The sequence below is a fragment of the Schistocerca serialis genome, chromosome 4 (genome assembly GCF_023864345.2).
Source record: "Schistocerca serialis cubense isolate TAMUIC-IGC-003099 chromosome 4, iqSchSeri2.2, whole genome shotgun sequence".
In the NCBI taxonomy this organism is placed as follows: Eukaryota; Metazoa; Arthropoda; class Insecta; order Orthoptera; family Acrididae; genus Schistocerca; species Schistocerca serialis.
The window spans coordinates 432838214-433081452 of NC_064641.1; the positions used below are offsets into that span (position 1 = coordinate 432838214).

Below are 243239 nucleotides of genomic sequence, written 5' to 3' on the forward strand. Positions count from 1 at the left end.
GCCTGCCCGATCTCCGGACCTTACACCGCTGGATTATTTTCTTTGGGGAGCAGTGAAGGATGCTGTTTACCAACATGAACCAACAACACCAGAGGACATGAAGCAACGCATTATTGATGCTTGTACAGCGATCAAAGAGGAAACAATAGCACGAAGTAGGGCATCCTTCATCCTCAGAGTGACCCTATGTATGCAAGCCAATGGGCATCACTTTGATCATGAGATGTGAACGCTATGTTTAGTATGTAGTGCTGGTATCACAGTGGAAGTTTCTACAAAGGGCCATTTTACCCAGTAATGTTAAGAAACATTTCTTTGCAACAATTTGTCATTTAACGCATTAGATAAAAATAACATTGATAATTATGTGATAATAAAACTAATTGGGTAAACATGTTTACATTCATCTTCTATGTCCTACCTGAACTTCCCTAATCAAAACATTTTTACCTAAACAACGGTAAAACTTTTAGTTCACTTGCTCGTTTCACTAAAACCATCAACATGAATTTTACTATTACGAGTGAATGATTAACTGTCACTTGCGCTAGATCTACAGTAAAGTAAAGTTTTAGCGTTGAACAGCATTACCTTTTTAGTAACGGATTAACGATAAGCGAAGTTAACTTTGTGACTAACGTTGCGGTACACAGATATGTTACAGAACCGCACCACCCCTAGCCTATGGGATAAATACCTGCTGCAATGTACGACGTTAGTGCAGGATGGCAGTAGACCGTATTATTCGTCGGACCTCTTGATAAGTATGGAAGTGTGATTACGCATGTCAATCACATCGCGATTACGGACAACATAGGGTTCGCGCCTGAGCCTCAGGACGTGCGCTAGCAGCGCATGTCGGGTGTTTCAAGCGTCAACTTCGCGTCTTAATATCTCGGGATGTAATGGGAATATTGAGATGCAATCAACGCCATTACGTATGTGCTTTGTCATGCTATGGATTGATGAAGAAAAAATATAGGAGGTCCATTTAAAAAAACGTAAGTTTGTGTTGAAAAACGCGTATGCTATCGTTTTAGAATGTTTCCAAATACATGAATTCATGGGCCCCAGCCCTGCATTGATACCGGTGAAAGTCGTTTTCCAATAGCTGTCATTGTTGCAGAGATATTTTGGGTGGACAAGATAGCTGAGACACCCTGTATATGGTACATATTGTACTGAATTAAGTCATCACAAACGGATATTCCCGTACATGGAACGCATTTAAACGAGCTGCCTATTTTATCATCAAAACGATTAATTTTTGTAGTAATTACAAAAAGCCGCGCGGTGTAGCCACCTGGTCTCAGGCGCCTTACCACGGTTCTCGCGGCTCCACACGTTGGAGGTTCTAGTCCGCCCTCGGGAATGGGTGTGTGTGTTTTCCTTAGCGAAAATTAGTTCAGTTAGATTAATTAGTGTGTAAGCCTAGAGACCGATGACATCAGCAGTATTGTCCCATAGGAACTACCACAAACTTCCAAAAAAATTACAAAAAATTATTTTATATGCTATAATTCTGCAACCCAGTCTTTCCTCGAGACATTATTAATCTTTAACATAGAACTACGGCCATAATTTTTCCCGAGGGCATGCAGCTTTACTGTATGGGTAAATGATGATGGCGTCCTCTTGGGTAAAATATTCCGGAGGTAAAATAATCCCCCATTCGGATCTCCGGGCGTGGAATGTCAGATCCCTTAACCAGGCAGGTAGATTAGAAAATTTAAAAAGGGAAATGGATAGGTTAAAGTTAGATATAGTGTGAATTAGTGAAGTTCTGTGGCAGGAGGAACAAGACTTTTGGTCAAGTGAATACAGGGCTATAAACACAAAATTAAATAGGGGTAATGCAGGAGTAGTAATAATGAATAAAAAATAGGAGTGCGGGTAAGCTACTACAAACAGCACAGTGAACGCATTATTGTGTCCAAGATAGACACGAAGCCCACCCCTACTACAGTAGTACAAGTTTATATGCCAACTAGCTCTGCAGATGATGAAGAAATTGAAGAAATGTGTGATGAGATAAAAGAAATCATTCAGGTAGTGAAGGGAGACGAAAATTTAATAGTCATGGGTGACTGGAATTCGTCAGTAGGAAAATGGAGAGAAGGAAACATAGTAGGTGAATATGGATTGGGGCTAAGGAATGAAAGAGGAAGCCGCCTGGTAGAGTTTTGCACAGAGCATAACTTAACCATAGCTAACACTTGGTTCAAGAATCATGAAAGAAGGTTGTATACATGGAAGAATCCTGGAGATACTAGAAGGTATCAGATAGATTATATAATTGTAAGACAGAGATTTAGGAACCAGGTTTTAAAATGTAAGACATTTCCAGGGGCAAATGTGGTCTCTGACCGCAATCTACTGGTTATGAACTGTAGATTAAAACTGAAGAAACTGCAAAAAGGTGGGAATTTAAGGAGAAGGGACCTGGATAAACTGAAAGACCCAGAGGTTGTACAGAGTTTCAGGGAGAGCGTAAGGGAACAATTGACAGGAATGGGGGAAAGAAGTACAGTAGAAGAAGAATGGGTGGCTCTGAGGGATGAAATAGTGAAGGCAGCAGAGGGTCAAATAGGTAAAAAGACGAGGGCTAGTAGAACTCCTTGGGTAACAGAAGGAATATTGAACTCAATTGACGAAAGGAGAAAATATAAAAATGCGGTAAATGAAGCAGGCAAAAAGGAATACAGACGTCTCAAAAATGAGATCGACAGGAAGTGCAAAATGGCTAAGCAGGGATGGCTAGAGGACAAATGTAAGGATGTAGGGGCTTATCTCACTAGGGGTAAGATAGATACTGCCTTCAGGAAAATTAAAGGGACCTTTGGAGAAAAGAGAACTAATTGTATGAATATCAAGAGCTCAGATGGAAACCCAGTTCTAAGCAGAGAAGGGAAAGCAGAAAGGTGGAAGGAGTATATAGAGGGCCTATACAAGGGCGATGAACTTGAGGACAATATTATGGAAATGGAAGAGGATGTAGATGACGATGAAATGGGAGATACGATACTGAATGAAGAGTTTGACAGAGCACTGAAAGACCTGAGTCGAAACAAGGCCCCAGGAGTTGACAATATTCCATTAGAACTACTGATGGCCTTGGGAGAGCCAGTCCTGACAAAACTCTACCATCTGGTGAGCAAGATGTATGAGACAGGCGAAATACCCTCAGACTTCAAGAAGAATATAATAACTCCTATCCCAAAGATAGCAGGTGTTAACAGATGTGAAAACTACCGAACTATCTGCTTAATAAGTCACAGCTGCAAAATACTAACGCGTATTCTTTACAGACGAATGGAAAAACTAGTAGAAGCCGACCTCGGGGAAGATCAGTTTGGATTCCGTAGAAATATTGGAACACGTGAGGCAATACTGACCTTACGACTTATCTTAGAAGAAGATTAAGGAAAGGCAAACCTACGTTTCTAGCATTTGTAGACTTAGAGAAAGCTTTGACAATGTTGACTGGAATACTCTCTTTCAAATTCTGAAGGTGGCAGGGGTAAAATACAGGGAGCAAAGGGCTATTTGCAATTTGTACGGAAACCAGATGGCAGTTATAAGAGTTGAGGGGCATGAAAGGGAAGCAGGGGTTGGGAAGGGGGTGAGACAGGGTTGTAGCCTCTCCCCAATGTTATTCAATCTGTATATTGAGCAAGCAGTAAAGGAAACAAAAGAAAATTTCGGATTAGGTATTAAAATCCATGGAGAAGAAATAAAAACTTTGAATTTTGCCATTTGTGGAGCAAAATAACTGATGATGGTCGAAGTAGAGAAGATATAAAATGTAGACTGGCAATGGCAAGGAAAGCGTTTCTGAAGAAGAGAAATTTGTTAATGTCGAGTATAGATTTAAGTGTCAGGAAGTCGTCTCTGAAAGTATTAGTATGGAGTGTAGCCATGTATGGAAGTGAAACATGGAAGATAAATAGTGTGGACAAGAAGAGAATAGAAACTTTCGAAATTTGGTGCTACAGAAGAATGCTGAACATTAGGTGGGTAGACCACAAAACTAATGATGAAGTATTGAATAGAATTGGGGAGAAGAAGAGTATGTGGCACAACTTGACAAAAAGAAGGGACCGGTTAGTAGGACATGTTCTGAGGCATCAAGGGATCACAAATTTAGCATTGTAGGGCAGCGTGGAGGGTAAAAATCGTAGAGGGAGACCAAGAGATGAATACACTACGCAGATTCAGAAGGATGTGGGTTGCAGTAAGTACTGGGAGATGAAGAAGCTTGCACAGGATAGGGTAGCATGGAGAGCTGCATCAAACCAGTCTCAGGACTGAAGACCACAACAACAACAATATAGAAAAGCACCATGGAAACACCAGTGTTGCATTAACCGCTGCGGGTCGGAAGCCGCAAGTGTGGCGACACACGGGTTACAGTAACATCCGGGCCAGGGAGCTGCACAGCGAGGATAGCCGAGCTCAGCGGTAAACGACGCTGATCAACCGTAACCGTGAAGCCAATAGTGTGGTGTCATCATACCATGGCAAGTTTCGTATTCTGGAAACGAGAGTAGGCACCAGGTTTTAGTGAAAGGATGGGCGCCGGAGGTATATAAATGAGTCTGTACTTTACGGAACGGATTACTTGCCATCGCCGGAAGTGTAATGCCACTTCCTCGGACGAGAAATGAAAATCAAAAATTAGCTCCAAAATTCCCAAAGATTTCTCCAAAACCAGTCCCAAATTCCATGAAACATGAACAAGCAAACAAATTTCCAGTTAACACTATTATTTGGATATTAACCAGTAATTGAATGAAAAATCTAATACTTAATAGTTTATTAACATACGAAAGGAAGATAGGCTTCGAGTAAAATCAAACTCAAAATTGAAAATCATAGTAAATCGCAAAATCATTGTAATTAAAATTCGTAAAGTAGAACCAACGTTCCCAAAGAGTACTCCGTGTCAGTACTCGTCGTGAGTAATGGCTAAGGATAATTCAATCCATCGTCACTACGTTACGAGAGTTAGCCGAAGCAGGTCATACTTTTGAATGCTCGTATGTGCAGGCGCGGTTAGATTGTTTTGTTTTCAGAATTGATTATTACCATCTACTATGACGCAGTGAAACCATACTTTGACTTCAAATATTACGTTATTTAGAATTCAGATAGAGGACTTGCATATATTAGACAGAAGTGACTTTTAATTAAATAACCTGAAGTTCACACTGTTTAGGAAGTGAACACAGATAGACAATTTCATTCGTAATAACTAATGGACAATGGAACTTGCCGATAGTTACGAACCATATAATTTGTAATTCCCCCCAACACCTCGGAAAGCTTCTTCCTCACGGCTCTGTTACGAAGTGACTAATATTGTGTAATAAACCAGAATATCGTGTCAATTCACGCATTTATCATTCAAGTTTTACAATATTATTTATAGAAATAACGTGCGGCGATATTATTTGACTGAGGCGCTCGGCGCTTATATAGAAACTCCGTGACGTTAGGAATTAAGAACACTGTTACGACTGATTATATATTTGAGATTACAACCAGTCTGTAGGGAATTTGGCGTCACTGGAACTAATTTTAACTTATCATTAATATTTAAATAGCAACTGATAAACCATCGATTATAAACTATTTAATTACGACGTTTGGCGAAGTAAATATCTCGCACAAGTCGCGAGTTCACTTCATCAATGTTCTTTTTGTAACGTCGATACCGATACATAAGAAATAACAATCTCATTGCTCTACCGCTGAGTGTTAGCCAAGATCTAAGATCCGAAGGACGTTACAGAAGGCAGCAGTTTCACAGTGACACGAGAACGCTGCTGTAGCCAACGGTTCGAGACCATCTGTACCTGCTGTCTGGACTAAGTCATTCACGGGACTTAGTTTTTGAGCTCTGCTGACCTACTGTCAGCACCTACCGACTCTACCATTGAGTACCTAGCGGGACTCGACGGCAAAACTCCTAACGCCAGCCGACAACTGTCCGCGGGCAGCAAGTCGCACTCTGCATACTGCCGTCTTTGTGATCTCTTGCGGTGACGCAAGCGGGGTGAGGGGTTGCCGCGCCTTCACGACGCCTGGCCAAGGAGCACGCTGCAGACTCCACACGGTGCTACTAGGGCCGGGTGCGGAGCTGAGGGATCGCCTCCCAGACTGGTGCGCCACTGCAGCGCAACACGACTTGCCACTGACGTCAGTGCCCACGGCCTTCGGAGGATGGTGGCCTAAGAAGTGTGAGGCACCAGCGGAGCATCACCAGGTGGAAGCCGCCGCCCACTCAACGGCCACAGCCACGGCCTTCGGAGGATGGTGGCCTAAGAAGTGTGAGGCACCAGCGGAGCATCACCAGGTGGAAGCCGCCGCCCACTCAACGGCCACAGCCAGAGTCAGTGAGGTGAGTCGTTACTCCCTCACCACTCTAAGATTTTTTGAGTTAGTAGCTTCGGAATGGTTTGATATGGCCCGCCTAGGATACATCTTTTGTGCCAGTCTCTTCATTTCAGAATAGCATTTCCAACCTACGTCCTCAACTATTTGCTGGATGTATTCCCATTTCTGATTTCATCTACAGTTTTTGTCCTCTACAGATTTCCCAGTACCATGGAAGGCACTCCCTCATGTCTTAACAGATGTCCTACCATCTTTTCTCTTCTTCTTGTCAGTATTATCCACATATTCCTTTCCTCGTCGATTATCTGGAGAACCTCTTCATTCCTACCTTGTTACACGAGCTAATTTTCAACATTCGTCAGTACCACCACATCTCAGCTGCTTCGATTCTCTTCTTTGCCAATTTTCCCACAACTACCAAACGTACAGTCTCAGAGATTTCTTCCTCAAAGTATGTTTTGCCAAGGAATACCATTTTTGCCAGTATTACTCAGCTTTTGATGTCTTCTTTGTTCCGTCACTCATTGGTTATTTTGCTACCTAGGTAGGAGACTTCCTGAACTTCATCTACTTCACGACCATCAATCCTAAAGCTAAATTTATCGCTGTTCTCATTTCTGTTACTTCTCACTACTTTCGTCTTTTTTCTATTTACTCTCGATCCGATTTCCGTACTCATTAGATTGTTCATCCCACTCAGCAGATCATGTAATTCTTCTTTAGTTCCAGTCAGGATAGCAAAGTCATCAGCGGATAGCGTCATTAATATCCTTTCACCTCGAATTTTAATTCCACTCTTGAACCTTTCTTTTCGTTTATGACATAGCTTTTTCGAAGTGAAGGTTGAACAGTTGGAACAAAATACTGCGTCCTAAACTTAAACTCTTTCTTATCTTAACACTTCGTTCGTGGTTTCCCAATCTTCGTTTTTCCCCTTGCTTCTTGTACATGTTATGTATTACTCTTCTTTCACTATACCTTACCCCTATATTTCTCTGAATTTCTACAATTTAGCACCTTTTGACTTTGTCCTATGCTTTTCCAGGTCGAGAAATCCTCTGAACGTGTCCTAATTTTTCTTCAGTCTTGCTTCCATTATCAACCGCAACGTCAGAATTTCTTCTCGTACCTCTATGCCTCCTAAGGCCAAACTGATTGACATACAGCACATCGTCAGTTTTCTTTGCCATTCGATATATTATTCTTGTCAACACCTGGGATCCATAAGCTGTTAAGCTTATTGTACAATAATTTTCTCACTTCTCTTGCAATCTTTGTAATTGTGTGGATGATGATTTTCCCGAAAGCCGGAAAGTACTTCGCCAGACTGATACATTCTAAACACCAACATGAATGTTCGTTTTGTTGCCAGTTCCCCCATTGATTTGAGAAATTCTGATCGGATGTTGTCTAACCCATATGCCTTATTCGATCTTAAGTCTTATAGCGCTCTTTAAAATTCTGATTCTAATAATTGATCCCTACCTCTTCTATATTGCCTCGTGATTCTTTTTGTTCACGTCATCTTCTTCGCGTCATCTTCTTCCTGTCATTTTCTTCGCGTCATTTTCTTCGCGTCATCTTCGTTGCGTCATCAGACAAATCTTCCACCTCATAAAGGCCTTCAATGTACTCTTTACAGCTATACGATCTCTCCTCTGCATTTAGCAATGTAATCCCCGTTGCACTCTTAACGTTACCACCCTTGCCTTTAATTTCCTCAAAGGTTGTTTTGACTTTTCTATATGCTGAGTCAGTCCTTCCAACAATCCTTTGTTTTTCTATTTCTTCCCATTTTTCATACAGAAATTTTGGCTTAGTTTCCTGGACTTCCTGTTTATCTCATTGCTAAGTGAGTCGTATTTTTATCTTCCTGATTTTCCTCCAACATTTCTGTAGTCCCTTCCTCCATCGATCAAAGATGAATTTCTTCCGTTATCCGTGATTTCTTCGCAGCTACCTTCTTCGTAGATATTTTACTTCGCCATCTTCTGTGATTGCTGTTTTTATGACTGTCCATTCCTCTTCAACTGAACTATTCCTCATTGCAACATCCATAGCCTCAGAAAACTTCAAGCATATCTCCTTATTCTGTAGTACTTCCTTATCCCACTTCTTTGTGCACTGATTGCTCCTGATTAGTCTCATTAGTTTCAGTTACGGTTCATCACTGCTAAATTGTGATCTGAGTCATCTGATCCTGAGTACACCTTAAAATCCAGTACCTGATTTCGAAATCTCTGCCTGATAATGATGTAAGTAGTAGGGCAAAGCAGGAATCAACGACTCTCCATTGTTTCCCGATTTATTCAAGATTGCGGATCTGAGATGGCGGCGATAGATATGGCAATATTGCAATGACGACATGGTGGGAAGTTCAAATTTTCGTCAGAAGATAGGTCAGTTTGGCACCTCCACTAACCTATGCCCACCCCTCCCCCCTGCCCTCCCCTCCCCACTCCCAGAAAATGGTGGGAAGTTCAAATTCCATCGGGAAAATCTACACACCACGGCTACCTCTAGTAACCTAAGAAGATGTCAGGAAAAAGGGCACTTGGGCTACCTCCGAATGGCGTTTTTTTTCAGAAAACAGAGCAAACGCACTGCAAATTTGGAGTATGTAGGTGGAGGCGACTGGATATAATCGATTTCAGTGCTATACTACGCTTCCTGATTAGAAAAATAGTGAATTTGCACCAGGTGTTGGCAGATGTACTACATTTACAAGCAGTTTAGAACATGGAACGAGAGGTTATGTCATGATTGGATAGGTAGAAGTGATTTAAAAATCAATAGAATGGCGAAAAATGATAGAAAATATGTGTAAATTGAGGGAAAATACGCTGAAATGCGGGGAAATTGAGGAAGTAATTGCATGTTTTCTAGGTGGCGCAGAGCAGTTCTTGTACATGGGGAAAGGAAGTGACAGCAAGAGGAATCCGAGAAAACATTGACATGGAAGTGAAGGGAACCAAGGAAACAGGTACTTTTTTGCCACAGTGGCAGCATTCTACTGTATGTCTACTGAGGTAACAGTGATACACGCGAGTTGACTACTGTATCTGACACTTTCAAGGAAAATAGAGAACCATCTGCCTCTAAACTTACGTACATCTGCGTTATAGGATAACAGAGAGTGGATGGGGTGATCGATTGAGATGGGGCTGTAAATAGGTACAATTTAATGGCAGCTGATGACGCATTCTAGAGAAGGAGGGAAATGTTGGCACAGGTAATTTGACCATTTTTTCTGCTGATCTGTTAGGATGCATCAGTCATGTGACATAGCCCGCATTCGACTCATATACAACAACATGTTCCATATTTGACTTAGAGGACTGTTTACTGGCGATCGTTAACAGCAAACCTCTCTGTCAGCAGAGGACTTCCATATCATGTGTGAATAAATGTGATAATCTGGTTTCGACACATCCTCTAAACAAACTTAGATCTATGCGATGTACTCCATTCCCTTGTCGCATCTTGGGTATAACATCGAGACTTCAGTTTCATAACTAAGATGATTCTAAGTTAGCGATAGGTGTTTGTTAGACACTGCAGTCCCCATGTACATATCATATTGACAGATGTCAGGTGTTTTCAGAGCTAGTGGCGGCATAACGTGTAATTTGATATGTCGGACGTCGCTGCTATGCATTTATCTGTTTCCTTGTAAGAGTTATTCTCTGCTACTATCATGTTATATAGGACTGATGGGCGAGCGTAGTATAATTTCCGAACCGCAATAGGATGTGAACAGTGGACGCTATATATCTCTGGAGAGCTACATTGTGCACATATTACACTGAACCAATGTTTTAAGGACGTAGTTTCTTCGTTTTACAGCTTTTACCATAGTTTACCATAGAGAAAACTGCAAAAAGGATGTACGTCACGCACTGTAGATATATATCTTACATTGGAATATTAACAGCACTATATTCCACATGACTGATAGGTCAGGAACTGAATCGATCTAACATTATAGCCTGTTTTAAGTGTGGAACTGTGTAGCCTTGGGAATGCGTGTGTTTACGTTCTCTCTTACCAATACCCTCCTGGTACTGATCCCAAACTCTAGAACAATAGATTGAAATTGAGTGCATAGCTGATTTACATAAAATTCTTTGAACTCTGTCCATCTGGAGCTCCATCGTGCATAAAAATCACCCATTTTTTGTTTTCTTAACCATCTGCTATTACATCACAACACTTTCAAATCTGTAATTATACATCAATAAGTGGTACTAACCTCCTCGACATGGGCGCGTCTGGAGAAATTTTGTGCATTTGGATGGGCGAGGACTCACCAAGCTCCATTCATTCACGAGACGTAGAATTTAACGCCTACATCAGGTCAGCTGCAGACTAAAACAGTAACGGTGCTGCAGGGAGTGCTGGTCAAAGACAGTGCGACGGGCCCTTCAGGTCCCTAATTTTATCCTAAGACTGCAAGAATGCTCTGTGACACCCATCCGCATAGAGATAGATCGTAAATTAAACACTATGCTCGAGGTGTTAGAAATATGTAGAGTTCTGTCTGGTATACTTTGATGATGTATCCGCATACAGATAGATCGTAAATTAAGCACTATGCTCGAGGTATTAGAAATATGTAGAGTGCTGTCTGGTATACTTTGATGATGTATGTGTTCGAGAATTAACAATGAATGGACATACTTCACAGTCATCTATCTACATTTGCAATGATACTCGCAAAGTAGAGAAACAGTGGTTGCGTACATGACTGCAATATAAGGAATCAGTCAAAATGGAATGCAGAGCCATCAGCTATTCCGTCACTGTGACAGATGAGTTTAAATGTAGAGGTCGTCAGTCACCTTCGGACTGCAGTTTGGAAACTCTCCACAACACTGCCAAACTCTTCCAGCTTCCTTACATTGCAACTGTCTTTTATTTAAAATCATCCATTGTGTGTGGTGTGGTATGGTAGCAACAGTAACAACATCATTTACACTATGTGACGTCTAGTTTTCTGCAAGGGAAAATGGATCAGAACGTGTTAATATCAGTTTAGAACCTGACAGACTTCGAAGTCACGGCGAAAAAAACAAAATATATAGCAGAGTACAAAGCGTGTTACAGCAGAAAAGACAATGTTTCAAACAATGACACAGGGTCAAAGGGAGCGTCTCTTGTGACTTACAGTATAGTCTGAGGGATTCGATCATCCTCCTACAATCCATATGATGAAACTTTAAACTGGTCTGTGCAGTTGATCAATACCTGTATATTTAATATGATCATCACATGTGCTCTATGCCGGCACATATGCGGTATTTGTTTTTGATATATAGGAGGAGAGAGATGCGGTAAAAGTCTTATCGAGTTCTCTATGGGGTGAATTTAGTGGAGCTTTTACAGTTAGTAATTTTTCTCCGTTGGAGGGTACAGAATAACAAAAATAACATGTTGCGGGTGATAGACGTAAATGGACCTTGAGGGGCACGGATCTGTAGTACTTGCATGTAGTTTGGGGATGCACCACAGTGCAGTAGCCAAGTCCTCATGTTTTTCCCAGTTCCCGTTTGCATTGAATGGTCAAAACACAGCCCTGTTGAAGTAACTCAGCTTTGCCTGTTTCTACATGGGTTGTAGAAGCTTGTAAATATAGCTTTCTTCGACTTCTACTCAGTTCTGACTTACATTGAAACGATCACATGTGCAAAGCTGTAGGGACGGTAGCGCCGAGTGTGAGGGACAGTTGCAAGATGCATAACGACTAACTAAAACCATTATGGAATCTTACTGCAGCGGAGAGGTTCGAGAAAGGTGACTAATTTTGAGATACAAGAAGCAAGAAATATATCATTAAAGGACTTCTCCATCAGATACAATGCAGGTATCTGGTTGAATGGAAAGACTTGATTCCAAATCAAAGACAGCATTTGTACCGAAAGTGTAGCATTAGAGATCTGATAAGCTAGTGTGCATTTATTACGACCTCAATCAGCACACCATTTACTACCGTTTGTGATCCTTCTCAGTCAGCCATGGCCTATAACTCAGTGGATATATTGCAGAACCTCTGACACGGCATCTAGACAGAATGCATTAAAAATACTGGAGAAATATCTAGCGGTGGCATGAGGGAGTTGCAGATACTGGTTTAATGCCAAACTCAGCCAAATCACTTTCAAAATAAGGTAATTTTATTATGAGGGTGCACCATTGGCGATGTTTAACCACACTGCTGGTCTGATAATATATACTCCGATGATCACTGTCTATATTCGGTGTCGAGGTATTTGTCTAGAAAAAAAAAAACATGTCGTTTGCAGGTAATGCCATACCTTCATTTATAAAGCCAGTTTTAACAGGGTTAATTGTGTGCACCTGTAGAACCAAGACCGCTTGTGACAGTAACATACAGTAATTGTTGCGATTGGGTTTTTTAACTTCTGGTGGTTTGTAAGACGATTATGCCTCTCTAAGACACAGTGGTACCACTCGCAAGAAAGCTTATGAGATCTCCACGGCTGATTTCCTCTCAGTAATATTTCGTATCGTCAGCAATCATTTATTGGCGAAGTATTATAGTTAGTAGTAGAGGATGCGTGATAGGCTCACCTTGAGCATCAGTCTTATAAAGTATGTGTTTCTGTTCTGGCATGTGCAAAGGAAATGACTTATGTCCAGTCGTAAGGAAGGTATGGATCTGACGTGGAATACTGTGATAGCAAAGGGAAGAGTATGCCAGGTCATAAGAATGGTAGAGATATTTCTATTTCCAGAGCCACAGCCGTCAGAAGAGGGTATTTCTGATAATTTTCTTGTTGTCATATGTTGTTCAATTGAGGCTGCAATCGTAACATTTAATTGTAAGTATAGTGATCAAATATGTTTGCGACCGATTTCCCAGGATAATTCTGTCTAGGGGTGTGTGGTGTGGTGGTGGTGGCCTGTGGCGAGAATGATTCACGTTACCCATTAATGGCAGAGTCTGTCCAAATGGAGAGGCCTGTTGGGGGTGTAGGCATGTAGCTGACTTAACCGTGTCGTGCTCTAAATGGCCAAATAGCAAACTAATACTTAGTATGTGTTGGGCAGCTATCGTGATTGCATGGGAATTTGAGAAGATTCAGTATGTACATGTGTTTGTGCTGGACCATTATTCCCCCCCCCCCCCCATGTAAACTGTCTGGTTGAGTACTTCAGCACGCACTTTTATTTAGTTGAGGGAACATCGATTGTGGTGTGTGCATCTTGCAAGTGAAAGACAGGTGGATGACACATTTGCTGGTTCTCTAGACATGAGGAACACTTTAGCTGACTTTGTAAATTACAGGGATGAATTGCAATATGTTACATCATCAACATCAGTATTCACAAGTGTAAATATCAGTTTCCTCTATTTTTTCTTCGACTTTTCACATAAAGTTCTCCACAGATGGGGTAAGTTTCTAGTTACTCAGTGGTTTACAGCATGCTCCACCTCGCTAAAATTTCGACTTTCTAGGAAATAATTTCAAGTCTATATCTTCGGAATTATGATGTGAGAGCAATACTGCTATGCAAGCAATATTACTACGTGCGTGATATCAAGAAGCATCGCAAAAATGGTATGACATTCTGGCAAACCATGCGAAATTACATATGTTCTTGTAATTCCAGAGTCTGGAGATGGGTGTAGAAAAGCAAGCAAGCATGTCTGAACCAGAAACAGTAATGTGTTTATGGCTATGGGAAACGAGCCAGTCTTTGCACAACAGTTCTGTGAGTGACTTTGTTCCACTGAGGGCGCTCTGGTCATGTATTGGGAGTGAATAACCCAACCTTGTGGGAAATATCTAGTACAGCGAGGAGTATACCTATAGTGCATGTCCTTATGCTGTCTGTCTTCATGGTTTATGTGTAAGTTTCTGGTGGCTGATAGCTACATGAACGATGTATCAGGAGAGATTTTGGGTGGTGCAGGAGACACATTGTGTGTTTACTACATCGACACATTACATGGTGATATATTGCTAAGTTGGAGATCGGTTTCACGCTTTAACATTCAAGTTCCTGTCCTCAGTGGCAGAGGAGTGTAATTGAGTAAGAGTCTTTCCGTATTCGACAATCTGTAGGTCACTTTGCAGGGTTTAATTGTCAGTGCAGTATGGTGACCTGCGCAAAATAGTTTTTGCCACTGAAAGTCTGGTCTGCAGAAAGAAAAGATAAAGGCAGACAGTGCTTCCACACATGTGGCATCATTAATTCTGCACATAAATGCAATAAGAATCAATTATGCTCCATTCATTCACAAGACATCCTATGTGCTGGGGCATAGGATTGCCTACAAATTGATTTGAACAGGATGAAGGCAAGAAATCTATGGAAAATTCTGAGAAACCGAGTGTTCAAAGACAAATTGAAGTAGACCATCCATCTCAGTCAGGATTGCTGTCACTCATCTGCTGGTACGGTATTAGGACATCTCCAGACCAGTAGCTGTAGGATACCGAAAATTCGCTCCATTTTTCTCTCCTGTAGGACAGTGCTTCGAATTCTGTTTGCATAATTATTACGATTTCCCCCTCCTCCCTTCTGTGCTTAGACAGTGCTCTCTTTCCAAACAACAAGAATGCTTTTATGATTATTGGTGCTTATGTGAGCATGTACAGATATGATGAAGGCTTTTAGTGGTGAAAACATTAAAAGTCTGCGAGACAAATGTTTACAGCAGGTCGAACGTTTCATGGCGATCCATCTGCTACACTGGGCAGGTAAACATGTGTGCACAGCTAGATGCAGCTCATATGTCTCATTAGGATTGTGGGGGAGAGATTTCTATAGCATGACCTGTGAAGTCAGTATCCACAGGTTTCGCACTTGTGTGCTGGACAGGTCTCACATGTATCATTAAGATCGCAAGGGGGGAAATCAATCGAACATATTTCTGTAGCGTGACCTGCGATAACAGTATAACACTGTGAACCTTTTAGCTGCTATGCAAACATGTATCTTGGTGCTGGACCAGCACTGCAGTTATGCATCATCATGTCAGCAATGGTGCCTAGGTGAACATGTATTTTGTGGGGAATTTCTCAGGTGTCAAGTATGAAAATGATGCCACGGCCCTGTTCTTGCAGTACCCAAACGGACACCTGAGCATGGCTCAGCAGCTGACAGCTGTCTTGCCACTTCATGGGGGCTGCCGGTGCATCCTCACTGCAGAGAGCGTGTGCGGTACCACCATGTGCAGTCCAGTGGACAGGAGGCAGAGTGTGGTGCGTGTGCACATTGGAGCCTTTTTTACGAATTTTTTGCTTGTCTGTTGCATTATATTGTGAGCAGATCTGTTGGCTGAGTTATGGATTATTTGGACAATTCACAGGTAGTGAGCTTGTCTGCAGAGCGTTCAGTGTACTGCATTATTTCGGTGATTTACGAGTAGTCTGCAGGTCTGTATATTGTGTACTGCACTATTTCGGTAATTTGCGAGTTGCTTACGTGTCTGTACATCAGTGTACTGCATTTTTTTGGTGGTCTACGAGTAGTTTACAGGTCGGTATGCAGTATACTGCATTATTTCAGTGATTTACAAGAAGTTTGCAGCTCTGTAGGCTGTGTACTGAATTATTTCGATAATTTACGAGTTGTTTGCTTGCCTGTGTGCTGTGTAGTGCATTATTTGCACAGTTTAGAATTAGTGAGCATGTCTGCAGAGCGTTTAACATGCGTTATTCCGGTAATTTACGAGTTGTTTACGTGTCTGAACATTAGTGTACTGCATTATTTATGAGTAGTTTGCAGGTTTGCAGATGATTTTCTGTCGCCCTATGCATGTCAGGGAGAGTGTTTCGTATCAGTATAATAAATAAACTACGTGAAATTCGATCCTAAGTAAATGGTTCCAATATTAAATAAAGTACACTTCTTCCTCTCTTCAGCACCACAGCGCAGGCTGAAGTGTATTCCCGCCATTTTTCCCCCTCCATACCGCCATATTGCATTATGTCAAAGGAGGGATAACAGCATCCTCTGGTGGCAGTACTGTGTACTGTGTCAGTTGGACTCTGAATCTCATGGTGGACACACTGAATGGAGGTACTGCCTCTGTTTAAATAACGACTGCCTGCCATTAAAGACTTATGTCCATCCTATCCAGCACAGACTCAGTACTTTTCTGGCCATTTTTTCCCTCTCCAGACCGCCATCTTGGATTATGTCACAGGAGGTTCGATGGCGCCCTCTGGTGGTGGTACTGTGTACTAGGTCAGTTTGACTCAGGACCTTGTTGTGAACTCAGTGGATGAAGGCACAGCCTCTAATTCTTTAAATAAGGACTGTTTAAATAAAGATATATGCCCATCCTATCCAGTGTAGGCTGAGTCCTTTTCCCACCAATTCCTAGGAAGAAGTGGTGGTCAGATGACTTAGGCTAGTGGAGGTAGCCAAAGTACCATTTTCTCCCACCATTTTCTTAGATTTGTAGAGGTAGCCATGTTGTGTTGCATTTCCTGATGGAATTTGAACTTCTCACCATTTTCTGTGGGTGGGGTGAGGAGGAGGGAGGGGAGGGGAGTGGAGGTAGCCCAATTGACCTATCTTTCTGCTAAAATTTGAACATCCCACCATAAGGTCATTGCGACGTCGCCATATCTATTGCTGCCATCTTGGATTTGCCATCTTGAATACATCTGGCAACGATGGAGGGTAGAGTGACGTCTGCTTGGCCCTACTACTGGTGTAATCTCTTGATATCTCTCTGTAACTCCCAGCCTTTTCCTCTTGTGATTCTTGAGCAGAGTGTTCGCTATTAACAGCTGAAATTTGTTAGAGAACTCAGTTAGACTTTCCCCTCTCTCATTCCTACTAAGAAGCCTATATTCTCCTACTACTTCTACTCCTTCATCTACAACCACGTTTTAATCTACCATCACTATTTGGTTTTCATATCCCTATATGTACTGTATTACCCATTCAATATCCTCCTATACTAACTTGCTCTATCTCTTTGGCTTGGGCTTGAGACGTCGACATACGCACCTGAACTACTGTTGTCAGTGTTGGTTTTTCTGTGGATCCTGATGAGAACAACGCTATCACTGAGCTGTTTAGAGTAACTCTCTCTCTCTCTCTCTGCCATATCTTCCTGTTCATAACGAATCCTTCTCCTGTTACGCCATTTTTTTCTGCTTTTGATATTACCCTATGCTCATCTGATCAGAAATCCTACGAAGATCAATAAAGTTCTTTGTAACTGTTAACACTGTTTGCACTGAGTCTGACGGCCTGTCACCACCACCATTCTTTCATGCCCAATCATGCTCATCACAGTACAAAATATACTGTACATTAGGTCTACTGTAAAATTAATGCATTCTGGATCTGTTCCTTTTCCCACGCAATTTTAACACAGGCGATTTGTCCTGATGACTGTTAAATAGCTTTGTTTGACTTAGTTCACAAATTCCAACACCTAAACTTTTCACTACAATTACGACCATAGGAGCACAGTCGTTTCTGAATGTACTACTAACCGAAAAGCGACCCTGCTTTCATTATGAAATATTTTCATAAGACTTTTCATCCCTTATATCATCCCCTTAGGAGATGAATTTTCAAAAACATTGAGACATGTAGTTTTTGTTTCTAACTGAAAAGTCAAATACCAGTTTGCGTTTACGTGGCTTCCAAATTCCTTTAGAGTTCTTTAATAATGATTTATTTAAAAAAAGCTTTAATCCACTAATTCACTCCCTTAAGTGTTGAATTTCCAAACAAGCTGAAGAGTTACGTTTTTATTTCTGACCAAGAACCAAATAATAATTTTCGTAGTTATAGCTTCAAAATTGTCATATTACTGATAGTTTTCAAAAAAGAAGCTTGCACCATCTATTTCACTCGCTTAAAGATGAATTTAGAAAAATAACCTTCTTAAGGAAGCCCGCACTATAACATCAACACACTCTATGTTTTCATACAACGAAATATTTTCACAACAATTTTCATTCCTTATTTCACCGCCTTAGGGGTTGAATTTCCAAAAACACAAATTTTCATAGATTTAGCTTCAAAAATGCTTTCTTAATGAAATATTTTCATAAAGCATTTCCTCCCCTATTTCACCCTGTTAGGGATTGAATTTCTAAAAACACTAAATCTCTTTCGATTTCTATCTGAGAAGTCAAATACAAATTTTCACAGAAGTAGTTTTGAAATGCTTTAGAACTTCTTTAATAACGATTACCTCTAAAAAAAAAAGTTCATCCACTATTTCACCCCTTTCGGGATGAAACTACAAAATTGCCAACAAGCACTTTTTTTTTTTTTTTTTTTTTTTTTGTATTCCCGGCCGAGAATGATGTACCCGTTTTCGTAGTTATAGCTTCAAAATTACCCAACTAGCGACTTACTTTCTAAAAGTTTACATCACCCGTTTCGCCTCCTCAGGCGTGTAATTACGAAAAATTCATTTTTAAAGATGCCTGCAGTGTAATATCAACATCCTCTCCATATTTCAAATTTACGTTCTAAGCGGTTTGGTCTGAAAGATGATGAGTCAGTCAGGATATTTCTTTTGTACATTAAGATTAAACGTCATTGATAATTTACTTACTTTGCAGATAAAAGACAGCGTTATATGTACCTTTCTTTGAATCGTATGATTACATAGTATTCAGTCTACCAGTAAGAGAATTCGTGTTAGTGAACTTCCAGTTTAGCTTCCTTCCACAAACGATGAACTTCTTGTTCGCGGGTTTGTTTCGACCTGTCGGCATGACTCTTAAGACATGCATTGTGGAAGTTTTGACACAAATTCATGTTCCTCACAATAAAATCGGTTTGATATGCACTGCAGGATATCACGATTTATTCACTGACTGATAGGCAGTGATGTCGACCGGCTGAGCAGTAAACTCACAGCATGTAATCTGACACTGGTTGGGCACGTGTTCCAAGTCGGGGAATCCCAGGCATGCGCATGTGTAAGGCATTAAATTTAGTAGATACAAGTCATAAAGACTGGTGGACACTTAAAATTGTATACGTTCTGAAACAATTTCGTAAAACAAAATGTTATTGGTTATAATAGTTTATATTCTCTGAATTCAGAGTTGACGTGAAATTTTCATTGATCCCCCTTACAAATGAGATTTGATGAGATTTTGCCGGACCCCCGCCCCCTATCGCCCCCACTTTGATCTCACGTAATTAGTGGATCTCCCATTATCTCTGCAGTGTTCTGCTGAGTATAACTACAGGAACTTGCAATACAGATTCAGGAAACATAACATTATTGGATTGGCAAAGCTGCTGGTATACAGAAAATTTCAGTGGATGACTGTTTGTAAACAATTTTTTCCGTATCATATGTGTAAGAAAACGCTAACGTAATATTTCATGAACATTTAACACAACAAAAATTTCGCACCACTTTCTGCAGTAGCTGGTGTCCATCGTTCTTGGTTTGAGGATTGATAATGTTTACTTATCTCTACACTATCTACATCACTGCTTTCAGTGCTTCTTTGTTCACAGGAACTGAAATAGCTTAAAGGAAATGAAGTCTGTCTTGATACCATCACAAGCACCACTTTCACCAGTAGATAAACCCATGACTGTAGCCGTTGTAGGAACTTCATGGGAGTCTTGGGCTCAGTCCGCCATAGCCTGGAAGCTCCACTAGCACCCACCTACTGGTTTAATATTGCTGCTGTGAATCATGCCGATGAGACAGAAGTGCTACGTGTTGCAAACACGTCGTCGAGTTCGCCTACTTTTCCTATTACAGAAAACGTCCTTGGACGGATGGGGATAGTGAGGGGGGAGGGGGGCAGGTGACCGTAGGATGGAGGGAGAGGTGTATTGCTTAGCTTGTCCGTAGCAGTGGATTAGTCACAAGCGTCCCTGTTCGTGTTCAGTGTAGACCGCCCCACGGCAATGTGAAATAGGTTGAATACGAGTAGCGCAATACGAGGTTCCGAACTGCGTACTGGCGAGTGCGGCGTCCTCGATAAATGTAAGCTTTTTGCATGCTTCAGCGAAAGCGGAAATAGAAAGAGAACGTCTTCTTTGCAGAGTAAACAGAATAATGCGAGTGACTGGGAAAGAAAATTGCCGCATTTGTACGCTCCTTCATTCAGCAGTCTTAGCAGAACACACGAAAACATGCGAGACTTTGTGCAAGACACACTATGGGGTTTCAGATGCCAGCACTATAGGGTCAGCGTAAAAAAGCTACTTCTGCTAAATGTGGGAAACCGCATTCGTTACCACTCAGACTCATTCTGTCTACAGTTGCGAATGTTCATCATTCATTCAAGATAATACACAGATAAACAAGCTCAAAAGCGCAGTCCCATCCGACGAAGAGTAAAAAGCTTGTTCGTATATGAGATCACCGTTACAAACAAATAATATCACCTATTTGCTATCATGACTAAAAATTTAATACTTTACCATTCAAACAAAACTGGAAGTTCCATCAAAGATGTCCATTATGCAAGTACACGAGAAAATGAAGTCTTTTGGTGAAGTTGGTCGTATATATGAAATTACACTGAAGCACCAAAGAAACTGGTATAGGCATGCTTATTCAAATACAGAGGTATGTAAACAGGCAGAATACAGCGCTGCGGTCGGCAATGCCTATGTAAGACAAGTGTCTGGCGCCGTTGTTAGATCAGTTACTGCTGCTACAATGGCAGGTTATCAAGATTTAAGTGAGTTCGAACGTGGTGTTACAGTTGGCACACGGACGATAGAACACAGCATCTTCCAGTTGGCGATGAAGTGGGGATTTTCCCGTTCGACCATTTCGCGAGTGTACCACGAATATCACGAATCCGGTAAAATATTAAATCTCCGACATCGCTGCGGCTCCAAAAAGATCCTGCATGAACGGGACCGTTGACTGAAGAGAATCGTTCAGTGTGACAAAACTGCAACACTTCCGCAAACTGCTGAAGATTTCAGTGCTGGGCTATGAACAAGTACAAGTATGTGAACCATTCAGCGAAACATCAGCGATATGGGTTTTCTGAGCCGAAGGCCAACTCGTGTTCCGTTAATGACTGCACGAGACAAAGCTTTAGGCCTCGCCTAGGCCCGTCAACATCGAGATTGGACTGTTGATGACTGGAAATAAGTTTCCTGCTCGGACGAGTCTCGTTTCAAATTGTATCGAGCTGATGGACGTGTACGGATATGGAGACAACCTCATGAATCCATGGACCCTCCATGTAGCAGGTGACCGTTCAAGCTAGTGGAGGCTCTGTAATGGGTTGGGGCGTGCGCACTTGGGCTGATATGGGACCCCTGATACGGATAAACGCGACTCTGACAGGTGACACGCAAGTAGGCATCGTTTCTGATGAACAGCATATATTCATGCCCATTGTGCTTTCCGGCGGGCTTAGGCAATTCCGACACTCTACACATCTAGAATTGCTCCTGGAACACTCTTCGGAGTTTAAACACTTCCGCTGGCCACCAAACTCCCCAGATATCAACATTACTGAGCATATCTGGGATGCCTTGAACTTGCTGCTCGGAAGAGATCTTCACCCCCTCGGTCTCTTACGGTTTGTAGACATTCCAGTAGGATTTATGGTTTCAGTTCCCTCCAGCACTACTTCAGACATTAATCGAGTCCATACCACGTTGTGTTGCGGTACTTATGCGGGCTCGCGGGGGCCCTAGGATGGTATGCCAGTTTCTTTGGCTCTTCAGTGTATCTCCATTCAGTACCGACCGTCCACCGTGTATCGTCTGCCAATGACGTTATTCGGATGCAGTATAGAGGGCATGGTGTCAACACACCGCTATTTTGGTCTTTGTCAGATTTTCACACCTTGGAGCGGCTACATCTGAGTCAAGCAGCTCTTCAATTGGCACGATGAGTCTGAACTCACCCCGATACAATCTACCTACAAAGGAAAAATCTCTGGCAGTACAGTGAACTTTTTATAGGTCCAGAGACACAGTCTCCTACACGTTCCAAAGAGATAATTATACAGCACCCTAAGGCGTATTTATCTGTGATAATTACGTCCTTATATGTATGTATTAACCATCGAGTCTCGTTGGTAAACGTGTCTACATCTGCACTGCTGCCAGTGGGACAATCGTTGGCGGGAGGAGGAATATCCAAATCCCCGTCTGACCATCCTGATTTAACTTTCCCTCTTACCTCTAAATTGCTTAAAGTAATGCCACGACCATTCTTCTGAATTGAATACGACCGATTTTATTCCTCATTATTTTCCGACCCGAACTTGTTATCTGCCTCTAATGACTTCCCTGTTTACATGACGATACGTCTCGTCTCCTTTCTTCACCATTGTTATGTGTTTAACACACAAACCAACTCCTCTAACTTCCCTGCAAACAGTTTGTCGAGAATGCGACAGCCGTGTTGACATACAAAGTGCAGTCAGTGCCAGATATTTATCTTGTTTTCCAAGTTGCTCTTGATAGACGAAGATTTTCGATCTGAAAACTGTCCGCAGCACAATTAAAGCTGAAAACACCGTGACTTGTGACTGAAATGTTTCAAGGCGCCCTGTGTCCTAAAGCGTTGTACTCGCTCCTCCAAGCTATACAATCACGTTCTCGGTGTATGGGGTACAGTTTAACTTTAATGAGAAATTAATTCGTCTTTGATTGTTTACACACATTCGACGACATTTTTCACGTTCATTAAAATGTTCAAAGCCAATATGGTTAGAAAATAGATCGTGTGATTGGTGATGCGGTAGACAGACATCAAACTTCGACGATGTTGTAGAGGAATTTAAGGCAGTCGTTAGGCAACAACGACGAAGAACCTTGCACCCTGTTGTCTTGATGGTAACAAAAAGAAGTATACATGCAGGTTGAAATTGAGTATATTTTTGCATCCACATTTTCATTTCGTGTATATACTTTCAAGGACAGGATCGTATCTGCATTCTCAACGATACGTTAGAGTGTACAAAGTAGCATTACAGGTACATAACAGAGCAATGATGAAAATGAAATTCAGCTGTGTGATATCTACAGAAATTTTTGGAAAGAATGACTAATGGGAGTATTATCAAACGCATCACAGTATGTTTTATGGTGCACTGCGTAACGCCGTGTGGCCTGTAGTTGTTGAACACATCTCCCACTAGTATGTGCCAGGGTACGGCAGAAGCGGCACATTTTGGTTCCAGAAGTCCATGCGTTCGCTGTCCTTATTGTGGGCGAGCGTGAAGTTGGCCTGCATCAGCAGGTAGCTGCGGCTGGTCAGGTCATACGGCTCCCAGACCACGGGATCCGCCTCGGGCGTAGGGTTCCTGGAAGAGTGCGAACAGAAGTGTCAGTCGTTCCTGGAAGAGTACAAAACAGGAGTGTCAGCCGCACGCTGGTTTCTTATGCTTTTTCAAAGCTTTCATTGGGTCTAATATTTCCTGTCTTCACTTCTTACACACCAAGGGAAAGTCGTGTTCTACGTTAAATATTTCCTGTTATTTCTACGAAATCGATGTTGTAGTTTTAATTCGTTCACACTTGTGCCGATAGTGTTACAGTGAGCCGCGCGCAGTGGCTGCGCAGTTTGAGGCGCCATGTCAGTCCAGAAGGTCATGAGCATTGGCTTTCGGGTCAATGGTGAAAATATTTCCAAAACGGCTAAGTTTGTAAATAGTTCGCGTGCCGCCGTGCTACAAGTATGCCGTGCATGGCGAAATGATGCTATCCAAAATTTTGCGTTGAGGCTATTCTTGTACACCACTGGCCGTAGATGACAGGGCTGAAGATAACTTCAGAGATGTATATTGGTCAACAGACGTGCAACTATTGAGCCACTGACAGCCCAGATGATGCAAGAGGCTACCAACAGTGTCTCCTCAACGAGTATTTAGCGAACGTTGCTGCGTATGGATGATGTTTGGTTTGTGAGGCGCTCAACTGCGCGGTTATCAGCGCCCGTACAAAATCCCAAGTTTTACGCAGTCAAGTTTTTTTACATGATCAGAATATAGCCACTGTCACGAATGATGATGAAATATTGAGGGCAACACAAACAGCCAGACCCCAGGCAGATAAAATCCCCAACCCGGCCAAGAATCGAACCCGGGACCCCGTGATCCAGAGGTAGCAATGCTAGCCACTAGACCACTGCTGCGTATGGGCCTCCATGGTAGGTCCCTGTTCATGCACCAATGCTGACTACTTTTCATCGGCGCCAAAGGATAGAACTTACACTGACTACTGGTCATCGGCATGATGGATAGAATTTACACGCCCGTACCGCAACTAGACGTCCAGTGAGTGGCGAGTAGCGGCATTTTCAGACGAGTAACATCTTATGCTCCAACAGACTGGAACCAACCACTCAGAAGGGTCCAGGCCGGAGGAGTGAGCGTTACGGTCTTTTTTAATGTTTTCGAGCGTTTTCCTTGGTGACTTTGTCATGCTGATAGATCAACACAAATATGCATCTAGCCTTGAAGACCCCCCCCTCCCCCCCCCCCCCCCCCTCCCCGTGCAGTGAATTTTTCCTCGGTGCCATGGAAACTACAAATGTGTCATACAGCTTGAAGTGGACGTGTGTGATTCAAAGAGCAGCAGGATTAGGTCACAAAACTCCCTGGATTTAAACCGAATTGATAATCAGTAGGACCACCTCGATCGGGCTGTCCCCGTGCCAAAGGTCCTCAACCGAGTTCTACAGCGCAGCTGGCCATGGCACTGGAGTCCAAATGGCTCTATATCTTTCTCGCTACTTTCCAGAATCTTAATGAGTACGATCCGGCTCGTCTCGGATCGGTCCACGCTGCAAACCGGGCTTATTGTGGGTTTTGAAAGGTGGTCACATTAATGTGACTGGACAGTGCATTATAGTCTTCTGGGATTAACGTCTTTAAACTTTGGCACTTTTGAAACTTATGATTACTTTAGGGAGAAAGATTGAGTGAATGATGACAGCTTTGTCTGAAGCGGTTTGGGCAAACAATAGAAAGCTTAAACCGGAAATTCCAGACGTTAATATTGTTTTAGAACAGACATAACATCAACAATCTCAAGAAAGTAATAGTAGTGCGAGAATAAGATAATATTTCTTAGCTTATGCTTATTTTATGGACACATACCCGAATTTTGCAAAGTTGGTCCAAAGGCGCAAAACATTTCTGCGTACTCGGTCCTCCTCGGACTCTGGATCCAAATTATACTCAGTATCCTTCCGCACAAAAAGAGACGGCAATTCTCCGCTATGTATGACGCCTGAAAAGTTATGTTGATCACACTCTGAACTTTGCTAAAACAATATGAGCATGCAACATGACGCGTAGCCACTTATAAAAAAAAATCTGTGTTCCGGTTCTGCCTTTTACTGACACTATTATATTAAAGCACTGTGGATGAATATTATGCAAATACGGTTACATGTTTCAACAGCAAAAAATTCTGAAATAACTCCTCATTTAAGTGGTGGTGAATGTTATCAACGGGGGCACGATCTTTGGTTAAGCACAGAGCCTAGAACAGAGTAAAGTATGATGTCAAGGACTGCTTAGCTGACTGATTAATTCGTCATAATTAAACTATTATGAATTACATGTTACAGCAAGAAGTAAAGTACCACGTATATTAAAACACCAGACTTTTGAAAGATGAAGTGCTTTCATTATTTTAGCTTTCACATTTGTAATCTCGATAATTAGTACTTCATAAATTACATGCCGTTGTGCAAAGATTTCCATTTCGCTAAGACTGAACAAACAAGTTATTCGAAGGGGTTTCAGAAACTGTTACATATGTCTTCCCGTGCTAATACCACTGTGCAACTAGAGAGCACATTGTTCTTGCGGACATCGTTCTGCTGTGATGCCGATAACAAGTGCTTCACAGTCTGTGATTAAAATGGCGCAGCAACTGGAAACAAACTCCAAAGTTGAAGTGCGCTGGCAGTACGATTCATGCTAACAGAAAATTTAAATAGCTCTCAATTTCTTAGTTAATTTCTTTCAGAACATGGACCAAATGCAGTGTCGCGCCCAGCCATGGGGCCATGATGAGAACAATTTGACCAAGGGCACACTGACATGCGACATGCTGATAGGGCAATCCTGATCTCGCGCCATGCGGTTTCCATCTTTTCCCCATGCTGAATGAATACATGTAGCGGAAAGAGATTTTGCAACGATGAGAACGTTCAGCGATTCTCACTTGGCTCTGAGACCAAGGAGGGGATTTCTACCGTCGAGGAATTCAACGATTGTCAGAACGTCCCTGGCGTTTCTTACAGCGCGTATGTTGAAAAATGGTGACATACATCCGAGACACTTTGAATCGTAGTACAGCATTTAATAAAAGTTAGTTGACCTCTGTAATAATGTGTACCTTACGGTAACGGATCAAGAAAGTAAGGGAATAGGAGAGTCATATAAATAGCAGAGTGAAAACCACTACGTTCGAATAGAACAGCACTGCTCAACCACACAGAAATATCAATACGAGGCAGCCGATAGGTGTAAACATTTCGACACAGTTAGTGGGTCATTGCTGTGCGGCATCAACGCCTCTATGGGTGACTCTGCGCAAGCTCAGAGGAAAGTGGTTGGAGGAGTGCTGGCCAATGTGCCTGCGTTATTCTCGTAACATCGCTAAGGAGGACACAGTAATGCATATCAGTGGTTTGACAAAGCAGTTGCAACCCAGAAATAAAGAGGTGAAGCGTCTTTGATTAGTAATCAAAACGTCCTCAGTCACGGGTTCGAAACCAATCTACACTTAAACTTCGATTAATAATCAGCATTGGCGGCCGCAGACGTCCGGCATAAGAAGTAACTCTCATTCTGCCAACGGCCTTTTCCAAATAGCGGAGGAGCGCATAGAGGCTCAGGGCACTCTCCTGACCCTGAGGTGGGAAACTGCCGCTAAAGACGAAGGATCAGCAATGGTCAAGGTCGTGAGGATGCAGAAGGCAATGGAAACCACTGCATTAAAGACACATGTCATTTTCCCAAAGGACATGCGGTTTGTAGTTAAAAAAAATATCGTGATGATCTCTGCAGTCGCACAAGATTCCGGAACAGTCCCCCGTTCGAATCTCCGGGAGGGGCTGCCAAGGGGGAGGCAACCATGAGAAAAAGTTTGAGTAGTCAACGAAATGATGATGTTATAAGAGTCGAGGCTTTGAACTTCAGAAGCATGATTGCGGCAGGGAAGCTAGGAAATCAGAAAAAGGAAATACAAAGGCTCAATCTATATACACTATAGTGAAATGGAAAGGGACAACAATTTGTAGTCTGATAAGTATACGGTAATATCAGCTACAGCAGAAAATCGTCTAACGGAGTAGGACTTGTTATGAATAGAAAGGTAGGGCAAAGAGTGTGTTGCAGTGAAGTGTTCAATGATAGAGTTGTTCTTGTCAAAATCGACAGCAAACCAACACGACAACGATACTTCATATACACATGCCGACGTCGCAAGATGAAGACGAAGCGATAGAGAAACTGTATAAGGACATTGAAAAGGTAATACAGTACATAAAGGGAGAAGAAAATCTAATAGTCACGGGAAACTGGTATGCAGCTGTAGGGGAAGGAGTAGAAGAAAAGGTTTCAGGAGAATATGGGCAAGGGACAAGAAATGAGACAGAACGGAGACTAATTGTGTTCTGTAATAAATTTCAGCTAGCAAATAATCTGCCCAAGAATCACAACAGGAGGAGACATACTTGAAAAAGACGGGTGACATAGGAAGATTACAGTTAGATTACATCAGGGTCACACAGATATGCAGAAATCAGATACTGGATTGAAAGGTGTACCCAGGAGCAGATATAGACTCATATCACAAAGTAGTAGTGATGAAGAGTAGACTGAAGTTCAAGATAGTCAGGAAGAATCAATACCCAAAAAAGTGGGATACGGAAGTACAAAGGGGTAATAAGACTCGCTTGAAGTTCTCTAGCGCTGTAGATACAGCAATAAGGAACAGCTCAGTAGGCAGTACAGTTGAAGAGGAATGGACATCTCTAAAAAGAGCAGTCACAGAATTTGGAAAGAAAAATACCGGTACAAGGAAGGTAACTGCGAGGAAACCGTGGGTAACATAAGAAATACCTCATATCATCGATGAAAAAAGGAAGTACAAAATGTTCAGGGACATTCGGGAACACAGAAATACAAGTCGCTGAAAAATGAAATTAATAGGAAGTGAAGGGAAGCTAAGGCAAAATGGCTCCATGAAAAATGTGAAGAAATCAAAAAAGAAAAGATTGTCGAAAGGACTGACTCAGCAGACAGAAAGGTCAGATCAACCTTCGGTGCCCATAAAAGCAAGGGTGGTAACAATAAGAGTGCAACCGGAATCCCACTGTTAAATGTAGGAGAGAGAGCGGATAAGTGGAAAGAATACACCAAAGTCATCTATGAGGGGGAAGATTTGTCTGATGTGATAGAGGAAGAAGCAGGAGTCGATTTGGAAGACATAGGAGACCCAGTATTAGAATCACAGTTTAAGAGAGCTCCGGAAGACTTAAGATTAAATAAGGCAGAAGGAATAGATAACATTCCATCAGAATTTCTAAAATCGTTGGGTAAAAGGGAAACAAAGTTACGTTGGTGTGTATTGTGTATGAGTCTGACGACATACCATCTGACTTTCGGAAATATATCATCCACACAATTCCGAAGATTGCAAAAGCTGACAAGTGCGAGAATTATCACTCAATCAGCTTAACAGCCCATGCATCCAATTTTCTGATAAGAATCATATACAGTAGAATCAAAAAGAAAATTGAGGATGTGCTAAATGACGATCAGTTTGGCTTTAGAAAAGGTAAAAGCACTAGAGAGGCAGCAAAATTACAAAATATCAAGACACGTTCATAGGATTTGTCGACCTGGAAAAATCGTTCGACGATGTAAAATGGTGCAAGATTTTCGAAATTCTGAGAAAAATAGGCGTAAACTGTAGAAAGACACGGCTAGTAAACAATACGTACAAAAGCCACGAGGGAATAATAACAGTTACGACCAAGTGCTCATATTAAAATGGGTTGATGGGGATGTAGTCATTCCCCCCTACTGCTCAACTTGTACATTGATGAACCAATGATAGAAATAAAAGAAATGTTCAGGAGATGAATTAAAATTCAAAGTGAAAGTATATGAATGATACGACTCGCTGATGAAATTACTGTCCTGAATGAAAGCAAGGCAGAATTAATGATCTGCTGAATGGAATGAACAGTCTAATGAGTACAGAATATTGATTGAAAGTAAATCGAAGAAAGACGAAAGTAATGACAAGTAGCAGAAATGAGGACAGCAAGAAACTTAACATCAGGATTGATTGTTACGAAGTAGATAAACTTAAGTAATTCTGCTACCTAGGCAGCAAAATAACGAATGATGGACGGAGCTAGAAGGACGTCATAAGCATATTAGCACGGGCAAAAAGGGCATTCCTGGCCAACAGAAGTCTACTAGTGTCAAACATAGGCCTTAATCTGAGGATGAAATTTCTGAGAATGTACGTTTGGAGTACAGCAATGTATGGTAGTTGAGTAGTGACTGTGGAAAAAATCGACGCAGAAGAGGATCTAAGCATTTGAGATGTGGCGCAACAGGCTAATGTTGAAAATTAAGTGGACTAATAAGGTAAGGAATGAAGAGATATCGCACAGAATCGAAGAAGGAAGAAATAAGTGGAAAACACTGACAAGGAGAAGGTTCAAATGGTTCAAATGGCTCTGAGCACTATGGGACTTAACTGCTGTGGTCATCAGTCCCCTAGAACTTAGAACTACTTAAACCTAACTAACCTAAGGACATCACACATATCCATGCCCGAGGCAGGACTCGAACCTGCGACCGTAGCGGTCACGCGGTTCCAGACTGAAGCGCCTAGAAACGCACGGCCACTCTGGCCGGCCAAGGAGAAGGGACAAGATGATAGGACACCTTTTAATATGTCATGGAATTAGTTCTATGGTATTAGAGAGGGCAAAAACTGTAGAGGGAGACAGAGATTGAAATACATCCAACAAATAATTGAGAACGTAGGTTGCAAGTGCAACTCTGAGATGAAGCGGTTGTCACAGGAGAGGAATTCGTGACGGGCCGCATTAATCCAGTAAGAAGACTGATGACCGAAAAAAAGTAAAATAAAATAAAGCTAATGTAGCAGGAAGATAGATCGCTGAAAACTCGTAAAAAGCGGAACCGATTCGGTTATAACGATAAACGTCTCCTTAACACCAAAAATACTCCAACTCGCTGTGGTAGAGGCAATCGATCAGTAGGATCGATGGCGTTCACATCTTTCGCCATCGATTCTCGGATTATTGTGTTGTGACACCTTGTGAATGAGATTGTTCCTATGTCGGTCATACTCTTGCCACGTTACAAGATGACCACTGATCCATTACGACGGATGATAGAAGTCATCGTCGAGTACCAGCTGCCGCTGATGGATGGTCCAGGGGCCTAGTATCGTCTCGCCAGCCCGGGGAACAAACTGCTCCAACTCTAGCGTCGCTTGGGGTAGACGGCCTACCGAACCTGCGGTTAGGATCAGCATTCATCACGATCTCACAGCATCAGACATAGCAGTCCAATTGATGGAAGAAGTTGGGCAGTGACCTAGAAAGAACAACCTATTGCAAGAGCGGCATGTGATACACCACGTACTCGCGCTGTGGCCACCGTCGCCTCCGCCATAAGCCTCCGACGGGGCCTGCCTTCCGCACCACGGGCGGCAGCCCGTTTACTAAAAGTCACTGACCTGAGCACAGGGCTGATGCAGCGAAGTGCCAAGGCACCAAATTCCGACAAAGATGCGGCAACGAGTTGTACGCAGAGGAATAAGTGAAGTAATATTTAATTCTGTTTTATTGCGTCTAGTGACGCCAGAAATGCTCCTCGGTTATCACCCTAACAAAACACAAGGGGCTTCCAGCCCGCAAGTGGATGACCCTTACATTACTTTGAGAAGTTTCCTCGTGGATGGACATTTTTCCTAAAAGAGACAGCAAATCAGTAAGTCTTACGTTTCGTAAGCCCTACTTAGCGTTAGTTCCCTTAGTTTGCTCGAAACTGTTGCTGACGTCAGACGTGGATCTAATTTTTGCAGAAAGTGGAAATTAATAGAAGAAAAATAGACGAAAGAAAGAAGTAATGTCGGATTATAGACGGTCCAAAACCATGGATGTCACAAGAATGGCGAAGAAGTCGGACCTGTCCTCTTCCGAGGATCGAAATGTAATTCGTTGTAATCGATTCAGGAGAAATATGGTACTCCTGCTTGTCCGAGAAGGATTTTAAACTCATCGAATCACGATTCCAGAGGCTTAAGCACTCCACCACATTAAACGATGACTGAAAGAAGCTACAGTCTCTGTGTCAGAGTACAGCAATTTGTAAGCAAAACATTTTCTGCCTCAGACAAAATCTGATAACGTGTGGGGCTACCTACTCTCGTAAATGGATAAATGTCTTTTCGTTAAACCACGTCACCAACTTGGACATGTAGTACACAGAAGTGACGCGTAGCTATGGGTACGTGTGGCTCCATTCTGAAGAAGATGTTTAATCTACATTCACAAACACTTTTATTGCTTCAACAACATGTTACTATGGATAAAATAAAAAGGCATATTTTATGAACAGAAAAATAATTTAAGTGTCAACATTAAGATATAATGCCATGCGTTAAATTATCGCTGAAAACATGTATGTAGTCAACCACTTACCCCATTCATTTGTAGGAACGTTAGGCCCATGATAGTCGAATTCGTAGTAATACACTGGTACGTCAGCTAACTGGGTCAGTTTTCTGACCAAGGAATCAGTCGGCTCGAAGAAGGTGATGTCTTCGTTCAGCTGATGCAATAAGGCAATCTTGTTACGAAATGGTACTCAAATATTTAAAAAATGCTGCTACGTTAACGAAATAGTTAGTAAGTAAAACGTGTAGAAGTGAAAAATCAGTTGCATGTAACGTCTCTTGGTTCTGCAATTTCAACCATCCTGAAACAATCTCGTGTTTAGACGAGTATTCGACAAAAAAGTGTAACATCTGCTTTATAGTTTTATAAATTTAACATATGTTCTCTAGGAACCAGGTAGACAGTAACTGGGCACTTTGGTATTGACAATAAGCGCCTTTTTTTTATTCCTTACTTCTAACTTGAGTGAGTTTTCATGTACTCATTATGTAATTTACTCGAGTGGAGGCAGAATTTTGAGTTGATCACGTGAAACAGTATTTGATTTGAAACAGAAGATTAATGGTAACCGGGAGAACAACATAGGAAACGTGAATAATTCAAGAGACTTCATTGGTGATTTGGGTAAGAGATTGTTTTACTGAGTACTTAGAGGAGCATTATTCCGATCAAAAATAGCTAAAAGATTAATGTTGATAATTACACTTGAATTATTAGAATAGGTAATAGCCTTATACGTTTCAAATAAATTTCGTGATTTTGCGGGGAACTGTCCAGAACGATAATAATCACAGTGAAGTTAGTATTATTGTATCAACACCACAAATACGAGTGCGAAGTAGGGTTGTTAGGGTTGAAAGGCTCATCAAATGATAAGTGACTGTGTTTGTGAGCTCCTATTTAGCTCGTTCTGTTTTACTTAACATGGCTATTGTCATACTGTTGACTGTCATTGTCACAATGTTGTAATTAAAAGTGCGACCTATAGCACCAATAATTACAAGGTCGCTTAATGCAAAGAATTTACAATATCGTCTGTAAATTTAAAAGAAAGTTATTTAGACGAACATTCGTGAAACAAAAGATCGAAGATTATAATCTTGCAATTGACAGTTAATGGCAGATGTAAATGCGCATACAAAATTATTAAAAAAAAGTTAATTTTAAAAACTACAGGCTGCGGAATCGCAGACACCGGGTGATAATTAGATACATTTAAAGAACAGGTGTGCGAACAGTAAATATATGGAAAATTCTAGAAGTACACTGCCATATCACAAATTAGTTACATTTAAATAGAAAACGCAAGTATACAATAATGTCTACGTGGATACAGTGGTACTAAGACCAAAGCCACAAAACAGCCTTATTACAGCGAATAATTTAGCGCTATGTTGTAAACAGTATCGACGGGTTTGCCGCCGGATAACGTTGTACAAATTCCATAATATTCGTATTTTCTCGGAGTCGCTCTCCGACAGTTTCAGGTGGTCCAATCATGCTGTTGGCTAGGTACGACGGACGATATCGCCACATTGACGCCCCTGTATATAGAACACGCGCGCCAAGAAGTCCCAGAAAGATGACGGTGAGAATAAAACTTTCGTCTTTTCGTAAATCATGGCCTGTACCGTATTCAGATAGTGTTCTGCAATTGCCGACTTCTCCGGTTGGCGTAGGCGTGTGTGACGCTGATGTTCATAACTTCTTTTTCCATGACCAATATTCTGAACAAGTGGACGGTGTCGCCATGGGTAGCTCTCTGTCTCTTTGTGATGGGCAATTATTTTATGGAGGACTGGAGAAAAATTATTACAGTCAGTCACTCTCAAACCCTCTTTTTTTTCGGCGGTGTGTCGGAGATATATTTTTGGTGTGGCCACATGGGCTTGATACTTTGCCTAGGTTTCTTCAACATTTAAATTCGCCCCATCCGCATATAAATTTCGCAACGGAAGTCACGAAAGATGGTACTTTTACTTTTCTTGATGTTTTGCTACGAAGGAAAGCAGATGGAACCTTGGGACACATGGTCTACCGCAAGCCAACGCATACAAATCAGTATTTGCAGGCCACAAGCTGCCATCACCCGGCTCAATGCGATGGTGGATCATGCGCATTCAGTTAATAGAGTGCATGTGGTATCGGATCTTGAAAGCCTGTCGACTGAGATACAACATTTGAAGACAGTGCTCCGACAAAACGGTTACTCTGATGATGATGGTTTGTTTGTGGGGCGTTTCAACTGCGTGGTTATCAGCGTCCGTACAAATTCCCAACCGTTGCTGAATCCAACCTCGCCACTTTCATAAATGATGATGAAATGATGAGGATAACACAAACTCTCAGTCATCTCAAGACAGGTGAAAACCCCAGACCCGACCGATAATCGAACCCGGGAACTCGTGATTAGGAAGCGAGACCGCGACCGCGAGACCACGAGATGCGGACGGTTATTCTGAGTGACAGATACGTAAGGCATTCAGACTCAAGCGAGTTCACTCTATGGAGCAGAGTAAAGATAGGGAGACGCTCACCACTTTGGCCTTTCTGCCGTAATTTGGTGCCATGCGTCAAGAATCCGAAGAGTCCACGGAAGATGTGGCATATGGTGTGTCGCTCAGCCATCTGCGAAAAGCAGAAACCTGTTGGGTTTGGTTAAGGATGATCTTGGCGTGACTAAAAGTGGTTTGTATAGAATTCCCTACCTTTGTGGGGCGGCATATGTATCGCAGGTATGTCGCACAGTACAAGAACGCTGTGATGAACATCAGTATCGTACACTCCTACGCCAACCGGAGAAGTCGGCAATTGCAGAACACTGTCTGAATACAGGAGATAGCACGATTTACGAAAAGACTGAAGTTTTTTTCCCCGGCATCATCTTTCTGGGATTGCATCATTAAATAATCAATACATATTCGTTCAGCTGATAATCTCATCAATGGGGATGCAGGATTCAACTGAGCACAGTCTGGAAGCTTACATTGGCTACTATTAAATCACGACGAGAAAATCCAGTTTTTTCGATAACAGGTTCGTCGTAACGTTGGTCTATTTCGGTTTTTTAGTGAGTAAGATCTGGCCGCACTCATAGTAAAAATAGTGTACAGCGCACGCGCAGGAGGGAGCCTCTGTAATTTGTGGCAGAGGGCGTTGGAGTGTGGCGCCATCCATTGGCAAATAACTGGGCATACGTCATCTCCACCCCTGCGCATTCCTCGCGCGCGTGTTCTACATACAGGGGAGTCGACGTGGCGATACCGTCCGTCGTACCTAGCCACCAGCGTGATTGGACCACCTGAAGCTGTCGGAGAGTTGCTCCGAGAAAATATCGTGGAATTCGTACGTCATCCAGCGGAAAACCCGTGAAAACTGTTGTATTTTATATTTTGATCTTCCTATTACTGAAAAGCCAATGTGCTTACTGCTCATTGCGAGTGTAATGTGTTATCGCTTTGTGATTCATATGTATGCACTTTAAATTTCCGAAGGTATGAAATTTATTTTATTATATACTACTGTTTCTGTAAAACTGTTCTTTTGGCATATGTTAAAATTCGACTTGTACTATCACTTATCCTTTTTTATGTTTGTAGATCAGAAGATGACACCAAGTTGCTTACGAAACCGGTCGTTCTGGAGTAAATAATATTTAGCGATCTTGGTTTCAGAAGAAATTTCTGTCCGTTAAATTGACAGATCTCTCCCATCACACAAATGTGTGTAACCTATATTTTACTTTTTTGTTGCGCATTTACCTGTATTTTGTAAATGGATGGATTTCCACTTATGTCTTTCGTTTTTGTTTCACGCTTGACAGTAAGCTGTCTCTTTGGATCAATGTAGTCACTACGACTAATATCTCAGTTCATTAGATCGATGTTTAACTTTTTTTTATCTGGATTCTATCTACGGCGCGTATGACACGTAAAGTGTACTCTTTCAGTTGATCCATCTTCACACCAACTGCAAACTGACTGACAGCAGCAACCTACTAATACCACAAGTCTTCCTTCGTACTCATTTTCCTCTCTATCTTCTCTTGCAGGACAGCTTCTGGAGAGTTCATAGACGGAGTAAAGCTTGTCAGTACTATGAGTCATTTTCACAGCGGCGAATGGTTCAGTTGGAAGATTAATGCATACAATATACACTAAGGTGAACAAGAAATCCAGTGCAGCAAAGAGTATTAACTCGCTTCAGAAATAACTATCGCTGATGTGCGCGATTTGGATACCGTGGCTGTAACTAGGGGGACCAATTCCGAGATACCATTACAGTTAGTAATGAACTTGTCAGAGCTGGTGTAACGGTAGTGCGTTGTTAGCGCACTGTAGGCGGGATCACATATGAAACCTACTAGGTATCTTAATAGTCACATTGAACGCTAATATTCTGTGTCGTAGAACTTACAGTCGCACCACAGTGACATTCTGTCCCTTGTTGTCAATATGTAAAACTGTTTGCTAACTACTGCTCAAACGTCCAGGTGACCGTATTCGTTGTTCGTCTCTTTCTTTTGGTCAATATTGCACGGCAGCTCGTCACTGTCACTTTAGGACTTTCCGTTAATGAAACCATTGACTTGGGTAGCTGCTGTCACTGAGGTAACGATTTGAATTTATGTAAATAAAGCTACTTCCTGACGTTTTTTCTATATATGACGGGGTTACCTTATTAGTATGTTCAGTCGCTTCGTAATTACACTATTGGCCATTAAAATTGCTACACCACGAAGATGACGTGCTACAGACGCGAAATTTAACCGACAGGAAGACGATTCTGTGATATGCAAATGATTAGCGTTTCAGAGGATTCACACAAGGTTGGCGCCGATGGCAACACGCATCTCGTGGTCGTGCGGTAGCGTTCTCGCTTCCCACGCCCGGGTTCCCGGGTTCGATTCCCGGCGGGGTCAGGGATTTTCTCTGCCTCGTGATGGCTGGGTGTTGTGTGCTGTCCTTAGGTTAGTTAGGTTTAAGTAGTTCTAAGTTCTAGGGGACTTATGACCACAGCAGTTGAGTCCCATAGTGCTCAGAGCCATTTGAACCATTTTTGATGGCAACACCTACAACGTGCTGACATGAGGAAAGTTGCCAACCGATTTCTCATACACAAACACCAGTTGACCGGCGTTGCCTGGTGAAACGTTGTTGTGATGCCTCGTGTAAGCACTAGAAATGCGTACCATCACGTTTCCGACTTTCATAAAGGTCGGATAGTAGCCTATCGCTATTGCGGTTTATCGTATCGCGACATTGCTGCTCGCGTTGGTCGAGATCCAATGACTGTTAGCAGAATATGGAATCGGTGGGTTCAGGTGAGTGATACGGAAAGCCGTGCTGGATCCCAACGGCCTCGTATCACTAGCAGTCGAGATGACAGGCATCGTATCCGCATGGCTGTAACGGGTCGTACAGCCACGTCTCGATCCCTGAGTCAACAGATGGGGACGTTTGCAAAACAGCAATCATCTGCACGAACAGTTCGACGACGTTTGCAGCGGCATAGACTATTGGAGATCATGGCTGCGGTTACCCTTGACGCAGAATCACAGACAGGAGCGCCTGCGATGATGTACTCAACGACGAACCTGGGTGCACGAATGGCAAAACGTCATTTTTTCGGATGAATCCAAGTTCTGTTTACAGCATCATGATGGTCGCATCCGCGTTTGGCGACATCGCGGTGAACGCACATTGGAAGCGTGTATTCGTCATCGCCATATTGGCGTATCACTCGGCGTGATGGTATGGGGTCCATTGGTTACACGTCTCGGTCACATCTTGTTCGCATTGACGGCACTTTGAACAGTGGACGTTACATTTCAGATTTGTTACGACCCGTGGCTTTACCCCTCATTCGATCCCTGCGAAACCCTACATTTCAGTAGGATAATGCACGACCGCATGTTGCAGGTCCTGTACGGGCCTTTCTGGATACAGAAAATGTTCGACTGCTGAACTGGCCAGCACATTCTCCAGATCTCTCACTAATTGAAAACGTCTGGTCAATGGTGGCTGAGCAAGTGGCTTGTCACAATACGCCAGTCACTACTCTTGATGAACTGTGGTATCGTGTTGAAGCTGCATGAGCAGCTGTACCTGTACACGCGATCCAAGCTGTGCTTGACTCAATGCCCAGGCGTATCAAGGCCGTTATTATGGCCAGAGGTAGTTGTTCTGGGTACTGATTTCTAAGGATCTATGCACCCAAATTGCGTGAAAATGTAATCACATGTCAGTGCTAGTATAATATATTTGTCCAATGAATACCCATTTATCATCCGCATATCTTCTTGGTGTGGCAATTTTAATGGCCAGTAGTATACTTCACATAAGGGGTAATCGTAAAGTTACAATTACTATATCGTAGAAAAAAGGAAGTTACATAATTAATTTTCAGTTTGTTTCGAGGTACGAGTCTATAAACTTGGTACACTCTGAAATCTCCGTGTTACTGTGCCGTACCACAGCGTAGAGGACCCAATAAAAAGCGGTACAGTCCATGTACAAAGTAGAGTGCTGTACAGTAATTCGTTTTGTGAATTTGTAGGAGAACAAGGGTGAAAAAGTCGATGTTGGACTGTTGGAAGTGTACAGCAATAATGCAGTATTATAATACACCATTGGTAAGGTGACTTAGCTGCCTCCGATGAGACCAGTTGCCAAGAATACGTGTTGTTGTAACTACTGTTTGTAACACAGAAACTTCGATGATCCGAAATTTACTGCCGTTGATGACATTTATGATGCTTTAGCTTTTCTTCTAAGTATTGATCAATGGGATTCATCGTTTACTGGCTTAATTGTCATCCATGCAGCTGTAACAGTACCATCTTTGACTACGTGAAACCACAGCAACTGCCAAGCACTGCTGATTCTTTTTTATTTTCAGGCTAACATTATTTTGATCTTTAGGGAATGTGCATCTCACTAGTATTTCCAGTATTAATTATTTTAAATCGCATGATAATAGTTGAACATTTTTGTGCCAGTCCAGGCAGTTGATGACAAAGTTACAAACTGTGCATTTGTAGTAGGAGATTGGAGCTCCCAGGGAACAAAAGGATGGGGCACATAAAGCTCCGAGGCAAGTCTGAATCCGTCTTAAGTACATTTTAAAGTATGGACTAGCCACAGGGTACTAAGTAAATGTTACATACAGAACAACTGGTTGTTGTATCTAAGGTGGCATACTTTGTGGTGAACTCTCTTTAGAGGTTGCAGTGTGAAGGTCAACATACGATTATAATTAATATCTAAAGTTCCTGACTTCTTATTAATGTACAGTGTAATAACACTGAAATGCTGAGAAATATGATAATCATCTTCTGTAGATATTAATTTAGCTTCAAACGTCAGGAGCAGTCAACAATTACCTAGGTTACTCATCAAGCAAGCTGTAATATTATAATGGTGCGTGAAAAAATTGAGAGAGCTTGACCCGGTAAAAAGTCATTCACATTACATCACATTTTACATTATGCTTCTCAGCACTTCATGTGACAAAAAGCCAGTGTACGCATTCTGAGCTTCCATCAGAAATAGAAAATCTAATGTGGACTTCAAGTATGCAACAGCTGTGCAGATTGTTCTGATACTGTCTGAGCTTTACGTATGTTTTTAGATGAAAATTAGTCCTTGATGCTGCAATAACTGAACGTTGAATGGATGTTAGTTGTAACAGAGTTCTGTTTCAAAACTCACAGATGAATGAATGAATTAATGATGACTGCATTAAGGAAACGAAGTGTGACCAAACAAGACTGAATGACGAAGTGGTAATGCGTCCCTTTGAGAAGATCGCTAGAGAGGTGAGGGCTCTGGCGGTTGACGCCTGGGACATCACAATCAAGGCGATAGTGGGCAAAATGGCAAATTTCAGCATCTTCCGTGTCATTTTGCACGTGACACAGGTCGCCGTCTGATGGGTTCTGTGACCGCTGCACCGGTTCAAACAGACCAGGGAACCGAGGTGACAGAAGGACTGTCGCAGCTGTGGGAAAATGCGGGTTCAGCACCGCCGAGATAGCTGAAGACCTAACCGTCATCGAGCCAGACGATGCTGAAGTTTTTTTGTTGCCACAGTGTGCCGCTAACAGATTACGCTCGTAAGGGGCGTACCGTCACAGAAATTTAATACTGACTTCTCCCGATAGGTCCCAGGAGACTGACATGACGAAGCGTCGCATGACGTTGTTATAGATTTGCTTCCGTTCCACAATAACGCTTCACCTCTTTCTGCACAGACCACGATCACACACACACAGCAGCTTTGGGCTATCAAATTTTGCGTTAAACCCTATATTCAACTAGTACCGCACCATGTAACGTCTTCCTCTTTCTCCGGATCAAGGAGCCACTGCGAGCCACGTATTTCGAGAAGAACAACGAGATGATTTTCGAGGTGGAACGTTTTCTAGACAGCCAAGACGTAAACTGCTGCAGATATGGTCTCCGCCGAGGTAACTATCGCTGGAAAGTATCTTAATGTGTTTATTGATCATTTTGCCAACAGTTGCAGTATTTACATTAGGCGACTAGTTTCAAACCTTACAGGTTCATTTTCAGGCGTTACCCAGCGAAGCTGCACTGGCAGTGCCTGATTTTTATAATAAACATCAAAGTGGCAACACATGCTTTATAAATGTCTGAAGAATGAATTCCACAATCCACATGTGCCTCTTACCAGCTCAAAATCGAACTCAGTGTACCAGGTTTGAAAACGAATTTGCTGGTTCCCTGTCAACGAAGTGCTGAAACTGAAAAAAGCTGGGGAATATGTCATACTGAAGAGTGCGAATGTGGAGGAGAACAAACAACATCGACATGTTTCATGATCCTTTCGTGCTGAAACAGCGTAAATGAAAATGAAAACCACGTGACTACCATTCCCTACTGCTACTACTACCACTTAGTACTACTAGGATTTACAGCCCTCGGAAGGCCTTGGCCTGCATCACAATATCCTGCTATTCTATCCTGTCCAGGACTTTCCATTCTCTGGCACCCAACCTTTTTCATGCCTTCTTCAATTCCGTCCACCCATTTTTTTCTGGGACGTCCCTTCCGCCGTTTGCCTCGAGCCTTGCCATCAAAAATCTTCTTACATCTTCTATCTTCCTCCATGCTGACCACGTGTCCTGCCCATCGCAGTCTTCTTATTTTAATGATACTGACAATTCAGGTTTATCAAAAAGTTGTTCTAATTCTGCATTCGTACGGATGCGTGAACCTTCTTGATCGTATATTGGGCCGCATATTTTACGCAGAAACTTTCTCTCCAAATGCTAAGGATCCATTCCTCATTTGTAGTCATGGTCCATGTCTCGGCACCACACATAACAACTGGCCCTACAATTGTTTTGTAAATGAGGATTTTATGTTTTCGTGATTGAAGTGAGCTCCTAAGCATGGGAAGTGGGGCAAAGTAGCATCTGTTGCCTGCTGCTATTCTACCTTTCACCTCGCTGCTGACGTAATTTGTTTCTGTGATAGTCGATCCGAGGTACTTGAAGTCTCTCACCCTTTCAAACTTCTTGTAGGCTATCCTGAGATTTGGTAGGTTTCGCTGGTTGGTCTTTGCCATATATTTGGTCTTTTCGACATTGACTAACAGGCCAAGTTCCCTTGCACCTCTCTCCAGTTGTTGATAGGCATCAGCCAGCATAACGGTGTTTCGCCCGAGTAATGCGAGATCATCTGCGTATTTTAGGTACAGCTGTGAACGATTACAAATGGTTCCCCCTCTATTTATCTCTATCTGACTTATGACTTTTTCCAGGCAGAGGTTGAATAGCAGTGAGGAGATATTGTCACATTGTCTCAGTCCCTTCTTCTCTGGGGAATTCGCTCTGTATTTTTGCTTTAAAGTTGGTTTTACTGAGGGTCATCATAGAAAGTTTAACGAGCTTTGCCTCTTCCATCACATTCCGCAATGTCACTCTTGAGATGCTACCATAGGCTTGTTTAAAATCGTTATAAAGCTGATGTATGTTTATTTTTTAAGTAGTATGAGTAATGTGAATATTTGATCAGTTGTCGGTCTATTTCTTCTAAAGCCACTCTGATAGTCTCCAATTCTCTCTTCCACATAGGGAGTAAGCCTCCTAGTTAGCATATGTAGTACTTAGCAGGGATATTCCTCGGTGATTCTGGCGGTTTAACTTATCTCCTTTTTTATATATAAGTCACATAATAGTCGTTTTTCACTCCATTGGCATGCTCTCCTCCTGCCATATGTTCAGTATTACTTTATGTATTGCTTTCCACCATATTTGAGAAGTTCAGCCTGGATCTGATCTTCTCCAGGTGTCCTATTATTTTCTAAAGCCTTAATGGCTTATATCACTTCCTCCAGTGTGGGTTCTGGTGTTAAGACCTCTGGTCCATAATAAGTTATTTCCAACAGTTCTCCTTGTTCTAATCTTTCTACTTCTGGGTTCAGTAACTCTTCGAAGTATTTTACCCATCCGTCGAGTATTTTATTACTTCCCCTATCAAATCCCCTTCTTTATTTCTACATATATTTGTTCTGGCCTGAAACCCAGCCTTTCCTTCTTTAATCTTTTGGTACATTTCTCTTCTACTACCTATTCAATTTCTTCCATTTTTTTCTTTTCTAGTGCTCTTTTCTTCTTTCTGCAAACCCTCTTAGCTACACGGCACTTCTTATTCTAGTCATCCAGATTTTCTGTAGTTCTTCTTTGAAATAATTTCATTCGTGTTATGTTACGCTCCTCAATTCTTCTCATACGTTCTTCATCAAACCAACCTGCCTTCGTTAGAGTCCGTATAAGTCCTAAAACCTCCCCAGCTGCCTCGAGGATTGCAGTCTTACATTTTTTTCCTCATTATTTCTATATGTTCATTTGATGTGTTGGTATCGTTCTTAATCTCCTCTTCTATTTTCGTCTGATATGCTCTCCGTATTTCTTCTGACTTTAATTTCTTAATGTGAAGACTCTTCTATTTGTGACCTTAATGTTTACCAATAGTTAGATCCTTTGCCTGCACTTAATTCTCACTCTGTGATGGTCTGAACTGCAGTCCACGTTGGCTCCTAACATCCATTACGTCTGATCCGTGCCTCCGGTCAATCAATATAGTTTGTCCATCTGGTGACATTCGTGTTTCTTTGTGTATCTTTTTGCGTGGAAAACATGTAATTCTGACAGTCATGTCTTACTTACAGCAAAATCTACAACCCTAACTCCATTGTCATTTAAATATCAATATTTCATGGAGGTTATGTCTTCCTATAGTTATTTGAAATGCTTCTTCTTTTCCTATTTTTGCATTCAAGTCTCCTATTAAGATCTTAACACCATGTTTGGGAGCCTGATCATACAACTGCTCTACCTTGCTGTAAAGCTCATCCCTCTGTCGTTCATTTGCCTCCTCTGTGGGTGCAGGTACGTCTATAATTGTTATACTGAAAAATTTTCCCCTTAATCTTAATATGGACATCCATCCGTTGATTGGTTCGAAGCGCATTGTAGCGTGTTTCAGTCCTTTGGCGACCACAAAACCTACATCAAAGGTATTCGTCCGCATGCCCTCGTATGTCTCAATTATCATTTTAGTAGTACAGGATGATTATAAATGGGTGATCGTAGGACAATGAAACTTTGTGGAAACATTTATAAGAACAAGCGGAAGAGAAATAACGAATAAATCGTTGAACGGAAACATTTCTGTTTCCACAGTAGAGGGTAACACTTGTTAACTGCGTACCATGTGGTGAGTGCCCATCGATTCTGCCCGGTGTTGATTGAGACAAGCAAATATATTGATACGTGGCTCCAGGAAAAAGGGTACGACTCGCAAACAGTAAGTATAAAGTCTGAAGTCAGACGTGATGGACAGAGGTAGGCGGCTGTAGTGAACCTCGGGCACGCTGCGGGTGGCTAGCTTCGGAAATTGGTGTTGTGTACACGGTCGTAGGAGGACAGCGCGAGGAGAGATGGGTGGCCGCTGTCAGCGGAAGACCTATGCTGCAGACGAGGAAGTCTGTCGGCGTGGGGCTTTTGGTTGTCGCACCGCGTTGTGATAAGGTCTGATCTCTGGTTTGGAATACTCCTTGCCTGTGGAACTAGAGTGAGCATTCCCGAACTTTACAAAGAAGTTCTTTGACTGTCTCCAAGATCGTCGTAACCTTGCTCCGTGTTTAAGACTTACATCTGCTTTGGGTTGTGAAGGGGAGTTCCCTCGAAGACGAGCGTGTGCTCTGTTTTCCCACGTGTGAGTTAGTATCGAAATTTTGGAAGATACTGATGTGACTCGGAGTGTCTATGTTACACGCAGTTGTGTACACAGTGGCGTTCGTTAAGGTTGGCTTGTGGCAGATGAGCAATGTAAATTACGCAGAATCTTTTTTTCTATGCTCTCTGTGAATTACCTACAGCATGGGGAGCCATCTGCAACTGGAAAATGGGGCCTAAAACATCGGCTTTCACTGTTTGTAAGCTTACTGAAAGTTTGGCGTGCCACGTATGTATACCGCTTGGCTCATACTAGGTTACATTTCTTGTAAGATTGGATTTAATTGTTCTTATACTGGTCAGTTAGGCCCGCTGGTGTTTGAACAGTATTTGATTATTCATAACTCATATTATCAGTTGTTCTTGGGCGTTCTCTCCGTATAACACCTGTCATTGCGTCAGTAAGTTAGCTGCTGGGCAATAATCGGTTCTTCTTTGATGCAGTGCTATTTGTTTTAAATATTTAATCGAATTGTTTCTTTTACTCGTCAGTTACGGCCGTCTGTGCTTATGAAATATGTGCTTCTTCATATACTCATATCGCCAGTTGTTCTTTGGGGTTCTTTTAGTAAATCACGTCTCGTATAGTAAGTAAATTTGCTGCTGGGCAGTAATGGTCACTTTGTTAGTGATGTGTTATTTTGCTTTTAAGTTTTTAAACTAATTGTTCTTCGCATGGTAAGTTACGACTACCGTCGGTCAAAGTATATTTGCGTATTAGCTGGTAGTTAATGATGGAAGCTTGCTTGAGGCTGTGTTACTTGCTTTAAGTATTTAACCTAACTGTTTTATTGAGAGTCACAGTTGCGTACTCAAGGCTATGAGGTTTTCTATCAATTAATTAACTGTATCACTGGTCAGTCATGAACTTTGTGATCCCGAATTGTAACAAAATAATTAACAAGGGTACATGCAGTTAACACTGACACGACTCTTTGGAATTAGAAGCCTTCAATTTTTCGAAAAGAAAAATTGTCTAGAACTTATTGCAGTGAAAGATACTCGTGAAACCCATTTAATTGAAACTGTTCTTCCTAAAGCAAGAGCTCTGTTTGTGCCGTTCACTGCAATTAGCCATCTTGGTGCCTTGTCTTATTTAAGAAACAAATGTTTTAATAATCTACGTCTTTTATTGTATTGCTCCTGTAGAGCTCAGTGCTTCCAACTCTGTGACCACTGTTTCCAAGTATAACAGCCACAAGATGAAGTACCACACAACTTCTGCCCCCCCCCCCTTCCTCCCCGACCCTCCACATCCCCTCACCCTTTTATTCTTTCTTACTGGGTGCGTGTTTCACCGCGTCTACGTTTAAGGCTACACACGCTGCTCAGTGTGACGACCATCTGCATCAATTACAACCTGGAACCGCACTAGACTTTGCTCTACTGCTGCCCGGGAATGGTGGAGCGTGGAAAGTTCAGCTGCTTGAAGATCGCACATTGCGTTTACCATTCTCAGCCCTGGCAGCAGTAACTTTTCATCAATTTGTGGCGCAATTGTCCGTCGGCCTCTCTCATGAACAATTCCCAGGTAGCCAGTTATTCGAATTTTGCGATCATGTTCGTCAGCTGTGGTGCACAAAAAGCACCCCTTTGCATTCCTTTAATGCCTCAAACTTAGTGCTTGATACTCGCTAAGAGCAGCAGCGCTGTTGCGAACAGCTTTACGATTAAAGCCCTGTTGACCTTGCTCAGACTCATGTTAAAGGTCTGCGCTTGTAATGGACGCTGATGCTTGTATTTCAATCCTGCGTCGCCGTACCCGTACCGGCGACTGACAGAGAGTCACGACAGTAACACTACTAACAGCGCAAATGGCGCAGCACACGGTCTGAACATCATTCCTATAAAGGTGGGTACCCGTATAGTAGCATTTAAAAAGACAACCAACCTCTCAGGTTTTTTTACAACCAGATCGTTAATTTTCGTGTCATCCTTTTGTTACAGCTATCGCACAGTAGAAAAAGATTACTTAAGTATTGACTCACCTGCACTAATGGCTCTGGATTTTCTGCAGAGATAGTTTCGTTGACAAAATAAAAATTTTTAATTCTCAAGGCAGCTTCTGTCTGCTCTTCGGTTGTCGGTAGGTGAAGACAGGGGCCCACGACTTGCTCAAATTTTTCGTTCAGGTTGGTGATCACCTCTGACTGGCTGAGGATGCTGAAACCTGAAGAAAGAAGAGTTAGATTCAGTAAGCGCTCACTTCAGGGAGTAAATTTTGGGCATGTGCTCCATTTATACTAATGCATAATCATTTCACACTCACCAAGTTCAGCAGAAGTGACACCGATCATGAGAGGCACTTTCGCAAAACGGCCTTCGTTCAAAATTGAAATGGGAGATTCCGTCAGGAAAGCGCTCTCTGTCGGTGGTTCTATATTTGGAGTCCATACGATGGTTGACATATACAGCTTCTCCTGCAAATAAATCCAAAGATCTATGTTACTCTTTTTCTCAGCATAACATCAAGTGACTGAAATTGCATTAAGGATATCATTATGTTGTGAATTTTTATGAAGGGATCTTTGTCATAAACCGATTTGCATCTCTGCTTCTTAACCCACCAAACGACGTGATATACATTGGTTATTTAGTTCCTGGAACGAAAAAACTTACCACATAAGGAACTTCTCATCTGTAGTACGGTATCACAGGTAAAATAAATTAAATATACAATGATACGTTAGTAATATTCAGATAAAATTGTCGTGCAATACAAGAAAGAAGGGACCTCTGTAAACACTTGGTTAATCAATTCAGCTTGTCAACAAAGAAATATCAAACATAAATCTATAAGTAAAACATAAAACTAAAAGACAAATAACTTGAAAAAACCTAGAAAAACTGCAGAAAAATTTGTAAGGGTGAGAATGAATGTTTACTCTACAGCTGAGTGTACGCTGATTTGAAGTTCTCTGCCAGATTAAAACTGTGCTGGAGCAGGACTCCAACCAGGACTGGACAGTTCACAAAAGTTTCAAATCAGCGAACACTCCGCTAAAGAGTGAAAATTCATTCTGCAAACAATACCGCAGACTGTGGTTAGCCGTTTCTCCACAGTAACCTTTCTAAGAGTAGGGCTAGTCCCACAATGTACTTGTGGTAGTAAAACTGTAAGAGCGGCTCTATAGAGCCCTTGGCCATAAATGGCACTTGTCTCGGATTCAAGTACGGATGGTACCCATGGTTTTAATGTGACAAAGTTTCGAATTATGGCCGCATTACAACTGCAAACGATAGTGAACGAGAAAACGACAGTGGATGCTGAATGACAGAGAAGTTTGCGTCGCGAAACAGAATTAATTGCTTAAAACAGGTGTAGAAGAGACCATAACTTTACACGTACAGGGACTGGACCACAGTACCGAGAGAAACTCGTGTTTAAAAGTAGAGAAATTAGTTAAGCCTGCAGAACACGTTATTGCATTTGACCATAAAACACCTGTCTAGTATCTACATCTACATCTACATACATACTCCGCAATCCATCATACGGTGCGTAGCGGAGGGTACCTCGTACCACAACTAGCATCTTCGCTCCCTGTACCACTCCCAAACAGAACGAGGGAAAAATGACTGCCTATATGCCTCTGTACGAGCCCTAATCTCTCTTATCTTATCTTTGGGGTCTTTCCGCGAAATGTAAGTTGGAGGCAGTAAAATTGTACTGCAGTCAGCCTCAAACGCTGGTTCTCTAAATTTCCTCAGTAGCGATTCACGAAAAGAACGCCTCCTTTCCTCTAGAGACTCCCACCTGAACTCCTGAACATTTCCGTAACATTCGCGTGATGATCAAACCTACCAGTAACAAATCTAGCAGCCCGCCTCTGAATTGCTTCTATGTCCTCCCTCAATCCGACCTGATAGGGATCCCAAACGCTCGAGCAGTACTCAAGAATAGGTCGTACTAGAGTTTTATGAGCGATCTCCTTTACAGATCAATCACATCTTCCCAAAATTCTACCAATGAACCGAAGACGACTATCCGCCTTCCCCACAACTGCCATTACATGCTTCTCCCACTTCATATCGCTCTGCAATGTTACGCCCAAATATTTAATCGACGTGACTGTGTCAAGCGCTACACTACTATTGGAGTATTCAAACATTACAGGATTCTTTTTCCTATTCATCTGCATTAATTTACATTTATCTATATTTAGAGTTAACTGCCATTCTTTACACCAATCACAAATCCTGTCCAAGTCATCTTGTATCCTCCTACAGTCACTCAACGACGATACCTTCCCGTAAACCACAGCATCATCAGCAAACAGCCGCACATTGCTATCCACCCTATCCAAAAGATCATTTACGTAGATAGAAAACAACAGTGGACCTAGCACACTTCCCTGGGGCACTCCAGATGATACCCTCACCTCCGATGAACACTCACCATCGAGGACAACGTACTGGCTTCTATTACTTAAGAAGTCTTCGAGCCACTCACATACTTGGGAACCAATCCCATATGCTCGTACCTTAGGAGTCTGCAGTGGGGCACCGAGTCAAACGCTTTCCAGAAGTCAAGGAATCTGACATCCGTCTGATACCCTTCATCCATGGCTCGCAAGATATCATGTGAAAAAAGGGCGAGTTGGGTTTCGCAGGAGCGATGCTTTCTAAAGCCGTGCTGATGCATGGACAGCAACATCTCTCTCTCAAGGAAATTCATTATATTCGAACTGAGAATATGTTCGAGAATCCTGCAACAAACCGATGTTAAGGATATTGGTCTGTAATATTGAGGATCCGTCCTTCTACCCTTCTCATATACAGGCGTCACCTGCGCTTTTTTCCAGTCGCTCGGGACTTTACGTTGGGCAAGAGATTCGCGATAAATGCAAGCTAAGTAAGGAGCCAATGCAGTGGAGTACTCTCTGTAAAACCGAATTGGGATCCCATCAGGACCCGGCGATTTATTCATCTTCAACCCATTCAGCTGCTTCACAACCCCAGGGTTGTCTATCACTATGTTCTCCATACGGGAATCTGCACAAGACTCAAACGGCGGCATGTTTGTACGATCCTCGTGAGTGAAAGATTTCTCAAATGCTAAATTTAAAATTTCAGCTTTCGTTTTGCTGTCTTCCATTGCCAGGCCAGACTGATCAGTGAGTGACTGGATGGAAGCCTTCGACCCGCTTACCGATTTTACGTAAAGACCAGAATTTCCTTGGGTTTTCAGCAAGATCTTTTGCTAAGGTATGACGGTGGTAGTGGTTGAATGCTTCGCGCATCGCTCTTTTTACAGCAGCACGAATCTCTACTAACTTTCGCCTGTTCTCATTCTACCGATCTTTCTTGTACCGCGAGTGCAACTGCCTTTGGTTCCTGAGCATTCTCCGAATTGTGCTGTTAAACCACGGTGGGTCTTTTCCGTCCGTAACCCACTTTTTCGGCACATACTTGTCCAATGCGTGATTTAGAACGTGTTTAAAATTTGCCTATAATTCTTCCACGTCCATCGTACCGGAAGTAAATAAAGTCGATTCATTTACTACGTGGGATGCTAACAACTGCTTATCTGCTCTTTCTAGTAAGAATACTCTCCTAGCCTTCTTGACCGACTTTTTAACTTTCGTAACTATAGACTTAATGACAACTTCATGATCACTAATCCCTGTCTCAACTCTGACACCGTCGATGAGGTCTGGTCTGTTCGTGGCTACCAGATCTAAAATATTTCCATTATGCGTTGGCTGTCGATTTAGCTGCTCAAGACAGTTTTCGGATAATGTGTTCAAAAGTAATTCACAAGACAGCTTGTCTGTTCCACCTGTAATGAATCCATAGACATCCCAGCCTATAATAGGTAGGTTGAAGTCGCCTCCGACTAATATAGCATGATCCGGGTACTTCTGAGATACAAAATGTATACTCCCTTTGAATGATTCTAGAACTGTCACGGTGGAATCTGGTGGCCGGTAATAACACCCCACAATTAACTTTATTTCCCCTAGCCCTGTTAAACGTGTCCGGATAAATTCACAATCACACTCTACTTCGACCTCAGTGGACACAATATTTTTGTCAACTGCAATGAAGACACCACCCCCTACGGTGTCTAATCTGTCCTTCCGATACACGTTTCAACCCTCACTAAATATTTCAGAACTTCCTATCTCAGGGGTCAGCCAGGTCTCAGTCCCGAGAATAACTTGCGCGCCACACGCTTCCTGGAGGATAGTAAATTCAGGAACTTTATTCCGAACACTCTGAAAATTTACTGCTAATATCTTGATAGCTGAAGTGTCTTTACACTGAGCGAGTCCTGATTTCCCTGGCTGCACGTCGACTGGTGAGTGTTCATCAGAACACCTCGCACTACTACCTAGCCTAAAAAACCCCCGTATGCACGCCACAAGTACTCTGCTACCCGAGTAGCCGCTTCCTTTGTGTAGTGTATCCCTGACCTATCTAGGGGCGTACCACAATTCCCCACTCAATAGCGCAAGTCTAGAAATCTGCAGCCGAGACCGTCACAGACGAAGCCTCTGGTTGAGACCCTCGGCTCCAAACCAAAGGCTCCCGATCCACTATGGGAACGATGCTGCAAATAGAGAGCTCTGCTTGCACCCCGCGTGAGAGGCCAGCGGTCTTCACCAAATCCGCCAGACGCCTGTACGAACTGAGGATCACCTCAGTACCCAAGCGACAGGCATCATTGGTGCCGACGTGAGCAACTACTTGCAGACTATTGCACCCTGTACACTCGATAGCCGCAGGCAAGGCAGCCTCCACATCTTGGATGAGGCCCCCCGGCAGACAAACCGAGTGCACGTTGGATTTCTTTCCGGCCCTGTACGCTGTTTCCCTAAAGGGCTCCATAACCCGCCTAACGTGGGAGCTCCCAATAACCAGCAAGCCTTTGCCCCCGTGTGCCTGCTCGGGCCCTGCTGAAGGAGCGGCCACCTGCCCACTGACAGAATGAACGGGCGAGGCCAGCCGGCCAGCCTCCACATTAGCCCTCCGCCTCCAGCGACGGAAACGCGTTGCAGTCCGCCACTCACCCTGAGGTGAGGGCGGCCCAAACGCGCCGGCTACAATAGAAGGTGCTTCGGCGGCTGAGTTAGCGGACGCAGCAAGCGACACCTGGGGTGTCTCAAGCGACGCGCCAGACCCTCCACCGTCGCTGCACCTCGAGGTCGCAAGCTGAAAGCGGCTGACCGAGGCCAACGGCACGCACAGCTGCTCCGAACCGCGGCCAGCTCCTCCTGCGCCCGCACACAGCACGCACACACCCTATCCATCCTACTGCTAATATCTAACGACTCCGCGAGTTTATACTCTATGGCTATCAATAAGCAATATTACTCCTGTCAGATACGAGAATCCGATTTTACGTAATTAAATATACAAGCACACAAACACTCGGAAAGAAATTAAGAATCAAACTACAAAACAAATATGAAAGCTAAATATGCGACTCGCTACTGCACTACTGCTGCACTGATACTTCACCAGCGGCTGCAGTCTTGGTCAGAACAGTGTACTGTGCAGATGTGAGCACATTATGTAGGATCTAAGTGAATTAGAGTGTGGGCCAGCCGTTGATGCTTGTATGGTCGGTGCTTCCGTAACCAAGGTATCCGAAGTGTTTGGTGTTTCAGGAGGCACGATATCGAAAATTTCTGCCGTATACAGGGAAAGAGAAAAAAAGTCATCCGCTATGTCAAATCGCTGATGATAGTGTGTGTTGAATGATCGTGACAGACAGTCATGTTAGACGATTCTGGTGAAAAACAGGGGATGATAGTTGCAAAAGTCACTGGGCGACTGAATGCCGTACAAGCGACCCTTACCAACACCAAAACAGAACGAAGGGCGTTCCATCAGCAAGGAACTGCGAGGTGAGCTGGTAATTCCAAAAACCACACACCAGCGATTCTGTTGCATTTAACCGGAAAACGTAGTGCTGAAGGCATAAAAACTGGATTACGGAGCAATGGAGGAAGGTCACTTGGTAGGATGAGTCTTCTTTCATACTGTCCCCAATTTGCGGCCGAGCTTACGTCCCAAGGGCGAAAAAAGGCAGGGGTTCGATGATGATTTGGGCAGTCATATCGTGGTATTTGTTGGGCCCCATTGCTATTCTGCAAGGTTGGATTACTGTCTAAATTTAATTCACCGTTTAGGCTGATCGGATTCATCCCATTGCACAATGTTTGTTCTCCTATGCCGATGTTGTATACCAAAACAAGAGGGCCTACGTTCACACAGCTCGCATCTTCAAGGTCTGGTTTTGTGAGCACGAGGATCAGTTGTCTCACCTCGCTGGTCACCTCAGTCACCACATCTTAGTACTACTGATCCTTTGTGATCTGCCTTGAAGAGAAGAATGCGTGGTCGCTATCCACCTCCATCTTCGTTACCTGAATTTGCGACTATTTTCCAGGAAACATGGTATAGGATTACCTTGAGAAGCACACAGACGTAAGTACATTACCCATTCCGAGACATCTGGAAGCTGTTTTGAATGGCTATCGGTTGCCTAAACCGTGTTAGTCATGGTGATGTATCGTGTTTTCGGTGATTCCATATTTCTGTTGATTGGAATACTCTCTTTCAAATTCTAAAGGTGGCAAGGGTAAAACACAGGGAGCGAAAGGCTATTTACAATTTGTACAGAAACCAGATGGCAGTTATAAGAGTTGGGGGACATGAAAGGGAAGCAGTGGTTGGGATGGGAGTAAGACAGGGTTGTTGCCTTTCCCCGATGTTATTCAATCTGTATATTGAGCAAGCAGTAAAGGAAACAAAAGAAAAATTCAGAGTAGGTATTAAAATCCATGGAGAAGAAATAAAAACTTTGAGGTTCGCCGATGACATTGTAATTCTGTCAGAGACAGCAAAGGACTTGGAAGAGCAGTTGAATGGAATGGATAGTGTCTTGAAAGGAGGATATAAGATGAACATCAACAAAAGCAAAACGAGGATAATGGAATGTAGTCGAATTAAGTCGGGTGATGCTGAGGGAATTAGATTAGGGAATGAGACACTTAAAGTAGTAAACGAGTTTTGCTATTTGGGGAGCAAAATAACTGATGATGGTCGAAGTAGAGAGAATGTAAAATGTAGACTGGCAATGGCAAGGAAAACGTTTCTGAAGAAGAGAAATTTGTTAACATAGAGTATAGATTTAAGTGTCAGGAAGTCGTTTCTGGAAGTATTTGTATGGAGTGTAGCCATGTATGGAAGTGAAACATGGGCGATAAATAGTTTGGACACGAAGAGAATAGAAGTTTTCAAAATGTGGTGCTACAGAGGAATGCTGAAGATTATATTGGTAGATCACATAACTAATGAGGAGGTATTGAATAGGATTGGGGAAAAGAGAAGTTTGTGGCACAACTTGACTAGAAGAAGGGATTGGTTGGTAGGACATGTTCTGAGGCATCCAGGGATCACCAATTTAGTACTGGAGGGCAGCGTGGAGGGTAAAAATCGTAGAGGGAGACCAAGAGATGAATTCACTAAGCAGATTCAGAAGGATGTAGGTTGCAGTAAGTACTGGGAGATGAAGAAGCTTGCACAGGATGGAGTAGCACGTAGTCTCAGGACTGAAGATCACAACAACAACGACATGGATGCTGACATGGTGTTTGTGTGTGGAAATGCTGCCAATGTTACTTGTAGAGAATATGGTAGACGATATCCTAACCACGGAGTGACAGGTTCAAGAGTGTTTACTCTGTGTTTTCACTAAAGGAAACTGCGAGAGAGTGGGGCAGTGCCCAGCAGAAATGCCTATCTGAACGAACGAATGAACTGGGTGTGGAAGAAGTAGGATACACTACTTCTTTGGTAGAACATAGTCCTGCAACAAGAGCACATAGAATTTCTGCACGTATCGACGTTAGGCATACAAGAACATGGCGTCATTACGTCTGCATGGCATCACTCACAGCAGAAGGAGTCAAAGACAGACAGTTTGTAGTTTATGGTTGCCTAATTGCAAGTCGCCGAGTAGTCCTACTGATACTCTTCACTGGGGAAGGTAATTTACTCATGTAGGTGTCAATAACACAGAATAGTAATCTGATAAAACTCAAATGTCTTTGAGGAGAGAAATTTACAGGAACACTCCTCCGTAAATATGTGGAATGGTGTGATGGACAATTAGTTGATTGGGCTGTTGTGTTATCACTGTGAGTTAGAAGGCGCCGCTATCCAGGCTTTTTTGAAAACGTGCTTTCAGCTCTATTGGAAGACGTTCCTTGGGCTACAGCGATGGTTATGTTATTGCAGCATGACGGGCCCCTTTGTACATTCTAGTCGTCAGGTGTCAGATCATCTAACATTCCCCGGAAGATGGATCGGCAGTAATGATGACGTTTCCTGGCCTCACCTCTTTAGATTTCTTATCTGTAGGGATGGGTGAAAGGCGAGGTCATCAGAGAAAAGAGTAATCACATGAGAAGAACTGATCATTTATATTATGAATGTTGCTGCTCTCATACAACAACGTCAAGATAACCGCAGAAGGAAGACAAGTGATATTGTCCAAAGAAATCGGAAGTTCGCTGCAGTCGCAGGTGGCAGTGTTCGTAAAAATCAATGTCGAACTTCATCACCTGCCTTTGCTTAAAGCCACCTGTGTGTATTTGTTTGGGTTATATTCTAACAGCTGTGTCTCTTAACCAATAAAAAAATGACGACGTTTTATGTGCATTTTTATATGATTTCGTCCATAATATTATCTGGGCAAACTGGACAATTTTTTTTTATTTCGGCCGTCTCACTTGCACTGACATAAAATTCAGCTCTAATGTTTACCGGTATCGGACTGACATGTCTGTTCTCAAAATACACACCGTGCTATTAACCGTTATCATTCATACAGCATGCTTCCAAAGACACAAACAGCTTCTATACAGTAGAATATACACTGGGCAACAATTACCCTCATGAATCCCACCCTGTCTGTCTGTTACAACCAACTGACACAACCAACTACATCTTGAAATAGTTACTATTCCCACTGAAAGAAAAAGTATTTAGAACCTAAAAAAAACACTGACATAATCCTAAATAACAACGACCTGTCGATACACACATGGGCATCGCAATATCTGTCTGAAACACAAACTGGAACTAGAAACAAAAAGAGATCAGAGCTGTAGCCATTAACACTACTTACAACAGAGAAAGAACACGTCGACAAAAACATTTCCAAGACATAAAAATCAATTTTTCTTTACACTACATCAACAGCAAGCAAACAGGAAAGGCGCTTTATTCTCAGAGCCAGAGACCAACAATACAAGAGATGATGTATACGTGGTCGCAAAATTCCATACAACAGTAAATGCCCGTGATGAAACTAGATAAGAGTAGTAAAGATCAAAGGTTGACGTATTCTCTAATGACGCAGCAAGAATATGTGAAGTGAAAGAAAAAAAATCACTTCTCACAACAACAAATAATCGCAGTTTCAGAAAACAAAATTTCATAATTAATACGAGTGACCAAAGACAAACACTTAACCAAACAAACAAGAATCATAATAAAAATAACAAACCCTGATATACAACACAACACTGCCTACCCAAACCACCTTCTAATACTGAAAGAACGACTGAATATCAGCAGATCGTCAGGACACCTAAAATTCCTATAACAACACAGTACATGTCTCTCCTTTTCCATTAATATACAACAGAGCACAATAAATGAATAAGCATGTGGGACAAAAGTAAAATTAAATCAAGCATTCCCGATTTGGTAACACTTCAAATCGTTTTATATAAGTACATGCAGTAAGTTACAAAAATAGTAGAAGAGATACAATGATTGCAATTTAAGAAATATATCTGCAAAATATCAGAACTCACTTAAAAAGTGTACCGTTTGGAAGATTTCAACAGACACATCAACGACAAGAATGTATGAGCACAAGTTTTTGTCAGAAGTTACATTTATTTTGTATTCCGTAAGTTCTATCCATTATCAATAACAGTAAGACTATGTAATAACATAGATGTAGAAAAAAACATGGACTGTTGTATACAGAATATTATTTTCTTAAAAGACCGCGAAAAGTTTTGCTAGTGTTTCCCACGCAAATATTGTCATTCGTTACCTTGTCTTGCGTTCACGACTATTCTACCTCTCTATGGTGTTCAAACTGGCATTTTAACTCGTTCTCTATGTTACTAAATCCTTCATCTTACATTACAGTTAATGACTGCACAAAATTTACGTCCTATTTCCATAGTAAGCGGTGTGCCAGGATGAATGCCTTACGTAATCACAAATGCGCAAGTGTTTACTCCTTTTGTACTTCACAAATCAAGTGTTCAAGATAAAAGGTTTGGGAAACTGGTAGCTTTACATCGCCAATGTAATCAAGGGATTTTTTAAAGGACTAACCTATGATTTACGATTGCAATCAATTTTTAATGACCTACACTCACTTATCGTGGTGACAAACGGTATCTGCCCGTCGTGTAGTCTGTAGACTAATACTCGAGGACAGCGGTACAGTTTAAAAGTATTATATCGGACTGTTATTATAGTGATTACGTTCAATGGACGTGCTTCTAACTCATGAAGATTAATTTAATTTAATTTAATTTAATTAATTAATTAATTTATTTATTGAAAGACAACACGTTTGTCATTGATTATAGAAAATAAGTTACTTCAATTCATGATTGCAATTCCAACCTATCGATCATTATCTAGTGCCACTGCAAAAGCTAAAAAATATACACAATATTAAGCAAAGGGTGTATGTACAGAGCCGCACAAACAAGCCATCAGACAGTAGTACGTTACAAAAATTATGAAAATAACATTACGTACATTTTACTTCAGCACTTGTCAGGCATTTAAAAGCTGTGTACAAAATTGTGTAAGGGTTCTCGCCGGTTTCTATTCGATTGCAATTTTGATACGTGATAACGAGGGGATACAAGTACACTCCCATGCATTTTACATTTTTAATTTCTTTTTATCTCCTGTATTTCATTCTATCTTCAGAGTGCCTTTCGTCTTGTACCGTCTACTTTAGTAGCGCATCATAACAAAGCGTAATTGATTTTCATATATTTCTCGATAACGTTTTAAGCACCTAGGAATAGTATTACTACACATACATAAGCTTTCACATAATTTAATTTAATTTCTCATATCAGAGCTTAGCAATGAGACATATCCTGTATGTACACGCTGGTGCCTTCTTATGTTTTTTCTTATTTTCTTGCACTATACTGTAGGCCGTTCCCGGACAAGCAAATTGTGCTCTCAGTATTTTTCTTTAATATTTCATTGAAGATGCAAACAAACTGATATGTAAGATTGCTGTTGCCATGTTCTACATGAGCACCCAAAACAATGTAAGGCCCTTGGGACAGATAACATACGTATTTTCATATCATTCTGTTATAAGTAAATCTTTCAATTCTGTTTTCTTGCCTCTTAAGGCTATACTATCACATAGCTGTCACGAGATGTAAAATGGTCCTTTACTGAAAAGACTAAGCTCTGACGACATGTGTACCTTCCTCCACATGGATCCTCTATCCTCTCTTCACATTCACATCCTTCCTTCCCCACATCGAACACCTCTGCACCTCTTACAGTACCGGCAAACTAGATTGTAATAAACGCACTTTCTCCACTCTTATCACCAACCTGGCATGCTGTCGCGACCTTACAAACACGTCCCACAGTCCACTCTCCATACCCTGTCCGAACGCAACTTCAACCGACTCCCTTTCCAGGATAATGAAGTCCGCTTCGATATTTATCCGTCCTTTCAGCTATAGCATTCCCCCTATCTCCATTCATGTCAGGGTTTCCCCCCTGTTTCCTTCTTCATTTCACTACCTCCTTTCCTGTTCTGACTCCAGGGCCTCGCCCACCCACGACTCATTCTTCATTTCGTCTCTCTCCGTATCCATCTTACTACCTGTCAACGGATACCATCCAGAGGCTTCTGAACTTATACGCACCATCATCCAAGTGTTTAATCTGCCCCCGAATTCTTCCCCTAGCGTAGGCCTTTCAGCTCTTTAGTGACAGTGTAGTGCTTAATTTTTACGAAAGTTGTCACTCATTTTAATTTTTAAATTATAATTTGTCCGTTTTCCTCTTTTGTATGTCCACCTGTCAGATTTTTTATTTTCCTTTTAAAACTTTAAATAATGAAAACCACTCTTTATATTTGCAATCACCTCTACATTGCATGTAAATATTTTGTAATTTTTTCATCCATACACACATTTCGTCATTTCTTTATTAATTTTTGCAAACGCTCTAGGCTGAAGAGCAAGATATTTTACCGCTGGCAGCCCACACCACGCCCATATAGAGCGAGGGGTATGAAATAACAATAACGGAAACAAGGATTATTAATCTTATCCAATGCAGATATTTTAGAACCGGTGACTGTATATAGTATTCATTACGTGCTTTAAAAGATAACTTGACATTTTACAGTATTTTTAAGTTAAAACTAAATGACCGTCTTGATTTGGATACTCTCCTGTATTATTGATCTAATGTATGATACCACCGATCGAGACGTACACGATTAGGATACACATCCAAACAATCACCACAGTCTCACGAAGGGATTGATCACGATGTCTCTTGAATGCTTTCCGTGTGTCGTGAAATCTGCTCCTTGATCCTTCGCCGTCGTTATCAGGATTGAAGGGAGTGGTGTACACTCGGTAAGTGTCCCAAATTCAGTTGTTAATGAGTGCACGTGCATCATCTAAAAATGTTGCTTTTCTGTTTCTTGTCGGTATGATAAAAACAGATTTACATTGGTATGAGGAAAACAGGTTTACATTTTCAATAAGGATTTTCTTCCTTGTTCTGTCAGTGAAATTAGAATTAGAATTTAAGTAAGATCTTCCAGAAATTGGAATTACAAGCAAGACTCTGCAGGACAGAGCTGCATTCAAAACTTTATTCGACAAGCATAACTTTGAAGCTAAATCAAGTGTTACATGTAAGAGAACACGGGCAGATGAACATAAGAAGAAGCAAAGTTAGAAGCTGAAGTGGTTTTGGGTCAAACAGAAACATCTGCAAAATAAGGTCGAAAAGAAAACACGAAGAAGTAAAATGCAAGCAAAGAAAATGAAGGAATAAATTTCAGAATAATATTCAGCCATTAGTTGGGTAATGAGGAAATTTATTTAGATTTGCCCGTTTCAGAGGATTAGATTGATCTCCAAAAGCTTAATATTGGTTTAGTAGGCGGCAGTATCTTCTTCACTGAATAATGCCATGGCACGTCAGAAATGTACATATTATATGTGATAATTGGAGACACATTGCTGCTAGCACATTTTCTCTATGTACATAAAGTGATTCGCTTACTGGAAATTATCAATCAGTTTTTATAATTATGACAAATGATGTAAACTTTACGGCATGTCATGACATTATAATTCTGTGAAAACCACTTGACATACATTAAACCAATATTAATCTGTTGAAGATGACAGATTAATTAATCTGTTGAACCTGGTAAAGCGAAATAGATTCCACAATTGAGTAACTGATGACTGAATTTTATTCTGAAATAATACCTCAACTGTCGGTTAAATAGCAGCCACCAGTAAACCGAGCGAGGTGGCACAGTGATTAGCAGGCTGGAGTCGCATTCGGGTTAATTTCCGTGAGTTCCCTAAACCACTCCAGATAAATGGTTCTGAAACGTCCCCTTAGAACAATTATACACGACTGTCCTTAAACTGACACACAATATTTTGTTAGCGCAACGCAATCTGACTTTCAAAACTCCCTACAAAAGAATGGCCCTGACTAACATTAAACTATACCTTTCACAAATCACTTACCTCACAAAAATCTTCGCTGTTCAAGCTACTGCAATACAGCGAGCGCCACTACTGCCAGCTAAATAAAAGATTCAAACTATGGAAGGCACTAACTACTGATAGGGATAGTTAGCAAATTAAAGATATTAATAGAGAACAAACAATGTATTTACCTTGATATCATCATATATAAATATAGCAGTTCATGACAAATTTCAAAACTCCGCCATCTCTCTCCCCACATCCACCACTGCTGGCGGCTCACCTCCAACTGAGCAACGCTACGCGCTGTTCACAGCCAGCTGCCTAACACTACAATGGCGAGTATTACAACAATGCAAAGCAGCCACAGACTGCATACAGCACAGCCAGTGATTTTCATACAGAGTTGGCGTTACCAAAAAAAAAAACCTAAACAGCCTACTTACATACTGAAACTTGGTTCAGAAAAACACACTGAGGAAATGTGTTCACTATCGGAGAAAGTAGCCAAACTTTCGGATCAGGTCACTAACTTATCTACAAAGGTAGATGATGATCTGAATGACACAAGACCTGTAGCCTTCACTGACACAGAAGAGTATGAACAAATTAGAAAATTCAAACAGAATCAAAATCAAATCAATACACAGTACAAAAGAGAAATCCGGGAAGTACAAGATCAGCTGACACAGGTAATACAAGAATTACGTATTTCAGAGGATACTCGCGCCCCAATATGGGAAGAGGGACACAGAAATACGGAAGAGCCACAAAATAATAACACAGGGCATTTCGGAAGTTATGAAAGAAATTGGCAATGTGCACCGAATTTTGAGATGAAACGGCCGACACGACCTAACAATGACCGATATGCGACTCGGCGACATGATGATTTTGACTATAAGCTGTTCATCACTACACGTAAATTCAAAACATTTAAGAATTCTGGCAACGACATTCATCCACAAGCATGGCTCCATCAATTCTCGCATTGTTTTCCTCCCAACTGGTCGTTAGAACACAGATTAGAATTTATGTGTGGCTACTTGGAGAATGAACCAGCTGTAAGAATGCGATCGGTAATTCACGATTGCCACAGTGAAGGAGAGTTTTACCATGCCTTCCTCTCAGCATATTGGTCTCAAGCCACACAAGATCGAGTAAAACATAGCATCATAATGATGAAACATTTCGAACAATCTGAATTTTCCAGTCTTATGAAATATTTTGAAGACATGTTGCATAAGAATCAGTATCTTTCAAACCCATACAGCCCCTCAGAACTCATCCGCATTTGCTTAATCAAACTGCCTGAACATTTACGACATATTATTTTGGCAGGACGTTGCAAAGACGACATTGAAGCATTTCAGGGACTCTTACAAGAACTGGAAATTGACACTGACAATCGGGGAACGCGGGAACAGGAAAACAATCACTACAGGTCACATCCGTCACAATTCCGTGACGACAGAAACAATAACTGGACGCAACAGGTCTATTCTTACAACGCAAATCGTGACCAAAATAGACACCACCCGTACGACAACCGTTGGCAGAGTAGTAATAATTACAGGGAAAGATCACCTCTCCGCGGTAGTGACTATCACAGAGACAATCAGAGAAACAGACAATATGGGAACCAAAATAATTATTATTACGGGAGACAGAATAACGTTAGACGCAACGGTCCAGCGCGCAGTTACGATTCAGGGAGAAATTCTCCACCACTTAACCGCCAAGAAAGAAACTACAGGAACTACCGACATGACGACAGACGATGTGATCGTAACGACAGACCTGAATTGCATCAGAACTGGCGGGATTCAAACAGAGCAGGGCCTTCTCGTCACGGTGAATTTGTAGAAGTTAGGTCTCCAAACCCCAATAACGATGTGCGCCAACAAAGAGACCATAGGCAATGACTCACACCGCTGGCTGCCACAAAACGTACTTATGAAACTGATGACGCAGCTGCCGTAGCTAGTAATTACGTAAAAATGGAAGACATTAGGGACATCTTACTTCAGGAACACGACGTAAAACTTAACAACATTGCATATCCTGTGATTCACATTACTGTAAATGACGTAAAATTTACGGCAGTACTTGACTCTGTCAGTCCCATCTCAGTAATTAGTGAAACAGCCTTTAGCAAATGCAACAAATCGAACGACTGCCCCACACTTCCGTTACGTAAGATTAAATTACAAGGTGCAATCTTTGGAAAAAGTGTAGATGTACGCCAACAAACCAACTTAGAATTATTTTGTCAAAGCCACAGCTTCTCTACGAACTTTCTTATTGTTCCATTATTGTCGACGGAAATTATATTGGGAGTAGACTTTTTGAATGAATTCAAAGCAATCTTAAACTTTCACGATGCTGAAATAAGTTTAGAGAAAGAAGGTAAGTCAATAGCTTTGAAATTTGAAGACTGGCTCTCAAACCATGATGAGGAAATTAATCGGCTTTACGTTCTGTTAGACAACAGTTCGGAATTTTCTACGGAACTAGACACTAACAATCACTCTGCAAGTACTGACAGGGATGACATCGACGGCATATTTGAAATTAATGAGTTAATTCAGAATAAAATTCAAACAATTGAGAATTGTAATGACACTGATAGGCAGGACCTTTATGAGATTTTACAAGCACATTCCACAGTTTTTACTCACAAAACAGAAACAATCAAGGGATTTCAATACCAATTTCGTGTTCGTGAGCATACTAAATTTTGTGTTAGACCATACGTAATTCCGGCGCATTATAGGGACCGTGTTAGAACAGAAATACAATCTATGCTTAATGAGGGCATTATTGAGCCTGCAGTAAGCTCATACAACAACCCATTACATGTTGTTGAGAAGAAAAATGGATCGATCAGGCTTGTTTTAGATTCGAGACAAATCAATACTATCATCATTCCTGAAACAGACAGGCCGCAGACGATGGAAGAACTTCTTCAAAATTTTAATGGTGTAAAAGTGTTGTCTTCCATTGATCTCAGATCCAGCTTTTATCAGATCGAATTTCATCCAGAATGTAGAAAATACACAGCTTTCCTTTGTTTCGGCGTTTGTTATCAGTTTCGGAAACTTCCTTTTGGTTTGAACATTTCTTCGGCAGCATTCATTCGTGGGTTAAATTCCATATTACCTGAGTTCTTAAAACGTCACATCACCTTATATGTGGACGATATTCTGATAGCAGAAGCTTCATGGGAACAACATAATCGCATCCTCAACAGTTTGTTACGTATTTTTGCAGAATCTGGAATTACAGTTAACTTGGAAAAGTCTGAATTCGGTAGGACAAAGGTGAAGTTTTTGGGACATATTATTTCTTCTGAAGGGATTCAGCCGGATCCTGAAAAGTTAGAAGCAATCAGAGCCATTCCAGTTCCATCCACAAAAAGACAAGTCCGCAGCTTTCTAGGTCTCGTAAATTTTTACCGTCGTTTTCTGAATATGCAAATTCTTGTTACACCAAAACTTTGTTCTCTCACTGGAAAAAATACTATTTGGAACTGGGACGAACAAGCACAATTGGAATTCAATTCTTTGAAAGAAGCGTTACTTCACGCGCCAATCTTAGCTCATCCAGATCTGTCACAAGATTTCTGCCTTAGAACGGATTTTTCTAAAGTCGGTCTTGGTGCCCATTTATTTCAAGAAGCCATAGAAAATGACACTACCATTCAGAAAACCATTGCTTTTGCTAGCCGAGTGCTAACAAAATCTGAAAAAAATTATTCCGTTACTGAATTAGAAGCTTTAGCTATCGTTTGGGCATTTAACAAGTTCCGTTTCTTTCTTTCTGGTAAGCACGTAAAAGTATACAGTGATCATCGTGCATTACAATTTCTTATGTCTTCAAAATTAAATCATGACAGGTTAAAACGTTGGGCATTGTTTCTGCAGGAATTCCACTTTACAATAGTCTACATTCCCGGCAACGAGAACATTGTTGCGGACGCGCTGTCACGCGCACCGGCTGGGCTTGAGAAAAGTAACACAGAAGGCAACCTCGAGAAAAATTTCAGTATTCTTTACATTCAGAAAGTCGCCTTTGAAAACTTCATCACCACATCTTTAAAGGACATTGCTCATGAACAAGATAAAGATCCGATTTGGAAAGACATCAAAAGTAAATGGCATGAAAAGACATACACTCAGATTCGGCGTTATTACCTGGTTAGAAACAACATACTCTTCAAACGCTGCACTGTTGATGACAAGCTATGGGTACTTTGCATTCCAGACGATTTTGTTCATAAGCTCATTTGGTACATTCATTTCAGCTACGCACATTTTGGTCCACGAAAATGTTATCATATTCTTCGAACGACTTGTTATTTTAACAATGTGGAAAAGCGAATTCGAAGAGTCTTGTCTATTTGTAAACTTTGTCAAAAGGCGAAACCATCTACTATCTCACATCGTGCTCCGTTGTTTCCTATTATTCCTTCTAAATTAAAAGAATTTGCTGCTGTTGATCTCTTGGGACCCCTTGTCAGAACATCCAATGGATTTTCGTACGTTCTAGTCGCTGTTGAACTTACTTCAAAATTTGTTTCTTTCACTCCGTTACGTAAAGCCACTGGACGATCTGTATCCAACGCCTTTGTTAAAAATTTCTTACGTGAAGTTGGCCACGTTGCTAAAGTCATTTCAAATAACGGACTGCAATTTAGATCTGCTGTTTGGTCACGCACGCTTCGGAATCATAAAATCAAACCTGTTTTTATTTCATTGTACTCACCACATTGCAACCCGTCTGAAAGGATTATGAAAGAAATCAATAAGCTTTGCAGACTTTATTGTCACAGAAAGCATCAACATTGGGACAGATATTTACACTTATTTCAAAATGTGCTGAATCAAATGCCTCATGATTCCACTGCTTTACCACCTATTCTTGTACTGAAGAATGAAGAACCACCGAACAGAATCAGAGAGCTTGTACCTTTCCCGAATACACGTAAACTTCGACACAAAGACATAATTGATTTGGCTCTTAAAAATATAAAATCTGCAGCAGACAAAAGGAGAAAACTACACGGTAAAGCAAATGCAAAGAAATTGTATATTGGTCAGAAGGTTCTCATTAAAGCTCATTCATTGTCACATAAGAAGAAACACTTGAGTCACAAATTCTTTCTAGTTTACAATGGACCTTACAGAATCCGACGTATACCACATGATAATTGCGTTGAAGTTGAAACTCTGCGTACTAGGAAGAGTAAAGGTTTACACCACATTTCACATGTAAAACAGTTTATTGAAAGATAAGCTGCTTTTTAACTTTGTCTTTGCCATAAAACTTTTCACTTCACATTTCTAGTATGCTTTGTCAGCTTTAAGAAACTGTTAACATGCAACAATGTTTGAAGTTAAATATCCAGTCTAGAACCTAGGGAACATTTTAAAACAGAAATTACGAATGCATTGTTATAGTGTACAGACGACACAATGTTGTATTTGTACATTCTTGCTTGTTAGTTGCACGATTACGTAACGACTACCATGCTTACATACTTAGGACACATACTGGTACTGCTAATGAGATTTTAATGCAACATTTTGATTTACTTGAAAATACATTCTGGGTTTAATGTACTTTCTGTGAGATACCAGACGAAACAGTGGTTAGTTTAAGTGACAACTACACAGTTTTATCACGACGCTACTAATGAGTGACAATTTACAATGTTGCTTTTGCGGTGTATCTGTTTTATATCTGCACAGTTTTTCTGAATTCTTCTGGAAATCAAAACATGCTTTATTAGTAACTTTTGTGGTATAGCTACAAGGAGATAGCCTTTTCCATAGCACAACAATACGTTACAGCACAGTACTTTCATCATCACAACAATAAGCGTAATAACTAAGATATCTCTACGCAAAGCATTTCACTTTTGTTTATCATGAGGTAAGTACATTGGCTTCTGCAGAACTTAGCTTTCGGAGGAAAATAACTACGACACTTCCACAGAGATTATCTTACAACAAGATGCACATTTAGCGCTACAGGACACGCATTTCGGTGATTAATTTTGTACTTAAAACATTTACTTTTAAAGATTTTAGAATTACAAAGAAAGTTTTCCGTGATACATTTCATTCCATTGCTGTAATCTGTAACACCTGAGGGTATAATTACATTAATCCTCAGAGGGGTACATGCTTACTTTGTGTACCATGTGTGTGGCAACCACAAGGAACCCTAGCTAATATGGTATTTGCTTATACAACTTTACACATCGGTACCATATTTCTCTAACACACAAATTACACAGCTATCTGATCATTTAACTGAGAGATAAACATTTTTTTACTACATCAGTGACACATGTTTACGCAATACACAGTTGGGTAACTTCACACTTATGAAACTGTATTTTGTCTGTACTTTGTAAACTGTTCATATTTTTTCGGAATCATTGTGATACTATGAGAGCTTTGAATGATGTATTTGGTAAGGGAGCATGATTTTAAAGTACGTTTGAGGTAGATGACACTATTGAAATGAGCAGAGAATTTTTTTTAGGTTTTGAAATTATTGCAGAAAGCTACGACGTTTTTGAGATTTGACTGAGGTGTTATGATGATATTATTACGACGACGATGTGTATTATACTGTTGAGGTATGTTTATGATTAATAAGATCATGATACCGTATATGAGGAGTTTGATTATGCTACGTATTTCTTATGATGAAATACTGAAGAAGTGTCGACGAATAAGGTAAGGAATAATGAGTAGTGATTAGGGACTCTGATTTGTGAAAAAGGTTGTTGGAAACCAAAATCGTACTTTAAGAGTTATGAAATGTGCGAAAATTTTTTGGACACTGTTATATTTATAGGGTTTTGTTTCTACAGATTTGCAACGCTAATTCTTGACCTGTGAAATATTTTTATGTGAGACTGTCACTGTAGCGGAAACTGCTGTCGTAAATATTTCCATAAGAAAGTTAAGTGACCACCTGCACGTAATGCGTCGCGGGCACCCACCTGGGCGACAGCCGCCCGAAAACAAAAGCCATTAGCCTTTCAGGGGCACAGGTAGAAAAAAAAAGGGGGGGCCATTATAATGACAAGTGTCTTTCTACGAGAGTTGAGAGCTACTGACTTACGAAATGCCACATGACTATTGAATGATATTTTTATGCTTTGGTTTGCGTAATTGCTTATTTCATTTGACATCTGTTTTCCAGCTGTGGTGCAGCATTGGTTTCATAAAATAAAATTAAATGCATTTGCTAATGTGAACACTTTCTGTCAACAGATCTATTAAATAATAATTTTATGATCCACATTCTTTAAAAAAGGAGCACTTGGAAAGGAAAGAACAATAAGAAGGAACTAGTAACAGTAACACAAAATTTTCTTTTCAAGTACATGGTAATATTTTTTTTACAATAAGTTGTTGTGGTGCACCACTTTAATTACTTAGACATTAAGATGTGATTATAGATTTCCCTTATCTGCATTGTTATCTTTAATGTACTATTTTTCCTGCTTGAGCTATGTCATGTTTAGATATAAGCTGCTGTTTGCCAGCCATAGTGTTACTGAATTTAACTTTGTGTTACTCTGCTAAGCCAGTTTTACTACTCATTTATTTTTCTTGTTGCTGCACATTGGCTCATATTAGTTGTAATGTTGCATTGCTTGGTAATTTAGATTTACTGTAGCTTGCTTTGCAAATTTCCATTTTTTTGTCATTGCTGTTTGTGTTAATTGTTTTGTGCTGCTGCATTGCCTCATCCCTTAGTTTAGCATCTGAGCTCAGTAGATTTAAGTTAGCTTAAGAGGGAGTAGCCTATAAGAGAATGAGTTGCGATGAATTTGAAGAAATGCACTGAGAGGCTATACGAAAAAAAGTACAGAAAACAGGTTTAGGTAGGATTTTCTTGGAAATAAATGTTGAGGTAAGAAATGTGTGAACATATAAATACAGAAAGCATGCTTAGATAGAATTTTTTTGTTGGAAACAAAGGATGAAATAAGAGGAAAGATATATGAAGTTTTGGGTTGGACTGCAGTACCACATGTTACACTGAAAACGAACCCTGTCCTTTCCTACTGGTGTTATCCCACTATATGTTTGTGTACCCTTGTGTATTTGTTTTCTTCCTGTCTCTGTGTACTGTTTCATAGAACTTTTTTCTCTTCTAATACTAAGTTACATTCACTACGATGAGGAATACTGTTATCCTCAAATACAATTGGCATTAATAATGTGTTATTTACTTTGTAAAGATGTTTAGACATTATTTACTCTGTTTTGTGTTAATGCTCATGTGTGAAGTTGATGTTTCGAAAGTTATTCTGATCTTTTATCTATGTACTCATGTCATAATTCCTGTAATACTGATGTATATGTTTATTTCTATTCTTTTGTAAAGCCCCTATTACTACAAATGTTATCTGTATTATTATGTTTTTAGTGATGTATTTTGTACCTTTGTAATTGTATTCTCATGTTATAAAATTGTAATTGACACAAGTTCATCTTATTATAATACTTGTAAGTTACATTTCACTGCACACGTTTCTGTTGGTCATAGTATATGGATAATATGTGAGAAGTAGGGACTGTTAGTGTTTGCACGTGTGTTAATAATTCAGCAAGGGACTGGATAACAGCATTGCTGGTTCTAAGGACAATTCCAAAAACTTTGTGAGTGCACAAGTGGTGGTTATGGACTTGCTATATTATCGACAAGACTCTTCAATGGTGATTGTGCACCTGCACAGTCACAACAGATGGCTGCTGGCTGTCTCTACAAGGACTACAGTGGGTCTGCATCTTTGATGACCCACCAATACCATTATTTCTACAAGGATTACAGTGGGTCTACACCTTTGCTGACTCACCAATACGATTATTTCTACAAGGACTGCAGTGGGTCTGCACCTCTGGTGGCCCAACAATACCGTAATCTCTACCAGGACTACAGTGGATCTGCTCTGTGATGACCTACCCACCAATACTCTTCAAAACTTCGACTGACTGCGCTGTGGGTTTGCTCTGTTGTGGCCCACTACCTGTCAGCATGTCAAGAGTCAGCACTGTCTTTCCGATGGAAGGACACTACTTCTTCAAGACTGCATGGAAATCCACTACTTCTGTGTGCAATTTCTTTTACTAATGAGACTTTGTGAAAAAAAACCTGTAATTACTGTTATAATGAATGATCAGGACTATCTTTATGGACTGTGAGAAAATTTTAGCTTTTGACCAACATTGTATCAATAAGTGTGTGCATTTGATTTCTTTGTTATTGTAATTATGAAAAAATTTTTCAAATCTGTATTGGCCACTGCCCAAACCAATTTGTAAAATTTTTTGTGGGGAGCATGGGGGCTATGTAAGTAGGCTGTTTAGGTTTTTTTATTGGTAACGCCAACTCTGTATGAAAATCACTGGCTGTGCTGTGTGCAGTCTGTAGCTGCTTTGCATTGTTGTAATACTCGCCATTGTAGTGTTAGGCAGCTGGCTGTGAACAGCGTGTAGCGTTGCTCAGTTGGAGGTGAGCCGCCAGCAGTGGTGGATGTGGGGAGAGAGATGGCGGAGTTTTGAAATTTGTCATGAACTGCTATATTTATATATGATGATATCAAGGTAAATACATTGTTTGTTCTCTATTAATATCTTTAATTTGCTAACTATCCCTATCAGTAGTTAGTGCCTTCCATAGTTTGAATCTTTTATTTAGCTGGCAGTAGTGGCGCTCGCTGTATTGCAGTAGCTTGAAAAGCGAAGATTTTTGTGAGGTAAGTGATTTGTGAAAGGTATAGTTTAATGTTAGTCAGGGCCATTCTTTTGTAGGGAATTTTGAAAGTCAGATTGCGTTGCGCTAACAAAATATTGTGTGTCAGTTTAAGGACAGTCGTGTATAATTGTTCTAAGGGGACGTTTCAGTTCCTCTGAAATAATTTGAGCTTGTGCTCCGCCTCTAGTGACTTCAATGTAGATGGAACGCTAAACCCTAATCTTTCTTCGTTCATTTCAGCTACGAATAAAATCATGAACTAATACACTTAGAAGAAACGAGATATCAAACACATAACTGTCCAGGCATCAAGGTTCTTTTTATTTCATTATTTACACCTAATACTTGGCCTGAAATGGGAATAGGTGTAAATCGTGCGTATAACAGATTGTGGCATACACGTACCTCGTCCGTTGTGAGAAGTGCGTCGTCCACCAGTAAGTCTGAGGCGTTGACAGAGCGCAGGTAATCTACGAGCTCCTGGGAGTCCTCCGTCTCCAGCCCCAGCGCGGCGCCCAGCCTGAAGGCGTGGTAGCGGGCGTCCCTCGTCCCAGAGATCGAGGCCACCAGAGTGCCGCTCTCGTCGATGACCCTCGAGAAGAGGCCTGCAGCGAGAGAGAAAATATCACACTCGAGGGCAGATTTCTCCTCGTGCACTGCCTGCTCTTACGGCGTAGGGTAGACGCACAGATATCTTGCGATACCCAGAAGCGGTAATTATATGTGGAATCGACATCCTGTCGTTGAGGTCTCGCTATAGTGATAACTCAGAAGGCTATGGTACCATTTCTGATGATATTAATATTCTGCAGGTCATCTAAAGCTTTTAATTGCGACAGTTGAAAACGTAACTCAGCTCTCCTATATACAAAACAATACTGATCTGGACGCAGAAGACAGCAAATTTTGTACGAAACGGCACATTGGTTCAATCAATATCTCTTGCTATTTTATTCAGGTTCACTTCGTCTTCTTAATGTTTCTGCTGGATAAGAAATCGTCATCAGGAACTGGCCAGCTTAGTTACTGATCGAAAGGAAATGGAGCGAATGTGAACGGAATTTTTCTCTTTCTTTTCAGTTTGCATGTGATATTACAGAAGACTGTTCGACTTTAGATGTGCAGTTGGGTATCATTCACAATGATATTCGTTGGAACGCACTTAAAGTAATGAGGAACCATCAAATGTACAGGAAATAGCCAGTACCTAATGGAAAATGAAAATATATGTACCTCTAAATATGCACGAATGCTGTCTCTTTCGTCATTGTGAAATATGGAAGTGAATCTCCAAGTAACTGTAACATAAACATCTCTACTATTTTTCTACGGAATTAATCTTAATCAGAGAATGGTACGAGAGATCTACATTTACTTTAAGGAACGTTTTAATAGCCAGTATCGCAATCATTATTGTTTATTCCTGACGACGAGTTTCTACAGTTAAGACTGTCATTTTCTGATCTTCAAAAAACCTGTTGCAATATGCATTGCTCCATTATACCTGTATGACAAACGCCATGTCGATATTGTAGTTGACAGTTTAAAATAAGTTTATCGCAAATATGAACAATAAGTGCTTTTTAACGGCATTTTTTATTTGTGATAAACCTGATTTTATTTTAACAAACCTGTGTGAAACGTGCTACATACTATCTATCCACACTAATGTCGACACTGTGTGTGTGTGTGTGTGTGTGTTACACAGTCATAGAGGAACAAGACGTAGCAGACCAAGTTTGTTGAGGATCGGAAGATAACAGTCTTAATTGTTGAAACCAGTCATTAGGAAGAAATAATATTGAATGGGATCTTGGTTATTAAAACTTTCTTCAAATATGTTTTTTAGTTTCAATGAACAAAGGTTAGAAATCTTTTAGTGACGTCTTCTTAGCTACTGAATCTCATTAACACATAAATAATAATTACTAAGCAATCAAATGTAGCAGCTACAGAACTGGTGAGCCAAGATGATCCAAGTCCACGCTAGGCATAAAAGAGGACGTAAGGCTGTTTGGACCTGTGAAGGACTTTGGTGACCTATATATCGAAATAGATAATAAAATCTGTTTTCTGATTTACAAATTTTCTTCACATTTAAAACTGAAAAACAAGAACAGAAACATATTAGTAGACATATGAAACAAAACATGGACTTATCAATTGTGTAAATAAAATGAACTAACAAAATGAAAGCATCGACACGCAGCCGCTTAGTACAGAGAAGAACAAGAGTAGGCAGTGCATGTTTACAATGCTCGGTAGTAGCTTCTCATTTTAGAGACCAAATTATGATATGGATTCTATTGGAATTCACCAAACAGAAATTTTTAGACTTATTGTGCAACTAGTATGCATTCATAGACCGTAAAACTTAATCTAAAAATATGACTTAAACGTAATGCTGGTTCATTTGCTGTTTTCATGAAGAACATAAAAGTTAACAGAGTCCATACACAAGAAACAAGATAGCGCCATACTGAACAAGATTTAAAAACATAGTTGTGCGCATTTTAAGTATGGACAGTGCAACAGGAGATCATGTTACTTGACTATTTTCAACATCTATGTAAAGAAGGGCACTTGAGCGTTTTGTTTTCTTTTTTTCCCAAGATAAACTGACTACAGTTTCCCAAATATATACGCTCAACAAAAGTTTTGCATGACCTCGTTTCCGAGACTTCTGTAACCTGTGCAGAAAATTGGAATAGAGATCAACATAAAGATCATATCTGCCCTTTTTATTGCGCATGAAAACCACATATTGCATGTTGTATCACCATACAGCGAGACCTTCAGGTGTGGTGGTCTAGACTGCTGCACGCGCTGGTACCTCTAATACCCAGTAGCACGTCCTCTGGCGGTGATGCGTGCCTGTAATCGTCGTGGCATATTATCACCAAGTTCATCAAGGCACTGTTGGGGCAGATTGTCCCACTCCTCAACGGTGATTCGGCGTAGATCCCTCAGAGAGGCTAATGGGTCGCGTCGTCCATCCCAGGCATGTTCGATAGGGTTCATATCTGGAAAACAAGCTGGCCACTAGCCGAGCGATGTCGTTATCCTGAAGGAAGTCATTCACGAGATGTGGATGATGTGGCCGCGAATTGTCGTCCATGAAGACGAATGCTCTGCCAATATGCTACCGATAAGGTTGCATTATCAGTCGGAGGATGGCATTCACGTATCGTACAGCGCCGCTTTCCATGACCACCAGCAGCGTACGTTGGCACCACATAATGCCACCCCCAAAAGAGCAGGGAACCTCCACCTCGCTGCATTCGCTGGATGGTGTGTCTAAGGCGTTCAGCCCGACCAGGTTGCCTCCAAAAACGTCTCCGACGATTGTCTGGTTGAAGGCATATGCGACCCTCATCGGTGAAGAGAACGTGATGCTAATCCTGAGAGGTCCATTCGGCATGTTGTTGGGCGCGTCTGTACCGCGCTGCATGGTGTCGTGGTTGCAAAGATGGACGTCGGGAGCGAATTTGCGGAGCATGCAGCCTATTGCACACAGTCCTGTGGCTGCGCTAAAGGTATTATTCAACATGGTGGCGTTGCTGTCAGGGTTCCTCCGAGCCATAATCCGGAGGTATCGGCCGTCCACTGCAGTAATAGCCCTTGGGCGGCCTGAGTGAAGTATGTCATCGATAGTTCCTGTTTCTCTGTATCTCCTCCATGTCCGAATAACATCGCTTTGGTTCACTCCGTGACGCCTGGACACGTTCTTTGTTGGGAGCGCTTCCTGGCACAAAGTAGCAATGCGGACGCGATAGAACCGCGGTATTGACAGTCTAGGCATAGTTAACTACAGACAACATGAGCCGTGTAACCCCGTCCTGGTACAATGACTGGAACTGATCGGCTGTCGGGCCCCGTCCGTCTAATAGACGTTTCTGACGCATGGTTGTTTACATCTTTGGATGGGTCTAGTGACATCTCTGAACAGTCAAAGGGAATGTGTCTGTGATACAATATCCACAGTCAATGACTATCTTCAGGAGTTCTGGGAACCTGGTGATGCTAAACATTTTTTACGTGTCTATATGTAACCTTTCCATATCATAAACACAATCTGCGGTGCGTTGTTTAAATTCCACATTCCATAGTCCAAACGCACCAGCGCATAGAGTAGGTGGTTACCGTGGAGAGTGAGAGATATGAATTGATTATTTTGTTTGATTCCAAATAGGTAAATTCACACACTACACGACGGATGGATGAGTTCCTTGTTGAATTAACTTTTCCAATTGAAAAGTTAACAGATCTGTAGTGTCGCGGGATAGTAAAGAGTTGGAAACATGGAATATTGTCAAAGTTTCGTTGCCTATGCCGAGAGCCAGCCTGTGTTATGTGGGCCACATTGTACTCGGCAGGAATAAAGGTGTCATGAATTAATAATGTTTCTTTGGCGTTTCTGACGCGTCCACAGCCATTTCCTAGCATCCTGACAACTTGAGAGGTCTCCGCTCGGCCTCCAGTACACTGTCGGCTACCGGGACCATCGGGGCGCCTACAGACCGAAAACACTTCAACTGGAAACAATGATTTGCAAGTAACATAATAAAGATATTGAAAACAAGTACATATATCTGTTACTGAATCTGTGGACGAGTCCAGGCTGTGTGCGAGCTACAGTCGCGGTCCCTCACCTGCCGACGTGTTCGCCACGAGGTGGTAGGATACGGCGACGCCGCCAGCACTCTGCCCCTGCAGTGTTACCAACTGCGGGTCCCCGCCGAACCTAGCGATGTGCTGCTGCACCCACAGCAGGGCCTGCCGCTGGTCCTTGAGCCCAGCATTGCCAGGCACCACGGAGTCCTCAGTGCTCAGAAAACCTGCACGACAGACAAGATACACGTGGTTTTGACTCTGTTGTTGGATAGCTGGTGAATATTTCTCAATTTCATCCAAAATTTAGGCTTCTAACTTATATGTTCGTGAAGATTTGGTATTAGCTCTCGAACACGGCGTCAGTTAACCCAAAATTCAAATCGTTGGATCCTTTAGAACTTTTTTCAAAATTTAGTTCGTTCGGATACTTTAAACATAGGACCAGTTAACGCAAATTCAGATCGTTTGGGAACTTTTGAACACATTGATCCTTGAAAGACTCTCACATTTTAGATACGGTCATTTTTTAGGGAGAATGCGCTTTAGAATTAATTTTTACGTCGATATTTTACAACATTTTTCAAAACCGTCACAAATTTAATATAGCCAACACTGGAGGTTCGAAGCAAGGGGTCTCCCTTGGGTGTTCAGCCACATATCCAGGTCATAGCTTCAGGATTGTTCTTCCAAAGAAATACATTACGGCAGGTGAGGTGCTTTCGAAGCAAAAAACTTTTTCATCTACTTCGAATCCGTTGGCGCCTAATAAGCATTGTACCTAACGTACGAGGTTTGTGCAAAACGTAATGGGAATTTTTTAAATATACCCGATTTTCAATTTTTTTATGTTGTTAGTACAAGTGCTCTTGATGTATATTTGAATTTTCAGCTGTTTTGAATATTTAATTTACTAGTTACAATAGAAAGGTTTCTACGTGTTTTCTTTCGATAAAAATAGATAATATAATTTTCATTAAATTTTTCTTGATAAATGTAATAAAGTGGAGCACTGCATTCGAAATATTGACTGTGGCCTTTGTCTATAAGGCAAGAGTTTAAGAATGGTACAAATTTTTCAAAGAGGACCAAAAAGACGTAGACGATGACCGCCCTAGCATGTCAATTATTGACAGTAAAGTGGAAGAAATAATGAAAATATTTCTCTAAAATCGCCGGATCACCTTCAGAGAGGCTGTTGATGATGTTGGCATATGCTTTGCTCATGCCAAATAATTTTCTTAGATGTCTTAGGTATGAAACATGTAGCACCAAAGTTTGTTCCAAAAATGTTGAGTTTCGGTGAAAAACGACATCGCGTAGACATCGCTCAAGAATTGCTGAATGAGGTGGACAACAGTCCAGAAATTCCAAAGAAGTTGATAACACGTGACGAAACTTGGGTATATGGGTATAACATCGACAGCAAGGGCCAGTCGTCGCAACGGAAACTACCTGCGGAGTCAAGACCGAAAGAAATTTGCGAGTTCGGTCACATGTGAAGATTCTTCTCGCTGTTTTCGTCGATTACAATGAGATAGGGCATCATGAGTTCTTCGATTATAATTTTGCGGTCAATAACAAACATTTCGTAGAAATTATGCGCCATTTGCGTGAGGCAATCCGAAGAAAACGATCAGAATTGTGGCAAAACCACAAGTGGAAATCGCATCAAAATAATGCTTCCCCTCACACCTCAATGCTAGTTCGTGATTTTTTTGGGTAAACAAGAAAACCCTGTTCTTGCCTCAGCCACTGTATTCGCGGACATCCACAGAACAACTTCTTGTTATTCTCGAGGCTGAAGAAAACCATGAAAAGACGTCGTTTTTCCACCTTTTATGAGATAAAAACAGAACCGAGGAAGGCGTTGAACACCATAACGAAAAGTGAGTTCCAAATGGGCTCCCTAAAGAGCTAGCAAAATTAGAAAAAAAAACTGGCACAAGTTGTTATATCTGCAGTGGTTATCTTCAAAAGGGTTGTTGATAAATGAATAAAACTTCTTTTAGAAAAACAAAAATTCCTGTCACTTTTTGATCACACATCGTATGCAGGAGAGAAAATGACGCAAAATATGAAGGGCATAGTTCTTCCTCATATTCTTCTCCTCGTCCTCCTCCTCCTCTTTCTTCTTCTTCTTCTTCTTGAGAAGTGCTTATTCCGCTGGTCTTCAAAGCCCACGAATTTGGGGTGCCAAAGAAGCTAACGAAATAGCCATGGAGGTTTGTAGAACCACAGCATGACACAATGCGCCATTCCCCTGGGCGTTGTCGCCTGATTGCTTAGTCAGAGAACAATGCAAAGGTGGAATGATGAGTAGCTGGCAGTGAAGAAGAAATAAACTGCAGTCTCGGAAGTCGGCCACCTAGCTGCAGTATACCTCTTATCGATCACTTCGGTCCTCCTCTGGATAGGACACTGTCCACTGAAAAGCGAAATTACACGCCGGTGAGACGCGCACTCAGTTTGTGATTCTTGTGCCGCGAAAATCACTGAACGCCACATTTTAACCGAATTCGTTTCATATTTGGACGAGAGTAAAGACGTCGAGAGAAAGTGGGGTAAGGCTTTTAAGATTTTGTGTAGTCTCCATATGAAAGTTTTATGCTGTAGATTTTAGTGTGTTTGCCGGCCTGAGTGGCCGTGCGGTTCTAGGCGCTACAGTCTGCAGCCGAGAAAACCGCTACGATCGCAGGTTCGAATCCTGCTTCGGGCATGGATGTGCGTGACGTCCGTAGGTTAGTTAGGTTTAATTAGTTCCAAGTTCTAGGTGACTGATGACCTCAGAAGTTAAGTCGCATAATGCTCAGAGCCATTTGAGCCATTTTAGTGTGTTTCCACGTGACTATATCATCCTTTTTTAGTCCAGTGATCAATTATCCACAGTAATTCCTTCCAGTATTTTGGATTTTACGATTGAACTTCTTTATGTGTGTGTGTGTGTGTGTGTGTGTGTGTGTGTGTGTGTGTGTGTGTGTGTGTATGTGTGTGTATGTGTATGTGTGTGTCTGTGTGTCAGTGTAATTTGACATGGATTTTATGGAGCTGTAATACTGTTTGAATCGTATCATTCTTAACAACAGCAATCTCACAATTACTTTTCTACCGAAGGCAAGCAGGCAGATGTCGTACGCTCAAAGAAATGCTTCCCATCATCATATTTTTCCCCTCTAGGAACATTGAACATAGCTTTCCTGCCAGATGATATCGATTATATCATCTTCGGTACAGCTAAACTGACTTGCCGTACACCTTCGATTGACGTTTCATTTCTATTTTGAATTGGTTCATGTGTATATCACACACAGTAACAAATATTCATTTTATTAGCATCTACCTTTTGTCAGCTTCCAGCAGGTCCTGCAACCATCCCTTTCGCTCATCTTACGTCATAGATAATTTTAATTTTAAATATATCATATTGTTGTTCTTATCTGTCCCTGACGACAACTACTTCACACGTTCTAATCTCCTATGTCCAACACTACATAGCCTAATTTCAGAATATATACGTCTGCGATTGATTGCACCGAGCGCACTGGGGCAATGGCGAGTCTTTGGATTCGCATTCCAGAGGACGGTGGTTCAAATCTTCATCTGGCTGTGCTGATTTCAGTTTTCCACCGTTTACTTTAGTCGCGTAAATCAAATGCCAAGGTGGTACTTTCGCCAGCTTGAACTTATGATTCGTCCCTGCTATCCTCGTTATCGACGGGACTTTAAACACTAATGTTGCCTTCTTCTTTCTTCATCTATGGTTCCGTTTTAAGCTGTGGTTTCCCTGCTCTCGTTTAGATGTTTTGGAAAATCTGAAAATGAAGGAGCAGATTGCAATCAGTCCTTCACCAAGCGTGGCTCAAATTTAGTTGATAATCAGCCGTAAATCACTGGAGAGGTTGCAGTATTGTATCCAATATATTTCAAAGAAATTACTTTATCGTATGAGCTGAACTATTCCACAGAAGTTGACCTTTATATTATAGCGTAACAATAACGTAACGAAAAACTACATTTTGTTTATAGCAGTCACAATTTGTGCCAAGCCGAGAAATTTACTCCCTACCTTATGAAGGACGAATGCCGCGCTGCATTATACCCACTGGCATTTTAAAGGTCATAAGTTGTTTGTTTCGTTACGTCGCCTGTTCAGTGGGGAGAATGGTCATATTACCCAGTGGGCCTAGTCGGTAGTTGATGGTGACCAGGATGACGCCGTAGGAGACGAGAAAGTCAGGTCCGTGCTCCTGGTCAGAGCCGCTGCCGGCGGAAAATCCTCCGCCATGCACCCAGAAGAGCACGGGCAGCCCTGCGCCCTCTTGCGGCACGCCCGGCACGTACACGTTCAGGTAGAGGCAGTCCTCCGAGCCGCCGCTAGACTGCACACAGTCGCTTCCGTACTGGGTGGCATTCCGAATACCCTCCCAACTAGGTGGAGGCTGTGGGGCCTGGAACAACACAGCCAGTCTGAGTAATATTAACCGCAGCAGTACTTTCATTTATCTTTCCATGGCTTACACTGAACGTGCCTCGGTATTACAATCCCAGACCAATATAAATATAAATCGTATGTACAAGTATTTACGTACTTTTAGGTCTACTTCGACAAGGCTTGAACGCAATGGCAGGTTTGACCTTACGGTAAGAATCATCCAGCATTTCCCAGTGGTACTGCAGGGAAACCATGGCAAATCGAAATCATTACTACCGTACAGAAATTGTAGCCTCCATCCTTCCGTACACAATGCTTAAAATAGTGCAGCCTCGTTCTGTTTATACCTAGTGAAAAAAATTGTCCTTTTTACACATTCTTGCAAACACGTTATTTCATACCACAAATGCCTGACGACGCTGTCCACGCAATTTTGTACCCTCCTACATCTATGCCTGTACTAAGCAAAATACTTGAACAAGAAACTACTTCCTTTTCCAACGTATTAAGATTTAACTTTTGTTGACCGAGGAACATCTGGAGGAGTGTCTTTATGTATGTCTCTAGGCCAGGTGCTGTTATTCTTGTATTACATTCTGTCTTCACGTTGATACAATGCAAAAGTGGCTGAATTCCGTAGGTTCTTCCCTAATACCCAGTTCTTGTAAGGGACAGTCAAACGAAAATGAGAGACACGGAAAAGTACGTAAATAGCTTATTATTTCAAAAGTAACTGCCGCGACTTACAATATTTTCATCCCACTGCGAGAAAAACAATTTCAATCACCGAAAAATCTTCTCGGTTGTCTACGGAAACTTGACTATATCCATGCGCGCACCCGTTTCGTCCGAAACAAATCGACGGCCACGAATGTCTTTCTTCAAGGCTCCAAAAATATGGAAATAGTGGGACTATATGGAGGATATGTAAGGGCCTCCCAGCGATCTTCGCAGCGTGGGCGACGGATGTGGGCCCGCGCACGTGTTGTCATAGCTGTGCCGAGTACGCTGCCGAAGTGTCCGTAGAAAGCCGTTCCACATCCTTCGCATAGCCCGATTGGGCCCATGTGAGTTCCACGTTTTTTAATACCTGGCCGTCGCTTTGTTTCGGACGAAAAGGTGCACGCCTGGGTTCCATACGCAACCGCACACATTTTTCCATGAAGGCTTTCACCACCTTGTCTCACACTGTGATAAATCTGTTAATACTTAGGGCAATTAATTTTGAAGAAATAAACATGATTTACTTTTTTCCCATCAATCTCGTTCTTACTGACTTCTCCTTGTATCCTAACTACTTTTTTGCAAGACAGGAATATTAGGTGTGCTCACAACTTGCATTTTTCAACATTTGTTTCAAGCATTCCCGATAATGGAATACATAATCCTTCCATTTTCACTCGATGTTCGCTGTGACTTCAACAGGCTTTGTATCCTAAACCGATAATAAAGCTGCAGTGACTAATCGAGTAACAAAACCCTTTTTACATTATGATTCGTGCAAAGTTTTGCAATGAATTCTTCGTTTATGATACGTTAGCTCTGTCATAGTTACCATATTTGGCTAGATATTTAACAAAATTTGAAAGAGTAAAAGCAATTCCCAGCATCAGTATTGTATGTTGGCCAGTATCTATGCTATTTCTATGAAATTCATAGGACACTTTTAAAGTCAACAAGCTTCAGCAAATTGCAACTGGCATGTATTAATTATTTAACTATTCTTCATTGTACTGAAAGAGAATTTAAATATTCGCATCGCAAGGAATGTAATTTAATGAATGAATTATCATGATTTTGGCTCACACCTTGGTGTACAGTAATTCAATGGTCGTTTTCTTTAGCACTACGACACCACGATATCACGAAATGTGAAAGTTAAAAAGTTTGCTAGAGGTTGTTAAAAGACAGATATTTCATTCCAGTAGCCTAATCTAAAAACGAGACTACAGTGCTCTGTAAGTGATACGTAAGTGTGTTGCTGAGTGTACCTGAACAGTAACTGAAATTCCATATTTAAACTGCGACACAAATAATTAACGGAAAAACTGTTGTTTCATTGATCACTTTTATTAGTTTTCCAAAATTTTTCAACATTTTATTCACTTAACTTTCGGCCGTTCCTGTTATGTTGTTGTGTATGCCACTGATATTTCGGATTTTTCTGAGATGTCCAGTTATAACTGGCGTGGTGCGATATTGCCATTCATATTTCAGAGCTCACCTGAAATCGCAGTATCCCAAGAGGGGGCTCGGCATACGGGATTCCCAAGAAGGCTGTGTATGTTGTGTTGTAGAGGCTTGTGGCTGTTTGCCCGAGCAGTGTACCCTGCTCCACGGTCACCAAGACTTCTTCTCCCTAAATAAGTAAGAAAGAGCTTATTGTTTAGTTCACGACAAAATGTCAGACTTGCTATGCAACTAATAATTTCACTGGTAATAGCTGAGTGCCTCTCCTGGTAAATTGTTAGTCCAAAGCTGCCAATGCAAAGAAGTTTTAAGGTTTTATCCTTTTTAATAGGCTCTAAATCATGTCTTTGTAGCGTAGCGCTGTAATAATTACAGCCAGACAGTGTGACCGAGCGGTTCTAGGCGCTTCAGTCTGGAACCGCGCGACCGCTACGGTCTCAGGTTCGAATCCTGCCTTGGGCATGTGTGTGTTTTCCTTGAGTTAGCTAGGATTACGTAGTTCTAAGCTCTAGGGGACTGATGAATTCAGCAGTTAAGTCCCATAGTGCTCATAGCCATTTGAACCATTTTTGTAATTATTACGAAGGGTCTATACTCTGAAGAAAAGTGCAAACACAATTCAACCATTATGATCCCAATTCGAGGCTTTTCTTTATACCATTATCACATGTCTTTTGATGGTGGGAGCTTTTCCTTCCTATACACAGAGAACAATTTTCTTGGTGGGAAAATACTGCTGACCTTTTACATTCATTCCTCATATCTTTCCTTCCCGTTCTCATTTTCTCAACATTATTATTAACCTCTGAAGTCTAGCGAGCATATTCCAAATGGTTTAAATGGCTCTGAGCACTATGGGACTTAACATCTGTGGTCATCAGTCCCCTAGAACTTAGAACTACTTAAACCTAACTAACCTAAGGACATCACACACATCCATGCCCGAGGCAGGATTCGAACCTGCGACTGTAGCTGTCACGCGGTCCCAGACTGAAGCTCCTAGAACCGCACGGCCACACCGGCCGGCGAGCATATTCCATGTTAGATTTTAGTTCACTGAAATTATTAATCGATGAAGCCTTATACGTAACATTTTGTTAAATAATTACACAGACAGACAGTCTATTTCATGCTAATATAATCTAAAGGTGCCTATTTCCTTACGAACTAACGTCATACAATTGCGGAGATGAGAAAAATTACTTACAATAACTTAGTAAAGTATCTACTACACAAAATTTATGGACCTCCAATTACATAGTTAATGTGTTAAGCAAATCTCGGAAGTATGGGCTACAACTGCAATTTATTTCGGTGTAAAACCTGGGAATTTCTGAACTGTACTGTCTTCGAATATTTGAATATCAGGTAAATCGTGTTCTAACATTATGATTAAGGGTGTTTATGCATCATTTTCGAGCAGATATCTCTCAATGTCGTTAGAGAGAAATATAATCGTCATCATCTTCTGTAAGTGTTCGCAGGCGACGAAATGGTTGCCAACATTTTCTTTCCCATTATTTAGTTCGCTGTTAACATAATAGTTTCAGCTTTTCTTCACTAGTTCCAGTTTTTGTAATCACAGAATTAAAAATTTAGCGAGCGTTTAAACAGTGAAGCATTCAATATGATCGCATTTAAGCAGTGAAACAGTTAATGTGATCGGTGGGAGGTACAACTAACAATATAAACTGGAACTGTCCTTGAAACTTAGTAGATTAGAGAAAAAGGATAAATATCAGATAGTACAGAGGCTGACACATCCCAAGGCTAACAACTTGTCTATCTACGATCTAACAAATAGGCCTAGATCAGATAATTCTTCGCTCTGATGAACAGACAACAAATAATAAGGACATTCGCAAACAAACTGAGTGAGACCAATTTGCCAACATTAGTGTAAATGTACACCAGTTTATGTCATTTACGCTTTCGACCGAGTGGACCACGTGTTCCTTCGAGGGGTCATGGAACGAGGGGGAATCCCCCTCATGTTTGTGGACACGATCTTGATTAATGGCGCCAACTCGAGAGTCTTGGTGAACGGTGTTAGCTCAGAAAATTTCACGATCCAATCCTCAGTGCGGCAAGGTTGCCCTCTTTCGGCTATCTTATTTGCAGTCACTCTTGAACCTGCACTACGCAGCCTCCGACAACGACTTGAAGACGTCCAACTACGGACCGCATATTTACAATGCCGCTAATACGCCGACGACGTCGTTCTTTTGATCTAGTCAGGAGACGAAACTCAGGAGGCGGTGGAATGGTTTCAGCAATATGGAGCGGTGGCGGGTAGTGTCATCAACCTACGAAAGACCGATGTATAGTCGTGGGCATAGGGCTGCCACCAGGGACAGGAATGCCCAAGGTTGGGAGTGGTAGTCCATAGAGACATACGACGTACAACAGCGGATAATTATCGTCGGCTACTGCGACAGTTCGCGCATTAATACCACAACATGCTATGCGCGCCATAGATATGTTCCAGCACGCATGTTGTGCCAACGTCTATTTGGCACCGAAAATAAATCACTTGGTACATATACTGCCATTGTCCACCACGATCGTGTCAGTACTACAGTCGACCTTCGGACATTTCATAAGTGATGAGCTCCTCTTCAAAATCCGCTTTGATACCTCGGGCTGCCACGGAAAGGAGGAGGCATTGTACGCGTAAACGTGAGGAACAGGGCGCGTGCGCTCTTTCTTAGTACGACGCAACGCTGTTGGAGAACAGAGCACGTCCCCTCAATGGGCGCGGTGATCAACGAAATGGGCTCCACATTCACTCCGTCCACCAGTCGATGTTGGCCACATAGTGGCACCGCTCGCACACATTCTGGACTACTTCGTCGATTACAGTTACTTTCAGGACAGTTTGCCGGAGACCAGGCTGCCCACAACGAAAGCCATATCGAAGCTTCCACCAGCAACAATCTTGGAGTGTGGCCGAACGGAAGTACCCGGCGATGCAGTGGCGGAGAATATGGAGAGCAGCATCTTCCCTCTCTCCCTACATAGGTACGTGCGTTGTGGTATATAGTGGTGAACGGCAGATTCCCGAAACGTCAACGACTGTACTCTGTCCATCTGGTCGACACGCCGATAAGCTCTCACTGCCGGTCGTCGACTCCTACGAGCACCGTTTAGTTTGTTGCACGGAAATCGACTGTTGACTTCTAACGAGGAAAGTGCTGGCCCTTTTACTGCGCACGCCGCACACGGCTACCAAAGCCGACGACCTACTGTTCCCGGACTAAGTAGACTTTCTTACCGCCAGGACAAACGCTGTAAACTGGATAAAGGTGATGGCGACGTATTATTTGTGTCTCACCGATGACAGGTACATCATAGACTTCTGGTACATACTGCCAGAGCCACATGATATCTTGCGGCTACACGTGAAACATAGAACATTTTTTTCCAATTACTTGGGTTCGTTATTCACGGAATCTCCAGATAGTTGGAGTGTTCCGGGTATGAGAAGTGAAATGAAGAGACAGCTCAACATTCAGGAACTAACATTCATGCCTGATGTATTCAGGGGACCATATATCGTTTCTAACTTAGCGAGAAGCCGACCAAGATACAGGTCAAAAGGACCGCTGCATAGCCACCGTTTTCTTTTCTTTCTTTTTGTAGTGAACTCTTTGAGTCTAGACGGCGTTAGCAGCCGTTTATACGTTTGGATGTGTTGAATGGCACCTTTAGGTTCTGTATGTTGTGCTTACCGCCTATGAAAGATAATGAAAATCAATAGCCACAAAAAACACCTCATATAAAAATTAAAAAATACTAAACAAATAATTAAAAATAAGTAAATAAAAAATCCCTTTCATACCTTGGATCACATCCCCAGAAAAAGGAGGGTGGAGACACTGTGACCAGGCCTCGGGTGGCGAACACTGTCCACCCTGCCTCCGCCAGCCCATGACCTGATTCCCTCCCCCCCCCCCCCCCCCCCACAAAAGCAACAACAGGCTAGCTTTGCTGCCTCGGGATCACGGGGTCCCGGGTTCGATTCCCTGCCGGATTGGGAATTTTCTCTGCCCCGGGGCTGGGCGTTTGTGTAGTTATCATCATCATCATTCGTGAAAGTGGCTCGATTGGACTGTGAAAAGATTATGACTTTGTATGGGCGCTGATGACCGGGCTGTTGCGAGGCCCACAAACCAAACAACATCATCATCATTGCTCTCCTAACGTTAATTTTCATTTCGTACAACTTTTGGTTGTCAGCTAGCTATTGACTTCTCTAGAAAGCATTATTATGCGAAGACAAATGACCGTTGAATGGTACCAAACTACCTACATGGTGTTCAGATGAGAGCTATCATTAATGGGAAATGTATCAAGACATACCGCGTCTCAGCATTGTCTCTATTCTACACTACGTCGAATGACAAAGTTAATCAGACAGATGATGAAGAACCGACACTATCCGTGCTCTGTCAGTTTCACTACATTTAACACATTTTGACCATTCTATACTCACTGCCAAACCCTACCACGGTCAGCAAGGTTCCGGATCTCTCCCGAATTGAGAACGTTTGGTGAATTAAGGGCAAGGCTCTCCAGTCAGCTCTGGATTTTGGACAGAATTTGGCTCGATATCCCTCAGGAGGACATCAGCAACTATCAGTCAGTGCCAAGCCAAATAATATCTTGCATAATGGCCAGAGGAGGACCAACGCATTACTGACTCGCTGAGATTGTGAAGCTTAAATAAATCATCCATTATTTTTCTGAAATGGTAATCATTCGTTTGTCTGTACATGTACACAACATCTACCGATTTCAGTCTTTTGCCATAGAGTTTATAGTGCGCGTCGCTGTCAGTTAGGCATTTATTGGTTTTGAGACAATCTTGGTGAGTTCCGGCAGCTGAAACCATCACTTTCTAGATCATTTCAACTTGATAAAATAATCTTCTCTAACAAGATAGATGATAAAGATAACAATCCCCGAGGATTAAACCACTGGGAACTTAGTTTGGTCATAAACTAAGGATGTGCTGATGCTATACACCAATATCACTGATCGTTCCGATAATGGAAGGTGATGTGATGTCAGTGAAAGTCACAAAGATCTTCAGTGCTCGGAAAGTGTAACCAAAATAGAATTATCGAGATTACCAATTCTTGTTTTGGGGATGACTCATATTGCCAGAATATTTCGTTGGCTCCTGAAACAAACGGCGTTTTCAGTATCTCATGGATAGTACTATTGCTTATGTAGGTGTGATACACTCATTATTTTCAATCAATTATTTCATGACTGCATTTATCTACAAGAAATCAAACGAAAGCACTAACTTCTCGTCGCAAATAAGAACCACGATACAGCAATAAATTATGTAAGACCCATATATCAGTAATTGACGATATGCATTACGACTCATTTCATTGTTGCTGTAATTGCTCCTTCTATATTAATAACGCTCGTCATAACAGTAAAACGTCGCAGAGTTTTCTAGGAAATATAGCCCAAAATTGAACAATACACACTACAGAGTAATTTTTTCTAAATACCTTATGACTTAAAAAATCTACTGATTCAGATTTTTAACATCTATGCGCATCATGAACAATAGCGCATGCTTAAAATTTCATCAAAGGCTATTTAAAGTAGATAAAGTTCTCGAGCGCCGTGTAGTTCAGTGTAACACCTGTAAGGCGTGAATGAATATGGTGGAAAAGTGGCCTTTACCTTGACCAAGGCTGCAAAGATGGTAAGCAGTAATGACACGAGTGGTGAGCTGGGAAAGTTCATAGCGGCTGCGTTAGCTACGACGGATAGACAGTACCGCTTGAAGCTAACTACCTACAGTGCCGGACTGACGCCTCTAAACCTCCATAGCGCACCTGATATTGTCATTAAGTTGCTCAAAGGCCTCTCTTGATTAGATTATTTTGAGTGTCGTATGTTAACTCAGCAGCTCTGGCAGATACCTAACAGTTCGAGAGTGCAATTACGAGAGGAAAAGGGAATGACAGATACAAACTTTAATCTAGAAGGTCATCTCTAATAATCTTCTCCTATTTTGATGTACTTCAACTCGTCCATTTTTTTCTTAAGATTTTCATGATCAGCCTACTACTGTCAATTTTTTTCCGTTACGGGAAATGGGTCTTTGTAACATCAGATTTTCCCCTAATGTGCTTGATTCGCTCTGTTTCTCAACAGTTCTGTGGTGTCCTGCCTCATTTGAGCTCACGGCCAAGCTCACAGGTGAAAAACACACAAAGACGAGGAGATCATAATCATGTCGCCATAATATTAATAGTAAGTATTTTTTATGTTTCTATACGACACGCAGTGAACTAAGATAAGAATTGACGTAATCCGTGAAATGGATTTGCTTATAGCGCTTTCTAAAGTATTCGAGTGATGCTGATTGGGGACTCCAATGATAATTCCGCCAAAACACAGTAGATACATAATTGTAATAGCTCCGAAACACTATTCGGATGTGAAGAACCTGTAAGACTATGTACAGTTATCATATAATATACTGAAGGCAGGTCCTCACAGATTGTTCCGAATTTTTACCACTTACAGCCCTAATTAGTTACTTGTCACCTTGTCCCTTCCTAAACGTTGCGACACTCTTAGGAATGGAAGCAGGTCTAAGAGTTGGAGTAGATTATTTTAATATATGTCTAGAGGACAAGCTCTCTAATTCTATTAAATTTTATTGGCACCGTAGGCCGTTATGATTTTCATGACTTGTAGTTCGCTGGAAACCTTAATTTAGTAATTAGAGTTAGATAGTTAATGTTGCGTAGATCATTTGAACGATTATTTTAGAGAAATGATGCGGAACGAGTCAGTTTACTGGATATGTATACAAGAATAATGTTAACTATAATGATCATCAAATTTTTAGCCCCACTCATAGAGCTACACTTGAAAACAAGTGTATTATGCTCTTTCCTACAGTGTACCAGTTTTTAAATATAAATTCGTCCTCGGAATAGAAGTAGATGGCCAGGAGAAATGATTTTAGGTTGTATTTAAAACTTGTTTTGCTGCTTGTCAGACATTTAAGTTGTAGGGCAAATGAACAAAAATTTTAGCATACTGAATTTATTTCTGATCCACTGACAGCTTTAATGTTAGGTAATAAATGCCATTATTTAATCTACTGTTAAAGGTATGGACATCAGTGCTCTTCTTATATAGTGCCTGCTTATTTATGACGAATTTCATGAGCAAAGGCATGTACTGTAATGGTACAGCTTATATCCCTAACTCCTTGAAGTGGAATCTACATTGTTTAACACCACATCTTATTCTTACAGTTCGGAGTTGTGCAATCAGTACTTTCTTTCTAAGTGGTGAGTTACACAAGAAAACTATTCGGTTCTGACCAATCAATACTTTCTTCCTAAGTGTGGAGTTACATCAGAAAACTATTCCATAAAACGTTATTGAGTGGAAGTATGCAAAATATGTCAGGATTTGCCGGCCGAGAAAACTATTCCATAAAACGTTATTGAGTGGAAGTATGCAAAATATGTCAGGATTTGCCGGCCGGAGTGGCCGAGCGGTTCTAGGCGCTACAGTCTGGTACCACGCAACCGCTACGGTCGCAGGTTCGAATCCCGCCTCGGGAATGGATGTGTGTGATGTCCTTAGGTTAGTTAGGTTTAAGTAGTTCTAAGTTCTAGGGGACTGATGACCACAGTAGTTAAGTCCCATAGTGCTCAGAGCCATTTGAACCATTTTGTCAGGATTTTGATTCGCTTGTTTCCAAAACTATCAATTAGACAAGAGCAAAGTGAGCTGAATTTCATTGTTTGAGCTCAGGAATATGTTTTTATCAACATGTACAGTCAAAAATGTGGATCGTTGTACCCTACTTACTGAATCTTGTTCATGTCTTACATAAATCAAGAGTTGGCATAATTCTATTTTATCTACAGAACAGAATATAGCGTCTTTTCTCCAAATTCAGGAAGGTCCGGTTTCAGAGATCCACTTAATAATTCCGCAATTGACATCGTTACTATCTCCTGTTATTGTCTCTAAGGACAGGCAAGGAACTCCAACCCCAAAACCGACAGCCGGCACCTGATCAACACAGTGCATGCACGTTTGCATACTTTCATTCAACAAAATGTCGGGACCACCGATTAATAATCTACCAGCATTGCACATTTGCAGGGGCGTATCTCGCTCTTACACTAACCTGTATTCCTGCAGTGTTAGGCATTTAAATATGTTTCCTCGACAAATGTGGTCCAAAAATGTCGTTACTCCACATTAATTATTTTTTTGATATTACGAATTTCTTTGGTCATAGCATTTGTCTTAACTGTAAAGTCATTTTGTCATTAATATTTGCTCTGTAATAAAGTCTTTGTGATAAAATAGGATTTCAAGAAATTTTTCGTAATGTGGATTCTTATATAAAGGTGCAAGTTTCAAGTGACCAACATTACTCACCTACTGAGATAAGTCCAGTTGAAATTGGCTGTGTCAGGAGTGCAACATGGAAAACATAAGGGTCACTGGTGGCGGAGCCCCATGTTCCCCAGTGTGCGCTAAACGACGTGCTCCGAAACAATTGTGCTTGCACCACCTTTGTATTTTGTAGTGACACCTACCACAGATCACCGCGTGTCCTGCGAAACAGTGCGGGTAAACTTATGAGCCCCACGTTCTGTGACGTGGTGTGGACACATCACACAGTGGCGAGTACTGTTTCCCATCTTTCAACCGTAGTACTCACGATAGTCGAACACCAAGAGTAGACCAGGTTCGCTCTTCTCGAGATGCTCGTTTCCAGGCGCCACGTCGTAACTGTCTTCCCTTTCATCATATCCTTTGTGGATTGGGAGTAGTAACTGTGATTAAATTTGGTGGTTTATGTAGATGGAAACCGGCAGCTCTTTGAATTTAAGACGATTTATTGTACCATTAGCTAGTTTTCGAGGCACAATATGCTCAACATCTGATAAATGTCTTTAGGAACATCATTATCTGCACAACGTACAATTAGGATGGTAAAGCTGCCGGAACTAACCGAAATTTAAAGTTAAGTTAACGAAATATTTACAAAACCTAAAGGTTTTTATATTTTCGGATACTTGAACTGCACTGTCTCGGGATACCGATTACAAGTTTATTACGATAATGCCCATTTTAGCCAGCGCGCGCACACACACACACACACACACACACACACACACACACACACACACAAACAGTATTTAGGTACACTTCGTTTCACAGTAAACAAAAAAATTGCTTAGTCGAAAAGTATGTACATGTCCAAGTAAGGGCACTGTAAGGCCCCCAGAAAGATCTTTTCGTTTCGTATATAAAATGACGCAAAAAATGCATAAAAATTATTGATGTAACTAATGAAATTTCTGGAATATATTGTCTAGGTAAGATATTTAAGTGATTAACATTGCAACATCATAAGTACATGTAACCGCGAGATAAGACATTGTAAATGTGAGATGCTGATCATTAATAGACATTTGAATGTTAACGCAAACATGCAAACGTAAATGCATTTTGTTACAGAGATGTCGGATGTCAGTTTGTGGGATGGAGTTCCATACCTGTGGCTCTTGGTCGATCAATACACGGACAGTTAACTCTGTTTGTGGATGACGCTGGAGTCGTCGTCTGATATGTCCCACATGTACTCGATTGGGGACAGATCTGGTATTCGAGCAGGTCAAGGTAACATGTCCACACATTGTAGAGAATTTGGGGTTACAACAGTGGTATGTGGGCGAGCATTATCCTGTTGGAAAACACTCCTTAGCGTGCTGTTCATGAATGGCAACATAACAGGTCAAATCACAGACAGTCGTAGAAATTTGCAGTCAGGGTTGCGGCGGGTACCACACCTGCTATCATACGAAGCCGCACCCCAGACCATAATTCCAGTCGCAGGTCCAGTACGTCTAGCATGCAGACAGGTTGGTTGCAGGCACTCAATTGGCCTCCTCTTAACCCACACACGACCGTAATTGGCGCCGGAGTAGAACCAGCTTTCATCAGAAAACACAACAACGTACCGCGTCCTTCTATTAGTTCCCGCTTGACACTAACGAAGTCACAAATGGCGGTGTTTTGGGATCAGTGGAAAGCACGTTGTAGGGAAACTGGCTCTGAGTTGTCCTGGTGCTTAATTTGCTGTTGCAGATGCAGTACGAAGCCCCAGAGTCATACGCCGAACATCTCTTCTCTCGTGCTAGTGTCACGTGGCCGTCCGAAGCCCGGTCTTCTTTCGACTGTACATCCTTGTGATCACCGCTGCCAGCACTCACATACTATGGTTACATTGCTGCCAGGTCCTTCTGCAGTATCACAGAAGGAACATCCAGCTTCTTGAAGCCCTATTAATACACTCTTTCAAAGCCAGTGAGGTGCTTTCTCGCTGTAAAGCCATTCTTGACCACATCAACTCACCACGCCAGTCTCAAAGGCAGCTAACGCTCGCTATCAGCGTGTGTTTAAAGCAAATGTGATTTCCGGCCTTATATGACGCTACTACCGCCACTCCTATGCAACAGGTGTCATAACTGAATAGACATCTTCTTTCAGCTGTATAAACACGCCTACCAACTTTCGTTCATGTCGCAAAACGCCTTCTGGGTGTTCTGTTTTTTTTTTCCAATCAGTGTATTTTCGAAACGCATATCAAAATTTCCGTTACTTCAACGAACAAAACGACATTAGCCTCTAGCCGTAAAAGTCCCAGAAAAAAATATTCCTGCAACGTCCCTATCTGATAATGGCTCTAAGAAAATGGCTCCAAACACTATGGGACTTAACATCAGAGGTCATCAGATGTTCTAAGTATAGACTTAGAACTACTTAAACCTAACTAACCAGAGGACATCACACAGATCCATGCCCCAGGCAGGATTCGGACCTGCGACCGTAGCAGACTCGGGGTTCCAGACGGAAGGGCCTAGAACCGCTCGGCCACAGCGCCCGGCGATGATGTCTCTGCAGGTACTCGAAAACTAATATTGTATTTCGTTTTATTACATTCTTTCAATATTGAAAGACCTGCCCCTTATATTTTAAAAAGGAAATCGTGCGTTTTACAATTTTATCTGTAATAGTAGCAACATTGTTCCGCATTACTACCAAAATTTGTTTGAGCAATGAAAGCATTAGTACTAGAAACAAGTTAAAAGAAAATTAAATTAGTTCAGAAAACGGAATGTTAAAATAATAAATGTTATTGACTTGGAAGAAAGGCAGGAAAGGGACTGTCTTCAGATTTTAATGTACTGTTAAATTGATATGTAAGATAAACATTAAGGTTCGTGTTGTTCCTATTTCAGGTGGTAGGGCCTTGGCGGAAACATTTATTCCGCACCTTCTGAAATAGCATGTTAAATGGTGTCTTCTTGCATTACTAAAAGAAATGCTTCATGATTGTGCGTATTTGTTTCTACTGTCTGAGAACTAGTCCTAGTTATTACATGTGAGTCATACTCATTGCACTACTTTTGTTGATATATGTAGACTTAGTTCTGGACGTTGTACGTATGCTGTTATGTTGCAAGTTTGTGTGTATTATGCTGTTTCCCTTAACTATTGCCATAGGCTGAAGGGAAGCCTCGGAACTTAAAATTTGAGCCCCGCCTCCCCTTATGGCATATTAGATAGAAATAAAGATTGCCTCATTATTTTCATTATCATTTTCCTGTACATTATTTAGTTATCATATTTAAAGTGCAGTTTACAAACATGAACGAATCACTTGATAAGTGTGCTTTTCTTACTAGTTTTTATTTACCTTTTTAAGGTACTCCTTATGTTATGAGTATGTCTAACGTTGCTATGTCTGTGTCTTCATCAGCTTTGTGTCTGTGGTCGAGTTTGTGTTCTCCCAAGGATCTTCTTGTCGTGTTTGTTGTCTGCCTGTTCGACATGTCATACGAATTTCTTGGTCTGTAGTCATCATGCAACGTTCTTGAAATCTTATGAATGATGTTCCCTAGAGCAAACCATTTGTCTGAGTCTCGTAACATATCTTTGATATCACTGTATTCTGTTGCAGGTCGTACGTGTGTAGGCGTGTTGTAATGTAATTCTACATATTCAGGAGACCCATATGCCACAAATGTCCATGTAGCACTCTATCTAAAACCCAAGCGGATCAGATATGCTGGGTACAAGCTGTAGCCGGCCAAGGAATGAACAGTTCCATTGTCGGGATTCGCATGCTTCAGATTCAGTCGTTACCGCATATTGGGGTAGAAGGAGAAAACGCGACGGCCTTTGTCCGTCGTCCTCCAACCCTGTTATGTTGTCATGTGTCAAGGCGCCAGCCGTTAATCACGTATGTCTACAGATTCAAAAAGCGACTAATTGCATATCGCAACTACATAAACCGCTAATGTTCTTTTTGCCAAAGTTGTATATGCCATGGGATTTCCCCAGTTTCCGGCTCTTGTGGCTCCTATAATGATTCTCCTTTCGTCTCTGCTCCACGTAAGTTCCTTCCTTACCGCATCACGTGGCCACAACACAACCAGGTGGCATCCTGTCTCGTGGTATGCAGTGGCCATAGTGTTTTTGTTCATCAGTCCATGCCAGCATCTTGATGCTTGTCCACAAAACAGTATTTATCAACGTTATTCTTTGCGACAGAATAATGACCGGAAGACCTAGGTATAAGAGACATTCTTTTTGGAACTTTATTTCCATGTATAGCATCACTCAAGTGTCAAAGACTGTTACAGTCTGCCGAAATAAGATCGTCAATGTAAGATATACATTTTCATAATTTTTGATAGTAAACTTTTTAATAATAATTTTAATTGATTAATAATAAGATCTCTTGTTGCAAACAGGAGATGTACAACAGGTCACTTGAATACTGACGTGTAGGAAATGAATAACGTTCACGTTGTTTTACTTAACGCAAGCAAGAAACCAGTTTAAATAACGTTATAAAAAGAACATGTTTCATTACGTAACAAACAGATATTTCATATGCTGTAAAATACAGAAAGACACACGCATAATTCTAGTCTTCCCCGAAAGCAATTTTTGAGGAACGTACGAAGTGTTTCCATCTATCTGCCCTGCCAGCATACTTCCGTAAATGGAGGCTTAGGCCTAACACCACGAAGACAGTTGTAACTTGCTTCCACTTCAATAACAGAGAAGCTGACAGATCTCTGGAAGTATACCTTGACGACACAAGCCTCAACCACAACAAGGACCCAAGGTACCTAGGGGTCACTTTAGACAGAACCTTGTCATTTAAATCACACCTTACAAAAGCAGCTACCAAGATGAGAACAAGAAATAACCTCATCCATAAACTCTGCGCAACCACCCGGGGATCAACGGTAACGACTCTGAGGACGTCTGAGCTGAGCCTGGAATACTCCGCGGTGGAGTACCATGGACCAGTATGGCTTAGCAGTAATCACGTGAACAAAATCGATGTGGAACTTAACAACACCATGCGTATTATTTCAGGAACCGTTAGGTCTACATCTAACTTGTGGCTACCTGTCCCGAGTCATATACCACCCCCAGAAATACGACGAGAAGCAGCCTTGGTCAGGGAATACAACAAGATCCAAGCAAACTCTGAACTACCGGTACACATCGAGTATCAAGAGGCTTCGTTCAAGACATCCTCCTCTTGCTATCGACAGCCTCACTGGGGCTGACATCGACTCTTGGAGAAGAGAATGGCTCCAAAATGCCCCAACAACTGGCCACCTAATGCTCTGTATTACTGAGGTAGTTCCTGGGTTTGATCAGCCCCGCAAGATCTGGTCAACTCTGAACTAAGAACTGGGCATGGAAGATGTGCTGAATCACTCTTCAAATGGGGACGGTTGTCATCGCTAGCATGTGACTGCGGCGCGCCTAAGCAGACCATCTAACACATCAGACAAGAATGCAGTGCCAGATCGTTCAGTCGGGACTTTGAAGAATTCCTCATGGCATCCCAAAACTAGTTTGACCCCCTACTATGGACACTTACTGCATCAAAATAATGAAGAGCACTTTAACATTGTATCTTTATGTCCTGGAACAGTGAATGTTACTCTTTTTTATTAATATTTCCTCAATCACAGAACATAATCCATCATGTGGCTTCTGAGGCTATGTAAACGCCACACTGATTGTTGCACCAGTAGCCATTTCCTGCGTATAGTACTCCTGTGACCTTTAAAGGAGACCTCTATAGTTCTCCACTGTATTTCAAAGGTCACGAAATCCGTATCCAAGACCATCGCAGAGTACGCTGCGCTTCTAGTTTAAGCCTTCTCGTCAGTTGCCCTAGGTTCTGTGCAAGATGCTGAAAGTAGTGTGACATTCTTTCAACACCTGTGAGATGTTAGCTATCTTCACAAATTCCTTCAGAAGTGTAAAGAAACAGAACACGAACTCTGAACCCACGTGACAGACGGCATTCGCCAAGTGATTCATCATTTACATGGCCTACCTTCCCGACAAGCACGGAATCTCCCTGAGAGGATAATTGCCCGCCTAACTTACAACGACCAACAACCAACACACTCCTCAGAGTTTGTCCGGACTTTTCTGGAAAATGAGTGTAGGTTCAACAGCGTCCTTTGATGGCTGATACATACTCGTACTATCACTGAGCAGTACTTCACACCTGTTGTTAAGGTACAACAGGAGAGCAGATCAACTAATACGCAAATTCAGTTTCTGCTCAAAGATACACGAACCAACCATTTATCGTCAAAGGGTGAGGACGAATCTGCCAGGCCACTAATATCGAAAGGTACAGGTATATCAGCGTTTCCCGAGGATTCCACAGACATTGGTACTGCCACAGTGGTAATTTCCTAGGATGATTGCCTATCGAAGCTGGAGGGCTCAAAACGATACATATCGAAGATGCGATAGTAAATCGATTATGGAAGTCTTGTGGTGCGAGTTACGGGTATGTTTGAAGGTGTATCTACAGAATGAAAAAAGAAAAATGATAGAGAAGCACTTGTAAATTGAAAGGAGGCGACTTACCTTACTCGTCGTCGGTGTTATCGTCTTGTGACAGTCCGCGTGATGTATAAGCTGCAGGGACAATTCCTTTTTTCCCGTACCCAGGGTAAACTCTGCCAATATCTCACAGAAATATCGCCAGAGTGTCGCATGCTTCGACTTTCCCCTGCAAACGCAAGTTGTGAAAGTACAGGTACTGGAACAAATACAGTTCGTCCCTCTGGCCTGGACGCCCTTCTCTTTTTATGGTAGACTTGACGGACTTCCACAGCCGTTCTATATTCTGGGTATGGGCACTAGCCTTATCTGAAGAGACAAACTCCACAGAGTGGTTCACGAATTCGTGCTCGAACCCTTCAGCTTTGAGAGTCTGGTACGACTGAAACCCGTCAGCGATGACTTTTGTTCCAGCCAGTATGAAATCGATTATGAGACCCACTAAAGTCAACTTGTCTCGGGACAATACCCTCACAACGAAACACTTGCGTGACTCTATCCCACCAAAAACCCAGACATGATCTAGTTCACTTTTGGAAGGTCGTCCTCTCTGATTCTTTCGTCTAGCAATATGAGACTCGTCTACATTTACTATCTTATTCGGTCCGCCAATTGGCTCACTGTCATTTGTCACTATCATGTAGCACACTTCTCGGCAAAACTCGAAGTAGTCACATACGGTATTTGCCGATAACTTAGTTTCTGATGCTGTGGCTTCCAACGTATAATCTCGAATCCAGCACGACACAAGAATTACGCTCGTCTGAAACGATAATTTAGAGGACTCGAACCACTTACTTTTCCTGATGCTGGTTCACTTTCCGCAAAGTCTGCAATGAAATTGCAACGACCGTCCGGCAGAAGTCCATATTTCCGGCATAAAGTCAAACATTTGTCTATACTGGATATGCATGGAATTAGAGTTTTCCATGTGACGCAATCCGCAGAAGAAACTTGAGAAGCAGCACACATTACACTTGCTATGAAGAGAAACTGTGTCGATTTCCCAATGAAATCACAAACAATTACGGTGGGAATGTAATGTACTCGAACTGAAGAAACAACGCAGAACCGATAAAAATGAAGATCACAAATAATTTATCATAATGTGCGCCACGAGTCTTCCATAATTGACTTACTATCGCATCTTCGATATGTATCGTTTGAAGCCCTCCAACGTCGATAGGCAATCATTCGCTGCATGTGTCCCAACGTCGTTTCAGCCCAAAAGTGTGAAGCCTGCTCCTTTTGGCCAACACTGCTTGTAGCAGCAACCAAATTTCTTACTGCACCCACACACTAAATACACTCCTCACGCACTTACATTTCATCCAGAACCGTACACTAACCCTTCGTCTAGGGGCCCAGGGGTAGCGTCTTTGATTAGTAATCAAACCGTCCTCGGTCCCTGGTTGGAACCTTGTCACAGCTTAAATTTTGAATAAAAGTCATCATCAATGGTGGCCGAAGGTTTCTTGCATAAGGAGCCACACTTATTCTGCCAATGGGTTTGTCAGAGAGGGTGGAGCAGCAGACAGGAGTGGAGGGCATTCTCTCGCCACAGGGGGGGAAACTGCCCCTAAAGACGAAAGAATCAGCAATGATCAACAGCATGAGGATGCAAGGACATTTTGTTTTTGGTCATCAGTCTACTGACTGGTTTGATGCGGCCCGCCACGAATTCCTATCCTGTGCTAACCTCTTCATCTCAGAGTAGCACTTGCAACCTACGTCCTCAATTATTTGCTTGACGTATTTCAATCTCTGTCTTCCTCTACAGTTTTTGCCCTCTACAGCTCCCTCTAGTACCATGGAAGTCATTCCCTCATGTCTTAGCAGATGTCCTATCATCCTGTCCCTTCTCCTTATCAGTGTTTTCCACATATTCCTTTCCTCTCCGATTCTGCGTAGAACCTCCTCATTCCTTACATTATCAGTCCACCTAATTTTCAATATTCGTCTATAGCACCACATCTCAAATGCTTCGATTCTCTTCTGTTCCGGTTTTCCCACAGTCCATGTTTCACTACCATACAATGCTGTACTCCAGACGTACATCCTCAGAAATTTCTTCCTCATATTAAGGCCGGTATTTGATATTAGTAGACTTCTCTTGGCCAGAAATGCCTTTTTTGCCATAGCGAGTCTGCTTTTGATGTCCTCCTTGCTCCGTCCGTCATTGGTAATTTTACTGCCTAGGTAGCAGAATTCCTTAACTTCACTGACTTCGTTACCATCAATCCTGATGTTAAGTTTCTCGCTGTTCTCATTTCTACTTTTTCTCATTACCTTCGTCTTTCCCCGATTTACTCTCAAACCATACTGTGTACTCATTAGACTGTTCATTCCGTTCAGCAGATCATTTAATTCTTCTTCACTTTCACTCAGGATAGCAATGTCATCAGCGAATCGTATCATTGATATCTTTTCACCTTGTATTTTAGTTCCACTCCTGAACCTTTCTTTTATTTCCATCATTGCTTCCTCGATGTACAGATTGAAGAGTAGGGGCGAAAGGCTACAGCCTTGTCTTACACCCTTCTTAATACGGGCACTTCGTTCTTGATCGTCCACTCTTATTATTCCCTCTTGGTTGTTGTACATATTGTATATGACCCGTCTCTCCCTATAGCTTACCCCTACTTTTTTCATAATCTCGAACAGCTTGCACCATTTTATATTGTCGAACGTTTTTTCCAGGTCGCAAATCCTATGAAAGTGTCCTGATTTTTCTTTTGTCTTGCTTCCATTATTAGCCGTAACGTCAGAATTGCCTCTCTCGTCCCTTTACTTTTCCTAAAGCCAAACTGATCGTCACCTAGTGCATTCTCAATTTTCTTTTCCATTCTTCTGTATATTATTCTTGTAAGCAGCTTCGATGCATGAGCTGTTAAGCTGATTGTGCGATAATTCTCGCACTTTTCAGCTCTTGACGTCTTCGGAATTGTGTGGATGATGCTTTTCCGAAAGTCAGATGGTATGTCGCCAGACTCTTATATTCTACACACCAACGTGAATAGTCGTTTTGTTGCCACTTCCCCCAATGATTTTAGAAATTCTGATGGAATGTTATCAATTTCTTCTGCCTTATTTGACCGTAAGTCCTCCAAAGCTCTTATAAATTCCGATTCTAATACTGGATCCCCTATCTCTTCTAAATCGACTCCTGTTTCTTCTTCTATCACATCACACAAATCTTCACCCTCATAGAGGCTTTCAATGTATTCTTTCCACCTATCTGCTCTCTCCTCTGCATTTAACAGTGGAATTCCCGTTGCACTCTTAATGTTGCCACCGTTGCTTTTAATGTCAGCAAAGGTTGTTTTGACTTTCCTGTATTCTGAGTCTGTCCGTCCGACAATCATATCTTTTTCGATGTCTTCACATTTTTCCTGCAGCCATTTCGTCTTAGCTTCCCTGCACTTCCTGTTTATTACATTCCTCAGCGACTTGTATTGCTGTATTCCTGATTTTCCCGGAACATGTTTGTACTTCCTCCTTTCATCAATCAACTGAAGTATTTCTTCTGTTACCCATGGTTTCTTCGCAGCTACCTTCTTTGTACCTATGTTTTCCTTCCCAACTTCCGTGATGGCCCTTTTTAGGGATGTCCATTCCTCTTCAACTGTACTGCCTACTGCGCTATTCCTTATTGCTGTATCTATAGCGTTAGAGAACTTCAAGCGTATCTCGTCATTCCTTAGTACTTCCGTATCCCACTTCTTTGCGTATTGATTCTTCCTGACTAATGTCTTGAACTTCAGCCTACTCATCACTACTATATTGTGATCTGAGTCTATATCTGCTCCTGGGTACGCCTTACAATCCAGTATCTGATTTTGGAATCTCTGTCTGACCATGATGTGATCTAATTGAAATCTTCCCGTATCACCCGGCCTTTTCCAAGTATACCTCCTCCTCTTGTGATTCTTGAACAGGGTATTCGCTATTACTAGCTGAAACATGTTACAGAACTCAATTAGTCTTTCTCCTCTTTCATTCCTGGTCTCAAGCCCATATTCTCCTGTAACCTTTTCTTCTACTCCTTCCCCTACAACTGCATTCCAGTCACCCATGATTATTAGATTTTCGTCCCCCTTTACATACTGTATTACCCTTTCAATATCCTCATACACTTTCTCTATCTGTTCATCTTCAGCTTGCGACGTCGGCATGTATACCTGAACTATCGTTGTCGGTGTTGGTCTGCTGTCGATTCTGATTAGAACAACCCGGTCACTGAACTGTTCACAGTAACACACCCTCTGCCCTACCTTCCAATTCATAACGAATCCTACACCTGTTATGCCATTTTCTGCTGCTGTTGATATTACCTGATACTCATCTGACCAGAAATCCTTGTCTTCCTTCCACTTCACTTCACTGACCCCTACTATATCTCGATTGAGCCTTTGCATTTCCCTTTTCAGATTTTCTAGTTTCCCTACCACGTTCAAGCTTCTGACATTCCATGCCCCGACTCGTAGAACGTTATCCTTTCGTTGATTATTCAATCTTTTTCTCATGGTAAACTCCCCCTTGGCAGTCCCCTCCCGGAGATCCGAATGGGGGACTATTCCGGAATCTTTTGCCAATGGAGAGATCATCATGACACTTCTTCAATTACAGGCCACATGTCCTGTGGATACACGTTACGTGTCTTTAATGCAGTGGTTTCCATTGCCTTCTGCATCCTCATGTCGTTGATCATTGCTGATTCTTCCGCCTTTAGGGGCAATTTCCCACCCCTAGGACAAGAGAGTGCCCTGAACCTCTATCCGCTCCTCCGCCCTCTTTGACAAGGCCGTTGGCAGAATGAGACTGACTTCTTATGCCGGAAGTCTTCGGCCACCAATGCTGATTATTTTTATGTGGATAATTTTTAATGAATAATTATATGGTTATACAACGAAGAATATGAAGGTGGGTATTACAGGGATACCTAGGAAAGGGCAACGAAGGTCACGTAAAAAAGAATAAATTATGTAGTTTTAAGTGTCAGAATGAATGATTGTATGAGTGTGGAAAGCAAAGTATGATGAAATATTTACGGTAAGTAATTGTGAGAACGAACATCTCGAAGAAGCAGTGAAGAGTAAAGAAGAAACAGTGAGGTCAATAGTGACAAAGGAACACGGTACATTTAACGTACACCAAACAGTAATTGGCTACATATACATCAGAATGAAAAATAACTTAGAACGAAAATACTTCCTTAGCGACTAACTGTTACAGCTTGAGCAACTATAAGGTGAATATAAATGAAAACATTATATACAATTAGGGACCGATGACCGTCGCAGTCTGGTCCCTTTAATCCCACAAACGAACCAACCATGATATACAATTCGTACGAGAGATGAACACAAAATGCAGTAAAACAACATTTTCTACACTGAGTTCTTGACACACGCAGAAGCGAAAGTAGTACATTTAGCATAAGCACCTTCTTCTGTAGCGGGAATGAATTATTAGTGGAATTACACATGATAAAAATACAGTAAAATTACCGGTCACACGTTACGAATGTAAACATATGTATGTCGTAGTACCAAACAGGCAAAAATAGGGCTTGAAATATGTGTAGATGAATGTGAAGTATTACGACGATTAACCAGCAGTGATGAAGTCACGATTGTCAAGGGATAAAACATTCCCCATAGTCGCTCACAAACGAGCACTTGTTAAATATTAGACATAGCATGAAGATTTATAAAATGCCAAGGATAGAATAAGCACACTAACGACACACTAGAAGTAGCAATCCTAGAAGTAGCTTGACCTCTGAAGCAGACCATAACTAATTGTCTTTTTTCCATGTAGTGAGCGATCCTGGAACGTATTTTGTATGTGTAGTCGTGAAGGTAAAAATGCGCAGGTCTGTCTTGGAAGACAAGAAAATAACATATAAATATTCAGAAAAATGTAAGATTCCTTCTGATTTACATATTAGTGCGTAAGATAGTGCATGTCATGGAGTCCATATATGAAATGTGAATTGTAAACTTATTTGTCAAGTTTATTATTGTCAATGTCTGTGTCTATGTAAAATGTATGTAGTATTGTCAATTTTATTTGAAACTTTATTCTTGAAGGAGAACCATTTGTGTATATATGTATGTGATGTGAAACGCGATTGACGAGTAAAATACTCTCACGTGTGAAGTGATACAAAAATAGTAAGGCCTGATAATAGTGAAAAAAATGGCAGGGCTGTGATAAGAGTAAACGCTACAGTCCAGCGAAGTGAATACAGCGAGCGCGATGCGTATGCAATGGAGAAATCACAGAAAATCCCTATAACCATTAATTGATGTGTGAGGACCGCCGAACTGCAATGCACAACGGAAGTTGATGCCGAGTCCTGCATTGGTGCCCTTACCCTCAGTTTCACTGGCCGAAAACTTCGTCCAGGTGCGAGATGCGGTTCTGGTGTTCTTCGGGTTGAGCGTTGGAGCTGAAACCGTCGTGTCTAGTTTCCGGACTGGAGGGCATACACAACACCGACTTCATAGTCTGGAGCGACATTACCATGGATAGGCTGTGCTGGAGCTCACGTGGCGCTTGGGTCACTGCGACGGGCGCGTTAAACAATGAGCTGCTGCCGATCATGAGTTCAGCGAACAATCAGATAGCGTGTGCCGAAAGGACACGTTCTCTGAATTGCCAAAGAAGCGACCAGCCAGTAACTTTTAGCAGGGGACTAAGCAAACTAAAACACGAATGCTCCACTAATTTCGCTGCTACAGCGTGGAGCCTTTTATTTGCTTGCATAGATAGAATTTTCCCTTAACACATCTTTGCGTTATTACTTAGCCACGAATATCATAGTGCTCCACTAGAGGGCACGTGATGCCTGTACCTGCCTGGTTCACAAGGGGAGACCTCCAGGCTTGCTTTCAGTGTGTTCCTTATTGAATGTCTTGGAATCTTCGTGCTGCAGCTGACTGAGGCAGACAGCCGCACGCCGAGGTGCAGTGGTGCGCCCGGCATTTCCCACTAACCAATAGGGGGGACGAACTCAGTTTACTGCATTTAATGAGATATGCTGTAGTCTGAAAGGTCCAGGTCGTGACAGACTGAGCTCAGCTGCACTTCAGGAACTTCACTGGTGAGCAAAACGTAAGGACAACAGTAACTTTCACATGATGTGACACTGCCAAGTAAAACAGCTAGATGAAATCTAGACCATAAATAGAAAGAACTGCTGTAGTACAGTACAAAATGTAACTCAAAGAAATGCGACTTTTATTGAAAGGCAATAATTACACTGAAGTCATCGCAATTCCTGATGCTCTCCTGGGCATTACAAAGTTGAGACGTGGTACTTAATACGGTGTGAGATCACGATGGAGAGCAATAATAGGGTAACAGAGTATTTTCTGGTCAGAGAAGAATTGATATCAGCGTCTGCATTCCTGGAACTCCCTCGCGCTCCCCTATTTCCCGGAATTCCACCCCCCTTCCCCAGATCTGTCCTCCCTTCACCATCCCTGTGGCCAATGGCATTTTGTGTGTGCATCAACGTCATCATGCCATCAGTCAATTGCTTTGCGGCCGTGGGCACTGACGTTTCGACAGTGCGAGCTCAGCCCACACACATCCATGATTTCTGTGCGATATGTGAATCTTACGAGAAAGGATTGGCAGGGGACGTCTAAAAAGTTCAAAGAAAGGCAGCTTGTTTTGTATTATCACCAAATAGGGGAGAGAGCGTCACGGATACGATACGCGAGTTGGGGTGGCAATCATTAAAACTAAGGCGTTTTGCGTTGCAGCGAGATCTTTTCACGAAATTTCGGTCTCCAACGTTCTCATGCGAATGCGAAAGAATTTTTTGACATCCACCTACGCAGAGAGAACTGAACATTTTAATAAAATAAGATTAATCACAGCTTACATGGAAAGATTAAGTGTTCGTTTCTACGCTTTTCAAGACTGGAGACGTATACAAAAATATTGAAAGTGCCTCGATGAACCCTCTGCCAGCACTTAAATGTGAAAAGCTGAGCACGTTGGCGTTAAAAAGAGATTCCAGTGGTTTCAGAATGAATGAGTACAGCTCTTGTATGATTTTCAAGGGAATCTTTTATCATTCTTCCCGCAAATCAGGTAGTGTCTGTAGATGTAGGAAACCGATTGACATTCAAAACAGGTACCAATCATCACAGGATGGATAAATACAGGTCTTGTACTGTTTTTAAGGCAATTTTCCGCCATTCTTCCTGCAAGATGGTGACATGTTTCGGTAACAATGACGGAGGAGGATAGCGATCACGCAGCCACTCTCCAAAGTAGACCAAAAAGGCTCAGTAATATAAAGATTTGGAACTGGTATCCAGGGCAGATGCTATCATTCTCGTGCTCACAAAACCAGTTCTGGACGATGCAGGTTGTCTCTGCAGTGGACCTCCCGTCTTGGAATACTGCGCCACCACTGGGAAACAAACATTCTACCATGGGACTCGCCTGATCAACCAAAATGGTCACATTATGCTTACTGAGTAACGAAGGGTCCCATGGTGTACCACGATATGGTTACACAAACCATCGCTCCACTCCTGCTATGTTTCACTCTTTCGACGTAAACTTGTCCAGAAGTGTGAAACAAAACTAATTCGATCAAAGGGTCTTTGTTCAATTGCTCTATTGTCCAAATTTTACGGCCTTCACAGCACGTACCGCTGTTGCGGGCATATCCTTCACTGGTGAATGGTTTTGAAATTCCAGCTTACACTGCAACTCCCTGTTCATGGAGATCCTCTCGCTTTGCTTTAGTGCTGACGTGGTTCGCGACTGCGACATTCCATTATATGCTGATTTTTGAAGCTGTTGTCCTCTTATTTGTCGCCATAATTGTCTTCTGTGATAGTATCTCACAATCACTCAACACACACTGTCGTCCACGCTGTGACCTAGTGGACCATGTTTCTCCGCTTTTGGTGTGTGTGGTATAGATCTTCGATGCGGTGCGTCTTGAAACTGTTATTCCAGTCTCACAGCCAAACACTTCGTCTCTGTTGCTTACGGAAGCACTCACTATACGACCACGCCGGCCAGGGTGGCCGAGCGGATCTAGGCGCTACAGTCTGGAACCGCGCGACCGCTACGGTCGCAGGTTCGAATCCTGCCTCGGGTATGGATGTGTGTGATGTCCTTAGGGTAGTTAGGTTTAAGTAGTTCTAAGTTCTAGGGGACTGATGACTTCAGATGTTAAGTCCCATAGTGCTCAGAGCCATTTGAACCTTTTTTTTTTATACGAGCACGAATAATTTGCCCACTTTCGATTTCATTTAGCTCCAACATAATGCACTCAAAATTACGCAGAACACTGTTCTGAACACGACTCACATTAGCAACATACTGAGGATAATGGGAAGCTGCCGTTCGTGGTTAAATACAACAGCGCAACCTGCGGGCTTGTCTAGGATCTGCATTAATATTTAAGCATGTATTTCTCTCACTGTTTCCGTATTTTTGTCGCTCCCCTGCGTAAGTATATCGTATTAAATAAATAAAAATGTAAATCCTTCTCACCCCGTACGTACGAATTCCAGAGCCTTCAGCTTAAACACTGTACCTCACTCTACTGTGACATTCACTTTAAAGCTGAAACCTCACCCTCTGTGACAGATCGCGCTCAAACTTCCGAGAAGGTACTCTCTGCCACTATCATTATTGCTGTTATTTCAATATTATTAATATTACTGTTTTCACTATTAGGTGCATCAGCAGTGGCAGTAAAAGTACTGCCAGAATTAACTTTATGGGTTCATAGCCAAAAGTATTTATGCACTTTATTATTATAGACGCTCAAGTAATTTTGATGGTATTAGTCACATTAACATTGTTATTTCTTAAGTAACTTTGATGTGAAGAAGTACTCTATGTGTGAAATCCTGGTCTAATATTAAAGTGGACCAGATGGCCCTAATCAGATCAGGTTTTAAAATTAATGCAAATAAATACAAAGCACTGTTTAGATGTGCGTCAAAACTCAATTTCGGCGAACTTGTGCTCATTTTCGACCTTGCGTACCAGTACCGCCCACTACTGTATTTCAGATTCTAGCACTAAATGGTCACCACTATAAGTTGACAACGTCAGGAGATACTTCTGCTGAATGTGGGCTCACGTGGTCTCAGGTTCGATTCCGAATGGATCGGTATTTATCTCCCCCCGGGGACTGGGTGTTTGTGTTGTCCTCATCATTTCATCGTCATTCAGGCAACTGGCGAGACTGGATAGTGTCAGTATTGGGAATTGGTACGGCCACTGATAACCACACTATTGAGCGCCCCACAAACCAAGATAATAATCGTCGTCATTATTGTCAGAATGTGGGAAAGCGTCATATGTACCTGGAACACAATGTTTGTCACCACCGTTTGTGTAAACTGCACTGGGACTCATGTTCTCTAGAGCCGCGAATGTTCATCATCCCTTGCACAAAAAAATACAGGAAATGAAGCAGAAAACCCCAATCCCACACGAAGAAGCGTAAATATCCTGTTAGGTCGTGAGATCACCAGATGTTACCACGTCATGACTAAGAGGTTAACAGAGATAAGCTACTACTCCATGCAAACAACATCGATGTAAGTTCCAACGAAGATGCCTGTCATACAATTGCTCCTGAAAATAAACTCCTGTTGTGAAATCGGTTGTATTTATGAAATTACCTCCATTCAATACTGACGACCCACCATGTATCGTCTGCCAATGGCGTCATTTGGACGCAGTATGGAGGGTATGGTGTCAACACAGCGCTCCAGCCCTTATCAGCTTCTCAGATACATCTCATTCAATCAGATCCTGGGGTGGCATCGGGAATCTGAGTGCCTCCAGTTCCAGTCCTCCTACAGCGGAAAAATATCTCGCAATACAGGATACCTATTCCGGGTCCGGAGACATAACCTTCTAGATTGCCGGAAGAGAAAACCGTACTTCCAGCTGACGCGCGATTCATCTGTGATGACGAAGTTCTTGTATAGATCCAGGAACCAGTCCGATTCCTTTGTAAACGTGTCCCTGCGTCTGTCTTACCTTCCTGATATAGGTTCCCCTGGTATGTCTAAATTATTTAAGATAATGCAATGACCATTCTTCTGAAGTGAAAACGACTGATTTTATTCCGCATCACTGCTCGCGTAAGTTTGTGATACGCCTCTGATAACTTACCTGTCTAGGAGACGTTAAAATCTCTTCTCGTCCTTCCACATTTTGGTGCAGTTAACGTACAAACCAAGTGTTCTTAGCTTCATACACATAGCTTGTCGAGAAATCGAATTTCGTGTTTCGTATGCTGTACAAGAATGCTTTGGTGACGTAGCTATACTGCATCGTGCAGTCAAGGCCACATATCGGTCTTCTTTCCAAGCGGTTACTCTTGATCGACGAAAATTTTTGATCTGAAAATTGTCCCCAAAGGCTCGTAAATAAATTTTGTAGCACAGTCAAATATGTCAACACTATTACTTGTGCCTGAGATGTTTCAAGGGGATCTGTGTTCACTAGCGCTAATCTCTTCTGTCTCATCTGCAAGAACACGTTATCACTGTACCAGATATCGGTTTAACCTTAATGAGAAATACATTTGTCTTGCAGATATTTTTTAGATATAATCGACGACTTTTTCCACGTTAATTTGAATAGACCAAAACAAAACCTGAAAACTTTCTGCATGAAATGCTGCGATACGTTAAACAGGGACAATAAATGCAGGGAATGAATTTAAACCCTTATTATTTACATTAACTGTTTTAGAAAATACTCGATGTGAAGGGTGATGTCGGCAAATATTAATCTTACAAGATTCTGTGGACCAGCGGTACCCAACTCGGGGTAATTACCCTCTTAAGTGGTAGAATGTAATTTTCTGAGTGGTAAAAACAAAAGTGTTCCCCTGTGTTTCAGTCACCAGGCTAAATTACTTTTAAAAGATAATTACTAGTGTCACTTTCCATAAGACTGTAAGTACGTACAACATCTTCCTCACAAAGTTCACCCACTATGTACATACTTTGTACCGCTCATCGGCCACATTAAAACTGAGACATACATACGATGCAAGTAAACGCTTAAATATCTCATGAAATGCTTTATTCTGGTTTTAGGTAGTTCCCGGAGAGGATCACAAATGGTTCAAATGGCTCTGAGCACTATGGGACTCAACTGCTGAGGTCGCTAGTCCCCTAGAACTTAGAACTACTTAAACCTAACTAACCCAATGACATCACAAACATCCATGCCCGAGGCAGGATTCGAACCTGCGACCGTAGCGGTCTTGCGGTTCCAGACTGCAGCGCCTTTAACCGCACGGCCACTTCGGCCGGCAGAGGATCACAAACTGTTTCATTATTCACTTCGTAACAGATAAACGACAGGAAAACACAACAGTAAAATGTGATTGCTACTACAAGTACATGGCTGTGGGGCCTGGACAGTATCATAATTATTATTGGTGAAAAAAAAAAGAAAGGAAATGGTGTTATAAGCAAGCAGTACTAAGTGCCTCACAGCCAGATTACTTCGCAGGTTAATAAAACGCCTAGGGAAATTGTCCAAAGAAAATTGTTTTCCATCCTATAGCTAGGCGCTAATGTTAAAATGATGGGAGGAGGGAGGGAGGTACCAGTGAATGTATCATTACAGTTAGGGCTTAGGGGTAACGGTCTCAGATAGGTGGGGAACCACTGCTGCAAAGGTATTTCAGGCATTCGTTGGCCAACAGTGACGAAGATCATTGTAGTCCGCTATCGTGAAGTTAGCAAAATAGCTATATTTGAAGGTTAAAATGTAGTTTATTTCCGTTTCCGTCTTCTTACTTCATGTACGTACTTTCGCGGACAGCTTAGTATTTCCGCTGTGAAAATCGCTTCTCACTTTGTAATGGACAATTACAGGTAACATATATATGATGAAAGTAGGTATCGATACGTCTATATATTCATTACAGTGGACCGTGGAATTAATTGATGCGTTTGTTTATAACATTAGTGATATTCCACTGCATGATACCTTCAAACATTTTTGGAAGCAATGAAAACTGAAAATAATATCGAACGTGTCCAGCGAATTGAAGCCAAAGATATACTCTTGGACATTTCGAACTGCGTAGTACGTTACATGGTTTGTTCGATACATTGTGTAACTTTCTGTTTCCTGTAGTTGAACACCTCTCCCACTAGTATGTGCCAGGGTACGGCAACAGCGGCACATTCTGGTTCCAGAAATCCATCCGTTCGCTGTCCTTGTTGTGGGCAAGCGAGAAGTTGGCTTGCATCAGCAGGTAGCTGCGGCTGGTCAGGTCATATGGCTCCCAGAGCACGGGATCCGCCTCGGTCGTAGGGTTCCTGGAGAAGTACAGACATAACATTGAGTGACATGCTGTGCTTCCTCGACGCTTACCTTGAGTCTAATAACTCCGGTCTTTACTTCTTACACACCAAACTGACGGTAGGTTTTACATTAAATATTTCCTGCTGTTTCTGCGAAATTGATGTTGTAGTGTTAAATTTATTTACACTTGTGCCAATAGCGTTTGTTACAGAAACATACACGGATCAGTCACGTTAATATGACGACCAGATGTATCTATGTCGACGTGCTATAACCACTGGCAGACGGCAGGTGGCAGCACTAGCAATAGAGGGCATAAAAAGTGTGTCGGCGGGACGCTGATAAGAGTGCAGTCGTTGCCATAGAGTGATTTATCTGCCGTCCAAAAGGGCGTGATCATTGGATTGCGGGTCTAGGGTGGAAGGATTTCCAGAACGGCTAGGTTTGTAAATTGTTCATGTGCTGCCGTGGTTAGAGTGTATCGTGTATAATAAAACTACGCTAGCCAAACCGGGCACCGAGGCAGTTGTGGTGTACCACGGGCCATAGATGACAAAAGTGAACGGAAGCTGCGGAGATGGGTTACGGGCTAACTGACGTGCAATGTTGAGCAACTGACCGTCCAGATGAACCAAGAGGCTACCAATAGTGTCTCCTCAACGACTGTTCAGCGAACGTTGCTGTCTATAACTCTCCGCAGCAGGTGCGTGATTCATATACCATTGCTGACCACTGTACATCGGCGTCGAATGTTGGAATTTGGTGGATTATACCGCAACTGGACGTCCCCGAGTGCTGACAGGGGCCCTTTTCAGGTGATTCAAGTTTAATGCTGCGTCGAACAGATGGCTGTTGGGATGTACCGCGTTAAACGTCCGAAAGCAAACAGGTTGCATCATTCGTCAGAAGGCTCAAGGCCGGAGGAGGGAGTGTTATGGTCTGGTGAACGTTTTTGTGGTGCTCCCTGGGTGATCACGTCATTCTGGAAGGCCTCGTGGTCCAGCCAAAGTATGCATCTATCCTTGGGGACCATTTCCACCCACTACATGCAGTTTGTTCCTTCTCGGCACGATGGCGTCTACCAGCAGGACAATTTAACATGTCTCACAGCTTTCATTGTACGTGCGTGGTTCGAAGTGCAGTTTATCCCCTGGCCATTAAACTCCCCTGAATTAGATCCAGTAGAGTACATGTGGGATTACCCGACTGAGCTGGTAGTGCCATGGATCCTCAACTGATAAATCCAGAGCAGGTGGCCACAGCATTGGAGTCGTCACGGCTCCATATCCCTGTCGGTACCTTCCAGAACCTCAATTCTTTTCCTGCATATTCGCTCTGCAAAAGGTGGTTATTCAGGCATTTGGTTGGTGGTTACCGTACATAATGAGACTGTACAGTGTACTTTCTGTAAAAATATTTCAGGTGTTGTGCAATGGCAGCTAGCAGCCACAAGTTTTCCGTACAGAATACGAATTACAGGAAACCACCAGAAATACAGAAAAACTAAATGGCACGTCAGGGCAAATAAGAATTAGCTAGCCGCTGGTGACATAACGGTAATAACTCCTCCAGCTAATGGCCTGAATTCCGCGAGGTTGGAATTCCTCAAGTCCCTTAGTCTACGCCATATCCAGTTGAAGCCATTCACTGACAATTTGATCTAGCACTACCATTAGACTTCGAGGATCTTGATTTCTGTCATGATCATTATCATCAGTGTTACTGCATCCATTTGTGAGCCCTGGTATTCTGTAGAAGACTATTCAATTATTTCCTCTCCAAATCCGAATTGCGTTATTTCTTAGTCCTCTCTGATACTTTTCTGCAACTTTAATTTTAGTCGCCTGTGGTGCCGAACACAGTCCACTGGAAACATTCGCTTGGGCTATATAGTGGGTCCTAGCAAGGCCAGTTACTTCTGGAGGAGGTCGAGTGAATACTGCAACTCTCGAAAATTATTAGATCACTTTATTAAACTCCGAATAATCTGAAATACGTAACTTGGAAACAATCCATGTCCACAGGAATGTGTAAATATTTCATACATTTGGGAAAGATAAACTCAACTCATTGTACTACTGACTACAAATTTCGTTACAGTCCTGACTTCTAATATAACTAGCGCTTTTCTGTATGAAGAAAGACTATGCTGTCGTCTTCGTAAACTATGATTTCAGTCTGCGGCTGAGCCGCACTACCCTGTGACGTAAGTAATCTTCCAGCAGCGGTGGCGTATGAAACCTCTGGAGGGCGTGTTTATGGCGACGTTTCTCGTTCGTTGCCGCGTCAGGCAACGATAGCGTTTACTTTGTGATCTGGTCGTGAGGTACCAGCCTTGCTAGGACCTTATTCTTCGGGCGACGCAAGACTTGCAACCATTGTAGTTCCTTCAGGCATTGCATTAACATCTCCTTAACCATTGTGTCATTAGCTCTCTACATGACCAAGCCAATTCAGGCTTTTCAGTTTTATGTCCTCACGCGTGGTTCATGACAACGAATATGTAATTCATAACTGAATCTCCTTCTAGGGACACCATTCTTTTCCAATGGCCCAAGAATTTGTCTCAAGATATTTCTCTTAAATATGTTGCGTTTCGCCCGCTGATCGAAGTAGTCCCGAATATTTCCGCTCGATCTAAGGACCGATAATTCAGGGTATCATTGGAGATGCAATAGAGTACCTGGGTGCTAGTCAGAAAAGGAACTATGAGTGTAGCCCTGTGAACACTCCTGTTGTTGTTTTGGAAATCGGAAGTGACCACAGCGTATTCATCATGAAACTCGATCCTCGAGAATGATTGAAAAAAACATTCCGGTGCGTATAGACAGCAACCTGAATGAATGGGCTCAAGTCGATGAACGAAACGCTGTACCAGAATATCACAGAACCACCTCTGGCCTGAAGTGCACCCTCGCGTATTGCGCCTTTAACGTCTCACTGGGCCGCTGGTGCACTTGACGGCAAGCATCTTTCAAAAAGATACAGCAGGCCACGCTACACGCCTGAAGCCAGCTACTGTACAGCTTCTGTGCAGTTCCTGTGTTGTTTGGCGAGCTGGTGACGTGTAGCTTTACGTGCTAGTATGAGCGATGGCCTTTTGCGTGGTACCGACTCTCACTGTCCATTCCTGCCCGCCCCCTTCGCAATATGCGCTCGGTAACTGGTTGAGATCGATCTCCATTCACTGACGGCACCACAGAGTTGGAAACTACTTGTCACTGACAAGGCGTGACACTCGACTCCTCTCGTTGCCAGTTATATCTTGGGACGATTATTCTCACTACGGTTTACAAATCTGCCATTGGTGCATCGTTAGTTGCAGACACCGAGACATCAGACAACTTCATTGACGGTATTTTCATAGCCCAATCAGATAAGACGGCTCCTTTCCGTCGTTCTGTCTTCTCTTGCTGCACTGATTACACGTAATCCACTGGCACACACACACACACTACATCAATACCATGATTCCCGTCAATGGTAGACTGTCATGTGACGATCTACAAGTGAACTTCCGGGTATTTTAAAGTGAGCTCACATACACAGCAGTTTTACAATAAAAAATAAAACTGTAAAACAAAATCAGAATAATTAACTTCATAACACAAAATCTATTCATTAAATCCTCCCGCGAGTAATGCGATTAAAGAGTAAAATGTTTTGAAATTTAGTATTATTTAGTAGGAAAGGTGTTGGAAAGAAGCCCGTCGTTACTGAGTGAATGATCACCGTTCTTGTGTGGCTGCGGCAAACCACGGAAAAATTAAAACACCAACTCCAGACATGAACATTGTGCAAGAACAGAATTAACGTTTTACGATCCCGGGAATGTAATACAAGTGCGACAGTGTACAACAGTCTTTACCTTACACTTATTTCATAGACACGTACCCGTATTTTGCAAAGTTGGTCCAGAGACGTAACACGTTTCTCCGTACTCGGTCCTCCTCGGACTCAGGATCCAAATTATACTCAGTATCCTTCCGCACAAAGAGAGACGGCAGTTCTCCGCCATGTATGACGCCTGAAAAGTTAGGTTCACTATACTCTTAACTTTGCTAAAACAGATATATACAAAATTCATTGTAAAGATTGTGATAAGTTCTATATAGGTCAAACAGGCCGGAACTTTAATATCAGATGCAGGGAGCGCACTAGAAACAATGAACGCAACCCATCGTCCTTCTTTCAACACCTACAGATAGAACAACATAACACAGACAATGTAGAAAAAGTAATGAAAATTTTGCATGTAGCACATTAAGGTCGCTTACTCAATATTCTGGAAGAGGTCGAAATCTACACACATGCACACAAATATCCACAACAAATAATCAACGAGCAATTAGATCTAAAACACAAACAGTATATAGAAAATTTTATTCGAATCATCGATCATGAAAACGGATAAACAACCAAAGACATAAGCTAAGTCAAACCAATAACACATTAACAGATAAAAATAAACAACACGGTAACCAAGGGAAATCGATAAGTAACCATTTTGATGTAATCTTATAACATCGTTGGTTAAACGTCAAACAAAAAATTGTCACACACAACAAATAAAATTCAGGCTATAACTTCCAACAAATACAGCCTATGAAAGCTAGGTAATAAAATAACTTTAAAAGACGTAAGAAAAACGTTTGAGTGACTAACCAGCGACGTTATAGGTAAGTTAAGAATTCCATAAATGTATCGTTGTCAATGTCATATATGACAAGTAGGCTACCATCTGTCCTATAAAATAGTATATAATAAAACCATTACGTTCAGCTCGCCTGATGATTGCAATAGTGCTGAAACAGGCCTGTCGTGATTAAATAAACATCTCAAAATATAAGCAACTTTTTGGACTTAATTCATAACGTCTTTCCTAAAACAGTATGAGTGTACAACATGACATAGCCACTCATAAAAAATTTAATTTCCTGACATTTTTGTTTTACGGGCATTAATATGTTAAAGTGCTATAGAAGAATATCCTGCAGATACGACTACATGCTTTGACAATAAAAAAATCTGAAAGATCTTGTTTACGTGTCAGTCAAAGTTATCAGTGAGGGCGCAGTCTTTGGTAAAGTACAGAGTCAATGACTGCTTTGCCGACTGATTAATGCTTCATAGTTACGGTATTATGAATTACGTGTTGCAGCAACAAGCCTCACATATATTAAAATCCCAGACATTTACAATCTGAAGTACTTTCCACAACTTTTGATTTCAACATGCGTTAGAATTTTCGCAAATTCGGCTTTTACATTTGTAATATCGATAAACGAAACTAGTACAACGTAAACTTTGTGCCCTTAAGCAAAGACAACATCGGTCTTTTTTTTCCTTTTCAATAAAACTAAAAATAGAAACTATTCGTTGGGGTATCAAGAAATGTTGCACAACACGTCACACGCCAATACCATTGTCCAACAAGAGTGGCGCTCTGGCAGAAGAGAGTACAGGTTCCTGGTTTCTTGCGGACGCCATTTTGCTGTGGTACGGATAGGAGCTGCTTCACAGTGTGTCATGGGAATGACGCGGCAACTGAAAAGACCTCCAAATTGAAGTACGCTGGCAGTACGATTCTTGTGCAGAATAGCACAAAATTTGTCTGTGAAATTTTGGCAGAATATGGATCAAATCCAATGTTGCGTCCGGCCATAGGGCCATCGTGCCAACAATTTGACCAACGACGCACTGGCTTGGGTGACGCTACTCGGGAAATCCAGACCTTTCACCAAGCCATATCCGTGAATGAATGTCTGGGGCCGAAAGAGATTTTACAACGATGAGAACTTTCACACAGTGGTTCTCGCTTGGCTACGCGACCAAGGAGCGGGTTTCTGTCGCCGAGAAATTTAACGACTGCCAGAGCTTTCCGGCCGTTGTTTACAGAGATGTAGTGTGGGCACTGAAGTGAAATGCAAGGAAGACAAGGATTTCTCGTCGGATCAGTGCAGGGTAATGTCAACAGCAGCAGAAAATGGAATAACTGGAGTAGAGTCAGTTGTGAATAGGAAGGTCGGATAGAGTGTATGTCTGTGAACAGTTCAGCAATAGGGTTGCTCTCACTAGATCTGACAGCAAATCAACGCCTACAATAATAGTTCAGGTATAAATGCCGACGTCGCAAACTGAAGATGAAGCAGTATAAACGTATATGACGGTACTGAACGGTTAATGTACTAAATCAAGGGAGAGGAAAGTCTATTAGTCATAGGGGGATGGAATGCGGTTGCAGGGGAGGGAGTAAAAGAAAGGGTTACAGGAGAATATGGGATTGGTACTACGAATGAAAAGAGACAGACTATTTAAGTTCTGCAATAAATATTAGCGAATAATAGCGAATACTCTGTTCAAGAATCACAAGAGGAGGAGGCATACCTAGAAAAGGCCGCGAGATACGGGAAGATTTCAGTTAGATTTCATCATGGTAAGGCAAAGATTCCGGAGTAAGATACCGGATTGTCAGGTGTACTGGAGAGCAGATATAGACTCAAATCACAATTTAGGAGTGATGAGGAGTAGGCTGTAGTTCAAGGGGCTAGTCAAGAAGAATCAATATACAAAAAAGTGGGACACAGAAGTACTAAGGAATGAACAGATATGCTTTAAGTTACCTTAAGATATAGATATTGCTATAAAGAATAACTCAGCATGTAGACAGCAATGGACATTCCCAAGAAGGGCAATCACAGAAACTGGAAAGAAAATCTGGTACCGCGCGCCGCTGAATTTGAATCCGCGCCAGTCGTCATGGACGTCGAAGACCCCCTAGAGGTCTCTGCACCATGGCGCCGTAAGCTGTGGCGGCGCGCGCCTCCCGGCCCGCATTCAGTGTGAGGGCACCACGGTGGAACACGTGGTTCCACCGGCCAATAGCGGCGCCCCCCATAGAGCGCCTGCCTCTCGCTCAGCCAGCGAGTCTAATCGTTGCGTGAGGCTTGGCATATCGCCTCGACAACAGATAGCGTGTTTACCGTTCTTTGTTTTCATTACTAGTGGACGTCTTGGATTCGTTTGGTTGTGTCTGTCACTCCGTTGCATCTTGCGTGTTGTCGTCGTTAAGGTCTCTCTCGATCGTCCCTCGTTGTTTCCTGTCCCTCCTTTCCGTTTGTTTGTTCGCGGGCCGCTCTCCGTTTGGTCCCGCCGCGCTTTCTCGGCCACCCCGTGACCATTACGGTCGCGGTTACAACAGGTTACAACAGAAAATGTAAGTACGAAGAAGGGAACTGGGTAGAAGTCATTGGCATTACAAAAAGTACTTCAGTTGATCGAGGAATTGAGGAGGTACAAAAGTGTTCCGGGTAACTCAGGAATACAGAAATACAATTCACTTAAGAATGAAATAAATAAGAAGTCCAGGTAAGATAAGGCGAAATGGCTGCACGAAAAACGTGAAGATATCGAAAACGGAATGATGGTCGGAAGGACTGTTTCCGCATGTAGGAAAGTCTGAACAACCTGCGGAGGAATTAAAAGCAAGGGTTGTAGCATTGAGAGTGCAATAGGAATTTTGCTGTTAAATGGAGAGGAGAAAGCGGATACGTGGAAAGAGTACACTGAAAACATCTGCGAGGGGGAAGACGTGTCTGATGTGATAGAAGAAGAAACAGGAGTCGATATTGAAGCAGTATGGGATCCACTATTAAAATCAGAATTTAATGGAGCTTCGGAGGTCTTTACATCAAATGAGGTAGAAGTTTCAGATAGTATTCCATCAGAATATTTAAAATCGTAGCGGGAAGTGGTAACAAAACGACTACTCACCTTAGTATGTAGCACGTATGAGTCCAGCTAAACACCATCTGACTTTCGTAAAAATATCACACACACAATTCTGAAGACTTAAAGAGCAGGTGAGTACGGGTATTATTTCACAATCAGCTTAACATGTCATGTATCCAAGTTGCTGAAAAGATTAACATTCAGAAGAAAGGAAAAGAAAATTGAGGACGTGTTAGATGACGATTAGAGAGGCAGTTCTGACGTTGACGTTGATAATGGAACAAGACTAAATAATAGTCAACACACGTTCATAGGATGTGTCGACCTGGAAGAAGCGTATGAAAATGTCAAATGGTGTAAGATGTACGAAACTTTCGGGAAAACCTGAATAAGCTGTAGAACTAAAAGGGAATTATAAGAGTCGAAGACCAAGAACGTTGTCCTCGGATTAAAAGAGGTGTAAAATAGGGAAAAAATAGGGAAAAAATAGGAAATGACCTGGGGGGGTCTCTGCAGACATCATGAGACTCTGGCATAAAATGGGGGTGATACGCGATTACAAGAACTCAGCAAGAGAGTTCTCACAGCCTCTGCCACCTCAATTCTCCAACTTCCTACCTACACGTGGTGCCCCTATTAAGCCGAGCAACTCAGCGGAAGGTTGGGTAACCAACCCCAGCGGGAAACTGAGTCGGTGAGCAGATAGGAGTTGGAGGACAGTGGAAGGCAACGGGAAACCACCACTGAACTATCCCAAGAAAACCCCATGGCTTCGCTCAGCTCAAAATGTTCCGGAGTTTCAAGTTCCCCGATCGGATCTCCGGGGGGAACCAGGTTGAGAGGAGCTTCACGAAGAGTCAGATGGTGCAAAGAGAAGCACTGCATAGGAACATGGAATGTAAGATCCATGTATCAAGGAAAACTAGACATAGTGAAAAGAGAAATGGAGAAAATTAACATCGACATATTGGGAATAAGTGAAATGCGGTGGTTCGATTCCCGGCGGGGTCAGGGATTTACTCTGCCTCGTGATGGCTGGGTGTTGTGTGATGTCCTTAGGTTAGTTAGGTTTAAGTAGTTCTAAGTTCTAGGGGACTGATGACCATAGATGTTAAGTCCCATAGTGCTCAGAGCCATTTTTTTGAAATGCGGTGGACTGGCATGGGAGAATTTGCTTCGGATGGCCATATGGTGTATTATTCTGGGCACGATAACAACAGAAGTAATGGAGTAGCCTTCATAGTTAGTGATAAAGTGAGAAAAGCTGTGATGGGATGCAAATATAAAAATGATAGAATGATGTCCATCAGACTTCAAGGTCAGCCCCTCAACATCACAGTAATTCAAGTTTATGCTCCAACAACCGATGCTGAAAAGGAAATTATTGACCAGTTCTATGGAGATTTACAAGAATTACTACTGTCAACACCAAAAAAGGATATCGTCTACATAGTTGGAGATTGGAATGCAAAAGTGGGAAATGAAGCTGTAGAAGGTATAACAGGGAAATATGGTCTTGCTACAACAAATGAAGCTAGACAGAAACTCCTAGAATTCTGCCAAGAAAATTCATTGATAATTGCTAATACACTGTTTCAACTAACAAAACGACGCCTATATACCTGGACTTCGCCAGATGGCCAACACCGGAACCAAATTGATTACATACTTTGTAATCAGAGGTGGAAGAGCGCGGTTCAGTCAGCTACAACAAGACCTGGGGCTGACTGCGGATCAGATCATGAGCTCCTGATTGCAAAATTTCGGCTGAAACTTCAGAATGTAGCAAAAAGTAACCCAACTTGCCGATACGGCCTTAACTCTATACCCTCCGACTATGCTGTAGAGGTACAAAACAGATTTAATGTATTACAGCTGGAGGACAAAAGCTCGCAAGAGATGTGGACAGAAGTAGCTAAAACTGTCAAGGAGGCCGCAGAGAAACACATTCGCAAGAAAAGGAACAGTAAGAAGGCTAGATGGCTATCAGTTGAGGCACTGCAAGTTGCAGAAGAACGAAGGAAAGCAAAAATCAAGGGAGATAGATCAGCTATGTTTGAATTAAATAAAGATCTTCAGAAATTAGCTAGAAGAGATAAAAATATATTCTTTAATGAACAGTGCAAGGAAGTTGAAGATAGTAACGTAATGGGGAAGACAAGAGATCTTTATAAGAAAATTAGAGAAATTAAAGGAAAATTCCAGGCAAAAATTGGAATGATAAAAGATAGAAACGGGAAAGATCTGAGTGAAGCAGAGGATTTTAAGGAAAGATGGGCAGAATATGTAGAAGACCTATACAAGAAAGAACTGCATCATGACAGGGCTCCTACTGCTGATGTTAATGTTAATTTAGATCTAGAGCCAGATATTTTGGAGAGCGAAATCCAGAGGGCCCTTGAAAATATGGCTGATAACAAAACTAGTGGACATGATGAAATACCAGCAGAATTGTTTAAAGTCACTGGAAAGGATGCAGTGAAAGTGCTGCACTCAATATGACAAAAAATATGGATCACGCAGCAGTGGCCAGAAGACTGGAAAAGATCAGTATTCATCCCCATTCCAAAGTAGAAAAGTGCTAAAGAATGCTCAGATTACCGAACAATCGCGCTTATTTCACATGCTAGCAAAGCTATGTTGAAAATCTTACAAAATAGACTTCGTCAATATTTAGATCGAGAGCTGCCAGAAGAACAAGCTGGATTTAGGAAAGGAAGAGGAACTATAGATCAAATTGCTAACATTCGGTGGATTATGGAAAAAGCGAGAGAATTCCAGAAAGATGTGTACCTCTGTTTTATTGACTACGCCAAAGCCTTTGACTGCGTCGATCACAACAAATTATGGAACGTACTGAAAAACATGGGTGTACCAGATCACCTCATTCATCTGATACGGAGTTTATACCTTGACTAAGAAGCCACGGTGAGAACTATATATGGAACAACGAAATGGATAAAGATTCAGAAAGGGGTCCGGCAAGGCTGCATACTGTCACCGTACTTATTCAATCTGTATGCAGAACATGTCATGAGGAATGCGAGGCTAGATGAAGGAGAAACAGGAATTAAAATAGCTGGAATAAATGTAAACAACCTCAGGTACGCGGATGATACGATCCTGTTGGCAGAAAGTGAAGAAGAATTGAGAACACTCTTACTGAAGGTGAAAGACGAAAGTGTAAAGGCTGGTCTTACGCTGAATGTGAAGAAAACGAAAATTATGGCAACTACACCTACCAATTCGTGGGATATAGCAGGAGAAACCATGGAGGTAGTGACCACATTCAGTTATCTCGGTTCCCAGATCTCTGCTGACGGTGACTGCAGCCATGAAATCCGGAGACGCCTGTTGCTCGGTAGACAGGCGATGTCAAACCTTGACAAGGTTATAAGGTCCAGAGATATAACACTAGCAACAAAGATCCGTATTGTGAGGGCTATGGTCTTCCCAGTTGTGATGTATGGATGTGAGACCTGGACCATTAGAAAGGCTGAACGGCGAAGAATTGACTCCTTCGAATTGTGGTGTTGGAGGAAACTTCTTAGAGTTCCATGGACTGCAAAGAGAACCAACAGATCAATATTGGAGCAAATTAAACCAGATTTCTCCCTGGAAGGTCTAATCTTAAAACAAAAGCTGGCCTACTTTGGACACACAATGCGAAGGCATGCCTCGCTGGAAAAAACATTAATGCTGGGGAAGATTGAAGGAACTAGAAGAAGAGGACGTCAGAGTATGAGATGGATCGATGGCATCACAGAAGCAATGTGTTCCAACCTGGAAGGTCTACGGGAGAAAGTGCAAGACAGGAAAAAGTGGCGTGATTTGGTTCATGGGGTCACGAAGAGTCGGAACCGACTAAACGAATAGAGAGAGAGAGAGAGAAAATAGGGATGTGATCTCTCGTCCCTACTGTTCAATCTATACATTGAAGAAGCAATGCTGGAAATAGAAGAAATGTTCAAGACTGGAATTAAAATTCAGGGTGGAAGGATATCAATGATAAGATTCGCTGGAGACAGTGCTATCCTCAGTGAAAATGAAGAAGAATTACAGGATCTGCTGAATGGAATGTACAGCGTAATGCGTACAGGATGTGGACTGAGAGTAAATCGATGAAGGTGAAAGTAATGAGAAGTAGCAGAACTGAGAACAGCGTAAAATTTGTCATTATGATAGATGATCACGAAGTAGATGAAGTTAAGAAATTTTGCTACCTAGGCAGCGAAATAACCCATGATTGACGGAGCAAAGAGGACACTTCAAAAGCAGATTAGCACCGGCAGAAAGGATATACCTGGCCAAGAGAAGTCTATTTGTATCAAACAAAGGCCTTAATTTAGGGAAAAAAATTCTGAGAATGTACGTTTAGGGCATAGCACTGTGAGGTAAGAAATATGGACTGTCGGAAAACCGGAACTAAAGAGCAATGAAGCGTTTGAGGTGTGGTGTTACAGACCAGTGTTGAAAATGAGGCGGACCGATAAGGTAAGGAATGGGGTGGTTGTTTGCAGAATCGCAGAGGAAGTGAATATATGGGAAACTCTGACATGAAAAGGGTTCAGAATGACAGGGCATCTGTTAAGACATCGGGGAATAACTTCCATCGAACTAGGGCGAGCTGTAGAGAGTAAAAACTGTAGTGGAAGAGAGGCTTGAATACATCCAGCAAAATACTGAGGATTCAGGTTTCAATTGCATCTCTGAGGTAGAGGAAATCGTGCCGCATCAAACCAACCAGAAGAGTAATGACCCAAAAGAGGAAAAAAAGAAGTAAAAGCGACCCACACACATTCCTCATCCTTGAAGCTGGCAAAATAGTAGGGGCTTCCATGGCGAGAGTGAGCGACCTTTACATTACATAGAAATCTCCTCGCAGATAAAAATTTTTCCTAAAGAGACAGCAAATCAGTAAGCCAGATATCTCACAACCCATTAGTTCCCTTGGGTTGCTCGAAATTACTACTGACGTTAGGTGATAATTATATGATTTTTCTACAAAGTGGGAAGTAAAGGAAGATAAATGGAAGAACGAAAGAAGGAATGTTAGAGCATAGACGTTGCAAAACCATAGATGACACGAGGATGAGGAAGAAATCGGATGTGTCCTCTTCCGAGGATCGAACCCGGAATTCGCCTTAACCGATTCAAGAAAATGTCCCAGAGGGAATTTCAACAGCTCGCGAATACAATTCCAGAGTCTTAAGCACTGCAACACGTTAAAAGCTGTCTCAACAGAGAGAAAAAGTTGAAGTCTCTGTCTCCGAGTACAACAAAATTGAAACAAAACATTTCCCGCCTCAAATTAAATCTGACAACGTGATGGTTAGATTCCTTCTTAAATGGGTAAAAGTCTTTTCGCTAAACAACCTCACTTTCTTGGACATGAAGCACAAACAAGTGACTTACAACTATGGGTACGTGTGACTTCATGGAAAAATAGATGTTTTAGCTAGAGTCACAAATATTTATGTTACCTATTTACCAGTTTGGAACTACGGACGAAATGAAGACCCATATTCTTTGAATAGACACATAATTTAAACGTGATCAGTAAGATATCATGCCAAGTGTCAGTCACTTACCCCATTCATTTGTAGGGACGTTAGGCCCAGGATAGTCGAATTTGTAGTAATATACTGGCACGTCAGTCAGCTGGGTCAGTTTTCTGACGAGGGAATCGGTCGGCTCGAAGAAGGTGATGTCTTCGTTTAGCTGTTTCAGTAACACAATCTTGTTACGAAATTGTAAACAAATGTTTTCCAAATGGTGCTAAGTTTAAGAAATAATAAGTAAGTAAACCAATTAGAAGCACTTAAATGTGAATTGCAAAGTAGTCGTGTAGATGTAGATGCAGATGTAGAAGGATCAATTGTATGCAACATCTGTTGCATTTCGCAATTGCTACCAACTTAAAACAATCTTGCGTTTATAACAATATTCGACAAAAAATATACCTGTTGCTTTATCGTTTTGTATATTTAAATTATCTAGCAAGACTAAGTTGTTTGGTTCTCTGGCAGAGAGTAAATGGGCAATTTGAAGTTTACTATATACACTGACGGGAAAAAATCGCACCACCAAAAAATAATTAACGTAGAGTAATAAAATTTTGGGAAACATTTAAGTGATTAACGTTGCAACATAGATTAATGTAAGCGAGAGATAATCCATTGCAAATACGAAATGCTGGCACATTAGTAACCTGTGTAACCGACAGAATGTTAAATGCAAGCATGCACACGTGCATACGTTGTGTTGCGCAAGTTCTGGGTGTAAGCTTGGGGAATGGAGTTCCATGCCTGAGGCAGTTGGTCGATCAATTCAGGGACGGTTAATGCTGTTCGTGGAGGGGGCTGCACTTATCGTCCGATTATGCCGACACGTGCTCGATTGGTGACAGACCAGAAGATCGAGTAGGCCAAGGCAACATGCTGACACTTAGTAGAGCATCTTGGGTTACGATATCGCTGTGTGGCCGAGCGTTATACTGTTGGAAAACATCCCTGAATGCTGTTCGTGAATGTCTACATATACATCAACATGATTACTCTGCAATTCACACTTAAGTGCCTGGCAGAGGATTCATCGAACCATTTTCGTACTACTTCTCTACCATGCCACTCTCGAATGGTGCGTGGGAAAAAGGAACTCCTAAATCTTTCGGTTCGAGCTCTAAGCACAACTTGTTGAATCACAAGACTGAGGTATAAATTTGCAGCCATGTGCGTGGGATAACCACGAGAGTGCTGCTCCTTCTGCCATACGAAATCGTACCCCAGACCATAACTCTAGGTTCAGGTCCACTTCATGTCGCTGGTATTTTCAGTAACAACCCTTCTAATCTGAGTGATAATTGAGGCACAATGGTAGTGGCAGTGCAGGCAATTGATGACAAAACTAAAACCTGAGCAGCTGCGTTGAGGGATTCGAGCTTTAGAGGAAAAAAAAAAAAAAAATGGGACTCAAAAATCTGTAAAGGCGGGGTTAAAGGCATGAGCTAGCAACAGAGCCCTACATCACTCTTACATACTGAATGACTGGTTACTGTAACTGATGTGGAAAAATCTGTGGTGAACTTCCTTTGGAGACTGTAATGTGATAGTGCCATGTGACTGTACTAAATAGTTGCGGTTCCCGACATGTAGCTAAAGTTCAGTCTAATAACACAGAAATGCTGAGAAAGATGATTATGATGTTCAGCTTGAAATTTCTGGAGCAGAGCCACCAGTTACCAGTTACCTTGCTGTGATAGTGTGATACTGCATGGTGCCTGAAAAAAATGGGTGACATAAGTCAGGTAAAAAATCATTCATATTACGCATTCAAACTTTACGTTATGTTTGTCAGCACTCCAGCACTCCATGTGACAAATAGCTAGTGTACATACTGAGAGGCTTCCATATATATATATATATATATATATATATATATATATATATATATATATATATACTCCTGGAAATGGAAAAAAGAACACATTGACACCGGTGTGTCAGACCCACCATACTTGCTCCTGACACTGCGAGAGGGCTGTACAAGCAATGATCACACGCACGGCACAGCGGACACACCAGGAACCGCGGTGTTGGCCGTCGAATGGCGCTAGCTGCGCAGCATTTGTGCACCGCCGCCGTCTGTGTCAGCCAGTTTGCCGTGGCATACGGAGCTCCATCGCAGTCTTTAACACTGGTAGCATGCCGCGACAGCGTGGACGTGAACCGTATGTGCAGTTGACGGACTTTGAGCGAGGGCGTATAGTGGGCATGCGGGAGGCCGGGTGGACGTACCGCCGAATTGCTCAACACGTGGGGCGTGAGGTCTCCACAGTACATCGATGTTGTCGCCAGTGGTCGGCGGAAGGTGCACGTGCCCGTCGACCTGGGACCGGACCGCAGCGACGCACGGATGCACGCCAAGATCGTAGGATCCTACGCAGTGCCGTAGGGGACCGCACCGCCACTTCCCAGCAAATTAGGGACACTGTTGCTCCTGGGGTATCGGCGAGGAACATTCGCAACCGTCTCCATGAAGCTGGGCTACGGTCCCGCACGCCGTTAGTCCGTCTTCCTCTCACGCCCCAACATCGTGCAGCCCGCCTCCAGTGGTGTCGCGACAGGCGTGAATGGAGGGACGAATGGAGACGTGTCGTCTTCAGCGATGAGAGTCGCTTCTGCCTTGGTGCCAATGATGGTCGTATGCGTGTTTGGCGCCGTGCAGGTGAGCGCCACAATCAGGACTGCATGCGACCGAGGCACACAGGGCCAACACCCGGCATCATGGTGTGGGGAGCTATCTCCTACACTGGCCGTACACCACTGGTGATCGTCGAGGGGACACTGAATAGTGCACGGTACATCCAAACCGTCATCGAACCCATCGTTCTACCATTCCTAGACCGGCAAGGGAACTAGCTGTTCCAACAGGACAATGCACGTCCGCATGTATCCCGTGCCACCCAACGTGCTCTAGAAGGTGTAAGTCAACTACCCTGGCCAGCAAGATCTCCGGATCTGTCCCCCATTGAGCATGTTTGGGACTGGATGAAGCGTCGTCTCACGCGGTCTGCACGTCCAGCACGAACGCTGGTCCAACTGAGGCGCCAGGTGGAAATGGCATGGCAAGCCGTTCCACAGGACTACATCCAGCATTTCTACGATCGTCTCCATGGGAGAATAGCAGCCTGCATTGCTGCGAAAGGTGGATATACACTGTACTAGTGCCGACATTGTGCATGCTCTGTTGCCTGTGTCTATGTGCCTGTGGTTCTGTCAGTGTGATCATGTGATGTATCTGACCCCAGGAATGTGTCAATAAAGTTTCCCCTTCCTGGGACAATGAATTCACGGTGTTCTTATTTCAATTTCCAGGAGTGTATATATATATATATATATATATATATATATATATATATATATATATATATATATATCACGTTTGCGCTGCAGGTTACAAAGGTTGTTCAAAGTGACGACCATCTCCGTCCACGAGAGCCTGGAGCCGCACTAGAGACTGCTCTACTGTTTCCCGAAGCAACCGTGGACCGTGGAAAGTTCAGCTGTCGTGACACATCACGTGTACTACTTGAAGATCGCACATTGCGTCCAGAATTCTCAGTCATGGCAATCTTCATCAACAATTTGTGGTGCAGTTATCAGTCGCCTTTCTCATGAACAATTCTCAAATCACCAATTACTCGAACTTCCGAATCATGTTCTTCAACACCGGCGCAGGAAGAGAGCTACTCTGTATTCCTTTAATGCGCCGATACTTACGAGGAGCAGCTGCGCTATCGCCGTTGTTTTGATAAAACAGCTTTGTGAGCTAAGCGCTGCTCACCTTTGTTGACTGCCTACTGCTGTAAAGCGCACTGATGCTCGTGTTTCAACCCTACGTCGCCGTATCAATGTCGGCGTCTAACGGAGAGTCAATCCACTATCGCTACCGACAATGCAAATTCTACAGCATAGAGTATGAATATCATTCCTACAAAGATGGGCACCCGTAAGGTAAATAATTTACATATACGCTCGCTCAAGTAGCGAAAGGTTATAACTATCTTGTACATGTTTTGTAATTATTATAGCACTTAGAAAGAGAACCAACCTCTCGGGTTTTCTTTTAGTTTACTCATTTTGAGCGGCAAGGGGCGAGCTGTGATAACAGATTATAGAAGCTAAACTTCTTTTCCTAAATCGCTAATAACAACCGTCGTTCTCGATAACCGGTTTCGGTAATCGGCACTGCGATGTTCAGATCTCAACAGACACGTTAAGAAATATGCAATAACCTGTCTATTGAGATCTGAAGATGGTAACATTTATTACCGAAACCGGTTATCGAGAATGTGGTTGTTATTAGCGATCTTGGGAAAGACGTTTAGCTTCTCTTAAAGGGTTGGATGTTCGACAGCAAAATCGTTAATATTATTGTCACCGTGTTACAGTTATCACACAGTAGGAACAAAGAAAACAGGTATTGACTTACCTGCACTAATGGCTCCGGGTTTTCTGGAGAAATGCTTTCGTTGCCGAAATAAAAATTTCTAATCCTCAAGGCAGCTTCCGCCTGCTCTTCGGTTGTCGGTAGGTGAAGACAGGGACCCACAACTTGCTCAAACTGCTCGTTCAAGTTGGTGATCACCGCTGATTGGCTGAGGATGCTGAAACCTTAAGACACAGAGAGTACGATCTAATAGGCGTTGCTTCAGGAAGTAAAAAGCTCAAAATTTTCTGTATATCCTCCATTTGTGCGAACGCATAATCATTTCACACTCACCGAGTTCAGCGGAAGTGACACCGATCATGAGGGGCAATTTCAGAAAACGGCCCTCGTTCAAAATTGAAATGGGAGATTCCGTCAGGAACGCGCTCTGTGTTGGAGGTTCTATGTTGGGCGACCATACGATGTTTGACATATACAACTTCTCCTGCAAACAGAGCAAAAATTACTACATTTCTCAGCATAGCGTCGAGCGATTAGAACAGAACTAAGGATACAATTACGTTGTGATTTGTTATAAAGAGATGGTAATTATAAGCTGAATTTTATTTCTGCTGCTTAACCCAACAACAGACACACCATATAAGGGTCATGTAATTTCTCGAACGCAAAAATTTAGCACAGAAGAAGCTGCTTCACTTCCGAGGTATGATACAAATAAATGAAATTTACAATGAACCCTATATAACTCAAATAAAGTTGTGGCACAGTATAAAAAAGAAAGGATCTCTGTAGACACGAAGTTAACTAGTTAATATGCTTAACAACGTACCGAAAGAAGTTATAGTATATGTAAAACAAGAAATTAGCAGACAAATAAATTGAAATTAGGATACATTGAAACACTGGAAGACGATTTTTGAAGGTCACAATAAAGTTAACACTCTGCAACGAAGTGTGCGCTGATTTGGAACTTTCTGGGAGTTTGTCTCTTCCATGGGCTCAGATCACGAAAGTGTCACCCACATAACGGAAAAACACACCTGTTTCCATTTGGATGACACCAGGGACTTCTCTTCGAGCTGTTTTCGACCAGGACTCGAACTTGGTACTGGAAATTCCGCAGAAGTTTCAGATCATCGAACACTTCGCTAAAGAGTGAAATTTCATTCCGGAAGCAATCTCCTAGTCTATGGCAAAGCCGTTGTTCCCACAATAACATTTCCACCGGGAGTGCTAGTGTCACGAGCTACTGTCATAAGTAAAACAGTCAAGCCAGGTCGTGAGACGTGCTTGTATACTGTAGCTCAGCCGATACAGGATAGGGTGAAGGTCCCAGTTTCAAATAATGATGCGGCCCATGGTTTTAATCTGGCAGGAAATTTAAAATTAGGAGCGCATTGCACCAACATGAACAATGAACGAAAAACTTCAGTTGACGCTAACGGACTGGAAATTTTATATCACAAAACTGAGAGTTTCTAGCCTAAAACAGATGAATTTGTGTATGGAGTACTTCGAAGAGGAGTTCCTCGTGTCATCCAGATGGAAACAGATGTGTTTTTTCCGTTATGTGAATGACACATTCGTCATATGGACCCATGGACGAGACAAACTCTTTGGCTTCCTAACAGGTATTAACTCCATGCATCCCAACATTAAATTCACTATGAAGACCGAAGCAGAAGGCTGATTACCTGGACGTCATGGGCAAGAGAGTCCGCCCCCGTTAGCTCAGTGGTCAGAGCGGCGGAATGCCACGCCAAGGGGCCCGGGTTCGATTCCCGTCTGGAGCTGGAGATTTTTCTCCGGTCAAGAACGCAGTGTAGTGTTGCCCTCATTATCATTTCATCCCCATTTCCGACGTGCAAGTCGCCCAATGTGGCTTCGAATGCGGTGAGTACTTGCCCTCGGCGGCCGAATGGGAGACTCCCTGCCCACAATGTCGTACTCTCATTTCCATTTTTCCATGGGCAAGAGAACAGGTCTTAGAATCCTGGGCCATAGTGTTTGTCGGAAGAAAACGCACACTAATCAGTTTTTATGTGTAACCACCCTTAGCAGAGAAATGGGGTCTAGAAACTGAGAGTTTCGCAGACCATCTCAATTCCAGAGAGTTTGCCCCATGAGCTGGAACATATCATAACTGTATTTTGGAAAGAAAGGGATACCCAGAACAGCAGATTAGGCGCGTTCTCAGACCCACCACAACAATACAACCTGTGGAGACAGAAGAAGTCACGGAGAAAGAGGCAGCCACTACCTTTGTATCGTACATTGGCGCACTATCGGGAAATATCGGACACATATTGAAAAAGCACCGAGTAAAAGTTCCATTTTGTCCGCCCAATAGAACGAGAGCATTATTGGAAAGCGTCAAAGACGATTCGGTTTGCGAAAGGCCGGAGTGTACCTGACTCCGTGTCATTGTCGGAAGACATATATCGGACAGACAATGGGCACGGTCGAGGATCGTTGCCGGGATCCCCAGAGGTACAGTCGGCTGGTGAATTTCGACGTCAGCGGTCGCAAGGCACTGTTTCTCTCAGAATCACGCGATGGAGCACGAACGTACCAGGATCTTGGCACAGACATCCTAATACTGGGACAACATCGTTATAGAGGCGATAGCAGATCGGTCGAGAGACAATTTCATCAACCGTGATTGTGGCTCTAACTTTAGCAAGGCCTGCGAACCAGCGCTGAGTTTAATTAAGAAGACTCTCAGCAAACAAAATCATCTGGTGACCAGGGTGGACAGAGCACCTACGTCAGCGACACCACAGATATCGACACTAGCCGGTTCGGACCGCGGAGGGAACAGCTCGCGGGAGAGAGGGATATAGGTCGGCCACGAGCCCTCAGAAGTTCAAATCATCAGCATACCTGTCGATGTCTGTACGTCTGATCACTGAAATATTGTGCCCGTTGGACGTTATGAAGCGGCAATTTAGCCGTGGACCGTTCGATCAGATAAATAAAAGTGTTTTTGCACTCCCTAACCAGCAGGATGTGGTCTAACGTACAATAAATGGTAGAGGGAAACACAACTTCACACATACAGGGATTGGACAAAAGTATGGTAACACCGTCAGAAATGTGTGCATGAACATAAATTCAGAGGCTTATCAAGCCTGCAGGATACACTGTTGTATTTGACCACGAACAGCAACTGCGCAGTACCCTCAGCACGTTGGAAGAGTCAGTCGTTGTCAGAACAGTGTGGCACGTAGTTGTGAGTGCATTGTGTCAGAGCTAAGTGGATTCGTTATAATTCGTGGTGAAATCTTCAGCTGTCATTTATTTTCCACAATTCGCTACTAGTTTCGAATTAGAGTGTGGGCAAATTGTACGTGCTCTTGTGTTGGCTGTTTCCGTCACCGAGGTACCCGATGATTTATACCGTATACAGGAAAAGCGGAAAAGCACCATCCGATAAGTCACTACGAGGACGACACTGTATGCTGAGTGATTGTGACAGGCGGTCATTGAAGAGGATTGTGACGGAAAATAAGGGGACCATACTTTCGAAAGTTACTAAGGAAATGAATGTCGCAGTCGCGAGTCCTGTCAGCACCAAGATAACACAAAAGGAGCTACAGATGCAGAGAATTGCATGGCGAGCTGGAAATTCAAAATTACTCACCAGGAAAACATTTTGTCGAAGCCATAGAAACTCAGTCATGGAGCAATTGAGGAAGGTCATTTAGCAGAATAAGTCTTCTTTCACACTGTTTTCAATATTTCGCCGAATTTAGGTCCCAACATTGGAAATGGTGGAGGTTCAGTGACGATTTGGGCAAGCATATCGCGGTATTTTTTGGGCCCCATTGCCACTGTGCAAAGTGGCATTACAGCGAAAGTTTATGTGATCCTTTAGGCTGCTCAAGTCCATCTCACTGTACGATATTTGTTCTCCCACGCTGATGCTGTGCACCAGAAAGACAGGACATCTGTTCACACAGGTCGCATCGTCAAGATGCGGTTTTGTGAGCACAAGACTCAACTGTCGCATCTACCCTGGCCACCACAGTCACCACACAGTCATCAGATCTTAGTACTACTGATTCTTTGTGATCTACTTTGGAGAGCAGGGTGCGTGATCCCTATCCACTTCCATCATCGTCACCTGAACTCGCCACTATTTTCCAGAACAATGTTATAAGATTACCTAAGTCATACACGGCCTATATTTATCCATTCCGAGACGACTGGACGTTGTTACGAATGCTAAAGGGTCTCCGACAGCGTGATGGGCACGTCGATGTGGTGCGTTTTTCGCATTTCCCTATTTTTGTCCACCTCGTGTAGAAGTCGCTCACTCACTTGTCAACCACAGATAAACAACTGTATGTCACTGTCAGGTCCTATAACTACGCAGGCACCCAGCTCATAACTCAGGTTATACAAAGAAACACACAATATATCCCCTCACACATACACAAGACCGAAATGTCACCAACTTAACGCAGCTGAGAAAGTAAAACGTAAATATTCCACATAGCGCGAAACTTTCCTTGCTGGGGAAACCCGCTTATGATACCCCTATCAGGAAAACTGAAGAAAATATTGAAACACATGGAACAATACCGCTTCTAAAACTTACGATGAACTAATGTTATTCTCAGTGGTGGTAGTACCATCTATGGCACCAATGCAGCCACTGACCTCAGCATTATCAGGTATTTTTGTTATGATAAAGGGTCTTTGAAGAAGCTTAGTAAATAATTTCAGAGGTGGTAGTATAGACTAATTCGAATAAAACATACCGTATAACATATCATCTAGTTTTATTTGTTCGAAAGATAGAAGTTTCCATTTCGATTACTGTACTTATATGGATATGGTGTCTGTTCTTTCGGGCATGTCCGAAAGAACAGACATCATATCCATATAAGTATACAGTGCTGGCAACACCGGCCATGACCTTCTTCTTCTGAGCGTATGCACACATATTCCCCGAACTCTTATGGGACTTGGTAAGAATGTCTTCCACGAGTAATGAGTGTGTTGGGGTGGGACACTACGAATGTAGTGTGTGGACATACAAGGTGAGAACGTGGGTTTCGCGGGAGGCATGCCCTCGGTGGCTCAGATGGATAGAGTGTCTGCCATGCAAGGAGGAGATCTCGCGTTCGAGTCCCGGTCGGGGCACACATTTTCACCTGTCCCCGTTGATATATATCAACACCCGTTAGCAGCTGAAGGTATTAATAAAATTCTAATTTCGCTTATTGGTACTCGAACTCTTACGAGTCTATATATCGATTGTGTTTCATTATGACGTTAGGATAATGAGTATATGCTTGAGATTAGATAACTGATTTTTTTAAAAATGCTGCATGCATTCACAAATGCTAAGTATACTAATTATTTGTTTGTGTATGGATTTTGTGATGGAAACGCTGCCACTGGCGGCTGTAGAGAATACGGTAGACGATATCCTAACCACAGAGTAACAGATACAAGAGTCCAGAATGAGATTTTCACTCTACAGCGGAGTGTGCGCTGATATAAACTTCCTGACAGATTAAAACTGTGTGCCCGACCGAGACTCGAACTCGGGACCTTTGCCTTTCACGGGCAAGTACTCTACCATCTTTTTCTTTTTCTTTTTTTTTCTTTTTAGGCCATTCTTGCGCTCGCCATAATTCGCCTTCGTCGACGTAGGCCTTTCACGCCATGTACAAAACCATAAAATGATGAGGCGACTTTAATCTCGTTATCTCCGAAAAAATAAATTACCACTTCTTCGGGTTTAATGACAATGTGAAAATGAATGCTGTCTTCACCATGTACGAAACAGAAACAGTTTTCTTCGTCTTCACTTTCTTTTGTATTCTTGAACCAAATAGGCCTCCTGCGATAATGAATTGTAAAAGAAAATTCCAATCTTCCGCTCCTCACTGATAAGAAAATAAAACCATCCTCGGTGTGAAGTAGCTATTTATACTGGCTATATCAAAATGTTTAATAAATGTAAACCTCAAACAATATCAATGTCAGTGAAAACTAAAACAAACTATCTTCATCACTGTGATTGTAAATTAAGGCAGTATATTGACCAGCTCTTGCTTTGTTTCCTCTTAGTCCGAAATATTTCTTGTTGCTTCTGTTACGTTAAGGTCTTGATTAAAAATTTAGCATAATTTTCTTTATATTTACTAGTTTGCAGTAACTTGTGATGCTCTGTTAGCAAAAAAGTGGCTCTGAGCACTATGGGACTCAACTGCTGTGGTCATCAGTCCCCTATAACTTAGAACTACTTAAACCTAACTAACCTAAGGACATCACACACATCCATGTCCGAGACAGGATTCCAACCTGCGACCGTAGGCTCAGTTAGCAGATAGATCCAAAAATCCTCTTTGCTTTTCTCTTCTTTCGTGAAGAGGTAATGCACTGTTGCTGCTTTCAGCCAGTTGACTGCGTTTCTTTTCGTGGTAGGAAAGGGTACATCATCCGGTGCCAAAAAGTCCGCAGGTGTTATTGCGTTAGGTGACGTTCGGAGGGTAGCCGCCAACTTTCGTCGTACATACAGCCATATATCTTGAACCCTGTCACACACGAACAGATGTTCTTCGTTATCAATTAAATTACACGTTTCACAAAGTGACGAGTCTGAGAGGTCGATCGTATGAAGTGTAGAGTAAGTTGCAAATTTCCTGTTTATAGCGAAGTACCATGTTGCTTTCAGATCAGTAGCTATGGTACGGTTATGAATATTGTTCCATATCGCTTTCCAGTTATAACATGGGTATTTGTCTTCTATTTTGTTTTTCTTCTTCTCTTCCATCAATTTGCTGTATATTTCATTTACGTTGTTCATATCGTTTTCCGGAATTCGCGAATGTAGATAGCTATACCCCCCCCGCCCCCCCCCCCCCCCCCATGAACCATGGACCTTGCTGTTGGTGGGGAGGCTTGCGTGCCTGAGCGATACAGATAGCCGTACCGTAGGTGCAACCACAACGGCAGGGTATCTGTTGAGACGCCAGACAAACGTGTGGTTCCTGAAGAGGGGCAGCAGCCTTTTCAGTAGTTGCAAGGACAACAGTCTGGATGATTGGCTGATCTGGCCTTGTAACAATAACCAAAACGGCCTTGCTGTGCTGGTACTGCGAACGGCTGAAAGCAAGGGGAAACTACAGCCGTAATTTTTCCCGAGGGCATGCCGCTTTACTGTATGATTAAATGATGATGGCGTCTTCTTGGGTAAAATATTCCAGAGGTAAAATAGTCTCCAATTCGGATCTCCGGGCGGGGACTACTCAATAGGATGTCGTTATCCGGAGAAAGAAAACTGGCGTTCTACGGATCGGAGCGTGGAATGTCAGATCCCTTAATCGGGCAGGTAGGTTAGAAAATTTAAAAAGGGAAATGGATAGGTTAAAGTTAGATATAGTGGGAATCAGTGAAGTTAGGTGGCAGGAGGAACAAGACTTCTGGTCAGGTGACTACAGGGTTATAAACACAAAATCAAATAGGGGTAATGCAGGAGTAGGTTTAATAATGAATAGGAAAATAGGAATGCGGGTAAGCTACTACAAACAGCATAGTGAATGCATTATTGTGGCCAAGATAGATACGAAGCCCACACCTACTACAGTAGTACAAGTCTATATGCCAACTAGCTCTGCAGATGACGAAGAAATTGAAGAAATGTATGATGAAATAAAAGAAATTATTCAGATAGTGAAGGGAGAAGAAAGTTTAATAGTCATGGGTGACTGGAATTCGAGTGTAGGAAAAGGGAGAGAAGGAAACGTAGTAGGTGAATATGGATTGGGGGTAAGAAATGAAAGAGGAAGCCGCCTGGTAGAATTTTGCACAGAGCACAACATAATCATAGCTAACACTTGGTTTAAGAACCATGAAAGAAGGTTGTATACATGGAAGAACCCTGGAGATACTAAAAGGTATCAGATAGATTATATAATGGTAAGTCAGAGATTTAGGAACCAGGTTTTAAATTGTAAGACATTTCGAGGGGCAGATGTGGACTCTGACCACAATCTATTGGTTATGACCTGTAGATTAAAACTGAAGAAACTGCAAAAAGGTGGGAATGGAAGGAGATGGGACCTGGATAAACTGAAAGAACCAGAGGTTGTACAGAGTTTCAGGGAGAGCATAAGGGAACAATTGACAGGAATGGGGGAAAGAAATACAGTAGAAGAAGAATGGGTAGCTTTGAGGGATGAAGTAGTGAAAGCAGCAGAGGATCAAGTAGGTAAAAAGACGAGGACTAGTAGAAATCCTTGGGTAACAGAAGAAATATTGAATTTAATTGATGAAAGGAGAAAATATAAAAATGCAGTAAATGAAGCAGGCAAAAAGGAATACAAACGTCTCAAAAATGAGATCGACAGGAAGTGCAAAATGGCTAAGCAGGGATGGCTAGCGGACAAATGTAAGGATGTAGAGACTTATCTCACTGGGGGTAAGATAGATACTGCCTACAGGAAAATTAAAGAGACCTTTGGAGATAAGAGAACGACTTGTATGAATATCAGGAGCTCAGATGGAAACCCAGTTCTAAGCAAAGAAGGGAAAGCAGAAAGGTGGAAGGAGTATATAGAGGGTCTACACAAGGGCGATGTACTTGAGGACAGTATTATGGAAATGGAAGAGGATGTAGATGAAGATGAAATGGGATATACGATACTGTGTGAAGAGTTTGACAGAGCTCTGAAAGACATGAGTCGAAACAAGGCCCCGGGAGTAAACAACATTCCATTGGAACTACTGACGGCCTTGGGAGAGACAGTCCTGACAAAACTCTACCATCTGGTGAGCAAGATGTATGAAACAGGCGAAATACCCTCAGACTTCAAGAAAAATATAATAATTCCAATCCCAAAGAAAGCAGGTGTTGACAGATGTGGAAATTACACAACAATTAGTTTAATAAGCCACAGCTGCAAAATACTAACACGAATTCTTTACAGACGAATGGAGAAACTAGTATAAGCCGACCTCGGGAAAGATCAGTTTGGATTCCGTAGAAACACTGGAACACATGAGGCAATACTGACCTTATGACTTATCTTAGAAGAAAGATTGAGGAAAGGCAAACCTACGTTTCTAGCATTTGTAGACTTAGAGAAAGCTTTTGACAATGTTGACTGGAATACTCTCTTTCAAACTCTAAAGGTGACAGGGGCAAAATACAGGGAGCGGCAGGCTATTTACAATTTGTACAGAAACCAGATGGCAGTTATAAGAGTCGAGGGACATGAAAGGGAAGCTGTGGTTGGGAAGGGAGTAAGAAAGGGTTGTAGTCTCTCCCCGATGTTATTCAATCTGTATATTGAGCAAGCAGTAAAGGAAACAAAAGAAAAATTCGGAGTAGGTATTAAAATCCATGGAGAAGAAATAAGAACTTTGAGGTACGCCGATGACATTGTAATTCTGTCAGAGACAGCAAAGGACTTGGAAGAGCAGTTGAATGGAATGGACAGTGTCTTGAAAGGAGGATATAAGATGAACATCAACAAAGGCAAAACGAGGATAATGGAATGTAGTCGAATTAAGTCGGGTGATGCTGAGGGAATTAGATTAGGAAATGAGACACTTAAAGTAGTAAAGGAGTTTTGCTATTTGGGGAGCAAAATAACTGATGATGGTCGAAGTAGAGAGGATATAAAATGTAGACTGGCAATGGCAAGGAAAGCGTTTCTGAAGAAGAGAAATTTGTTAACATCGAGTATAGATTTAAGTGTCAGGAAGTCATTTCTAAAAGTATTTGTATGGAGTGTAGCCATGTATGGAAGTGAAACTAGGACGATAAATAGTTTGGACAAGAAGAGAATAGAAGCTTTCGAAATGTGGTGCTACAGAAGAATGCTGAAGATTAGATGGGTAGACCACATAACAAATGAGGAAGTATTGAATAGGATTGGGGAGAAGTTGTAGTTGTAGTTGTAGTTGTAGTTGTAGTTCAGAAGAAGGGATCGGTTGGTAGGACATGTTCTGAGGCATCAAGGGATCACCAATTTAGTATTGGAGGGCAGCGTGGAGGGTAAAAATCGTAGAGGGAGACCAAGAGATGAATACACTAAGCAGATTCAGAAGGATGTAGGTTGCAGTAGGTACTGAGTGATGAAGAGGCTTGCACAGGATACATCTACATCTACATTTATACTCCGCAAGCCACCCAACGGTGTGTGGCGGAGGGCACTTTACGTGCCACTGTCATTACCTCCCTTTCCTGTTCCAGTCGCGTATGGTTCGCGGGAAGAACGACTGTCTCAAAGCCTCCGTGCGCGCTCTAATCTCTCTAATTTTACATTCGTGATCTCCTCGGGAGGTGTAAGTAGGGGGAAGCAATATATTCGATACCTCATCCAGAAACGCACCATCTCGAAACCTGGCGAGCAAGCTACACCGCGATGCAGAGCGCCTCTCTTGCAGAGTCTGCCACTTGAGTTTATTAAACATCTCCGTAACACTATCACGGTTACCAAATAACCCTGTGACGAAACGCGCCGCTCTTCTTTGGATAGAGTAGCATGGAGAGCTTGTAAGTAGGCTGTTTATGTTTTCTTATTGGCAACGTTACGTACGGCTCTGTATGAAAATCACTGGCTGTGCTGTGTGCAGTCTGTGGCTAGTTTGCATTGTTGTCTGCCATTGTAGTGTTGGGCAGCGGCAGCTGGATGTGAACAGCGCGTAGCATTGCGCAGTTGGAGGTGAGCCGCCAGCAGTGGTGGATGTGGGGAGAGAGATGGCGGAGTTTTGAAATTTGTCATGAACTGCTGTATATATTATGACTATTGAGGTAAATGCATTGTTTGTTCTCTATTAATATCTTTCATTTGCTAACTATCCCTATCAGTAGTTAGTGCCTTCCATAGTTTGAATCTTTTATTTAGCTGGCAGTAGTGGCGCTCGCTGTATTGCAGTAGCTTGAGTAGCGAAGATTTTTGTGCGGTAAGTGATTTGTGAAAGGTATAGTTTAATGTTAGTCAGGGCCCATTCTTTTGTAGGGATTATTGAAAGTCAGATTGCGTTGCGCTAACAAAATATTGTGTGTCAGTTAAAGCACAGTCTTAGACAATTGTTCAAAAGGAGATGTTTCATATGTCGACCCTTAGCTGAGGATACCTCACTGGAATCTTCTGATTTTTTTTATTGTAGTTTGTGTAATTAATGTAGCTTTTGTTTATTGCTAGTGCGTAATTATAGAGAGAATTTCCTTTGTAGTTGTAGTTTTTCATTGTTGTACACAGTTGTGGCATGCATGTAGATTTGCACCTAGTATTTCGCAGCTGCAATTAACTGGATATTATTTTCAGTGCTATGTTAATGTGTTATCTTATTTTGCTCTTCAAATTGTGCTTTTCTGTGTTGTTTTGTGAAATATTGTGACAATCATGGCGTGTGAAAAACGTAATACTAGGCTCCAAAGTAAACTGAGAAATGACAGCGAAGACGAAAGCAGTGTGTTAGCGCCACCGTGTAATGAATTAAGTAATGTTCAAAGTAGTAATTTGATAATTGTGCATAGGGAAATGGAGCGGGCGGCAAACAATGGCGTAGGCAGTGAAACAGGTAGTGAACAGGGAAGCATTATCGATCGATCGGTCGGCAACAGCTCGCCTCAGGAATCCGAAATGACAGGACACAATTTTGCAAATACTGTAGATTCAGGTTTTGAGTCCTCACCGTTTTCGCAAATAAGTCGAGACACATTTTCTGCTTGTCAAAATGTAAATGTTGCCGGTGCAACTTCACTGCCGAAAGGGACTGAGGAGCATGTTTCAGACACCAGTGCATTGTTATTACAGTTAATGTAACAAATGGGACAAAGGCTACAAAAGTTAGACACAACGCTTGAACAAAATCAGAAACAAGTGGGACAAAATCTTCAAAAGTTAGACACAGTGGAACAAAATCTTAAAAAGTTAGACACAATGGAACAAAATCTTCAAAAGTTAGACACCACACATGAACAAACACTTCAAGATTTAACTACTGAGTTACATAACATTGAATCGAAATGTCAAAAAGTCTGTAATGACGTAAAAACACAAATTTGTGAGCATTTTCAACCTATTTTTTCGCGGCATGAAAATGCATTACAGAATCACGAAGCAGCCATAAAAGAACTGCAAACTATTGTTCATCAAAATCATGAGACCCTGCAAGCTAAAATTGACTCAGTTGCATCTACCGATTCGGTTATGCAACTTGCAAAAGGTCAAGAAAACTTAAAGGACACAGTAGATACTCTGAAACTTGGTTCAGAAAAACACACTGAGGAAATAAGTACACTATCGGAGAAAGTAGCCGAACTTTCGGATCATTTCACTAACTTATATACAAAGGTAGATGATGATCTGAATGACACAAGACCTATAGCCATCACTGACACAGAAGAGTATGAACAAATTAAGAAATTCAAACAAAATCAGAATCAAATTAATACGCAATACAAAAGAGAAATCCGGGAAGTACAAGATCAGTTGGCACAAGTAATACCAAAATTTCATATTTCAGAGGACACTCGCGCTCCAACACGGGAAGAGGAACTTAGAAATACGGAGAAGCCACAAAATAATAACACAGGACATTTCGGAAATTATGAAAGAAATTCGGCAAGGCACACCGAATTTTGAGATGGAACCGCCGAAACGACGTAACAATGACCGACATGCGACTCGCCGACATGATGATTTTGACTATAAGCTGTTCATTACTACACATAAATTCAAAACATTTAAGAATTCTGGCAACGACATTCATCCACAAGCATGGCTCCATCAATTCTCTCATTGTTTTCCTCCCAACTGGTCATTGGAGCACAGGTTACAATTTATGTGTGGCTACTTGAAGAATGAACCAGCTGTAAGAATGCGATCGGTCATTCACGATTGTCACAGTGAAGGAGAATTTTATCATGCCTTCCTCTCAGCATATTGGTCTCAAGCTACACAAGACCGAGTAAAACATAGCATTATAATGAGGAAACATTTCGAACAATCTGAGTTCTCCAGTCTTGTGAAATATTTTGAAGACATGTTGCACAAGAATCAGTACCTGTCAAACCCATACAGCCCCTCAGAACTCATCCGCATTTGCTTAATCAAATTACCTGAACATTTACGACACATTATTTTGGCAGGACGTTGCAAAGACGACATTGAAGCTTTTCAGGGACTCTTACAAGAATTAGAAATTGACACTGACAATCGTGGAACGCGAAAACAGAAGCACAACAATTACAGGTCACATCCGTCGCAATTCCGCGATGAAAGAAATAATAACTGGACACGACAAGGCTATTCTCACAACACAAATCGTGACCAAAACAGACACCACCTGTATGACAACCGTTGGCAGAATAGTAATAATTACAGGGAAAGATCACCTCTCCGCAGTAATGACTATCACAGAGACAATCAGAGAAACAGACAATATGGCAACCAAAATAAATATTATCAAGGGAGACAGTATAACTTTAGACGCAACGGACCAACGTGCAGTTACGATTCAGGGAGAAGTTCTCCACCACGTGACCGACACGAAAGTAACTATGGAATCTACCGACATGACGACAGACGATATGATCGTAACGACAGACCTGAATTGCATCAGAACTGGTGGGATTTAAACAGGGCAGGGCCTTCTCGGCAAGGTGAATTTGTAGAAGTTAGGTCTCCTAATCCCAATAACGACGTGCGCCAACAGAGAGACAGACAATGACTCGCACCGCAGGCAGCCGCGTGCGCCGGCTGGCTCAGAGAAAAATAACATAGACGCTAACCTTGAGAAAAATTCCAGTATTCTTTACCGACGTATACCGCATGATAATTGCGTTCAAGTTGAAACTCTGAGTACTATGTAGAGTAAAAGATTGCACCACATTTCACATGTAAAACCGCTTATTGAGAGATAATCTGTTTTTTAACTTAGTCTTTGCTATAAAATTTTTCACTTCACGTTACTAGTACACATCGTCAGACTTAGAAACTGTTAACATGCAACAATGTTTGAAGTTAAATAGCCACTCAAGAACCAAGAGAACTTATTTAAACAGAAATTACGAATGCATTGTTATAGTGAACAGACGACACAATGTTGTTATTTGTACATTCTTGCTCGTTAGTTGCACGATTACGTAACGACTGTCAGGCTTACATACTTCGAACATGTACTGGTACTGCTAATGAAATTTTAATGCAACATTTTGGTTTACTTGAAAATACATTATGGATTCAAAGTGCTTTCTGAGAGATACCGGATGACACAGTGGTTAGTTTATTTGAGAGCTACACGACTATATCACGATGCTACTAATGTGTGACACAATTTACATTGTTGCTTTTGCAGTGTATCTGTTTTATATCTGCACAGTTTTTCTGAATTCTTCTGGAAAGCTAAACATGTTTTAGTAGTAACTTTTGTGGTATAGCTACAAGGAGACAGCCTTTTCTGTAGCACAACAATACGTTACAGCACAGTACTTTCTTCATCACAGCAATAAGCGTAATAACTAAGATATCTATACTCAAAGCATTTCACTTTTGTTTATCATGAGGTAAGTACATTGACTTCTGCAGAACTTAGCTTTCGGAGGACGATAACTACGACACTTCCACAGAGATTATCTTACAGCAAGACGCACATTTAGCGCTACAGGACACGTATTTGAGTGATTAATTTCGCACTTAAAACATTTATTTTTAAAGATATTTGAAGTACAATGATACAAAGGTTTTCCGTGATACATTTCATTCCATTGTTGTAATCTGTAACACCTGAGGGTATAATTACATTAATCCTCAGGGGGGTACATGCCTACTTTGTGTACCATGTGTTTGGCAAGCACAAGGAGTCCTAGCTAATATGGTATTTGCTTATACAACTTTACACATCGGTACCATATTTCTCTAACACACAAATTACACAGCTATCTGATTATTTAACTGAGAGATAAACATTTTCTTTACTACATCAGTGACACGTGTTTACGCAATTACACAGTTGGGTAACTTCACACTTATGAACTTGTATTTTGCTGTACTTTGTGAACTGTTCATATTTTTTTGGAACCATTGTGATACTATGAGAGCTTTGAATGATGTCTTTGGTAAGGGAGCATGATTTTAAAGTACGTTTGAGGTAGATGACACTGTTATATTGATAAGATTTTGTTTCTACGCATTTGCAACGCAAATTCTCGACCCATGAAATTTTGTATATGAGACTGTCACTGTAGCAGAAAATGCTGTCGTAAATATTTCCAAAAGAAAGTTAAGTGACCACCTGCACGTAATGCGTCGTGGGCACCCAGCTGTGTCAGACGCCGGGAGAACAAGTCATTAGTGAGTGCCTTTCAGAGGCAGAGGTAGAAAAGAAAAAAAAAAAGGAGGCCCTTATCCTCGCTATTGACATTCCTTTGTAGAAAGCATCCCAAATACGACACGCTCAAACTTGAACAATATGATTACACTGTGGAGCTCTTAATTTATGATTTACTGAAATGCCTAATGAAATGACGAGAAATATTTTATGTCTATACACCTGATTATGACTACTGTCTTTATAGTTGAGAGATTTTTCACTACCTTATGAAATGCCATATGGCTAATGGATGATGTTTCATGCCTTCCTTGTACATATTTTCATTTTCTTTAATATCTAGTTTTTAGCTGCACTGTAGCATTGGTTAAAATAAAATTTAATAGATGTACTAATATAAACATTTTATGTCTACAGATCCAGTAAATAATTTTATGATCTAATCAAAAAAAAAAAAAAACGAAGGAGCATAAAAAGACATTTCCCTTCACAGGAATTGCATACGGAATTTTCTTTTCAACTACTTGGTAATTTTTTTGGTAGAATAACTTCTTGTGGTGCACCACTTTAATTACATAGACATTAAGATGTGATTATACATTTCCCTTATCTGCATTGTTGTCTTTACTGTAATATTTTTCTGCTTGAGCATTGTCATGTTTAGATTTAATTTATTGTTTTTGCTTCTGCTGTTTGCCAGGCATAGTGCTACTGAATTTTAATTTGTGTTATTCTGCTAAGCCAGTTTTACTACAGATTTATTTTTCTTGTTTGCTGCTCATTGCCTTATATTAGTTGTAATTTATGCTCCTTGCTTCGCCTTTTGTATTTTTTTTGTCATTGCTGTTTGTGTTAATTGTTTTGTACTGCTGCATTGCCTCGTCCCTTAGTTTAGCATCTGAGCTCAGTAGATTTAAGTTAGCTCAAGAGGGGGTAGACTATATAAGAAACTGATTATGGACAATAGGGAAAAAATGCATTGAGAAGTTATATGAAAAAGATTTGGGCCAAAATGAGTATTGTACACTGAGAAATAATTATTTTGAAAGAAATATGAATAGAATACAGAAAGCACGTATAGATAGGACTTTTTGGGAATAATGATGAATGAAGGGAGATCTCCAAGAAGTAAAGAAAGTTTTGTTTGCAAAATACTGCAGTAAAACAAACCCTGTCCTTTCCTTTCATATTATTATTCTATGTGTTTGTGTACCCTTGTGTATTTCTTTTCTTCCTGTCTCTGTGTACTGTTTCATAGAAATTTTTTTCTGTTCTAGTACTAAGCTACATTCACTATGATGAGGAATACTGTTATCCTCAAATATAATTTGCATTTATAATATGTTATTTTCTTTGTAAAGAGGTTTAGACATTATTTATTCTGTTTTGTTTTAATGCTCACGTGTGAAGTTAATGTTTCGAAAGTTATTCAGACCTTTTACGTATGTACTTATGTCATAATTCCTGTAACACTGATGTATATGTTATTTCGATTCTTCTGTAAAGTTTGTTACTACAAATGTTATCTGTATTGTTATGTTCTTTAATGATGTTTTCTGTACCTTTGTAATTGTATTCTCATGTTATAAAATTGTGATTGACACCAGTTCATCAAATTAAGTACCTTGTGAGTTACATTTCACTGCACACATTTCTGTTGGTCATAGTATATGGACAATATGTGAGAAGTAGGGACTGTTAGTGTTTGCACGTGTGGTAATAATTCAGCAAGGGACTGGATAACAGCATTGCTGGTTCTAAGGACATTTCAAACAAATTTTTTGTGAGTGGACAAGTGGTGGTTTATGGACTTGCTATATTCTCCGCAAGACTCTTCGATGGTGATTGTGCACCTGCACAGTCGCAACAAGTGGCTGCTGCCCGTCGCTACATGGACTACCGTGGGTCTGCATCTTTGATGTCCCACCAATACCATTAATTCTACAAGGACTGCAGTGGGTCTGCACCCCTGGTGGCCCACCAATACTGTAATCTCTACCAGGACTACAGTGGGTCTACTCTGTGATGACCTACCTACCAATATTCCTCAAAACTTCGACTGACTCTGCTGTGGGCTTGCTCTGTTGTGGCGCATTACCTGTCTGCATGTCAAGAGTCAGCACTGTCTTTCCATTGGAAGGACAACACTACTTCTTCAAGACAGCATGGAAATCCACTACTTCTGTGCGCATTTTCTTTTACTGCTCAGACTTTGAGAAAAACAGTGCTATTTTACTGTGATGACCGATCAGCACTGTTTTTATGGACTGTGAGAAAATTTTAGCTTTTGACCAACATTGTATTAATAAGTGTGTGCATTTGATATCTTTCTTACTGTAATTATGAAAAATTTTATCAAATAATTATTGGCCACTGCCCAAAACAATTTGTAAAATTTTTTGTGGGGAGCATGGGGGCTATGTAAGTAGGCTGTTTATGTTTTCTTATTGGCAACGTTACGTAGCGCTCTGTATGAAAATCACTGGCTGTGCTGTGTGCAGTCTGTGGCTAGTTTGCATTGTTGTCTGCCATTGTAGTGTTGGGCAGCGGCAGCTGGATGTGAACAGCGCGTAGCATTGCGCAGTTGGAGGTGAGCCGCCAGCAGTGGTGGATGTGGGGAGAGAGATGGCGGAGTTTTGAAATTTGTCATGAACTGCTATATATATTATGACAATTGAGGTAAATGCATTGTTTGTTCTCTATTAATATCTTTCATTTGCTAACTATCCCTATCAGTAGTTAGTGCCTTCCATAGTTTGAATCTTTTATTTAGCTGGCAGTAGTGGCGCTCGCTGTATTGCAGTAGCTTGAGTAGCGAAGATTTTTGTGCGGTAAGTGATTTGTGAAAGGTATAGTTTAATCTTAGTCAGGGCCCATTCTTTTGTAGGGATTATTGAAAGTCAGATTGCGTTGCGCTAAATTGTGTGTCAGTTAAAGCACAGTCTTAGACAATTGTTCAAAAGGGGACGTTTCAAGCTGCATCAAACCAGTCTCAGGACTGAAGACCACAACAACAGCAACAGATAGCTATATTCTATTAAAAACCATAGCAAATGGTAAAGTGCGCTCGGTATATGCTGCACATTAATAGGTGGTGAGAGGTCATCTAGAGCTATTTCGGTCAGCAAGTGTGCAGCGAGACAACTGATTGATTGTCTCCATTGCCGAAACGTATTGCAGATGTACAGAGCATGGAACTTTTTTGTAACATCCGTTAAGTTTAAGCCTCTGTTTTTAGTGGCGAGTGTCAGAGTGTCATATTGGATTTTAAATATGTGACCACGGCTCACAAAATAGTCTATTGCCGACATAATTTGTTTGGCGATGACGGCGGGCATTGGCAGAACCTGTGCGGTATAACTGACTTTGGAAGTAATGGAGACGTTCGAGAGAGACACTCGTTGAATTTCATTTAGTTGCCTAATACTGTGTGTCCGTACACTAGCGCGTATGGTAGTGAATACTTGTCTATAGTTGGTCGCAATAGTTTGACGTATAATTTTTCGGAAATCAACGCCTAGACACTTGAAGGCTGTGAGCTCACGTAACTGACCTTGTGTGCGCATGCCAATGCCACGTGCGATACTCAATATGCCGGACTTGGTTTTGTTCAACTTTGCGGCCGACGCTTTTTCGTATTTATCAATTATTAACATCGCCGTCTCGATTTCTGTCATAGTCATAACAAGAAATCCAACATTATCCGCATAAACTTGACAAATTATTTTGTTTCCTCGTGTTTGTAATCCTTGTAACCGTTGAGTCAAGGTAGCAAGTAAGGGTTCTATGGCCAAGGCAAAAAGTGGCATGGACAACGGACAACCTTGCCTGACGGAACTTGCGATCTCTATTGGCCGGCTAGGCTGTCCATTGATGTTTATCCTTGAGGAACTATTCGTTACCAAACGCCGTATGACGTCAACGAATCTCGGGGGAAAGCCCATTGCATCCATCGTTTTCAGGAGGTAAGAGTAGCTGATCCTGTCGAAGGCTCTATCAAAATCTAACGACACGATGCCACATTGTAGTCGGCACACTTCCGCTATGGAAATTATGTCGCGGTAGTTGGACAGTGTCTGTTGAATTTTTCTACCCTTGCCCACACTAGACTGATATGGTCCGGTAACACTGGTCATTACATGTTTAAGTCTGTGGGCTAAGAGCCGCGTAAAATTTTTATAATCACTGTTCAGCAGTGTGATTGATCTCAAGTTTCCAATTTTCTTGCCAGCCGAGTATTTTGTGGTTAATACTATGATCCCTTCTCGAAAATCTTTTAGTATCTCCTGACTGAGTGTCAGAAGTTCATTACAGATGCCTATAATTCTATGTTTGATATGGCCCCAAAAGACTTGATAAAACTCTGCTGGTATTCCGTCGGCTCCAGGGGATTTATTTTTTGCACTTTGATAAACAGCATACTCTACATCGTCTTCGGTTGCCTCCGCAATTAGAGCGTCCGCGGACGCGGTACTAACTCTTCCTTGCAGGTTGGCCAGTAAATCATCCTGTGCTTGTTCGTCTACTACCTTAGCTGAAAACAAGTTGTCGAAATGGGTAAGGATTGCTGCTTTTATTTCGTTATGCATTGTCAAGGTGGTTCCATTCTCAGTTTTAAGCTCCGTCAGTATTTTTCGGAATCCTCTGTTAGTTTCACGAATCACGTGATAGACCGAAGTAGCTTTTTTTTGTGCTGTAGTCTCTGCTCTTGACCTTATTTGGTAACCTTCAAGCTGTTGTCGCCGTAACGTCAGTATTTTTGCCTGGACTTTTTTAATTCGTTCATGGTTCCCAATAGCTGATGCACCTTGCAGGTAGATTTCTCGGAGACAGTGAAAGTAAAATTCTATTGTTCTTTTGTGCCAAAAGCTCTTCTCCCGGGAGCAGTTGATGAAACATCGACGGATCCCAGGTTTGGCGCATTTAAGCCACCAATCCATGGTCGAGGTGTAGGAGGCGAGTTTGGTCTCGCAGGCTCTCCACGTTGTGAGAAAGGCTTAGCGACAGGCAGGGTCTTTTAAGTGTGAAACATTAAGTTTCCACAGCCCTTTATATCGACATGTTCGTTGTCGTTCCATATTTAATGTGCAGATATATGCAGCGTGGTCTGAAAAAACGGTTGGCCGAGCTTCAGATTGCAGAATGCGGTGTTTCAGATTGGGTGAGACGTATATCCGATCTAACCGGCTTGCTGAATGATTAGTGAGGTGAGTAAAGCCGGGTGCAGCTCCGTGCTTGTGCTCCCACGAATCAGTTAAACGGAGGTCGGTTACGATCCGTTCCAGTTCTGGCGATTTGTTAAAGTTCGGAGTTTGGTCTTTGGCATGAATGACACTGTTAAAGTCGCCTCAAAGGATGGTATTGTTGCAGCGTACACCAAACAATGGAACAATTCCTTCCTTAAAAAATTTGCTCTTTGGCGACGATTGGTAGAACCAGATGGGGCATAGACATTAATGATCCTCGCGGTCTGGAAGGTGCCGGCAGTACCTCTGCCGTTAGGCAGTTTTTCTATGTCTTTAATTATGATGCCCTCTTTGAAAATAAATGCAGTACCCAAGTCACATCCGATTGCAGGATTGACTATAGCATTATACCCCTGTATGAAGTCAAGTTTGATGTTTGCTACTTCTTGTAACAACAATATGTCCACATCAGAGGCAAATAGGAAATCTTTTAAAGTTTGTAAATTAAAGACGCTCCATATTTTGTTGATATTCAGCGTGGCGATCTTATAGGCCTGCAACGGAACTACGTTCGCCAAAACGGGAGTATCTTTAGGAAAACCTCGAACAACAAATCACATCGAAAAAACATCAAGAAATCTGATCTGATAGACATACGGACACAAGTCAGTACGCTGTTCAGTTTAGAAATATTCATGGCTCGGGAAGGGATCAGTCGGCTTCTCTTTGTCTGGGGCAGTATCTGCCGCGGAGTTGACATTCATAATGATGTCATCTTGTTTGGTGGCGATCGTGGCGACTGTAACGGTCCCTGTGGTGTCCATAATTGTTTCCTCCGCGGTAGTTTCTTCGACATCGTCGGCCCACGAAGTCAACCGATCTCCCATTTGCTCGTCATTCAGTGTTTCACTATGGTCAGGTTGATTCTGGTGACCTTTATCGTCGGGTCGAGAAAATGCTACGCCATCTATATGCAAACCGACAGAACCGGACACATTGCCCAGGACCAAGGGGTCTTATTTAGCTGACTGCTGATTACATGTCAAGTTCTCAGATGCAGACTGACGTATTTTGCCCCCTATTTGCTTCGCCCGTTCACGCAACTGTGGTGCAGTCTGTTCTGCACCTTGGCGCGCGATTCTCCGTTTTTTAGATTTCTTGGGAGAGGCGCCTCTTTGTGGACTTTGGTCAATACCTGAAGAAGCCTCAGGTGGCCAAGTCGCACTACTAGAAGTGGCCGTTGCCAGGTCTGTTTTCATAGCTCCCGAGAGGCGAAGGTCAGTTGCTGAAGAAGCTTCAGGATGCGGAGTAGCACCACTAGAAGCCAAGTCTGTTTCCCTTGCACCTGGTAGGCTTTCGACATCTAAAGAAGTGTCAGGATGCAGAGGAGCACGACTCGAGGCGACCGAGGCCGCGTCCGTATCCATTGCCTCATTGTGCGGTTCCACAGTGACAAAGGCAGGAGCAGCTACTTCTTCCGAGGGGGGTTGGTGTTCTACAGATGTTACACTTGAGTCGGTCGGTGTGTCGGTCGCTTGTGGGTCGTTACTCGTAGTAACTTCGGGGGGCGCAGTACCACCTACAAGACCGCGCGTCACGGCTACGTATGACAGGGGCAGTGTTGACATAGCAGAGGGTCTAGAGGCATCGCCGGCAGGCAGTTGCGCCACCCGCCTTTGAAGACATTCAGCACGAACGTGGCCTGGTAAGTTGCAAACAGCACATGTTTTCGGTTGATCATCGTACATCACAACAGCCATACAACCGCAGACGTTTATAAATGACGGAATGTGTTTCTGCAATTCGACTTTTAATTGGCGCACACCATTAAAAACAGGGAATTTGTGTGCAGCAGACCACCGTTCGGCAATATTACTCAAAACTTTACCGTATGGAGAAATAACAGCATTGATCTGGTCACATGTTATTTCGAAGGGAATTTCAAAGACGCGTACGGTTCGAATACCTAGACCGGCATGTGCAACGATAACCTCCCCAACATTGCCGTCAGAATGTTTAAATTTCATGACGCCACCACAGGATTGAACTATTCTTTCACACAACTCCGAACTGGCAAGTTTGGCAAAAACCACACTGTTCATAATCGAAAAATGGATACCGACAATATCATCAATTCCTATGTTAACATCAACTTCTAACCACTGTTCCACATCAAATGATTTCGGTCGAGCAAAGTTGCGATCAAACGTAAATTTAAGTGTGTCTTTTCGTTGTGGTTGAGACATCTCTTAATGCGTTTCCAATGCTACAAAAACACTATAGACAACGACGCGCTGCAGCAAGAGCAGAGGCTTACCACGCGGAGCTAACGCAGCGCAGCGCACAGCACGGCACGTCCGACCTCCAGCGCAGCCGCCGGCTGACTGCGCCATCTGAGCCACCCAAGCACGACCCACTCCCCGTCCTCACAGCTTTACTTGTACCAGTACTCGTCTCCTACCTTCCAAACTTTACAGAAGCTCTCCTGCGAAGGTAAAGGTCCCGAGTTTCCAGTCTCGGTCGGGCACACAGTTTTAATCTGCCAGGAAGTTTCATATCAGCGCACACTCCGCTGCAGAGTGAAAATCTCATTCTGGAAACATCCCCCAGGCTGTGGCTAAGCCATGTCACCGCAGTATCCTTTCTTTCAGGAGTGCTAGTTCTGCAAGGTTCGCCGGAGAGCTTCTGCAAAGTTTGGAAGGTGGGATACGAGATACTGGCAGAAGTAAAGCTGTGATAACCGGGCGTGAGTCGTGCTTCGGTAGCTCAGATGGTAGAGCACTTGCCCGCGAAAGGCAAAGGTCCCGAGTTCGAGTCTCGGTCGGGCACGCAGTTTTAATCTGCCACGAAGTTTCAGGTACAAGAGTGTTAGTTCTGTGTTTTCACTGAACTGTGAGAGACTGGGGCACTGCTCAGTAGCCATGCCTCATCTGAACGTGCGAATGAACAGAGTGAGGATGAAATAGGATACTTACTCATGAGGTAGAATACAGTCCTGCAACAAGAAAACGCAGAATTTCTAAGCGCATCGTAGTTACACTTACACAATATGGAGTACATTACGTCATCACGACTTCTGTCCTTAACATTAACAGCAGAGGAAAGCGAAGAGGGACGATTTGTATTTTTGGCTGCCTAATTTCAGATACTGTTTACTGATCAAGGCAATTTACTCGTAACAGTATCAATAAGACATAACGGTAAACTGAGAAAACTCAAATGTCTTTGACAACAGAAACTCCAAGAAAGCTCCTCTGTGGAGTGGTCTGATAGTCAATGGACTGGGGCTGTTGTGTTACCGCTGTAGGTTACGGCGTCATTATCTAGACTATTTATTTTCAAGTCGAGTTCCGTAGGACCAAATTGAGGAGCAAATCTCCAAGGTCATGGAACGTGTCAGTACATGAAATTACAACATAAAAGTAATAACAGATAAAAATAAAACTTTTATCAACCCGAAAATGTCAAGCCATAGGTTTAAGTAAACGCAATCAACAATACAACAGGAATGAGCTTAATTTTTCAGGGAACTCCTCGACAGAATTGAAGGAGTGATCCATGAGGAAACTGTTCAGTTTCGATTTGAAAGCGCTTGTGTTACTGCTAAGATTTTTTAATTCTAGTGGTAGCGTATTGAAAATGGATGCAGCAGTACACTCCACACCTTTCTGCACAAGTCCGATCCAATTGCAGGTTTGATTTCTGCCAAGTATTAACTGAGTGAAAACTGTTTATTCTCGGGACTAAGCTAATATTGTTAACAAGAAATGACAGAAAGGAATATGTATATACATTGAGAGGCCAATGTCGAAACACCCAGACTCGTGAACAGAGGTCGACAAGAGGTTCGTGAACACACCACTTATTGCCCGAACCACCCGTTTCTGAGCCAAAAAATATTCTTTTCCAGTGGGAAGAATTACCCCAAAATATAATACCATACGTCATAAGCGTATGAAAATAAGTGAAGTAGACTATGTTTCGTGTCGAACGATCACTCACTTCAGATACCGTTCGAATAATAAAAATGGCAGCATTAAGTCTGTGAACATGATCCTGAACGTGGGCTTTTCAAGACAGTTTACTACCTATCTGAACACCTAGAAATTTGAACTGTTCAGTTTCACAAATCACATGCCCATGTGAAATTAAAACGCCAGATTTTGTTGAATTGTGTTTTAGAAACTGTAAAACTGAGTCCTACTGTGATTTCGCGTTAGTTTATTTTCTACAAGCCACAAACATATGTCATGAACCGCGCTGTTGGAAACCCAGCCAATTTTGCACACAACATCCTTAACTGCCAGGCTAGCGTCATCAGCAAACAGAAATATTTTAGGTTTTTCCATAATACTATAGTGTATATCATTTATATAAATAAGGAACATGGGTGGCACCAACACCGATCCCTGGGGCACTCCCAACTTGACAGTACCCCACTCAGATATAACATTACAGCCATTTTCAAAACTGTGAATAATATTTTGTGATCAGCACGATCAAACGCCTTAGTTAATTCAAAAAATATGCCTAGCGTTTGAAACCTTTTGTTTAATCCATCCAGTATCCTCATAGAGAAAGGAGAATATAGCATTTTCAATTGTTAAACGACTTCTAAAGCTGAACTTACATTTGATAGCAGATTGTGTGATATAAAATGATCGATTATCCTTACATACACAGCCTTTTCAATAACCTTTAGCAACCACTGATGGCATAGAAATAGGTCTAAAACTGTCTGTATTATTCTTTTCTCCATTTTTATAAAGCGGCTTTACTACTGAGTACTTAAACCGTACAGGAAACTGATCATTCCTATAGGAAAAATTACAAATATGGCTGAATGCAGGACTAACATGTGCAGCACAATACTTCAATATTCTGCTGGGCACTCCAGCATAACCATGAGAATCCTTAGTCTTCAGTGGCTTAATTTTTGACTCAATCTCGCCCGTATCTTTACCATAGAGGAGTATTTCAGACATCAATCTCGGAAAGGCATTTGCCAAGAAAGTTATATGATTCCCTGTAGAAACTAAATTTTTATTTAATTCACCAGCAATACTCAGAAAGTGATTGCTAAATACTGCACAAATATCCGATTTATCAGTAACAGAAATATTTTTTCTACGAACTGACTTTACACCGCCGAGCTTGTGCTGCTTACCAGACACTTCCTTCAGAACTGACCATATTGTTTTAATTTTATCCTGTGAATTAACTATCCTATTTGCGTACCACATAATCTTTGCCTTCCTAATAACATTTTAAGCACGTCACAGTACTGTTTGTAATGGCCTACTGTAGCTAGATTGTGGCTACTTCTAATATTGTGATATAATTCCCGCTTTTTTCTACACGATATCTTTATCCCACTAATCAGCAACCCAGGCTGCCTTCTATTGCTAGTACTCCGTTTAGAACGGGCTAATGGGAAGCAACTCTTAAAGAGCATGAGAAATGTGTTAAGGAAAGCACTACATTTGTCATCCATGTTATCGGCACTATAAACATACTGCCACTCTTGCTCTTTGTCGACATCTAAAAAAACTCTCTATTGCTTTTGGATTAACTTTCCTACATAGTTTGTAATTATATGTGACATTTGTTTGAATACAAAAGGCCTTTAGTGTTAAAATTTGTACATCATGGTCTGAAAGGCTCTTCACCCTTTTACGAACAGAATGCCCATGTAGTAATGAAGAATGTATAAAAATATTGTCTATGGCTGTGCTATCGTTCCTTTGCACCCTAGTTGGAAATAAATACAGTCTGCATCAGATCATATGATATTAGGAAATCTACCAATATTCTTTTTTTGCATAATCATATACAAAATTAATACTGAAGTCACCACATATAACTAATTTCTGGTACTTTCTACCAAGTTAATCAAGAACCCTCTCTAACTGGAGCAGAAATATTCTGAAGTCAAAGTTAGAGGACCTATAAACAACGAGCTTCAAGCATTATTTGGCTACAAGGATGGTTATATTAATGCAGCATTAATGGGCCTCTTGCACATTCTAGTTCTCAGGTGTCATGTCATCTAAACATAACATTCTCCGGAAGATGGATCAGCAGAAATGATAGCGTTTCCTGGCCTTAATCCTTTCAATTTTTACCTTTAGTGATGGATGAAAGGCGAAGCCTGCAGAGAAAAAAAAAAAAAAAAAAGGAATCACATGAGACGATTTGAAGGTTCCGGTAATGAATGTTGCTGTTCTCATACAAGAACGTCAACACAACGTCAGAATAGGTACACGTGCTGTTGTCAAGGGAATTCGAAAGTTCACTGAAGTGGTAGGTGGCACTGTTTGTAAAAATCAGGGTTGAAGTTGATCCTCTGCCTTTGCTTAACACCTTCTGTGAATATTTGTTTGGATTATTTTGTATCAGCTGTGTCTCTGTAACCAATAAAAACTCCCGATGTCATATGCGGAATTTTTTATACGAAATACTCTATCATATTATCTAATGAAACTGGGTAATTTTTTATTTCATACGTCCTTGTTGCATTGTGTAAAATTCATCTATAGTGGGTGACGGCTTCGGACCGACACGCTCATTCTCCAATCACTCAAACTGCTATTAACCGTAATTATTCATACCATATGGTGCTACAGACGCTAACAGCTTCTGTGCAGCAAAATAATCTCTGGGCGACAAATACCCTCATTGCTCCTAGCCTATGTGTGTGTTGCAACCGACTGATACAACCAACAACATGCCTATAAGATTATCTCTTGATATCTCCTGAAACACTTGCCTAATCGTAAATAACAAGGACCTGTTTCTACACACATGGGGGTCGCATTATCTGTCAGTTAGGAAAAACAGGAACAAAAACAGAACAGCTACAGAGCGATTAACATCTACTTACAACAGAGGAGGAGCATGGTGACAAAGGACATTTGAAACACATAGAAATCAATTTTTTTTTAACACTATATCAACAACATGCATGCTAAAAATGTCGCTTTATTCATGAAGTGAGAGATCAACGATACAAAGGATGATGCACACGAGGTCTGCGGAAAAAAATGAATAACCTTCTCAAAATCATATAAAACAGCAAATTTCAGTGGCGAAACTGGATGAGAATAGTAAAGGACCGACTTTGGCTTATTCTCTAATGGCGTACCAAGAAGATATAAAATGAAACAAAAAAATCAGTTCTCACAACAAATATTCACAGTTTCAGAAAGTTCCGTAATTAATACGAGTGCCCCAAGACAAATACTTATCCAAAGCACAAGAACCATAACAAAAACAACCAACTTTGATATACGTCACAACACAACATTCGCAGACCACTTTCACAACCACTCCTACATTCTAACATACATAAAAGCAACATGAATGTTCTCAAAACAGTTAGTATCAGAAACGTAACTGGAAACCAAGAGAAATCTTCTGCACAAAAAAAGGTTCAACCAAAAAACGAACCTTGCCAATCAGGTCAAATTGACAAAAGTGCAAGCAGCTAACTGACAGTTTAGGACAAAAAACACTACCACTAACAGCACAATAAATTATGCATCAGCAGATCGTCAAGAGACATAAAATTCCTGTAACCACACATTACCGTCTCTCCTTTTCCCTTAATATACGCAAGCGAGACAAATAAATAAGCACGTAGAACACAAGTAAATTTCAATCAAGTATTCCCGATCTCGTAATGCTTCAAATCATTGCATATAAAAACATGCAATAAGTTACAGAAAATGTGATGTCTTTCATTTTAGTAGTAGAACAGACATAATGTTTGGAATATAAGAGGACTATCTGAAAAATATCAGAACTGACTTAAAAAGTGGGCCGCTGCGAAGGATTCAATAAATACATCATGGACAAAAACGTAAGGTTGCAAGTTTTACCAGAGTTTAGATTTATTTTTAATTCTTAAATTTTAAGCTGTATTCATTATAAAAGTTGTAAGACTACTTAATAAACTAGAAAGAGAACTGATGAGAAGTTACTTCTAAAAAGATATGGACTTTTATATTACAAAATATTATTTTCTTATCAGACAGTGAAAAGTTTTGCTAGTGTTTCCGTGCAAATATCCTGTCTTCTGTTCACGATTCCTCTGCCCCTCTATGGTGTTCTAAATTGATGTTCAAAATCGTTATTTACGTTACTAAATCTTTCATATTATATCACCAATACTGACTGCACGCATTTTATGTCTTGTTTTCATATTAAACGGGTTCCCAGGGTAAATGCTATCACGTAAACACAAACGCGTCAAGTGATTATTCCTTTTTTTCTTAACAAATGTTCAAGATAAAAATTCTGAGAAAGAGTAGCCTAACTTCTCCATGGCAAACGAGGAATTTTTGATGGGATAACCTATAATTTACGATTGAAATTAAGTTGTCATTACCTTTACTCACTTATGGTGGTGACAAATGGTATCTGCCCGACATGGAGACTGTAGACTAATACTCTAGGACAGAGGAACATTTTAAAGGCGTTATATCGGATAGTTATTATTGTGATTAACTTGTCATGGACATGCAGAATTTTTTGAAACGCGTCATGTTTGCTGTTGACTGTAGAAAATTAATTGTTTTACTTCACAATTGCAATTTCTGCCTTCCGGTCAGTATCAAGTGACACTTCAAGAGCTAAAAAATATACAAAGCACAGGCTGTATATACAGAACCGCACGAACAAGCCATCAGACAGTAGTACATTACAAAAATTATGAAAATAACATTACATACATTTTACTTCAGCACATGTTGGATGTCAGATAATGCTGTGTAATAAGTTACATAAGGGTTCTTGACAGTTTATATTCAACTGCAACTTTGGTACATGATAATGAGGGAGGATCAAGTGCACGCCAATACATTTTATATTTGTAATTTCGTTTTATCTTCAGAGTGTGTCTTGTCTTATACAATCTATTGTAACAGCGCATCATAATATGGTGCAATTCCTCTACACTTTTTTCTCGATAACTTTTTAAGCACCCTGAAATTGTATTACTACAAGAACACAATTTTTACGTAATTGTAGTAAATTTCTCATGTTAAAGCTTAGTAAAAAGACGCATCCTGTATGTACGGGGTGGCAGCCTCTTATGTACTTCCTTGTTTTGCAGCACTTCACTATAGGCTGTAACACGGAGAAGCATATTGTGCATTCAGTATTTTTTTTTTCATTTGTTGCAATGTAGTTGCAAAGAAATTGATATGTAAGATGACTGTTTCCATGTTCTGCACGAGTACACAAGACAATGTAGGGTTCTTGGGGCAGATAACATACGTATTTACACACCATTCTTTTATAAATAAATCTTTCAATCCTGTTCCCTTGTACCTTATAACTATACTATCACATAGTTTTCACGAGGTGTAAAATGGTGTCATGACACGAAACATACTTGTTACCGCTGAATTCTATCATCTCTGACAAGTGCACAGAAGATATACCTATTTGTGTGAAGGATCTTAACAGTGATAACAGTTTACGTAATTTACTTCATTTCACGATGTACAGAGCTTCGTTTTTTGACGATACTGTTTCCCTACACTGAAAAAACTAAGCTCCGGCGATAAAATGTGCACCTTCCTCCATGTGGATCCTCTACACTCTCTTCACATTTTGACGACAACCATAGGCTTTCCCCCTATCGCCACTCCACATGAGGGCTCCCCCTCTGTCTCCCTCTTCATTCTACTCCCTCCCTTCCTGTCCGGATTCCACGGTCCTACCTACACACCAGATTCGTCCTTCATTCCGTCTTTCCCTATACCCACCTTACCGCCCACCGCCTCTCTCTATAGATCAGATACCATCCAGCGGCTTCTATATTTATGGCGACAATCATCCAAATGTTTAAACTCTTCTCCACCTAGCGTAGGTCCTTAAGGATTTTCGTGAAAGTGCAGTGCTTCATTTTAACGAATGTTCCTATTTTCTTTTTCCTTTTTAGCTGTCCACTTTTGTCTTTTTATCTTCACCTGTTAGACTTTCTATTTTCCTTTTAAAACTTTAAATTAAGTAAACCACTCCTTATATTTGTAATCACCGCTATATTGCATCTAAAAATGTTGTACATTTTTGCGTCCACGTATAAGCTTCGTCGTTTCTTCAGTAAATTTTGTAACTACTCTACGGAGAATAGCGAGAGATTGTACCGCTGGCAGACCATATCCCCCCATAACGGCTACGGGTATGAAATAACAATAACGAAAAGAAAGGTGACATGTACCTAAGTGGGAAGATTCCTGAAGTTTGACAAGTGCTGAAGCAAAATGTAAGTGGCGTTATTTTCACAATTTTTTAACGTAATAGTGTCTGATGATATTCTACGATGGTTATTTTTTAATGATGTTATAGGATGTGGCTAATATTTGTAAAGGCAAATGATATTTTGAAGAACTACGTTCCGAAAAACAGTTGTTATGCAATAGTATCTGTGTCTGCGATGGCTGCTCTGTGGAGTTGTAGAATATTTGACAGTCGGTAGTGGATAGCTGCGGTGTGCAGCAGGCGGGGTTATCTTTGGGAGTACAGTGCAATGCATGGGCGCACTTTTGGAACTATGTGAGTTGCAGATTTATTACGAGGAGCAATTATGATCCATGACAATGGTTGCATGGCATACGGACGTAAAAAGGTTTCGAAATGAAGCACATAGTATTATATGATGTGGTGAAACGATTGTTTTTATTTTTGTAGACTTGTATTTTTGGTCCACTCCACCCTCGTCACAGTCGAGTTATTTTGATAATTATTCTACTGACTGATATTCCGAGTTAATATACTGTAGCACGGAAGTTATTAGATTAAATTAATTTTCATATTAGGGTCTATAATTGTTTCCCTTGATTAGTTCCTTCCTAACTGAAGTTACAGGAATTAAATGTTGTGTTATTTGTTTCATTGGCATTCTGTGTCAAGATTATGAACCCAATTTACTGGACCAACTTTAGGTAGCAGTATTTTTGAGCTATTGCGGAGTCTTGCTGTGTTGCTGTTTCTGCCAGTACCTCATTTCGCAGGTGAGATTCATAATACGTGATTGTTTCGTTTCCTTTGTGCAATGTTGGTTCTGTCAGTTTCACTATTTTACCAAAGCCACATGTCAGTGCAGAAATTTTCGCGTGTTTAAGGTTACATTCTTATACAAGTTGACGTTACAGGTTTTTTCTTATCAGTTACTTTTTTTTAACCAGTTCGTACTGAGCAAGACTTCTGAATGTGAAATTATTTATTTGCTTATTTATTTTCTTATGAATGATACCGGCTTTCACACACAGATGATTCTTCTCTGTTTCATGTAAGTGATGTGGCTTTGAGCTCAGTATCACATTCAAGTGGTCAGTTCACATTCCCAGGTTTGTATTTACGATAACACACGAACTAGTAAAGGCTACTCACATACAACATACTTGTGCGACTCTGTACATACGTCTTGTGCTTCTTTTTCATAATTCTATTAGCTGTCCACCATGGATGAGCTGCAATTTCACTGGAAATTTCATCTGTTTCTTATTATGAAGAGTGAGTACTCGTAAAAAACTAGTGGCCAAACCCTTACTGACTCTTTTATACAAAAAAGAAGTGTCGACAGTCTTCACCCGCAATTCATGTTTCCGTCATTTACCTTTGAACTAAGGAAATCAGTTATGGTATATAATGATGCGATTCAGCGAAGCATCGTCAAACATAGCTATTTCGGTTGTTTACTATAGTGTTGTGTTTTGTCTAATAAAATGGAGGGAGGGGCACACGCTGTTTAAATCTATCAGTCATCAGTTTAGATTTCAGTCATTTGTAAAGAAATGTTGTAATTGTGATTCGTGTGATTCGTGATTTCCTGTCAAAAAGGTCACAGTTCGCAGTAATAGACGGAAAGTCATCGAGTAAAAAAGAAATAATATCCGGCGTTCCCCAAGGAAATGTAATAAGCTCTCTTTTGTTCCTGATCTATATTAACGACATAGGAGACAATCCAAGTAGCCGCCTTAGATTGTTCGCAGATGATGCTGTCATTTACCGTCTTTTAAAGTCATCAGATGACCAAAACGAATTGCAAAATGGTTTAGATAAGATATCTGTATGGTGCGAAAAGTGGCAATGGACCCTGAATAAGGAAAAGTACTAAAAAATATCCGCTAAATTTCGATTACGCGATAAGTCACACAAATCTGAAGGCTGTAAATTCGAGTAAATACTTAGGAATTACAATTACAAATACCCTAAATTGGAACTGGAACGATCACATAGATAATGTTGCGGGTAGAGCCAACCAAAGACTGCGACTCAATGACAGATCACTTAGAAGGGGCAACAAGTCTACTAAAGATACTGTTTACACCACGCTTGTCCGCCCTATTCTGGAGGATTGCTGTGCGGTGTCTGATCCGCATCAGACGGGACTGACGGACGACATCGAAAAAGTGCAAAGAAGGGCAGCTCCTTTTGTATTATCGCAAAGTAGGGGAGATAGTGCCACAGACATGGTACGTGAATAGGAGTGGCAATCATTAAAGTAAAGGTGTTTTTCGTTGCGACGGGATCTTCTCATGATTTCAATCACCAGTTTTCTCCTCCGATTACGAAAACATTCTGATGGCACCCATCTACATAGGGAGAAATGATCATCATGATAAAATAAGAGAAATCAGGGCTCACACGAAAAAATTTAAGTGCTCCTTTTTCCCGCTTGCCGTTCGAGAGTGGTACGGTAGAGAGACAGCATGGAGGTGGATCATCGTATGCTCTGCCAGGCACTTTATTGTGAACAGCAGAGTAACCAATTAGATGTAGATGTAGATGTTGTTGTGGTGGTTTTCAGTCTAAAGACTGGTTTGATATAGGCTTTAATGCAAACGCGATGATTTCGTCCGACAACATTCCGACAATCGTAAGACAAACAGCAAAGACAACAGTAGAAACGTCCGATATCTTCCTCGCGAAAGAAATCCTGAGCTGTTCACCAAGTTCCGGTAAGGTCGTGATAACCTCCGCGTCGACTTCAGGGACCCTTTGCTCTTCGAGTTTCTCGAGCGTGGAACCAAAATCAAAGTGCAACTCTTTGAAGAAACTTCTGAGAGATTGTATCACGGCATCAAGTCAAAACGTCCAGGAATGCCGTCGGGCGAATGATTCTTGTTGTAGGATAACTCCCGCCCCCGACTACCAATCGATGGGTGGCTCACTTCTAAGTTGTCGATGGGAAACACTGCAACATTCTCCGTATAACCCGGATCTTTCATTGTGTTCACATCTTCACCGACCTGAAGAAAGACGCGCGTGGACGTCGGTTTCAATCGGACGAGGAAGTCAAGAGTGGTTACGGTAGTGATGTCATCAGCGGCCGATCGCGTTCTACGCAACGCCAATTAATCGTTTCGTCTTCCAGTAGGATAAATGTCTTCGTAGGTGGTAATTACTTTTGAATAGCATCATTCAGTGGCCCTGCTGTGGCGGGTTTTCGGTTTTCATTTGATTCCCGTCATATGATAACACATGCAGCACCGTGGAGTGACAATACGCACGCTTTACACGATCAACGAGTGGATATACACTACTTTCGTTGTACGCGAACGGCAACAGACGAAATCAGCTAGCCGCAGTTTAGAGGATTCTTTCCAGGATGTAGTTTTCACTCTCTTTCAAAACTTCCTGCCAGCTTAAAACTCAGTACCGCGTGAGGAAGGGGGGGAGGGGGGAGGGGACGAACCGACATCCTTTAGTAGAAGGGAAGTACTGACAGAAGTGAACTACGATGGGAGTTAGTGGTTCGTGCCTGCATAGCTAAGTTGGCACGATTTTTACCCGTGAAAGCCGAGGTTCTGCGTTCGTGGCACAGTCTGGTACACACTTTTAATCCGCCAATGAGTTTCATATAAACGTACTTTCCATTGGTGAGTGAAAGATTCACTCTGGTGGTAATCCCTTAGACTGTATCTATGGCTAGTACCTTGCCTTCCATGAGTGATAGTCCGTCAAAGGAGGCATTAGAGCTCCTGGGAAATATGGAAAGCAGAACCAGAGAGGTGCTGATAGATCTGAATTTCTAAGGGGGTGTCGTGAGACGTACTTTGCTAGCTCAGACGGTAAGACTTGTTCGTTAAACGCAATGTTCGGTTTCGTGGATCGGAAATGCACACACACTCTTCGAACATTTGATGCTGTGACGTTCGTTCACTGATTGTCTTCTCAAATATTTTAGTGCAGTTTTTATTTGTATTAGAAGTACGTTTAAATCAACTTTAAAAAGTTGCAAATTACTATTGAAATTTTTTAAAAAGCTATTATTCTGTTTTTTAAATAAAATATACAAAGTAAACAATTTTATAAAGTATACGTTATGTTCTTTAGAGGGATTTTTTTGACAGTTTACAGTTTTTTAAGTTAAAAACTAAATGATCTTGATTTGCATACTCGCCTCTATTATCGACCTAATATATGATACCACCAAACTAGGTGTACATGACCAGGATACGCATCCGAACAATTCCCACGATCTCTCGGACGGATGGATCACGATGTCTCCTGGACACTTCCCGTCTGTCGTGAAATCTACTCCGTGATCCTTCGACATCGTTATCAGGATTGAAGGGAGTGATGTGCGCTACTTGGTAAGTGTACCTTATTCAGTTCATTTAAAAATGTTGATTTTCTATTTCTTATCGGTACGATAAAAATACTTTTACATTTTCAATAATGATTTTCTGCAATGCCCTCTAAATGAAAATTAAAAACAATTCGTTACATGAAATTAAGCGAGATCTTCCAGAAATTGGCACTAGAAACAAGATTCTACAGGACAAAGGTGCATTCAAAACTTTATTCGAGAAGTATAACTTTGAAGCTAAACGCAAGTGTTACATTTGAGAGAACACGGGCAGATGAACGTAAGAAGAATCACAGTAAGAAGCTGAAATGGTTTTGGGTCAAACAGAAACATCTGCAAAATAAGGTCGAAAAGAAAACACGAAGAAGTAAAATGCAAGCAAGAAAATGAAGTAATAAATTTCATAATAATATTCAGTCATTAGTTGCGTAATCAGGAAGTTTATTTAGTTTTACCCGTTTCGATAGATTAATTTGATCTCCAGAACTTTAATATTAGCAGACGGCAATATCTTCTTCATAGAACACGGTGCCATGACGTAAAAAATGTACATATTGTAAATGATAATTGTAAACACATCATTGCTAACAGTTCTTCACAATGTACATAAATGTGATTCATTTACTGAAAATTATCATTGGTGTCCATAATTATCACATAAAATATGTAAACTATACGAAATATCATGGCAATATACTTCTGTGAAGACGACGAGACATCACTTAAATCAATACTAATCCTTTGAATATGACAGATTAATGAATTTGTTAAATTCGGTAAAACGAAATAAATTCCCTAACTGAGTAATTGACGAGAAAATTTTATTCTGAAATATATAGCTCAGTTGTCGATAAAATAGCAGCAATCAGTACCCCGAGCGAGGTGACGCAGTGGTTAGCAGGCTGGTTCAGATGGTTCAAATGGCTCTGAGCACTATGCGACTTAACTTCTGAGGTCATCAGTCGCCGAGAACTTAGAACTAATTAAACCTAACTAACCGAAGGACATCACACACATCGATGCCCGAGGCAGGATTCGAACCTGCGACCGTAGCGGTCGCTCGGCTCCAGACTGTAGCGCCCAGAACCGCACGGCCACTCCGGCCGGCTTAGCAGGCTGGGCTCGCAGCCAGGTGGATGACGGCTCTAATCAGAGTCGCACTATCCTGATTTTGGTTTCCAGTGAATTCCGTAAATCGGTCCAGGTAGATGCCGGGATGGTTGCTTTAAAACAATCTGAGATTGTGCTCCACCTCTACTGACCTCGATGTAGACGGGACATTAAACCCTAATCTTTCTTCTTTCATTCTAGCTACGATTAAAATAATGAACTAGTAAACTTAGAAGAAATGAGAAATCACACACATAACTGTCCAGGAATCAAGGTTGCTTTTATTTCATTATTTGCACCTAGTACTTGGCTTGAAATGGGAATAGGCCTTTAGCGTGCGTATAACAGATTGTGGCATACACGTACCTCGTCCGTTGTGAGAAGTGCGTCGTCCACCAGTAAGTCAGAGGCGTTGACAGAGCGCAGGTAATCCACGAGCTCCTGGGAGTCCTCCGTCTCCAACCCCAGCGCGGCGCCCAGCCTGAAGGCGTGGTAGCGGGCGTCCCTCGTCCCAGAGATCGAGGCCACCAGAGTGCCGCTCTCGTCGATGACCCTCGAGAAGAGGCCTGCAGCGAGAGAGAAAATATCACACTCGAGGGCAGATTTCTCCTCGTGCACTGCCTGCTCATACAGCGTAGGGTAGACGCACAGATATCTTGCGATACCCAGAAGCGGTAATTATATGTGGAATCGACATCCTGTCGTTGAGGTCTCGCTATAGTGAGAACTCAGAAGGCTATGGTACCATTTCTGCTGATATTAATATTCTGCCGGCCATCTAAAACTGTTAACTGAGATGATTAAAAACGTAACTCAGCTCTCCTAGATACAAAACAATACTGATCGGTATGCCAGCTCACTGGACGCAGAAGACAGCAAATTTTGCACCAAACGGCAGATTGGTTTAATAAATTTCTGTTGCTGTTTTATTCAGTTACACTGTGTCTGTCTTCCTAATGTTTTAGTAAAATAAGAAATCTTCAAACGGACTGGCATGGTTTGTTACTGATGTAAAATACACGGAGAGAATCTGAAGGAAGACTTATGGAAAGAGATTAGGAATAAAGCACGAAACTAGTGTTTTGGTTAAAATTACTTTTTTAATCGTTTTCTATTGGCTGTCAAGAAACTGCGTCCCTATTCCCTTAAATTTACACAAAGAAACTGGTTTCAACACCTATTTCTATAATTCACCCTTTCAAGTTCTGGAATCAAGCAATATTCTAGATATCCAATTATAGTTTCAGACAGGAAATATTTGTCGAAGAGTGTAGCAGTGCTGTCAACTATTGTGTGGCAGTTAATGCACGTACTGGAAGCAGTTTGTCATGGAAAGCCCGTGCTCCACAACGTCGGAACGGCAGTTCTCTTGTCCTTCGCTCAACTGGTAGCATATTCACAAATTGTCTCTCAGTTCGTTATACACACTCTTCCAGACAATTAGGATGCAAACTGCTCATTACACGAGAAGCAATTCGTAGAAGGACACATATGGTTTGCGGAACCTAAAAATGTAAAACAACCACAGATAAGCACTATTGTTCAGTTGTTTAAGAGAGTTAACGAGTGTTTTTATCTCAGAACGCAAGTGATTTTACAGAACATTGTAAGTTGTTGATGCGCAGTCAGGTATCACTCACAATGATTGTCGTTTGCGCGCATTCAAATTAATGTGAAGACATCAAATGTACAGGAACTAACAAATATTTCAATGGAAAATGATAATATCTGTGTCTAAATATGAACACAATGCTGTCTCTTTCGTCACTGTAAAATATAGAAGTGAATCGCCAAGTAACTGTAACATAAAGATTTTTCAAATATTTCTTTGATAGTAATTTCTCATAATTAGAGAGTGGTACTAGAGATCTGAATTTGCTTTAAAGAAAGTTTTAATAGCCAGGTTCACTTTCATTATTGTTTATTCCTGATGACCTTTTTAACAATTAAGAATGTCATGTTCTGAACTTCAGAAAACTTATTGTAATACGTCTTCCTTCATTATTACTGTATTACAAACGCCATGTTGACATTATTATGGACAGTATAAAACAGGATTGTCAGAAATAAGAACAATGCTGCTAAGGTGCTTTTTAACTGCATTGTTCTACTTATGACAAACCTGTTTTTATTTGTAATACACCTGTGTGGAATGTGCTACATGCTATTCACTGGTAATGTCAACATCGCATGTGTGACATAGTCATAATGGAACAGGACATATAACAACAACTTGTTTGGAGATCAAGAGATGAAAATTTTAACAGTTGAAACCGGTAATCAGGAATAAATAGCACTGAATGGAACCTTGGCTGTTAAAATTTTCTTCAAATATACTTTCTTTTGTTTCAATGGACAGAGTTTAGAAATCTTTTAGTGCTACTTTCTAAGCTATTAAATAGCATTAAAACTTAAATAATCATTTCTAAGCCATAAAATGCACCTGCTACAGAATTAATGAGCCAAGATGACCGAAATCCAAGTTAGACATAAAAGAGGAATTATGGACGTTTGGACCTGTGAAGGACTTCAGTGACCTATGTATCGCATCAGATTATAAACTTCACTATCTCCGACACAAAAAATTTCATTAAAACTGATAATCGGTTACCTGGTTTACAGCCATCATCAGATCTAAAAATTAAAAAAATATAAACAGAAAAAATATCGGTAGACCTATAACACAAAAAATAGACTCATTAATTCTGCGAATAAAATGAACTACTTATCTGAAGAACAGAATAGGTTGTGCTCATTTACAGATTTAGTGAAGTCCATATTGATTGGCGGTAGCTGCTAATCCTAGGAATAGAAGTTTGCTTTTCATGCTACTGAAATTTAGAAAAATACAACTTTTTAGGCTTGTTGTGTAACTAATATACGTTAATAGATAGTAACAATAGGTCTAAAAATATCTTTCACGAAGTACATAAAACTTCACAAATATTTTATACTAAAAACAAGACACAAGCTTAATCAATAAAGTTTAAAATAGGCATTGCGCACTTTTTAACTACGGACAATGAAACAAAACCTTGTTGATTGACTTTTTAACAACATCTGCGAAAGCATCACGACTGGGAACAAGAACGCTTAACCACCTTTTTATTTATTTTCTTTTTTTTTTCAGGACAGGCGAAGTACCATCAGATTCGTAAATAGCCATGTTGTTGTTGTTGTTGTTGTTGTGGTCTTCAGTCCTGAGACTGGTTTGATGCAGCTCTCCATGCCACTCTATCCTGTGCAAGCTTCTTCATTTCCCAGTACCTACTGCAGCCTACATCCTTCTGAATCTTTACCCTCCAAGCTTACCTCCAATACTAAATTGGTGATCCCTCGATGTCTCAGAACATGTCCTACCAACCGATCCTGTCTTCTAGTCAAGTTGTGCCACAAGCTCCTCTTCTCCCCAATTGTATTCAATACCTCCTCATTAGTTATGTGATCTACCCATCTAATCTTCAGCATTCTTCTGTAGCACCGCATTTCGAAAGCTTCTATTCTCTTCTTGTCTAAGCTATTTATCGTCCACGTTTCACTTCCATACATGGCTACACTCCATACAAATACTTTCAGAAACGACTTCCTGACACTTAAATATATACTGGATGTTAAGAAATTTTTCTTCTTCAGAAACGCTTTCCTTGCCACTGGCAGTCTATATTTTATATCCTCTCTACTTCGACCATCATCAGTTATTTTGCTCCCCAAGTAGCAAAAATTCTTTACTACTTTAACTGTCTCATTTCCTAATCTAATTCCCTCACCATCACCTGACTTAATTCGACTACATTCCATTATCCTCGTTTTGCTTTTGTTGATGTTCATCTTATACCCTCCTTTCAAGCCACTGTCCATTCCGTTCAATTGCACTTCCAATTCCTTTACTGTCTCTGACAGAATTACAATGTCATCAGCGAACCTCAAAATTTTTACTTCTTCTCCATGGATTTTAGTACCTACTCCGAACTTTTCTTTTGTTTCCTTTATTGCTTGCTCAATATACAGATTGAATAACATCGGGGTTAGGCTACAACCCTGTCTCACTCCCTTCCCAACCACTGCTTCACTTTCATACCCGTTGGCTCTTATAACTGCCGTCTGGTTTCTGTACAAATTGTAAATAGCCTTTCGCTCTCTGTATTTTACCCCTGCCGCTTTCAGAATTTGAAAGAGAGTATTCCAGTCAACATTGTCAAAAGCTTTCTCTAAGCCTACAAATGCTAGAAACGTAGGTTTGCCTTTCCTTAATCTCGTTTCTAAGATACGTCGTAGGGTCAGTATTGCCTCACGTGTTCCAACATTTCTACGGAATCCAAACTGATCTTCCCCGAGGTCGGCTTCTACCAGTTTTTCCATTCGTCTGTAAAGAATTCGCGTTAATATTTTGCAGCTGTGATTTATTAAACTGATAGTTCGGTAATTTTCACATCTGTCAACACCTGCTTTCTTTGGGGTTGGAATTATTATATTCTTCTTGAAGTCTGAGGGTATTTCGCCTGTCTCATACATCTTCCTCACCAGATGGTAGAGTTTTGTCAGGACTGGCTCTCCCAAGGCTGTCAGTAGTTCTAATGGAATGTTGTCTACTCCCGGGGCCTTGTTTCGACTCAGGTCTTTCAGTGCTTTGTCAAACTCTTCACGCAATATCATATCTCCCATTTCATATTCCTCTACATCCTCTTCCATTCGCATAATATTGTCTTCAAGTACATCGTCCTTCTATAGACCTTCTATATACTCCTTCCACCTTTCTGCTTTCCCTTCTTTGCTTAGTTTCCATCAAAGCTCTTGATATTCATGCAAGTGGTTCTCCTTTCTCCAAAGGTCTCTTTAATTCTCCTGTAGAGAGTATCTGTCTTACCCCGCGTGAGATAAGCCTCTACATCCTTACATTTGTCCTCTAGCCATCCGTGCTTAGCCATTTTGCACTTCCTGTCGATCTCATTTTTGAGACGTTTGTATTCCTTTTCGCTTGCTTCATTTACTGCATTTTTATATTTTCTCCTTTCATCAATTAAATTCAATATTTCTTCTATTAACCAAGGGTTTCTACTAGCCCTCGTCTTTTTACCTATTTGGTCCTCTGCTGCCTTACTATTTCATCCCTCAAAGCTACCCATTCTTCTTCTACTGTATTTCTTTCCCCCATTTCTGTCAATTGTTCCCTTATGCTCTCCCTGAAACTCTGTTCAACCTCTGACTCTTTCAGTTTATCCAGGTCCCATCTCCTTAAATTCCTACCTTCTTCCAGTTTCTTCAGTTTTAATCTACAGTTTATAACCAATAGATTGTTGTCAGAGTCCACATCTGCCCCTCGAAATGTCTTACAATTTAAAACCTGCTTCCTAAATCTCTGTCTTACCATTATATAATCTATCTGATACCTTTTAGTATCTCCAGGGTTCTTCCATGTATCAATAATCTTATCTCATCAGCAGCACCGAAAGGACGATAGTAACGTAGTGGAGAGTTTGTGAAACTTTCGTAATTGGTTACTAAAGTTTAGTTCTCAACAGCTAAATTCACACATTAGACGACCGGTGGATGAGTGCCCTATTGAAAATTTTTCCGATTCAGTAGTTAACACCTAAAATAGCACAGTTGCAAACAGTGAACAGTAAGTAACAAACATAAATTTACTGATATCGAGTACAGATATCTCGCCTTGAACTTGTACACAAATCCATTTCTTAATCTTATCAGGCTGTCTGCGAGCTACAGTCGCGGTCCCTCACCTGCCGACGCGTTCGCCACGAGGTGGTAGGACACGGCGACGCCGCCAGCACTCTGCCCCTGCAGTGTTACCAATTGCGGGTCCCCGCCGAACCTGTCGATGTTCTGCTGCACCCACAGCAGGGCCTGCCGCTGGTCCTTGAGCCCAGCATTGCCAGGCACCACGGAGTCTTCGGTGCTCAGAAAACCTGCACGACAGACAAGATACACACGTTGTTGACGCTTTTGTTGGACAGCTGGCGAATGCTTCCCAGTTGCATCCGAAATTCGCCGTTCTAACTAATATATTCGTGAATTTAATGCTTGGAATTAATTTACCCAAATTTCAGATCACTGGATATATCTGAACATGCCACAAAATTTTGGTCGTTTGGATACTTTTGAACATGGTGCCAGTTCATGTAAATGCATATCGTTTAGATTCCTTTAAACACGACGCTCCCTGAAAGATTCCGACGTAGCAGGTGTGGTAAATCTGAAGAGGGAGTGTTCTTAAATATTGATTCTGAAGCCTTTACTTTACAGCAGTTTCGAAAAGGCATCACGATTTTTATATAGCACATTGGTGGTTTGAAGTAAGGAGAGCTTCCTTGGCTGTCGGTAATGTTCCAGGAACATAACATCAGGGTATGCCTTCCAGAGGAATACATATATTTAGTGCAGAAGTATCTTCGATCCTGATAACAATATATAATGAAGATGATGATGATGTTTGGCTTGTGGGGCGCTCAATTGCGCGGTCATCAGCGCTCGCAAAAAGACATTTTTACACATTTCAATATAGCCACGTCCACGAATGATGATCATGATAATGAAATGAAGTGGATAACACAAACAGCCAGCCCCGGGCAGAGAAAATGCCCAACCCGGCCGGGAATTGAACCCGGGACGCCGTATACGAAAGCAGCAACGCTAGCCACTAGGCCACGAGCTGCAGACTGATGACAATTCTTCAAAATAGTGGGCGCCCTGTTAGCATAGCACCAAATGTATGCAGCGAACAAAATGCAAAAGGTAAGAGGGACAATTCTTCTTGTTGAGAATGCGTTACTCTACTGGTTACCACGTCACACGGCAGTATGTGGAGCCGAAGAGGCAGACCAAACTGCCATAGGGATCTGCAGACACCAGAACGTGACGCAGTCCACTATTCCCCTGCATTTCTCACTCCTGAATCAGTGAACCTTGCGAAGGTGCAAGGAGGAGTAGCTGGCAGTGAGGAATAACAAAACGCAGTCGGGGAAGCACACCACCCAGCTGCAGGGGACTCCTTGTCGGTCACTGTGCTCCTCCTCCGAATAGGACAGTCCCCACTGAAAAATGAAATCATACTCCGGCGAGAAGTTCTCTCAGTTTGTCACTGCCTTGGCGTGCAAATCACTGTACGCCACATTTTAACCGAGTTCATTTCACATTATCACGAGAGTGAAGACGCTGGTTCAGGTGGAGGTCCGTCGTGTTAGCTGACTGTGAGAGAAGTGCAATAAAGCTTTTAAAACTTTATGAAATATCTTGCTTAACCTTTTATGTTAGATGTTTTCAGTTCAATGATCAATCGCCCACATTAATTTCTCCAGTACTTTAGAGCTTAACTACTGAACTTCCCTTTCTCCCAAATTTTTAGAACTTATACAAAAATGATTTTAGTACTTCTAATCTTGTGTGTGTGTGTGTGTGTGTGTGCGTGTGTGTGTGTGTGTGTATGTGTGTGTGTGTCTATGTGTGTGCAAATGAATTTTATACAATTATATCACTGTTTATTTAACAGGTAGATGTATGCACAAGCAAACATATGCCTAGCATCATATTTTGCAACCCTGGGAACACTAAACATAGAGTTTCCGCCAGATGATATCGATGAGCCAATTTCTGTACAGGAAACCTGACCTCTCATACACCTTAGATTGTAAGACACTGGAGTCGCATTCGAGAGAACTGCGGTTCGGTTCTCTCTTAAATCCGGATTTAAACTTTCCGCGATTTCTTTTAATTGCTTAAGTTAAAAACCAGGAAGACACCTTCGAAAAAGACGCATCTCCAATTTCCCTCCAGGAGGTCTCCAATTTCAACTTGAGACACAGCTCTGCTGACTTCGCCATGGACAGAATGTTATGCCCTAATGGTGCCCTCTTTTCTCTTCATATATGGCTGTAAATTCAGCTGTGGTTTACCTGTCCACATTCAGAAGTTTCGGAAAATTTAAAAATAAAGAAGCAGGTCACTATCAAACTTTCAAGGAGTGAAGCTGAAATGCCGATGCTGATTAACTATAAATTACAGAAGGTGGTACAATACACCAGTCAATCTATTGTAACGACAATTACATAGAGCAAGTTGACTACATAATGCAGTACTTAAAGGGGCACTGGAATGCAATTTTAGGCGAAGGAGTAGAGGAAAAGGTTACAAGAGAACATACGCTTGACACAAGGAATGAGAGAGGAAAAAAGACTAACTGAGTTCTGAAATAAATTTCAGCTAATAACAGCGAATACTCTGTTTAAGAATCACAAGAGGAGGCCGGTCATACAGAGATTCATGAATCAGATAATGGATTTTAAAGAGAAGTCCGAAGCGTGTATGGACTCAAACCACAATGTCGTACTGATGAAGAGTAGGCTATAGTTTAAGAGATTAGTCAGGAAGAATCAATGCGCAAAGAAGCGGGATACGGAAGTACTAAGGAATGACGAGATATACTTAAAGTACTCTGAGGCTATAGATCAATAAAGAATATCCTAATAGGCACTACAGTTTAAGATTAATGGACATCACTAGGAAGGATAATCACGGAAGTCTGAAATAAAAAGGTGTCGACTATGAAGCTGTGGATAACAGAGAAATACTTGAGCGATCAAAGAAGAAAGTACAACAGTGTTCAGAGAAATTCTGGAATACACAAATACCAGTCGCTAAAGAATGAAATAAATAGGAGTTGCAGGGGCTGGACGGAATGGCTGCATGAAAAATGTAAAGAAATCGAGAAAGAATTGGTTATCGGAAGACCTGACTCAAGATATAGCGAGAGTGGTAACATCGAGAGTGCCAAAGGAATTCCCCAGTTAAATGCACAGGAGAGGGCGGATAGGTGGGAAGAGTACATGAAGGCTTGTATGAGAGGAAAGAATTGTCAGATGTGGCAGAAGAAGAAACGGGAATCGATATAAAACAGATAGGGGATCAGGGGATCCAGTATTAGAATCAGAATTTAAGAGAGCTTTGGAGGACTTAAAATTAAATAAGGCGGGATAGATAACATACCATCAGAATTTCTAAAATTATAGGAGGAACTACCAACAAAACGACTATTCACGTTGATGTGTAGAATGTGAGACTGGCGACATACCATCTGACTTTCGGAAAAATATCAAATGGTTCAAATGGCTCTGAGCACTATGGGACTTAAGATCTGTGGTCATCAGTCCCCTAGAACTTAGAACTACTTAAACCTAACCAGCCTAAGCACATCACACACATCCATGCCCGAGGCAGGATTCGAACCTGCGAACGTAGCAGTCGCGCGGTTCCGGACTGAGCGCCTAGAACCGCTAGACCACCGCGGCCGGCGGAAAAATATCATCCACACAATTCGGAAGACTGCAAGAGCCGACAAGTGCGAGATATATCATAGAATTAGCTTAACAGCTCATTTATCTAAGTTACTTACAAGAATAATATACATAAGAATGGAAAAGAAAAATGAAGATGTGTTAGATGATGATCAATCTGGCTTTAGGAAAGGTAAAGGCACCATAGAGGTAGTTATGACGTTGCGGATGATAATAGAAGCCAAATTAAAGAAAAATCAACACACGTTCATAGAATTTGTCGACCGGGAAAAGCGTTCGACGACACAGAATGGTCCAAGATGTTCGAAATTCTGAGAAAAGTAGCGAGAGACGGGCAGCATACAACATTTTCAAGAGCCGAGAGGGAATAATAAGAGTGAACGACCAAGAACGAAGTGCTCGGATTAAAAAGGGTGTAAGACAGGAATTAATCTTTCGCCCCTATCGTTCAATCTCTACATCAAAGAAGCAGTGATGGAAACAAAAGAAAGGTTCAGGAGGGAAATAAAATTCCAGGCTAAAGGATATCAATGATACGATTCGCTAATTACATTGCTATCCTCAGTGAAAGTGAGGAAGAATTACAGGATCTGCTGAATGGAATGAACAGTCTAATGAATACGGAAAATGGACTGAGAGTAAATCGAAGAAAGACGAAGTAATGAGAAGTAGCAGAAATGAGAACTGCGAGAAACTTAACATTAGGGCTGATGGCTGTGAAGCAAAATAACCACCGATGGACGTAGCAATGAAGACACAGAAAGCAGACTAGCACTTGCAAAAGGGGCATTCCTGGTCACGAGTAGTCTAGCAGTATCAAATACATTTAAGGAAGAAATTTCTGAGACTGTACGTTTGCAGCACAGAATTGTATGGTAGTGAAAAATGAACTTTGGGAAAACCCGTACAGAGGAGAATCGAAGCATTTAAGGTGTGGCGCTAGAGACGAATGTTGAAAATTAGGTGGTCTGATAAGGTAAGCAATGAGGAGGTTTTGCACAGAATCGGAGAGGAAGGGAATACGTGGAAAACACTGACAAGGAGAAGGGGCAGGATGATAGGACATCTGTTAAGACATCAGTGAATGACATCCATGGTACTAGAGGGAACTGTAGAAGGCAAAAACTGTAGAGTAAGACCGAGATTGTATTACATCCAGCAAATAATTGAGGATGCGCTACTCACGGATGGGGACGTCGGCACAGGAGAGGAATTCGAGGCAGACTTCATGTAATCAGTCAGAAGACTGATGACTCAAAAAAGAGAAAGAAAAGAAAAAACAGCGTGTTAGGTGCAGAAGGGTGTACGTTTCGTTACGTCGCCTGTTCAGTGGGGAGAATGGTCGTATTACCGAGTGGGCCAAGTCGGTAGTTGATGGTGACCAGGATGACGCCGTAGGAGACGAGAAAGTCAGGTCCGTGCTCCTGGTCAGAGCCGCTGCCGGCGGAAAATCCTCCGCCATGCACCCAGAAGAGCACGGGCAGCCCTGCACCCTCTTGCGGGACGCCCGGCACGTACACGTTCAGGTAGAGGCAGTCCTCCGAGCCGCCGCTAGATTGCACACAGTCGCTGCCGTACTGGGTGGCATTCCGAATACCCTCCCAACTAGGTGGACGCTGTGGAGCCTGGAACAACACAGCCAGTCTGAGTAATATTAACCGCAGCAGTACTTTCATTCATCTTTCCATGGCTTATACTATGACATTGGTCATGACATGGTAATACAATCTCCCCTTCCTCCTCCAAAAAAAAACTAAATATTATGGAGAGATATTCACATATATTCAAAATGGTTCAAATGGCTCTGAGCACTATGGGACTCAACTGCTGAGGTCATTAGTCCCCTAGAACTTAGAACTAGTTAAACCTAACTAACCTAAGGACATCACGAACATCCATGCCCGAGGCAGGATTCGAACCTGCGACCGTAGCGGTCTTGCGGTTCCAGACTGCAGCGCCTTTAACCGCACGGCCACTTCGGCCGGCTCACATATATTCTGACAAGATCTGGACAGAGTAGTGACCTTATAGTAGGAACCATCCCGGCATTGGCCTGCAGTACTACGAGGGAAGTCGGGACTGTCGTAGGAAGACTGGAGCCTCCATACTTCCAAATAGCAGACCAGTCTGCTTAAAACAGGGCAGCCTCGTTCGGCTTACCCTATTTCATAATGTTGCCCTGTTTACAAATTCCATCAAACATGTTATTTCATAGTGTGAAAACTTGATGCTACACTCTTCAATACTTTAAGTTCCTGCAACTAGGCCTACACTCAGCAGTACACTTGAACAAGAAACAGCACTTCTGTAACGTATAAGGATTTCATGTTCTTTTTACAGACGAACATTCGCAGGAATTACTGTACGAATGTCTCTACGACAGATACTGTTGTTCACACTCTTTATGTTCATACTGTACGAAAGAAGCTGAAATCCGTGGGCACTTCCCTAATACACATTTCTTATAAGTGGCAGTCAAATTAAAACGAGACAGGTGGAAAAAACTGAGTAAACCGTTTATTGAAACTTCCTGGCAGATTAAGAATGTGTGCCGAACCGAATGCTTTATGTTAGCGCACACTCCGCTGCAGAGTGAAAATTTCATTATGGAAACCGTTTATTGTTTCCAAAGTAGTCACCATAAATTTTAATACATTTTTCCCACAGTGAGACAACACAGTCAAAGCCTTCATGGGTAAATATATGTTAGTGGTGGTCTGTGGAACCATGATTGTACCCAGGATTGCAACTCTTCGTCCGAAGCAACCGACGGCTAAACGAATGTCTTTCTTCTCGGCTCCAAAAACATGGGAGAGATCGGTGCTGTACGGAAGATGTGTAAGGGCTGCACTACTAAACTTTTACAACTTAGTCGAAACTTATGGGCCCGCTCATATGTTGCCAGTGTTGCATATTACGATTTGTGCAAAGCTTTTACATTGGAGTCTTTGTGTCATAGTTACCGCATTTGCCTCGATATTCAATAAAATTTGAGACAGAAAGATTTATTTCCAGCTTCAGTATTGTATTTGGCCAGTGTTTGTGCTATTTCTACGAGATTCATGGAAGAGTCTTAAAGCAAAGTACAGTTTGCACCAAAGAGCTTTCGCAAACCGCAATTAGCTTGTATTGATTATTATACTTCGATATAAATACGCCGAATGCGAATAACTCACGATATGCGGGAAATCCCAGTTGGAATCCGGGTCCGGCACAAATTATCATATGTCACCAATAGGTAGTACGTTTGTACCTAACAAAAGCGAAGCCAAATTATTTGCATTGAGCGAATTTATTTCCAATAATAACAGGGGGCTGACTACCGTCAACAGAGACATACTACCATATATTAATTGTTTACCTGTTCTGCATTGTAGTGAAACAACATTTATATATTCGTCTCTCACGGAATGCAGCTTAGTAAATGAATTATTGTTATTGTTTTAGCTCTCAACACGCTGTACACTAATTTAGTGGTGTTTTTAATAGTGCTAAAACACCAAGAGCTCGATGAACGTCACTGTAGAAATAGAACCATGGACATGAATTATGTGCTATGTATTTCTAGTACGAAATTGTTCTTTAGCAAGACAAGTTCTTCTTTGACAGTACTTGTCAACTGGTTAATTTCAGTTTGCACTACATGAACAAAGTGGTTTGGAAGTGATACGTCAGTATGCTGCTGAATATGGTCGAACTGGAATTCTAAAGTTAAACTTTATCACAAACTAATTAATGGAAAAACCTGTGTTTCTGTTGGTTACTTTCATTAGTGTTTCAAAAAATTTTGTACGCATCATTGACTTACCTTTCGGCTGTTTCAGTGATATCCTCGTTTGTGCCGCTTATATGCCAGATTATCACTGGCATCGAGTAATACTGCTATTCATAATTCAGAGCTCACCTGGAATCGCAGTACCCCAAGAGGGGGCTCAGCATACGGTATTCCTAAGAAAGCTGTATATGTTGTGTTGTAGAGGCTTGTGGCTGTTTGTCCAAGCAGTGTACCTTGCTCTACGGTCACCAAGATTTCTTCTCCCTAATGAAATAAGTAAATGCATTATTATTCAGTTCAACACAAAACGTCAATTAATATAAGTCTTATAATTTAATTAACAATACCTGAGTGCCTTCCTCCTCCTAAACATTCTTCCTATATAATTATTTCTGCAAATTTCTGCTCTTTGCATTGGCAAGGTTTACCCATCCCTAAATTTACGCAGCAAATGGCAGTTCATTTGCCAGATTTGTTTCCCTAGCGGTCATTAGCATTTCCTTATGAACTAGAAACGCACCTTTCTGTGCCTGGTTGTCCTCTACGTACACTAGTGCAGAAGTCTTATGCATGATCAGGAAAGTAGAGTACACTTACAGAATCGGTTGTACATGTGGTTGTAGAAGAAGAAAATGACTGTTGGTAAAGCATCTCGTCTATGAGAGCGACATCAAGACTTAATTTAATATGGTCTTCTGAAACTTAATAATCGTATTTCACAGAAATGTAAAGCTATTTTCCAAACGTACATCCTCTTTATGAGACGATTCAAGTCCGCAGCTCGTGGTCGTGCGGTAGCGTTCTCGCTTCCCACGCCCGGGTTCCCGGCTTCGATTCCCGGCGGGGTCAGGGATTTTCTCTGCCTCGTGGTGACTGGGTGTTGTGTGCTGTCCTTAGGTTAGTTAGGTTTAAGTAGTTGTAAGTTCTAGGGGACTGATGACCGTAGATATAAAGTCCCATAGTGCTCAGAGCCATTTGAGACGATTCAAGAGCTTTGTCGACTGTCGATCTCATCCCTGTAAAACAATTTCGTATAGGTCCCAAAAAGAGGTCATATTTGCAGGTGAATGTGTTGCGATTACATCTCTGATTTGCCGTGTAACGCTTAAATTCAACCTCCCTAACCACTGTGGTGGATATCTTCACCCACGGTGAATTCATCCATCACAGCAGCTCGATGCGAATTAACATTATAGTCCATGAAGATGATTGGTCCAAATGCATCTGAAAGGGTTGCACATTTGTTTCTTGTGCTTTATCTCGATATCTCTGAACGGCGATACTTCCCCAAACACCAAAACATTTGAGCGGTCACTTGCTTTTCAGTCTCCGATACACAGTTGCTGGCAGCGAAACTTTACACATATTAATGGGTTTCGTCATAAAATTAAGCTCAGGTATCGGTCGTGTTGTACCTTAGGTTTGGTCGACGTTGTACTGGCCAAAGATGATGAGCTGCATTTCCTCGGAATGTTTCCCGACGCTTTCGGGCTATGCTTTATTGTACATCAAGGATTCTGAGACTGTTATTTGTGTTGAAGAGGTTTAAAAGCATTGTCATATTTAACAGGGGTTAAATGACGTCAGTGTGGCATTGCGCTTTAAGTATCACAAAGGGACTACGCTATCAACAAAAGTGAAAAACCGATTGAGTCATAATGAGCCTAATTCGATGGTTTCTTTTATCCAGTTATCATGTGTGCTACTGTAATGCTTTCTTTACTATACACAGAGCAAAATTTTGTTAGTGGTTAAATGTTGGTGTCCTTTTACAGGGATTCCTCACTTCTTTTCTTCCTGTTCTCCTTTTCTCCACTTTACTCTCAACCTCCGAATACTATTGGATACATTCCATTTACGAAATATTTTTTACAGTTTGGGTCCACTGAAATTATTAACCGATAAAGGCTTATGTGTAACATTTTCGTAAATGCTCAGGCAGACAACCTGTTTAAGGCTAATGTAATCTAAAGTTAAACGTTTGCGTACAAACTGATGTGATGTACTAGTGCAGCCACTAGATATCTCCCTGGGGACAGTGGAAGGAACATACGATTTTTTAGTAAGGCAACAACAGTTTAGATTATACATTGTTATGGTAAAGAAATTACCGATCATTCTCCAAATTAATCTTAATATTATTATTTTTTAACGAATGAAAATTCTTTAGTGCCGCATTAGCTATAGAATATGGTATCTTGATTAGGGAACACAACGGGTTTCACACCATTATAAACTGATTTTCAGGTGATGATAACTTTTCACTTCATTAGGTTAAAGAGATTGTATGCTGTCCCAACGTTCAAGTCGTAAATCGAATAACTGCGTAACTTCTTAAATGGTTTATCACTGAATAGCTGTAATTGCAGTTTATACTCCGTAAGGTGAAAGCTAAAAGTGTCAGAATTCATGCTCCGGTGAAGTACCAAAGCTGTGTTATAATAAACTGAAGGTCTAAAAATTAACTCCCTACTAAATGTAGTCGTAAAATGTAGTCCACATTTAGAACAGGAGTCGAATTGGCACAAACAACATCTCCACAAGGTCAATAAAACCGTAGTTCATGTACATCACCGATACTAAGACGAGACCGTGGTGAAGTACTATGAAATTTTTAATCTGTCATGCAGTGATAGAGTCCTGCATCAGGCTACTGAAAGTCCATATTGTGTGGTATTCATTACAGAGGACTGTTGTGACAGGAGCACTGTAGAGGAGGAAATTGACAGTTTATAGGCGACCTACATTATTTATGGTTTTAACCACCTCACAGTGATCCTGTATGTGGTAAATGTGCTCCTCTTTCAATATGGTCTGCATTTTAGGACTACGTTTACAAATAGTCAAGTTGTTAGACCCTGACTCTATCATAACACAGCCTTGGCACCTTAAAGGAGTGATCTCAACTTAAAGCTATGCTTTATTGTACATCAGCGATACTGAGGCTGTGGCCTACGTCGAAGCAGTTTAAAGGTTGTAAGGGGTTCACCACCCTGTTGGAGGAAATGTAATTTCGATGTATTGCTCACTTCTCTGACCTGCAACTGTATTGCAGCAAAGATATTTTCTGTCGCCGCAGCGCGTGAGCAATATATCGAAATTACATTTGCTCCAGCAGGGTGGTGAACCCCTAGCAAATGTAATTTCGTTGTATTGCTCACGCGCTGCCTGCGACAGAAAATATCTTTGCTGAAATATTGTCGCAGGTCAGAGCAGTCTCTTCACTTGTTGCAGTCGCTCGCTGCTACAGTGCAGTTGTAGGCTGTCGCTGGTGCAGCGCAGTTCAAGGCCATGTATTGTAAGGTAAATTATATTATTTTTATTGGCATGTGCGTAGTTAAGTCACTTGTCTGAGATGTTAATATGAATTTGTGTCAGCCCTTTTGTGATTCATCAGCACCAGTTGACCCAGATTTGTAATATTCAATTTTTCATATAATGGATTGTAGATCTGTAGCAATAATGTAAATGATATTCAAAATATAATTTTTACCAGCCAACAAAAAAAGGAATAATTTTGCCTTAAGTCATTAACAGGCCCGATCCAGTCATTTATTTAAATTTAAGTAAAATGCCAATAAAAATAATAAAATTTACCTTACAATACATGGCTACGAACTGCGCTGCACCAGCGACAGAATACAGCAGCACTGTTGCAGTGAGCGACTGCAACTCCCGCCGAGACTGCTCTGACCTGCGACTCTATTGCAGCAAAGATATTATCTGTCGCAGGTTGCTTGTGAGCAATACATCGAAATTGCGGTAGCTCCAGCAGGATGGTGAACCTCTTACAAGGTCTTATCCTACTTTATGGAGTCCAAATGATGGCAGTGTGTTGTATCATAAAGGAAGTACACTCTCAATAAAAATAAAAACACAGTTCAGTCGTTACGAGCCTATTTCGAAGCTTTTCTTTATCTCGTTATCACGTGTTTCTATACTGCTTTCTTTCCTGCACACAGAGCCAAATTTTGTTATTGAATAAATATTGGTGCCGGCCGGGGTGGCCGAGCGGTTCTAGTCTCTACAGTCTGGAACCGCGCGACCGCTACGGTCGCAGGTTCGAATCCTGCCTCGGGCATGGATGTGTGTGATGTCCTTAGGTTAGTTAGGTTTAAGTAGTTCTAAGTTCTAGGGGACTGATGACCTCAGATGTTAAGTTCCATAGTGCTCAGAGCCATTAAATATTGGTGATGTTTTACAGGGATCCCTCACACCTTTTCTTGCTGTTCTCTTTTTTTCCACCTAACTTTTAATCTCTGAAGACCTTACAGCAATAAATTCCGATTTTCCACATTCGATGATTAACCTTTTGAGAAGTTACGCAATTAATCGGTTTACATATTGAACGTTGAGACATCGTACATTCTCTCTAGCTTTATCAAGTGAAAAGTCTTTCATCTGGAGACGCCCTCATAATGACGTGAAGCCGGTTACGTTGCCTAATAAAGGAACCTGTATGCAGCTAATGTGGTCTTGGAGAACATTCGCTTGTTTTCAAAATTTTTTAAGAGTTTTCTAATATTATTTTGGAAAATTTTTGGAAAATTCTTCACAATAATAATGGAAGGTGGTGTTGACCTAATTGAAGACGTAAGCTTTCATGGGCGGAATTGTCACAGTTAATAAATGTCCCACGCTATGATGTGATCGAATGGATTTCACTTTAAAGCCAAGCGTTCCGTCTCCATCTGTGGAGGAGGTTTTCAGGAGAGACCACAGCTTCTTTCAATGTCTGATTCACACTGTGTCTCGCTACTGACCGTAGCTAAATTCCGCTTCCGCGTGGTTCCGCGCAGTGGCATGACGTCCCTTGTTTGAATACCAGAGCGCAATTGGCCTTTGTCACTGCCGTCGTCCGCTGTAGCTATCACCCCAAAGTGGAAGACTGGTACACATATTCTTCAGCACCGGAATTCAGATGTCATTCAGTTTCACCCTCTTCTCTTTCCATCCCCCTCTTCCTTTCCATCAACAGGTGATCTGTAAATCTCACCTCTTCTACTACTGCCCTTGAGCTCTTCTAGTCGCTTTATGACCATTCTTTTTGTAGTACCGAAGTACACCTCACCTCCGGTTCTAAAAGATTTTTCCTATGCTGTTAGAAACGCCCTTAATAAAAGGCAGGAAAACTTTTGATTTCACCGTTGCTTGAGTATAACTATGATTTCTACAAGATGGTCATAACACTCTATTTGCCTTAGAGAACGAATAACCATTCTTGAGCGTTGTAATTGTTAGATGTTTTAATCCTGCGTCAAGCAGCTCTGGTTTGCAGATTTTCCTTGCTCTATCCGCCAAATGTTTTTATGGTGCGTCGCTTTTCTCGTGTTGGTGTTTCGACAGGTAACGCTCTGTGCTTTTGTTTTCGGTAAATCGTGTGACCCAAGCTACCAACTTATTTCGTGAAAACAAGAACATCAACGAAATTTAATCTTCCGCCTGCCTCTTTCTCCATGGTAAAATGAGTCTTCGCATTGATAATGTTGAGATGTTTTTGAAAACGCCACAGTTCCTCCCTGTCATGCAGCCACATATCGGAACCAGATATTCGATTCTTTTTTCGCAGTTTCAAATGCCTGCTCCTCGAATTTTGTCATAAAGAATTTCTCGATAAGTGTGAATAAGGAGCTGCCCATAGCGACATCATCGGTCTGTTCACAGAACTCATCGCTCCACTTGAAATACATGATTGTGAGGCAAAAGTTTGCAATATCGGGAAGCAAAATCCGGTTCCGCTGTTGTAAAACTTCACTGAGTGAAACCATAGTGGACGTTAGGAAAAACTGAGAACCAGAGCTGCTTGACTCAAAATTAAAACGTCTCACAAGTGAATTGCTCAAGTATGGTTATTCGTTCGCTGAGGTAAGAAAAGGGTTAAGACCACTGCGCAGAAATCGTAGTGATGCTCAAGCGCCAGCAAAGTCGAATGTTTTCCTGCCTTTCGTTAAGGTCGTTACTGACCACACAGGAAAAGATCTTGCAAACGCAGGACTTCGCGATTACCTACAAACTCACCCGGAAGATACATAAGATCACCTAAAATCGGCCAAAGATGCTCACCAGCTGGTGTAAAAAGCAGAAACTTAACTGAAACTTAACTGAAGCGAACTTCAAACATGTGTCGTCATTCCTTAGTAAAAATGGTTCAAATGGCTCTGAGCACTATGGGACTTAACATCTCTGGTCATCAGTCCCCTAGAACTTAGAACTACTTAAACCTAACTAACCTAAGGACATCACACACACCCATGCCCGAGGCAGGATTCGAACCTGCGACCGTAGCAGTCGCGCGGTTCTGGACTGAGCGCCTGAACCGCTAGACCACCGCGGCCGGCATTCCTTAGTACTTCTGTATTTGACTTTCTCGCATGTGATTCTTTCAGATAGCACGCAAATAACTGGAATATATCAATACAGCATTTGAGAGTGACAGTACTTAGCAGCTTCCAACATATTTTATACATAAGTTCAAATTGAGGCAGTCATCCCTCCGAGACCCGAGGTTGAGAGTACTTCTTTGCCATAACACCCGTGGTCTATGCATAGTGTCTTTGACTAGTAATGGGCACGTTTTGCGTCTCGAGTTCTAACCCAGACACTGCTCAAGTTTTCAGTAAAAATCACCGGCAATGCCGGTCGAAGAATTCCGGCGTCAGAAGTCAACCTTGTTCTGCCAGTCGCCTTTTCAATGAGGTCGGAGAAGTGGATAGAGCTTCAAGGCACTCTCTTGCCTTTAGGGTGGGACACTACCATTAAAAGGCTGAAGAATGGACAATGATCATGGGCATGAGAATGCAGATTACAATGGAAAGCAATGCATTGAAGGCACATAGCGTGTTCCCACAGGACATGAGGTATGTAACTGAAAAAAATTGTCTTGATGATCTCTCAATTGGCCAAAGATTCCGGATTAGACGAATATTTAGGATCTCTGGGAGGGAACTGCCAATGGGGAGGTGACCATGAGAAAAAGATGGACTAACCAACGCCAGGATAACAGATTACTAGACAGAGCATGGAATATCACAAGTCAGAAAATATTAACAAAGTAAAAATACCTGGAAAGAGATATGGGTAGGCTTAATGTAGGTGTGGTGGGGATCAATGAACTGAAATAGGACGAAACTAAGGATTTGCAGTCAGACGAATATGGGATAATATCAACGGCAGCAGAAAATGGTATAACAGGTGAGGACTCATTATGAATACAGACATGAGGCAAAGAGTGAACTGCTGTGAATAACTCAGTGAGAGGGTCATTATTATACAAAGACCAACATCAAATAGAGATGGGGGATCCACTCGTGAACTGATTCATAGAGTTTAATCTTTCAAAGGAGTGAACAATCAGTGATTCAGAAAAAAGAACGGTAGCTCCAAACGTTTCCCACAGCAGAGAGAGAGAGAGAGAGAGAGAGAGAGAGAGAGAGAGTCGGTGCAGATCAGTGGGGACTCTGCTGGTCAGAGCGCACTGCACGCCATACAACACAGCCAGCGCCGGCCTCTGCCCTGCATCTGCCTTGGCTGCCTGCATTGTGCAGAGCTCCATTGGATTTTGTGTTTCACATATGCCGTGCCATCTCTGTGCTTCCTCTGCCGCGTGCAGTGTCTGGCGCACCTTAACTTAGCATCGCACTCCATCGGCGATCGTTTCAGTCGCACACCCTGCCCTCTGGGCAGTTGACGCGAGCAACAGGACAGAGAGCTTCCTAGCCGAGAACATAAGAACTACTTGCAACAACCTGCTCGCAAGAGAACAGACGATTTGTCTCGGAGCGGGTGACTGGTGGCCGTTCACCGCTCCCCCCACCCTCGGAACTCGCCCGCTCAACACTCACCCCACCGTTCTCGACTCTAGCCAGAGCGTTGAGCAAAGCAACTCAGGAGTCACTCTGGTCTCTGCGGTCTTAACTCATGCAGTTATACAGCTCGCGGCTCGACCTGCTTGACTCAGCGCCTCTGCATCGGAGTTCGTCTCTACTGGGTATGGTTCTTCATAGTAATACCGGTATGTATATTACATTTGTTTTTATTTTATTTTTATTTGTTTAAATTGATCAGATTAGGTTCCTGACAACTCCTCTTACTATAGGATTTTTTATTATGGACACCCGAATTTACGCTTTAATTTCGAGCAAACCAATAAACATATTGCAAAGTGTGATGCCCCAATATTTTCCTTGTTTTATTCTGCGTAAGGCTATATGCAGCACTTTGGTCTTACAGTCAAATTTATATATTTTTTTCATATTGTAGTACGGATTTTGCGATTTTAGTTGTCTTCGGAAGGAAACGTTCACTTTAAAAATATATGCCTTGTGATGTATTTGTACGAGGTTAATGAAATTTTAATACATTGTAGCCAAATATATTGCTAATGTAAATCTCAAGTTACAACATTTTCCGATCACCAAAAAAAAGTTGTTATTATTTTCGTAAAGTAAAGGGAAGCAGTGGTTGGGAAGGGAGTAAGACAGGGTTGTAGCCTCTCCCCGATGTTGTTCAAACTGTATATTGAGCAAGCAGTAAAGGAAACAAAAGAAAAATTCGGAGTAGGTATTAAAACCCATGGAGAAGAAATAAAAACTTTGAGGTTCGCCGATGACATTGTAATTCTGTAAGAGACAGCAAAGGACTTGGAAGAGCAGTTGAATGGAATGGACAGTGTCTTGAAAGGAGGACATAACATGAACATCAACAAAGGCAAAACGAGGATAATGGAATGTAGTCGAAATAAGTCGGGTGATGCTGAGGGAATTAGATTAGGAAATGAGACACTTAAAGCAGTAAAGGAGTTTTGCAATTTGGGGAGCAAAGTAACTGATGGTGGACGAAGTAGAGAGGATATAAAATGTAGACTGGCAATGGCAAGGAAAGCGTTTCTGAAGAAGAGAAATTTGTTAACATCGAGTATAGTTTTAAGTTTCAGGAAGTCATTTCTGAAAGTATTTGTATGGAGTGTAGCCTTTATGGAAGTGAAACATGGACGATAAATAGTTTGGACAAGAAGAAAATAGAAGCTTTTGAAATGTGGTGCCACAGAAGAATGCAGAAGATTAGATGGGTAGATCACATAACTAATGAGGAAGTACTGAATAGGATTGGGGAGAAGAGGAGCTTGTGGCACAACTTGACCAGAAGACGGGATCGGTTGGTAGGACATGTTCTGAGGCATCAAGGGATCACCAATTTAGTATTGGAGGGCAGCGTGGAGGGTAAAAATCGTAGAGGGACACCAAGAGATGAATACACTAAGCAGATTCAGAAGGATGTAGGCTGCAGTAGGTACTGGGAGATGAAGAAGCTTGCACAGGATAGAGTAGCATGCAGAGCTGCATCAAACCAGTCTCAGGACTGAAGACCACAACAACAACAACTTTTTTTTATCACAGGATAAATATATAACAGAAATCGTGGGTTCGTTTTGAAGGTCTCTTTCGTGGTAGTAAGAAGCTGTAACCATTGCATGGGGCATGGATTTTATACAGAGTGATATTTGATAGTGGTTGTGTGCGTGTTTGACCGTGCAGTTAGCAGTGTCCAGCGGAGCGCAGCGTTGTCACGTACCGTTTCCTACCCCCGGCGGCTGGGAAAGACAGCCACAGACAAAGCAAGCTCACAGGCGTTAATACCTTCCGCGCTGTCACTGTTACGCCTGAGCGCGGCAACGTAGCAACTGACTTCCCTACCGCACGCACTATTAAACTCACGGTCAAACACGCTCACTATCGTTATCCAATATCACTCTGTATAAAATCCGTATCCCACTGTATGGTCACAGTGGTTGCAGCTTCTTACAACCATGAAAGAGACCTTCAAAACAAACCCACGCTTGCAGTTATATATTTATCCTGTGATGAGAAAAATTTAGTTTACGAAAATAAAGAACTTCTTTTGGGTGATCGGAAAATGTTTAAACTTGAGATTTCCATTAACAATATATTTGGCTATAACATATTAAAATTTCATTAACCTGGAACAAATACATCGCGAGCTGTATATTTTTAAAGGGAATGTTTCCTTCTGAAGACGCCTAAAATCGCAAAATCTGTATTACAATATGAAAAATGTATATAAATTTGACTTTAAGACCAAACTGCTGCATACAGCCTTACGCAGTATAAAACAAGGAAAATATTGTTGTACACATTTTGCAATACATTCATAGTTTCGTTCGTAATTAAAGCGTATACTCAAGTGTCCATAATAAAAAATCGGATAGTAGATTGGCCAGGTCAGGGAACTATAAAACTTAGTACATCACAGCTACTTAACAAATATATTATAACATATGTCTTCTTTATGCATGTACTAGGCATTATTATCTTAGGCCACTTTTAGTAGAAAGGATCATACTCTAATGGAAACGAGTATTTCTGCTGCGTTGTCCAGGCAAGAGCCTTTAGGTCTAAGGAAGTAACGAGCAGTAGTTATAGCGTAGTATTGTGTCAATAATGAACTTGATTGTTTGGACTGTGATGCCATCCTGTACAGAAGATGTTCACCTGATATAAATGATCGATTTATCGATAGTGTTTCCAGCTTAAGAAAGAATTTTTCACAACTAATGTTATTTACCTCTGTGAATTATTCGTTTAGGACTACCGATCAGCTGTAGCTTTTACTTTGCCTTCACTTAATCAACGTTTGTCTTGTAGATTCGTGTATTAGCTTGCCTGAGTTGTCTTTTCTCTCAGGTTGATTGACTCTTGTCCTTTTTGCTTGTAATCTATTTGTAAGTTCGATTTGTAGCGTGAGATTCATCTGCTGTTATAATTCATCCGTTAGCCAAGGCATAGGTTTTCCCTTAAGGTTTCCATCTCCAGTGGGCCATATTTATCTTGTAGTCGAGTTACTTTCTTAGTAAATCCAAGTTTGTATTTTATGTCCGGTAACAAGATGGAAGTAGTCTCCTAAAGTCTCTCTTGTGGCCCTGCAGCAAGACCATATACAATGATGCAATTAAAGTCTCTGAGGTGAATTGCGGTTTCTTTCTTGGATATTTTAGCGAGTAGGGCCAACATCTCCAAAATTGTCAGGAGCAGAATTCCAAATTTTAATGTTTGAGATGTATAAATTACGCTGTTTGGAGATTTCGTTTCAAATATATGTATGAAACTGTTACTGTTTGCTGCATTATGGATAGGTCCAAGTGGAAGTAGGCAAGTAGCGTCATATTTGAAGAGAAAGCTTATGCTTGAATTTCACAGTGGAGATACTGAAAAATTATGTTAGCGTCACCATCATTAATTGTACGCTCTGACGCCAATTCTAATCTTGAAAGGACAGTTTCGAAACACTCTGCATTCAGAGGTTTGTAGAGGATACAGTTTGAGGGGATCAACCATGATCCCTATGAAAATTTGGCCTTACGTAATGAAGTGAGGTTTCCTGCTAAATGAAAAAAAAAAGTCTTCAGATTTAAGAATGTTAATAGAATGACTGCATTCACACTAGCGCTGTCGAGAGCACCTTCACCGATAGCTCTACTTTCCCTTCAACCACACAGCTTTGATGAATACCGGTGCAATCCTTCTCCACGTCAACCGACAACTATGCAGATTTCCATCTCTCGCAGGCTGCCGCTGCTTGTGCCGTAATACCCGCACCAGAAACGTTTGATGTCTCCCGCCGGAGGGGTATGCCTTTTGCCTATAATACTATAAAAGTGCCCTGCGTAGGCTGAGATGCACAGATAGTCCGTGGTGACAGCCCTCAACCCTTCACATTAACATGCAGTTGGGAATTTACACTGTTCATCTTGGGCAGGTTTGCATAAATAGCCCTAATGTTTTCAGTATCAGTAATATGACGCAGAGGGCACTTTTCCTACTGTGAAATCTACTTTGGCATACGTAAGAAAAGCCTTTCTGAAAGATGTGGAAAAAATAGATGGTAATTTTTTTTTTATAATGGGGTCAACTAAAACCAAATCAGATTTGGTTTAATATTACTGTAATTTTAAGTCGCACCTAATACATTGTTAGATTCCTGTTTTTCAGTTCTATTTTGCACTAGTTTTAGATACGGGTTCATCCATTTTAAATGCATATTTTCCTTGTTTAAGTGTATTTTTTAGGTATTTTTGTCCTTATTTTTACTATAAATGCGTACATTTAACATGGCAAGGCCAACTTGTGATCTAGCTAGGGCAAAACCACCATCGTGTTGACATAAAAAAAGATTTATTGGGATTTTATGAAATCTAGTCCAGGTTGTATTCTTACAACTGGGTCTTCACACTTTACACTCCATACAAAGTAATCACTGAATTAAAATGTGTTTTTTTACCAATCCCTAAGCCCATGCAAAGTAGCAGGTATGCCACTACTTAATATACTGTTGGCCTGTCTGTAAATTGATTCACAAAAACCTCATGCTATCGTTTTGATCAAAACTGTATAATCACTAAAGTCATAGAAAGTGTAGTCGAAATTACATTAAACAAAAAATAGGGGTGGGCCCAAAATTGCAGATAGCCCTGAAATTCCTTAAAACTTCGTAGCCCCACCATAATTTTCGCTTACAGTTATTAATGCATGTGCATTTGTTGTCATTTTACGTTTTTACTATTGAAGAGGTCTATCAGAAGAGTAAATACTTTTATTTCCAATGTACTTTTCAGTACTGGAGGACAGTATGTCAGCTACATCGCCTTCGCCTAGAAGAATTTGGAGCGACATATGGTACCATTTTACCAAAATGGAAAAAAAGGAAAATGCCGTTACTGCCAACAGATAATTTCCATTTCCTCTGGTTCCAATTCAAACCTGAAGAGACATCTAAAATCGAAGCATCTAACAATACCTGCAGAACGGTGTGGGTCAGGAAGTCCATCAAGATCACCATCAATGGATGCAGAAATTCAAGAAATCATTTCTTGCGAATCTACTTCCACCTAAAATGAAGGTATTCTCCCAGAAAGCCAAACTGAGTCTCAAGCTGTATCCAGCCCATCAGTCATCTGGTTCTGGACCAAGTCCTGATTTACCTTCTTTTGTGACCCCCTCAACTCCAGCTGTTTATCATTTGCAACAACCCATAAGTAGATTTGTTAATATTATGAAGCCAATCACATTAAACAAAAGTATGGCATTAGATACACAACTTTTGAAAATGATTTGCAAAGAGTACCAACCTTTCTCTGTAGTTAAAGATGCAGAGTTTAAAAAATTTATCTCTATGCTTTTCCCAAATTATAATTTACCGAATCGGAAAACATTATCAAACTCTTTAATGCCCAGATTGTATCATGAGTTATTTGAAAAAATTAAAAATGATTTGGCCGCTGCAAAGGCAGTTTGCCTTACATCTGACAGATGGACAAGTATAAATAACATAAGTTTCTATGCAGTCACGGCACATTTCATAGATGTGAACAGTCAGCTGAAGTCATACCTTCTAGAGTGCTCACAGTTCGAAGAAAGACACACCGCAGAAAATATTTCGAATTGGGTAAAGGCTGTTATTGCAAAATATAATATCAATTTTAAAGTCACTGCAGTGATCACAGACAATGCATCAAACATGAAAGCAGCTGTCATGCTTCTGAAACTCCCACATGTCCCATGTTTTGCACATACATTAAATCTCATTGTGCAACACGCGATACACAAGTCAATAAAGAAAATTGTTGATGAGGTGAAAAAGACACTAATCTACTTCAAGAAGTGTTCTTTTGCATTAAACAAATTTGCTGAAGTGCAAAAAAATTTGAAAAAAGATAAATTGAAACTGAAACAAGACGTGCCATGAGATGGAATTCTACTTACGACATGTTAGAAAGATTTCTATTGAATAAAGATCCCATCATTTCTTGCCTATCTAATTTGGGTGGAAAGTCGATTACTTTAAACTTGAAAGACACTGACTGGGACATAATTCAACAATGTATAAGAATTTTGAAAGTTTTAGGTGAGGTAACCAGAGAGATGTCCTCAGAGAAAACAGTCTCACTGTCAAAAATGAAGATCTTGCCAAGATTAATGGCATGGCAACTACAGTCTTTTAAAGACAAAAATGAAAAATATCCTGAAGAAACACATGTATTAATAAATAATTAGCTGAAAGGCTTGTCAGAGCAATTTGGGGTCGTCTTCAGCAATGAAGTGGTTGCACAAGCAACTATATTGGATTCCCAGTTCAAAAAACAAGGATTTGCTGATGAGTCGACATTCCATGAGTGCTACACGAGTGTCATAGCAAAAATGAAATCACTCCTAGCTCAACAAGAAGAAACACATCAACGACCTGAACCAGTTGCCACCGTAACAGGCGAGAGTTCTTCAATTTGGGAGGACTTCGATAAAACAATAAATCAGCTCCAAGGAAGTCATGACCAGTGATGTGCGGCAATTGTCAAACTCGACAAATATTTGTCTGAGGCATATTTGTGTAGAAACAGTGATCCATTAAACTGGTGGAGCACTAGAAGGTTGCTGTACCCAACACTGTATGAACTACTACTGCAAATATTACGCATCCCAGCTACATCAGTTCCCTGAGAGCGTATCTTCTCAAAAGCAGGACAAATATGCAACGACAGAAGGAACAGACTCACTTCGAGTAAAATTGAACAAATTTTATTTATAAACCAGAACATTGATTAGTTTTTCCTATAACATATACTCATTGTGTGTGTTGACTGTGCTTACTAAAATATATTACAGTTTTTGTATGTTACTTTTTATGCAATCACATTTTGTTTAGATAATATGAATCAGTCTTATTTTCAAAATTTTCCTACCTGATAAAAATACTTAGAATTTTATTGTAATATTTTTATTTTTCCACCAGATGAAATGTATAACTTTTCTATCTCAAAGTGACTCAGGATGTAATATAAACCTATCAGTGATTTTTCCTTCATTGCGGACTGCAGTCATACTGTACTTTATGAATGAAAATGCAACCATTTGATTAAGTTTCAATATTACTTCATTTCACACTATCACTGTTTAGATGTGGAGGTTTGTTTTGTGGGGAACTCAAAAGTGTCGTTATCAGCATGCTATTTTAGCTTTGTAGCCATTGTCATGTGCAAAGGTGAAATATTTATTACATATCTGACATGTGTTAATGATTGTTGTCACAATATTACAATCATTCAGACATGTCAGATATTTTATGACTATTTCACCTTTGACCATGATAATGGCTACAAAGCCAAAACCACGATAGTGCAAAATAAATCAGTAATCAAAAACTTTGTCATATTGTGGAAATTTCAATAAACAATACAAAATTCTTACTCATTATCTGTGTTACTTCAAAATAGGATCAAATAACATCAAAATACAGGTATAGTACTGGAGTAAACCAAGTTTAAAGGGCAATGTGCCTCCCATTTATTTTCTATTGTGAATGAGTGGTGAGTTATGAAAAAGAGTTAGTTCATTTCAGGGAATGAACAGTTCTGATCCGATCTCTGAAAAGAACAGTTTTGCCCATCTCTAACGTGGACATCCGTAGTGCTATCTCAAGGCAAACACACAGCTCCTATCTGTGCTAGTTGTGTTATTGTGTTAAGCTTTTTGCGTAAAATTATATCTCATAAGGAGTAAATTATGGCAACTCTCTAATTTCTGGAACCCTGTCAAAAATAACGTGAAATATTGAAAACAATTTTGTTTTCCAAGAAGACGTTAGACAGTTGCCCTGCATCTGGACTCGTGTTACGGTATAAAGTACTGGTAATACAGGTTACGTTAAGTTTCGCGAAATATTTTCATTAAAAAATTTGCATGATTCATTCGCAAGAGTAAACTCGACGGTCCTGTCAACTTAAATATCAAGTGCTCGTGACAAAAGATTGTAGAGCAAGACAGTTTTACTTTGACTTGGCGCCAACGAACAACGTAAATCCTTACAAATTGTCTTTTTATTGTTTCAGTTTTATCTGATAGGTTTGGAGATCCGCACACACATTACCACTGGATTGTCATAATTTGTGTCACACTCATTTAGGCATTTTTTTCAACCATCTGGTGGCCTATAAAGGGTTCAAAGTCTCTTCTGGCGGTGGAAACAAGGACATTAGTGAGTCCAGAATCCGAACTTCGTATTTCTCAGAAAGCAATACTTCTGCTCCTCTCGAGAAGATCTGACAGCTGAAACCATCACTTTCTAGGTCACATTAACTCGTTAAAATCAATATTCATTAACAAAAAGGAAGTAATGTTCGATTAACCCTCCCATCGACATGGAGGTCATTGGAGACCGAAGACAAGCTCGGATTGTGCCTGGAACGATTTAAGGAAATAACGAAAACTAAAATCTGAATGGCAGAATGTAGGTTTGTACCGTCGTCCTCCCGAAGACGAGTCCAGCGCGCTTATCTCTGCACTCGGTCTCTTCCCTAACAAGACAGATGACAAAGGCAATGTACAGATCGTCATTATTGATATATTCCTCGGAAGAGTAAACAACTGGTAACTTGGTATGGTTATACAGTAAAGATTGTTGACAGTGCCTAAGGTATCGGTGATCGTCATGAAACACTTACAATGTTCAACAGATCTAGCCGAAAATCGAATTATCGGTATTGACCAGGAAGTAATATTGTAAACGATTCTTATCCTGAGGCTGACGTCGTACTCTCACATTGCCTGAAAGTTTCGTTAATTGGTTAGATGAAAGACGTTTTAAGTACCGAAACTTGTTAAGGATAGTACTACTACTGTTTACGTAAATGTGACAATCATTATTTTCAATCAATTACATCATGACTACATTTATCTACAACAAATGAAGCGAAAGTACAAACGTCTTACCACGAAGCGGGACCACAACACTGAAACAAACACTACAATATCCATAGAGTAGTAATTAAATAATGCACTTTTTGGCTAATTTCATTTTTGCGACTATTGGTACTTTCATGTTAAGAATTCTCCGCATCATGACTGTAATACGTCGAACTATTCAGAAAAAATACACCTTAAGGTAGACCGTTATAGATTGACGAATCATTTTTCCTGAACAGGTCATGAGTTTAGGAGAGTACAGATCGCGATTTTTAATATTTCGTTGAAAACAGTGTACATCACGAACAGAAACACATACTTAAAATTTGATCAAATGTTATTTCAAGTAGATGGAGTGAATTTATCAATCCTCTCAATAAAACCTAGGTTTAACATCTAGGTTTAACGTCTAAATAGGACATACACTGTTTTAAATATTTCCATTAATTATGGAAGGTGTGGAGGAAAGGCGGCCTTTACCTTAGCCAACACTGCAAAGATGAGAAGTAGTAACGACCCCACAGATAAGCTGGGAAATATCATGGTGGCTGCGTTTGCTACGACGGACAGACAGTTCTGCTTGTAGCTAACTACCTACAGTGTGGGAGCGACACCTGTAAACCTCCGTAGCGCAACTAATGCTGTGAGGATGTTGGCCAAAGGCGTCTCTTGATTAGATTATTTTGAGTGTTGTGTGTTAACTCAGCAGCCCCAGCGTACAGATAACAGTTCAAGAGGGCAATTACGACTGAAAAAAGGAACGACAGATATAGATTTTAATCTATAAGATCACCTCTAATAATCTTTTCATTTCAAGTACTTCAACCTCGTCAATTCGTTTCTTAAATGTCTCATGATTAGCCTACTCCTGTCAACAATTTTTTTCAGTTAGAAACGGAATTTGTCAACTTCAGATCTTCCCCCTGATATGCTTCACACGCTCAGTTCGTCCACAGCTATGCGATCTATTGACTCATTTGAGCTCAGCGCCTACCTTCACTGGTGAGAAACTAATTAAGACAAAGACATGGTAATCACGTCTCCATGAATAGATATTTAGTTTTTGTACTGTTGCAATAAATTACGCAATAAACTTAGTTAAGTATTAAAGTTATCTGGATTTGCTTATAGAACATTCTAAAGTATTCAACTTATAAAGTACAGATTGGTGCTCCAGTGATAATTTCACCACAACAACTTAGCTACAGAATTACAACTACTCCAAAACACTACTCAGATGTCAAGAATTTATACGAATGTGTACAGTTAATACATAATCTTTTAAAGGCATATTCTCATATAGGAATAAGAAATTGAGTCCCATGCTTCTTGACAGAGCATAGGAGAACGATGCAGGAGACCCACACCGAAGTACAAGGCAAGGACCTAATGGAGGTGGTTTGCCGTTGTCTTCCTCCAACCGTAATGGGGATGAATGATGATGATGAAGACTACACAATAACACCCTCTCATCTTGGGGCAGATGAAAATCCCACACTGCGCCGGGAATCGAACCTGGAAGCGAGAATGCTACCATGAGACCTTGGGGTGCAGACAGATTCTCATAGGTTGTTCTTAATTTTTACCACTTGCACCTCAGATTAGTAACGTGTCACCCAATCCCTTCCTAAATACTGCAGCCACTCGTAGGAAGGTAAGGAGCTCTGAGAGTAGGAGTTGATTACTTACTAAATATCTACATAACAAACTCACTAACTCTATTAAATTTTATTGGCAATATAGTGTATAAAGATTTTCAACACTTTTAGTTTGTAGGAAACCTTAATTCAGTAAGTAGATATATATAGTTAGTTACATGTTGCCTAGATCCTTTGAACAATTGTTTTATTGAAAAGAAGCGGAAAGAGTCAGTTTACAGGATACGGACACAAGATAAATGTTAACATTAATGACCACATTATCTTTTAGTCCTATTCATGCAACTACACCTAAAAACAAGGGATTTCTATTCTTTTATAAAATCTACCAGATTTTAAATAGAAATTCGTAAACACAATAGAAGGTGGTGGTCGGGAAGAATGATTTTATGTTAGATTTAAAACTTGTCAGGCATTTTATGTCAAATTATCAAGAATTTTACTTATTGCGTATTTAAGTCATGCCTGAACAACCAAGGGCCTTAAAATGAGTTTAGGTAATTAGTTACTCTACTGATGTAGGTATGGACATCACAGTTCTTCTGAAATAGTGATGGGTTATTTATGATGAATTTCATTAGGAAACACATGCACTGTCACAGTATATTTGAAATGCCTAACTTCTTGAAGAGGTACCTGCATGATGACTATGATTGAACAGCACATATTCTTCTTATCACTCAGTTTTGTGCAATCCATACTTTCTTTCTAAGTGGTGAGTTACACCAAAGAGCTGTTCCATACAACATTACTGACTGAACATATGAGAAATATCTCTGGATGTCGATTAGTTCTGGCAGTTATAAAAGAGCAGGAAATATGTTTCTTACAGTTCAAGTTTTTACCAATATGTACACTCAAAAATATGGAGCATTCTGCCCTACTTACTTAATCTTGTTCATGCCCTGCAACAGTTGTCAGCATGACTATTTGTTCTATGGGACTTAACGTAGCGTTTTGCCCCACAATTTTTAGAGAACCATGTAATAGTTCTTTGATAAAACATCGTTAACCATGTCTTCTGTTTCTTACTTGCTAATGGGATTCGTAATAAAACTATTATTGTTTGGAAAAAGTACCAATTCTGATTGTTGACAGTGCAGTGGGAAGTCAATGATGCACATAAGGAATATGAATGGACCCATTATTGAACCCTGTGGAAATTTCTTTGTGTTTTTCTCGTCACTACAGTTTTCTTACTTTTCATTACTGAATGATTCTGAGCAGCTTTTTGTATTGTGTTTGTTAAGCATTATTCCATACAGTGTGGTTTGAAGCCATCAGTTTAATAAAATTTGAGTTTTCTAAGAGCAAAACATGATCAAAACTATCAAACATCTTGGAAAAATCACAGAAATGCAGTTGTCGATGTTTTATTACTTAAGATTTGTAATACTTGGTGAGCGATTATATAAATAGCAATATAAGTCCAGCAACCTTTCTGGAATCCAAACTGTGATATTCTAAGTAAACTGTCTGCACTTAAGTGTGAGGCTACTCTTGAGTATATTACGTTTTGAATACTTTGGGAAAATGAAACTATATGGCGACTGTTTAAGCGTTTTGTATCACCTTTAATATGAAGACATTGTATATTTTAACCTGTCTGAAAAAACCTTCTTGTATCAATGATGTGTTACATGTGTTACTATGGACATTACTTATTAATTTAAAACAAATTTTCACTATTCCATCTGAAATTGCATCAACACCACATTAGCTGATGCTTTTAGAATTATCCAAATTCTAAGATTTTCCATAATGTTGTAGTTGCTGCTCCTATTTGCTTTACTTTTGTGGGATTCCGTTTTTAAATGTATTCTCTTGCTTCTTCAACTTAACTATTTAATCCTATTTTTTCTGCTACATGTAGAAAGTGACTCTTAAAAGTACTCACCATTCATAAGTTATCACCCACAAAATCGTCATCTACTTAAATTAATATTGTAACTTGTAGACTGACTAGCTGTCCTGTCTCCCATTTGATATTATCTGATATAGTTTAAATCATATTATGTGCACTATTAATTTTTGTCAGGACTTAATTTCTTCTTTACTTGTAATGATATTCCTTACAATATTGAAGTATTTCTATTGTATGTGAGTGATATCTGACTTTTACTTGTCCTGGCTTTTATATAAATTTCCCACCTCCTCTAAAATGAGATTTTAATTTCCTTACTTACCTATACTTCACTTGTTCTTTAATAAAATCACTAGATAACATTCTAGGAAAGTAACTCAAAATACTGACACAAATGTACCATCGAATATTCTGAATTTAGCTTTAAGATCTCTTTCTGTACCTACCACCTCTTTTACTGTACTCTTATGATGTTTATGGGCCTGGAAGATGCTATATCACCACCATTAATTATGTGGCATAATCAGACATCCTTTAAAAACTGGGTTCACGTCAGTTTTTTTCAACCAGAGCAGTGTCCATTTCTGCACATCAGCTGAAAATTTGACTACTGAAATTATACTGAAAGACACAAATAATGATTCCATTTTACCGGTCCATATACCTTAAGAAATCTACACTGAAAGCTCCAAAACATGCAATTTATTCATGTCTGACAGGCAGTATAAGAATGTATATTCATTTCTCAAAAATGGCTGAAAGTTACCAGATACGTAATCTGCAGTAACAGTTCTGACAAGCACATGCTTCTAGATAGTGACATACACAAAAACTATATGTTTCAATATTTTTGACTATTGTCCAGCTTTTACTCCTACTTTTTCCATGTTAGCTTTACAGGACAATGACGCTATCATACAGTCCTTTATATGTATCTTCTCCATCTCTGTGGTTTCATGGTGTTTCAGATTTACCCTAAAAATTTATCCTGAAAATTGCGAACTACATAGCTTCGCCCCTTTCTCCCCACACTTGATTAAAACGTACAGAACATTCATACGACCTTGTGAAGCTGTCACGAATGTGCTTCTCTTGGATGTTATTTCAATCATTAGTCATACTACAATGAATGCCTTCTATATCATCGAAGCATTGAGCCTTCATGTTCTTTATGTCCTGTACCATTCTGTGGTAGGTTCTTATTCAAACCATCAATTTTTGTCGCCCGTGGTTTCTTTCCCAAAAAGTAATTGTCCACGTTTTCTGTTTCAATCAAGTCGAGAAAACGTCGCTGTTTTTGATTGGGACAGATTTTGCCCACACTTTCAACTTCTTCAAATCCTTTTTGAGATGTCTTAAGCACTGATTTAAAGAAGTTGCTCCATTGTAATTTGTGACACAACAACACTGACACACTTCTGCCACACATCCAGTATTTAATAGTGCCTGCACATCTGTTGCTTACAGCTGTTTGTTCAAGCTGCCACCTTAATTACTGTGCTGACATCGCGTAAATCTCACGAATGAAATCAGCCTCGTACTTTTCAGACTGACGGTGGTTGCAGTGGCGGTTCGTGAGTATACATTCTGTGTGCCACAAACGTTTTGATTCAGATAAATTTGAGAGCGTAGAACTAGTAGCATCTGCGGTACAACAGTAACGCTTAACAACAAATTTATAGAACTACAGTCACTTCCAATTATGTAACAACATTAATAATAATAATAATATGCCTGACTTATCTGACAAATGAAGGAATAGTTTTCGAGGAGTTTTGTTGTTTTGCACATAATTCAGTGTATGGCAATAACGAAATAATGTGTAAGCTTTCGTAACTCTCCAGGTCGCATTTTGCTGTAAGTAGGAGTTTTCGAGCTTTTTAATTTTTTCGGACAAACGTACAAGATATTTAATACATGTATTAGTTCACGAATTTACTTCTGGATGAAAATCAGATATTCTTATGCTCAGTGTACACAACCGCAACGTGTGCTAACTCTACACTTCCTTGCTAACTACACTTATATTCAGGCTTATTTCACAATGTCACTCTCTAAATCTAAGGATCTGTTCTCGGAGGCCCCAGTCCCCAAAATAAGATTGATAGTCTTCAGCAGAGTGTGCACTGATATGAATCTTCGTGGCAGGTTATAGCTGCGTTTCGGACCATGCCTCGAACGCGGGACCTTGGTCTTTCATGGGCATGTGCTCAACCAACTGAACTACCTAAACACAACTTACGACCCATCTTCACAGCTTTACTTTTCTCTTAGCATTTAAAACAGACAGTTCATGTTCACACTGCACACGAAAGCCACGTCCCGCACAGGGAACAACAAACACCAAACACAAAGTGCCATTTGTGAAAATGATTAAACTCAAGTAGTAATGTCTACCAACATAGTTCCTTGACTAGAACACAAATGAGGCTGTGATATTCATAATGGTCTAAAGCACAGTGCTGTCGATTCCACATTGAAGTGAATATCAGAAGAGCCAGTGATACAGCGGTTCGTTAATTTTCATATATGCAGTGTGGGCCTACAGCACACTTAAACCTGACTCACCATAAGATCAAAATATTTCAAAACCATGAATAAATGCTGCAGTTTCACAATCGACAGTTACGTTCTTTATTCGCTTATGATTCTCAGCGCCTCTGATGGATTACTATATGATAAAATTCATAATATAATATTCTATAACTCATTCAGAAACTCACAAAATAGGTTTACTGTCAAAACAACTTTAACATATACTGGCGTTCGATCTGTTTTTACCACAGCATGTAGTGAGTGAATTAACACATCTGGGGAGCATGATATAGTCTAGCAGGATTTGTGCTGAGCGAATAGGGATAAAAGTCTGCTGTACTGTGCTACCACCTGGTGGCACTGATGGAAACTTCTAGTTGCGTGGCAAGGGCTAGCAGTGCACGTTGTGAACTGTGCACATCGTTTATCAAATCTGTTTATATTTGGTCCATAAGGCAGTTACATCACGTGAGTTGTGCATGCACGAAAGCTCCTTAAAACGTGCACAACTGGAGGTGTGCTCACCACGCTGTTGCCAAAATTCATGGAGTGTACAGCAGCAGTAGCATGATAGATTCAAGTGCTGTATCTTTCAGATTGCATCATCAATGTTACGTTTAACAGCATACAAGGAAAAATAACCAATAAATCCGCAAGATGTCGAATGATAGCATGTTCAAGTGCTCGTGTGCTCTTACTCAACAGCCAACACTGGCTGTGTGGGAATCAGAAAGCGCTTCTATCTGATCTTAATGTTCACTAATTCAGTAATATGTTAATTCAGGAGGGATAATAACTTTTCGGAGTCTCAAATACGTTACGTTTCTTTGACTAATAATGTTACTTTATTCAAGTAAAGATAGCTATAACTAAATGTTACGTATGAAAATTCTCAAACTGATGCAGAAACAGTGGCTGTATCTTTATGGAACACATACTCCAATATGGATGCCTATTTTCTATGACGACCGTGTAACTGAACTTTAGATGGCATCTTATGGTTTACCAGCTTTGGTTTGGTACTTACAATATGTGGTCCCATATATCATGATGTATCCTCACATTATTTGCGTTCTAGTCGTATGTACCAGTAATCAATGTAAATGAAAAAGATGACATACGTGGCGGTCTTATCTAGTTCAGTCCTGAAACAACCCTCACTGTACATGACATCGAAAGTCATTTTATGATTAACATATTACTTACGCAATATTATAGAACGACTATCTTAGCATACGCTGCTTCGCTCGTGTAGACTGTATAGCCTGCAGAGCTTCTTCTTCTTTTTTTTCTTTTTTTTTAATCGAATTTTTATGTTATTCCCAAATTGCAACATCATCTAAGCTATACAAGCTAATGAAGCCCATTAAAGCCATAAGCCATTCTGGTAGCTGGAGTCCAAAGTTTTCTTTACTCATGCCTTCTGCATTCCTGTGTATATATTTCCAGAGCAACTTTCATCCCTTAACAAATATTTCTTTGTATCTAACTGAGACGTGAAACAACAGATATACCAGTTTTCATAAATTTATCGTTATAATTTTTTCACGAAATGAAACATTTTCTTAAAAACTTCATCCCCTATTGCATTCCCTTAGCGATTGAATTTACAGAAACACTCAAGCATTTCTTTTTATTTCTAATGGAGAAGTCAAAGGCCAGTGGTTATACATGTAGCCTTAAAAATCCCTTGGTAGGTCTTTAGTAATTATCTATTATCAAAAAAACTTACACCCTCTACTTTACCCCTTAGTGGCTGAATTTTCAAAAATGCACTAACACCTACGTTTTATTGTCTGACTGAGAAATCAAATAACAGTTTTCACAGTTCTAGTTTCAAAACTCCCTTGGCAGCAATACACTTTCAAAACGCCTTTCATCCCCATTACACCCCCTTAGGAGTGGAATTTCGGCCAATCCATTCTTAAACGATGCCTAAGTTGTAAGATCAACACAATGTCCAACCTTCAAGTTCTTATCCTCAGCGGTTTGGGCTGAGCAATGATGAGTCATTGAATCAGGCTGATCCTGTTTCACCTTCTTAGGAGCAAAATTTCCAAAAAACTGTTAAAAGCGTATTTTTTCATCGCTAACCGAGGAGCCAAACACTAATTTTCAAAGATTTAGCTTTATAAATGCTTTCACAATTAAATATTTTCCTAAAACGATTCACACCCTTTTTCACCTCCTTAGGGGTTGAATTTACAGAAACAGTGACATACATATGTTTACTTGTAACAGAGAAGCCAAATACAGATTTTCATAGCTTTAGTTTTAAAAATGCTTTCGTAATAAAAAAGTTTCATAAAAAATCTCATCTCCTTTTTCACCCCAGGTTGGACTTTCGGAAAGTGCCTTCTTAAAGTACGCCTACAGTATAATGACCACAGCTTCTCCTAATTTCAAGTTTCTATACTAAGCGGTTTGGAATGAGCTATGATGCTTTTTATACGAGAATGTAGAGATAATGGGTCTGTAGGGAGGTGTTTGTAATAACATTTCATTTCAAGAATGTTTGTATTGTAGATTCTTATTTACAAATTAGGGTTTCAATTGAACAACGTTACTTACCTAATGAGACAAGTGCAACTGAAACATGATGTCAACTCATCAAAACTGAAACACATAAGAGGGGTCAGTTCTAGTGTCCGATACCACCCGTCGGCATTGACTAATGACGTAATGTGTGATGTTATTTTGTTTGTGCCGCAGATTGCTGTCGATGAACGTTAAATAATTTCTCTGGATTTCCTCGTTACGCACGTGTATTAAAAATTCGATTTAGATTGTTTTGTTTTCATCTCGTAACTTGTTTTAGGCATCTTTTGTTAATGAAAGTAGTCGCGATTTATAAGTAGTCGTGATTTATAAGGTCCTGATCTCACGCTGTTCGTTATGGATGAGTCAGTTGTTCTTACTGCGAAAATTTTGCTTCAGAAAATGAGTATTCGTAAATTAACTATAAATTTTTGGCAATCATTAGGCGGCTCGAGGTTTTGGACTTTGTGTTTTTGGAGTAGTAGCTTCTGGAGTAGACTGTGCTGATGTTGTATTTAGGGTTGTACCAAATCGGACAAAGGAAGTCTTGACGTCTTTAATAGAAGAATATGTGGAAGAAGGTTCTGTAGTCACGTCGAATGGGTTTGCTTTGTACAAGGGGTTATCATCATTTGGTCATGAATCACAATATTCACCTTAAACATTATAAGTTGGGGGCTTGTGCTAATACTATCGAGGGCCATTTAGATGAATACCAAACGTTGGAGGAAAAGTATTCCTAAAGGTTATTCTTTATTTCCTGCATTTATGAAAGTAGCCAGCAAAATGAACAAGTCTCATTTCGTTAGTTAGGTGTTGGTGGGTCTGATACTTTCTTCTTGTTTAACGTTGCGTTTTCTTTATGTTACTGTATTGTGCGAGTGATACCTTTTTGGTTTCTCTGGAGTGAGGTTTTTGTGTCGTTTTAATATTTTCTGGTTACAATGGTGGGCCGAGGTGTATTGCTGTGACTTTATCGGAGGGTTTATGTGATTGACTCGTGGTTTCATTTTTTTTATTATTTTAAAATTCTGCGTCCGATTGACGGCAGGTGGTAGGGAAGAACTGATTTGGGTGGTACCTCATTCGTGCCTGTCAGTTTGTGTTTCTTATTATTTTTTTCATTAGTTATTCTGGATTTTCCTTCTTCCATTACAATTTGACCTTATAACATTATTATTTCTTGTTATGTCCTTATTTCGTTCTTGTCTGGCTCGATATTTGACTCCTTTGGAAGTTCACATGCGGTAAGTTTCTTTTTATGTAGCCATTTTTATGTTTTCCTCTTTCATGTTTCTGCTAGACTTCTCTTATTTTTACTGTCACTCCTGGTGTATCGATTTTACTGTCACTTTGAGCTACTGTAGCAGGTGTGACTTTCGTGTAGTATAGTTATCGGCTGCAAAGTTTGGTCGTTTTTGCGTTTTATTGCTTTGCATGTTGTAAGGGGTCCATAGGCCCTTGCTATAAATTTGCACTTGGCACAGGTCGATAGGGCGAACAATCGATTGTGTCGTGTTGCGAGAGCGAGTGTGGAGTTGAGTGAGTGCCATGTTGCGGGTAGAGGTGTGTGGAGGTCTTTGTTGAAATGCAAGGCTTTAACGGAGAAGGGAGTCGCCATCGCCGTGGCTAGACCCCTTTGTACTAGAATAATACCGGGAAGGTGAAGAAGTATTATTATGAAAGTGATCAGTGACATTTCTAGGGCCGATATTTGGTTTCGCATCTACCGCGCCGGCATCACCTTGGATTGCAGTGTTGGATTGCAGTGTTGGATGCAGTGATGGATTAGCGTGTGACGATAATGGAAAATGAAGAAGCCTGTGCTGAGATTAGCCGTAATTAGATATGTATGACGAAGGCAGTGGCTGTCTCCCATTTTTTTGTGTTTTTGAGACGAATATAGGATCGTAATTAGTGAAACTGTGTTGGTGTTTTTCTTGTTACCAGACATTTCATTATTACAGTATTGAACAGGACGAACTGGAAAGTAACAACTTCCATGGCAGTCAATTCCGATTACCAGCCCCATTAGGTACATGGTCATATTAATAATAAATATTGGGCTGCTATTCGATCAGATCAGGTCGGGATAAATAAACGGAGTTGTTACACCTTGGCTTACCGTGAAAGGACAAGTGCAATCTTCGGACGAATAGTAAGAACAATAGGTAATTTTATTTTGCTTAACGCGAGAAAATATCTTTCAATTTTGGATGAAGACAGAGTATAAACTTTAAGATCGCGACAAGAAACAGTGCATCTTGAACAATACGAAGTAATAACAACTTACGATTGTGAATAAACTGTTTTTCTCGCCATATTAGATAAGAGTAATAGTGTCGATAAACTGTGTTATAATGTGGAAATGCGTAGATCTGCACGAAAAACTGTGAAAAGTGAACACTAAAGAAAGACATGTGTGAACATTACCACAACAAAACGAGCTAAGAATTCGTTATGGAATCTTTTAAAGAAGTGTTTAGTAATAATGTTATGACTGAAATTGCTTTTTGAATAATGAAAATCGAGCAACTTCATGTGGACCCATAAACTGTTATGCAGGCGACAATTTATATGGCGACACAATTGTTGAATGACATCACGCAGACCCATGTAGCAGCTGTGCCAAAGAGCTTCGATCTGCGAGGTGATTTCACACGTCATTCCAACTACCTGTGCAAGGAGAAGGTCAGACGCAGACGCACTAAACTGGACAGCGATCAGCGCGACTTCGAGACGCCGAGCGCCAACCCGGCATCTAGCGTCCGAACTACAAACTACGCCCGCCTGCAGCGCCACGGAATGGCCGACTGAGAACTACGATGACTCACCACAGATTTTTAGCGCGACTTCACGCGGCTCCAGCGGCAGTACAGCGCCACGCCCACTTCAAATGTCAAAACATCGTGACTCGTGGTAACGTTAGTTGGTGAGTGAAGACAACTGGTTAGCATAACATTAAATTGCACTATACTGTCTTCACGATAAATAAACAGTTTTAAACTGTGTCTTATCTTAGGACAAGCGCCCAATTACAGTAATTTCCGAAAAGTTTGCGAAACAGACTCTGAAATATAGCATACTTATTTATGCATACTGCGCTGTCTAAATGGTGATTATAGAGATATTCTCATTGTTTTTGGAGATTTTACATTTATAGCTTCAATGAATGGTGTGATTTGTCTTATTTAAAACATTTTACATAAACTGTGTATGTGAAAATTGATATTTGAAATCATTAGGTTTTGAGAGTCGTTACGTTCAGTACTCATACATATTGTATCAATTTTGGGATTAACTGAAGATACTACAGTTACTGTTTGATTAGTTTAGCGGTAATTAGGAGTGTTTTGGGTTGCTAGAGGTTATTTTATATTACTTGCCTGTGCATTAGAAATAAACCAAACATGTCTAGTGAAGATAAGCAGGTTTGTGAGGCAGTCGTTGAAAGGAAAGGGATAGGACAGGAAGACAGAGATGATTCAGGATTCAGTGATTATGGATTGTCATTAGAAAGCCCATTAGCACATTCAACTAGTTACCCTGAGACACTGGGACAAACAACGAGAGATAAGCCAGTTTCAGAGGGTGTGGATATACGGTCGATGTTGGCAGACTTGCTAAAGGAAACCAAAGCAACAATAAAGGAAGGTTTACAAGAAGCTAGAGAAAGGGAAGAACTATTCCGCAAATCATTAGAAAAAGGTTTACAAGAAACTAGAGAAAGGGAAGAAATGTTCCTCAAATCATTAAAGGAAGATTTACAAGAAACCAAAGGAAGCATAGAAAAATCATTTAAGGAAACTCTAGCACAAGAGATCAAAACATCGCAAATGAAGATAGAATATAATCTGAAGAAGGAACTGCATGAGTTACAAGAACGACTGAAGATGGACATCAATGAGAGAGAGAGTAAGCTGCAGAAAAGCATACACCAAGTCCACGGAGACGTGGAGAAGATGGAAGGAAAGTAAAACAAAAAAGATAGAAGACAATATTGAAGAAACTAAAGCCGAATTGGGAGAAAGGATCACCGAAGTGGAAAAAAATTGCGATCATCGAATCGCCGAGGTGACGCAGATGCAGAAACAATGCAATGATGTGGTTAAGGGGATAGGAGATAAGCAAAACCAACTGGCTGTCAATCTGAAAAATGCTATAGCCATACAACGAGAAGGGGATAACAAGAGGGTAGCAATGGAGGTCAGGCAATTACAACAGGGAGTGCAACAATTGGAGAGCAAGACAGAAGAAATCGATAAACGAATTAGCAATGCCACTTTAACCGTTGGGGAAGGTAGGGCTGTTACCTTGATGAGCAGTGATAATCGGTACATCCAGAATAATACAGGGCAGAAGTTTAAAACGAAGGGAGGGTTGCACCCTATGATATTTATGAAATGGTTAAAAAGAGTTTTCCCAGCACATTTCAAAGACGCAGACAAGATTCAGTTTGCAATAGATAGGATGGAAGGTGAGGCCTTCACTTGGGGAGTCAGGAAGAAGGAAGGGATTACTAGTTATAATCAATTTGAGGAAGAGTTTTTAAAGAAATACTGGTCCAAAAGTCACCAGTGTTCAACACTTGAAGATTTACTGCATCAAAAGTCCCTTAATACCTGCAAAGGTACCTTGAGAGAATTTGCTGAGAATCTATGGGAGTTGAATGAAACATTGGAGCAGCCATTGAATGACTACATAATGATATCGGCAATTAAAAGGAGGTTAAGTCATAGGATGCAAGAAAACTTATCTGGAAGCCTGATTAAAGATGAAGATATCTTAATGGAAATATTGGAGCAATTAGAAACTATTCGTGCACAGGAAAACAATCAGATGCGTGATCAGAACCAAGGTGGAAATAATTACCATCAAAGTCAATTTAATGGCCCACCAAATTACAGAGGTAGAGGTGGGGGTAATGGACGTAGGAACAATGGCAATGGTCAACAGTTTCACCACAATCATGGGAGAGATGATGATGATAATGACAGGAATTATGAGAGAAGAGATGATAGACAAAGGGATCAAGAGGTACGAATTGAAGAAAGTAAGGTGTAGGGAGCTAGCAACTCTTTTGCTGGTATACCAAGTGGCGACTGGTACACTCCCAACTGGGTGATACTTTATTTCTTATTTCAAGTTTCACTCCTTTACCATCTATCTCTATCCGTAGGTTAAGAAAGTTAGTGTGCAGTATTTAGGATTGGTAGTGGTCATCCAAGTAATTCAGTCAGGAACCATGTAGTAAATTTATAGTTGACTTAAAATAAGGATAAGTAGTTACTGTTGATGTAGTGTGTGAGGTGTCAAAGAATCAATAAGTTGAAAGCTCAGTTTAGTGTCAGTATATTGCAAAATTATTAGTGCCAGAAGTAATAAAATGAGAACCAGATAAGAAAGCTAATGTTTATAAAATGTCGTGGGAAGCTAATTGGTCAAACAACAGTTTGTGTAATCTTATAGAGTTGTTTTATGAGGCATGAAAAGGTCAAGGAATTGTAAGAGGATTGAAGTAATGTATCAGCTTATAAGTAGATGAACATATAAAGAAACAAATACATGAGGAGAAAGTTGTTCGAATAAATGATGTGAAATATTATGAATGGAGAGGCCAAGGAGCCTGGAGTAGTATTTTTATGTAGTTATTGCAGTGAATATGGATGGTTGTTGTAGTTTGAAGATGTATATTTATTTGCAGTTGAAGTTGCTGTTAAGTTGAGGGAGTTATATGTAATGAAGTGTATTGATGTTAAGATGTTTGAAGTATTGAAGTATATTGAGGATTGATGTGGGTTGAAGATATATATTTATTTGCAGTTGAAGTTGCTGTTAAGTTGAGGGAGTCATGTGTAATGAAATGTATGGAGTATGAGATGTTTGAAGTATTGAAGTATGTCATTTAGCACATGAGCAACATCTGTTTGCAAGTTATTTGTAGGTATACATGTTTATCTGAAGTATGCTTACTCATGAGTAATGAGTAATTCATGTATCCAATTAGCTATCAAAGTCAAGTATGGTTGTACTTACATCAAGCTTTAGAAGCAGAATTCTGGCGCTGTGTAATGAGTAATAAATATCCGTATAGAAGATTTGGATTAATGTCAGTATAACAGGAAATATTGTACCTCTCATCTAAGCTTTCTTGATAACAATTCACATATGGCAGTAATGTTTGGCAAAATGAAATGATCACTAGTTTAAAAATTTTCATTGGGTGACCACATTAGTTATAGCGATGCAAATAATTATGTAAGACATATTTAGTGGTATAATGGAGCATTTAAAATTATTGGGTTTGTAGACGTATGAGGAATTGTAAAATAATTGCATAAGTCACGACATAAATGGTTTATGTTGTCCTCATTTTCAATTTCGCTTTTGTTAAAGACTCAGATGAATAAGTTGTGAATTTCTTTCTTAACCTTCATGTGTGTTGGCCAAGTGAGTTGTAGTTAGAGTGATAGTAGTATGGACGGCAGGAACCCCACTGAAAGGACAGCACACCATAGGGGTAGCTGGCATTCAACTAGTTTGTTTTCTTGTCTTTGCTGTAGCAAGTTATAACAAATATGTAGTTAATGACTCGTACAAACCTTTGAAAGTGAAGATTTTTGGTAATTGAATGTAAGATAAGTTTGTAAAAATATTTACCATGCCATATTAATTAAGACAGTTTGATGTTGTATGATGTTTCTGTAGGGGCAGTGTGCTATCAGAGCCAATAGGATATTATTTGTAATATAATAACTCATATGTCATGTGTTCACGTAATAATTTTTGCTTGTATGTTGTGTGTTACATTCAATGTGGACTATAGAGGATTATTGCTGCTTGATGGAAAATTGTGATTTGGACAATGCCATGTTGGTGAGATGTAATAACCTTTTGTAGAGTATTATTGTGGAGGCAGCCCACTACCGGAGTCGAGGGATTATTTGGTGAATTGTAATTTCATTAATTATTTACACTGTGTGTTTTGTTCAGATGTAATTATATCTAATTTCCTTGTCGATTCTTTTACGCCAGAGGCTCCAAAGAAGTTTTCGAGGGCGGGGATGTATGGGGTCCGTAGGCCCTTACTATAAATTTGCACTCGGCACAGGTCGATAGGGCGAACAATCGATTGTGTCGTGTTGCGAGAGCGAGTGTGGAGCTGAGTGAGTGCCATGTTGCGGGTAGAGGTGTGTGGAGGTCTTTGTTGAAATGCAAGGCTTTAACGGAGAAGGGAGTCGCCATCGCCGTGGCTAGACCCCTTTGTACTAGAATAATACCGGGAAAGTGAAGAAGTATTATTACGAAAGTGATCAGTGACATTTCTAGGGCCGATATTTGGTTTCGCGTCTACCGCGCCGGCATCACCTTGGATTGCAGTGTTGGATTGCAGTGTTGGATGCAGTGATGGATTAGCGTGTGACGATAATGGAAAATGAAGAAGCCTGTGCTGAGATTAGCCGTAATTAGATATGTATGACGAAGGCAGTGGCTGTCTCCCATTTTTTTGTGTTTTTGAAACGAATATAGGTTCGTAATTAGTGAAACTGTGTTGGTGTTTTCCTTGTTACCAGTCATTTCATTATTACAGTATTGAACAGGATGAACTGGAAAGTAACAACTTTCGTGGCAGTCAATTCCGATTACCAGCCCCATTAGGTACATGGTCATATTAATAATAAATATTGGGCTGCTATTCGATCAGATCAGGTCGGGATAAATAAACGGAGGTGTTACAGTGTGTAGTAATGTGTGTAAACATTTTCGTTTTTTGAAAGTCTAGTCGTATTCTGTAGTTCACTAACAAGATCATTTTTAAGCACATTTCTGATATGTTATAAGATTTTTGTGCAACAAACAGTAATATTGGAATCGATAACTAGAAATGACCTACATAGGTTGCTTCTAGTTACCGATTCTAGCTATTCGACGGTTCATTATTTAGATCGTTTTAGCATTTCATGTGTAAAATATAACATATGTACTCGTAATTGCTCTCGTGTTCTTATTTATTTCAGTCGTCCTCAACTTGTTGAAATGAAATTTGCGCGTAAATAATAGTCGCATTAAATGTATTATTTTATGGCAGGTTACTTTCTTGAGTTTAAGAATATGATCCGTTCCATTCATCGATTGTCCATTGCAGAATCTTTGCCTCACGTATGACATCATTGGTCAAAGCCGACGGGTGGTATCTGACACTAGAATTTATCCCATAATAGACATCTGTAACGGAGCCCCATATTCAGAAAGAGGTACGAAATGCTGTGCTCAGTACAAATGTGCCAGCACCATCGACGTATTCTGAAGTCATATCTGTCACAGATATCCGCGTGTTGTGCAATACAGAGTGGGTAAGCCTCCAAACTCCACTTTCTGTGCCGTGGTGTCGACGGCCCACACATTTCCACCTACTGCTTCCGCGTCCTTTAACTCGTTTCCATAGTTACTCACTCGCACACTAACAATCGACAAGCTTCACGCGAACAGCAGAGAAACTTCGCCGTTCCCGAGATGTTCGTTTTCAGGCACCACATCATAATAATCTTTCCTTTCATAAGTGGATGGGGAACTGAAACTCTGATTTATTTGGTGTTTTATGGAGGTATGATATGCAGCCAGTAACTAGTTTTGGAACCCCAGTAGGCTCAACATCATATAAATGTTTTTTCCGCACTGTGTGCAACTAGACCCTAGGGTCGTGGTGCCGCCTGAAATAAGGGACATTTAGAGACAACTTAACGAAATGTCTTCGAATATTTAAATTGCGCTCTCTCGAGATACCAAAAACAAATTAAGTACGATAATATACAATTAGCTAGCACACACACACACACACACACACACACACACACACACACATTGTATTTAGGGACGCTTGGTCTCACAATAATCAAACACTATATAGTAATAGAAAGCTATGAACATGCCTCGTTTAAGTGTAATGTAGGTAACCCAAAACTATCATTTTCTTTTGTATATATTTCCATAACGTTCGCCAAAATTTCCGTCGTTTCCAGCTGCAACACGACCCTAGCTGCAGCTGCAGTGGTCCTGAAAGTAACGTTCCTGTAACATCTCCATCTGATGATGAGTGTGCAATTGTTCCAAAAATTAGTTAGTGGTACGTTTCCTTTCATTCCATTCATTACATGTTTAAAAATCTACTGTGTAATATGTTGAAAAGCAAGTCGAACATTTTACAATTTTACCTGTAATAATAGTTACACTGTTCCACAGTGCTAACAAAATTTGTTTTGAGCAATGAAATTGTAGGATACAAGTTGTTAAAATAATAAACGTTACTAACATCGAAGAAAATAATAGAAAGGTAGGAAATGGACCATCTGCAGATTCTGTTTTACTGTCAAAACGAAATGTAACGTCAAATTTATGGTTCGTGTTGTTGCTATTCCAGGTAAAGGAGCATCAGCTGAAACATGGAACCTGTTCCTTCTGAAGTAGTATACAAAATTATGTTTTCTTGTATTTCTAAATAATATACAGCATGAGTGACTACGTGTATTGTTTCTACTGTCTAAGAGGTATTAATAGTTATTACTTCTAGCACGTACCAGTTGTGCTACTCGTGTTGCTAATCTAGATTTAATTGTACCTGTCGTGTGTATTCTGTTATACTGTATGTTGGTGTGCATGGCGCTGTTCTCTTAACCATTGCCATTAGCGGGAGGGGAGTCTAGGAACTTTAAACTTCGTGCCCCTCCTGTTCGTTTGGCATATTACTTAGATGTAATGGTTGCCTCATAATTTACCTTAGTCGTTCTCCTCTACATTATTTAGTTACCATATTTAAAGTGAAGTCTGCATACATGGCCTAGTCACTTGCCATATCTGCTTTACTTATAATTACGTTATTTATGTATTTTATGTGTAATATGTTTATGTTATGAGCCTATGTCTGATGTTGTTGCTTTGTTTTTGTAATTTTCTGTGTCTGCATCTACATCAGTGGCGGTTTCTGAGTTTGTGTCCTCCCATGGATCCTGTTGTCGTGGTTGTTATATGCCTGTACGATGTTTTCCGTATTGATTTTCTGCTCTATAGGTGTCATGCAATGTCCTTGTAACCTTATCAGCGACTCTGCTCAGCGCACACCATTTGTCCGGTTCTCGCAACATTTCCTTGATGTCACTGTATTCTGTTACGGGTCTTACACTTATGAGGGTGTTGTAATGGAATGCTGCTTGCTCAGGGGACCCATATTCCCCACATGAGCATGTAGCGCTCCGGCTATGGTCCACACGTTTCATATGGCAAGTAGATGAGCATCAGGCTAACAGATACGTTAATAGAGCCGGATAGTAAATACGAGACCATCTTTATTTGGCAAAGAATATACTGTCATTATTTTCCAAACCTTCGCATTACTGCCATATTTATACAGTTTCTGAGCGTAAACTTAATATAAAGTCATAATTTTAATTCACTGATGATAGGCACTCTCGTTACAAATGAGAAGCGCAAAATAGGTACCTTAAATAACGACGTATGGAAATACAAAACGTAGTAGGTTTGTTATTTAACACAACCAAAAAATCGATTTATAATAACATTTAAAAATCTAACAATTATATATTTCATTTGCTACAGAAAAAAGGAAATCGCAAATGATGCGAGTCTTCCAAGAAACTGTTTTCGAAAAACAAACAAAGTCTTTACATCAAGATGCCACAAATCCCATATTATTTTCCTGTCGGCACGGACCAATCAGGAGGAGAGCTAATTTGATAATGATTGTCACTAAAGATCAACGAAATTTTATAGCAGTCAATTAGCGGCCACCATTGGCGTCTAGCTGTGCTTGAGATGTTTTAAAATTCATTTCCATCTTTTATTTCAGCCAGCTTTCTTTTCGTAGTATTATATGGACATCATTAGCTATAGTTAAATCAATTTTGACACCTAACGTTCCAAACCCCTACCGGTAATTAATAAAAATAACTTCAACATTATATCTTTATGAGTTGCGAGAGTGAATGTTTTCTTTGTGATTAAAATTTCTACAGTTATAGAACGTAGTTCACTGTCTGGCTTAGTGAGGCAATGTAAGCGCCACATGGACACTACTAAAAGAGCACTCCCTGTGGCTAATGCACATCAGATCTTTTAAGGCGGCCTCTATAGTACTCCACTCCATTTCGAAGGTCAACAAATGCGTCTCCGAGATCGTCGCAGAACTGGTTGAGCACCTGCTTTAAACGTTCCACTCGGCAGCCCTACGTTCTAAGCACGATAGAGGAAATAGTTTAACGTTGTTTCAACTGGCGTGTGATGATAGATGTCTTCACCAGTTCATTCAACCACGAAAAGAAACAGGCGATCAGCTTATAGCCCCATGGTAGGCGTTATTCGCAACATGATTTATCATTGCGTACCCTTCCTTCCCAACATGCGTGGAATTTCCCTGAGAAGAATCATTGCCTGCCTGACATTAAATGAGAATTAACCAACACTCCCATTCCCAATGACTGTGAGGACTTTGCTGGAGAATGGACATAGGTCCAACAACATCCATTGCTGGCTGATATTTGATATCACTGGGCAGCAATGCATATCTGCTGTTCAGACTCGCCGGCCGAAGTGGCCGCGTGGTTCTGGCGCTGCAGTCTGGAACCGCGAGACCGCTACGGTCGCAGGTTCGAATCCTGCCTCGGGCATGGATGTGAGTGATGTCCTTAGGTTAGTTAGGTTTAACTAGTTCTAAGTTCTAGGGGACTAATGACCTCAGCAGTTGAGTCCCATAGTGCTCAGAGCCATTTGAACCATTTTTTTTTGTTCAGACTCAAGAGGACAGCAGAACAATCAATATCCCAATCCGAATTCTACTCAGAGACAAGCGAGCCAACCCGTTCCGGTCAGTCGACGCGGACGAATCTGTCAGATCGTTGACACAGAAAGGAGCAAGTGTATCAGGGGTTCCCTGAGGATTTCAGAACCACCGTTAGTGACACAACTTCTGCCCCATGTCTCCCAACGTCGTTACAGGCCACTAGAATGATGTCTGTTGACTGTGGCCATCAGAGCTTCTAGCAGTAACCCCAATATCCTTGTGTACACATACACTAAGCAAATTTCTTCACGCATTTCTTTTTATGCTGAAGTGTATAATAACATGAAAGAATGCATCCAGAACAAACAGAGAATAACTGAGAATCCACACACAAGAGGGTAAAGTACATGAATTTAGTGCTGTAAGTGGCACCAAGTAAATTTCTAAAATAAAACCATACAAACTTAAAGCAAAAGGAGATAGGGACGAGCCCTGGTGATTTGAGTGCTACTTGGGTGGGAGTGAACACTTTAACAAAAGAAAAAGTGTAAATATGCTAGCTGCTGCCTGAGAATCTACACAGAGCACTGCACTGAGGCAAACAGTAAAATACTTCACAGTCTACGAGCACCTTCAGGTCTGTTGAAAATACCTTGACTTAGCAACGAGATAATCGACTCACATGCAGTACCATGATTCCCTCAAGGAGCGGTTCTCTACATCGTATTACATAGTACACATAGTGAGGCTATTGAAACTTACTTACAAGCAACTTTTGAACTACTATAACGAGTAGAAAATACATGTACACACACAGTGGTCACGTTTCCAGGTTATTGGCTCAAATGGCTCTGAGCACTATGGGACTTAATTTCTGAGGTCATCACTCCCCTAGAACTTAAAACTACTTAAACCTAACTAACCTAAGGACGTCACACACATCCATGCCCGAGGCAGGATTCGAACCTGCGACCGTTGTGGTCGCGCGGTTCCAGACTGTAGCGCCTAGAACCGCTCGGCCACTTCTGCCGGTGCTCCAGGTAATTAGTCGCAGACTATAGCATGATGCTATACAGCTTGATAGTGACAATGTAGGGGGAATATCACCTAGAATATCATGGAGAGTGGTGTTTACTTGTCAACATATATTCGTTTATTTTCTACAAACGAACTATCAGACTGCATAAGTTCTAGTGCGTCTCCGTCGGTTCCTGGACTAATGTACAATTCACGAGTGATGTGATATACCCACAGCAGACTTATGAGGCTACAACAAGTGATAAACGTTTATCATGCATCGGCCCATATTTAGTTGTGCACACATTTCACCACGGTACTCAATTTATATCGATCTCTGATGATGCTTAATTTAGATTACTATACGAGGGTGTATCGTAGAGGTCTATTTACCACTAACTAATTGGACAAATTACGGTATCGCTGCACTGAAATTTGAATCAAAGCGACGACTTCAATGTACTGCTCTTGCAAGCAGCAGCAAAGGTTCTTATTAACCGACGCCAGTTTCTGGGTACTATGTGTGTGTTAAGGAGAGTTCAAACAGTGGAACGCCTGATTTCTCAGAAATCAACGGAACTACAGTAGAACCTTCGGAAATCTATTCTTTCTTTTTCGAAACGAGAGGTGTCCTGTTAACTAGTTACCTACGAACCATGGACCTTACCGTTGGTGGGGAGGCTTGCGTGCCTCAGCGATACAGATAGCCGTACTGTAGGTGCAACCACAACGGAGGGGTATCTTTTGAGAGGCCAGACAAATGTATGGTTCCTGAAGAGGGGCAGAAGCCTTTTCAGTAGTTGCAAGGGCAACAGTCTGGATGATTGACTGATCTGGCCTTGTAACACTAACCAAAACGGCCTTGCTGGGCTGGTACTGCGAAAGGCTGAAAGATAGGGGAAACTACTGCCGTGATTTTTCTCGAGGGCATGCTGCTTTACTGTATGGTTAAATGACGATGGCGTTCTCTTGGGTAAAATATTCCGGAGGTAAAATAGTCCCCCATTCGGATCTCCGGGCGGGGACTACTCAAGAGGATACCGTTTTCAGGAAAAAGAAAACTGGCGTTCTACGGATCGGAGCGTGGAATGTCAGATCCCTTAATCGGGCAGGTAGGTTAGAAAATTTAAAAAGGGAAATGGATAGGTTAAAGTTATATATAGTGGGAACTGGTGAAGTTCGGTGGAAAGAGGAACAAGACTTCTGGTCAGGTGACTACAAGGTTATAAACACAAAATCAAATAGGGGAAATAGGGGTAATGCAGGAGTAGGTTTAATAATGAATAGGAAAATAGGAATGCGGGTAAGCTACTACAAACAACATAATGAACGCATTATTGTGGCAAAGATAGATACGAAGGCCATGCCTACCACAGTAGTACAAGTGTATATGCCAACTAGCTCTGCAGATGACGAAGAAATTGAAGAAATGTATGATGAAATAAAAGAAATTATTCAGATTGTGAAGGGAGACGAAAATTTAATAGTCATGGGTGACTGGAATTCGGTAGTAGGAAAAGGGAGAGAAGGAAATGTAGTAGCTGAATATGGATTGGGGCTAAGAAATGAAAGAGGAAGCCGCCTGGTAGAATTTTGCACAGAGCGTAAGTTAATCATAGCTAACACTTGGTTCAAGAACCATAAAAGAAGGTTGTATACATGGAAGAAGCCTGGAGATACTAAAAGGTATCAGATAGATTGTATAATGGTAAGACAGATATTTAGGAACCAGGTTTTAAATTGTAAGACACTTCCAGGAGCAGATGTGGACTCTGACCACAATCTATTGGTTATGATCTGTAGATTAAAACTTAAGAAACTGCAAAAAGGTGGGAATTTAAGGGGATGGGACCTGGATAAACTGACTAAACCAGAGGTTGTACAGATTTTCAGGGAGAGTATAAGGGAACAATTGACAGGAATGGGGGAAAGAAATACAGTAGAAGAAGAATGGGTAGCTCTGAGGGATGAAGTAGTGAAGGCAGCAGAGGATGAAGTAGGTAAAAAGACGAGGACTAGTAGGAATCCCTGGGTAACAGAACATATATTGAATTTAATTGATGAAAGGAGAAAATATAAAAATGCAGTAAATGAAGCAGGCAAAAAGGAATACAAACGTCTCAAAAATGAGATCGACAGGAAGTGCAAAATGGCTAAGCAGGGATGGCTAGAGGACAAATGTAAGGATGTAGAAGCGAGTATCACTAGGGGTAAGATAGATACTGCCTACAGGAAAATTAAAGAGACGTTTGGAGAAAGGAGAACCACTTGCATGAACGTCAAGAGCTCAGATGGAAATCCACTTCTAAGCAAAGAAGGGAAAGTAGAAAGGTGGAAGGAGTATATAGAGGGTCTATACAAGGGCGATGTACTTGAGGACAATATTATGGAAATGGAAGAGGATGTAGATAAAGATGAAAAGGGAGATGCGGTACTGCGTGAAGAGTTTCACAGAGTACTGAAAGACCTGAGTCGAAACAAGGCCCCCAGAGTAGACAACATTCCATTAGAACTACTGACGGCCTTGGGAGATCCAGTCCTGACAAAACTCTACCATCTGGTGAGCAAGATGTATGAAACATACGAAATACCCTCAGACTTCAAGAAGAATATAATAATTCCAAATCCCAAAGAAAGCAGGTGTTGACATATGTAAAAACTACCGAACTATCAGTTTAATAAGTCACAGCTGCAAAATACTAACGTGAATTCTTTCCAGACGAATGGAAAAACTAGTAGAAGCCGACCTCGGAGAAGATCAGTTTGGATTCCGTAGAAATGTTGGAACACGTGAGGCAATACTGACCCTACGACTTATCTTAGAAGCGAGATTAAGGAAGGGCAAACCTACGTTTCTAGCATTTGTATACTTAGAGACAGCTTTTGACAATGTTGACTGGAATACTCTCTTTCAAATTCTGAGGGTGGCAGGGGTAAAATACAGGAAACGAAAGGCTATTTACAATTTGTACAGAAACCATACGGCAGTTATAAGAGTCGAGGGATACGAAAGGGAAGCAGTGGTTGGGAAGGGAGTGAGACAGGGTTGTAGTCTCTCCCCGATGTTATTCAATGTGTATATTGAGCAAGCAGTGAAGGAACCAAAAGAAAAATTCGGAGTAGGTATTAAAGTCCATGGAGAAGAAATAAAAACTTTGAGGTTCGCCGATGACATTGTAATTCTGTCTGAGACAGCAAAGGACTTGGAAGAGCAGTTGAACAGAATGGACAGTGTGTTGAAAGGAGGATATAAGATGAACATCAACAAAAGCAAAACGAGGATAATGGAATGTAGTCGAATTAAGTCGGGTGATGCTGAGGGAAGTAGATTAGGAAATGAGACAGTTAAAGTAGTAAAGGAGTTTTGCTATTTGGGGAGCAAAATAACTGATGATGGTCGAAGTAGAGAGGATATGAAATGTAGACTGGCAATCGCAAGAAAAGCATTTCTGAAGAAGAGAAATTTGTTAACATGGAGTATAGTTTTAAGTGTCAGGAAGTCGTTTCTGAAAGTATTTGTGTGGAGTGTAGCTATGTATGGAAGTGAAACATGGACGATAAATACTTTGGACAAGAAGAGAATAGAAGATTTTGAAATGTGGTGCTACAGAAGAATGCTGAAGATTAGATGGGTAGATCACATAACTAATGATGAGGTGTTGAATAGGATTGGGGAGAAGTTTGTGGCACAACTTGACTAGAAGAGGGGATTGGTTGGTAGGACATGTTCTGAGGCATCAAGGGATCAACAATTTAGTATTGGAGGGCAGCGTGAAGGGTAAAAGTCGTAGAGGGAGACCAAGTGATGAATACACTAAGCAGATTCAGAAGGATGTAGGTTGCGGTAGGTACTGGGTGATGAAGAAGCTTGCACGGGATAGAGAAGCATGGAGAGCGGCATCAAACCAGTCTCAGGACTGAAGACCACAACAACAACAACAACAACATTCTTAAAAAGAAAGCATGCTCAGTGTCTAAATCAATGAACGGTCCCACATTTCGGAATCTGTTTTTCTCACCTACCCACGTCGTGCAACATCCATTTCTTCCTGGAAACAGAACGATCAGACATCAGCAATTTATTCATGACAACTATACAAATAAGATGATAACATGATATTAAATGTAAGACCATTGTTGACGAACTACACGTGGGTAGTGTCCTCTGTTGTTCTTATCGTCGAGCAGAACAGTCATGCATCCTTCCGCAAGAGAAACACTTTGGTCAAATGGGTCTTCCCAAACGCAGATGTGGTAAAGGGTATCTAATGTCCATGATAAGGATCTGTCATGGAAACTTCTCCAGTTACCTCTAGAGGGTAGGTGCCAGATATTCCGTAAGTTGTTCAGGTAACCCATCTTCAGGAAGAGTGTGTATGTGAATGGTATTACGATGAGTAAGTAACTTTGAGTAGGAGACTAAGCAAAATGGAAAATCAGTTCGCTACTGAATTTGCTACTGTACTGGCCGAGATGTGTATCAGTTGCGAATGATAGCAGTCTTCCCTCCAAAGTTTCTTCGCGTTGTTACTAAGGTAATAAGTATTATAACATTCCATTAGACGGACGAAAGTAAATTCCGCATGATGTGACACTTCCAAGTAAGATAGCTCGGTGAAACTTTTACCATTAATAGGAAGAACCGCATCAGTGTAGTACAGAAGGTAACTGAAAGAAATAGGTAGTGAGATATGTTGAAATAAGACTTATTCAAAGACAATAATTACACTGAAGTCAGAAAGATTCATGATGGTCTCCTGAACTTTAAATACGTACGACTCCGTTCTTAATAATGTGTCTGATGACCATGAACTGCAGTAGTACTGTAGCAGTGTACGTTCCAGTGAGAAAATCGCTGATGTTAAAATCAGGATTCTTGGAGTCGCTAATGTCAGTATTAATATTCCCAAAATTTCTTTGCCCTCTCCTATTCCGTGGAATTCTATCCCCTTCCACCTTTTCTCTCCCGCTGTGGCCATTGGCATTATATGCGTGGGTCGACGCCATCACGCTGTCAACCAGTCACTGTGGGGCCAAGGGGCACTGATGTTTCGACCACTGGCGTGCAAGCTCTGCCTCAAGCAGTTTATCAATTTTTATGATTCGATTATAAGAGCCCTCTCATTTCTCCATCGTCTGTATGTACGTCCAGGTTTCATAGGCTCAGTTGACAAAATGCTTGCATTGAGCAAAGAAGACTTTAACAAGGCTAATTGTTGTAAAAACTCATCAGAGAAATGCATGTACAGCTTCCAGCATGAAGATCGGAAAGGTATGATAAAGGAGGAGCATGTGAATACAAAGAGAGATATTGTTCACAAATCATGACAATGCAACAGAATGGCAATAAGATGAATTGCTATATTTAGTCTCCCAAACCTCTTTTAAAAATTTCTGTCCAGTCTATCAGCACATAAAAAGCAATTGTGAGTGGTGTTGGAAACACCTGTTTATTTGAATTGGTCCATAACTTATTATTATTATTATCATTATTATGTGTTTATTGCTGTACGTAGGACCTGCAGTGTTGTCTGAACTACTAATGCGTGAATCGTCACAACAGTCAGAACGCAGCGCAGTGGGTGATGTGGAGGTGTTCACAGCAGCAGCGTTCTACATCATGATTACCTGGACTACTGAACAGTATAGCATGACACTGCGTCGTTATTAAAGTAATTGTTAGTAGTAAGCTGACGATACACAGGGCGAACGAAAAGTGCCACACTTGGCAGTCGGCAGTGATTCTTCATCCCAATTAAAAATAAAATTATCTACTAACATCTACACCCACCAGTAGGTTTAACAGAAATGCAATTTAAAAGACGAGGCTCTGACAACGCTATAACGGCGTGCAATGTGGCCAAGAACAGGTAGCATGAATTCCGCGCCTTGCTGGAGCTGTCCCATCAGCTCAGTGAGACTATGCACTGCCTTGGTTAACGACATGCATACTTACCAATGTTCTAGTCGCATTTGCCCCCAACACCCGTTTTCAGTTAAAGTATCAAATCGTATCCAGTTTATATCTCCACAAAGTGGTATCACATGTATTTCTTGCTGTTGCTGTTAGATTTGTTTCAACATTAGGTCATAATATTTGTACAGGAACATCATTCGTCTGTATCCATTGAGGCACAAAAATACAATAAGTAGGCTACACTAGTTTGCTTATTACTCTACTCACAATAATTTCATTCTGCACATTTCACGTCCAGGTTTTTTTCACAGAGCCAGTACTTAAACGTTAGAGCAACATTCACTTTAGAGAAGATATGCGAAACGGTCATCTTGCAATTGCAAACGCCTCGCCACTCGATGGATCATACTTTTCAGGACCCTACGTAATACACCTGCATCCTGTTCTTTTAAGAGTCCCCACAAATAAAAATCTACTGGATTAAAGCCTGGGGAATGTGGTACCCAGAACATTGGACCTATATGACCAAAACATTTTCCTGGAAACGCTTCATTTAAAGATTTACACACATTCATACACGGGTGTGGCAGTGCACCAAATATTGAAACCATAGCTGTCGCTGAACATCAAATTTTCTAATGCGTCAGGCAAAGTACTGGAAAGACGTGTACACTACAAGCACGCATTCAACTTGCCTGGAAGTGTCCAAAAGCTCTCCAACTATTCTAACCAACAGGTTAACGCCAAAGGATGCCTGAAAGCTACGTTCACAGGTGACATGTAGGTTGTGTTCCGATCAATAATGGCTGTTGTACAGGTTGAAATCACCCACACAAGTGAGGCTAGATTTGTCAGTCCATATAAAATGTACGTATCTTCCTCTTGGTTCAAAAGCCATACACAAAACTGCATTTTCCGAATGAGGTCTTCTGGCTTCTGGTTTCGAGTTAACGTGTAATGATGTGGATGCAGTTCTTCATAATACAAGACCTCAACAACCAGACTGTGTGGTACCTGGAACTGCCATGCAATATCAAAGCTACTTCGCCGAGGTAACAGGTGAACGATTTCATGTGGAGTTCATGTAGTGCTTGGACGATCTTGTTAACAAAGGTTACCTGTTTGCCGAAGGCCTTGCTCCAGACGATGTAAAACATTCATAACTGTGTGGTGTTTTTGAGTATACAGTGCAGGATACGCACGAGGAACAGCAACAGCTTAATTATCGGATGTACCTAGCACCAAAAGCGTATCGACATTTTTATCGTTTGTGTACTCCATCGCAAAGCCGTCCTACATGAACTTGACACGATAAGTTAAGGTTGTGAACACCGCAGTTAGTACACACATGCTGTTTAATGGATCCCACCGTCACGTGACAAGCTATTGTCGTGTGACAAAATTATGTGTTGCTTATGAACGATGTGAACTAGGGAACGCACGTCTAAAAAACAAAAAAGAACCTGAGGAAGATTTGAACCAGAAGTCTATGTTGTATGTTTAACGTCTCAGCAGTGTAGTCAGCGAACTAGGACGGCTGGTACGGTAGCTGTGCTCCGCTGCATGGTATGACAGTGTTGCCAGCTCCAGGTATTCATACATGGGGTTTGAAAATGCAAGTGATATGATTTCGCTGGATATAATTTTGTTTTGAATCCGAATGAGGAATCGCATGCCAACCTCCAAGTGGGGAATTTTTCTTAATTCTATAGAAGAAAGGTGCCTAATATGAGACACACTTTTGTAAACGCATTTGAAAGACCTAAAAGTAAGTGTAATTGCATTTTTTGTGATGATAATTATATCTTGCATTATTTAATATTGTCATACAATTATCGTATTTGCAATAATAAACAATCTTAAAGAGTAGTTATTAAATCTTCACAAACAAGGCATTTCGTAGAAATGAGATCAAGGTTTCCTAATATGAGACAGTAATAATATTCTGATTTAATTATTTTATTACAGAATAATGACATATGAATAAACAATTTTTACATGTTCATTCATTTCTGTTATCCTTCACTCATTTCACAGTATTCAGGTTTATATTTACGACAAAATTGTCTTCTGTGACACCGCAATCTTCATGAGTCCAGTGATAACATTTCATGCACTGCGCCCATTTCTCCCCGTGTTCGTCTTCAGAAAAGCGCCCACTACAGAACAGACACTCTGCGTCATCGTCATCACTGCTGTCTGAATCCCCACTGTCATGAAGATTGACATCGGATGCCGAATCACTAGACGATTCTTCTGCTTTAGGTCTACGATTTGAAGGTATTCCACTCTTCTCCCCAAATTACTTTCTGGCTGCTTTCTTAGCTTCAGCCTCTGATTATTTTTGTTTGGATTCTTGCAATTGCTTCATATAACGAGTTGAAGTTTGTAACGCAGCAGAGCAAAAATGCGATGGTTTTGCGATATGTGGGAGAGGTCTGATGTCTGCCGGGCTGACAGCCTGACCATCACCATCAGTAGTTTCATTTTCGTTTTCGGCATCTCTTTCTTGAAGAGCGTCAGTATGGCGATGAATTGAAAATTCATGTTACCTAAAGATGTTTCTGTTGCATGGGATGAGACCTGTTTTTCTGAAGGCATTCACAGATGCTTCCATTGTTGCTGCTCGGTTGTAAGCTGCCTCAAATAACCTGGCTATTAATAATGGGGTGATAACACGACCTGGGTTACTTGCCAACCACGTTTCTATCTCTTAGGGGTAGTAGGTTTTCAAAGGCCCCATAAATCCGACGTCAAGTGGCTGCATTTTATGCGTTGAGTGAGGTGGGTTGGGTTGCGTTGTTTTGGGGGAGGAGACCAGACAGGGAGGTCATCGGTGTCATTGATGTACGGAAGGATGGGGAAGAAAGTCAGCCGTGCCCTTTCAAAGGAACCATCCCGGCATTTGCCTGGAGCGATTTAGGAAAATCACGGAAAACCTAAATCAGGATGGTCAGACGAGGGATTGAATCGTCGTTCTCCCGAATGCGAGTCCAGTGTGCAAGGCACTGCACCACCTAGCTCGGTGATGAGTGAGGTGGCAAACATGCATTATGAACATTGTTTTCACGTGCTTTATCTAACATCAAAATGACGGAGTCATTTGAAGATGACGTTACATGACTCACAAAATGATCAAACCACTGAGTAAAAATGTGAGTTTGTATCCAGCCACTTGGATGACAAGCTGATAATGATCCTGCAGGTGCACCGTCCATCAGTTCCTGCTTCATATTCTTCCTTGGGAAGACGATTAGTGGTGGAACATAAGTGACAGCTGCGTTCATACACGTTACAACTGCGACGAGATTTCCCCTTTCTGCTGAAGTCAAGGCAGCAACTTGTCTCTTCCCTTTCATAGCAATAACCTTACTGTGTTTGTGCTGCACACACGTCACCCCAGTTTCGTCAACATTGAAGACTCTATACGGGTTTTGTTGACTTTAGATAGTACAGATTCGTAAATATCAAAAAATCACCCCACATTTTCTGGAGTGAAAGCTTTCACTCTTGCTGCTGCAAGACCCTGAGGAGTTCTCATTGATAAAATGGGCTGTCTCTCAAGGAAAGCTCAGAGCCATTTCTTTTCTGCTAAAGCCCTTTCTGAATTAAAGGGATTCTTCAGCCTCTTTCTGACAGCTAACTGGAATGCCATGCTTCGTATGTCCTTACATTTAAGAGCATAAAATCGCTCTTTTATTGCAAGGCAGTATTTCACTAGTTCATCTTCCAGTTGAGGTGAGAGAACAGGCCTTCTGCCAAGATTAACACCAACCAGCTTCTCGGGTGTACGAGTTTTATCCTTCAAATACCTTTCCAAACTACGTTTTGGTACAGCAAAAACTTTTGAGTCTTGTAAGTACCCCATCTCGCCATTTCTCACACATGTAATGGCACGAACGATGGCGTCTTTATCCCACGTTTTCCTTTTAGGTGCCAATGGCATCTACAAGGAATAAATACAATAATCAGACATACTTCTTGAAGGACTTCAGCTTCTATGATATTATTTGTTGAATATTTTTTATAAGTACTGTGAACGGAGTACTCTGAATTTGGAGTAATATTGATCAACTTCTGAGCAAAATACTGCCTTGAATGAAAGTTCCAGAAAACATCCCTATTTCTGATCATAAGACTAGTCAAAGTAATTGCTGTTTATGGTAATTTAATCGAATTAAAATAAACGCAGTTGCCAAAATTTTACAACAATGAATGAAAAAATATTCTTACCTCTTGATAGTATTGCGTATATTACATATAACAAATTGTGAGAGAACGAGTTCTCCCAATATGCGATAGGTATCGTAATACACGACGCGGTCGCATATTTGGATCCCTATAATATCGCATATTAGAAATTTCGCTATCTTACACAAAGAATCGCGCACTTGCTAACAACGTTGGTTGGAAAATAAACCTAATTGTCAATAATTATAGGTAATACAGTCACAAATAACAACAATGAAACAGTGCAGTAATATCCCCTCCCCTTTAAGCTGAAATATTGTCTTAACACCGATGCCGCAAAAACTCCAAACACAAGAAATTTTGTATCAACTTCTACATCCTGTGTCCGGCTCAACTATGGCGTCCTACTCACTGTTTCGTCGTCTGGCACGCAATAGACGTGTTTGAGAAACTCTCCACCAAAGTGAAACCCCTAACATGAGTACAGTTAGGGTATCTCATATTAGGGAACTATCTCATAATAGGCACATTTCCTCTAAGCTTTCTCGTGTCTTGTCTACAATTTTTCTTGTTTCCAAACTCACTTTACGAGTTCAACATTCCGTCATTCTCAAAGAGAATAAAATACAACACTTAACCGGCATCAAAAGTAATGAAAATATGTTACATTTTACCATCTATTAGAGACATTGTATAATCAGTAGACTTTGGTTTTCTAGCTTAGCAGTGTTATGACAATTGTGTAAAATCGTTCAGTAGATATACTGTAGTTCATCAGCGTTCTCAATCACAAGACAATTGAAAACTGCTACCAAGGCACAAATTGGAAACCATCTAGACTAAACCGCTAGGTGTCGCTGGATACGTGGTACCAACTGCATTTGTTTGCTCGCTACAACATTTTCATCGTTACAGCGTATAGAACAATTTCATCAGGAAATGATTTGTGGAAATCACTTTGCAGTGTTTTAGAAATAGCTATTTTTATCCAAAAGAATGCATAACACATATTCTGAAAATAAAAATTGGAAGAGACCACCGACTGTTGCTAGGGTACATCAGGCAAACTGTCAGTTAGGAAAATGTTTTTCTCAACTTACAGCATATAAATTACTAGCATCAGTAAGAGTTCATAAATAATATTTTACAATAATTTACAACATAAAGAAATACCAGCAGAGGCATGTAGCACTCACCTATGAGGAACAGGTGATGTCCATGCATACAGATCTAATATACTGATGGAAACGAAGTCGCAACACCAAAAAAAAAGATGATAAATCTAGGAAAACGAAATTTGGGGAATGCAATTGTCTAGGTATTTTAATTGAATAACATTGCTTGATCAGAGGATAATGCAAGTGTGTAATAAGCTATTGCTAATAAGAACCACACATACATTAATAACAGCTGAAACAGCCAGAATGTTAAGTACAGGGATGTAACGTGCACGCATTGCATTTTACAGGTGCCTGATGTCAGTTAGGATGGTGGATGCTGTAGTCAGTCAATATAAGTACAGTTAATACAGTTTCTAAAGGACGCTTGACTTATCATTCAATGATGTCTCAGATGTGCCCAACTGGAATCAGATATGATGATCGAGCAGGCCAAGCCAACATGTCAGTAGCTATAAAGTGTAGGTTCTAGTTCACTTGCCTCAGACCTGGAACACGCCAGGAACGACCCAAACTACCTAGAAAATATACTTTATAATTACTATTGTTCACATTTTTGGGTCTAACTCAAAAAATTCCATTCAAAAAACGTCCATTTTATATTAAATTACTTAGAAAATTAGTAAACATAAATCTTTTTCTTATCACAATTACTTATTATAAAATAAATTCCTTTCATACAAAGTCGAACGTAAAAAAGGAATTTAATATTTTTCTTATAGAAGGTGCACATAAGAAAAAATAATTTATTCTTACAAAGAATAATTCATATTAAAATTTTAAAGGGTTCAATAGTTCAGCATATTTTTATTATAAAGGTGAATGTAAGTCAGTAAACAGAAACCGTTCTATTCCTTATCCAAGATTTTTCGAATCGTTTCTTCTTGAGCAGCCATAAGATTTTTATGGTCTATTGATTTTTAAAATTTTTTAATAATTGCTTGAGTAAACTAAATTCATTCTTTACAAATCTAGCAGTATCCATCTTTGTGAAATTCATTAATATTCTTTATCTCTAATCAGTCACCACATACCTTCAGCTGTTTGATATTGTCCATTTAAGGATTATAAAATATAATCGGAAAACTTAAAATTTGTAAAAAAATTTTCACACAATTTATTTCAGATCATGAAATTCATTATTTCTGTTTTTTAATTTGTTCTTTTCTTATATTTCAGTTTCATCTGTTCATTTCAATTAACTGAAAATCCCACACAGTAACTAATTCAGAATATCTATCTGGTAAAATTATCTCAGTCTCATTAATAAGATCAGTACAAATTTTTCCTCATATCTAGTATTTAAATATTCACATCTAATAACATTCTATAAAATATTTATCTCTCACTTGCTTAATTTTTTAATCTCTTTTGAGGCACTTGTGTTGTTGACCTTCTTGATTAGAGACTCCGTTTATAAAAAAAAATTACTAACACTTTTTTATAATCAGTAATGCCTGAACCGTAATTCATCTGATTTAATTTCCTAAACTGCTTGTTTATTTCAACTGCATATATTTTCACTTCAAACCATATTAATTTTTAAGTACTGTTGTCTAATGTTAAACAAGCAGTCTTTATATCTTCTAAGCCTATTCTATTTTTAGCAATACATTTCTTAATTCCTTTAGATTTTTCCTATTTTGACACCAACTTTATAAGCATAAGCTTTTTGTCTCAAACTACAAAATTCTTCCATTTTTTTTTTTTTTGCTTTCATCTTTCATTTTGACCTAAAAGTTTATTGTTTACCTGTGGAACACGATAAATATTGTTTTCAGGACAATAACTAGTAAATGTTGTTGTTGTTGTGGTCTTCAGTCCAGAGACTGGTTTGATGCAGCTCTCTATATTACTCTATCCTATGCAAGCTTCTTCATCTCCAAGTACCTACTGCTACCTACATCCTTTTGAATCTGTTTAGTGTATTAATCTCTTGGTCTCCCTCTACGACTTTCAGCCTCCATACTGCCCTCAAATATTAAACTGGTGATTTCTTGATGCCCCAGAATATGTTCTACCAACCGATCCATTCTTCTAGTCAAGTTATCCCACAAATTTCCCTCATCTCCAATTCAATTCAATACCTCTTAATGAGTTATGTGGTCTACCCATCTAATCTTTGGAATTCTTCTCTAGCACCACATTTCGAAAGCTTCTATTCTCTTCTTGTCTAAACTATTTGTCGTCCTTGTTTCACTTCCATACATGGCTACACTCCAAACAAATACTTTCAGAAACGAGTTCCTGACACCCAAATCTGGACTCGATGTTAACAAATTCCTCTTCTTCAGAAACACTTGCCTTGCCATTGCTAGTCTACATTTTAAATCATCTCTACTTCGACCATCATAAATCATAGGTCTCACCAAGTAGCAAAATTCATTTACAACTTAAAGCGTCTCATTTTCTAATCTAATTTCCGCTGCATCACATGATTTAATTGGACTACATTCCATTATCCTCGTTTTGCTTTCATTGATGTTCATTTTACATCCTCCTTTCAAGACACTGGCCATTCCGTTCAGCTGCTCTTCCAGGTACTTTGTTCTCTCTGAAAGAATTAGAATGTCATCGGCAAACCTCAAAGTTTTTATTTCTTCTCCATGGAGTTAACTCCTACTCCGAATTCTTCTTTTCTTTCCTTTACTGCTTGATTGAATGACATTGGAGATAGGCTACAACATTTTGTCCCTCCTGTCCCAACCACTGCTTCCCTTTCATGCCCCTCGACTCTTATAACTGCCATCTGGTTTCTGTGCAAATTGTAAATAGCCTTTCGCTCCCTGTATTTTACCCCTGCCACCTTCAGAATTTGAAAGAGAGTATTCCAGTCAACATTGTCAAAAGCTTTCTCTAGGTATACAAATGCTAGAAACGTAGGTTTTCCCTTCCTTAATCTAGCTTCTAAGATAAGTCGTAGGGTCAGTATTGCCTCACATGTTCCAACATTTCTAAGGAATCCAAACTGATCTTCCCCGAGGTCGGCTTCTACTAGTTATTCCATTCGTCTGTAAAAAATTGGTTTTAGAATTTTTTGGCTGTGGCTTAATAAACTGATAGTTTGGTAATTTTCACATCTGTCAACACCTGCTTTCTTTATGATTGGAATTGTAATATTCTTCTTGAAGTCTGAGGGTATTTCTCCTGTCTCATATATCTTGCTCACTACATGCTAGTGTTTTGTTAGGCCTGGCTCCCCCAAGGCTGTCAGTAGTTTTAATGGAATGTTGTCTACTCCTGGGTCTTTGAGTGTTCTGTGATACTCTTCACAGAGTATCATATCTCCTATTTCGTCTTCATCTACATTCTCTTCCATTTCTCTTTTCTCCAAACGTCTCTTTAATTTTCCTGTAGGGAGTATCTATCTTACCCCTAGTGATATGCACATCTACATCCTTACATATATCCTCTAGCGCTCCTTGCTTATCCATTTTGCACTCCCTGCCGATCTCATTTAGGAGACGTTTGTATTCCTTTTTGCCTGCTTCATTTACTGAATTTTTGTATTTTCTCCTATCATCAATTACATTCAGTATCTCTTCTGTTACCCAAGGATTTCTACTAGCACTCGTCTTTTTACCTACTTGATCCTCTGCTACCTTCACTGTTTCATCTCTCAAACCTACCCATTCTTCTTCTACTGTATTTCTTTCCCCCATTCTTGTCTATCGTTCCCTAATGCTCTCCCTGAAGCTTTCTACAACCTCTAGTTCTTTCAGTTTATCCAGGTCCCATCTCCTCAAATTCCCACCTTTTCTCCGTTTCTTCAGTTTTAATTTACAGCTTATAACCAATAGATTGTGGTCAGAGTACACATCTGCCCCTGGAAAGGTCTTACAATTTAAATCCTGGTTCCTTAATTTCTGTCACACAATTACATAATCTATCTGAGACCTTCCAGTATCTCCAAGCTTCTTCCATGTATACAACCTTCTTTCATGATTCTTGAACCAAGCGTTAGCTATGATTAAGTTATGCTCTGTTGCAAAAATTCTACCAGGTGGCTTCCTCTTTCATTTCTTACTCCCATTCCATATTCACCTACTACATTTCCTTCTCTTCCTTTTCCTAATATCGAGTTCCAGTCACCCATGACTATTAACTTTTCTTCTCCCTTCAGTATCTGAATAATTTATTTTATCTCATCATGCATTTTATCAATCTCTTCGTCATTTGCGGAGCTAGCAGGCATATAAACTTGTACGACTGTAGTAGGCATGGGTTTCATATCTATCTTGGTCACAATAATGCATTCACTATGCTGTTTGTAGTTGCTTATCTGCATTCCTATTTTCCTAATCGTTATTAAACCTACTCCTACTATACCCCTATTTGATTTTGTATTTATAACCCTGTATTTACCTGACCAGAAGTCTTGTTCCTCCTGCCACCACACTTCACTACTTTCCACTAGTAACTAGTAAATGTAAACTAAAACTAGAAAATGTAAACTAACTAGTAAAAGTAACTGTCCATATCTTTACAACACAAATCAATATTTACTCAATATTTTAGTTTCATTATTCTATAGCGAAAATCATACATAGATTCTTTATATAGATCAATACACTCCTGCTAAGATAGCTGGGTTTATTAAACACAATTTTTGTTTTATTCATATGAGTACAACAAAATTTTCATTAAATATAGTTTTTCCTTTACAAGTTTTGTTTAGCTATAATTTTATCACATTTATCTCCATTTGACACTAATTTTTAATCCAGTCTGTTTCATACCTTTTCCATCGTCTTTCCTGCACTGATATATTCAACAATTTATAGAAATCATTTTCAAAATCGTTTTTGGCTCTAGTTTCCTTTTCTCTCTCTAAATCTATGTACTTCTGCAACTAATCTATGTATTTTTGTTAATTTCATTCAAAGACACAAATAATCTTTAAGTTTTCTATAGTGAACTACATAATTATGCTCCTGATTCAGAATAGTCAGCAATTTGCTTTCTGTAGTTCCTGCAAGAGTTAAATTTTTAGGAGCTAATGGTAAATATTTATGTAAATCATTTACTTCTTATGGGTATTCTAAATCTATTGAAAAATGTATCGAATTTTAGCAGTATCTCTTAACTCACTTACTTTTGTACAATCAAGATTATTTGGTTCATCCCATTCAAATCCACTCTATGGTAAATATTGATTCATATACTAACCATAGACAATCTTTGCCTCTAAATATGATAAATAATTTAATGTCTTTTTAACATCGAAATCTTTCATACATTAATGATTTGCTTTAACAAATCCTTTACAATGCTGTGTTATTCCCCCTCTTACTCTCTTTTCAACTATTAAAATCATATCATAATCATGTAAAAAACCAAAATGGATCAAGATCATATATTTTATGTAACTTTTTCTAAAATTTTCAATCAGTTTTAAAGTACAGATCATAACTTCACCAAGATTTTTGTAATTAAATTTTTCCAAATAGTCTTGCCTCTTTCTAATCTTCAACTCTTATTTCACAGTCTTTCAGTTTATTATAAAATTCTCCTTCTACTGGTAATTTTGTGCCTTCAAATTTTTTCCAAGAATCTATGTCATCATATAGATATACACATTTCCTGACCAAAAAATCGAATAATTCTCTTCAGAAAAATTTTCTGATGCTTTTCATTTGATTCTTTTTTCAAATTTGATGGATGTTTGCAAAGTGAAGAAACCATAGATTTAAATGCATCCTTAAACCTCATTTTCAAACTTTCTCCCTCTCCTATAAGCAAATCTAATATATATGTCTTCATTATTTGGTATCAAATGTACTTTTTTTATCATAACCAAGTTCTTTTGCAGAAAGATGTGAACCATATCCAGATAAATTATATAAATAAACTGGTACAAAACTAAGATATTTTAACTGTAATTTAGAGTTGTTCATAATGTATTTATAAATTTTCTGGTTAAATGATCATGATGACAAACCTACTTATTTCTTGGTGGTTATTTCTTGTCGGACTGCCAACGACTGATGTTCACCCTAGTAGTGATCTTCTTAGAACTTCCTCCGCCACTACAATCTTCGTCACCTTTCCGCTTCGAATTTACCCTGTGTTGCAGGATTCTCAAAGGGCTTCATTTGAAGGATGTGGACCATATCTCTGACCTTTCGTCGCCTTGTGTCGGGGTCGAAATCTTCAGCTTCATAAGTAAAATCAGACAACTGTTTTACAAACTTATAAGGTTCAAAGTAGCACCTGAGGAGCTTCTCAGAGAGACCAACCTTCCGAACAGATGTGAAGATCCAGATGAGGTTACCATGCTGGTAAACAACAGGGCGGTGGCTCGTGTCGTACCTTCGGCGATCGTTTTCTTGAGCCAGCAGGCTGCCGAGTCGAGCTAACTGCCGAGCTTCCTCAGCTCTTGTTAACACCTGGCCGATGTAGTCGTTATCCACGTCATCAGGATGTAACGTAAACGCAATGTCCATCGTTGTAGTCGCCTCACGCCCATGCACCAGGAAAAATAGCCTAAATCCCATGGTGTCTTGTTTGGCCGTGTTGTAGACAAACGTCATGAAAGGTAGCACCTCATCTCAGTTGCTCTGCTCAGTACTGACGAACATTGAAAGCATGTCGGCCAAGGTCTTATTAAGGCGTTCAGTAAACATGTTAGTTTCCAGATGGTAGGCAGTAGTCATGTGATGAGTAATGTTGCACTGATGGTTTATCACTGTCACAAGATTGGATTGAAGAAGTTTCCCTCAATCCGTAATTAACGACCTTGGTGCACCATGTTTTAATAAAATGTCTTTCACGATTAATTTGGCTTCCTCGAATACTTCGGCTGTTTTCACGGCTTTTGTAATGGCATAGAGTGTCAGATATTCAGTGCAAACAATAACCCATCTATTGCCACTAGCAGACGTTGGAATTCGTCCGAGGAGGTCAATCCCAACACGTGGAAAGGTGTTTCGGATGGTGGAATTGGTGTGAGTCAGCCAAGTGGTTTCTGAAGAACTGCCTTTCTCATCCGGCACTCTCGACAGTGCGACACTTACTGACGGACACTCCTAAATAACCCTGGCCAGAAAAATCTCTTGCCGATCCTATCGTATATCTTAATAACTCACTAATGTCCGGCCACAGGTGTGTCATGGTTTCTGTGGAACATCTAAGCCCATGTGTTTAGGAATCACTGGTAGCCACCTCATTCCAAACGGAAGTTTTTCTTGCAAAGTAATCCATTAACTACCTTAAATTGTCCTTTCACATCCTCTGACAGATTTAACGCAAGCATAATTTGAGATATCTTGGCGTCTTTCTGCTCAGCAGAGAGATCCTGGAGTGCAACGAGACAGTCGCTACCTTTATCAAAGTCTTGATGGTCTTGAACAGGGTTTCTTGGTGTTTTCTTCCACTTTTCTACACTATGGTAACGTCTTACTCTTGAAGACGTGGTGTCCACCTGAAGAGTCGTCCTGTTGGATCCGTAAGACTTCTCAACGAACAAAGTGAATGATGGTCCGTAACAACTGTGAGTGGCCTTCCATAGAGATACTGTCGAAATTTGTACATGGCCCAGAGCACAGCAAGACAATCTCTTTCTGTAGTTGAGTAGTTTCTCTCGGCTTTTGTAAGTATCCTAGAAGCATAGGCTCTTTTCCATTCCAAGTTTGCAGCAGAACAGCACCAATGCTATACCCACTGGCATATGTGTGTAGTTCTCTTCGGCGGCCTCCCCTCCAAGGAAGGTCGCACCCTTTAGTTTTCCAGGTTGCGGCGATGGAGACCTTGAACGGCGTGTTGGGGAGCGTCTTCTTCAGCGGCTAGCTTGCAGCGACGGTGACCTACGTCGTCCTGCACCCACATCTTCTTGTTAATCTTCGTCGTCCCGAAGTTGGCGTCGGCTAAGATCGGTCTGCTGTCTTCTGGAGCGAGTGTCATCAAAAATCCGCCACTTTTCTCAACAATAGCACACCATACGTCCCGGTCGTCCGCAGTTGAAACATACTGGTTGGTTATCCTGGGTCCTCCAGACATCAGTTATCCTTCGTGCCTAAACAGGTTCCTCACGCGGCGTTTTAGGAACGTAATTTCGCTTGGGTCTCGACTTTTTTACGGTTTTAAAGGGAAATGAAGGGCAAGAGACTGGGTTCAATGTCTGTTCCACTTCCTCCCTTATGACGAAGCGTTTCGGTTTTTTGCTCGCCTTGCAATCCAAGTGCCTTCTGAACTTCCTCTATCAGTACCTGATGAAGAACGCTTGTGAAATCAGTTTCTTCCTCCATCACAGACATCGATACGATGTTTGGAAGCCGTTCAAACTTTCTGCGTGTAATTTTTTTTATGCATTGTCTCGATATACTGACAGCATTTTATGAAGTCGTTTGCTGTCGAAACCTCCTTCAGGAGTAGGGCTTGATACATGTCCTCAGCAACACCCTTCATGAGATGTGCAACCTTATCTTGTTCCTTCATTCTAGGATCCACTATTTTACATAGCTCCAAGACGTCTTGAATGTAGGATGCTGTCGTTTTTCCTCGACGCTGTGCCCTGCACTTAAATTTATCTTCAACCTTTCACTTCTGTCGTTGTGTATCGCCGAAATACTTGCGCAGTTCCGCCTGGAATACTTCCCAGCTTGTGAACTTCTCCTCGTTGTTCTCATACCATTGCTTGGCTGTGCCCTCCAAGTAGATAAATACTTTAGTCAAACGTTGTCATCCTATTTGTTAAATTTGGCTATACACTCATATAGCTTTAGCCACTTGTTCGGATCTTGGCTGTCGTCACCGGAGAACCCGGAAAGATGTCTCATGTGGTGGCACACAGTTGCTGTCATCGTAACGTTCTTTTCTTCGTCTGTCTCCGATAGATTGCGATCTGTTGAATATGGCCCCAACTCGGGTTTCTCGCCACGTAACCGGCAGCTCTATCTATGGGAGCCACTGAGTCGTCGTTAATGTGCGCCATCACAAGTTCCAGTACCGAGCGCCTCCACTAGAATAATGTCACGTAGAAGAAGGTGTAATTCGATGAATGACGAACACTAACTTCACTTTACAAAGGTTTATTCAGCACTTGCACGTACAAGAGAGTAGAGAGAACTTCCTCTGGCCAGAACACATGCGGTATATATACAGCTACAGAACATCCCAGTACAATGATTCCTGTCATTTGTGGGTACTTCTAGAATGTACTCCAACGGAGTATAAAAATTAATATTTTACGGTTGAGATTAGATTTGAAGTGAAGACCCTCCATGCAACATTTTAGTACCATAACGACTTCACCACGGTAACTGTGCTACTCAGCTTTCTTCTGCGACAGTATCAATAATTAAATAAAATGAAACACAAATGGTACGACATTAAGTTGTTCATGTATGAATATAAAAGACTGCATATACGATCAAACCATGGAAGAGATGTATTTACTTCGTGCTGTTTACACAAGACAAAACCAAATTACAAATATAAGGTCCGATTTGACTGGGCATGGACACGACTCAGTTATTGAGGGGAAGGAGAGGGAACATATCGTCTCACCATTCTTCATTATTGTTTGTTGTATACTGCTGTCGGCGGTAGGCCCTGCGTTAGTGCAGCATGTCGTGCCGGAGCTGTGCTGCACGGGTTGGCTGCCGTCATCAGCAGCGGCGGCTCTGTGGCAGGGCCAAGATACGATCTCCGCGTTGTCTGCCCATTGGCAGCTGCGTGGACGAAGCTGTGCTATGACGGTGTCGGAAGGCAGATGTTCGTGATGAGTGGCAAAGCGCCCGTATCTTCTAGCTTTTATTATAATTTTTTTTTTTACTTCTCCCGATGAGCTCAACTCGTTTGCGAAATATGCTTGCTTTCGGCCTTGCAATTGACGGACGATAATATTTTCAATGCAGCTCAATGCCAGATCGTCGTTCCATCGCCACACCTCTCCGTACAGTTTGAAAATTTTTTATCTGCCGTGGGCTAGTGTGTGCCTCGTGAATTGACATCTTTCTCACGATTTCACTTTCTTAAGGTGTTTTCTTGCATTCCGAGGCTGCTGGGAGAGCAGCTACACAACACTTCTTTATAAGTGCTCTCTCTGCGTGAGCCATGGACAAACTCATGTTTGAGCTCCTTCTAAAACACTGTCGACGTCCGTGATTTATAAAGAATATCCTCACTGTTGAGGAAAAAATCTTCTTAAGAATGCTTGCTTTGTCCGCACGCCTCGCTGCGCCAATTCCATGCGCTTTTTGCACGCTCCTCCCTGTACTGTGGAGTCCTGGAATTTTCGGCAACTGCCTGCTTTCTATGGCAGAAAAAATGACTGCCGCTCGGCCAGAAGAACTCAGATGCTTTTGCTCTATATTCTTGGCGTTCTGCAGGTGTCCATCAGCTCTCGGCGCACTTCTCGCTGTCAGACGGGCCCTTCGTATCGTGTCCATCCTTGAACGAGCTTAGGAAGTTGGCCCAGCCTCCAGCTTTGTGCTTGCAGAATGACTGCAGCGAGCCTCTTCTCGAGGGCTCGCTCCAGGTAGTCTCGCCTCTCCTCCTCCACGGCATCTCGCAGCAACTTGGCAGACAAATTACAATATAGAGTATATAATTCCTCGAAACAAAATCGTAACTAACCATTGTATAAGTTTTTCCTCTTCTACATTATAATACCCTTCAATATCCAATTCCTTTGCTTTAGTTTTCAATTCCTATTACAGTATAATTTCTCACTTCATTGTTGTTGTCAATCATTTCGTTGTTAATATTTTCGTCTATAAGATGAATTGTGGTTTTCTAAGTTTAGAATATCCTTTAATTCCTAATTCCTTTGCTTCAATGTTCAATACCTTTATAGTATAATGTGGCACTTTGTTGTTGTTATTCTCTTTGTCATTATTATTAAGATTATTAATGAGATCAAGAAATTATTGTTTTCTCAGTTTTGGATAACCTTTAAGTCCTAATTGTTTTGCTGTAGCCTTTAATTTGTAGACTTCTATATTACATAACCTTACCATTTATTAATAAATACATTTTATTGGATTTGTAAAAAAGGGTATGTAAATTTTTAGCCATCTACAATTGTATAGAAACCCCTTGTCTACGATTCCAATATGAAATTTAATAATGTGTTTTTAAAATTTTTGGGGATCAGATCATAGAACTCTGGAATGTTGTGTAAAATATATTGATTTCAAATGATATTTCAACCTTTCTGTATGGACTTCCAGATGGGACATATATTCCACATGAAAATTTTAAAACAAATGAAAAGAGTTTATACTGATTAGTACCGATATTTTATCTTTTCTGTATAATATTGTGGGCAATAAATATTTCCATCTGCAATTATACCAAGAAATAAAATACATTATGAAACCTTTCTGAAAAAAATGTTTTGATTGCTAATGAAATTTTATAATTTCTTAATGAAGTTTATCATGGGGACAAAACCTTAGCTACCTGGAATAATACAGTATATGTTTTCAGGAGGCAAATATTAGCCTTCCTAAGATTGTATAGAAGTTCATAGTCACAAAAGACATTATAGAACTTGTCTACAGAAAGATGTTTTGATTACTAAGGACAATTCAAACTTTTTTCATCAAGGAATTTCAGGGAATCTGAGTGTATCCCCCGAACATATTAAAACTGTCAAAAAAAATTTTTTTACACAGGAATCTAATTATTCCTATGAAAATTTTAAACTTATTTACTATGACATTTCAGTATCAGGGAAGATGGAGACTAGAAATTTGGTGAACAAAAGTACTTTTAAAAGAATCTCTAAAAACTGAAATGTTGAATACACTGAAATAAAATATGATGATTTATTGCTATAGAATACAAATACCTATAGAATGAAGGCAAACAAGGAAATATACATAAAAATATGTTGAACAGTGGTTTAACCAACAGTTAAACCCTCTGAACATGCAACCACATTCTATATTGATTACTAATGATATTTTGTATTTTCTGTAGAGAATTCTTTGGGATAAAGATTTACCCTCAACAAATATGAAACAAAATATGAAGAATCATTTTCAGTTCCTTAAAGAAAGCGATACCTTATCTTTTACATATGAATTTTTAAAAGAAAATGACATAATTTTATATATTAAAAATTAAAAATCTTGGCAAAAATAATTTTTAATAAATGGCAGCTACTGAAAGTTCTTCTAATTGATAATTATCTATAATGAATATATTTGAATTTACCCAGAAGGAAGATTATCCATTAAATTTATGAAGTTGGTTTGAAGATATTTGGTTTCCTTTATTTGAAGAGAAAAATGAATTAATTGCAAATGATATTTTAAACCTGATCACTTTTTGAATTATTGCATTATTAAAAATAAGTTAACAATCTTTAAATAATCATCATATTGTACATACTGAAATTTATCACAGTGATAACAAACAAATAACTTACACAAAATAGCTGTATTTTATATCTGTTAAAAATTTAAAAAACTAATAATGAGTCAAATAAACAAGATTAACAATTAAATTAGAAATCATTACATTAATTTGGGGAAGATTCTATTAGATTTTTTAAAATATACAACATCTGTTACAAATAGAAGAACAAAAACAAGTATTTGCTGTAAAATTAGAGGATGAAAAATGTAAAAATAGGAAGTTAAAACAAATAAATAGAAAAATTTTAAAATAAAAAAGAACAATATTGTATATGTAGTCACTACAAAGCAAAACCATAAAAATCTTTTCTATAAAGTTGGTGGACAACTGTCAAATTAATCAAACCTATATTGTCTACGTACAATACTGGTGAACATTCAGGTAACCAAATCGAATACTACTACATCAGAGAGTGTGTTAATTACCTTACAATTGAAGAATTCTTTAAATCAGCTTTCAATTCATGTAGAAGAAAAAGAAGAGAACGAATTGTACAACCAGAACTTCAGTGAGATAGAATATAACTTACATATTTTTATTTACAGAAAAAGTGACTTTTGTTGAATGAACCAAAATTAAATGATTTTGAAGTTACACATAAGACAAGTAACAACCTATTACTACCTCCTCAAGAAATGCAACCATTAAAAGTTTCTCTAGAACTCACTATTAATGTAAACAACAAGGTGATTCATAAAATTGTTTTAGATGACACGACTAGAGTGAAACTATCTTCCTGAAGTAATACAGTCAGAAAAATACTACAAAATCTTCTTGAGTCAAATGGATACAAAATTAATCCTAAAAGAAGTATATGGAAAGAGTGAAAGAATATTATAAAGGAATTAATCCAAATTTAGGGAATAAATTTTAAGCATGACAGTAAGTAACTTACAGTTGTTTTATAAAGTATTTCTAATCAATACATATTTCTTGCCCATTAAGTTTGTATAAATGATTCACATTTTCTTCAGTTAATTGATTCATGAATTTTTTTATTGTAATCAGGACATAGAAAATATTATTGAGCCAATTGATATATTTTTGTATGAAATTTTTGTTTGATATGTATATAACAGTTTTATCTTTAAAACAGTTTTATCTTCATTTCTCCAACTACTAAGTGAAATATCAATACTATCCATTTTATATACACTATTTTTCCTTTCTTTTTCAAAACTTAATCAACAAGATATGAATCAGGACACTTTGTTTTCTATGCCTGATACTCATAAAAGTTTTTGTTCTTCACCAAGTTTAATGAAACTAACTTTACCTCATGTTTTAAATTTCGCTTTCTCGTCAGATACAATAGTTGTTGGTTTATAATTCTTCTCATTAAGTTCCATTGGTTTCATATTTGTAGATGAATGTTTTGCGTTTTTATATTCATCAAACAATTTCGAAAATAGCTCAGTCAGTTTATAATTTCTTTGTAAGTCAAATTTATTAAACATCTTTCCTTTAAGTGTTCTATTAAATCTTTGAACAACAGACGCTTTTAATTCTGTAAATGTTGAATAATCATAAATGTTATATTTTCACCAATTCTTGAAAACCTTTGTTATTCAATTTTTTGCCGTTATCCATTTGTAATTCCTTTAGATTTCTGTGTCTAAATATTTTTTTCAAAAGAATCAACTACATCCTTACCAGTTTAGTCCTTAGCTGGAGTGGCTCAAGAAAATTTGTAGGAAAGTCTATAACAGTTAATAAATACTTACATCATTTATTTATTTTTGATATTTCTTTCAAATTACCTAAAACCATTTCTACTATATTTGATTCCCATAAAGCATAATTACCAAGAGAAATTACATTTCATCTTTTAAAGTTTTTGTCATTGGTTTATGTAGTTAATTAAAACTTCTTAAATATTTTAACGAATTTACTCTTTTCAGTTTTACATACTGTACAACGACCTTTGATTCTTTATCTTCCATTTCTTGTTGTTACTCTGTGAGGAATGTGTGTGTCACTACTTTTTTCACTTCAAACAGTAAATGTGATTCACCAGCTACATAGGAGAAAAATTTAATACGATATAAATTATTGTTCCAGTCTATCTTCATCATTTGATACGAAAATGAGTAATTCACCTGAAACATGTTCAGTTTTTACTGATTGTTTTATAGTTATAAATACTTTAACTTTCAGTTTCATTTCAAGTAATGGATTACTCAACTGAGATGAATATAAAATTTGCTGTTCATCATTATTATGTCTTTTTATTTCTATTTTAAAATCAGTAGTTGATAAATCACCATCTATATTCCCTCTATATAAAAGGATTCTCTTAATTTTTACATCATATTCAAATGTATATTTTAATATTTCATCATCTCTAACAAGATAAAATTTTACTTTATGTTCATCACACATTCTTCTGTGAAGATTACTTAGCCAACTAATGTATGATGTTAAATCTGCCTTGGAGAAATAATCTGTTAAACCTTTTTCTATTTTTTCTCTTTTTTAAAGTAATTAGATCATTTTTATTAAGTTGATTATTTTTTCAAGTGAGTTGTTTAATAGTGACATAATTACTGAGTTGTGTTAGAATACATGTGTATTTGGGTTTTGTAACAAGATTGTTTAAGGCATTTTCTAATTACTATTCTGTAACTGCATTATAAGCATTCACTGGATCATTTATATGTATTTTTCTTCTAGCTCCAAAATAAATATACCCTTTAGATGCTTTAAAATCTTATCTAAACCTTTATGAAATTGTTTAATTAAAATTTCTATTTTTGAAACAATTTTTGGTTATAATTCATTATTTATGTTTTCTAAAGTTATTTCGCAATTAATTGTGTGATCTTTATGCTCCAGCCTATTTCAAAACATGTTCTTTTATTATATTCTACTTCTTTATTAGCTATTTTATAGTTTTGTACTTTATTTACGGTTGCTGCTAAACCATCAGCGAGTGAAACAGTTGTTTGCTAGATATGGAAATGCAGCTAATAGTAATGTTAAAAATCCACCTTCATGTTTTGTTCATGCAAACCCTTCTTGCTTGTTTGTTGGATAGTCGATAAGCTTTTTCAGAACTGCAATACCTAATGTAATAAGTAAATATCCACCAGTTATTTTCTCTCTATCTCTCTCAAGCCTCAGTTAATAGTTGATAATTACTATGTAACTGTTCACTGTTTAGTTAATTTTGATTGATTTTGGTTTAGTCTTGCCACCCGGTAACAAAGTACCATCAATGCTATAGTTATTCACTTATAAAGATAAAATATTTATAGGGATTAATAATTTTAGAATACCCAATCATTTTCATCAACATCTAAACACATCCCTAATTTTCCTTTTTCTGTACCTTATTTCTCTAACCGCAGTTGCGACTATATTTTCTCCTAATGAAGCATCACTTGAATGCATTCGTTTTTTGCAACTAACTGAAGTTCTGTATCAGCTTCACATCTAGATTCTAAATTTTAATGACCACAGTAGGCGATACCTTGTCGTTTGCTTGCTTCATCTAATTTATTTACTTGTGGAACACCTCTACACTAATATGTCATCTAATTTGGTCCCAGGACCACAGTGAGTATAATGAGCAATATGCATTTCAAACGGAAGTTAGTTCATTAGTGTATTTAACAATCCCTTACCATTTTTCAAAATGTGTGAGAAAGATTATTCAGAAGTCTGTTTGCATAGGATATTCCATTAGGATTATAGATAATAAAATAAAATACGAAAATATGAAGAAAACAAATTATTTACACTCAAAATTAAATCATGAAGTAGCATTTTTACAATGAACTTTGTCATTCAGATTCAAACTATATATACAAACTGTGGTCATATACATTTGCTCCTGGAATGCCCCAGGCCAGGAGTGAGCTGGTCACCCAAGCAATGGAGATCATTAATCATCAAGCTGCTCCTGTTCAGCCTCCTCTTTTCAATTAAAAACGATGGGACCAGATGCAAGGAGAGCTACCAGGACTTCAAAATGGACTTCGAAACAAACGAGAGGGTAAAATGAAACAGAGAGGGTAACATCAAGAAAAAGCCCTGTGGGTTTCCTTCAAGTGGCATTGAAGGTTTTTGGACTTTTGGCAATGAGATTTTTTATTTCAGCTGAACCTAACTGTCTGGTTAAATAATGAAATACACTGAACTGGAGAGCCAGTAAATTTTAATATCAATTATTCCTTGTGAGAAAATTAAATTGTTTTTATGTGCATCTTTTAAAAAAAAAGTTAATGTTTCTTCTTACATTCACCTTTGGCATGACAAAAATAATTATTTAAAATAAGTGAATGAAATAAGGAAAAAATAGTTTTCATTAATTTTCTAAGTAATTTGATATAAAATTGAAGTTTTTTAAATAAAATTATGTGAGTTAGACTTCAAATTGTGAGCCATAGGAGCTATGAAGTGTATGTTCTAGGTAACTTTTATCGGTCCTGGCGTGAGCCAAGACAAAGCCAAGTGTGCTAGAACCTACATTTTATAGCTACTCATGTCGACACTCTGTACAGCATATTGAGCTATAACAGTGGTATGTGGATGAGAGTTATCCCATTGGAAAACACCCCTTGAAATGCTGTTCATGAATGACATTACAGTAGATCAAATTACCAGACTGACGTACAAACACGCAGTCAGACTGCGTGTAATAACCACGAGGGTGGTCCTGCTGTCATATGAAACGGCACCCTTGACCACGGTTAGGAGCACTGTTTCTATGCTGCAGATGCGTAGGTTGCAGGCCCTCAACTGGCTTCCTTTGAACCAACAGTCGTTCATCATTGGCACCAAGGCAGAGCCCGATTTCATGAGAAAACACAACAGACCTCCACCCTGCCCTGTAATGAACTCTCGCTTGGCACCACTGAAGACGAAAATGGCTGTTGTTTGGGGTCAGTGGAATGCAAGTTACAGAGTGTCTGGCTCGGAGCTCTCCTTGAAGTAATCAGTTTTTAACAGTTCTTTGGGTCACTTTGCTTACAACTGCTGCTGAAATTGTTGGTG

At 40.6% G+C, this 243239-nt stretch overlaps 2 protein-coding genes across 2 annotated transcripts; both read right to left on the reverse strand.

Annotated features, from left to right (window-relative positions):
* Positions 1 to 23503: 23503 nt before the first annotated feature.
* LOC126474517 (venom carboxylesterase-6-like) lies at positions 23504 to 79017 on the reverse strand. The gene is made up of 8 exons (XM_050101987.1): positions 78693 to 79017; positions 74560 to 74745; positions 70313 to 70512; positions 46600 to 46750; positions 46319 to 46500; positions 32087 to 32216; positions 25470 to 25602; positions 23504 to 23672 (listed from the first exon to the last, which is right to left on the reverse strand). Exons 1-8 carry the CDS (start codon positions 79015 to 79017, stop codon positions 23504 to 23506), a joined length of 1476 nt encoding a protein of 491 aa, XP_049957944.1.
* Positions 79018 to 109179: 30162 nt separating this feature from the next.
* LOC126474518 (venom carboxylesterase-6-like) lies at positions 109180 to 214263 on the reverse strand. The gene is made up of 9 exons (XM_050101990.1): positions 214252 to 214263; positions 174012 to 174285; positions 169094 to 169279; positions 163716 to 163921; positions 127482 to 127629; positions 127191 to 127372; positions 122789 to 122918; positions 113361 to 113493; positions 109180 to 109480 (listed from the first exon to the last, which is right to left on the reverse strand). The coding sequence occupies exons 1-9, from the start codon at positions 214261 to 214263 to the stop codon at positions 109312 to 109314; spliced, it is 1440 nt and encodes a 479-aa protein (XP_049957947.1). The 3' UTR covers positions 109180 to 109311.
* Positions 214264 to 243239: the final 28976 nt, after the last annotated feature.

Coding starts and splice junctions, on each gene's coding strand:
- LOC126474518 (XM_050101990.1), bottom strand. Junction 127,373..127,481: donor TGTCACTTCCGCTGAACTCG/GTGAGTGTGAAA, acceptor CTGTGTCTTAAG/GTTTCAGCATCCTCAGCCAA. Junction 122,919..127,190: donor ACCCGGAGCCATTAGTGCAG/GTAAGTCAATAC, acceptor TTACTGAAACAG/CTAAACGAAGACATCACCTT.
- LOC126474517 (XM_050101987.1), bottom strand. CDS start 79,017: ATGAAAGTACTGCTGCGGTTAATATTACTCAGACTGGCTGTGTTGTTC. Junction 46,501..46,599: donor TGTCACTTCTGCTGAACTTG/GTGAGTGTGAAA, acceptor TTCTTTCTTCAG/GTTTCAGCATCCTCAGCCAG. Junction 25,603..32,086: donor CGTTCCTACAAATGAATGGG/GTAAGTGGTTGA, acceptor ATAACTTTTCAG/GCGTCATACATAGCGGAGAA.